At 55.2% G+C, this 282,331-nt stretch overlaps 3 protein-coding genes across 6 annotated transcripts; 2 read left to right on the top strand and 1 right to left on the bottom strand.

Moving 5' to 3' along the window:
- Nucleotides 1-8,079: 8,079 nt before the first annotated feature.
- On the top strand, nt 8,080-123,801 carry CCDC88C (coiled-coil domain containing 88C). Of its 2 annotated transcripts, none has more exons than XM_075530612.1 (30): nt 8,080-8,268; nt 8,919-9,019; nt 18,091-18,199; nt 62,178-62,247; nt 71,707-71,765; nt 74,483-74,566; nt 77,345-77,485; nt 77,817-78,001; nt 78,615-78,696; nt 78,892-79,050; nt 87,042-87,188; nt 88,792-88,936; nt 91,142-91,326; nt 94,156-94,293; nt 95,796-96,845; nt 97,286-97,413; nt 98,236-98,377; nt 99,179-99,364; nt 100,774-100,935; nt 103,335-103,612; nt 104,479-104,622; nt 105,745-105,931; nt 108,306-108,451; nt 109,627-109,716; nt 110,702-110,940; nt 116,186-116,368; nt 116,785-116,853; nt 118,369-118,437; nt 120,802-121,055; nt 121,712-123,801. In XM_075530612.1, the coding sequence occupies exons 1-30, from the start codon at nt 8,209-8,211 to the stop codon at nt 122,657-122,659; spliced, it is 5,940 nt and encodes a 1,979-aa protein (XP_075386727.1). In that variant the 5' UTR covers nt 8,080-8,208; the 3' UTR covers nt 122,660-123,801. The 2 variants fall into 2 exon arrangements, with proteins under 2 accessions (XP_075386727.1, XP_075386728.1); XM_075530613.1 differs by lacking the exon at nt 8,080-8,268 and adding an exon at nt 8,489-8,620.
- An 11,746-nt stretch (nt 123,802-135,547) lies between these two features.
- GPR68 (G protein-coupled receptor 68) lies at nt 135,548-163,353 on the top strand. 2 transcript variants are annotated; one of them, XM_075530917.1, is made up of 2 exons: nt 135,548-135,635; nt 158,879-163,353. In XM_075530917.1, the coding sequence occupies exon 2, from the start codon at nt 158,980-158,982 to the stop codon at nt 160,108-160,110; it is 1,131 nt and encodes a 376-aa protein (XP_075387032.1). In that variant the 5' UTR covers nt 135,548-135,635; nt 158,879-158,979; the 3' UTR covers nt 160,111-163,353. The 2 variants fall into 2 exon arrangements, with proteins under 2 accessions (XP_075387032.1, XP_075387031.1); XM_075530916.1 differs by lacking the exon at nt 135,548-135,635 and adding an exon at nt 148,070-148,681.
- A 3,241-nt stretch (nt 163,354-166,594) lies between these two features.
- Nucleotides 166,595-269,675, bottom strand: DGLUCY (D-glutamate cyclase). Of its 2 annotated transcripts, XM_075530779.1 has the most exons (13): nt 269,494-269,675; nt 227,739-227,870; nt 218,187-218,340; nt 216,765-216,963; nt 212,605-212,755; nt 210,928-211,050; nt 206,942-207,145; nt 195,661-195,921; nt 189,428-189,527; nt 184,974-185,122; nt 181,427-181,546; nt 180,572-180,723; nt 167,333-167,621 (listed from the first exon to the last, which is right to left on the bottom strand). In XM_075530779.1, exons 2-13 carry the CDS (start codon nt 227,842-227,844, stop codon nt 167,472-167,474), a joined length of 1,869 nt encoding a protein of 622 aa, XP_075386894.1. In that variant the 5' UTR covers nt 227,845-227,870; nt 269,494-269,675; the 3' UTR covers nt 167,333-167,471. The 2 variants fall into 2 exon arrangements, with proteins under 2 accessions (XP_075386893.1, XP_075386894.1); XM_075530778.1 differs by lacking the exon at nt 180,572-180,723 and having other exon boundaries at nt 166,595-167,621.
- Nucleotides 269,676-282,331: the final 12,656 nt, after the last annotated feature.

A 282,331-nucleotide genomic window follows, 5' to 3' on the forward strand; every position in this document is an offset into this window, starting at 1 on the left:
GGTGTGCTTCATTGCTTCTGAGCTAGATGGCTGCTTGTTTACCTTCAAGCTTTTAAGACCCCAGATGCTATATCTTTTGATAGATGGGCACCATCAGCTTTCTTCACCACATTTGCTTATTTACCCGCTTTGTCTTCAGCGGTTGTGTTGGGAAGGTGAGCATCATAGAATGCCAATTTAATAGAAGAAAGTATTCTTGCATTGAGGGAGTACTTGAGTGGAGGTCCAATGTCCTTCTGCTACCTTAATACTAAACCTATAAATATATTCACAAAGATCATTTCCCCATCCTCATACATAAATATATTTGCATATGTGCATGTCTTTATCTAGACCTCTATAAATGCCCTTTGTCTCCCAGCTATTTCCTCTATTTCCCTTGATATTCCTCCTGTCCCACTAACATGCTCAGTCCCTACCAGGGTTTCAGCAATTCCTCTTGGTTACATTACCTTTGATCATGCCCTACCAGGCCTCCCACACAAATATCTCATTATTAGCATTGGATTTGATGACACATAATGGATCTAGTTGATTCTATGTAAATAACATATTATTATAATTAATCTCACCTGTTTCATTTTACTTTTTTTTAATTGTACTTTTACTACAGAAAACTTCAATTGTGTTTTCAGCTGGCATTGTATTTCTATTGCACCAGTCTAAGGATTAAAAAAATAAAATGCAATTGTCTTTGGGGACATAAAAGTAGCCCTCATGAAAATGTAAAGTAGCAAAAACAGAAAATTATTTTTCATGTTCTCATAATTTTCCCCCCACTAAAATATAAAACTAGAACCTACTCAACATAACTTAAGCTGAAAGACCTAAGGAGAAATTCAAGCCTCGGCTTGCATTATTGAAAGATTCTCTGGGCAAAATATTGAAGGATGCAGGAAGTATCAAAAGAAGATGGAAAGAACACAGAGTTAATGTACCAAAAAAGTACAAGTCAACATTCAACCATTTCAAGAGGTAGCTTATGATCTGGAACCAATGATACCGAAGGAAGTTCAAGCTGTCCTGAAGGCATTCGCCAAAAACCAGGCTCTAAGAATTGATGGAAGAACAATAGCAGTGTTCACAGAATGTAGAGATTATAGAACGATATCATTACTATCACATGCGAGTAAAATTTGGCTGAAAATCACCTAGCCACCAGGAAGCTGCCTGAAACTCAGGCCAGATTCAGAAGAGACGTGGAACTAGGGAAATCACTGCTGATATCAGATGGCTCTTGGCCGAAAGCAGAGAATACTAGAAAGATTTACTTGTGTTTTAGTGGTTATGCAAAGCATCCGACTATGTGAACCGTAGCAAACTATGGATCGCCTTGAGAAGAACGGGAATTCCAGAACGCTTCGTTGTGCCCCTGCAGAACCTGTCCATGGGTCAAGAGGGAGCTGTGTGAACAGAAGAAGGAAATGCTACCTAGTTTAAGATCCGGAAAGGCATACATCCTCTCACCACACTCGTTCCATCTGTGTGCGGAGCAAATATCCGAGAAGCTGGATTGTATGAAGCAGAATGTGATACTGGGGATGGGGGTGATAAAGGGAGCTGATATCAAAGAAGTCAAGAAGAACGAAGATGTTTTGAAAATGATGGTGGCAGCAATTGTATAACTGTGAATTATGATTGTTATAAGATCTGAAGGAGCTCCCAATAAAATGATGTTTTAAAATGTGGTATTAGGATTAGAGGAAGGCTTATTAAACCAGTGATATGCAGATGACACGATCTTGCTTGCTCAAAGTGAGGAGGACTTGAAGCACAGCAGGTGCTAATCAAGGTCAAGGATTGTGGCCTTTAGTATGGATCACAACTCAAGGCCCACATCCTCACAACTGGACCAACAGGTAGCATTATGATACATGGAGAAAAAGTTAAAGCTGCCAAGGATTTTGTCTTGTTTGGGTCCACAATCAATGCTCATGGAAGCAGCAGTCTAGAGATGCAAGGGCATGTTGCACTGAGTAAATAGTTGCACAAGTCTTCTTTAAAGTGTTAAAAAGCAAGGATGTCGCTTTGGGAACTAAGGTGTGCCGGAGCCAATGGCCTCCTACGCATGTGAAAGTTGGACAGGGAATGTGACTGAGGAAGACTGAGGAAGAATCGAAGCATGTGAATTATGACGCTGGCAAAGAATATTGGAAGCACTGTGGACTGCCACACCAACAAACAGATCCGTCCTGGAGGAAATGCGGCCAGAATGCTCCTCAGAGACTTCTTCTCACGAACACTGGACATGTTATCGGGAGAGATCAGTCCCTCGAGGCGATGGACTGACAGCAGGTGGGACAGTCGGTTCACACAGGAGAACACTAGAAAGAAGGGCGCAGGGCCGGGCAGCGCTTCATTCGGCTGTGCACAGGGGCGCTGTGAGTAGGAACCAACTGCACAGCATCTAACAACAACTAAATATTTTAAATTGTCTCAGGAGGAAGCCAGGAGCCCTGGTGGTGCAATTGGTTACGTGTTGGGCTGCTAACTGCGAGGTCAGCGGTTGAAAACCACCAGCAGCTCAGCGGGAGAAAGCTAAAGAGTTACAGTCTCAAAAACTCATACTTAGATAAAGATGTCCGAATTTTAAAAATGATTTTAACCTCGTAAAGCCATATAAGGAAAACGTTCTTATCTTGGTCCTATGCCTAAGGAATGTAAAGTTAGAAGTACCCTGTCTGGCTCACTCAGCTGGGTGCCAGGCAGTAGCTTCCTAATTCCCAGTGACCAGTGCATAAGAGGACACAACACTGCCTGGCCCTGCACCGACCTCACAACTGTAAGGCTCCAGCCCACTCTTGTCGCCTCTTGTCAATCCATGTCTCTGAGACTCTGCTCTTTCTCTGACCCTCTCCGGTATAAACATAACGTTCTTTTCCAGGAGCCACTCTCTCCTGACAATATGTCCAGAGCACGTGATAGGAAGTCTCACCATCCTCCTTTCTAACAAGCATTCTGGCTGTACTTGCTCCCAGACAAAATTCGTTTGTTCCTCTGGTTGTCCTCAGGACTTCCAACAGTCTTTGCCAGCACCGTCATTGGAATGCACCAATTCTTCTGCAATCTTCCTGTGTAGGTGACTGAAAAAGACCACGATTTAGGACCGGTACACCTTAGTCCTCAGAATGACGTCTTTGCTTTGGAACCATTTAAAGAAATCTTGCACAGCCGATTTGTCCACTGCAACGTGCCACTTAGTTTCTGGACCGCTGCTTCTCTGAGCATTGATTGTGGAGCCAAGCAAGGTGGCCATCCTTGACACTTTGGTCTTTTCCATGTATCATGATGTTGCCTGTTGGGCCAGTTGTGCGGTTTTTGTTTGTTTGCTTGTTTACATTGAGTTGCAATCCATACTGAAGGCTGCAGGCCTTGATTTTCATCATCGGGTGCTTCAAGTCCTCCTCACTTTCAGCAAGCAACGTTATGTCATCTGCATAGGACAGGATCTTAACAAGCCTTTCTCTAATCCTGATGTCACATTCTTCTTCACATAGTCCTGCTTCCCAGTTCATTTGCTCCACTTACACACTGAATGCATATGGTGGAGGGATATGACCCTGATACACTCCTGATTTTAAATCACGCACTCTTCTCATATTTTGTTTGAAAGACTGTCTCATGGTGTGTGTACAGGGTCCACATGAGCACAACGAAGTGTCTAGAAGTCCCTTTCTTTGCTATATTCTCCAGTTTGTTCTACACACTCAAATGCCTTTGCCTAGCCAATGAAACGTAAGCACACAGCTTCCTTTTCTCAGTACACATCTAGTCTTGGGCCACTAGAGTTCAATGCATCGACTCTGTTCTGGAGATGGTCCATAAATTCAGGTGGGATATAGTTAAGGTCATTAAAAATCATTTTATTAGGGGCTCATACAACTCATCACAATCCATACATACATTAATTGTGTAAAGCACATTTGTACATTTATTGCATATTTTTGGTTTAACTTAAAATGTTTTCATTTTATTGGGGGCTCTTACAGCTCTTATGACATTCCATACATCACTTGTATCAAGCATATTTGTACATATGTTGCCATCATCATTTCCAAAATTTTTTCTAGTTGAGCCTTTGGTATAAGCACCTTTTTTTTATCCCTTTCTTCCCCCATCTTCCCACCCTCGTGTATCCTTGATCAATCACATACTGTTATATTTATTTCATATCTTACATTGTCCATTGTCTCCCTTCACCTACATTTCTGTTATTCGTCCCCTTGGGGTTGGGGAGGCTATATATCCAATCTTGTGATGGGTTTCCCCTCTCTTACCCTTCCCCCTCCCTGATCATCCCCTTATCCTCATGATATCACTACTTCCATTGCTGTTCCTGAGGGGTTTATCTGTCCTGAATTCCATGTGTTGAGGGCTCTTATCTGTACCAATGTGTGTTCTCCGGTCTAGCCAGATTTGTAAGTTAGAACTGGGTTATGGTGGGGGGGTCAGGAGGAAGTATTTCAGAACTAGAGGAATGATGTGTGATTCATCGGTGCTATACTACACCTTGGTTGAATCATCCCTTCCTTACCCCACTTCTGTGGGGACATATCCAATTATCTACATATGGGCTTTGGGTTTCCACTCTAGCCCCCGCTTTTGCATTGATATGGTTGTTTGTTTTGGATCTTTTGATATCTGATGCCTGATTCCACCATCAACACCTCATGATCACACAGGCTGGTGTGCTTCTTCCATGTGGGCTTATTTGCTTCCCTCCTAGATGGCCGCTTGTTTGACTTCAAGCCTTTAAGACCCCAGATGCTATATCTTTTGATAGCTGGGTACCAACTGCTCTCTTCACCACATTTGCTTATGCACCCATATTGTCTTCAGCAATTGTGTTGGGAAGGTGAGTATCAAAGAGTGCCGGATTATCAGAACAAAGTGTTCTTGTGTTAAGGGAGGCCTTGAGTTGAGGTCCAAAGTCCGTCTGCTATCTTAATACTTATCATATAAATATATGTACATTGGCCTCTATCCCTTTCATTATAAATTAATATATTTACATGGCTATAGCTATACCTCTATAAATAGCTTTTGCCTCCTGCTTCTTCCCTCTATTTCTCTCTCCTTCCTCCTGTCCCACTCTCATGCTCACCCTCCATTCGGCTCAGGATTTCCTCCGGGTACATTGCTCTTGATCAAGCCCCACCCGGCATTATTAGCCCTCCTCACCATCAATTTTCGATCCCTCGTTGTTCCCTTGTCTCTGTGTTTGCTGGCTCTCCACTCTCCCTCCCAGCCCCCTCCTGTCCATGTCCCCCAGGGACCACTGGTCCCGTAGTTTTCTCCTCGGGATTGTTAGTTCTGCCTATCTTATATAGATAGACATAGGTCAAAAACAAACAAACAAAACAGAAAACAAGAGGAAAAAAACAGTTTCAGGTCTTTCTGCTGAGCCTTATGTATGTTTCCCGATCAAGTCTGAGGTGTCAAACCCTGTCCCCCAAGTCAGGAGTCTATTATCAGGATTCCTGAGGAACTTGATTACTTTGCTCCCCTTGCTGCCCAGTTGCACTCCCTTTGCGTTTCACCCCACTGTGCATGAGGCCGACCGGGCCGATGTCCCCAGTGCTGTCCCCTGTAGTGCTCTGGGTCAGTAAGGAACGTCGTGTCCCGTGGTGGAGTTCTTACTTCTTGAGCTCTAACCAGACTTATGTCGGAGCAGTTGCTGGTCGGTTCCTCTTTTTTAGTGGATGATCCTGAGTGTCCCCATTTTCTCTTCCCACAAGGTAGGCCACTTGATCCCTGCGTCTTCCATCTGGTGTGGTTGAGAGGTATTTTCAATGAAGAAATCACTGCGCTTGCAAAGTTCTTTCTAGAAATTTCCAGCTTTGTTTCTATCCAGGCCATTATTTCCCCAACGACCGCTCCTTCCTTTCTGTTTTCAACTTTTCATTCCAATCACCAGTCATCGGTGCATCTGGATTGATGCACGTTTGACCGAATTCAGGCTGAAGGCATGTGTCGATCTCTTCAATCCCCTCATCACTGCTTTAGTGCTTGGTGCAAAAATTTGGATCTTAGTTGTATTAACTGTTGAATTAAATTCCTTGTAGCCATATAGCTATCATCCTAGCGCATACGACATTGTACTCACAATAGACCAGAAAGTGCTCTTTTGACAATAAATGCCACCTTTCTGAATTTGTCCTTCCCTACACAGTAAACTATTATGATTGTGCAGATCAAAATGGCCAGCATCAGTCCATTTCAATGAATTTCTATGTTATAGGTCTTTGTGTTCATTTCATTTTGAAAAGTGAAAAGACAGACAAACTCAACTCCAGCTGCACTTTATTACACTGCACCTATTTCCAGCTGATTTCCATATGATTAAAATGGGCAATGTATGAAGTCTTCTATTTCTAGTATACAAGAAAACCACCTGGGTGTTTGTTTGTTTTTAACCACATGGGTTTGGAGCTTTAGTTCCGGTGATTTTTGCCTTCTTTTATCCACCCTGACTTCCACCTATCCCTTTACTAGTATAATTTGCCTTCCAGTCGGTTCTGACCCACGAGGAGGACCCAGTGAGTGTCAGCGTGCCATTGAGTTCCCAAAGTAGATGGCCAGGCTTTTCCTCCAAGTCTCCTGGAGATGGGCTCGAACTTTCCATTAACCCTTTGCAACACCTGGGGATCTCAAGGCTCTTGGGACCAAGATCTCACACCCTTAGCTTGAACAAGAGCCCACAGACCTGGACGACTGCAACACCGCACGTTACCAGTAGATGTCGCAGCCCCAACAACCGACAACCAACTTTCGGAGTGACTGCTAACAATGCAGCAAGAAACCATTTATTTATGGAGTGCCAACTGTATACTGCACCACAGCACCACGCTTGGTGCTTCAGCCTGCTCATCTGTGAAATTCGCTCCCTACCATGAGGAGAGAGTGAATTAAATCATATCGAATGCTTTGGGCAGTGACTCGATTGTAGTGTTAAAATTATTACTTGCCCAAGAGGAGCTGAAAGGGCCCTGGTGGACTAGTTCGTGGGCAAGGCACTGAGCTGTTAACCACAAGGCCAGTGGTTCAAACCCATCAGCTGGTCTATTATTGTCTGCTCCTGTAAAGTCTCAGGAACCCAAAGGGGCTTGGGCGATGATGCCAGTGACATCTTTTGTTTTGGGTCAGGTGATATGGCCGACAGGTCTCCTGGAACTCTGGCACCTCGCTGTCCCTCACGCACTGGGCTGCCCTGCAGCTGCGCTCCTTCCAAGTCTGAGCAGTGTGAGCCCGTTTGTCCTCTGTCACCTGCCACCAAGCTGGCCAGGAAGACGAGGCTTCCTGCTCCTGTACAGAGTTACAGTCCAGAAACCCACCGGGGCCCTTCTCTGCCCAGAGGGTCCCGACGAGTCAGCATTCACTGGATCGCAGTTTGGTTTCCGTTTAGCCACCGAGCTGAGCTATGCCTGCCCTGCGCCCCAGCTGCAATCGGGTGGTGGGTCCTCTCCCGCACGGTCAGGATGGGTGTTACAGCAGGCTTTGGCGAGAACGTGCAAATGCAGGGAGGTCTGGAGGTGGCACGCGTGAGGCGCACGAGGCCGCACTCCTATCCTCTACACGACATCAAGTTTCCTCCGTGGACTTGGGTCGCGCGCGCAGCCCGCACTTTCCCGCCACTGGCCGCGGCCCCGCCCGGCAGCAGGGCATCCTTGTCCGGAGCCCGCAAGACCGCAGGGGACGCGTCCAAGGGATCGGAATCGCGGACCCCCAGCGCCAGGTGGCACGGGGCGGCTGGGTCGGGCGCTCGGGCCGCACGTGGCGCAGGACAGCCACCTGCCTCGCCCCCGCCGGCGCACGCGCGCAGGGGGTGCCACGTGCTGGGGCGCCACGCGCGGGGGGATCGGCGGCGGCCCACGGGCGGGAAAACCCCGGACGCCGACCGCGCTCGCCCCCGCCCCGCCCCGGGCGCCGAGCTCCGCGCTCCGAGCTCCGCGCGGCGGCGCGCGGGGGGCCGGGGCGGGGCCTCCGCATCGCTCCTCCCCAGCCGCCGGCCCGCCCCTTCCCTCCCTCCCTCCCTTCCCTGCCGGGCGGGGCGGGGCGCGGGCTGCCGGGGCCGCGGAACGTGGGCTCGCGCCCCGCCTTTGTCTCCCGGGCGCGAGCCGCCGCAGCCCCGCGCCCGCCGCCGGGGCCCGAGCCGCTCGCTTTGTGCCGCGCTGCGGGGCCGGGCCGCGGCGCCCGAGCGGCCTCAGCATGGACGTGACCGTGTCGGAGCTCCTGGGGCTCTTTCTGCAGAGCCCGCTGGTGACCTGGGTGAGTGCCCGCGCCCCGCCCGCCGCGCGGGGGCCCCGCGGACCCGACCCAAACGGCGCCTCCCGCCCGGGACCGCGCCGCGCCGCGGAGTCCCCAGGCGTCTCCTCCCGGACGGAGCCCGCCGCGCGCGGCCCGGCCGGGGGCCGCCCGGGTACACCTGTTCCCGCCGAGGCGCGGGCGGGCGGCTCCGGAGCGCCCGGGCGCCGAGCGGTCACCTCCTCCAGCCCTGGCCCCTGGGCGGCAGCGCTGCCCGGAGTGACCCCGCTCCGCGGGCGCGACCCTGTGAAGCGGCTGAGCCCCGTGCGCGGATGGCGGTGGTCCGTAGCTCGGAGTGGACCGCGGACAGACGCGGGTGGGCGCGGGGCTTTCCAGGGGGCTTGAGGCGTGCCGGACATGTCGAGCAGCCCCGTGCTTGCTGTGGCCGCTCCGAGACGCGGGAGCAAAGTGGCGGGGAAGTTCGCCTTCGGGTGGGGAGCGGGGGCAAGGCCGCCCGGAGAAGGGGAGGTCGGGCCCGCAGGAGGGCGGTCGGTGGGCGCGCGCGCAGGTGGTCCTGCATGCTCAGTGGGGCCTGTCCGTGACCACGGCTGCTGGACACCGCCTGCCCGCGTGAAGGTGACGCCTCCCTCTGCTCCGTGTCGCCCTCCCCGCAGGTGAAAACTTTCGGCCCCTTCGGAAGCGGCGACCAGGACAACCTGACCATGTACATGGATTTAGTGGATGGGATCTTTTTGAACCAAATCATGTTGCAAATGTAAGTTTCTCCTCCAGGGGGGGAAGGAGAAGAAGGGTGCTCCGGAAATTAGCAAGTTTGAGGTGGTGGAAACTGGATGGTGAGGTTGCCACAGGAGGGGGTTGGGGTGAGCCTGGTATTTTAAGGCTCAGGCGACAGCGGCCTCATGGCTTCTTTGATGCTGGAGATTTGGAATGGAATGATGCTCAGCCACACGGCAATCAATGGGCGTTCAAATGGGGGCACTTAACTGCGGTGAGGGCCAGGAGATGAAAAAGTACCCCCTTCTTTTGAGAGGCACACACCCTAAACCGGCAACCAACGGAGCGAGTCAGGTTACAGGAAGTGTAGGGTGGGCCCGGAGCCCTGGTGCCTGTGAGGTTTGCTCTGGGTTGGCAGGAAGGCCCGCTTCTCCTGTTTTTCGTCGCCTGTAGCAAGTGCACTCGGTCCGTCTAAGTGCCTTCGTGGGAAGTGAGTTTGGAAGTCACTGTGTCAGGAGAGGGACGGGGTCAGGCCCCATGGGGACTGATTGTTTGGGGGTGCGTGGTTTACAGAGCCCTGGTAAAAGTTAGTCTCGCCACATGTATATCCGGCCACATCCGTTCCTAGCGCTGACATCTACAGAGCCTGCCTGCCCACCTGCTTGTCTGTCTGCCTGTCTAAGCCTGTCTCTTTGACAGCCCATGTCTATGCAGGTAGGTCTCAGGCTCCTACCGACACACTCTGTTTTTTAACTCGGAAACGGTGTCGGGGAACACATTGGAACTGAGTTTGCAAAGATTCAGAGCCTGTGGAAGCAGGAGGAAACCTTGTGCTCCCGGTGGATCAGGCCCGGTGCTCCCAGCTAAACAAGTTGTCATCCCCCAGGGCAAACCCATTAGCTAATGAGAAACCGCTTTGCTCCTGGCTGCCAGGGAGGAGGAGCGTATGCTTGGGCCGATCCAGAGTGTTTTCAAATGGCCTTGACGAAAAACTGTCTTGTTTGAAAAAAGAAGTTCCCCAAAGGTTTCACCTTTTGCTGTAACACGGCACTTAGTGGCCTGTGGTGGGAGAGAGACTCCAGCCCGTGTTAATTTTACAAAAACAACCCACTGCCTGCCTTTACTGTGGAGCAGATTCTGAGACCGGGAGCTGCCCGCGGGTTTGGCAGTCCTTTTGAGGCGAGCACTGATGACTATGAGTGCTCTTGGGGTTGCCTCCCAGGCCGTGTTGCTGTTGAGCTCAGTGGGCACCTCCCCCCCACCCCCCCACTTCTGCTCGATCCTGAACATTTCCACCAGACCTGTCTGTCCTTCCACAAACCCAAGACTTTAATTTAAAAACCCAGCATTCCCCTGGGTTTTCCATTCAGCTTTCACACCCAGGCCTGGGGAGAACAAAAGCCGGGGCCGGCCTCTCTTTCTTCACTGACCTTTGGAATTCCTGGAGCTTTTACCACTTGCTTGTAAATCAGGAAAGGCAGTGGAGTGGGTCTCTCAGAAATGCCAGCTCATGGCTGGTTCACATTTGGTCTCGGGCTAGATTTAGTTAAAGACCTCTCAGCTCAGTGTCACCCCCTGTCCTGGAAATTTTAAATGTGTGTGTGGTTTTTCCCCTCCTTTGTGATAAAGTCCCCCGTGGGAGCTGGGTGCACTTATACAGGGGTCCCCCAAGCTGGGGTTTGGCACAGAGTGGAAGTGAGTAGGGAGGAAGCTGGTGGGTGGCTTTTCAGATCAAAATAGAGGTTGGTGGGGTGGCTGCACGGGGCTATGCGAACTGGGCTTGCCTCTCTGGGCGGGTGGGGATGGACTGGAAAAGGGGGCAGGAGCACTGTAGGTGGTGGGAGAAATGTACTACTGTATGTTGGTTGGGGTGTGCTGCATTACCTCAAACGCTTTAAGGTGCGCCTTTGATAAGTTTTTCTCTATGTCAAACTACCGAAATTGGGAGGAAAAATAAAAAAGATAGTGGGTCAGCCTGGGTCACAGCCTCCCTCAGACTAGCGGCATGCTGCAGGGCAGGTCCCTTATGCCACTCAGTCTCCTCATCTGTAAAATGGGAAATAAAGTACCTCCTCCTAAGAGACAGTTTGCAGATGGAATGGGCTGAGGTGTGGGCGTTCAGCTGGGCTGGTATTTAATAGGTATTGGTATCAGTTAAGGAGCCCTTGTGGGCACGTTGGGCTACACGTTGGGCTGATGACAATGAGTGTTCTTGGGGATGCCTCGCAGGCTGCAAGGTCTGCAGATCGAACCCACCAATGGCTCTGCAGGAGAAAGATGAGGCTGTCTGCCCCTGTGGAGGTCTCCTCCAGTCTCGGAAGCCCTATGTACGGTGGCTCAAAGTTGGAATTGACTCAGTGGTGGTGGGTTTGGGTTTGCTTCAGAAGCCTTAGTGGGTTAAGCACAGGGCTGCTGCTCACTACAAGGATAGGCGTTCGAACCCACCAGCCTCTCAGAGGGAGAAAGGCGAGACGGTTTGCTTCTGTAAAGACTGACAGCCTCAGAAATCCGATGGATCAGTTATTCTCTGTCCACTCTGGGTGCTGAGAGTCCGTTTGGTTATCAGTTTCTTAGGTTCGCCCCATCCTAGTTCAGAAAGGACTGGAGGCAGTCCAGCCCAGGAGGGTCGGTTTGCCTGTTCAGTTGACTTCCGTCCCCGAGCTCTAGTCCCCAGATTACACACCAAGCCATGCCTGTCCTGCCCCCATGTCCTGTCCCTCTGAGATCTAGCCCAGACTGGAGTCTGGGACCCAGGTCCTGGTCTCTCCCCTAACACTGTTAGGTCCTGTCAGTGCAGCCTCATCTTGGGCTAAGTCAGTCAGCACCTAAGAGATACGGCTTCTCTCCTCCAGCTTCCTCCCAGTTCCCACAGTTTTACCAGATTCTCCCCTGTGGGAGGGGCAGGTCCTGAGGCAGGCAAGGTGCTCAGACTAGAGGCCTGTTACCTAACACTGGAGCCATATGGAGGCTGGCTGGGTGTCACGTGGCCGCATCTGGACATTGTCTCTGGCAACCCAAGAAGGCTTGGGTAGTGGTCTCTCAGCCCTGGTCTCCTGGCGACACCAGTGTTTGGAAGCAGGGAAGCCCGGCGGTGGGCTCAGCTTTCAGGCAAGGCTCAGGGCGAGATGTCCTGCACTGCATGGGTGTCATCGGGTACCATGGTGGGGACCCATGGGAAACTGCTGAACAGCTAGCTCCTCTGTTGACAGCCGCGGCAAACCCGCAGCCTGACTACGTGCAGACTTTCCACCGTCTCCTGGGAGCGTCGGTTATGTGGTGGCTTTGGCATCATGCAGACACATTCAAACTCCCCTCAACTGTCTGATGCTGGTCGGTGTGCTGAGTTGTCTCGACGCCCAGTGCAGACGGAGGCACCATCCGGCCCTGTGCCGTCTCAACTCGTTCCTAAGTTTGAGCCCTCTGTTGAAGCCAAGCTATCAGTCCATCTCATTAAGGGTCTTCTTCTTTCCCGCTGCCCCTCGACTTTCCCACGCAGGATGTCCTCCAGAGATCCTGCCCTCCTGGTAACGTGTCCAAAGTATCTGAGGCAAGGTCTCGCCCTCCTGCTCCTGATGAACATTCTGGCTTCTTCCAAGATGCTCTGATTGTTCTTCTGTCGGTCTGGTGTTTTCAAATTCACCAGCGCCATAATCCAGCTGACTCTGGTTACTCTGGGCAAATCGCGTCAGCCCTCTTCCTCAGTCTCCCTTTCCTGATCTGTGCTTTGGGGATGATGATATAGAATTTTTTTGAAGACTAAAGTCAGACTAAGCAGATGAAGACATCCAATAAAGGATTGCTTCTTGGCCCTTCAGGGAAACTTCCCTGACACATGAGGCCTGGAGTGGGTGTGCGCGTGTGGGTGAACATACATGCGTGAGTGGTGTGTGGGTATGCATGCATGTGGTGTGTCAGTAAACGCGCATGAGTGTACCTATGTGTGTGTACACGCATGAGTGTGTAGCTATGTGTGTGTGGGTGTGCATGCATGAGTGTGTGTGGGGCTGTGTGTGTATACGGTGCGCATGCATGAGTGTGTGTGGCTGGGTGTGCATGCACTAGCGTGCACACCTATCCTTGAGAGAGTAGGCACCCTCCAGTACTACTATTCTGGGCATTTGGGAAGTCGGGGCTGGGACTGAAGGTTGGTGGGTAAATTCCACGCTGGTGGTTGGCTTCCTTTGGATCTTTCTGCCGACCCTATGTACGTCTGTCAGTTATTCTCGGCTGGGACATACCCGAGTCCCTGGTGGGGAAGGTACCTTTCTAAGGGAGCATTTGCAGGAGAAGCCTGTCTCCCCAGGGTGCTTGGAGAAGAGATAGGCTCCCGTTGGGCACTATGGGCGGTGGAATGAATTTGTGTTGGAGCGAAAGGTTTTTAATTGTGAGCCTAAGTAGCTTCCTTTCTTGGCAGGGCCACCGTGTCTTTTAAAGAAAGAAGCCGTGCTTGTGGTGGGAGAGTAGGAAGGGACAGAAATGTGTAATAAACATCGCCGTTCATATGCTGCTGCCTTCCGGAAGGCTGTCCCTCGTGGGTTTCTCTTTTTGACAAATACAGGCTTGTGCTACTGGTTTTTGACATCCTGACATTGTTGATAGGTGCCACCGAGTCAGCGCTGCCCCACAGCGGCCTTTTGCACAGAAGGAAACTGCCCGGCCCTGCACCATCCGCAGTCATTCCTATGTTTGAGTCCATCGATGCAGACGGTGTCAACCCATCTTGTCGAAGGTCTTCCTCTTGTTGCTGTCCCGTTTACCCCTCCCTTCTCCAGGGACAGGTCTCTTCTGACAACATGTCCAAAGTGTGTGAGACGAAGTCTCGCCTTCCTTGCCTCTGAGGAGCATCCTGGCTGTACTTCTTCCAGGACAGATTTGTTTGTCCTTTTGGCGCTCCATGGTATTTTCAATATTCTTCTCCAGAACAATTCAAATGCATCGATTCTTCAACCTTCCTTATTCAATGTCCAGCATCCTAGGTTTTTTAAAAAAATGTTTATTTGTTGTATTTGAAATTTTATATTGAGTTTCAGGTGAAAGTTGACAAAGCAACGTAGGTTCGAGTTTGGCGGTTGGTGCTCTGAGACATGGGGGTCGAGTTTCAGCGTGTGCCAGCCTGCTCAGGAGCGCCCTTCTGTTCCCTTGGTGTCTGGGGGCCTAGCCTCCTTTCCCTCCCTGCCGACTCATCTTTACTTTCTGGGGAATGCAGATCGCTTGGTTTGGAGCAGGGGTCAGCAAACTTCCGAGATAGGAGAGCCAATCCTGCCCCCTCCCTGTAATTTAAAGATTACTTGAGAGCCATAAATGTATTTTTACAAAGGAACTCACCAGAATCTGAACAGTGTCCTTTAGAAATGTCATTTCACTTGAGAACCACACGGGTGAACGAGAGCCGAGTATGGCTCGCGAGCCGCAGTTTGCCAACCTTTGGTCTAGCATGCCCCGTTTGAGGGCCACAGATTCACCAAGGCTAGTGTTTGTTGCCGAAGCTGGTGCATCGGTCAGTTGGCTGAAAGGGGATAGCATTCCTGTTTTTGGCCTACAGTGAGTGGGGTACGGCTGTTGCCCGTGCCCTTGTCCGGACGTGGCTTCTGAAGCCATCCCTAAATTTAGGAAGCCTTCACGCTTGGACCTCTCCACGCTTGGACCCGCTTCAGATGCTTGTGTCCTAGCCTGTGTGCCTGTCCTCTGAGACCTGCTGCTGGGCTGAGGGCCTCCTTAGGCCCTGAGGTTGTCAGGTAACAGCCCTTTGTTAAGACCGCTACCGGCCCCGTGCAGTTGTGGGAGGGAGGTCCAGGTACAGCCTGAGCGTGGTGCTGCTACAGAGCTGGGCTTCGGAAACAGGACTTTGGTGGACATTTTGCAGGTGGGCACACTGAGGCCCAGAGAACGGGCCACAACTCCCATCTCCTTGATGCCCATGCGGAGGCGGCTGATCGGGGTCCTGAGTCGAATTACTCCCACAGTGAAGCTGGGTTCTTTGACCGTGTGGTTTCAGCGAGAGGGTGTCCCCGAAGAAGAGCAGGGACGGCAGAGACTTCCTGGCCCTTGACTGATGGAAACCAGGCGCCCAGCTGTGTGCAGGGGACCCCCACGGGGCATGCTGGCTTCCCGCTCTCTGCAGAGGGCCTGCCCTGGGTGTGTGTGCTCTTTCCGAGTGGCGGGCGCTATTTTAAGGGACCACGTTTGTCACTTTGTGAAATTGCTTCTCGTCTCCAGGAGAGGCAGGAGAATTGCTCCCTTGGGATACACGGTTTTTGAGTGCCTGACACTTCGCTCTGTAGCAGGGAAAATGCTTCTGTTCTGTGAATCAGATGCCAGCCCCGCTTCTGCAGAACTGGCCCCCTTTATCTTCCCCCAGCCCGTGATGCCAGGCTCAATGCCGGGCTCGGAGAGAAAGATGGAATGTGGCCGTCGTGTGGCCAGGGATGGCTGTGTGGGGGGAACCACAGGACCTGTCCCATGCACCTGCAAGGACGGTCTCCGGGGTCCCCCACGTGGTTGCTCGGGGATGTCCAAGTCAGGTGCGCGGGTGCTGGTCCTCAGCACTTGGAGGACTCGGCCGGGGGCGCAGGTCTCAAAGGTGGACATCGCGGCCATCCAGCAAGCACACCGCCCCCAACTGCCCAGAACCGGACCAGTGCTCGGGGTGTGGCTCTGAGGAGGAGGCGGGGCCTGCTCTGTCTGTCTCCGGGCTTGGATGACCGGCAGGTGCGCCCACCCCGCAGGCCCTCGTGGGAATCACACCTGCTTGGCAGTGTCTTGGGAAGGTTTTGTGAGAGGGAGGCTTTGGGAGGGGCAGCAGGGTGCACCCCAGGGAGATGGGAGCCGCATCAGTCGGCCGGGTCTGCCCTTTCCGCACTGGAAGCATCTCCTGGCCGGCAGACTGCGCATGATAGTCCTGAGTGTGGAGGGGTGATGTCAATTTCCAGCATCCTCGTCTTGCGCCAGCTGGCCTTTTGCTGGTGACTGGGAAGAAGGGACACAGTTTTCCAGGGGAAGCTCCCTTCCACATGCATCACTGTGCCCCCAAACCAGTTGTCAGTAGCCCCTTCTGACTCAGAGTCGGACTGGGCTCCCCTGGGCTCCCATTGGCTCGCTTTTCAGAGCCTGTCTTCCATGGTGCCCCTGGGGAGACTGGAGCCCCTGTCCTTCTAGTTAGCAGCAAGGCTGTTAGCCTTGTGCCCCCTCGGGGAGACTCTTCTTGGGGTTCCTTGGTCCTGGTGGGCCGCACACCATGGAGTGTCACAGCCTGAGGTGGGTGTTTCAAGGTAGAGCGGACGCGCCCCTGCCCTGTTCTGGGAGAGCAGGAGGATCCCGTCACCTGGAACGTGACAGGTTTCAGTGGTTTGTCGAGCCAGGGAAGGTGGCATGGCTTGTGCCTCTCCTGCCACTCGCTCCAGAGTGGAAGCCCGGGGGGGTGCCGTTATTCAGGCGCTTGGCTGCAAACAGAAAGGTTGGGGGTTTGCGCTTGCCATCCGCGCTGTGGGAGGTGGAGGTGGCAGTGGCGCCCCTGAAGACTGACTGACAGGCTTGGAAACCTCTGGGCGACTGCTGGATGGCAGTGGGTTCTGGTTTGGGGGGCTTTTTTTTTTACATTTTATTAGGGGCTCATACAACTCTTATCACAATCCATACATATACATACATCAATTGTATAAAGCACATCCATACATTCTTTGCCCTAATCATTTTCAAAGCATTTGCTCTCCACTTAAGCCCTTTGCATCATGTCCTCTTTTTTTTCCCCCTCCCTCCCCGCTCCTCCCTCCCTCATGAGCCCTTGATAATTTATAGATTGTTATTTTGTCATATCTTGCCCTTTCCGGAGTCTCCCTTCACCCCCTTCTTTGCCGTTCATCTCCCAGGGAGGAGGTCACATGTGGATCCTTGTAATCAGTTCCCCCTTTCCAACCCACTCACCCTCCACTCTCCCAGCATCGCCCCACACACCCCTGGTTCTGAAGGTATCATCCACCCTGGATTCCCTGTACCTCCAGCCCCCATATGTACCAGTGTACAACCTCTGCTCTATCCAGTCCTGCAAGGTGGAATTCGGATCATGGTAGTTGGGGGGAGGAAGCATCCAGGATCTGGGGGAAAGCTGTGTTCTTCATCGGTACTACATCGCACCCTGACTGACCCATCTCCTCTCCTAAACCCCTCTATGAGAGGATCTCCAGTGGCCGACAAATGGGCTTTGGGTCTCCACTCTGCACTTCCCCCTTCATTCACTATGGTGTGTGTGTGTGTGTGTGTGTATATATATATATATATATATATATATATATATATATATATATATATATATATATATATATTGCATGATTCCTTATACCTGGTTTTGGGGGCTTATAAAAAATATTTCACCTGTTTTGATTGGTTCGGCCTTTACTGTTTTTCATCTTGAAAGGTGTTTCTGGCTCGGCTGTGGACTTTGTGTCTGCGTTTGCACAGGTAGTTTGGCGGGAGGGAACAGACCAAAATAAAAATTAAGCCAAATCAGTGGCGGTCGTGTGAGTCTCGGCGACCCTCTGGGACGGAATTGAGCCTGTCCCCTGGGTTTCTGAGGGTGTAAATCCTTAGGGGAGGAGGAGGCTTCCTTCATGTGTTCCTCCCGCCCGGGAGCCAGAGTCGGGCTGATGATGCACCTTGGGGAGCCTTGGCTGCTACTCCGGAGCTCCTTGGAAACCACAACAGGCCCTGGGTGGGTGGGGGCCTGGGGTTGCGGTGTGAGGCAGGAAGGAGGCCCACCAAAGCCCCTCTGCTTCATCCCAGCCGAGCCAGGACTTGAAGCCAACCCTGCTGCCATGCCTGGCAGTAACGGCTCCCCACTGCCATCGAGTCAGTTCTGACTCACAGCCAGCCTGTAGGGCAGGGTAGAACTGCCCCCAGGGATTCAAGACTGTAACGCTTTACAGGACTAGAAAGCCTCATGTCCCTCCCCAGGAGTGTCCAGTGCTTTTGAACTGCTGGTCTTGTGGTGTCAACAGCCCAACCAGCATGGCGGCTGCCCACCAGGGCGCCTACAGGAACTACAGGCCCGCTGGGGCTGGGAAGGGCCGTGCGTCAGGTGCCGCGCGATGCTGTTTCATTCCTTGTTTCTCCTCCTAGAGATCCCAGGCCGACGAACCAGCGCATCAACAAGCATGTCAACAGCGACGTGAACCTCCGTATTCAGAACCTGACCATCCTGGTGAGGACCATCAAGACCTACTACCAGGTAAGGGGAGGGGGCAGGGCGGCAGTGGTTCACGCGTGCGTCGTCCTGGGGGAGTGAGTGAGACTCGGCAGCCTCCTTCTGGGAAGAGAGCTGTCACCGGAGCCCCGCTGGAGGGCAGCTCTCCTCTGTCCTGTCCTGCAAGGTGGCTGAGTCAGACTCGACTTCGGGGCTGAGGGTGCTGGGTTTACCAGAGGAGGCCAGTGCTCACGGGTCTGGCGCTGCCACCCTGGGCAGGTTTCCCTGCAGGAAGCTGAGAGGGGGATGGTGTTCGTGTACAAGTATTGTATTTGCACGCTGACCCTGGTGTGTTTTATTCGAACCCCTGTTGGTCGGATGAAAGGGGCCAGATGTCGAGGTCATTGGATTGTTAGCGAGCATTCTCTGAGCTGGGTGCATGGAGGACCCCAGCGGCCTCATCTTTTACTCGGTTGAGCAGGGGCTGCCTGGACTCACACAGCCCTGGCTGGACATCTGTACAGGAGAAACACGGAGAGCTGAGGGTGAGAAGGGACTGCAGTGCTGTGGCCTCGCAGGAGGTCACTGGCCAGCCTCCAGGCGGCAGGTAGCAGCCCTGGGCTGACGCTGTGCAGTGGCCACTGTGGGACTTGCCACGACCCGGTGGACGTTCATTGCCGGGGGATAGGCGCCACCTGTGTACCTGGAGCCTGGCTCTCACACTTCCTCTCACTGACACCTGACACCCCAGACGGAGGCGTAGGGACTCTGATGGCCTTCCCCTCCCTCCAGGGCATCTCTCCGACTCTTGGGGCTCTGGGGAACACGGTGGTGTGAGAACCACTGCTTGAGCACAAGTCTCCTCCCAGAGTCATGGGGCTTCCTCTGAGCTCTGCCAGACCCCACCTCGCCCTGCCCTTGTGCTCAGCTCCCTGGGCTGCAGTGTGTGGCAGGGGCTTAGATTTGGGTGCATCTTCAGATGCCGCTGTGCAGGCTGGGTGTCCAGCCGGAGGAGGGGCTTGGTGGGCCGCCAGGCATGACTGGCATTCGGTGTCCGACTGCACAGGGCCCTGCTTCCTCCAAGAACTGTGGCTGCGGCTATTTCAACTTGAACCCGGAATAGGATGCAGGATGGCCGTGTGTGTGTGTGTGTGTGTGTGTGTGTGTGTGTTTTGAACTGTCTCGGGTTTTCTGGGTTGCTTTAGCTTTCACCCCATCCTGCTCCCTTTGGGGTTGGGGTGCAGGAGAGATAGGTTGATGAACGTAAGATGGGAAGGCGTGCATGAGGGGGTGTGGCTCATGAAGGAGGTTGTGGCACATGATGGAATTGGGGTGCACAGGGGTTGAATGCATGAGAGGTGTTAGGGTTTGCGAGGGGCTTTGGTACATGGGCTTGTGGTACCAAGGAGGCGACAGTGCTGGGCTGGTTTGCTTGCGCACGAGCACACTGGCCACTGAAGGACCTGTCCCTGAGGTCCTAGATGCCAGCTGGACCGAGGGCAGGGCTGGAGGTCAGGCCTCGCTGCATAGAGGCCGGCTTAGACTTGGGCTGGGGGGCCAAGTGTCTGTGAGGGTTGGGCCAGGGCCTTTGTCCTGTGTGCGCTCCACGCTCAGGGCTGGGCCTGCTGTTGGCAGCTGTTCGAGGGTGGTGGAGGGCGGGGACGGGAAGGAGGAGTTTCTCTTTGGGGGAATGTGACAGGATGGTGCAAACGATTGCACACTCAGCATCGTTGCTGTGTGACTGTGGAAGCTTCTGGCGCCGGGAACAAAAAACACACACACCACCACGCCCACTCCCCCAGAGCCAGAGTGAGGACTCCCAACAGGCATGACCCACCTATGGCTGGTCGGTGGTCCCCTCTCCGGTCGCAGCTGGGAAGGCCTCAGGTGAGGTCCCCCAGGGGCCGGCGACGTTTCTGTATCCTGGGTGGGAGACGAGACACAGACTTGAGTGGGCCGTGGGCTTGGGTCTGTCCTGGCTGCTGGTGGAAGGGCCCGTGCATGCTGTTGGGGCCCTGTAGCTTCTGGGAGCCCAGACCCAGGGCAGACGGGGACTGTGTCCGTGTGGGAGGCTCCTGGCTGCCCTTGGGGCTCAGTGGAGGAAAAGCCAACTCATGCTCCAGAATGACTTGAGTGGGAGAGGGGCCTGTCCGGCCTGTCCACAGGCAGGGCTGCGTGTGTGCCGGGAACCTCAGCCTGGCTCCCTGTCGGTGACCAAAGGTTACTGGTGAGGACTGAGGAGCGGCCTTTGCTCCATCCTGCACGTGTGGAGGGAGCCGGCACGGAAGCTGCATTCTGGGCTGAACCCCTGTGACAGGCCACAGAGTCTCTGCGGGCTACTTCGCCCTTCAGATGGAAAATACAGCTACATTCAGGCCGCGTTGCCCATGGGCACCCGTTATCAACAGCTTGCATAAACAAACACGTAGAAGGCAAACAGAAGCGCCCACCAGAATCTCACCCCCAAAGACAATCACCATCAGCACTTTTATGTTTCCTTCCAGCCCTGGCCTGAATGGTCTTTTGTTCCCGCTGTGGTCCAAGGCGGGCCTTCCGTACAATGACATATCCTGCCATTTCCCCTTCCCACCTATTCCTACAGCATAAACATCAACATAAAAATACAAAAATATATTGTAAAGGACATTCAATAACTTTTTCCAGAAGAACTACTGCCCAGGCACCCCCCCCCCCCCAGCTCTCCACCTTAGAAAGAAAGGGGGCCTGGCCAATGGGGTGAGTGGGACTTGCCTGCCCTTGGCGATGGCTCTTCAGTGGGCACCTCAAGGTCACTTTGTCTTATCCTGGGCCTTGCCAATGGAGCCCCGAAAGTGGAGGGACAGGCGCCTTGCTTGAATGTCACAGGCTTGCTTCACGAGGAAGCTCAAGTTCACACATTGAGGGGACAAAGTGGAAGTTCAAGTTCACACATTGAGGGGACAAAGTAGCCTTGGCCTTTTCCTGGGGCCGGGGACTGAAGGGGTGGGGACCAGAGCGGCTGAGATTCAGTCTCATCAAGGGGGCACATTTCTGACCATCAGGTCCTTGGTCCTGTGCCCTGACCTGCCCCGCTGGACATTTCAGTGATGGGGCCTCCGGAGCCCGCATTGTAACCACTACCCCAGCTGCCCGGGTCTGACCATCAGCCTGATCCGACTAAAGGGCCGGCTCTCAAAAATGATCCTACGGTCAACAGCCTCACCTTGTGAGAAATGCAGAGGCTCGGGCATCTCCCCAGGCTTCCCCTGCCAGGACCCAGCCTTCCTGGGGTGCCAGTGCCCATGCAGCTCTGGAAACCATTGCTTTAGGGCTTTGCTTGGGGTTACTGGAGAAACCAGCTCCGCCCAGGTGTTCTCCCAGGGCCTCCTGCAGTGTCTGCATACCTCACCTGGGCTGGAAGGCAGGGTTCCAGCAGCCCCTGTGACTGGAGGGGGAGCATGCCGAGATGACAAGGTGATCAGAGGGAGCAGAGGTGCTGCTCCCAGAAGAGTAAAGCAGAAAGATGAAACCATGCAATGTTAAAAACAAACAAAACTCGAAAAACATAATTTCATGCAAATACTTAAGGACCTGAATATAAAAACAAACCACTAGGAATAAAAAAAGAAGGCTCAGTTAAAAAGAGGGGCATTGGCGCCCTGTGTCGTGTCTCTGTGATCCTGCAACTTCTAGCACCCCCTAAACTCACTGCCACCGAGTCGAAGTTGACTCAGTGACTGTCGAATGGGGCAGAACTGCCCCCGTGGGCTTCCGAGACTGACTCTTTGTGGGGATAGAAAGCTGTGTCGTTCTCTGCCAGCTCATGTACCACCAGGTCCCGCCCACAGATGGCTGTGAGTTGCTGCTAGGTGTCACTGAGCTGGTTTGACCCATAACGACCTTTACGTACAACAGAAGGCCACAGCGCCCGGTCCTGCGCCGGCCTCATTGTTGCTCCCACACCTGAAGCCATAGTTTCGGCCACTGTGTCAGCCCATCTTGTTGAGGCCCCTCCCGCTTTGATGTTGCCCTACTGGTTCACCAAGCACGACGTCCTTCTCTAGGACTGTTCTCTCCGGAGAAGACGTCCAAAGTAAGCGAGACAAACATCTGGCCATCTGAGCTTCTAAAGAGCATTCTGGCTGTACTTATTTCAAGAGAGACTTGGTTGTTCTTTGGGAAGTCCATGGGACTTTGAATATTCTTTGCCAACACGTCACTCAGACGCATCGATTCTTCTTAGGTCTTCTTTATTCTGCGTCCAACTTTCACAGGCATGTGAGGCCGTTGAAGATCCCAGGGCTTGAATCAGGGCCACCTTACCCCTCGAAGTATCAGCCTTGCTTTCAACACTGTAAAGACATCTGTCCTCTAGTTCTTTAACATTTCCTCCCTCTTAAAACGGTCTTGGTTTTACCTCATTAATCTTGTGAGACCTGCGTATGTTTATTTGTGTAGTTAAGTCTGTTTGATGCATGATAGCCAAGATAGATAAACCCTTCAGAAATAGTAATGGAAGTAATGATCCCCTGAGGGTGTGGGAGACCATGGAGGAGAGGACTGATAACCATAATGACTGTGTAACCCACTGGGGAAAAAGCAACAGGACTGTAGGTGAATGGATACAATGGTTGGTGTAAGATATGGCAAAATAATAATAATAATATAGGGATTCCTGGGAGGGGGGTAGGCTGGGAGAGGGAGGGGATAAAGGGGAGCTGATATCAAAGAGTTCAAGAAGAAATAAAATGTTTTGTTTTTAAATAAAATGCTTTGAAAATGATGGTGGGAACAATTGTGCAATTTCTGCGTGATCTAATTGGATGATGGACTTTATAATATCTGCAAGAGCTCCCAATAAAATGATTTTAGAAAGAGGTGTCCTGTGCAGTAGATGGACCCAATGCAACATGCCGTTTGGCCATTGACCGTGGAATCAGGACCCTTAGATGGGTGTAGGATGTCACAGAAAAATCAAGCGGGAGACCAACCTGCCAGACAGATTCAGAAACTGGAAATGTGGTTGGTTTCTTGGCGATTCACCCCTGCCCCACAGTATCTCTGCTCCCTGACTGCCAAGGGAAGGCACATGGGGGGTACCCCGGCAGTCTGAAGTAGGAACCTGAGGTGAACACAGCCAGGGTTTCAGATGAACTTGAGAATGTTTGGTTCTAAGAGCTCCTGCCACTCGACCCTTCTCACTTTTGGTCTCTCGGCTTGCCCTGAAGGCTTGGGTGGAGCCCGGATGTTTGCAGTGGAGCTAGAGGATGGGCGCAGACCAGGGCTGCCTGGTCTCCCGCAGCCCTGCACCATTTTCCTCGACCCCTGGGACAAGTGCAAACGCAATCAAGCACCCATGAACTCTCTGTTCGTGATGAGCACGGGACTAGTTTACATCTTGCTCCAGCCTTTAAGTTTCTTTTTTCTTTCTGATAAGGTAGAAATCCCCAGACTGCTTCGTCTGCCCGCTAGGTCTAGGTACCCTTCCCGCCCTCCCTGGTGGTAGCCCGGCTGTGGGTCTGCTGGCCTCCGGCACATTTTTGTACTGTCTCCAGCTTTGTGTCTGATGCACGTTCAGGCACACATACATGTTAGTGCCCGCCCAGTGGCCTCACGTATGGCGGAACAAGACGCTGACCGGGCCCCCTGGGCTGCACTCACAATTGTTGCATGTGTGAGCCCATTGTTGCGGCCGCTGTGGCCCTGCATGCCTCGCTGTGACCTTTACAAACACCATCCATCAATGCCCGCTCTGTGCCTGGAACTCACCAGGCTCCACCTTGTTTCCGAGCTGTCTGCGGCAGTTGCAGTAGATAGATAAGTCAGGGAGGACGCTGCAGACTGGAGTTATCTTTAGACACGTGCACACACCGTTTAAAGTGTGCAAGCCTTTCATTGGACGTCAGAATAGGAGGGAGTGCTCCTTTGACACGGTGGACTGGACGGGAGCAGTCTGTGAATGCTCCCAACCTCTGTTCCATGCCTGCGGGCCAGAGGTCTCAGTGGCATGGCCATTCTTAGTGGGCAGTGTGTTTTGATGGGTGGGGATGTCGGGGTGGGGAGGGTGGGGGCGAGAACGCTCGGCTCATGCCAGCCCACTGGGGACAGGTGGAATCTGGGTTATAAACAAACCACAGGACTGAAATGGAGTGAATTTGCTGAGGACGAAGGATTTCTTCTACTTTAGGCTGTAGGCAGGACTTACATAGAAGTGGCTTTGGTAGTTTATATCTGTGCGCTGGGGAGGAGCCCTGCTAGCCTAGTGGCTACGGATTGGCTGCTAACTCTCCCTGAGAGACGCTTTATTGACAAGACACATGGCACTATGCTCTGGGAGCTGGAGAAGCCACATGGACCTAACCAGACCTCTGGAGCCGGAGAAGTCAAGTGGAGACCCCTGCCAGCGCTGAGATGCTTACAATGCCACTGGATCCACAAGACTTCCCACCCACTGGTCTGTGATCTTTCTGCATTCGGCATCATTGCATGTGTTTCGTGAGTCTGAAGAGGACTTTATAGATTGGTATTGGACATATGGGCTAATATCGGACTTATGGACTTGCTCTGGACTGGGCTGGGACGTTTCCTCAATATTCAATTGCTCTTGTGTATAAATCTCTTTCTTACACACATACGTGTGTTTATGAATTTGTTTCTCTAGTCCACCCCGACTAACAGGGAGGCCCACGGGCAGTTCTACCCTGCCCTGTAGGGTCACTATGAGTTGGCATCACCTTGATGGCAGTCAGTGTCTATGTTCTGGACACACTGATTGTAGTATTCTCTTGATTCCAGAGGCGTTTTCTGACTGTGTGGCTGACCTCCGTGGGGAAAAAGTAGAAGTGGGCCATTCTCTTGGCACTGAGTGATAGCCGTGGTCAGTATCATGGGTGGGAGCTGTCTGTGTTTCACCAGACGGGTCTTAGCGCCCATTCCTTCAGCTGTTGAATAGTCTTCCATGGTGTGAATTTCTATGTCTGCTTGGGGCTTCGTCAAGGGGTCCAATCGCTACCATTTATAATGTCGCAGAAACAGGAAGAATTCCCCTTAAAGGACATACATCTTTAAGGTACATCAGTCTTTTGAAGAGTCCTTCAGTTTCCTAGGGGCGAGCTCCTGGAGGGGAATCGGTGCAGAGGACGTGCCCGTTCTGCGGTGTTTGCCCAGGCTGCTTGATTTATACTTCTCTTGTTTTTCTGGTGAATTGCTTGTTCTTGCCCGCCACCCGTGATGGATGTATTTGTTAAATTGTAGGGTTTAGATTGTCCAGCCCTGGTGGCTCTGTGGGCCAGGCATTGGACTGCTATCCACAAGGTTGATGGTTCAAACCCACCAGCCTCTTCAAGGGGAAAAGATGAGGCTGTCTGTTCTTATAAGAGGTACAGTCTGACAATCTCAGAAACCCTTCATAGGGGCAGTAGGAGTCAGAATCAACTGATGGCAGGGGCTTTGGTTTCATATTGTTCTCCTGGGCTGAAGATTTCTGCATTTCTACCCTGGCCAAAAGCTTGGCAGTTCGAACCCACTGGCCACTGCCCTGCAGGAGAAAGCTGTCTCTCTGCCCCTGTACAGGGCGCCAGCCGTGGAAAGCTTGGGGCTGCTCTGCCTGGCCCTGTGTGACCCTTCTGTGTCAGAGGGACTTGCTGGCAGGGAAGCTCTGAGGAGACTTGCACCGCATGTCCGGGTGCTTGTGTCGGAGACGACTTGAATGTTTTGGTGTCTCTCCGGCAGGACTTCCCCACAGAGCAGTTGTTGGCATGCTCGCTGCATGCACAGCGCCATGATGGGCAGATGATGGGCAGGGGCTGGCCATCCCAGGACGGCCTCCAACCAGACCTGGAAGGGGACATCAGAGGCCGTTGGCTCTTGTGCCCCTGACTCTTCCCCTGCCAGTTGACTTCACTCACAGGAACGCACCGGGTTTTCAGTTTAAAGTTCAAGTTCCGGACTGTGAAGTGGGGGTGGGGGTGGGAGGAGGCTCCTTTCCTCTTTCTTCCTCTCACCCCCCCCCCCAGAGTAGTGTGATCAAATGAGGACACAGGAGCGCTGAGAGATGGGTGTGCCCGGGGTAGGGGTGGCCAGAGGGTGTGTGCTGTGCCTGGTGGGGGTGCAGTGCCCAGTTCTTTCTTCCCCTTTCTCGTTCTTCACGTGAGATGCTCCGGCCTAGTAGGGTCAGAGAGTGACCTGCCGAACCACATGCTGCCGAATCCATGTGTGGTCGGGACCCAGGAAACCCCACAGCAGGGCCTTCCAGCAAGGATTGCAGAGACCTTTCCGGCAGGTGTGATCCTGGGCTAAGTCTTAGTGATGGGTCAGGGGCTCTCCTGGCAGAGAAAGGGGGCACATGCAAAGTTCCAGAAGCACAGCGGGACTGGTTCCAGGTGACGGCTCGTGGCTGGAGGCTGGGCGTCTTTGGAGGGTGGTCGAGTAAGCCCCACTTTGAGTTGGGATTGATGGCAGTACGCCGGGTTTTTTTTTGCGGATGAGGCTGGGGTAGGCCCTGGTAGTGTAGTGGCGTATGCATTGACACAAGACAAGGTCCGCAGTTTGAACCCGCCTACGACCCCCGCTGTCCTGCTGGCTCCCGCCTTGGCGCTAGAGCTGGGCGGTCCTGCGTCAGGCCTGGGAGGGACCAGAGGCAGACTTACTTTCTGCAGGACATGGGCTTGGCAGCTGCACTCCGTTTCCTTGTCCTTTCCTCTCCTTTGTTCTTTGACAAAAGGCGGTTGAGGCATCTTGAATACCAATCAGAGCCTTGGGACTCAGGTTGATAGAAGACAATAAGCCAGGACCCTGACCTTGACTGAGGGCCCCCCTCCGGAACCAAGCTCAATGCTCTTTGCAGCTTCTCTGCCTTTGTGGTGAGTCAGGCTCTGGGCTGCTAGCCACGGGGTCTGCGGTTCAAAACCACCAGTCGCTCCTTCAGGAGTTCGGCCTCAGAAGCCCTCTGGGGCAGTTCCACTCCGTCCTCTGGGGTCCCCATGAGCCAGCATGGACTGCCTGGAGCAGCCTCTCTGGGCCTGGGAGAGCCCGGAGGGGCAGGGAGGGCTTGTGCCATTTGTGCCAGAAGCTGCCCCCTACGGCAGGGACAGGTCCTAAACCTTGTTTCCAAAGGGTCTCCAATTGGGGGCTGGGTCCTGGTTAACCACTAGTTGGAGCCCCAGGGGAAGTAAGACACACCAGCTTCCAACCCGTCTGACCCAGCATTTCTGAGGGCCTGGGGGCAAGGAAGGGAGCAGCTGGCCTCAGGCTTGAGCCCCCACCCCCTGAGCAGCGGGAAGCCCCGCTAATTGCTGGGGCTGGGGAGGGGTGAAAGGTGGGTCTGCAGTGCTGCAGTGATTAGTGGAGCTGGAATTCAGCCAGGCGGGGGGGGGGGGGGGGGGGGGGGGGGGGGGGGGAGGATTAGGGACCAGGCCCAGGCCTGCAGCAATCTGGCTGAGAGCTAGTGAGAGTGGCAGAGACAGCCCTCTGCCCTTGAGCCAGCCCAGACCTTGAGGTGCTGGGGGTGGGCTTCTCTCCCATCTGGCTGGAGCTCCTACAATTCTGAGCCCAGAAGAAGGAGCGATTTATTGACTGGGGGTGGGGCGAGGTGGGGCCCTCACTTTTGCCACCAGGTGTTGAGGGTGCTGCCCTGTCCAGACAGCCTCAGGGTTGGGCTCAGAGATCTCTCTCCACCCAGGTCCCACTCCCCCTCAGAATGACACTTCACACACACACACACACACACACAGCCTCCCAAACAGTTCTGTTGTTTTCTCTCAACACAGAGACTGTTTACTTTCTCACCTTCTGCTTTCACATTGGGTTGTTAACTGCAAGGTCAGCAGTTCAAAACCACCAGCCGCTCCTCTGGAGAAAGATGAGGCTTTGTACTCCCGTGAAGAGTTTCAGTCTTGGAAACTCACAGGGACAGTTCTTCTCTGTCCTGTAGGGTCACTGTGAGTCAGCATGACGTCAGCTCTTTAAAGTCCTAGCCACGCTTCAGTGGAGAATGTGTGTCTGTGCTGGTCGTAGAAGCAGGTATGGTGCACAGAAGAGAGCGACATGGCTGTGCAGTGCCGAGGGGGCTACCCAGGGCAGGCACCCTGGGTCAGGTGTTGTTGGTAGTGGCTTTGAAGTCAGTTCCAACCGGTGATGACAGATGCCATGTATTGAGAGTCCAGCTCCAACTCTGGGGTTTTCCGGACCTGCTCTGCTGGCTTGCTAAGGCTGTGATCTCCCGGAAGTGGATCTTCAGGGCATTTTCCCAAGACGCCTCTGGATGGGCTTGAACCCCCAACCTTTTGGCAAGTAGTTGAGCACACTGGACTCTTTGTACCACCTGGCAATGCCCAGCCGTAGGTCACAGGGCCAGCCAACTGGTGGCCATTGAGTTGCTTCCACCTCATGGTGAGCCAGGTGTGCCAGGTCTGTGCTCCGAGGGGTTTGGCTGGGCACCTCCCTGGGTGGACTTGACCTCCACCTTCAGATGAGCCGCTTAGTGTGTCAATGTTCGCAGCCCCCAGGGGCCCCCGATCATCCGGCCAGTGGCTGGAATTTGTGCTTCCAGTAACGTGACAAGGAGCCCTGGGGGCAGAGTGGGCTATGCTTCAGGCTGCCATGTAGCCAGCAGTTCGAAACCACCAGTGTTCCTTAGGATGAGGATGAGGCTTTCTACTCCCGTAAAGAGTCGCAGTCTCAGAAGCCCACAGGGCACCCTACCCTGTCCTACGGATCAGTATGAGTGGGCAGTGCGTTTGGTGTGGCTGGTTTTTATTATTCCGTGTTCAGCACAGTGCGTGTGGGTGTTCAGCCCTGGGCTGCAGGGAGATTGGAAGCGGGTTCCTCCAAGAGCACCCTACACCAGAGCCGGAGGGAGGCCTCAGAGGTTCCAGCTCCTTTTGTGACAAAGAGGAGGGAAAGGAGTTTCTCAAAATTTTAAAGAGGGAAAAAAACGGCCCTGCCTCTTGCCTTGGGTTTTGATGTTGGGCGCCAAGAGGAGCGTGTTTGATGTTGTAGCTGGTTTTGTCAGAAGGCGTCTCCGCTGAGGGACTTGCCTAGGCAGGCCTGGGCCCTCCTCGGGGCTGCCCGCCAGGCTCACATCCAGGCCTCCTAGCAGTTTGGGCCTTTCATCCGCCCCTTTTGGAAAAGTAGAGGTTTTCTGCTACTTTGCTGAGCCCTTAAGCTATCATTTCAGTCTTGTGATGAGAGAACCAGATAGTGCTTGTCCTTAATCGGTGGGTCCAGCCATGTCTGTGTGTGTGGGGGGGGGGGTTGAGAGGGCCACATCCTTGGACACCCCCCAATTCTGAGTTGGCGATTTAGGGGGTTGGGGTGGGGATAAAGGAGATGACTCCCTGGAAAGGGAGCAGATGAGGCTGCCAGGTTACACTTCTAGGGTGTCGCTGGGTTTTCAGCCAGTTCCACGGAGAGGGAGGAGCAGTGATCTGAATAAATTTAGGACCTTCTCTCTCCCTTTATCATTCATTCCACTTTGGGGGAAGGGGTGGGGGGGATGGGATGGTGGGGGGTGTTAGTCATTCCTCTTCACAGTGGGTGAGCTGGAGGGGGGGCGGCTCTGTGCTGGTTCTCTCTAAAGGAAAGTAGAAGTGAAGCCAGAGAGTGGGGACCAGGTGGCAGTGGCAGATGATAGGAGGTGGGGGAGGGCCACCCCAGGGAGCCTGCTTGGCTCATTTACTTCTTCTGAGGGTCTTGAATGAAGTGCCAGTGTCACCTACTAGCAGTGTGACTTGAGGTGTGTCACCTGTGGTCACAGCCAGCACCCCGTCTGTCAGCTCCTAGACTTGTCATCCTTCTGGGGGATTTCACCAGGCCCTCCTCTGGGGGAGCTGCTGATGGTCACAGCTGAGAGCTCCTTAATGAGGGGGAACGTCCGCCTTACAGACAGCGAGGCTCAGTGGAGTCTGATCATGGCCCTGGGAGCAGGGAGGGACAGGGGCAGTGGTCCCTCACAGCCTGGGTGCATTTTGCAGGTGGGGAGAGGCCTTGCCAGGCTGTATGTAGTGTGTGGTGGGGACAGTTCCTGTATAGATTGAGGACTTGGGTACCAGAGGACACAAAACAGAATGAAAAGAAAGATGAAGCCTGGGGTCTGCTTGGGCCCATTCCCCTCCCTCCCACCCCCTTTGCGGCCTTCAGCAAGTCACTTGAAAGATGGGCTACTAAAAATACTGGACTGATGAGGGGCCTGGAGAATAGGGCCTGCCCAGTCCAGACCACCCCCCACCCACCCTCAGGTGGGTCTAGGAGGCACCTGGGGACTAGAGACTGCTCGGTTCAGACCCCCCAACCCCACCCCAGGTGGCTGTGGGAGGGACCTGGGGAATAGGGCTGCCCAGCCCTGACCCCTCCCCTGCCACAGCAGGATCTCACCGGGCCCATCTGGAGGGAAGTCCTCCAGACCCTGACTCTGGGTGCAGGCTGGATGCTCAGGCCCCTTGCAGAGGGATGGATGTTGCTCCCTGGAACAGAGGGGCCGAGGGCAGGTCCGCCTCGCTGGGCCACACTTTGTTGGCCGTGTTAGTGGGCAGATTATTGAACCAAGGGCGGCAGCCTTCTCTCACGTGCTTGGGTCAGCCCCTCTGAGTATGCCTGAGAGTTCTCGACGTGCCCCATCTTCTCTCCCATGTGTTCTCATGGTGCGCTTACCAGCAACAGGTCTTATTCCTGCCGTCCATCCTCACAACAGCAACCCTGCAGGACAGGCGAGAACTGCCCCTGCAGGTTTCCAAACCGTCAGTCTTATAGGAATGGAAAGCCTCCTCTTTCTTCCACCAAGCGGCTGGTGGTTTTGAACTGCCCACCTTGCGGTTTGCAGCCCAACGTGTAGGTACTGAGCAGCGTACCCACTTCATCTCCCCACATCCTTGAGGCTTCATCTCCCCTCGCCTTGATGCTCTTAAAAGCTGGCCCTGAATCTTTGTTGTGTGTGTGCACAGGAGAGGAAGCCGTGCGAGGGCTAGCCTGCACCTTCCGGGGCGCGTGAGAGGACTTCCTCCTCTGGATGCCCTGGGAGCCTTCTTTCTCAGTGACCTGCCAGAGCTCACCAACTGGGGACCTTTGCTGAGACTAGAGAGTCACGGGGCTCCAGGGGTCTGTTCCTGAGGTGACTGGGGACAAGCCCGGGCCCTGGCAGGGCCCCTCCTGCAGCGTGTTCACACCCACCTGTGCTGTTTGCTTTGTTGCTGGCCACACCAGATGTCAGGTACAGGGAGGCTGAGTCCCCTGTGGGGTAGACAGAAGCGGATGTTGATGTCAGCTTTGTCTAGCTAGCCTGACTCCCCTGAGCTTTCTAGTGCTCAGGCAGATAACAACTTTAAAACTTTAAACAGCAGTGCCTTCGTTCCCAGCCCCAAACACTTACCAGCCCAGGGTAGCGTATATCGCTTTAAAGCACCGGCGTGTGGCTGCTCACAACATCAGCGGGGTCCCCAGTGGGTGAAGGTTGGACAGGCTCGGATCCACCCCAGAAGCACCTTGGCAGAAAGGCCTGGCCATCTCCTTCTGCAAGAGATCAGCCACTGGGACGAGAGTCGGCGTCAGTGCCAGGACAGCCTTTAAAATATCTTTCCTACCTACGGTGCCAGGCTCCCTGGAGCAGGTTTGGCACTTGGTGTCGAAGAAATTCAACCAGGACGTTCCTCAGAGGTGAGGTTGGCGAGACCTGGTCCCACATCCTTTGGACATGTTGTCAGGAGCAGCCTGTCTCTGGCGAAGGACATCACGCCTGGGAAAGTGGAGGGGCAGCGAAAGGGAGATGATGGACACGACACAGTGGCTGCAACCGTGGGCTCGAGCCTAAGAACAGCTGTGAAGACGATGCAGGACCGGGAGACGTTCCGCTCTGTTGGACAGGTCGCTGCCGGTCGAACCGACGGCCGGCACCTTGTAACAGCACCGTGTGGAAGGTCATCTCTTAGCCCCTTCTCTGCCCGGAGCCTTGGTGGCGGGGCGCTGGCAGAGTGGAGTGTGTCGGTGGCAAGTGTGGGTGAAGAGTGGCAGGTGCGGGCTCCTAATGAACGGGATGTTGATGGTTTCTGATCCCCTTGGGACACTTAATCCCAAACCACTCACTCACTTGGGGGTGTCACTCACTCACTTGGGGGTGTAGAGGTGGGGGGAAGCTAAAGCAGCGGCCTAGCCTGTGTTGTCCGGTGTGGACTTGGGGGAGGTGGAACATGAGGGAGAAGAGCAGTCAAGGAGCGGGGGTGTGTGCATGTGCACACGTGTATGTGCACACGCATGTGCTGCTGGGCATTTGATGAGTAGTTTCTGCTGTTGAACACAAAGTGGATGACCCGAAATGTAACACCCCACCCAGTTCACCCTGAACACCTGTTATTAAACAACAAAACAGAAACGCTCATCGGGATCTTCCGAGGTGGGAACCGAGGTGTGGCTCACTTGTGGGGGAGCCTGAGACCAGCACCTCCACCTGGACCCCTCTGTCCACACAGGGAGGGGGGGTTGCCCAAGAGACCTCAGCCTCTGTGGCCGCCCCCCTCACACTGCCCCTCCTCAGCTGCCACTCTCCCAGCCCTTGTTAAGTTGCTGTCAGGTGCCATGATGTCGGCTCCAACTCATGCTGACCCCATGCCCAACAAAGGGCAGCTCGGCCCAGCCCCATGCCACCCTCACCAGTGTTCCCATGCCTGAACCCATTGATGCAGCCCCTGTGCCAGTCCATCTCGTGGGGGGCCTTCCTCCTTCGCCACTCTCCACTTTGCCAAGCATGATGTCCTTCACTAGGGACTGGTCTGTCCCAACAAGATGTCCAGAGTATGTCAGACAGACAGTTGAAGCCCTGCTATCCTTGCTTCTACGGAGTCCAGCCCTTGGGCTCCACCTTTCCTGCCGCTAAGCCCGAATCCCTCCCCCCTGGCTGCCCCTGACACTTTGTGACCCTCGGCCAGCCGAGCAGCCTGACACTCCCAGCCCCATTTCCTCCTTTGTCCAATGGGATAAAGACTCCACTCCCTGGATTGTGCTCTGATTATTCCTGGAGTGTAAAGTGTTTCCTAGCAGGGTGCCCTGCAGGAGCCCCTAGGAGGAGGGATTGACTGCTTTTATTGGTTAACAGGGCGGGACAGGTTCCCCCACCCCCAGCCTCCTCCCCCTCCTCTGCAAGTCCACCTCTTTCCCGTTAAGCCTTGGCTGACAGTTTTCTCCCCAGTCCCTCCCTGGGAGCTTTAATCCTTTCAAGCCCAAACCAAACCCACTGCTGTGTGTGAATGCATGCATGATTTCAGTATGGTGTCATCACGCCCTCCCTCGCCTGGCTGTCTTCTCACTGGTGGGGGACATGCTGGATCACAGGCCCTCAAGGGCCAGGGCTCCAGGGTCTGCCAGGGGTGCCACCGAGTGACTCTGACTTGTAATGACCCTGTGGTCAGGGGAGACCTGCCTGGAGAGTTTCCCAAGCCTGGCCTTGAAGGGGACAGATTGCCAGGTGCCGTGTCCAGAGGCAGACAGCCGGGTGGGCTCAAACCGCTGACCTTGCAGTTAGCAGCTGAGGCCTTAACTGTGCCATGGATGCTGGCCGGAGGGCACTTCCCAGTACCTGCTGAGTGAATACCTCTTGAGTGTGGTATTGTGTGTGTCCCGGACAGAAGAAGTCCAGGCAGAAGGCTCCCTTAAAGCAAGGATGGTGAGACGTGGTCTCTCAGGCGTTGGCCATGTTCTCAGGAGGAACCAAAGTGGAGGGGCAGCGAAACAGAGGAAGCGCCTTAGTGGGATGGACCCACACGGCCCTGCCAGGGAGCTCAGACACAGCCAGGGCCAGGGGGACGGCAGGCGCAGGACCACACAGTGCTCCCTCCTGTTGTATGCGGTGAGGCCCAGGAACTGATGCGCCTGAAGTCAAAAGCACATTTCTGTGGCCACTGAAGCTGCCGTTCCCTGCCCCCCCTCACCCCCCCAGAGAGCTCCCCTGGAGCTGATGGGCCTGGAATAGGCTCTGTTCCAAAGCACCTAGGCCTTTGTTGACGCTGGGGTTCAGTAGGTGGGATAAATTGATTTCTAAAGGCAAACCCACACCGACGAACCTTTTAAACTCAACACAGGGCTCCTTCCTCAGAAACGCATTGGAAATGTGACTCCTCGGGGGAGCCCACCAGCTCTCCTTTGAAAGGACCCCCCCTACCCTCCCCACCCCCCTCCAGCTCTGAGGGATCTAGGCTTCTTTCTCTGCTTGCTTGGGGAGGTGGAGGTCACAGGGCCTCAGAGCAGAGACCCAGGCCTGTAGCTGCCCCCTGCCCCTTTCCCTCCAGATGGATGGGTCAGGGTGTTTGGGGGCCAAAGTTCACGCTGCTTTGGCAGGTTGCTGTTGCCATGGGGTCACGGCAGACCCATGGCTCTGTAGGGTGTCCGTGGTGGTGGCCCACTTGGCAGCGCGGTGGAAGAAAGGCTGGCAGTTTGCTTCCTTAAGGTCATAGCCAAGGAGCCCCAGGGAGTCCGCTCTAACCGAGGGTCACCATGTCTTGGAGTGGACGCCACAGCCAACAATTGTGGGGTGCTGGCTTTCGTTTTAAACTTTTCCGGAAGCCGATGACCAGGCCTGCTGAGGCGTCTCAGGGTGGGTCTGAGCAGCTCTTACAGGCTCTCCCCAGGAGCCGGGAGAGACCGTGGACTCTGTAGGAACAGGGCTCTCCCACGAACAATGTCTGGTGGCCAAGGGCTCCTATCCTTGAGGCTCCCTGAACAGTCAGGAGCAGCACGCCGGGGCAGAAGGGGATTCATGATGTGTCTGCAATCCAGGTGTGTGTTCAGCTTAGGGGGGAAGAGTTTAGACAGTGTGAGGGATGGTGAGACTCTAAATTCTAGAGCAGAGAGAGAGTCAGGAGAGGGGTGTAGAGAGAGCAAGCAGGACACAGACAGACACAGTAACATAACAATCTTTACAGAACCAGATAGCCAGGACTCTTCTTCCCTTTTTCCCTCCCAGTGAAGCGTAGTTCGTGTTTTAAACCAGTTAATTACTTAACCCTTGAGCCCAGGGCTCCTGTTTAGAGACTAAGAATGGAGCCATTGCCAACCAAGTCGATTTCAGTTCCCACCTGCTGAACCTCCTATACATTGCTGTCCTTCTGTTTCCACCTTCAAAGAGGGCACTTATTCTCATCTCCAGGAGGAGACTCTCAAGAGAAAGGACAACTCCCCGCCATCGAGTCCGTGCCGACTTACAGCGACCCTTCAGGACATGGGAGAACCCACAGTTTGTGGGTTCCCAAGACCGTGACTCCTTAGGGGAGTAGAACACCCTGTCTCTCTCCAGAAAGATGAGGCTAAAGCTCAGAAAAGCCAAACATCCCCAGTGTGTTAGTCCGGGTTGACTAGAGAAACAAATCCAGAGACTCTCACATGTGTGTCAGAGTGAGTTCTGTATCTAAGAGTAATTGTGTATTAAGAAAACATCCCAGCCCAGTCCAGGTCAAGTTCATAAGTCCAATATTAGCCCATATGTCCAATACTAGTCCATAAAATCCTCTTTAGACACACGCAGCCATGCCATGATGCTGAATGCAGGATGACCACAGGCCAGCGGGTAGAGAGTCCTGTGGAAGCATCTCCAGGGCTCTGACTGCCATCAGCGTGGCTCCATGTGGCTCGTCAACAGGAACGTGAAGCAGAGAGCGTGTGTGTCCCCTCCAGGGAGGAAGACAGGAGTCCCAGAATCCTCAGGAGAAGCCCATGCCCAGACAGAGGCCTCATTGGCTATGATCTGATTGACTCCACCCCTTTGCTCAAGTTGACAGGAGATGATGTAATTGCCACACCCAGGCACTGCTACCATGCCCAGATGTCAAGTAAGTGGTGGACCCTAGGCCAGAACTGCCCTTTCTCTGAAGGTCACTGTTCCTCTCCTGCCCTGCGCTGCTGGCAAGGGAAGCAGGCTGTATCCATCCCATCCGCTGGGCTTTGGCAATCCGTAACCTCATGAAGCCTCAGGGAATCTTGTCCTTGAATGAGGCCCGGAGCTGGTTTCTCACACGTGCGAGGTGCCTGGAAGGCAGGTGGCTTCCATACCGCTTTCAGAAAGATGCTGACAACGTGGCACCTGGCCCGTTGCTCTTGTGCCCCACAGTGCAGCCGGGTAGAAATCCCTGAGGTGCCTGGCAGAGAGTGGCAGACCACTTCTGGATTGCGGCAACCCCACGGTTTGTGGCAGTTCTCTGACTGTGGATGCCTCTGCAAAGCCCGCTGGTGTTATTTCTCGATTTAGCCCAGAGCGCACGGCCAACTGTGGATGTTGTGCCGAGTTGGTGCCCACCCCCACATATGCTAATCAGATGGAGATGCTATTAGCATAGATTAAGAACAGCATGGAAGGTTTTTGAGGGCCGCCATGGCTAGGTGCCAGGTACTGTGTGCAAATACTTCTTGAAGGAATGACATGGGCATCCTCCAAGAATGTCTTTGATGCTAACTCTGAATAAGGGCGGGAACTTGGCCCCAGCCTCAAAAGTGCCCTATTTCTGTCCCATTGGGTGGCTTCATCTCCATGGCTACTTAAGGAGCGGGATTAGTCAGCATTTCTCTGCCCCTTTCTCTTCTTTCCTTATTTGTCTAAAGGAAAACCTTTCTCACGGGCGGGCGCGGCAGCCTAAGGGTTTTTCTGCAGCCAGGCGATTCAACTTGAGACCCAGCCGCCAAGATGTCTCGGAGGATGAGGGATGGTCCTAGAATGTGAACTCGCAGTAAAAGTTCTTCCTTAAATCAAACAGGGATTAAACTGCCAAACACAGGAAGCAGCCTCTCACCCTCCCTCCCACGGCTCCAGCTGGGAGGGATGAGGCCAGAGACCTTGGCTTTGAACTTGGAACCTCCGCCTTGCAGGGCGGAGGGTGGTAGGTGAGCTCAGGTCGCACCTAGCGCCCAGCCTGGACTTGGAGGGAAGGTGGCTGGAGCCCCTTCCGAGTTTCCAGCAACAGCTGCCCCTCCGGGGAAGGTGAAGGCTTCCTTTCCCATGTCGGTCATGGTCGTCCTGTTTCAGCCAGGTCTTAGAACAGCGGCGGGGAGGGGGAGCTTTTTTTCCCCCCTGCCAAGGGCCATTTAGATATTTATAACCTCATTCTTGGGTCATACATACAAAATTACCAACTTAAAAACTAGCCTGCTGTATTTAGTCAAACACTTAGTGAGCTCACCCCAGTGTGAGGAACCCAGGGGCGGGGAGTAGGTTGGTTTCAGGGTGGACTGCTCACCACAAGGTCAGCAGTTCAAAACCACAGCTCCTTTGCATGGGGGTGGTGGCTCTCTACTCCCCTGAACAGTTGCCCTCTCGGAAACTCACAGGCGCGTCTCTGCCCTGCCTTACAGGGTCGCTGTGAGTCCGCATCCACTCCAGGGCAATGGCTTGGCTTTTGTAGTTTTCATCAGTACCACCTAGATGATAGGAATCTAAATAAAGCTTCCAAGAACAAGAGAAGAAATCTCTTTGCCAACCAACCCGCCACCTCAGCACATGGAAGCAGTTCACTGCCCCTCTGAGCCTGGAAGGGACTCTGACCTTGGGGACAGCTGGGGGCTATTAATAGCTGGGGAAGTCCTGCTGGGCCACAGAGCACAGTTAAACAGCCCCCTCCCCTTTCCTCTGCGCGGCTAGCGGCCTCCTGGCCCACTGCTTGGAAGGCCTTTGCAGCTTCATTTGGCCGAAATGTCACGTGTGGGTGTGCGTCTCAGCCCTTTTTAGTTATTTTCTGCATTTCCCGAGTGGCTGGCAAGTGTGCTTCTTGTTGGTAGCTTGGACCGGGAGTCTATTGTGAGCGCTGAGACCAGCCTTGGGGGGTGGGAGCCCCCACTGTGGTCCTGTAGCAGGTGCCTTCCTGGTGGGGAAGCCAGGGGGAATGGGGGCTCCATGGGGCCTCGGAGTGAGGGCAGGGGCTGGTAGGACCGTGGCACCCCGAGGGGCTTAGGGCCATCGGTGTCAGGGTCCTGTGGCTGCCATGAGACACGGGGCACGTTCTGGACCCCAGTCCCAGAGACGGGTTCCGACGTGGCTGGTCTGCAAATGCGTGGGCACCGGGAGTTTCGGAAGCTCACTCAGCTGCGTCCAGCCAGATGAGGCCGGGCGGTGAGCCATCTGTCCTGCTCAGCCTGTCCCATGCAGCCAAACTCCCTGCCATCGGTCAGTCTGACTCAGGCGCCCCCTGGGGCGGGTAGAGCTGTCCTCCGCCCGGGGTCTCTCTGGGGAAAGGTCGCAAACCCTTCTCAGCAGAGGTGCCACAGCGGTTCTGAGGCCCACTGTGGAGCGAGGTGCAGGGGCCGAGGCCACAGGGCCTCACCTGTCCCTTCAAGGGACCTGAGGAGGAAGAAGCCTGGCAGCCTCTCCCCAGCCAGTGAGGGGCTGGCGGTGTGGCCAGGCTGTAGCATGAGACCGGAGCATGCCATCCGTTGATTTTGAACAGAAACCCACTGCCAGCTGTGGAAGAATCTCAGCGGCTGCCACGGCGTGGGTGTGTGCCATGGGGCGAGCCTGTGAATCTCCCCAGGAGCCCTGGGTGAGGCCCTGCATACCCAGAAGCTTGCCCAGGGCTCCTGGTGCGTGGGTGTCAGGCCCGCGATGGGCACCTCGGCCTTCCTGACCCAGCGTTTCCTTAGAGTCACCTCTGCGGTGAAGGCCCGCAGGTGGTTTCCCAGAAAGGGGGCCGGGGGGGGGGGCACTGTCCCTGCACCTCAACTGGGGACAGAACCAGTGCTTTTCAGTACCCGGGCCTTTCCAGACCCCTTCATGCCTCTCCCACCTGCAGAGTGTCAGTCCTGGCCGGCCACCTACCACCTTGTGATCTCTGGCCTGTCCCTCAACACGGTTCCTCTCGGGACAAGTGGGGACGAACGCCCCCACCGCCGAGGGCTGGGCAGGTTGGCAGGACACCTGGCTCTGGGTTCATTTCTGACCGCCAGCTCCCCTTTCCTCTCTGACCTCCGTGGGCATGACTGGCTGTCAGGCCAGGGACCTGAGGGACGGGTGGCATGGGGTGCAGTTGTGGAGGCCTCTCTGGTGTTAGAGTGGCCTGCTTCAGCGGAACCAGAGGGAGGCAGGGAAAAGGCTTACTGGGCTCAGACTGAGCCATGGCTTCACCGACAGACAGTGTTGGTTCCTGGGTGTTTCGGCTTTACCTTGCTCACCTAGGCCACTTGTCAGCTTCGAGATGCCCAGTTTGGTGGCATCCTGCAGGCACAAGGCTGAGCTGGGCTTCCCCTGCTCAGGGGACCTGCAGGCATGCGAGCCCCCATCTCAGAGTCAGGCCAGCCTGCCCTGTGCTCCTTTCCCGGAAGAGGGAGGGTTCGCTTCCCACAGGAGGGCAAAGGGCAAGGTGGTCATGTTACAGAAAGGGGCAGCATATGTTCTTTGGCGCAAGGCCAATGGTGACTTCCTGGCTGCGGGTCACAGATATAGCTGGGTGTCTCCCTCCCCTGCTTTCCAGAGGGACCCAGGAGAAGGCCCAGATCTGCCCGTGGAGGGGGAAGGGGTGGGGGTGGGGATGAGGATGAGGAATCTAGGACCCAGAGTGAGCACCTGGTCCACCGTGGGGCCACCTGTGACTGCCCTGTCTTCCCAGGCCAGAATTCACAGCCCAGGAAGGGGGACTCAGAGTTTCTCCGAAAAACTTCAGGTGAGCCTCCTGCCTATGATGTTGAGGAGCTGACTCCCACCTTGGTCCTTTTGGATGCTCCCCTGCTCTTGGCACCCAGGTGGGAAACTTAGAGATGACTTCCCAGCAGCCACCAGTGTTCCTGGTACACAGGTAGGCGCAGCATCCTATGGATGACTTCCCAGCAGGCACCAGTCACGTGCTTAGATGTGATTACCCTTAGACAGTCTTCCCAGGATGCACCAGTCAGGCACCCAGGGGGGACACCAGCCAGCCTTCCCGCACTGAGTGCAGAATTGGCCCCACAGAAACGGGGAGGTACTGCGAGCATGGCCTGGTCCCAGCAGAGCCTGCCCGCAGATCAATGAGAAGAGCTGCCTCCCCTCTTCCGAGGTGATCGGGTTTCTCGGGGCGTCCCCTTCATGGAGCCCCCAGCCAGCTATCAAATGGTCCGGAACCTACTGGAGTGCTGGTGTCTTTCCCAGCACTTCCCTTCCCAGAGCATGGCCGTTCCCAGGGTGTCAGGTTTCCCAGCCGCCATTCACCAGGACGCACACTATTCTGAAGCAGCAAGAACTGGTTTTGCGAAGTAAACTGATAGCTTGTGGAGGACTGTCGCTAGGGAAGACGGATGGGACAGTTTAATGCGTTCCTGGCAGACCTCTCAGGAGGCAAAATGGCCTTTGGACTTCTAACGTGCCCCTCCTCCGCCCCCACGCCTCCCCCCTTCCCTGGGCAGGTAACGCTTGGGTGCACAGCTGAACCAAGGGACCTTGTTTTGTCTCCTTGGTGTTGGGGTGGGAGGGAGGGGCCCCAATCCCAGGCAAGCTGGCTGCTCCCCCCTTACACACACACACATTCTCTCTCTCTCTCTCTCTCTCTCTCTCTCTCTCTCTCTCTCTATCTATCTATCTATCTCTCTCTCACTCACTGGAGCACAGCAAGTGTGGGCTGTCCGCAGGCTGCCTGTGGGGTGGGGTGAACACTTTCTGGAGGCCTGGCTGCCAGGGATAGAGTCGCAATCTTTCATCCCAAAGGCCCTGCTGCCGGTGGTCAGTAATGGGTGCGGCAGGTGGTAGGGAGACGTGCTCCTGGGATGGCCCAGGTGCAGGCTAGGGGTTCAGACAGGTGTTTCAGGCCAGTCTCTGCCAAGGGCTGCATTGTGGGAGGGAGCGCTCATTCTTCCCCTGCAGGACATTGGACAGTAGTCCCAGCCAGGAGATGCGGGTGATGTTCACAGGCTCAGGTCTTGCCCCTTCCCTGCCTGGGTCACAGGCTGTGTAAGAGGTGCAGGCAGAGTTGGAGATGTGGTTGATGGCAGCAGGTACCAGGTTTAGGGGTGTGATTGGGTCTATACCTGGTGACCAGGGAGGCCCTGGTCTCCTCTGCAGTGGTTTGTGAGCAGCCTGGGCCGGAGGGCACCTCCACTCAGGTTTATGACCTCTTCCCAGGCTGACGTCCAATTTCATGTTCTCCTCCTTCCCTTCTGGCTTTGATGGGGCAACTGCCTCTCTGGGTGCCTGAGACCCTCCTCTTTCCCCTGAGCAGTGCCTGGTAGGCTTGAACCATGAACCTTGGGGTGAGTAGCTCACCCTGTAACCCCCTGTGCACCCAGACTCCTCTAGCCTGGAGGAACTCACAGGGTACCTCGGATGGAGGTGAAGTGGAGGCTGAACTGGGACCATGAGACACCCCTGATGGGCCTCACTGAAAAAAACCCTTCAGCCCAGCATTCCTCATTAAGCCGGCTCTGCATCCTGATAAAGAGGGGAAGGATTAATGGGATTAATTGCACTTCTATGTTCTGCCTACCCCTCTCCTGGCTGCTGTGTTGGGGAGCCCTCCGAGACCACCTGGTACAGGTAGTGAATGGCAAGAAGCCTTTCACCCCCAGACCACGGCTGCCCAGAGTGCAGTAGGAAGACTATAGACAGGACCTCAGTGTTGGTCTATGGGAAGAGTGTTGTCATTGATTAATTATGTCTGCCACAGGTGCAGTGTTGCCATTGATTAGTGATGTCTGCCACTGGTGCTTGGAGCCCTAGTGGTGTAGTGGTTCTGCTTCTGAGCTGCTAACCGCAAGGTCAGCAGTTTGAAACCACCAGCCTCTCCTCAGGAGAAAGATGGGGCTTTCTGCCCCAGCAAAGAGTTAGAGTCCCAGAAACTCACAGGGGCAGTTCTGCCCTGTCCTATAGGGTCGCTCTGAGTGTGCACTGACTTGGTGGGGGTAATAGGAGTGTGTCATGTCTAATTCTAGCGCAGTGTTTGAAGAAACAGCCTTCATCGACAGAGGAAGAAGTCAAGGCCCCGAGAAGTTGTGGCAGTTGTGATGTGCTCTATGCGTCATAGTGGGTCTGGGGTCAGACCCTGAGGCTGCGGAACATTTCCACTTCTCTGATGTGAAAGGACCCGCCGTGCCAGAGCCCGTGCCTCGAAGCTGGCCATAAGGTTGCAGCAGCCCCTTCCACTGACATGCGCAGCCGGTTCCATCTTCGTTTGGCAAAGTGGAGGGGCGGCAAAAAAGAGGAAGGTCCTCAGTGAGATGGGCTGACGCAGCGGGCTCGGGCGCAGGACAGAGGTGAGGATGGCGCAGCACCGGGCAGTGTTTCGTTCTGTGGTGCCGGGGTCGCCGTGGGCCGGGACTTCCTCAGTGGCACCCAACAACGGCCACGCGACAGAGAAGCCAGGCATACACTGAGAAGCGTCAGCCTGGCCCTGATAGAGACAGCTGTCCTGGAAGCCCGGAAGCCCGGAGCCGCCCTGGGAGGAGCCTGGGAGAGGAGTGGGCTGGGCCTTTGGGAGGTGTGGTTGGGTGGCTGACGGTTTTGCCCGTCCCAGGGACTCTGCACAGTGAGGTGGGTCATGTGTGGCTCAAAGGGTCAAAAGCGGTGCCTCTCACCAGCATCTGGTTGTAAAGCACTGCGTAGCTAAGCAGGAGGCTGTGTAACTTTCATGGGCACTGAGAATGCGGAGAAGATACAATCCTGAACGTCAAGGGTTCTTCCATGCTCCCATGCTAGCACCCGCCACCTCCCCTGTTGTCCTGGTGCAGCGGCTCTTTGAGGTTAGGGGGTGTCTCCGCTGTGTGGCCCCTTTAGTAACACCGAGGGATGGGCCAGGAGGGTCACAGCCCCCTTGAGAGGAGCCTCTGCAGCTTTAGCTTCCTCCATCCGGTCAGATGCTGGCCTGGAGCCACCTCGCTATGCAGGGGTGACACTCCGCCGGCTGTCAGCTCAGGGTGGCTCATGGCACACACTGGCACACACCTCTTAGGATTTGAACTCATTTTTCCTTGGCAGGTGAGGGCCTCTGTTTGGCACATTCAAGAGTGGCCCCTTGTGCCCCTGGTGTTCCTGCACCCCTGCGAGGGATGGATGGGCCATCTCCTTAAGCCCCGCTCCGAGGTCACAAGGCCACCTTGGCCACCGTGGCCCATGGCAGGAGGGACAGATACCTGTGTGGGTGCCCAGGTCACCTGCCCCCATGCTCTGTCCTCACCCACTCCCGGGTCGGCCTCCTCCAGGAAGCCGGTTTTCTGTTTTGACAGCCCTGTGATCAAGGGGCGGTGTGTGTTTTACACGCCGTCCTCTTTGGAGATGCATCCTGAAGTGGCCTGTTCTGACGATGGCTTTAAAATTCTCCTTGTGACCCACGGAATGCGGCGCACCTTGCTGCCCTCTGAGACGGAGTGCAGAGGTGTGGGGCGTGTTCCGTGGCTCTCCCCCTTTGACCACGCTGGACACCTGAGCCCCAGCACAGTGTTGTTGAAAGCGTGTAGGAGTAGGCTGGAACAGTGGACATACGCATAGACTTTGGGGATCTCTTTCCTCAAGCCAGCTGACCTACTCAGAGGCCAGGCATCCCTGACTCAGACAGGAGAGCCACCAGGGTTACACTCTGTGTTTTCACGTCGTCCTCCTCCCCCTCCTCCTTCTCCCCCTCCTTCTCCTCCTCCTCCCCCTCCTCTTTCCCCTCCTTCCCCTCCTTCCCCCTCTCCTCCTCCCCCTCCCCCTCCCCCTCCTCCTTCTCCCCCTCCCCCTCCTCCTCCTCCCCCTCCTCTTTCCCCTCCTTCCCCTCCTTCCCCCCCTCCTCCCCCTCCCCTCCCCCTCCCCCTCCTTCTCCTCTTTCCCCTTCTTCCCCTCTTCCTCCTCCTCCTCCTTCTCCTCCCCCTCCTTCTCTCCTCCTCCTCCTCCTCCTTCTCCTCCTCCTCCTCCTCCTCCTCCTCCTCCTCCTCCTCCTCTTCCTCCTCCTCCTCCGGAGTCCTGGCGCTTGCTGCTTCCACTTGCAAAATATGCAGCAGCCCAGGGAAGATGACCGGAGGCTGTGTTAACAGTTTTACACCAAAACAAAGAAAGTATTGTGTAAGGAAAGATGCGAGCTGTTTTTATTGGGTGGCAGTGATTGAGCATCTGTGGGCGAAGACAAACTTGAGGAAAGGAGTGATGTGGGGCGGGGGCTTGTCCCAGGAATCCCTCCTGGAGGCTTGCAGGCAGCTGTGGGCACACGGGGGTCCTTAAGGAGCCCATCCTCCGCAGTATGGAGGCTCTGCTGACTGGGCTTTCTGCTCCTGGACATCCCATAATACCTGTGTCAGCCTCAAGCCCCTTGACCTTTATGCTTTTCTGCCTGTTCCTGGGGTCTGACACGCAGTAGTGCGACTTCTAAGGGCAGAGACAGCCTAACAAACTAGCCTTGCATGGCCCCTGAGGTAGCAGGATTTTTACGTGTGTGCACACCTGTGTGTGTGTGTGTGTGTGCGTGCGTGCCTTCTTGTGTATGTCTGCAACATTTGTGTTTGTGTGTGGGTCAGTGTGGAAGTAGATTGAATCCACATGTGTGATTTGGACCCACGTGCCCAGTGAACTGTGGATTGAACTTTGGAGGACAACCAGCCTCGTCCTGGGCTGCCGTGGGTCTTCCCCACGATGTTGTTGCGGTCATAAGTGAGTGGAGGAGCCTGCCTTAGTGCTTCACCCCGAACTTGACCCTGCTGAGGTGTCACCCCTAGACTGCGATGCCACCCTCGCCTTTGGGGACCTTCGCGGCAGGACTGGACCAGGTGGGAGGAACCTGTACAGTCAGCGTGGCGGGCCCAGGACCGGCTCCCGTGCCGTGCAGGCTGCGACCTCAGGAGCTGGGGGAGGGATCAAAGGCCTTCTTCGGACGCAGCATGTGCTGCAAGCCTTCCTTGTGCTGTGTCTCATGCGCTGTGGGAGGGAGTGGAGCTGCAGCTGCAGCTGACATTCACATTTCCTGCAGCCCAGCCCCAGCCTCTCCCAGGCGTGCCTGAGAGACCTCCTGCCTGCTGAGACCCCAGCGGCCCGCACATGCGGCAGGCAGCCTTCAAGCAGCCCATCGGTGGGCGTGGGTGGCTGAGGGCTCCGAGGCCTAGCCCCATCGCAGAGGAGCACGCAGCTGCCCACACGCGCTGCCCTCAGCTGCCCTCGGCGAAGCAGGTGCACCCCAGCAGTGTCACACACTTCTCTTCCGAAATAGTACGTTCCCAAGAGGCTCGGGACAGCACGATTCCTTCTTGATCCTTCGATGCCCTTGTTGCTGTCCAGTGCCCCCTTGAGTCCATTTGGACACCTAGCACCACCGCGTGCACCAGCACAGAACCCCGCCCGGCCCACTGTCTCCATCACTCTGTGTGTCATTCCACCTTGTCCAGGGACTTCCTCTTCCTCCTCCTTGCTGCCCCTCCACTTTCCAAAGCATGGTGTCCCCTGATAACATGTCTGAACCATGTGAGGGACCAAGCCTTTCCATCCTTGCCTCTAAGGAACATTCTGGCGACCTTCCTCCAAGACATGTGTTTTTCGACTGGACCACAGAGCACGACACCATACCTGGGACCTTACAGCCATTCGGGTTGGGCCTCTTGTTGCAGCCTCTATGCCGATCCGGCTCACTGAGCGAGTGAAGCCGCCACTCTCTGGCGATATGTCCAGATGCACCGAAGCAGTGTGCCAAGGAGAGAGGAGGGAGGTGTCTGGGCCTCTGATCCCATCTTGGAATAGGGGCGAGGGGTTGGGGCGCGCTCTGGTGAGGTGTGGATCCTTAATACCCAGCGTCCACATTTGTTTGGGGTGGAAAGTTTGCAGGTGGTTGTGTCAACATGGTGCTGCAGAGAACATTGGCAGTGCCGCGGGCTGCTGACAGACACCTCTGTCTTGGAAGAAGAATGGCCAAGTGCTCCTTAGAGGCAAGGGTGGCAAGACCTCGTCTCCATCCTTTGGATGTGTGGGTAAAGACCAGTCCCTGGAGAAGGACTTGGTGTTTGGTCCAGTAGAGGGGCGGTGAACAGAAGAGCTTTGATAAGGTGGATCGGCGCCGTGGCGGCCTCTGTGCACTTGGAGCAATTGTGAGGACCGGGAGGCGCTTGGTTCTGCTGTGCAGAGGGTCACTGTGGGGCGGGGGTGTCTCCAAGGCACCTGACACCCTGGTGTGACAGCAGGGCAGGAGCTGGGTAAAGCCATGTGGAGATCAAAGGGGAAGGTCAGGAGCTTAGGATGGTGATTTATAATTAGCCGATGCTACACAGGTAATGTGCCCTGACCCCCAAGGGAGCCTCAGCCTGGTGTGCATGGAAGTGGGGCCGCAGACTGCGTCACTGTGGCATCGTCTCCCAGTTGCTCCTCTTCCTCCCCGCAGTGCTCCTCTCTTCCTGGGGGTCACCTACTGCAGTGACCGGGCTGGGCCTGTGACTTTATTCCTCCATAATGACTTGCTTCCTCCCCATGTCACACAATGAGTGCCTTGTTACAGTGTGGCCTCACCCTCTGATCATTTCCCTGTGTGTCTCTTCCTGGGCGCCCGGGGTCCCCCCGGGTCAGAGGTCGAGTTTTATCTCCTTTTTATGGGGCAGATTAGTAACCAACTCCATGCCTGCCCGCCGCTTCCTAAATTGGAGACCCCAGCCTCCCCTCAGGGGAGGCAGCGCTGTGTGGCCGTGGTGAGTGGGGATGCTGGGATTCCTGCTCAAAGGAGCCTGCCTGCTGCCCAGCCTAGTGGAAGGATAGGTGTGGGGAGGCCAGGGGGTCTCTCAGCAGCGCTGTCTGCTCGGCCTGCATCCCAGGGAACAGGTGTCTGGCCGGGTCATGCTTTCTACATCTGAGTTCCTCCCACATGCTAACGGCATCGCCCACTGGGTAGCTGGTGACCCACCACCAGCCTCTGACAATGGTGCCATGGGCTTAAAGCCGTCAGCAGAATCTTGAATTGGGGCCTGGATTCCCTGGGGCCCCCAGCTGCTCTCTGGCCTCGTGTGTTAGTCAGTGTGTGCAGGGACTCCAGAGTTACCTCACCGAATGTGGTGATGTCCTGTGGGTGCTGGGCTGAGTCCAGAGAGTCCACTTCCTGCCCCGAGACTGACCCCACTTTCCTGGCCTCCCAGACTCAGAGCCCACCTGTCCTTGTTGCCAGTGCCCAGGTCCCTCCTGGTCACTGAGCCCTTGGCTCCTGGGAGAAGCCCAGGTGGGCAGTGGGGGAGGGAGTGTGCCTCTTCAGGTAGAGACACTGTGCCTCGAGCCCTTTGCCAGTGTCTTGCTGGGCATAGGGTGAGTGGTCCGAGGCGCAGTCTGGGCAGCTGGGAGAGCAGCAGTCCCTCTGGATCAGATCGCTAGTGCTGGGTGCTATGAAGGCTTGAGTAGAGTCCTGGTGGTGCGGCGATTAAGTGCTCAGCTGCTAATGGAAAGGTCGGTGGTTCAAACCCATCCATGGCTCCTGGGAAGACAGTCTGGATGAACTGCTTCCGTGGCTGCTGGATGGCCTGGAAAACCACAGGGCAGCTCTCCTCTGCCCCAGGCCCTGGGCTCGCTGTGAGTCAGACTGACTTGATGCCACCCCAATCCAACAACCAAACAAGACCAAAAAACACATTTGCTGCCAGCAAGTTGATGCCGACTCACGGCAACCCTCTAGGACGGGGTAGAACTGCCCCATGGGTTTATGAGACCGTAGTAACTCGTTAAGGAAGTAGAAAGCCCCGTCTTTCTCCTGAGGAGCAGCTGGTAGTTTCGAACTACCGACCTTGGAGAGAGATGTCAGGTGAGAAAGACCAAAGAACTGAGGAACATGGGACGACAGAGACAAGGCCCTTCTCCCTGATCTGGCAGGGTGAGTGCCCGCTCCTAGAGCCAGGCCCTGAACTTGAACTGTGGCCTCCTGAACCATGGGAAAATAGGCTTCTCTTCCTTGTGGGCCGCCCACGTGGTATCAGTGTTGGGATGTCAGGACTAGGGGGCTCAGTTGGGCGGGAGCGCCAAGGCCTGACCACTGGACAGAATGTTCTTTCCTGCTTCAGCAGGCCTGGCGGTGTGGGTAGCAAGCTGGCAGATGAGCTGGCCCCTCCGCTGCCCATCCTGCTGCTGGCTCACCTTGGGCTCAGGCCATTGGCTCTAGCAGCAGTGAGTACATCCCCCAAGGGGCTTCTGGGCCTCTAGCCAGCGGCCATCCCCCCTGCACCGTCCTCTGCCTCACCACCAGCTGGGTGGATGATGGCGTTGTTAGGTGCGGCTGAGTGGTCTCACCCTCAGGGACTCCATGTTCAACAGCAGGGAGCATTGCCCGGTCCCACGCCAGCCTCACAGCCTTTCCTAGGCAGGGCCTGTCGTTGGCAGCCACTATGCGGGTCCATCTTGTCAAGGCCTTTCCTCGACTTCTCCGACCCTCCACTTTACCAAGTACCATCAAATCCCTTCCCGAGGACTGGTCTCTCCTGATCACGTGTCCAAAACCTTGCCTCGAAGAAACATTCTGGTCCTTTTGACAGTTGGTGGGGCTTTGGGTCACCTTGGACCACACCACAGTTCAGATGCATCGGATTACTTCTGGCTTCTTTCTTCCAGGTCCAACTTCCACATGCATACAAGGCCACGGAAAAGACAGTGGCTTGGATCGCGTGCACTTTAGTCCCCAAAGAAGCATCCTTGCTTTTCAGCATTTTAAACTTAGGATTGGGGTGGTGGATTCCTAACACCCCGGGGCCGCGCTCCCCTAGGGGCCTGGCAAACAAATGCTTCCACGTCCAGGACTGGAGCCCACTGCCTGCACGTGGCAGGTGCTCAGTACGGATGTGAACGAGTTAATGGACGAAGAAAGAGGGAGAACCACGCTGAGGCCAGAGACCGACAAGCGAGGGCCCCGTCACAGGCCGGAGTGCGCCCTTTAGAGCGTGCTGACGGGCCAGGGAGAAGAGCCCCGGAGTGACCCAGCCCCGGGGCTCCCCTCCAGCGCTTCCAGTCCCCTTGACAGACGCAGGGCTGTGCATGCTGATGCCTCTCCAGGCGTCCCTGCCTTTTCCAATCAGCTGCATGGTGAGCGCCAGCCGCAGGCTCCAGTTCCCGCTTCTCAGTTCCTGGCCTGGCGGCCCAAGGCATGTCTCTTATCCCGTGCTTAGTCCACTGCTATGTAAACCAGGGGCAGTAAAGGCACGTGTCTCCCTGAACACAGGACAGTGTGTGCCAACTGTGTGTTAGGCCAGGGCGAGGTGTTCCTCACTGTCTCCTGCTGAGCGGAACTCACAGGTGCCGGGGCCCCAGTTCGTGTGGCTGCTGGTGGGTATGAGGGAAGCCGGCCCTCACCATCTGGCCTGCCTCGTGGTGACTGGGTGGTGGGGTGGGTCGGGTCTGCATGCTCTAAGTACCTGGCCCCCTTGCAGAGGGCCTTCGATTTTGGTCTGCTTCCCTTGTGCCGACCTCCCCCAAGTCTGAGGGACGTTACTCTGCATGGGAGAGAGGAAGAGGGGGGCAGGGAGGGTGGGAAGAAGGTAAAACTTGCTGCGATCCTCAAAGCGGGGGCCCCAGTTGATCTCATGGAGGCCCTGCCCTTGGGCACCCATGATCAGGGTGTCCTCACTCTTGACCAGCGTCCTTGCCTTTGCCAAACGTTCACAGACCCTTCACCCCTGTGTGCCAGCGCCGCCCCACCCCCTTGGGCTGGATGTGTCAGTCTGGGTACTTTAGAGAAACAAATCCACAGAAACGCATGCACAAGAGAGAGTTTTATGTAAAGGCTAAGTGCACATCAAGAAAACATCCCAACCCAGTGCTGCCCAAGCCTACAAGTTCAACATTAAACCCTATGTCCAACACCAATCCACAAAGTCCTCCATCTCACAAAACAGACACAATGACACCAACTGCAGGAGGGAAGCCGAGTCACTGAATGTGCAAGCATCTCAGCGCTGGCAGGGATCTCCACACAGCTGCTCCAGCACCCAGGGCTTCATTGGGGTAGGTTCATGTGGCTTCTCCTCAGAGATGTCTTGTACGAAGTGAGCCTTGCCAGCTGAAGCAGGGAACTGGCTAAGGCAGCTGCACCCTGGTCCAATCATCAGAAAGCAAGAGACCCAAGATCTTGAAAGGCCAGTCTCCCTGAGCCATTTATCCCTCCCCCCTTCAATTAACCCCACATGTGTTTATCGGCCAGATTGGCACAATAAACTAACTGCCTCACTGGACTTAGAACTGCTTCTACCTGGACGCAGAGCAGCCAAGTCTGTAGTGATTTGGACCCAGAAGGGAAACCGGCCGTGGTACCCGATTAAAGATGGCGGCGGCTGTGCCACTTTCTGTCTGGGTCAAAGTCCGCCCCCCCCCCCCACGGGACAGAGATATGGTTGCTAGGCAGCAGGTACACTCTGTGGGCCATGGCGAAATCATTGCAAACCAGTGTGAGGCTCTGCCTTGGGGACCCCGCAGCCTGTGGCGGAGAAGTTGGTTCCGTAGAGGAAACCCCACACACTGCTTGCTGTGAGGTCACACAGGTCCTGGTCCCCATCCACAGGGTGCCTGTGTCTCACACCACGCTGGTGCCACACGTAGTTACACAGCCTCCCAAGCCCTGACTTGGGGAGCCCTTGTGGTGTAATGGGTTTAAGCCTCGGGCTGCTAATCACAAGGTCAGCAGTTCGAAACCACCAAACTGCTCCTTGGGAGAAGGCTTAGGCTTTCTGCCCCTGCAGAGACTCATGGTCTCCGGAACCCAGTGGGCTGTTTTCTTCTCTTCTGTGGGCTCGCTGTGAGTCAGAATTGGCTTGATGGCTTCGCTCAGATGGACATCACTGATCAGTCATCGCATTCTGTGCCTCTGAGCCCAGACCTGGCTTCAGATCCTCTCAACACGGGGCTCTAGGCTATCCCAGCTGATCACCTGGGGCCGCTGGAGGTCTCAGAAGGGCATCCTGGCCGCTCGAATCTACCAAAAGCAGTGGCCTCAGAGGGAGGTTGGGCCACCACTGACTCCTGGACGCCACACCCCCACCTGGACTCTTTATGCCACACCTCCACCTGGACTCCTTATGCCACACCTCCACCTGGACTCCTTATGCCACACCTCCACCTGGCTCACACTTGCTCCATCGAGTTTTGCTCAACTTTGGTTTCATCAGAGAGCACTCTGACTTTCCATCTCTATAACAGCCCCCTGTGACCTTCTCCCATCTCCCTGCATCCCCATCACTCCCCACCGCCTGCCCGCCCTGCGGTTTGCTCCCAGCACAGTGTGGCAGAAACGAGGTAGCCCTCTCTCCTGCTCTGCTGCAGCGTCTCCAGCCAGCATGGTGGCTCCGGGCCATCTCACCTTACCACGTAGCTGAGGGAGACCCAGGAGCCCTGGTTGCAGAGTGGGCTACGGGTTGGCTTGCTACCTGCAAAGTCAGCAGTTCAAACCCACCAGCTGCTTCTTGGGAGAAAGATGAAGCTCTGCTCCTGTAGAGTCACTGCCTCAGGGACCCACAGGGACAGCTCTGCCGTTTCCCATAGAGTCACTGTGGGTCCGAAGACTTAATGGCTGTGTGTGTGTGTGTGTGTGTGTGTGTGTGTGTGAGAGACTGGAGTCCCCAGGTGGCACAAATGGTTAAGTGCTAGCTGGCAGGTGGCTCAGAAGAAAGGCCTGGCAATCTGCTTGGGAAAAATCAGCCCGTGAGTGCAGTTGAGCTCTGCCCGCTGTGAGTTGGACTCATCATGGTGGGAGTGCCCGCTGCCCGCATGCCAGGGCTCGGCTGCAGTGAGATCACATATAGTGTCCAGCCCAGCTTCTGCCAGCAGAGGCATTCTGACCTGTTGCCCTCAATCAGATGTTCTTTGTGCTGGAGTTGGGGGGTGGCGGGCCTTTCCGCGTTGGTCCTGGTCCTGAGTTCTGTGCCTCACCAGCCCCTCTGCCTGGTGTTTGGTTGCATTTCACCAGCACCGGCGGGCACGTGTTATGGGTCAGTGCTATGCAGTTTACTGGCAGCGACGGGAAGGGGGCTTGTTTCAGAGGTGAGCGTACTGTGGCGGCTGCCCTCGAGGCCCCGGGTGACTGAGCTGCCAACTCAAGGACAAGGGTTCGATGAGGGCACTGGCTAGGGGACCATTTGAGCGAGCATCGTTGGACGGACAGGCTTGTGTTGCGTGTGGGGTATAGGCCAGGCTGTGGAGCCACCTCGAACCAACCTTCCTTGCACTTGATAACATCTGTTGAGATTTCCACTTCCTGCTGAGATATTACTCATGGCAAACCTGTCACTTCGTGTCCTGAGCTGCCCTCTCTCCGCTTCCTGCAATAGAATCAACTCTTGCTGGTAGAGGGCACGACTGTCCAATGCTCATCCACCTAGGGTCCAGCCCAGAGCTGGTCCAGCAGGAGGGTGGGACGGGGCTGGAGGACTTGAGAGGGTCTGGCACCTGAGCCACCAGTGTGTCTGGCCTGGGCCTGGCCCCATAGGCAGGGTGTGCTGCCCACCTGCCTGCGGTAGCCACAAGCAGAGGGCCTCCAAGTGTGTCTCCACCACCTGTCCCCCATTTCGATCAATGCCGAGTGGGCCCAGGCCAGTGCTCTTGGGCAGGTTCAGTTGTCCATGGGTGGGGTGGGGAGTACAGTGCAGAGCATGGGGCAGGGAGGCGATGCTTCTGTTACTTCCTTTGTGTCTGCAGCCGGCCTCACCCACCATACCCCCACCCCCACTGCACACGTGTGGCCCCAGCCCTGTGAGACTCTGGACTGGCCCCTGGGTCTGTGAGTTTACCTGGGAGGGCGGGGGGAGCAGCCTGGGAGAGCCTCTGTCTGCACACCTGCAGGGGCTCTGCTGAGCTCCTGTTTGCTCCTATTTCTCAGATCAGCCCTACCCACCAGGAGCCAGCACAGGGCTGACCCCCAGATGGTGGTCAGTAGAAAAAGGAATGGCCCTGTCTTCTCTCTCACTGGGGCAGGCTGAGGAAGGGGTAGCCATGTGGCCCTTGGGGACCGAGCCGGGGGCTGGGGGACTCAGTGGCAGGATTGACTGGGATGTCTCCCTCCTCTTGCCCATACAGGTCCCGGCAGGCTGGTGGTTTGGGCTGCCACCTGCCATTCTGCCACGCCTGCTCCAACTTGTGCCTGGGAGGGAGGGAGTGGCAGCTGGCAGAGGCACCAGGCAGTCGGGGGAGAGGCGCCAGGTGGGCCCTCAGGCCCTGTGCTTGGGGACAGTGTTCCTCCAACCCAGCTGCTTTCTGGGACAGGGTGGGCGTGCCCAGGACTGAGGAGAGAATCCTGCCCAGAGCCACCTAATAGGCCCCTGGGCAGGTGGTTTCGGTCACATGCTTCTCTGGGACACCCCTCCCTCCCACTGGCCAGGCGGAGCGAGCACTCCCTCTGGGGGCCAGCGAGTCTGTGGGCTGTACGTGGCCAGCAGGTGCTGCTGTCTTGGGCTCCACCCCTGGCCCCGCCCCCTCTCCCTGCCTGCCTGCCTTGCACAGAGCCAATGAGGGGCTGTGCTGTGTCCTGATCCAGGATGCAAGCCGAGCCCAGGCTGCTGTTTCAGCCAGGAGAGGTGGACTTAAGTGGGTCCTGAGGGAGAAGCAGCCTGAGCCCCTCACCATGTGCTGGGTCCCTGCCCATACCCCTACATTACACCCACAGCCCCTCAGCGCACACCTGGTGGCAGAAGTGAGCTTTGTGTCACATGCAGAGAGCTCAGGACCCCCTTGTGACTCCTGCATCTGCTGCTGCCCCCTCCACCCTCCCTGCCCTGTGAGGAGTTAACCTGTGAGGCTCTTCCAGGTTTAAACACCCCCCCTCCCCCCATGGATGCTCTCGCCACTGCCAGGGGTACCCCCTGTGTTCTGGCCATCTTGGTCTACTATTATGCCTGCTTGCAGACGCAGCCCAGGATGCAAGCTTGCCCCTCAAGCCCACGCCACCCCACCCTGCCTTTGGCTGCAAGCAACCAGCTTGAGCTCACTTGCTCAGGGAGTTCCCGTAGCACCAGTGATGGGCAGAATCGCTTTCTGGTGCAGTCCTGCTGACACTTCCGGGGCTCCCCCCCACCCCACTGCGCTCTGCGGTCTAGGGGCGCCCAGCAGGGCACTTCCTGGTGTACTGTCCAACCCTTGGGGTTTCCTGGGTTCTTCCTGGAGTGTGGGCAGTCCCCCAGAACCTGCGGCAGCCACCCTCTCACCTCTATCTGCGGTTGTAAAGTGCCATTGAGGAGTAAGCCCCTTTGTCATTGCTAATAGAAAGACTGGTGTAGGATTTATGTACCCTGAGCCTGATCCCTGTGAGATTTACAAGACAGGTGCAAGAAGCCAGGGAGCCGGCAGGGCTTGGGGAAGAGAGCTGCTGGGCCTCAGGAAGATGCCCAGGAGCAGAAGCTCCGAAGGGACAAGGAGCTTCCCCCGAGCTGGTGGAGGGAGACCACCCTCCCCTAGAGCTGAATTCAGACTTGAGCCTCCTGCCTGTGGCACAGCCGTTCTACCCTCCTCAGTTGTGGTCAGCAGTTGGCCATCGCCAGCCGCTCCTCAGGAGAAAAAAGCGGTTTTTGACTCCCTTGAAGAATTTCGGTCCCAGAATTCCACTGGGGCAGTTCTGTGTCCTGTGGGGTCCCAGTGAGCCAGGTTTGTCTCGATGGCAGTGAGTTTGTTGAAACGGAGATTTCCGTTTCTGTTTGTTAGACGAAGTGCCTCTGTGTACTCTGTGCCAGCACCATGTCTTCTCCCCCAGTCCGCCTGAGACCCTCCAGACCAGCTGGGTCCTAGGTGAGGGAGAGGGGACCCAACAGAGGCAGGAGCCCGGGGCCCTTTGCCTGAGCTGCACCTTCCCCACGGCCAGCTCAGAGGAAATAAGTGTTTGCCTTTCTGTGAGCAAAGAACTGCCCTGTGCTTGCTTCTGGGAGAACATAGCCTGAGGACGGGCAGTTAGGAAGGGTCTCCCTGCCTGGGGCTGACCCCAGACGCAGACTTGGTGGTCCTGAGACCCAGTAATAGCCAGTCAGCCTCGAATCCACTGGACCCGTGACTGCCCCCTGTGTGTTGGCAGAGTGTGTGGGCTGATTTTTCAGAAGTGGATGGCCAGACCTATCTTAGGGCCTCCCCTGGCTGGACTGGGCCTTCCCTCCAGCCTTTCAGCTCACAGGTGAGGCCTTCATTGGTCCCTGGATGCAGCAGGAAGGCATCCTTGAGGAACTCTGGCCCCGGGGCTCACGCAGATGCTGATTACTAGGGGTGGGGTAGGGGGCCATGGGGACAGGACACACCTCAGGATTAAGTGAAGTGAGGTGGAACAGATGGTTCGAATCAATCAACAGTTTTACACGACAGCCCCTTATGAGAAGGCATTTCATTAGCCTGGTGGGTTTTTATCGCCGCCCCTCACCCCCTGCCCAGCCAGCTCGGGAATGCCCTGAAAGCGGAGCGTCCCCAGCCAGATGGAATTACGCTCGTGGCCCTGCTGGCCCAGGCTTTGAACAGGCTGGGGAGTAAATCACCAGGCTCATGTTTCCCCTCAGAAGCACAATTGGCAAATTGGCCTCCTGGCTGTAAAATCCCAGGACCTTGGGCTGCTGGCAGTAAATCCCAGGAATATGGCAGTGGGGTGGGGCTGTGGTCCTGGGTTTGGGGTCAAAGATCCTGCTGTTACTCTCAGCTGGGATCAGCCAGGGGTGGGGTGACAGGCCGTATGTATCAGGGGCTAGTTTTTTCCCCATCATGCTCTGTTGTACTCTGGGTGCAAGTTTACCTGTTAGTTAGGTTCTCCACATCCTCTTTAAGGGCATTCTGGTTGTTCATCTTCTAGCACTCTAGTTTCCCTGCCCCCCTCCCGCCAAGCATCTCCTCTTTGCTTTGCAGCGTAAGTGTAAGGAGACCTTGCCGGTGACTGTTCAGTGGAGACAGTGCACAGACCAAACTCCTTGCTATCGAGTCCACTTTGACCCATAGGACCCTACAGGACAGGGTAGAACTCAAGGCCAACTCTTCCCAGAAGAAGAAAGCCTCGTCTTTCTCTCGAGGAGCCACTGGTGGTTTCAAACTGTTGACCTTGTGGTTAGCAGTCCAACGTGTAACCAATAGGCCACCAGGGCTCCTTACGTGTAGGTACAGTGTATCTTATGTAGCGTGTGTGTGCCACTAACCTGTAGGTTCCCAAATTTATTTGGCTTGCCTGCTACCTCCTTTTTGGGAAAAATTTACTTGGCATCCCCAAGCAATTACAAATGTTTGTACTGTCGCCTATGATCTAGAGTACAGTGTAGATCTGTGTTTTTGTAACACCCCGCGGCGGCTCCCCCTGCACTCCCTGGGACAGCAGCACCACTTTGGGAAACGCTGCACTAAACCATTTTCTCAGGGAATCTTTTGGGCCCAAGCAAGGTTTAAAGAGCATCTTGGGACATGAGTCATAGGGGGTCTTCTGGTCTCAACTGGTACATAGAGTCTGGGCTTTTAAAAGAATTTTGAATCTCATCCTCTATCTTTTCCTATCCTATCTGGGGCCACATAGTGTGACTTAACTGTCAGTGTGTCAGCCCAGCACCATCGTGGTGTGATTGCAGGGTAGACACGGCTGCTGCTCAGGTTGGCTCTGAGCCCTAGAAGACTGTTTCTTTTCCGAGATTTTGGTTGGCTTTGGCTCCTGTCCAGGGGAGAGACACAGTTGGATCTTAGATGGCCACTCCCCTCCTTTAAGACATGAGTCCATCTTGATGAAGACGAGACAGGCCATCCAGTTGGTTCCAGCTCACGGCGACCAGTGTGCAACTGGACAGAACACTGCCGTGTCCGTCCCGCCCAGCCCCAGAATCCGTTGCTCTCACCTGTGAGCCCACTGTGCAGCCGCTGTGTCAGTCCATCGCTTCCCGGGTCTGCCTCTTTTTCACTGCCCATCCGCTCTCAAGTTGAGGCCCTCCTCCGGGGCCTGATCTCCCCTGGCAAGACGTCCAAAGCAAGTAGCCCTGGTTTTTACTGTGGAAGAGATGGCATGGTCTGAGGGCAGCTTGTCCGTCTGCAGGTTCTAATCCTGGTCCTTCCTCTGACTCAGACCCCATCGTGAAACCCCGACCATCACGCTGTGCGACGGTGCCCCTCGGAGTGGGCATTCTGGCCGTGCCCCCAGGATGCTGAGCAGCGGCGTGTGAGGCGGCCTTGTTGTGTTTGGCCTGGGCCCGTTGTCAGGCAGCCTTGGTCTTGGCAGTGAGATGCTGGGGTACGTTCAGGGAGCAACATTCTGATGTGGCAGGTGGCAGAAGGGTCCTTGGTGACATCCCTAAGTGCCTTGACACCTGGCAGGGGTCCCGGAACTTGCTGCTCCTGACCGGATGGGGGTCTCTGGTCCCTGGAAGCATGGTACTGAGAGCGATTGGGGGAACCTGAGAACTGTGAAGTTCTAATGTCTCCCCGACCCCAGTGTGAGGGGACTGGTGTGGACATCAGGGGGTTGAGTGTGAGGGACATTGCCCCCCTGTGAGACAGGAGGTGAGTGAGAGAGAAAACGTGTTTGGTGTTCAGGGGATGGGAAGACCCTGTGGATGAAGGGCACCCTGGTGGCCGCAGGGTGACTGTGGCACTTCATGGCTCTAGAGGTGATCTCGGGGGAGGAGGGCATGGTGTGCAGAAAGGGCACCGTGTGCAGGTCGCCCAGGGGTTGACTTGGTCCTCACACTGAACTCACTCTCCAGCCCAGTGCAGAATGCCTCCTCCGGGAAGCCCTCCCAGACACACCAACCTGAGTTTGGCAGTGCGGTGCTACCGACTGCTTGGCCAGTTGCTTCTCTGCCGGGACACCTTCTTAGCCACTGTCCCAGCCCCGCAGAGAGCCCGCAGCGCCCATCAAGATGCCCAGCAGTCTCATGAGTTTCTGGACCCAGGAGCCCTGCTGGGGTAGTGGTTACGTGCTAGACTGCGATCCGCAGGGTCGGCAGTTTGAAACCACCAGCAGCTCTGCGGGAGAAAGGCTGGGCTTTCGACTCCCGTCCACAGTGACAGTCTGGGATCACCGTGGCTCAGCACTGACTCGATGACAGAGAGTATTTGCTTTTAAAAGAATTACAGTGTGGGAACCCCCCAGGGGCAGGCTCCACCCTATCTCTACCCTGCCTTATTAGAGGGTGGTTTTGAGTGGAAATCGGCTCAATGCCAGGGAGTCTGTTTTGGGGGGCCCCAAGTGGGCAGTGTGCGTGTTGTGGGGTACTGGGCCTTGGCAGGGAGCTCAGCTTCCTGTCTGGCAGCCCTGACTGTGAACTGGGCCGGGCCCCCATCACCTGGCGTGTTGTTGGCTCTGTGGAAAGCAGTGTCCTGTTGTCTGGACCAGCACAAGCTCCTCCGCCCTGCCCGGGGAGCCTCAGCTGCCTCCCTGCTGGCTGCCTGTGCCCCGTGCCTGCCCCGCTTCCTGGAACCAGCCCGGCTCTCTCCGCTGCACCCACGGCTTTGCTCAACAGCATGCAGGTTTCCTTCCTGGCCAGATGCCAAACCATAACGTTCAGTTTTATTTGGGAGGAGAGAGCGAATGCTTCCCGTTTCTTTGTGAAACCAGCAGTTGCCACTGGGAACTGAGGTCGCCTCCACCTCCCACCCGCAGAGAGGATGTGGCCTCCGGCTGGCCAGTGGGGTGAGCGGGTCCCCGCAGGCGTAAGGGTGAGCGCTATCCAGGGCACCTGCTCTTGCACTTGGCATGTGTTAGGTCCCCCTGCATCTTGTCCTTGGATGTGGGAGCAGATTTAAGGGTGGTGGGAGGAGAGACCAGGGGCAGCCCCAGGGGGAAAAGGAGATGCCAGAACCCCAGCCTGGTCTTAGCGTGCATTTATTTCTCTCCCGCCAGTCAGAAGCAGGGAGAGGGGGCTGGGTGACCAGGCAGGGGAGGCAGTCCGCAGAGAGCCTCCCTGGGTCCCTGTCACAGGATATGACAGCGGGGTGTGACCAGCTGCCCACCGCCCACCCTCTGCACGGCCAGTGTCAGCTGCCCCCTCCACAAAGCCTTTCTGTTTGGTTGCCAGGAGTGGGGCCTTCTGATTGGCACCCTTCTCACGTCCCGGCTGGACGGAGGGCCTGCTGCAGAGCGCCCCCCACCCCCCACCTAGGGCGCCTGGGCTCAGCTCAGGGAGGATGAAGCTGCGAGGGGACTGGTGGCAGCTGGACCAGCCCTGGCCGGGCCCGAACCAAGCACGGCGGCCGGAGGAGGTGGCCGGGTCCTGTGCCTCCTATTTGTGAATGGGATTTTGAAAACATATTCCTGCTTGTACAGCAGGAGCGATGCCATCGAGGCCACAGAATGTGTATGCCGGGGACATGCTGAAGGGGCAGGTGGTGGGTATCCACTTCAACAAGAGCCCTGTGGGTGCAGCATGTGAGGCATTGGGCTAACTAACTCCAGAGGCTGGTGGTTCAAGTCCACTGGCCGCACCTCCGGACAAAGACGAGGCAGCCTGCTTCCATGAGAGTGTACAGCCTTGGAAACCCCTCTCTACTCGGTAGGGTCTCTGTGTGTTGGAACGGTCTCCACAGCAAGGTGTTTGGAGCTTGGATTACCAAACAAAATTTAAAGTTCCTTTTGGGGAAGAAGATACACAGGCCGACTAGCAATGACACTTTGTTTCGCCTGCCTTGCCTTTGCCACAGTGCATTTCTTCCTTGTGGCAGTGCAGACAGCCTCGGGATGATTTCGCCTTTTGTGTCTCCTTGATAAACACCTTCAATCTTCAAAGGGCCCTGGACGGTAGGACCAGGCAGCCTTGCAACTTGGGGGCGGTAGAGGGAAAGACAAGCCGGCTTTCAACCCGGGGCTTGACCAGCCCCAGCGAGGAGGCGCCGGTCTCTTTAGATTTCAGCTGTTGTCGTCCTGAAGTTGAGTTTCTAGACCCGATTTGGGGGTGGGGGTGGAGGGGGGGTGCCTAGCACTGGGGTCCCTGTGTGGGGCGTGAACTAGAAAGTGGATTTCAACGCTGCTCCTCAGTTGAGGTGTCTGCTCTGCCCCGGGGGGACCTGGAGCTCCCTTGCTGAGGTCATAGATTTAGATGTGTGGGCGACAACTTTTTTCCAGCCCTGAAGGAGGGCTGTGGAGCCGCAGCCCTCCCAATTAATCCCCAGCACTCAGGGGCACTTACCAGCGGAGACACGTCCTCGGGGAAAGCATTCGCCAGCTCGCACGTGCTGACGGGGCTGCGCAGGGCAGAAAGAAGGATGTTCTGTTGTGTTGAGCAGAGGGCCGGCTGGTGCGTCCGGAGCAGGAGCAGGACTCCTGGTACAGCGCCCTCCCCTTCCTGTCCCCATTGCGGTGTGGACAGGAGCTACCGAAAGACACATGGTGGCAGAGGGCAGAGCCAGCTAGCGTCTCATCCTCTGGTACTGACTCCCGGCTTGCTCCCTGAGGGTCCCCCGCCCCCTACACACATATACACACACACATGCCCAATGTCTCCATGGGGCTGGGATGCCCCTGGAAGCCACGTGGGACAAACTGGCCCCCTAGCCTCCCTCCCCCTTAGCCATGTTCATTGGCAGGGCCCTGAACATCGAGGAGCCCTTGCTGAGGACACAGGTGGCATAGTGGGTTGTACTTTGGGCCGTGAGCCTCAAGGTCAGCAGTTCAAAACCACCAGCAGCCCCACAAGCGAAAGCCGAGGCTTTCTAACCCTTTTAAAGAGTGACAGTCTGGGAAGCCCCCAGAGCTTGGCATCCACTTGAGTTTGGCAGTGAGTTAAAGCATTTGGGGTTTATTGTGTTTTCCGGTGCACACTAGAGTGCCACCTGGCCAGTTCCACCATGTCTGAATGGACACGGCACGTGAAGCCCCTGCGAGGCGCTCCCGTGGTGTAGACTCTGTGCAGTGGCCCTTCTCAGCCCTGCGAGTCCTCGTCCCCACGTTTGCCTCCTGTAAGCCTGGGTGTTTAACTGCTGCTTCCTGAGCAGTGAGGCACGTCGGGCAGGCAAAGAAGGACCCAGCCTGGAAGACGTCCAGGCGGGCAGCAGGGACAAGCCAGGGTGCCCCATAGAGAGTAGTGAAAGGTGCTGGGCAGGGGCTCTGAGGGATGGTGGGAGGGGGCTTATTTGAAAGTGAGGGGGTGGGGCTCTGCATTGCCTCTGCGAAGATAAAAGATATCAAGGCAGTTCCGACTCATTGCGACCCTACAGGACAAGGTAGAGCTGCCCCTGTGGGTTTCCGAGACTCACTTTCCACGGGAGTAGAAAACCTCATCTTTCACCTGTGGTGCGGCCGGCTGCTGGTCCTGAACTGCTGACCTGACAGCAGCCCAGTGAGTAACCCCCTGTGGGGCCAGGGCTCCCTGCTGCATGCAGACGATTCATCTCTCTCGGGGCAGTTGCGTCGGCAAAGTTTCACTGACTGGCCTGAAGAAATCCTTGACACTTGATCTTGAATCACTGAGTTATAAGGAGTCAGTAGCCGCTTGTTAACCTTTATTCTGTGTTATTTTACATTGCACAAGCAGTGTAATACAATTACTAAAGGACTCTGTCACGGGGACGGACGACCACAGTGGACTCGCACGACGGTGAGGGGATGGCGCAGTCCGGGCAGGGTTTGTTCTGTTGTGTGTCAGGTCTCTACGGGTCAGAGTCTCCCGGACAGCACCTGGCAACCACAGACGACAGAATCCGTTGGAGCCTGTCACAGCTTACTCTCCCCAAGGTGCATACAGCTGTCAAACACTCCGATTCGTGGTGAGCCTACAGGACAGGGTACAGCTGGCCCGTGGGTTTCCCAGGCGTAGCTCTCTACAGGAGTACCAGAACCTCGTCTTCCTCCCGCCGAGCGGATGGTGGCGTCCAGCCGCTGACCTTGCAGCGAGCCGCCCAACCAACGTGTTGTAACTATGTTCAGGACTCAGCACACATAAGCAGATGCATTCTTTTATAATTTGCTGACCTGCCAACCACAAGGTCAGGGGTTCAAATCCACTGGCCCACTCGAAGGGAGAAAGACGAGGCTGTCTGCTTCTGTAAAGGTCTGCAGCCTCAGAAACCCTGATCAGCATCCCTGTGACTCAGAATCCACTCCGTGGTGGTGGATTTTGGTGTGGAATGTGTGAGGCAGACGTACACTTAAAATCTGACTTTCCATTTTTACTCATGTCCTAAAGAGTCCGTGCCAGCCGTCTCACGGCTACGAGCTACCCAGGGACCTGGCACAACTGATGCTCACAGAATGGCACTCTGTTTTGGCTTCCTGTGCCCAACGGCCTCTCCCCATTTTGTTTTCTGTAGGAAGTCCTCCAGCAGCTGATCGTCATGAATCTACCCAATGTCTTGATGATTGGCAAAGACCCGCTGTCTGGTGAGTGAGACCCTCCCCTTGGCAGCCCGCCGCGCCCCGCTGTGTCTCAGCAAGGCCGGCAGCTTGGGGGCAGCTCTTGGCCACCAAGCCCTGGCCGCCGGCTAGGAACCCGTGCAGGGAAGGGACACGCATGCTCAGGCTGGGCACTTGAAAGGGTGGATTTGCTGTCCAGGGGCATACGTCTTTCCAGAATGAGTCCTGGCCCTCCCAGGGGAGTGCCCTGCTGACAACCCAGTAAGACCCGAGTCGGGGTCCACTCCCTCCATGAAGGCGGATTCAGCGATGCCAGACACCTGTGGATAACCAAGGGACAACAGAAGCGTGTCTCCCGCAGTCCTGCTTGTGTCGGGATGCAGGGACATGGGCCACCCAAGGGACAGCAGGTCTAGTTGCATGCACATGGACTCTTGGGCCCTTGGGACATGTGCAGCGGGAGCCCGGGTGGCATAGGGGGCAAGCGCCCGCCGTGTGCGAGAGAGGCATGGCAATCTGATGCCCTGAGACTGTCCTGCTCTGTCCTCTGGGTCCGGCAGGTTTGGTCTTTGGGGTTTGGGTTGGTGTCAGAGGGCAGTGTCCAGGGCAGCAGAGAACCTTGCACGTGGAGGGCTGGGCTAGAATGGATCTCGGACCACAAGGGGCCTCTCTGTGACTCCATTGGACCCTCTTCCCCCTCTGGCTGCTCTTAACTGCCCACGTGGCAGTCTCTGACGTCTCCAAGACTGGAGAGAAAGTTCCCCGAGTGACCATCCAGGACGTTTCCTGTGGAAGGGTACCCCTCTGGTGCTTTGGCCCCGCCTGGCTGTGGCCAAGCATTAGGTCTTTGCACCTTGGGGTCCCCACTGGATCCCTGAGGCTCTCCCAGTCTTTAGCAGGGTTGGCCTGCACCCCGCACAGCCCCACCGCCTCTCCTGTCCACTCATGCTGGTCCTTTCTTCTGGCTTTGTGTCCAGTGTCTCCTGCAGGAAAAGCAAGAGGGGGCTGCTCACTTCACTCCAGCCAGCAAGATGGGTGGGCTTCCGCTGGATCCGGGGTGGTCTCACGGAGAGACCGTAGCGCCTTGAGGGTGGTGGTTCGGGCATGATTCTGTCTGCACCCCCCCCCCCCCCAGGGTCACCAGTGTCAAATGATCGGGGCAGGTGGGCAGTGTGCCTCTGCTGGGATCCTGGCGGGCCCACCAGGTGCTGGGTGTGCTGTGCGATTTGGGAGATAGAAATGAAGCTCCCGTGCTCGCCGTGTGACTGATGGATGGTGAGATGGAGGCACCCAGGGACCCAGTGAGTGACAGACCCTTTGTCCCTTAGGCTGCCCGAGCCCCGCCCCTAACCACAGGGATAGCTCAGCTCCCTCCAGGCGGACTTCTGTGTCACTGCCAATGCCAGGCCCACAAATGGGAGCCTGGTGACACAGTGGGTTAGGCATTGGGCCGCTAGCCCCAAAGTGGGCTTTTCAAACCCACCAGCTGCTCCTCGGGAGAAAGCCAGCTTTCACGAGGAGTCCTAATCTCGGAAACCTTCAGGAGCAGATCTAGCCATTGTCCTAGAGGGTCACGCTGAGTTGGATTTGACTTGGTGGCAGTGGGTTTGAGTTTTTATGGTTCAGTCTGATGTCACACCATCCTCTCGGTTCAGTCTGATGTCACACCATCCTCTCAGGCACTGCCTTGTACTGGGCAGCTTCTCGTCCACCCGTTGCCACATTCCCTCTTCCCAGCCTCCTCATTGCTTCCCAAAGTACTCTCCACTCCCCAGAATCCTGGCTCCAGACTGCCTCCCACCCTCCAGGCAGCCTCTCTCTGAGCCTGCCTCCTGGGGGCTGGCCCTGAAGAGAGGCCCGTGTGCTCCCATGGACTCTGGTGTTCACAGCCACTCTGGAGGTGTAAATTATGCAGCATAAATAAAGCACACTGAGTGTAGTGTACTGCTCAGTGGTTTCCACACATGCACAGAGGAGTGCAGCCAACCTCATACTCCATTCTAGAACATTCTGGGGAAGCTGACCTTAAACTCAGAGGTGACCGACCTTCCCGGGACCCAGCACAGTGTACGTAAGCAACAAATCGCCCCTCTCTCCCTTCCGGCTTATGGCGCTAAAGATGGCGATGGCAGAACACTTCCCAAGGCAGCATGTTTCCCCGGTGCCAGTCAAGGCCAGTGGGGTGACTCTCAGCATGCTGTTCACGCCGGATGCCTGTCTCAGAGCTTTGGGAGCCCAAGGAGTGGAGTAGCACCCCCCGGGACCCTCCAGATGTCCTAGGTGCCCCAGCTGGCGGGGTTGACATATCAGACCTGGGCCAGGGGTGGGGGTGCCCGGACCTCCAACGGGGTGGGTTCTGACAGGGTCCCCACCCTTACCACGATCACCCAGACGACACAACCAGGAGACCATAGTCACGAGGCATATGTGTGGGTCCGTGGTTTCGGTTTTGAATTGTAAAAATAGACATGTGAAGCGGCTTGCGTTCCTCTGGAGGTGAAGCAGAATGGCTTCCTTTTGACGTACGTGGCTGTCTGGGAGAGTCGCCCTTGTTTTGTTTTGTTTACTCTGGGTTCAAAATCTGTCATCACACACTTGTGCCGGGCACATCTGTGCCTCTGGGGGTGCTGACGCCAACACCCGCTGTTATTTATAGCTTTCTACAGTTTGGAGTTTGTTTCTGGCAGGTGTGCCACATTATGCTGGCTCCTGGAGTGGGGACCGACACCCATCCCATCCCCCCGCCCCCAGTAGAAGCACAACCAGCGGGGACATCCTGTAGCTGCCCACGGGAACTGAAAAGAAGAGGGGCCTCAGCAGGCCGGGACAGGCTCCCGGGAGAGATTTCTAAGGGAGCTTAAAGGATGGGCTCGCTCACACCCTGAGGTGCCCTGGAATTCCACCCGGGGCACTGTTTCTTTGGCTGACGGGTGAGGGAGCTGAGCCAGACACACACAACTACTTCATCGTCTTGGGAGTTCTCACATCTCTTTCTAGGTCGGAGCAAGGAGGACATCTAGTGCCAGCGTGCGCGCGCGCGTGCGTGCGTGTGTGCGTGTGTGTTGGGGTGGGGGGCAGTGGCGCAGGGAAGATTCAGTGGCCAGCCAGAAGGGGGTCTCTTAAAACCCTTGGAAGTTACGTGGAACCCTCTTGGTCTTCATTTGCTCGCCAATTTAGGGTACCCTCGCAGTGGAATTCGGGTCCCATGGAAACCCTCCCCCACAGGCCCGCAGTGCCCAGCCGGTCAGTATTGGGGGCTGCCTGAAGGAAACTCAGATAGAGGACTCTGTTCCTGAAGGACCACCTGGCTGCTGAGACTGTTCTAGAAAGGGGTGCTGGTTCTCCCTGCCACCCATGGACTCCTTCCCCCAGGGCCCTGCCTCTCCTGAGATTTGGGGTCCCTGGGGTCTTCCCCCCAAGGGGTGATGAGCCATTTCTGCATTCCTGTGTCCACCCCCCTCCCCTATCCCCCACCCTGACTTATTTTTATTCCACTCCTCCTGGCCCTGTGTCTATTGCTTTAATGTTTGATGTTGCAAAACCCGCAAGCCCCCTGATGGAGGAGGGACGATGTCAGAGCTTCCTGATGGGGCGACCACCTCCTGTTTCCACCCCAGGGAGCAGGTGCCAAAAGTAACTGAGCGCTCTGTCAGATGTCACTGCTCGCTGGGTTCAGAAATGAGTGTGGCAGCCCCCTCCTCTCCCCCACCAGACTGGGTGGGAGCTGAGTGCTTTCAGGCCACAGCCGGCCAGGCCCCGGAGAGCTGCAGCCGGGCCAGCGTGCTGGGCTCCAGAGTGGCCGGCCGGGCCTCCCTGGATACGACTGTGTTTGGTAAATGTCCTAGCAATGCTCTGTACACAGGACGCACCCGCGGGACCGGCCACACCATGGCTTCCAGCGGGAGCGGGCTCCACGGCCGGCCGAGGAGGAGGAGGGAGGAGATATTGTTTGTCAAAGGTCTTGGCGCTCAGTTTACTCCTGGTGGTCGGGACGGGCCCCTTCTCGCTTGTTGTGTCCCCCCTGCCCACTCCCGGGTCTGACGCTGAGTTCTTTGGGGTCAGACCTCTAACTTGTCTGGTCTCTGGGGGGGTAGGGGGCTGGGAGCTGGATTTGCTGACAGCTCTTGAAATTGGCAGGCTTCTGGGGAGGGGACAGCGGGTTTCAGAGGGGACGATGGTCAAGGTGCTCATGAGGTGTTTCAGCCTTGCTCTGTGAGCCGGGGAGGGGAGCAGAGACGTCTCATGTGCACGCACACACATGTGGGGGGAGGGGGTTGAGGGCCTGTGGGAGGCAGGATGCTGGGGTCAGGGCTACTGTCAGGCAGCCCTCCCACCACCCCTACCTGGGACTCGGCCTGGGACTCAAATCCCACGTTTGATCATTGCTGTTGAAGGGCTAGGTGGACACATGGGGTGTCCCTGGTGGGGGCCACGGATGGTGACATGCCGGTTGTCAGCGGCCAGGCTTATGGTCCCGGAACAGATGTGTAACCAAGGGGGGCTCCCATGTGCAGGCGTTCATCCCCCCCTTGCCCCAAGGACCCACTGTCTGCTGTCTGCACAGCCCCGAGGGGCTGTGGGAGGGAGGTGCCCCTGCAGCTCAGCTCACCCTCCAGGGCTGTTCTCAGGGAAAGCAAAACACGGGGAGGGCTGCAGGACCGAGCCTGATTTACCGCTGAGCTTACCGACAGAGGAGACAAGGGGTCGAGCTGGAGGCCCTGCGGCTTCCCGACCGTCCTTGTGGGAGACTGGCTCCTCCATAAAGAACCAGGGCAAGCAGAAGGGGGTGATCCGAGTTCCAGGGTCAGAGGAGGCAGACCCGAGACCCTGAAGAAGAAGACTCATGCCCCTCCCCCCTCGAGGAAATGAACCGAGACCGAAGGCCTTGCTCTTCTGCCAGGTGTTGGCTGCTAAGTCCCCCTCGTCCCCACCTGCACTCAGCAAGCCCCTGCCAAGTGCCTGCAGTGCAGCTGGGACCAGGCCCAGGCCCAGGCAGCTCTGCCAGATCCCTCCTCCTTGAGAAGGGTCAACGCTCACAGGCTGTGAGCTGGGAGGTTAGAGGTTCAAGCCCACCCAGAGGTGAAAGAAACCTGGAGGTCAGTTTCCCAAAAACCAACCCCTGAGAGCCCCACGGTATGCTCGGCTACACACGGCCGGGGTCACCTGGAATCAGGTGCACTTGCACCTGGTGTGGTCTGGGCCAGAGAAGGACATGCCAGCGGGGAAGGACAGTGTCTGGGTGGGAATTGGAGAAGGACAAGTAGGGAGAGGGGCCCCAGGACCAAGTCTCCACTCTGTGGATGAGCCCTGGACTCGGCTCCTTGGAGACCCCCTGTCAGGCTGTGCCACGTGATCGCATGTAAGGATGCTGCCTTGAGCGCAGTGATGGGGTCTCCAGGAACCCTGGGGCTCAGTGGTTAAAGAGCTCAGCTGCTAACAGAAAGGTCGGCGGTTCAAACCCAGCAGCAGAAGAAGGACGTGTCAGTCTGCTCCTGTAAAGGTTGACAGCTGGGGGAATCCCATGGGGCAGTTACTCTGTCTTTTAGAGTCGCTGTGAGTCAGAGTCGACTGTGGCAGTGGGCGCTGGGTCTGCAGGCACCAAGGGCAGCTGGAAAGGGCAGGGTCATTGAAACCTCTGCCTGGCTGCTGCCTAGGGGACTGGGGGTTCTGACTACAGAGCTGAGCTGGCAGGATGGGTTTTTTCTTTTCCATTGGCCTGCCTCTGCAGATAACCCCCCCTGTCTTCCCCTCAGCGGCCTCAGGGGTGGGGTGGGGCGCCCGTTGAGGCAGGAAGAACTCCCTCCTTGACAGTGCTTCACATCTCAGTACTCATTTGTAGGTGGCTGGGCCTCAGAGGAGCCCTGGTGGCCTGGTGGTTTTGCTCTGGGCTGCTAACTGCCAGGTCAGCAGGTTGAAAGCAGCAGCCCTTCCTCAGGGTGGAGATGAGGCTCCCCCTCCCACCCCTGCCATGATACAGAGTTAGGGTCTCAGAAACCCAGGGCAGCTGTGTTCTATTCTTAGGGGCTCTGTGAGTCAGAATAGGCTCGGTGATGGAGAACTTGGGTGTTTTGTTTTTAATCTAATCCCGCTCCACAGTTTATAGAACTCTCACGGTCCAGCCGCATGTCTGTCCCCACATCCACCCTCACCACAGGTGGGTGATCGCAGGGCTCTTGGCTTCCTTCCCTTTCCGGGTTGGAAGCTGGTTGCTAGAAACACCTGTAGCTTTATAGGGAAAAAGGTGGGAGCTGTGGAAGGTCAGACCCTTCCAGAGAAGGGAGTCTGAACACACGGAGAATGGTAGGTACGTAGTGAGGCTGCCAGCCCTGCCAAAGGCGGAAAACTGGTGAGACCCGAACTAGCAAGGCAGTCCCATTGAGTTAGGTTCCCCAAACCCACCCTCACACTTACCTCCAGCGAATCGACTCTGACTCACAGACCCTACAGACAGGGTAGACCTGCCCCCGTGGGTTCCTGAGACATGACTCTTTACAGGAGTAGAAGGCCCAGTTGCTGACCCACTACACCCCCAGCACTGATTCAAGTTCTCATCAAACCGAAACCGCTGGCATTGACCTACAGATCAGAGTAGAACTGGCCCTGTGGGTTTCCAGAGACTCGCTTTTTACAGGAATAGAAAGCCTCGACTTTCTTTCTCAGAGCTGGCTCCTGGTTTTAAAGTGCGGGTGGTTAGCAGCCCAATATGTGGCTACTGTGCCACCGGGGATCTTGGATTCATTATACACACGTGCAGACACACACATATATGTAGAAAGATAGGTTAGATAGCTTTGTCTAAGTTTAAGGCATTAGGCTTGTCAAATCGCCCTTATCTGCTTACCTATGTGTCTCTCTGGCTGGCTGTCTAGTTTAGATCTGTCTGTCTGTCTATTTTCCATCTGACTAACGAAGGCTGTGTGCATTTCCCTCTGTAACTAAGTAGGTAAAGCAACCAAGCCTTTTCTTAGCCTGAACGCTGCCTCCAGCTGTGGGGCCCTCCTGGGATTCCCCCATGCCCTTTCTACTTGAGGTTGACGGGTGGTGGGTAGGTGTGGGTGCAGCTGACGTTTCTGGGCGCCCTCCCCAGCGGGGGCTGGGGGCTGCACAGTTGCAGAACTCCCCGCGGCTTCATACCTGCCCCCAGTTTCACGCTGAAGTCAGCAAGCCTACGCACAGCATTGGCAGCCTGACAGACAGACACCCACTCTCATCCCCCCAGGCCTCTGCCGTTCGCGGTCTGCAAGGCCCTCTAGAGCTCACTTGTTCCCGGCACTCCGTCCTGTCCCTGCTCCGCATCGTTGGGCCTCTCTTCGGAGGGCATTCCATGCAGAGGGTTTGCCTGATCCTGACCCTGCTGCTGATTCCTCTCCTAATTTTCCGTTTTCATTCGCTGAGTGCTGGGGAGATGCAGCGCGTGTTGTCAGAGCGAGTCTGAAATCGGGGTTTAATTGGGTCATTGGGGGCTTCACCGTGAGGGGAGTTCAGGATGATCACCTGCCTGAACTCTGGCTTCTCATCTGGGGCCTGCACATGGCGTTCTCCCGCCTCTCGGCCGGCTCTCGGCCGGCTGGTGGTTAAATGGCCCAGCCAGTGGCCTGTGAAGAAGTGGACCTTCTGTGGGCCTCTGGGACGGGCCTGTACCTTTCATAGCCTTGATCAAAGGGGCCACCTGGCAGACGTGGCCAGGCCAACTTGCGGCTTTCCTTCATGCCCGCCTGGTGCTCCCCGCCATCAGCACGAAGCCTGAGCACCTGGTCAGGAGCCCAGCTTATTCAGGATAAATAAGTTGTCCTGGCTGTCTCTGTGTGTCTGTGGGTTACAGCTTCCCGAAGGCCTGCAATTTTTTTTTTAAGTCATAAAAGACTTTGAGAAACTGCCCATTGTAAATGTTGATGGATCTCGACCCTTATTAGCAGAGAGAAAGGTTTAACTGGAATAAACTGATCCACAGCCCGGACCACCCTCCCCCCCCCTTTTCTGTGTGTGTGTGTGTGTGTGTGTGTGTGTGTGTGTAAGCCAAGCCCTGAGCCCGCCCGAAAGTGGGCTCAGGGATCGTAGGGTCAGCTCACCTCTCCCGATGCCGATGCCGAGGACACCCGCCCTCAGGCTGAGAGGGGACAGTTCTGGTTGAGTGAGCTCCTGATCCTGGTTCTCAGACAATGCAGTCATTATCTCAGGAAGAGCTATTTTGAGTTGCTTCCCAGTGGAGAGACGGGGGAGGGGACAGCCCAGCATCCCCTCCCTTTCATACACTGAGGGCCTCTAGTGAACTACTGTAATATCTATCTGTCTATCTATCCATCCATCCACCCATCCATCCATCTCCCCATCCCAGCTGCCTATAGCCCAGACTTCGTGCTATCGAGTCGATTCCAAATCATAGCAAACCCCGTAGGACAGAGCAGGACTGCCCCGGTGGGTTTCCCAGACTGTAGATCTCTATGGGAGCAGACGGCCTCATCTTTCTCCTGTGGGGCAGTTGGTGGGTTTGAACCTCTGACCTTGTGATGAGCAGCTAAATTGAACAGCCCATTCTGCCACCTGGGCTCCTCTCTGCTGAGACCACTTCATCACATGGCAACTGAGTATTGGCCAAGACAGCCTTTCTCGACAGCAGTGCTGGTTCTGCCAAGCAGGCCATAGTGAGAGAGGCAGGGAGCCAGAGACCTGTACAACCTGGCAGAGGGAGCCAGTGTGCCCACATTCCAGAGGTAGCAGCTAAGGCTGGAAGACTGGAGCCACTTGACTGCTTGTCTGGGTCACCTCGCTGCTGGGTGACCATGTCAGGCCCAGAACCAGGGACTTCTGAAGAAGGTTTCTTTGAAACAAGTGGGACTGGTCATTCCCAGAGTGCATCCTGCTGAGTATGAAGTGAGCTCTTGGAGAAGCATGAGGAGGGAGCTCATGACAAGCAGGAGCCAGGGGTGGAGTGAGTTACCCGGATCTGAGGTCCTGCACAGTGAACCTCCTGGATCCAGAAGACAGAACATCCAAGGAGCGGCGGCAGAACCAGGAGCACTGAACAGAATGGTGGCCTCACAGCCCACGGAGCAAGTAAAACTGACTAGTTTTGTGGAGCCCTCTGGGCATGTAATTGGGGGTGGTGGGGGGGGGGGCGGGACGGGACGTGCCTGGACTTGCTGCTCCCGTGCAAACCTTACTGAGTGCAGCCCTGCAAGAACTTTGTGATGGGCCCTGGTGAACAACTCTAGCCTGAGCTGTCTCACTCCCAGTGCAGCCTGTGACCTCCTGAGTAAACCCGTTCCCCTGAGTCCCGTGTCGCCGCTGCAATGGTAGTGGACACTAGACACGGAGGAGAGGACGCTAGGCAAGACAGCAGAGGTGCATGTGCAGCGGGCTGCTCCCTGAGCACAGGATGGCGGCCGTTTTGCTGATGTGGGCTTTGCCTTCCCGGCAGCGATGTGCAACACGGGTGGAACATGCGTGCAGGTGAGTGTAATTAAGCATGTCGCTCTTTTGCCCCAGGGAGAAGCATGGAGGAGCTGAAGAAGGTGCTGCTCCTGGTGCTGGGCTGCGCCGTCCAGGTAGGGCTGGGGTGGGGGTGGGGGTGGGGCTGGCTGGGGAGGAGGGGTGTCCAGGTGCGTTGGAGCAGGGTGTGTTGCTAACTGCCTGGTGTTTCAGTTTGAGGGGAGCAAAATGCTTTCTTACGTGGGAGGAAGCTGCCTCAGGCCAAGGTGACTGAAGCCACTGGGCTGCTGGGCGAGAGATGCCTGCCATCTCAGGTGGCCACCACTTCTAACACCAGGGCCCCTGGGGCAGGAGGCCAGGTGGGGCTCTTTGGGGCCAGATATTCCATATCCACAAATCCAAACCGTAAACCCCATTGTCTGTCACCACGGTGATCCTTACTTATGATCCTGTAGGGCAGGCGAGAGCTGCCCCACGTGGGTTTCCATAGATCTGTACTGGAGCCGACAGCCTCCTCGTCCTCCTGGGGAGCGCCTGGTGGGTTCAAGCCCTGGGCCTCCCCGTCAGCAGCGAGGCTCTTTCACCACTGTGCCACCAGGGCGGGAAACATCGAAACAAGCACCAGCAAACCACCACCCCATGGGCCACATCTGGTCCACCAGTCATGCTCATCAATAAAGTTTTATCGGCACACAGCCATTACCCGTGGCTGCATAGACACTACGCCAGAATAATAGTAGTGTCAGACACCAAAGGACTTAGAAAGCCCAAGATTCTTACCATCTGTCCTTTACGGATGAAGTTATCCAGCCTGTGGCTTAAGTCGTGGGGGGCTCTCTCTCTTTTTGCGAAGCTACCACTGCTCCCTGCCCTTGAGTTGATGCTGACTCCTAGGGATGGGTACTATCAGACAGGGAGAGCTGCCGTGGGGCTTCTGAGACGGCCACTCTTGTCGGGAACAGAAAGCCTCATCTTTCCCCCTCGGAGCAGCTGGTTAGCAGCCCCTGGCGCCACCAGGGCTCCATGGTGCCGAGCTACTCAGCACAACATGCACCCATTCCCCGGTGTCTGCGTGTGGAGTTCAGTGACATGAGTGACTTTTGCCGGGCCAGGCCACCTCTCCATATCTCCTGAATAGTATCGCTGTCATCACTGCCAGCTAGCTCACTGCCCCCAAGCTGATCACCAAGCCTCTCCAGCTGCTGTCGCCAAGCAGCCCTGGTGGCGTAGTAGTTACCCGTTCAGCTTCCAGCCGCAAGGTTCACAGTGGGAAACCACCAGCCTACTTAAGATCACCCAGCAACCGTTGCTACAGCACATTGACGTGGAACTACCTCAAGTCCAGGCCGGACTCAGAAGAGGACGTGGAACAAGAGGGATCACTGCTGATGTCAGATGCATCTTGGCTCAGCAGGGAATCCCAGAAAGAGGTACACGTGTGCCTCGTTGGCTGTGCAAAGGGATTCCGGGACACTTCCTTGTGCTCGTGCGGAACTTGTACATGGATCGAGAGGCAGTTGTGCAAACGGAACAAGGGAATACCGCGTGGCTTAATATCAGGAATGGTGGGCGTCAGACTATGCACTGGGCAACTCATCAGAAGCCAGATTCTATGGAGTAGAGTGTGGTTTCAGGACGGGAGGAAGGCTTATTAACAACCTGAGACAGGCAGATGACGGCAAGGAGGACTTGAAGCACTTGCCGATGAAGATCAAGGAGTGTAGCCTTCAGGCTAGATAACGACTCAGTGTAAGGTAGACCCAAATCCTCACCACTGGACCAACAGGGAGTATCCTGACACAGGGAGGCAAGGTTGACGTTGTCAAGGATGTTGTCTTACTCAGATCCACAATCACTGCTCATGGAAGCAGCGTCAGGAGATCAAAAGAGGTATGGCGTTAGGTAAATCTGCTGCCACAAGGTCTCTAGCGCATTGAAGAGCAAGGATGATACTTTGAAGACTAAGCTGTGTCTGACCTGTAGTCTTTGTGCGTCGTATGCATGTGAAACTTAGATACTGAGTAAGGAAGCCCATCGAAGTATGGATGCATTTGAACTGAGGTGCTGGAGAAGGACCACGGACTGCTGGAAGGACAAACAGATCTGCCTTGGGAGAAGCACAGCTCCTTAGAGACAAGGATGGCGAGACTTCATCTTCACATACTTTGGACAGATTGGCCAGGAGAGACCAGTCCCGGGAGAAGGACCTCATGTTTGGTAAAGTCAAGGGGCAGCGACCAGGAGGAATGGGACGGGCCTCGGCGAGATGAATCGACACGGGGGCTGCATCCGTGGGCCCAGGGCCAGGAGCCGTGGTGAGGATGCTTCAGGACCAGGCAGTGTTTTGATCTGTGCTTAGGGGTCGCTATGGGTTGGAGCCGACCCGATGGAGCTGACCACAGCAGTGGCTCCTGTGGAGGGTTACAGCCACAGGGACAGCCCTTCCCGGTTCTCTGGGGTGGCCATGGGGTGGCTGGAATGGACGGCAGGGGTGTGAGCTCGAGGAGGCACCGCTCTTGCGGACGCGGCGTCCTAGTTGAGCAGGACTCCGTTGGGCATAGAGATGACGTCCTTGGGCCCAGCTCGAGCTGTGAGCACAGGGTTTAGTGTCCCCGCTCGGTGCTCGCAGTCTGGGATGGGGCTCGAGAAGGAGCCTTTTGACAATGGGTTCCCCAAGCCATCCTGACAGTGGAGGCGATGAGTCCCTCTCCCAGAGAAACGGCCGTGCGAGGGCTGGGGGGTGGCGGGGCTGGTCTTGGCTGTCAAAGGGACAGCCGGGGGCAGGGCTGGCTGTCCTGTGACCAGTGGCCTCAGGCTCGTAACCCTTCCACAGTGTGAGCGGAAAGAGGAGTTTATTGAGCGGATCAAGCAGCTGGACATTGAGACCCAGGCTGGAATCGTGGCCCACATCCAAGAGGTAGGTGGGGGCTTCGAGGGTGGGCCTGGCCGGGGTCTTGCTGCTCCAGCGGCAACCGGGAGGCACGCTCCCTCCACATGAGGGATGGTGTGGGATGATTTAGGGTTTTGGACACCATAGACACACAGATGCTATTTAGAAGGTTGTCCATCAGCCAGCGAACAGAAGATGGGGGAGAAAATCAACTCCAGAAATCACCTCTCTCTCTCTTCCTCTTGTCTTCCATAAATCTCCCTCCTTTCTTCCTTGCCTAATATGGATGCGGACTATTTTTAAGAGCTGTCAAGTGGATTCGGCTCAGAACTGGATGTACAGGCTCTGCAGATGTACCCTGGCAGGCGTCGCTCAGCTGCGGTGGGGAGGGGGGCAGGTTTGTCTTTATGGGGAAACATTCTCTGCTCTTGTCAGGGACGGGACAGAGGGACAGGCAGCCACCGTGACAAAGGCCAGCATGCCCCGACGTAGAAGAGATCGAGGCACTGGAGGTGAACCCCGAGAATTAGCCAGCCAGTGCAAGGCACCCCCCACCTTAAAATTTACTCCTCGACTCCCCCCCCCCAAAAAAAAAAAAAACAACGCCTTGGAGACTCACCTGAGAGGCCACGGCTCAGCCCTCAGTCTTGTCACACAGATGAGACACACGGGCGTAGGGACGGCGTGTGATTGGCACAGGCAGCTCACGTTGGCTGTGGTTTTGTCGGGCCCATAGTGGGCCAGACTGGAGGGGCAGGGGGTCCGGGCATGTGGTGCCCTGAGGAGCCTCCGGCATCAGGAGGTGTCAGTGTTCTCAGCCACCAGGGTCAGAGACTTAGAACCGTCCTCCGTGTCTCCTGTTGCTTTGAGGAGGAATCCCCCTGGGATGGGGTCCTATGAGACGCACCGGCTGGCTGCCAGCATGTTGTCGTTCCCCCCCACCCGCTTCCCCCCACCCCCGTGCGAGGCCAAGTTGTCTAAAGAAATGAAACCATGGCCCTCACATAGGTATAAGGAGGAACTTGGTATCAAGAAGTCATTCAAATGTCAGGAGAGCATCCTGCCCGGTCCCACTCAAGTTTGTGGGTCTAGTGCTGGCCGGGGCCCTCTGAAGACTCACGTTGCTGCAGGCTGATGATGCAGAGAGGGGAAGCAGGATTCGGGGAGCTCACAAGCTGGTGGGTGCAGAGCCAGGTGGCTCCAAGGTCAAGTGGGCACTGACAGCTCTCCAGGTCCAGGGGCCCATGTGTGGCCACCCCTGGAGGCAGGCACAGACTCGCAGCAAGGATGAAAGCGCAGGGCGAGAGAGAGAAGTGTCCAGTTTCTCCCTTATAAAGAGGCCACACCCCAAGGAGGCCTCATCAGGTTGGACTCCACCCCCACACGTTTACACAGGTGCAAGTTGACATAAAACCTAATGACTGCACCAGCCTGCAGGGGGCTCTTCAAAATGAACATAGGCTGTAGCCACAGGGGCCCTCTGGATGATCTGATAACGGGGCTTGCAGTACGTTCATGTGCCCAGGCCCCGCCCAGAGCCCTGCAGAGTCAGAGTCCAGGCAGGGCCAGGCTGCCCTCAGTCTTTCATTGGAAGCATTCCAGATGACCATGGTGTCACGGGCCGAGCCCCGGATGGTGACCATGCCTCCCTCATGGGTGGGGAAGGACACCTCAAGCCTGGGTACAGAGCAGGCCAGCGGCCCCATCTTCAGGAGGTCCCCCTCCGGAATGACGCAAAACTCAGAGTGGCTTCCCTACGGGACAGAGTAGAAGTGCCCCTGTGGGTGTCCGAGACTAACTCTTTACAGGAGTAGAAAGGCCATCTCTCTCCCGAGGAGCATCTGGTGGTTTCAAACTGCTGACCTCGGGTCAGCTGTGCCCAAACCTGCCCTGCACAAGGCAGGAGCAGATGGCACGGGCCTCACCTCGCCTGTGTGTTAGCTGTGCCCTCCGTCCTCCTCTGGTTTGGCACATGTTTGGGGGGTGCTGCTCTGGGAACCTCAGGAGTTCCAAGTCGAGCTGCTAACTGTGGACCCAGCCGTGGGATTCCGCTAGCTGCTCCCCAGGGGGATGAGGCTGTCTTCTCCCAGAAAGCCTCACTTCGGGAACCCAAAGGTGGGCATGTCTACTTGGCCCTGTAGTGCCGCTCTGAGCCAGAATTGACCCAACGGCGGTGGGCAGCAGCTCTGCATGGACGGCCCCGTCCTGTCCTGGTCTGCTTCTCTGCTTCGGGAATGGAGCAGCTTCCCCAAGTGGGAGAGTGGGGCTAGACCTGGCAGGTCTGGGGGCCTCCCCAGCCACAAACGTCTGTTCAGGGACAGCCTGGTGCCCACAGGCCTGGGCCTTGCTGGGAGGAAGCCAGGTGGTCTCGTGCAGTGGAGAATAAGGCGCAGGCAGACTCTCATGTAGTTTTTTATTCTGAGCTCTCTCCCGCGGGGGCCTGCAGTCGCCGTCTTTACCATGGGACCTTCTGCTTTTTATCCGTGTGGTCACACAGGCAGCTTCTCTCCCACCTGCCTCGGCCCTGGACTCACCTTTCCGTGTCCTGCGCGTTAGTGTTGCTCTCAAGGCAGTAACCTTCTCCAAGGGTCCTTGAAGGGGGCAGAGCATCCGAGGTGCTTTCTGGTCCATACCTTGATGGACAGCACCCAGCTCGGCGCGGCTCCTCGGAGGGAAGTGGGGTGGGAGGGCCGCTGCCAACCTGTCCTGGGGCTGAGTCATGTCGGAGCGAAGGGATGTGCCTGCTTCGCCTGGAGGAGTGTCCCCGGGCCCTTCCTGCAGCTGGCTCTCCCCGTGTACCCACAGGTGACCCACAACCAGGAGAATGTGTTTGACCTGCAGTGGCTGGAGCTCCCGGACGTGGCCCCCGAGGAGCTGGAGGCCCTGTCCCGGACCATGGTCCTCCACCTGCGGAGGCTCGTTGACGAGCGGGACGAGTGCTCCGAGGTAGTTGGCTCCCTGCCCTGCGCCTGGCCACAAGGCCTGGACGACCCCCTCCCTGCCTTCCCAGTGACCAACCAAGGCCGCTGGTGCATTCCCTGCAGACCAGTGGCTCCAGGGCCCCCGTGGGAGGGGGTGCCCACCAACCACAGCTCTGAGCTCCCCCTCCACCCACCCACCCACCCACCCAGTCAACACCTCGCTCTGCTCTAGCCTCCCTCCCGGCTTCTCAGTCCCTGGGGAGCCTTGTCTGCATATTCTTCCTGCTTGCTGGGTGCAAGGGGGCACAGGGCCTGGGTCACCCACAGCCACCGCCCTCCGTCCATCTCTGCCTCAGATGATCGTGGACCTGACCCAGGAGCGAGACTACCTCCAGACCCAGCACCCACCCAGCCCCCTCCGGTCCTCTAGCGCCGACTCCACGCCCAGTCCCACCAGCAGCCTGTCCAGCGAGGACAAGCAGCATCTGGCGGTGGAGCTGGCCGACACCAAGGCGCGGCTGCGGCGTGTCCGGCAGGAGCTGTGAGTATTGGCCATGCCAGGCTGGGGCTCTCCTCTGCCCAGCCTTCTGGGGCAGGGTTCCCTCCCAGGGGGTGCCGCAGCCCGGGGGATGACCTGGGCCTGGGTCTGGCCCTGTACCATCACCAGCAGGGCTCTGCATCTAGCAGGACACAGTGTGCCCAGAAGTGGACTCTTGTCCACACACTGGCCCATTGAGACTGTCGTGACCCCGTCGTCTGGCAGTCTGTTCTGGCATGTGGCATGTCCAAGGAGAGCTGTGGCCTGGAAAGCTGTCCGTGGCCGGTGTGTTTGCAACCAGACCACCAGGCCTGTCTCCAGAGGCACCTCTGGGTGGACTCGAACCTGCAGCCCTGTGGTGTGCAGTAGATTGACCCACACTCTTGTGTGGTGTTGCTCCATCCCACAAGACGGCTGGCCAGCTTTCTCCCCGGGCCTTGCAGTCGCTGGCTGTCACTTGACCTGTCATTTTAGGTGCCTACCTCCACCTCCCCATCAGTGGCTCCAGAGTGTCCCTTCATGAAGGGACACCTGTGCCTGGCTGGTGGCTGTGGGGTGGTCGAGGAAGTTTCTTAACGTGTTCCTGTGTCATGTGCCCCCCCACCCCCCCAACTAGGGAGGAGAAGACGGAGCAGCTTGTGGATGCCAGACATGAGGTGGACCAGCTGACTCTGGAGCTGCAGAAGGTCAAGCAGGAGGTACGCAGAGACCGGAGTGTGGAGGCTGAGGCAGCTGGAACCAGCCAGGCACCAGGCCAGGGTCAGGATGCAGCATGGGGCACCGCCAGCAAGGGTCTCTGTGCCCCGCCTGGGAGCCCAGGGATAGCAGCACCACCCTTCAGGGACAGAAGCCCCCCCAAGGGGTCCCTAAGCTTGGCTCTTCTGCATTGGCAGAATGTCCAGCTGGCGGCTGACGCCCGGTCTGTGCGCGCCTACCGGGACGAGCTGGACGCGCTGCGGGAGAAGGCCACCCGCGTGGAGCGGCTGGAGATGGAGCTGGTGCGCTGCCGGGAGAAGCTTCACGACGTGGACTTCTACAAGGCGCGCATGGAGGTGAGGCTGCGAGGCGGGGGTGAGGGGGTGCGCTGGACACTACAGTGCCCATATGGTGTGGTGGGCCCACCAGACTCCCGGTGTTGGGTCCAGGGAGTGCTGGATGCAGCCTGGAACTCAGTGCTGGTCAGTCAGTTGCGATACGGGCCAGCCCAGGTGCTTCATGGGGGTTCTTGGCTGTCATCTTGACGGAAGTAGACCGCCAGGCCTGTGTTCTGTGACCCTCCCACTGCAGGGTGGACCTGAACCACAACCTTTAAGGTAATAACCAGACCCACTGCCGTCAAATCACGCCTGACTCTCATGAGCCACTTAGGCAGGCCTTCTGAGACCGAATCTTCAGGGAGGCAGACAGCCTGGCTGTGCCCCAGAGCAGCCGTGGGTTTGGACCAGCGGCCTTCTGCTTAACCCACGCACCCGGGCTCCTTGAGGACATGTGTACACACAGCTGCCCCCGCTCTCAGGAAGTGTGCTTCCTGCCGGTTGGCTTTTACAATAAAGACCTGCTTTCTTGAGCCCAGGAGCCTGGTGGTGTAGTGGTCACACGTTGGACTGCTAACCATGAGGTCAGTGATTCGAAACCACCGGCCACTCAGTGGGAGAAAAACCCATCAGAGTCAGTCTTGGAAACTCCCCGAGGCAGCTTGCCATGTCCTAGAGGGTTGCTATGAGCTGAATCGCTTTCATGGCAGTGAGTTTGTTTGCTTTTGTTACTGGATATAATCCAGGACTAAGTCAGGTAGGCATCTGCTATTGTTACCGTATATAATCCAGGACTAAGTCAGGTAGGCATCTGCTATTGTTACCCTATGTAATCCAGGACTAAGTCAGGTAGGCATCTGCTATTGTTACCATATGTAATCCAGGACTAAGAGCAGGTGGGCATCTGCTATTGTTACCATATGTAATCCAGGAGTAAGCTCAGGTAGGCATCTGCTACTGTTACCCTATGTAATCCAGGAGTAAGCTCAGGTAGGCATCTGCTATTGTTACCATATGTAATCCAGGACTAAGCGCAGGTAGGCACCTGCTATTATTGTTACCATATGTAATCCAGGACTAAGAGCAGGTAGGCATCTGCTATTGTTACCCTATGTAATCCAGGACTAAGTCAGGTAGGCATCTGCTATTGTTACCGTATGTAATCCAGGACTAAGTCAGGTAGGCATCTGCTATTGTTACCATATGTAATCCAGGACTAAATCAGGTAGGCATCTGCTTTTGCAATCTCACCCCGCATCCTTCCAGCACCACCCAGCGACAGCATCGTCCACTTTGGGGAACCCTGTAAAAGCCACAGAAGGTAGAAAGAGGAGACCATCTGCTCCCCCTTAACATTTGGAGCCTCGGGAGCCCCGGGAGCAGTTTCCCTCTGTCTGGTGACAGCAGTGGGTGAGCCCTTTTCTATGGAAAGTAACAGCAATTGCCTCTTTAACCTCATGCCACGGTGGCTCATGCAAGGCTTCTTAGGACACTTCCTTTGAGTCCTCCCCTCCCTCCCACTGCCACAGGGTGGAACTGCCCCTGTGGGTTTCTCCGACTGAAGCTCTTTAAGGGAGTTAAAAGCCTGCCTTTCTCTGAGGAGTGCCTGGTGGCTTTGAACCGCTGACCTTGTGGGCTGCAGCTCAGTGTGTAGCCACTGCACCGCCAGGACGCCCTCTCTTTTTGGATTGGGGGTGGGGGGCTGTGAACATATTGCAGAATGTGTTGGGTTGGCCATGTGAGGAGCCGAGTTCGGGAGCATCCGTCCGTCCGTCCGATGTGTGCAGCGCTGTGTAGGCTTCCATCTTTGTCCCTGCGGAAGCCCCGAGGACTCAGCTGAGTGCCATCCCAGAGCCTGGGCCCGCCCCTGGCTGGAGGCCCCTGTGTGCTGTGCGCCGACCTGAGGCTCCTGCCTGCCTGCTCATTGCCAGCTGGTGGGTGGCAAGGCGGTTGCAGGCTGACTGGGGGGAGGCTGTTTTTCCCCAGCCCTGCTCAGGAGGAATGTGACCCCGTAACTCACCTGGCCCCCTGCTGAGAAGGCGCCCTTGATGCTACACCTCCCTCGGAGCAGATGCAGAGGAGGCTGGCTGAGTCTTGGCCCCGGAAACGGCCCACCACCCTACTGGACTCTGCATGGCTGGCCTGTCCCGGGCTTTCCAGTGCTCAGGAAAGAGGCCACTGTGGGCTCACATACAGTGTCCCCAGACCGCTGCCCCAGCAGCTCCCCCTGGGCATGGGGCAGCATGTGCAGGCCCCAAAGCAGGTTCACAAATAGGTGACTGCCACCTCAGCCCTCACTGGGTCCAGGGACCACTGAGGCTCCGCGTTCCTTCCTGACCTGTCCATGCACCTGCGCCTGGGCCGGCAGACAACAGACTCCGTGCAGGCGCACTGCCAAACTCTCTTCCTGGAGCACAGTGCCCAGAGGCAGGCGCCCCAGGAGCTGCCCCCTGGGAGAGGGGCTCCCATGACTCCACAGTGCAGCAGTTGCTGAGTGCCCTAGGGGTGGGGGGCCTGCGGCAGAGGTGCCCCTGGGGCTTCCTGAGCTGACCTCTCGAGCCAGCAGGTCACCAGGACTTTGATCCCACGGAGCAGCTGGTGGGCTTCAACCACTGTGCCACCAGGGCCCTTGCAGGACTTTTTGTTTCCACCAGAGAATCACGTGTGTGGTGGGGCCAGGCCGGGCGGTTAGCAGCTCATCACTCCATGGCCTGCTCGCTCGTCTGCCAGGACACTCACTGGGTCCCAGGGACACAGGTGGGTCGATGACAGGCCCCTTGAGATGCAGTGGACAGGTCCCGCCCTGGCCTTCATCAAATCACCCGCCATGTCGGGGCAGGACTCGGGTCTGATGGTCGGTGGAGGCCAGGTGTTGGATGAGGTCAGGCTTGTCTCCAGTGGGCAGGGATACTTAGCTCAATGAGTGAGGCCTCTCAGTGCGCCTTCCGCAGCTGAACCCCTCAGAGGGTGTGACCCCCTCGCAAGGACAGGCAGGCTCCTCGCCCTGAGGCTTGCCGGCCCGTGATGCCCGGGTGCAGGGTCCTCACCCAGACGGGAACTCCTTGGGGGCTTCCCTGGGGAGGTGATATAGAAAGAGGGGTTTTTCCCAGTATGGAGTGGCAAGAGCTTGGCAGAGGGACCCCTGAACGGAGAGAGAAGACCCTGGTGTGTCCTGGGGACAGGGCTTAGAATCTGGGCTCCCTGGGCTTTGTGAGGGGGTGACCAGTGGGAGGCAGCTGGAGCGGCTGCCCATCAGGTGGGACTTGTCCTGGCTGCTCGGCAGCGCGTCTATGGGGCTGCCCCCGTGAACACCTGCTTTGTGCAGCCTTCTCGGCACCCAGTGGCATGGAGCACCTCGGGCAGGTGAGCAGAGCTGCTCAGGGCCCACAGAGGACACAAGTGGACCAGTCAGCCTGGCCCATGGGTCTTGATTTCCGCCAAGGCTTCACTGAGCCCCGAGGGGCCGAGTTTGGTTAGTTTGGTTCACAGATAGGTGTTGGCACTGCAGCAGAGCCTGGCCCATAGGTGTGGCACAGGTGCTGACTGAGTGACTCACACATGGGGTTTCTTTGGGCAGCGTTGCAGACTCGGTGTCCACTGCAGAGCTTCTACCTTCTCAGGTACCTACCTGCAGCAGCCCAGGGGCCTGTACCTCGGCTCTCGGGGGTGTCCGAGTGAGCCTGCAACTCAGTGCCCACTCCTGGCTAGTTCTTGGGCCGATGCGGAGAGGGAGGTGACCCTGGTCCTGCAGTGTCCAGTGGGCCCCTGCCAGGGTGCCAGTGTTTGCAGGTCAGTGGACAAGCATCCCGCCCACCAGGAAACCCAGCTTTTCCAGGGACAGGATGCCCGGTGCTGCGGATTCCCCACAGGCTCCCTGCCAACACACTCTATGCCAGTCAGGGCTGGTGTTTTGCAGAAACATGTCTGAGTTGAGGTTGACCTGCAGGTGGCAAAGAGACCCAAGTAAGACTTGCACTAAGGAGCCCTGATGGTGTAGCAGATGCACATGGGGCTGCTAACCACAAGGTCAGCGGTTCGAAACCCCCACCTGCTCCATGAGAGAAAGAGGAGGCTTTCTACCCCATCAAGAGTTGCAGTCTCGGAAACCCACAGGGTCAGGGGGCTGTTTCTAGCACCCGCGAAGGATGAAATGGGAGGAGGGAGGCGGTTGGGTGGAGGGGACATGATAAAGAAGTCGAGAAAGAGGTGGCTTGGAGAATCCAGGCGCCGTGTTGGCGCGCGTCCCTATCCCACGATTCTAACTTTCCAGGACATTTGCGAGTTTCCACCCTCAGGTTTGGGAGGATAAGCCCGAGGACAAGCATGGCCGAGACAGGGACTGTTTTCAATAAGCTAGCCCTGGTGGCGTAGTGGGTACGTGTTGGGCTGCTAACTGCAAGGTCAGCAGTTCGAAACCACCAGCTGCTCCTTGGGAGGAAGACAGGGCTTTCTATGCCTATAAAGAGTGGTAGTCTCAGAAACTCACAGGGGCGGTTCCACCCTGGCCTGTAGGGCCACTATGCATCAGCATCAACTCGATGGCAGTGAGTTTGACATTGCTGCGCACCTGGTTAGCCACACCTGTTTCATCCTGAAATGATGAGAAGTACTAGCAGGCAGCTTGGGGACACTTCCCTGTCCTAGGCCATCTCTTCTCAGGGTAGCTGGAGTTGTCCCAGATGAGGATTGTGTGAGGGTGCCTGGTGTGAGCCCTAGAATCTGCGTTTTGCAGACTCCCCAGGTCAGCTGAGGACTGAGATCTGGGGTGGACAGAGTGTGTGACTCTGGGTCCCTTTCTGTCAGGCACCCTTGGCGGGAACTGGGTCTGTCCCCAGCTGAGGGCCCAGCCTGGACAGATGGTGGGAGTCCCAGGGCTGGGGACCACAAGCCCCGAGGGTGGGGCTGCCTCTAATTTGGCTTCCTCCCCAGGGAAAGGCTGCACTCCCCTTAGAGGCAGAGGCGGGCTCCGTGTGGTGTCAGGAGAGCAGAGGAGCCCTTTCCCATGTGCACAGGCTCATGTTGGGGTCCACCTGCCACACGTGGCTGGCGTCCCTCCTACCCTCCCCACCTGTGGGTCTAGCCCCTGAGAGGTGTGCCAGTCACACCACAGGTGCTGCCGAGGGGGCAGACACGGGGGAGGTGCTGCAGCTGAAGGAACGTGGAGCATCCGCTGGCATGGTTTGTTTGAAACCTCTGGCAGCTTTTCTGCGGCTCCTGGTCTGGTTTATATCAGGGTCAAAGTAACCGAAAGAGGGGTGTAGGGCAGCCACACCCTGGGACACAGTGGGGAGTAGATAGGGGAGAGTCTGGCGTCACTGAGCAAGCAGGGGCCTTGGGGCACAGCCAGGCAGGAAGCTAGTTGTCGGAGGTGGGGCGGTGTGTGTGTACATACATATCTTGCCGTCCCTCCCCCTGGTGGACTTGTCTTCAGCCCAGAGGAGAGGGGCTGTTAGCTGGTTCTGAGCTGACTGGCTGTGAGACAGCTGGGCACAGCCCTTCCTGGGGGTGCCATTCACCCACTGGATGTTACACAGGCCTGGGCACCTTGTCCCGTCTTGGGGCCTCTGTTCCACAATCTGAAAGGAGGGGTGGTCTGTAGTCTCTGTAGTCCCTCAAGGTATGCACCAGGACATCTGCCATTCCCTCAGGAGAAGTGCCCGTCTGAGCGGGGCCAGGCTGTGCGCTGTTGGCAGCGTTGCCCCTAATTCGGAGTGGGTCAATCAGCCTTGGGCCGTGGCAAGTACACGCTGGGGCTCACATGCCCTGCTCCCCAGGGCAGAGTCCAGGGCAGGGTGAGGTGCAGTGGGGGGGCCTGGCGCATGCTGTGAGTTTACTCTGCCCCGCCCATCTGGGCTGGGAGGTGGGGCCTATCCCGCTCAGCTCCCCATGGCCCTGCAGAGTGGTGTGACCTCCGTGTCTTCAGGAGCAGGGATGCAGGGGCTCTGCCAGGGGCTTGGCAGCCCCCAGTCCTCCTGAGACGCAGAGCGAGCGTCAGCTCCCTGCTCCAACGGCCCCCGGCAGACCTTGGCATGCAGCTGTAGCGCCCCAGGACACCCTTCCTATGACACACCTGGGTCACCTGAGCCAGGCTACCGCATCCGACCCCCACCCAGCTCTGCCCTTCGTGGCCACCTTGGAAGGGGGGAGACCGCCATGATGGGCACACAGTGCCCCAGGCCCCTCTTGCTGTGGGGTGAGTTGGGCCCTGATTGCCCCCAGGCCCTTCAGAGACAGCACCCCCTGCTCTGTCTCACAGCGTTGCTGTGAATTGGAATCGCCTCAATGGCGGTTCTGTCTTAAATATGGTGGGAGGAGGCACGCTGTTGGCGTTGTGAGTTTGGTGCTGGGCTCCTAACCACAAGGGTGACGGTTGAAACTCATCAGCTTCTCTGAGGGAGAAAGAGGAGGCTGGCTGCTCCCGTAAAGATCCGGTCTGGAATCCCACAGGAGCAGACCTGTTCTGTTCTGTCCTGTGGGGTCGCCGTGGGTTCGGTGAGCTTGTTGGATGGGTGAGAATCAGCTGGGGGGCTAGCTGGGGGTGTCCTGATGGAGGTCGGACCATCAGGGATTTGACGCTCATTTGAGTGGTACTTGGGATCATCCCGTTCCCAGCTGAGAGCTGTCCTGCCCGTTAGACTCTCCAGCCCTCTGAGTTGTCTCTTTCGGCCTCATGCAGCTACCAGTGACCCTGAATACTGGCCCAGGCTCACCCAGCAGAAGTGGAGCACTGGCCCCCCTCAGGAGTTCATGGCCTCAGGGAGGGGACAGGCCACGCACCAGGTGGGGTGGTGATTAGGGAGCTTGGCGGGGACGATGCAGGCTGGGTTTTGAAGGATAAGCAGAAGTTGGCTATAAGGCTGGGCGAATGTGGTGGTGCCCCGGCACTTGGGGGTGGCAGGCTGGCGTCTGAAGCGGGAGCAGAGACCGGCCGGGCTTGCTTCTCCACGGAAGCCCTGCTGTGTCCTTGTGGGCAGCAGTCCAGGGGTTTCCTTGCTCCCCTGAGCCCTTGAGAAAGGGTCTGGCCCAGCGGAAACCCCTCCGACCTTTGTTCATGTCACAGCTCCTCCCCACGCTCAGATGTTGTGACTCCCTCAGATCTTCTGAGTTGGTCTCCTCGTCCAGGGGGGGGGGACTTCCCCCCTCCTCAGGGCCAGGGCTGGACTCGGTTTTGGCCAGAGAGAGCCTGGGAGGCTCACGGGGAATCCGGAGTCTGAGACCAGCTTTTGATCCCAACCTTGGCCACTGACAGGTGAGAGTGGGTCCTCTCCCACGAGTCCTGGGTTCCCATCCATAAAGTGGATAAGTGGAGCTCCCAGCCTAGGGCTAGGTGCTGGGATCCTTAGAAGACGTCTCCCCAAGAGGGGACCCCAGACTCCTGCTCTGTGCGTGTGTGTGTGTGTGCGGTGTGAGTGCTGCGTGTGTGTTCAAAAAGTGAGAAGGCATCGGGAGAAGCCAGCCCACCCAGTAGTCAGTTGCCCCTCGTGGTGTGGGGGCCCCTTCCCATGGGGGCTCTGCAGGGGCTGGTCACCCTGGCTCACCTTGTGGGCGGCGCTCACGTGTGGCTGGCATGCTGTGCTGCCTGCTCTGTGGGATAGCTGGCGCAGAGACGCCCCGTTTCCAAGGGAGCAGCAGGAACCTTGCCGTCCCGCTAGTGCATTTGTGAAATGTTTAAACAGCAATGTTTAAGTTGAGAGGACTGGACGCAAGCAGGACTTGCGTAGGGAACGGGAACTCGGTGAGGACCCCTCTCATAAGCAAGAGCTACCTGTCCGGCCAAATGAGGTTCTGGATGTCGGAGTCCTCAGCCCTCGGCATATGGCACTTGGCGTGTGATGGACAGAGTGCCTCCTCTTTCTCCCACAGAGCAGTTAGTGGGTTTGAACTGCTGACCTTGTGGTTAGCAGCCCAACGCACTGCCCACACGGCCACCAGGGCTTGTGTCCCCAGAGCGTAGGTTTTAGAATTCCGGTGCTCTCTCTGATGGCTCTCCATGCACCTCTGCCGACCAGGAGCTGAGGGAAGACAACGTCATTCTGATCGAGACCAAAGCCATGCTGGAAGAGCAGCTGACGGCGGCCCGGGCCCGCGGCGACAAGGTCCACGAGCTGGAGAAGGAGAACCTGCAGCTGAAGTCCAAGCTGCACGACCTGGAATTGGTATTTCAAGCCACGCTCTTTCCACGCGGAGGGAGTGCATGCCCGCTCCGCTGCTTCCCTCTTTCCCCATGCCTGCTTCTTCCCCTTCCGCTGTCTTAGCGACTGGGGTGCCTGCTGCTGCGAGCTCTGGGGAGCAGGCTTGAGGGCGCACTGCCCGGCACCCACAGAACACACACATCTGTCAGGATCTCCTTTGGCCGTATGGATCAGCTGGGTCTCGGGAGTCTCTGCAGCTTTCTGAGGCAGGCGCTAGGCAGGCGCCCTGCTGGTGGAGTGGTTTATGTGTTGGGCTGCTAACCTCATGGTCAGTGGTTCAAAACCACCAGCTGCTCTGCAGAAGAAAGATGAGGCTTTCGACTCCCAGTCTCCAAACCCAAAGGAGTAGTTCTCTATTCTGTGAGGTTACGAGGAGTCAGAGCTGACTAGACCGCAGCGAGATAGTTCAGTCAGAGGCGCTAGGCCTGCCCTGGGGCCACAGAACTTCCTGTCACCACCAGCCCTGCCTGAGTTGGAACTGGAAATCATGGAATCTCTTTCCATGACCTAGGGAAACCCCTCCCATCCCCCACCCGCCCGCCCTAAAACACCCCCACAAAAACAGAAACTACTGCGATTAGCCAGTTTGACTCCCGGTGCCCCAGTGTGTTACAGAGAACTGCTCCATACGAGGTTCTTGGGGACCCTGGTAGCACAGTGGTTACGAGTGGGGCTGCTAGCAGCAAAGTCAGCGGTTCGAAACCACCAGCCACCCTTTGGGAGAAAGATGAGGCTTTCTACTTCTCTAAGGAGTTACCGTCTCGGAAACCCACAGGGGCAGTTCTTCAGGGTTGCTTTCAATTAGAAGCGACTCACCAGCAGTGGGTTTGGAGTTTGGTTTATCCTTATGGAAGCAGGACCCCGGGCTGGGTTTGAACCACCAACCTTTAGGATAGCAGCTGCCTGCAGACTGTTGGCTCCACCCAGGCTCCTTATAATCTCGGTGCCAAAGCCCATGGCCGTTGAGTCGATTCCAACCCATAGCCACCCTAAACAGGGTTTCTAAGACTAAATCTTTATGGGAGCAGACAGCCTCCTTTTCTCCTGAGGAGCGACCAGTGAGTTTGAACCACCAACCTTGCGGTTGCCAGCCCCCTGCGTAGCTCACAGTGCCACCCGGGCGGCAGGCAGGTCTGAGACCATTTGCCATTGAGCTGCCTGTGGGTTCAGAGTTAGATGGCAGTGCTTCACAGGCTCTGCAGCAGCTGCATTTTCAGCTGGGAATGCCAGGCCTTTTTTCAAGGTGTCTCTGGGTGGACACAGACCTCCAATCTTTGGACACATAAGTGCCTGACCATTAACCAGAAGGTTGGCAGTTCTAACCCACTCAGAAGGCTCCCCAAAAGACACACCTGGAAACCTGATCCCCAAAGTTCACAGTCCTGGGAATCAGTGCTACGTGGTCACGTACTTGGCAGGTCAGCAGCCACCAGCAGGTCTCCCAGGCGGGCCTGTGTTGGAGCGGCCTGTGGAGCGAACAGGGCACTGAGGGTGCAGGGGTTGGAGGGGTGCCCCCATAGGAGGGTCCCCAGCCACACCCGCCCTCACTCCCTTCCCCCCGTCTCAGGACAGGGACACGGACAAGAAGCGGATCGAGGAGCTGCTGGAGGAGAACATGGTCCTGGAGATGGCCCAGAAGCAGAGCATGAACGAGTCGGCGCACCTCGGCTGGGAGCTGGAGCAGCTCTCCAAGAACGCGGACCTGTCTGATGGTGGGTACTGCCCCTCCCCGGACCCTGACTCAGCATCGCCCCAAGGGGAACATGGTACCCCGTAGCCTGGCTCTCCCCGTGTGACGTACCCACCCAGCCTTTCCAGGCCCTCGGCTCCATCTGGATACCCCAGAAGTGGCTGGGTGCAGCATGCTGACACCAGAGGACTCTGAGGGCCTGTCTGCGGACAACTGAGGACCGCAGAGTGGGAGGTGTCCCTAGGGGTCACAGCGGCCCCTGAGGACCGAGTAGAACTGCCCCTGTGAGTCCCTGAGACTGTAGCTCTTTATGGGAGTAGAAAGCCCCGTCTTTATTCCCACGTGGCTTGGAACTGCTGCAGCCCATGGATCGCAGTGTGTAACCACCACGCCACCACGGCCCCCAGGGCCCCCAGAATCCCTCGTCCCTGCCATCCCGACTCCCTGTGATTTGCAAAATTGGGGAAGATGGACGTGTGGTCTGTGTTCTGTCCTTGAGACCCTGTCCCAAGACACCCTGGTTTTCCGACACGCTGCCCTGGTCCTCTTCTCCCCTGCTGATAGCACCCCAGACAGGGTGTCAGCTCCCCAAAGGTGGGTGGGGCCCGGTCAGCGCCATAGCAGGAAGCTCCCTCGCCTGCCGACAATGAGCTGGTTCCTGTGCCCTGAAATAGCGCATATTCACCGTCACGTGCCCCGGACGGAGCAGGTTCACAGGGACAGAGAACTTGGCAGGGCTCAGCGGAGAGGGGGTGGTTTCTGCCTTGTTTTTCCCACGATGCTTTGGAAAGCCCTGGTCAGCATCCCTGTGCACAATGGGAAGTTGGGAAAAGCAACTGGCTACTCTAATACCTTCTCTTGAGGGAGCCCTGGTGGTGTAGTGGCTATGTGGTGGGCTGCTAACTGCAAGGTCAGTAGTTCAAAACCACCAGCCTCTCTGAGGAAGAAAGATGAGACTCCCGAAAATTCAGAAACCTACAGGAGCCACTCCACCTTGTCATATAGGGACACGATGGGTCGGCTTCGACTCGACTGAGTCTCAATTCCAAACCTGAAATCTGTCCGTCACTGTGAGAAGTCGGCTTCCTCTGTGCTGGGGGCAGAGCCCTGTTGGCACAGTGGTTTCCCATGGTGCCGCTCACCTGAAGGCCAGCAGTTAGATGTACCAGCAGCCGGGAAAGCAAGATGCGGCTTTCTAATCTAGTAAAGATTTAAGCGCCTTGGAAACCCCAAGGGCGGTTCTCCTAGGGCCGCTGTAAGTCATAACGGACTCGATGGCAGTGAGTTTGGGTTTTGAGTTGTATGTCTCATTGCCCCATGAACAGAACAAGGATGGACCTCTGCCTGGGGACCACTGCCCCCTGGCGGGCCGGAGTGGTGGTGCAGCCTGCCTTAGGCAAAGCACCAAGAATGCCAAGACTCCTGCTATAGGCTAAGGAGTTCTGATGGTGTAGTGGGCTATGCGATTAACTACTAACCACAACATCAGTAGTTCAAACCCACTCCACAGGCGTAAAAGGAGGTTGCCTGCTCTTGTAAAGATCTAGCCATGTTAACCTAAAGGGGCAGATCCCACTCATTGGGCATGCGTTTGAAGTGAGTTCCTGTGTGCCTTAAAGGCCAGGGCAGCAACGCAGGATACTTTGTGGCCATGATTTATTCAGTCTTCCCAGCTTGTGCTTAGATTAAAAAAGAAGGCCAACCCCAATCCCATGGCCTGGGACCAGGCATCCTTTTGTTATACTGCACATGGGGGTCGCTGGGTGTCACGCGTGGCATGGGCCAGCATCCTCGTTCCCCTCTGGTTAGCTGGGTGGGCTAGGGCAAGCACTTAATGGGTCAAACTTCAGGTTTCCCAGCTGCTAAGCGGGATCATAATGAGCCTGCCTCCAGCCGGCTGTGAGTTCTAGATGAGGCCTGTGAGGCCCACGGGGGGCACTCAGTCCAGCACTGAGGTTCTGTGGGGCATTGTCCTGCTAAGACAAAGCCGAGGCAGCTGGCCTTCACTGTACCCCCGAGTGGAACATGACCCACCCCCAGTCCAAACATCCTTAAGATGCCAGAGCCCCCGAGGCATAGGAAGACGGAAAAGTAGGCCTCGGGGCTCCTCATCAGCTCCCCGCAGAACTTTCCACTCGCAGACCCTTCAACACCACCCTTGCGATCCCAAAAGCTGCAAAGGCGTGCTCCTGAAGGGTCATGGGCCTCTGACCTCCCTGTGCTTCAGCCTCCAGGAAGTCGTTTGTGTTTGAGCTGAACGAGTGTGCGTCCAGCCGCATCCTGAAGCTGGAGAAGGAGAACAAGGGCCTGCAGAGCGCCGTGCAGGGGCTGCGCGAGGCCACCCTGGCGCTGGACGAGAGCAACCTCAAGTGCACCGAGCTGGAGAAGGAGACCCGGCAGCTGGAAAAAAAGGTAACCCAGCAGGGAGAGTCCTAGCTGCCGGCACAGCTCCCGAGGGCACCTGGGAGCCCCTGCCCCACTGCTTCCCGGCGTGGCCTGGGCCCTCGGCTTAACGCCGCACCCGCCCTCCTTTCTGCGAACTGGGGCTGGTGGGGCGCCCACCTAAGAGGCACTGTGAGGATGACATGAGCCAGTGATTCGAAGGCTGGGTTGCTGACGGCAAGGCCAGTGGTTCAAAGCCACCGGCCACTCGGAGGGAGAAAGAAAGTTGTGAGAGCCTGAGCAGTAGAGAGCCGTGACCTTGGAAACCCCGAGGAGCAGTTCAACACCGCCCTGTAGGGGCAGTGGTCAAAAAGTGACACAAACTGACAGCGAGCCTGTAGCCTGGGAGAGAACTTCCCCGTGAATTTCTGAGACTGCCTCGTCTTTCTCCCTCCGAGCGGCCGGTGGTTTCGAACTGCTGACCTTGCAGACTGTAGCCCGGTGTGTAGCCATTGCGCTGGCAGGGGCTCCCTGTAGGGAGATGGAATCTTCTCGGTGGCAGCGGGTAATGAGCTATAATTATAAGGGGTGCCCCCAGAAGATAGGGGGCAGGGGTGGTAGCAGGCTCGGGAGGGCAAGCAGGCCGGTCGGGTGCTGGCTCCAGTGCTGCAGGTGCCCTCCATGTGCTCCAGGTTTATAGGGTGAGAGGAAGAGGGCTGAGCGGCACTTGTTCTCAGGGACAGCTGCTGGTCTTCCAGACACGGGGGGGGGGGGGGGGGGTGGGACGACCAGATTTGGGTGAATGGAGCGAGCGTGTGAGCCTGTCACTTGGCTAGTGCAGCCCGAGAGGAGAGTAACATCCTGGCTCGATCGAGGAGCCCTGTCCGCCGTAGGGTGAAGGACAAGGCCGGAAGCAGCCTGGCTGCCCCTCCTGAGTTGCCCAATACCCCGCCAGCCTCATTTAAGGTAGGGGAGTACGCACCCTCAGATGGTTCTGCATGAACTGCTAACCACAAGGCCTCCAGTTCAAAGCCACCAGCCGCTAGCAGAAGAAAGGCGAGGCTTTCTACTCCTGTCAAGAGCTGTCATCCGGGACCCCACAGAGGCAGTTCTCCCTGGCCTACATGATTGCTGTGAGACAGAATCCACTTGATGATAATGCGTTTGGGGCTCCTGGCTCTGCTGGGGTCCACCTGGGTGGGGAGCTGGAGCACACACTCCACAAGGGCACGGCCTCGTCCCCCTGAGGGACCTCCTTGGCTGCCCACTTTCCCTGGCCTGTGGCAGCATCGTGTGCCACACAGCGTCCAGTCTCTCTCCCAAGGACGATAAAAAGCCCCTTCCTTGGCTGGTGCCCCATCCAGGAAGACAGCTGACCCTTTTGTAGGGGGTGGGGGCAGTGCAGGAAGTATCCTCGTGAGAGGGAGTGGCCCTCGAAGGCAGTGAGAAAGAGCTGACCTTTACAGAGATGAGAGCTGGCCCTCAAGTTCCCCATGGCCCTGCCTCCCACGTACTCCACTTGCTGGGTGGCTTTGTGGGTCACCACCCAGCGACCTTGGGGGTGGCTTCTCCCACTTCTCAGTGCCCCCACCCCCACTCCTCCATGCACTGCACTCTCCCTGCAGACACTGATGTGGGCAGTGGGTGCTGCTGACCTGCCTTCCTCCCCAGCCTCACTCCAAGCCACCCTGGGCCAATGCCTGCTATGTCCTGCATGATGCCTCACTGAGTGTCTGGAGTCCCCAGTCCTAAAGGTGGAGGGAAGGCACCCAGCTCCCACCTGTGTTTGCTGCCTGGTCCCCGAAGGCCCTGGGCCTGTGAGCCCCTGCCCTGCAGCAATTACCCCGGCTCTGGGCCTGGCAGGTGGGACCACCCCCACGGCTGCCTCACTGGTCTCCCTGAGGTGCACCTGTAGTGCTTTGGCGTGTGGGCTCCAGCCGCTGGTCCTGTGCACCCCAACCCAGGCACCCGCCAGCCGCCCTGTCCCCGACTCATCACCTCACGCTCCTCCCAAGTCGCGTCATGAGAAGCTGGGCCTGTGTTGTGGGCTGACCCAGAGGGGCCCCACATAAACCCACTGCCCAGCCATAGCTCGCCGACAGAGAGCCTGCTCTGAGCTACTGGAAGGTGTGCAGCCAGCTCCCACCCAGCACAGCGAAGACTGTCAGGACAGGAGGGGGGCCAGGTGCGACATCCGAGGACAGGGGCGCTGAGAGGTGTGTGGCCCAGTCCAATGAGACCTGGGTAGAGGGGTTTAGTAGTTACCACTCTGCAGTGGTCGGGAGAGGTTGAGCCGTGGGGCATTCAGCAGTGGTAGCCGGCGGGCCCAGGACTTTGGTTCTGACCTGCAAGATGCAGAAGGCCAGAAGTAGGTGCTGAGCACCTGATCTTGGGGTGGGTGAGCACCTGATTGCGGGGTCAATTCTGCAGCAGGCTGGGCGGGAAGCCTGGGGAGGAAGGGCCGGGTTAGGGGCTGACAGTTGAGGGGTGCAGGTAAGAGGAGGTGGCTATAGAACAAGGCCACACAGTTTTTCCCACCGAGTGAAAAAACCAAGCCTGATGCCTGAGCGGATTCCCATCCTAGTCCCTGATAGGACCGAAGCTGCCCCGTGCTTCCCAAGGCCAGGATATAGATGGCAGCAGGCAGCCTCGTTCTCCCGAGCAGTGGCTGACGGGCTCAAACTGCTGACCTCTCCATTAGCAGCCCAGGTTTCCACCCGCTCTGCCCCCAGTGCTCCGTTCTAGGAGAAAAATCCCGCTGGAGAATTCCAGGGGGCTGAGAAGTGGGTGCTTCACCCGCAAACCCAGCCGGCACCCTGAGCCTGACTCTCGCCCTGGGCGGGGTCCTGGGCTCCGCAGATTGAGAAGTTACAGTCGCAGCTGGAGCGTGAGAAGCAGAGCAACCAGGACCTGGAGACGCTGAGCGAGGAGCTGATCAAGGAGAAGGAGCAGCTGCAGTCCGACATGGAGGTGCTGAAGGCGGACAGAGCCAGGCAGGTGGGTGCCTCCCTGCGTGTGCAGCGCCGGCGAGCAGGGCTTCCTCCCTGGTCTGGGAATGGTCCGAGGACGTGGGCTGTCTGCTGGCTGGCTTCCCACAGAGTCACCCAGGGCTTCCCAGCTCAGTGGCAGGAGGAACTGCTGTTGGGGGCGCCTTTGGATGGATGATCGTGATGGGGTGTGGCTGGCTCAAGTGGGAAGAAACCAGGGTGGGGGGGCAGCCTCAAGTCGGGCAGTGCATATAGGCCACGGTCCACACAGTGGGCATTCCACACAACGTGGGGCTTTGATTCTACGGAGCCACGGGGCTGCATTAGCCACTGCGGGAGGTCGCAGGGATGGGGTGAGTACAGATTCAGGGACCCCACGATGGCCTTCCGGGGGACAGGCTTCCCTTGCTCTGCCCAAAGCCTCCTGGGGGCTGCTCTGTGCCCCTGCAGTGTGGGCGGGGAGATGGAGGGGGAGGGACAGAGGGAAGCCATTGGCCGAGGCTGGCATCTAGTATCCAGGAAGAAACCTGGGGCAAGTATTGTGGATTTTCGGCCTCTGTTAACAGGTGGGTTCGAACGGCTGACATTGCAGTGAGCAACCCAAGGGCAGCGAGTTTGGCCCTGGATTTTGACACTAGGTGGTGATGGGGGGGGGGGGCGTAAGTGGTGGAACTGCCAGCTGTCAGATCAGCCTGGTCAAACCCACCCACTGCTCTGTGGGGAGACTAGGAGGCTGGCTGTTCTTGTAAAGAACACACAGTCTCAGAAAGCACTACTCGGGGTCACTGGGAGCCGGGAGCCACTCGGCGGCAGTTGGTCCCCAAAGTGTGGTGACAGTGCTGCTCACTGAAAGGTGGGTGTTCTGAACCCTCCCGGCAGCGGAGCCACGTGGGCAAGGCCTGGTGGCTGTCCTGGCTTCTGTATGTTACAGTCAGGAAAATTCAGGTTTACTATTTGGCACCGGGGGTGGGTTGGGGCAAACAGTAGTGGGGTTTTAGTGGTGCCCCCACCCCATTCCACCCACTGACAAAGAAAAGGGAAAGGGGCTTTTCACACGTAAGATGGGCGGGACCTCTGCCGGGGTGTGGGTCACAGTCCAGAAGGGTGCCAGCAGCCTGCAAGCAGGCGTGTCAGGTGCTGCGGCCAAGAACAGTGAGCATGGGGCTCCTCTGTCATTGCCGCTGTCCCTGAGCAAGGACCCCGGCCGAGGACCCCTCGCCTCAGCAGAAAGAAGGAGCCAGTGATGAGGGCAGTCCCCAGGAAGGGGACCCAGTGCCTGAAGCAGCCAAGGGCCCGGAGCCCCAGCCAGAGGAGGAGGGTGCAGGGTAGGCAGGAAGCTCCAGGACCCAAGGGAACTTGGGGCAGGACTTCAGTGAAGGAGAGCGCCGCGGCTGGCAGGGCACTCCGTGTGTTCTGCGGCCCTCAGGGTGATTGGGCTGGGACCTGCCCACCCGGGTCAGGATCCAGCTTCAGCCGAGCACCTGCTCTGCCCTCCTTGGTCTCTTCCTGCAGATCAAGGACCTGGAGCAGGAGAGGGACCACCTCAACCAGGTGGTGTGGTCGCTGCGGGAGCGGTCCCAGGTCAGCAGCGAGGCCCGCGTGAAGGACGTGGAGAAGGAGAACAAGGCCCTGCACCAGGCGGTGACGGAGACCAGCGGCCGGCTGAGCCGGCTGGAGTTCGAGAAACAGCAGCTGCACAGGGACCTGGAGCAGGCCAAGGAGAAGGCCGAGCGGGCCGGGGAGCTGGAGAAGGAGACGGAGCAGCTGGCCAAGAAGGCGGCCTCGCTGGCGGCGGCGTCCGAGCAGGCCGAGGCGCTGGAGCGTGAGAGCCGGGGCCTGCAGCTGGAGAACCGCGCGCTGAAGAAGTCCCTGGACACCCTGCAGAACGTGTCGGTGCAGCTCGAGGGGCTGGCGCGGGACAACAAGCAGCTGGACGAGGAGAACCTGGAGCTGCGCAAGCTGGTGGAGAGCCTGCGCGTCACCGGAGCCAAGGTGGCGCAGCTGGAGCGGGAGACCCAGGAGCTGCAGCGGGAGAAGGAGGAGCTGAGCGGGAGCGTGGAGCGGCTGAAGGCCCTGGGCAGGAAGTCGGAGCGCCTGGAGATCAGCTACCAGGGCGTGAGCGCCGAGAACCTGCGGCTGCAGCAGAGCCTGGAGAGCAGCGACCGGAAGGCGCAGAGCCTGGCGCAGGAGCGGCAGGAGCTGGAGGCGGAGAACCAGGCCCTGCAGCGGGACCTGGAGGCCCTGCGGCTGGCCAACAAGCAGCTGGAGCGGATCGAGCAGGACAAGAAGGCCCTGCAACAGGAGGTGGCCCAGCTGGAGAAGGACCGGAAGTCTCTGGAGAAGGAGACAAAGCGGCTGTGGCAGCAGGTGGAGCTGAAGGACTCCGCCCTGGACGAGAGCGCTGCCAGGCTGTCCGCTGCTGAGAGGGAGGGCCGCGCGCTGGACAAGGAGCTGGCCCGCTGCCGGGACGCGGCCAGCAAGCTGAAGGAGCTGGAGAAGGACAACAGGGACCTCACCAAGCAGCTCACCATGCACACGAGGACACTGACCACCCTGAGAGAGGTGAGCTGGGGTGGGCTGGGCCTTCCCGGTGGGCCGGGGAGAGATGGTTCCAGAACACAGTAGAACTCGGTGCCCTGCTAAGGCTTTATCCCTGTCCATGGAATCACTCCGAGGCACAAAGAGCCAGACACAGACCAGCTCTGTAATCTCAGGTCCCAGCAGAGTTCACAGAGGGACTTCTTGCCTTTCACTGAGACTCGGGTTTAGTCTCCAGGCACTTCCTGCACAAGCCCCACCCATCTGTCGGCAGGTAGAGGCTCAGGTGTCCCTGTGATGCTAAACAGGTCTCTGGGGAGCCTCCAGGCCCAGATGAGCTGGAGAGGCTCCTTAATTTTCATGATGGGAGGAGAAGATTCCGCTCAGTCTGGAGGTGACCAGTGGCCCCTGTTCTGTGTCCACCGGGCCCCTGTCCAGAGCTCATGATCTCCTTGTCACTGCAGGACTTGGTGCTGGAGAAGCTGAAGGGCCAGCAGCTGACCAGCGAGCTGGACAAGCTGAGCCAGGAGCTGGAGAAGGCCGGCCTCAGCAAAGAGCTACTGCTTCAGGACGATGGCCCCAACCATGACACGTGAGACGCCTCTTCCACGGGCAGCGCTGCGACCTGCCCTTTATGTGGCCCTCAGGATTCTGTGCCCACCCTATATAGCCCAGGGCTTAGATGTCACGTGGCTCCATAAGCCCATGTCTCCTCTCCACCCCATCGTGTACCTAGAGGTCCACAGCGTTCTAATGCCCCGAAGAAAGGCATCTTAATGTCTTTCTTTCATCCAAGAGTGCCGCTTGTCCCTGTTCTGCCCTTTCTAACATGATCTCAGTTTTCAAGGAAATCCAGCAGCTCAGGCTTTGGGTGGCTCTAACTGCAGGACTCAGTGTGGCGGTGAGGGTGAGGCTGTGGGGGCGAGGCTACAGCCTAAGCACCCACCCACCACCGTGACCTCGGACACACAGCTTCCCCATCTATAAAAGGGCTAACATAGTACCTCCCTGAGATAATCTCGAGGAGCCCTGGAGGTGCTGTGAACAGATGTGGGGCTGCTAGTTGTGAGGTTCCTGGTTCCAACCCACCAGCTAGCTCCTCCTCGGGAGAAAGACAAGGCTGTCTGCACCCACAAAGGTGACAGTGTGGGAAATCCTCAGGAGCGGTTCTACTCTACCTGACATGGCTGTTGTCGGTCAGAATTGGCTCAAAGGCAGCGGGTTTCGGGTTTTCCGACTTTGGCTTTGGTGCTACAGTTACTCAGAGCTGGAGGCAGGGCTCATGGCTTTCGGCTCCTGGGCCAGAAGCTACAGGGTGTGAAAAGAAACCAGCCTAATGGCAGGACCTCTGTGGACAATTGGGAGCTGGTGGGTCGTAGAAGCAGTTATGTGATTCTATTATTCTGTGTTTCAGAAATCACAAGCTTTTGGAGGGCAGAAACGAGTCAGCATTAAAAACAACGCTCGCCATGAAAGAAGAACGGATTGTGTTCTTGGAAGCCCAGATGGAGGACAAAGTGAGCCTCAACCACCACTTACAGAAGGAGCTCCAGACGGTGAGAGCTGACGGCAGCCCGGCCTGATGCTGGCTCATCTCTGATGCCCAGCTCCCTCTCTCTGTCCTCTCCCTTGGGTGGCTGATCCCTGAGGGTGCTGCCATTCGGTCCCGCATGTGGACGACACTCAGAGCCCACAGGAATGATGGCCCCAGGCTCTGTCCAGGGGAAAGAGGGTGCACAGGGGCTGGGGGACATGCACAGGTCACCTCTCAGGTGCACCATGTGCATGTCCAGCTCCCTTCTGAATACTTGATCAGTTTCCTGATGTGCTTGAATGAGGAATCTAGAACAAGGCAGCTCTGGAGCTGGAAGGGGCAGTAGGCTCACCTGTTCCCGAGGCCACAGCCTCACCTGCACTTAATGCAAAAATGGACACCTGCAGATCAAAGAGGCAGACTTAACCACAGTCGCATGGCTAAAGTGGGTCCCTGGCCCCCCGTCCTTAACCATCCTGCCCGGAAAGAAAGGGAGGAGGCCCAGAGGAGCGAAGGTCAGGTGTAGTCCCCACCCACCCACCCAAAAAACAAGCCCAACATGCTTCCTGTATATCAGTGCCAGGTGAATAGCGGGGTGTGGGGGCTTCCTCTAGCACCAAGGAGCTCTGGTGACACTTGGCCGAAGGACCGGTCAGAAAATGGCAGTGGTAGTGTCTGGAACCCCACAGCCACCCTGCAACACGACGAGGCTCGGAGACCCTTGAGAGCAGCTGTGCTCTGTCTGTCCTCTTGGGTGTCTGGGAGTCAGAAGCGAGCCGGCAGCGGGCCGCTTCCTGCCTCAAGGCCGGCTGGTTCCCCGCAGGTGAAGGAGGAGTGTGAGCTGCTCAGGAACCAGGGCCAGGGCCAGCCCCTGCAGAACTCCCTCCCGCACTCCCTGGGGGTGCCAGCCGCCAGTCACCAGGACAAGGAGGTCTGGGGACCCGGCCACAAGGAGGCCACGATGGAGCTGCTCCGGGTGAAGGACCGGGCCATCGAGCTGGAGCGGAATGTGAGTGTGTCCAGGTGGCCGGCCTGCTCCTCGTCCTCTGAGCAAGGCCAGGGGGGCAGGAGCTTCATCCAGGGCTTCTGGGGGGATGTGTACGGGCGGGGGAAGGGGGTGGAGAGTGATGCCATTGGAGTTTCTGAGGTAAGAGGCCATTTCCCAGCCGGTGGGGCCTGGCTTGTGCCCTGCTCTGTGACCTGGACCGGCCTTCCAAGTCTGCCCTGTGCTCTTGTTTCATCCTGGGCGCCTGTTCCCAGCAGCACAGGGAGAAGCAGAGAGGCAGGACAAGGCCTTGATGCGCAGGCCCGAAGGGCTTGCTCTCTGGTCCTTCCCGGAATAGGCCCACCGATCCGTGCACTCGATCACAGTTTCTGCTTGATCCTCACAGCCCCTTTATGAAGGAGACAGGGATTATTTCTGCCTGGTGGAGGAGGAAACAGACTCAGAGTCCTATGGGAATGAGGGACCGTACAGAGCCGCAGCCCACAGGTCCCAGCCCTGGCCCAGTTGGGACGCCGTTGGCCTGGTAACTTTGTCAGTCTCCTGTCAGAAGACAGGCTTCTTCTCCGGCCTGCGCTTTCCTGGGCCCGGCAGAAATCGGAGACAAGCATCAGAGAGGAAAGGCAGACAGGGCCCTGCACCTCACACACGCCCCCAACTCACGCAGGCTGGCATGTGCCCCCCCCCCCAATGGTTCCTGCTCTTGGCTGTCTCGACGGCCCCATCTGTCTGTGGGTCCTGTCTCTCTCTCTGTATTAAAGCATTTTGTTTTTGGTGGAGGTCGACCCAACAGCAGTTAGGCTCCCAGGCTGTTCACAGACACTGATCACAGTCACCGTGACGGGACATTCTGGTGCCCCGTTTCCCTTTGTCTAATCCTTCCCCCTCCCCCACTCCCAGGCCCTCGAGTAGCTAAAGGGACTTGACTGGCCCTTGCGTCTGTAAGGGAGCAGCATTTACAGGTGGCGGCCACTGTTTCCAGAAGCCACCTGTTGCTTAGCTGAAAGGTGACCTTCGGGGGAGTCTGTGTGACTTAAGAATTTGAGGTTCCGCTTCACATGGGTCTCTTGTTTCCTTAGAGCCCACCATTGTGGGTATGTGTCGGGGCTGGGTGTGTGTGTGTATGTATAATATATATATGTTGTATGGACACATAGGTGAAGGAGCTGCACAGAGTTTGGGGGAAATGTAACGCAAAGATAAACGGCATTTTCCCACCCACGTTTCCAAGCCCCTCGCATAGTGAACCTGTGGATTGTCCTTTCAAACAGGGAAAACTGTCCCTTCCCTCCCCCGGCGGACCCTGGCTCGGGCCCCGAAAGCACTGCGGCTTGAGGCTTAGTCACAGCCTGTGTCTGTGGCCAGCCAGCGCCTCCCCAGCCAGGGTGCTGTCTGCCTCTTGCTCCCGCCCCCAGAATGCCGCGCTGCAGGCCGAGAAACAGCTGCTCAGGGACCAGCTGCAGCACCTGGAATCCCAGAACGTGGCCTTTAGCACTCAGATCCTGACGCTGCAGAAGCAGAGCACCTTCCTGCAGGAGCGCAACACCACGCTGCAGACCCAGACGGCCAGGCTGCAGGTGAGGGCCTGGCCCCAGGCGCCGGGGCTACAGGGGCAGCGTCCCTCCCGCAGGCAGGCAGGTCCATCGGCTGTGTTCCCCGCCATCCTCTTAGGCACCAGCTCTGAGCAGCAGCAGGTGGGCGCAAAGCATTTTCTTTGAAACTTCAAAGCAAAGCAGGCTCCTCCAGAGCAGTGGAGCCTTGCTCCGTCTTTGATGGCGGCCAAGCGCCCTCTCTTGAAGCAGCCTTCCAGCAGACGGGTGTGCCTAAGCAGCCGTACCCAGGTGTCTCTGCTGTGGGGCCGGGCACAGAGCCCGTTCTGGGTCTGAATCTCCCCAGGCGGAAGCGGGGGTGAAGAGGCTGGCACCATAGGCGGCTCGGGGTTAAAAGATGTTGCTGAAGTCCGTGTCTAAGAGAAGTGTTTGACCATGACCCCACAGTGAAACGAGGACTGTGCAGGCAGCCGTTTGGCCAAACGGGTGGGTTTTGTTGCGTGGGACCATGGAAACAGTCTCTCTTGATTCCGTAGATGTCCCTAGGAAGCCAGGCGTGCCGCCCGAGAATACAGCTATGCTGCTTGCTTTCTCCACCTGCCATTTCTTCCTCCACCCCCCGTTGTCCCCGCCGGAGGGAGCCTCCTGTCCAATGCTGAGTGGAAGTGGACATGCTGGCCTCGGCCCACATCTGAGGAGGGAAGCATTCCGTGTTTCAGGGTGCAGTCTGTAGAGGTCCCCGCAGGCTCTTCAACTCGGGGCGGTTCCCATCTATTTGTAGTTTGTGGGGGTTTCACCAGGAACAGAAGCTGCGGTTTATAGTAAGCCATTGAATGCATGTCGGGGAGCGACCCTCTGCGGGGTGTCTGAGACTTGGTACATCCTTCCGGGAGCAGAGCCCCCATCTTTCCCCCTCTTTCCACCTGGTGGGTATAACCGCTGACCTGCGGCTCACAGTCCAATGCTTGCACCCCGGAGCTCTGTTAAGGAGCTCCCCGTTTCCTCTTACCCTTCTAACACCTGTGGAATCTCGTCAGATGTGCCTACCGCCACTCGGGTTTGTGTTATTCGGTCTTCTCTCTCCTTTCGGTCAGTCGGCCTTGAGGTTCACGGATTGGTCTCAGGGCCGGCCTTTCCTGTGTTTTCTTTTTTGGGTCACGCATTTCTGTTCTGGTCTTTTGTAACTTCCCGTCTTCCGCTTATCTTGGATTCTATTGATTCTGGTTTTAGTAAGGTGGAAGCCGAGGTCATTGAAGCTTTTTAAAAAAAACAGGCACGTCCAGAAAGCCATCATCACTGAGTCAGTTCCACTCAAGCCCCCCTCTGGGCAGCGTAGAACTGCTCTGTACTGACAGCCTCATCTTGGTCCCGAGAACTGGCTGGTGGATTCGACCTGCTGATCTTCCTTTGTAAACCACGAGGCCACCAGGCCACCTTGATGGCTCTTCCTCCTTACCAGGACTGACTTAGCAGGCGTTGTATAACTTGAAACACATTGCAGTTTTCCGCGCATTCAGTTTCAAATACTTTCCGAATGCCTTTTGGATTTCTCCGTTGATCCACGGGTTTTTCCCAGAGCTCTTCCTGTGACGGGGCTCCCCTTTTAGCTTCAGCGTCGTGTGGTGAGGGCGCATACTGTGTGTGGATTGAACGCCTTCACACGTACGGAGGCTCGTTTTGTGACCCAGAATAGGGACTCTGGTACCCGCCCATCTGGTAGGACCGGAGCGTGTTCTGTTGCTGGGCAGAGTCTTTTGCAAAGATAATCAAGCTTTGTGGGTTGATAGTTTGTTCGGATCATCTGACTTTCGGTCCACTTGTTCTAGAAGAAACAAACAAACGCCAAATTTACCACCGTGGAGTTGATGCCGACTCAGTAAGGCTGGAGGGCAGGTTAGAACTCTGCCCCTGGAAGAGTCTGAGACTGGAACTCTAGAGCCCCATCTTTCTCCCTCGGAGTGGCTCCTGGTTCTGAACTCCTGACCTTGCGATGAGCAGACCGGTGTGTAAGCACTGCACTACCAGGGCTCCTGGAAGACAGTATGTCCCAATGGCCCAGGAGGGCACCCCCGGAGCTCAGTGCCCAGAGACTCGCAGCGGGCTTCCTGGAGGGAGGGTGGACCTGCCCTCAGCCCCTTCTGGGTTCTGCCTGGCCGAGAGTCTGAGGTGCATCCTGGCCCTGCGGGTGGGCCTGCAGGTGGGAGGCGGCTGCGTCTCCCAGGCTTGCTGGTGTTGGGTGCACTATGGATGTGGCTTCTGCCCCAGAGCGACCCCAGGTGACAACTGCCCAGAGGGTCTCCTGGCCCGGATCTCAGGTCTTCTCCCGCAGAGCCCCGGGGTGGGGAGAAGTGAATGCCCACCGTGTGGTGAGCGGCGAAGTGCGCGTCACCGCTGCGCACCCTTGACCGGCCCCCACCCCGCGGCAGGTGGAGAACGCCACGCTGAGCTCGCAGAGCGCCGCGCTGGGGGCACAGTGCACGCTGCTGCAGCAGCAGCACGCGGCCACGGAGACGGAGATGGAGAGCCTGCAGAAGCAGCAGGAGCAGCGCGCGGCGGCCTACGAGGCCCTGCTGCAGGACCAGGAGCGCCTGGGCGCCCTCCACGAGCACCAGGCCGCCGAGTTCGAGGCCCTCATCCGCCAGCACAGCGGCCTGAAGACGCTGCACCGCAACCTGGAGCTAGAGCACAAGGAGCTGGCAGAGAGGTGCGCTGGTGCCGCCCGCGGGGTGGGGTTGGGGCAGCCCTGGGACTTGCTCAGGCGCGGGGCCACCCTGGGCACAGCAGTGACGGCTGGCCGGCAGGGCTGGAAAAGCAGCCTTGGGCTTGTCAGGACTCTGTCCTTCCTCTCCGCTGTCCGCCTGAGTTGGCTGTGCTGTAGCCTGAGATGGCCACCACACCAGCACCCCAGTGGCGCGCTGTGTGTGTGTGTGTGTGTGTGTTTTGGGAGCAGATCACCAGAGCTTTCTTCCGAGGCGCCTCTGGGTGAGTTTCGACCATCACCCTGTTGGTGAAGTACGGCCTAACTCGCCACCCAAGGGGCACAGCTGCTCACCAGAGCTCCTAATAGGAGGGACTCAGACCTAAGCCCACCCCTGCTGGGTTCTGGCTGTGTGTGTGGGGGGGAGTGCGTGCATGCGAGTGAGCGCCCGCAGGCTGACCTCAGACAGCTGCTTGGGGCCAGCTGAGCAGGTCTCTGGCCCCTAGAAGACCCCGTAAACAAGTAGAATGGGGTTTCCAAAGTGGGGCGCTGCCTCAGTGAGGTAGGTAAGAGGTCTGGGTGACAGGACCACTGTGTGTGTCATGGCTTTGTCTGACCCTGTCGGTGCCAGGTGACCTGGACAGTAACGTGCCGGTCTCTGTAGCCCTCTGAGAGGGTCCAATGGTCAGGTGCTCTCGGGTCCACAGAAAGGAGGGGGGGAGGCGCTCAGATGGAGGCATTTGAGGGAGAGGCGTGTTCTGATGCTGGGCTGCAGACTCCCTGGCCGGGCCCCCCTGCCTGCAGAGCCTTTCCCGCTGCCCCTCGGCCCATGCGCCCTGCAGGGACTAGCCCATGTGTGCTTCCCCACCCAGGCACGGCGACATGCTGAAGCACCAAGCGGAGCTGGAGGAGCTGGAGAAGGTGCTGGCAGCAGAGAGGGAGGCGCTGCAGCAGGAGCAGGGCCTGCGGGCCGTGGTGGCCAGCGAGAACCAGAGGCTGCGGGGAGAGCTGGACAGGTGAGCGCAGCCGTGGACAGCCTCCAAGGGGAGACAGGGGGAGCCCGGTCGGGTAGTGGTCAGGTGCTCGGCAGCTGATGGAGAGGTGAGAGAGGCAGGTGGGGTGCTCCTGTAACGATGCCAGCCTAGGAAGCCCCATGGGGGCAGTTGCACCCTGTCCCATGGACCCTGGCACACAGCCGCCGCGGTGGAAGACCAAGGGCATGCACCCACAATCCTGTGTCTTGGTTGCCTGTTGGGGCTGCTAACCTCAAGGTCAGCAGTTCGAAACCACCAGCTACTCAAGAGGCAGAAAGACAGGGCTCTCTGTTCCCGTTGAGAGTTACGGTCTCAGTAATCCACAGGGCTAGTTCAACCCTGTCCTAAAGGGTCACTGTGAGTCGGCATGGACTCTGGCACAGGGCAGGGAATGAGGTGACAGGGGACTAGCTGGCAGCTGGGGTGTAAGGACACAGCACAGGGTTCTCCCCTCTCCTGTGTTGGGGTGCAGGTAGGGTGGTGGTTTCACAGGCTCAGGCTCCCCTGCTCTCTGGAAGGCGGGGCCCTTGCCATCAGGCATGAATGGAAGAGAAGTTGAAATGCCCGAGGAGGAATGTGTCCTAGACAGAGCAGAGCCAGGTGGTGAGGCCAGGCTGAAATTCCACCTCCTCCCAGGGCTTAGCAGATAAGACACAGCCAGGCCAGGCAGGTAGCATGCAGGTGAGCTGGTGCCAGTGGTAGACCACAGGGGACAAGAGGGAGAGCCCTGCCCAGCAGGGTTCCACGAGCTGGAGTTAGATTTGGAGGAAAGCAATTGGAAGAGGGAAAATGTTAAGGTCCCAAGTTCAAAAACAACAAATCAGCAAGGAAGCCCTTGCGCAAGCAACGCCAGAGCATGGCGGCGGCCGGACTCTGGGGCTGTGTCCAGAGCTGCCTGCCGGGGGGACAGGACACCAGGAACCTCTTGAACCCCACAGAGCCCAGTCAGAGGCTGCCAGGTGGTTCACTCTGCCCAGTTACCAATCAAGAACCTCAGGGCCAAGAGAAGTTGAGCTTTTGCCGGGGCCACGCAGCGAGTCACCACGGCGCTGGGCCAGGGCCGAGGCCATGCGCCCTGAGCCCCTGGCCCCGGCTCCCCCGCAGGGTCAGCTTCCTGCACCATCAGCTGAAGGGTGAATACGAGGAGCTGTACGCCCACACCAAGGAGCTGAAGACCTCGCTCAACAGCTCGCAGCTGGAGCTGAACCGCTGGCAGGCCCGCTTCGACGAGCTCCGGGAGCAGCACCAGACCATGGACATCTCAATGACCAAGCTCGACAACCACTGTGAGGTGAGGCGTGGCGGGGACGTGCTAGAGGGTGTATGGCGAGGGACATGTACCCTCTGGCATGCTGGGTGCTGCATGGACTCCGCCCGCTCCGTGTGTCCACACCGTCAGCCACCGCCTGAAAGCTCGGTTGCTGTGTTGTTCTGGGCTCCATCCCGCCCTTGAGGTGGCCGACTCAGCTCAGAGTCTGGGGTGCCAAGTCAGCCGTGATCCCGGAGCCCCCGGCTGTCCTCTGTGGGCCAGTCCTGCAGCCACAGAGCCGTTTTCTCCAGCAGCTGGGCTCCTTAGATGAAGTCAGGCCAGGTCTCGTTCTCACCTCCGAGACCCCTGCTCTTGACTGTGGACCACCACCTCCAGCAGCTTTACCCGGGGGACCTCGTGGCAGCCCCGTGGGGCATCGCCAGGGAGGAAGCTTAGGCCCCGGGTGCTGAGTGATTTGTCAGCAGCCGCCCACGCGGGTGGGGAGTGACCCCACATCTAGTCCTCCATGTGGGCGTGTTTTGGAGGGTGGGCATGCAGGGCCAGGGCAAAGGTGTCTGCTGTGCCGGAGCTGGGGACTCCCAGAAGGCTCAGCGCCCAGCAGGTGGGCACTTCCGGGCATCTACAGGGGAGGCTGTGGGCAAGAGCAGGCATCTGCTATGGTTTCGGTACGTAGCGTGGGGGCTGTTTCGGGGGGAAGGAGGATGTGAGCAGAATCGGGGGTGGGTGGGATGTGGTAGAGATCACCCATGATTGAAGCAAACAGGCGAGGGGTCAGGGCAGCACCATGACTCAGGAGACTCCGCGTCAACAAACCCCAGGTGGGGAGGGCCCGCTTCCTCCACTCTCACTCGGGGCGCCGTTTGTCCCAGAGGAGACCAGTTTGTTGGTGGCACAAGAGCAGCAATGCACTGCTGCTAGGCCTGGGGCCTCTCCGGGGGGCTTGTCGGCTCCTTGATGGCAGGCGGGTGGGCCTCGCATCCAAGTCCACCAGATGGAACATGGTATGTTAGCACAGTGTCTGCTACCCAAACCATAGCACTTACCACCTCTCCTGGAAGCACCGTACATGCAAAAATCTCCTATGGGTGCCTGGTAGCTTCCAGCCACTGACTTGGCAGTGAGCAGTTGGTGAAATTCAGCCCAGGAGCCAAACCCAGCCCTCCGCCGGCTTTTGTGCAGCTCACACCAAGAATGGCTTTGTCTGTGGGGGGCGAGGGGTAGGAGGTGGGATCCCATCCGCTCTATCTTGTGGCGGGTGAACAGAGCACGAATCCATTTGCTGGTGTCCAGAACGAAAGCTTTCTCAGCAGCCCCTCCCGCCGGTGCATCAGCAGGCTCTCTCAGGCTGTCTCTGAGCAACTGCAGCAGGTAGTGTCATTGTGAGGACAGGGAGGCCAGAAATAGGACACCCTGGCTCTCTCCAGAAAACATGTGGGAGGCCTCTCCCCCCCTCCCCTTCTAGAGCACACCTGTGCAGCAATGTCTGGTTTCCTAGTTGCTACATCTCAGGCATGGAAAGAGACCAGTGAAATCGCTTTGAATGCCTAGTTGGTAGGCATCATGCTGAGATCCCAAAGGTCAGCAGTTCTAAACCTCCAGCCGCTCCTTGGGAGAACAATGGGGGTTTCTACTCTGACCGTCTCGGAAACCCACAGGGCCAGTTCCTCCCTGTCCTGCAGGGTCGCTGTAAGTTGGCATCAACTCGGTGGCAGGGAGTTTGGCATTTCGGTTTGAGGCTTGTCCTACTGCCTCCTTCCAGAAAAGGACCTGCCTTCACGGCCTCCTTGGGCAAGGAAACTCATGGGCTGTACCCCTAGTCCAGGCTAGGGGGTCGGCCTCTGCTCTTGCAGCCCCACCCTCTCGAGGCCATTCCGGCAACAAGCCCACCCCTAGGAAGGAAGGCCCGTGTCACCTACTTTGGGAAGCACAGGTTTCAACCGTTTTGTCCACAATGCCATGTTGACATGTAATCTGAAAAAGCTCGTCCACGAGACATCTATTTACCCGCAGTGGTTAGCCCCTCACCCTTCCCTGCCCCTAACTGGGCCACTTGACTGGACTCCTTGAGCAGCACGGGAAGGTTGGGCTGATCCTGGCAATGACAGGGAGACTCTGAGCACCCGTGGGCCTCACGGTCCAGGGTCGGCTGTAAGTTATACTCGGGTTTCCGACTGTGCGGGAGGCCGGCCTTGTTGACCCCGTGTTGCATTGCTCAGAGGTCCGGCACTTCTCCGTGGGGACCAGCGGCACCGAGTGCTCGCTCAGTCTCCACATGTCACCAGGAGCCACCCCGCCGGCCGGTGGCTCTGCAGAAGGAGCGGCTCGCTGGGCTTGTCCTTCCCAGGCCTTCGCTGTGGGATCGCGCCGTCTCAGCGCGTCTGTTGGTCTCTTGCAGCTGCTCTCCCGACTCAAGGGGAACTTGGAGGAAGAGAACCATCACCTCTTGAGCCAGATCCAGCTGCTGAGCCAACAGAACCAGATGCTCCTGGAGAAGAACATGGAGAACAAGGAGCAGTACCACGAGGAGCAGAAGCAGTACATGTGAGGGCCGGCGCCCTTCTGGCGGGGTGGGCAGTCCCCGGCCCCCAACTCGCTCGGGAGGGAGGGCCCGGCTCCCCTGCCCATGACTCTGGGCAAAGAGCAGCCTGATGGACCGTGGCCGTCCCAGGACCAGGGCACAGACCACCTCCCAACCCCCACTCTGTGGGCTTCCCCGGGTGGTTGTCCATCTCTGGGGCGGGGTGCGTGTGTGCTCTCCAAAGCCCCTGGAGCGGTGCTGACGCAGGTCTCCGAGGGAGGCCGCAGTTCAAGCCAGAGTCTGCGCGGGGGGGGGGGGGGGAGGGGGGGGAGGGGAGGGGGGCTCGGTACCCTGGGGGCAGTCTCTGCTGTGTGGCGCTTGCCCTCACTGGGCTGCGATCTGCACGGTCAGCAGTTCGAACCACCAGCTGCTCCTCAAGAGAAAGCCTGGGCTTTCTACTCCCGTAAAGATTGGCCGTCCCAGAAGCCCAAGAGGCAGTTCTACCTTGTCCTATAGGGTCGCTATTAGTCAGCACCGAGGGCGAGTGTGTGTGTGTGTGTGTGTGTGTGTGTGTGTGTGTGTGTGTGTGTGGTGATCCCTTGTCTTCTAGCATGGTAGGTACTGAAGACAACATATATGTGCATGTATTTGTGTGTACAAATGAGCATGTTTGAGGTGAATGTATACACGACACGTCAGATGTCCTGCTCGGTAAGGTATCCACATACAGTTCTGTGACATGGGCCACAGTCCCTGCAGCGGCCAGCCATCAGTCCGTCTCCACCTGCCAGACTGACTGTTTCAGCCTCTATGTCCAGCCAGCTCCCCAAGCGGTCCACCCCTTCAGCTAATGTTAACAAAGCCCCAGCCCCGAGCCCAACACCTGGAAGGACCTGGCTGGAAAGTTCCTGGACTCCCAAGCCTGCGTCTTCAGATGGCTCGATCCATAGCCCGCAATATGGCCAGACCTCAGGCACTTTAGTAAATACCTCCCCGCCTGGCACCCGTCTCCAGTGCCCCCAGTTACATCTTCCCAGCCAAGGACTCCGAGGGTCAGCGTACCATCCTGCCGGAATCCCAACCAACTTCGGGCCCACTGGGCCAGCCAGGAAACTCCCGGGGCCGGGCCCTTGTGTTTGATTGGCGAGCAGACTGAGGTTTGACATCTTTGTTCTTTCCCGTTCTGCTCTGCTCCCAGAGACAAACTCAACGCCTTGCGGAGACACAAGGAAAAATTGGAAGAAAAAATCATGGACCAGTACAAGTTCTATGATCCGGCTCCAAAGAAGTGAGTGACTTCCATTTGGGAACGTCAGTCCTGGCTAGAGAAGCAGCTGGTTGGGAGGACGGTGACCTGGGGTCCTGGAGCAGTGTCTTTGGGGAGCCCCCCTGCACCATCCACTGCACACCAGCGCTTTCTATCTGCAGGCCCCTCCAGGTCCCCTCACCGTGACTCCTCTCAGCTGGTCCAGAGGGAGGTGGCCAGTGCCAGCTGGCCTTGACCCTCGATAAGACCATGAACCCTGATGGGGACAGTGTCCAGGGGCCAGGACGGCCGAGTGGAGGGGCTTCCTGGTCAGATTTTTATCATGACATAGGCAGCCAGGTGTCTGTTTGGGGAGGGGATGTGGGGGTGGGATGCATGGGCCAGCACCCTGAATCTTCCAGCCCAGGAGCCTGGGGCCCATCCTGAACTCTGGCTCTGCTGGGCCCCGGGACAGCTCCATCCACATGTGCTTGTCACCAGGCAGTGACCAGCCAGTGACTGGGACCAGCTCCGTCCCGGCAGACTGCTCTCCCAGCAGGGCCTTCCCTTGTCCCAGGCCCTGAACGCAGCCTGCCCTTTGGTTCAGGAGCTCCGCAGACTGGCCCGGGCTCGCCTTTGAAGCCGCAGAGGCATCGGACTTTCTGAAGGCAGTGGGGGCCTTGTGTACGACTCACCCGAGGCTGTTTGGTTCAGTCGGGATGTCGACCCAGGCGTAATGCAGTGTCCCAGCAGCATGCTACCTCTTGGCTGGCTGCTGCTCTGCCCTGGCTCTGTAGATCCACCCTCCCCTGGCCCCAATTCCTCTGGCCAGAGGTGAGAGCCTTTGGAAACAACTCCTGACAACAGGGCATGTGGACAGTCAGCTGGGCTCCGCCAGGGTGGGTCTCCACTCTGGGCTGAGCATACCGCCAACATGCTGACCATGGGGAGGGTGCTGGACAGCCAGCTCCCCAGACTGAGCTAGCCCGTGCCCGCCAGGGTCCTCCTAACCCGCTCCCCTCACTAGGAAAAACCACTGGATTGGGGCCAGAGCCTTAGTCAAACTCATCAAACCAAAGAAGGAGGCGTCACGAGAGCGGCTGAAATCCGGCGCGGACGGCCCGCCCTGGCAGCCCGAGGCCTCGGATCCGACCTCGCCGGCCGCGTTGCAGCCTCTCAGGTTGCAGCCGGAGACCCCCGAGACTGCCCCAGTGGGGTCCAGCGGTGCCGAAGTGCGAGAAGCCCCCAACGGGCCTGTGGGGAGAGGTAGGGGCTACAGGGGGTTCTCAGCTGGTGCATGCATGGGAGCAGGGTGTGTGTGCACACACCCTCACGGGTGGGGGTGGGGCGGTGCTCAGTGTGGGAGAATGGCGTGTGTGCATGCGTGCACACTAATGTAGAGGGTGTGTAAGGAGGCATGGAAGATGGGTGCCTGTATATAGACGTGAAGGTAATGTATATTCGTGTGTGGTGTGTGTGTGTGTGTGTGTGTGTATGGTGTGTGTTAGGGTAGTTCTGATTACGTGCATGTACAGCCGCATGGAGGCACTGGGGAGTGTATGTCCATGTACATGTGTAGAAACATGGTGAGTTGTTTGTGGATCTGCACGAGTGGATGTGTGTGTGTGTGTGTGTGAACATTGAATTGTATTTGTGCATTTGCATGTGTCTAAGGACGTGTGTTGATTTGTGGGTGAACGTGGGCATGTGTATTTGCATGGTGTGTGGGAATGCAGAGGGGTGTGTGGACACAGGGTATGTCTATGTTGGCACGGGTGCACGTATGAGAATGGAGGGTTTGTGTGGACATATGTGGGACTTGTGTGTGAGGATGTGTGTATGAGGGAATATGGGGAGTATGTGAAAGGCATGTGTATTTCCGTGTGTGTGAACAGAGTGTGCACGTATGTGGGTACATGGGTGCTGTGTGTTTCTCTGCGCCGGAGGCCATGCATGTTGGCCTCCGACTTTGGTAAGTGTGCCACTGGCCAGCGGTGAGTAGAGGTCGGGCCTGTGGTGCTTTGGCCCTGGGACAGTTTGGCTAGTTTCACGGGCAGCAGCACGCGTCGTGTGGACCGGTAGGTACGGAAAATCCCGAGTGGCGACCCGCAGGCACCGTGGTGGTCAGGCCAAGACTCCGTCTCCCCTCATGTGTCCCCGGTCCCAGGTGCCTTGAAAGTGTGCCTTGTGGTCCAGGGTCTTGCGGAGGAGCTTGTGCGCTTCTGCCATGGTGTCGTGTGCTTTGAAGGTCAGCATGGGTCTTCTCCCGGTCTCTGCTGGCCTGCTGCCCCACCAGCACCGGACAGTTGGCCTTTCACAGAGGTCTCCCCTTCAGGGCTTCCCAGAGGCTCTGAAACATGGAGTTTCTTTGTATTGCATGGTTTCATCCAACCAAAGGACCACAGACATAGTTATTTTGTATCTCCAGCGAGAGGAAACTCCAACAGTCAGACAAGGCTTCATCAGGGAGGATCTTTCAGGCTCGATCCTCCCGCTAAGGGAGGCAGGTTTCTGTGCCTGCTCACGAGAGGGGCAGAGGAGCGCACGCACCGGCGGTTTGCCATGGTGCCACCCGGACAGCGGGGTGAGCACCAGGGACTGCGAAAGGCGTCCTAACCCCCGAGGCCTGAGGGTGGGGCTGGGTGTGCTGGACACTGCTCAGACACAGCCGCTTCCCTACGCGCTGACTTGCAGATTTTGTCCGAATGACCTGTTCTCGATGACTGTCAGGCCTGTGTAATGCCTCGGGATGGCTCCCTTCTGGGGGAAGGACGCTAGGACTGAGAAGCTCGGGCCTGTCCCTCAGACCCTTGGGCTCCTTCCAGCTCCCCAGGACAGTGCCAGGCTGTCTTCTGAGTAGGACGTGCGGAGCCTTTGTGGGGTCACAGTCACCCACAAGTAGCTGCTATGCCATTTTCAAATGCAAACGGGAAACACGTGCATACACATACCGTGTCTGAGGGCCAGTGCCCGCACCCCGTTTTGCGCTGGGGGAAAGGCTAGGTAGAGGCGCCCGCCTGCTCGTGTCAGTGAGAAAGCGGCGTGGTGTTTGCCTCTGCAGGGGCTCTGGTCGCCTCAGGCTTTCATCTGAGCTGCTGTGAGACATTCTGATAACCATCATCTCAACTTTCTTGAAAAACTGAACCCAGAGCTCATTTCTGGCAACCCTGTGGGATGGAGTGGAGCACGCCCCTGTGGGCTTCCAGGGAGCCCCTTTACCGGGCAGAGAGCGTGGTTCACAAAGGTGGAGCCCATTGGGGTCCTTGGCCGGGGCCCGGGCCTGTCCCTGGGACTCCGACACTAAGAGAGTGACCCCTGGCTGTGGGGTGAAGCAGCCCTGCTGGCGGCAGAGCAGCCAAGGAGCCACACGGTGCTCAGCCAGCCTGCAGCTCCCCTGTGCTCTGCTCCCTGAGATCACAGCCCGAGGAAGCTTCCGGGCAGTGCACCTGCCACATGGGGGCGGGATGGGCTATGATGGGCAGCAGCCCCATTGGCTCAGGCACTGGCTGCCGACTATGAGGCTGGAGCTTCAAGTCCACCGGCCGCACCAAGGGGGACGGATGGGCAGTGGGCTTCCAGAAAGCCCAGGGGCAGTTCTACTCTGACTCCAGCTGCCCTGGACTCAATAGCAGGGGGTTTTAAGCAGCTCTGCAGGAGAAAGATGAGGCTTTCTGCTCGCATAAGGAGTTCCGGTCTGGGAAACGCCCAGGGCAGTGCTGCCCCATCCTGGAGGGTCACCCCGGCTGTGTGTGAGCGGGGACGGAGGGTGGGACCCTGGCCACCAGGTGGTGCTGCGGGAGAAGAAAGGACGGGTGTGGGCGGCGGCGTCCTGACTGCGCCCGTCATTCACTGGATTCTGTTTTCTCTCTCCTCTCTTGGTTTATCCGGGTGATTACTCTGTAGCATCTCCACGCAAAAAGAGCCCCTTTTTGAGAAGCAAAAGCAAGGACAAAGACAAGCCTGCAGTCAGCCACCCGGCTCTCTCTAAACGCCTGCGCTTCTGGTCCTCCTCCGACAGCCCCCCCTCCCCTCACGAGCCTGTCTCTTTCTCAGCCATTGGAGATTTCTGACCCTTGCCTGTGTCCTGTGCCCTCCGTCCTCTGTCCCCCTCCATCTCTGAACTCCATCAACAAAACAGTACCTAAAGGCCGCCTGACTGACCACCTGTAGTGGGTTCTCACCCCTGCCCCTACTCCTGGCCGAGCCCAGAGTAGCCCACGTGGATCCCGAGTCCCCAGTGGAAGACCGGTTGCCACACCCTCTGGAGCGTTCTCCGGCGTTGCTCAGTTTCAGGGGCGCCTCGGCACATGCATGCCCACACGCAGGCCCCCCCTGGGGCCAGGATGCCCACACGCAGTAAGTCTCGAAGCCACGCACCTCCATGTGCTTGTGGCTCGAGTGGCCCGGCCAGCTGCTGTCTCCTGTGCTTCCAGAGCTTTGCGCCTCGGCCAGGGGCGGGATCGGTCCCGCCCGAGCACTGAACTGTTGGCTTCTGCTTACCATGCCCCGTGTGGCCGTGGTCTGTGTTGGGGAGACCCATTGCCCGGCTCGAGACCTTGAAGAATCGGATGAATGGGGGGGCTGGAGCTGGTGCTGAGCTAGGGGCAGCTGCAGGGGAGTGTCTCGGCGGTGCCGGCATCATCTGAAACCTGGGGGCTGAGAGGGACGCCGTAGTGGACAGACGGACATCCCTGCCCGCATCACTGGTCAGCGGAGGCCTTTAGCTACTGCCCCTCTGGCCTTTCTGGTCCATCTGCATGGTCCTTGCCATTTCCCTTTGCCACCTGTCTGATCGCACACCCCGCTCCCTGAAACCATGCCCGGTCTTCCCGGGCCTTCGCTGCCCCGGGCAGGGGCCTCCCAGGGGTGGGGTGTGTACAGGTGGCCGCTGACCGAAAAGGTTGGTGGGTCGAGGCCACCCCGAGGTGCCTCGGAAGAAAGGCCCGGCGATCACTTTCTGGATGGCCGGCCCGTGCACAGCCCCTGGGCACAGTTCTACCCTGACACGCCCGGGCCGGCCTTGGGGGCATCTGGCACTGGGAGACAGTGGGAACCCGCGGCACCCTGAAAACAAGGTAACTGGGGGCCAGCCCAGGAGCCCCCCGCCCCCTGGGCGGCCACGAGCCGGGTCCTCCGGGTCCTGAGTCTGCTGTCTGTCTGCGTCTCGTGCTTCCCTGCCGTGTGTGCCAACCGTCCGTGCATCGCCCTTCCACCCTCACCCCACCCTCACTCCGGCCGCTGAGTCCTTGTGGGGCTTTCCGCCCTCGTTAGACTTGGACCTTCTCAATGGGGTTATGTATTACAGGGCAAGGGGTAGGCACTTCAGACTGTGCACTGAGCCCAGACTGCAGGCTCTGTCCATGGGAGAGTGGGGCGCAGGCCAGGATGGCCACACTGGGGTTTGGGCCCCGGGGTGCCCGGGACAGGACATTCTGCAGAACCCATAGGAGCTCGGCCCTCCTCATCTTGTAACTGGAGACCCTGGTCCCTCTCCCTCCGGGTAGCTGGGACCCGGTGGTTTATGCCCTGATACCATCCAGTTTCACCCCGACCAGAGCACGTGCCCACAGTAGGAAATCCGGACAACACCAGGACACGGTACGAACCTGCCTGCAGTCCGTTTTACCAGCGAGAGATTTTGTCCCGTGCTTCTTACAGAAAACACCGTTAGGTTGGCGATAAGCTTCTTTTTGAACTCATAAGGGGAGCCAGCTGGCAGGACTCACACCCTGGGCCTCTGTAGCCCCAGCTGCCGGCCCCTCTTCCTTTTCAGATTTGGCTGTTGGTGGTGAGAGCACCCGTGACCAATCAGACACCGAGACAGCCTTTCCCACGCGCGTGTTGTGCGGCATTGGTTACGTGCCACGCTCGCCCTCCTCTTCCGGCTGTTCCCCCGGGAACGCCAGCCGGTGCCCTCTGAGGAGCTCGCTGGACCTTTCTAACTGCCGCTGTCCGTGGGATCCCCTGGAGATGGGCCTCGGAGCTCAGTGCTCAGGCAGCCACTCCCTAAGAGCCAAGACAAACTCCTGTTTGGTTCTGCACAGGCTGTGGCTTTTCGCTTTGAGGTTTCAGGATGATCTCTGGGCAGTAGTTTCAGAGGTGTCCTCGGCCTCTGTGGCACCAGAAAGTGTAGCGTCCAGGAGAAACTTGACATTCTGCTCTGCACTTGGGTCCTAGGGTGCAATTGCTGATCGAAACGCTCAGTCACAGGGTTGGGAACTTCTTGGAGTATGGTGAGAGTATGTGTGGCTCGTATTGGGGGCTTCCTGGAGGCCACCAACCCCACACCCCCCTTAGTTTTCTCTCAGCCTTTCACGGCTACAGTGTGAGCCAATCGTAACCCCAGAGTCGGCCTCTGAGCGTCTCCCGGCCAGGTCCCCTCCTGTCTGAGCTGCTGCCCAGCTTCTGTCCTGTGGTGTGCACGCCCTTCTGCCCCCATGCCCAGGCCTTGGGATGGCGGCTGGGCCCAGGGTCTCGTGGCTTCATTTCTCCACACCCATTTCTCACCCAGGCCCTGGGGAGTCAAAACCAAAACGAGGGTCCCCCCACGAAGGCAGCCTAGACCGCACAGACGCGGCCTCCAACCCCCCTGTGAAGTCCTGCTCCTGGGAGCTGAATGTTCGGACCTCCGCAGCCGTCCCTACAGCCCCTTCCAGCTCCACCCCCATCGCCCGGCACCCAAGCCGCACTGAGGGTAAGTCCCGGACCCCTCCTAGAGCCTAGGGGGTGAGCCCTGCAGCTGGGGCCCTTCCTAAAGACCCCTGGCTATCAGAGGCGGAGAGGCTGCTCTCCCTCCAACCTGGGCAGTAAGCGCAGAGTGGGGAGTCCCCAACAGGCTGGGGCATCGAATGGACTTGGGTTCCAGTCTCAGCCTTACCAGAGAACGTTAGCAGAGAGCCACAGGCCCTCTACTCCCCCAGGGCAGCCTCCAACACTGGCTGGGCCCCAGGCCTGTGTCACTGCAGATGTGCAGTGGAAACTTGTGCAGCATTCGGAGCACTGGGGCTGACCCTGCGGGGGAGGCAGACCCCACCCACAGCCCCCTCCTGAGCCCAGGTACCCGGCAGGGGGCTCCCGGTGGCCGTTCCTCACCAGGCCTCTTCCCTGCAGGCTTTCATTCCAAAGATGCCCCGTCTGAGCCGTCCCTGGAGCTGGACCTCGCCACCCACCGGCAGAGCGGTGAGCATTTGCACGTGGGCCTTGAGCCTAAGGGAAGAGTGCAATTCATGCTCCCCCCCCCATGCCCGAGAGAGGCCCTTCACACCAAGCCCAGCACCCAAAGGGATCCAAGTGGGCGGGTGGAGTCTCAGCATGATTGAATACGGTAGACTGGCGGTTGAAGTGGGAACGGGCAGGGTCTCCAAGCCCTCAGATCTCCTGCTTATGAACCCCTGAAACCAAAACCCAACCCAGCCAGCTCCAACTCTCAGTGGCCCCAGAGGACTGGGGAGAACTTCTCCCGGGGGCTCCCAGGGCCTCGATGCTGATGGAAGCCGGCTGGTTGCCTCTGAGCCGCGGGTGGGTTAGCGGCCGAGCACTTCACCATTGTGCCACCGTGGGCGCCATCTCACATGCACCCTTCCTGCCACTGTGTCACCCCCCCACCCAGCTCCAACTCCCCCCGCCCCGGGTCTGCCTGTGCTGGTGGCCCGCGCTGGGAGGTGGTCTCAGGAAGGCAGGCTCCTCGTCGGCCTCACAGGGATACTCCGGGCTGGGCTTAGGTGCAGAAGTTCTTGTCCTGAGATCCAGGCTTACCCTGAAGTTATGCCGAAGGGCAAGTGCCAATCCTCCCAGCCCTCGCAGAAGGGAAGAGCTGCTCCCTCCTGTTCTCACAGCTTTGAGATGTAAAAAAAACCATTAAGAACGGGAAAATAGCTTATTTTTAAAAGGAAGGAAAACCCAGAATGTTGACAGTTTTTGCTTGTTTGCTTTGTCTCCATACAACGCTCTCATTTAAGTACCATCTGTCTGCACATAAAGCCCAAAGCAGGCTAATGCTGCAGGACACAATGCAAAACCGGCCTTGGAACAGTCATGCTAGTTGAGTGAAAAGATAGCATCTGTGGGGTTCCGTGTGCTTTTGCAGTGGGTAACACTAAATGTGGGAACTAGCTCCAGTGCTGACCCGCAAGTGGCAGTGACCTTCCTGCAGGCCGAGGCAGAGACTCCCCGCCTCTGTGAGTCAAACCAGGCTCTGAATGGAAACAGCGACCGAGGAGCCCCTGCACCTTTGCACTGAAGGGAGGTTACGGAGCAGAGGGCGTCTTTGAACCGCCAACCTGTTGGTCTCCGGCCCAGTGCTTAACCATATGTAGCACCACGGCCCTGGACTTGCTGACCCTTCAAACCTAACAGAAGGAAGTAACAGGGTGGGGCGAGTGGTCAGGCTGTCGATAGCCGCCTTTATGCTCAGCCTGGGGCTCAGCTGAGGAACCAGGGGTCCATCCTCACAGGCATACATGGGGAGCATCACAAAGCTGGTGGGGAACTGGAATGGGCAGGTAAAGGGATTTCCCATGAACTTCTTGATGCCCGTCATGGAGACCTCCCTCCCCAAGGACCGTTCTTCTCGGGGCGCTTGTCTTGACTGTGTGTGCTGGCTGCGTTGCATGATTGTCCTGAGTCGGTGGGTTTGAGCGGGGGCGGGTCCCCTCACCGGCCCTTCACCGAGTTGAACGCTGTCGTCTCCTGCAGTGTCCCGGCCGGGCAGCTTAGAGAGCAGCAGGAACACATCCAGCACCAGCTCGCCTCTAAGCCTGAAAGGTAAGTCCCTCCCGTCCAAGGCCGCCCGGCGTCCCCCCCAGACCTCTCAGCAAGAGACTTTATATCTGCGCCTGTTGCCTCCCTGTGGGTTGTGAGCTGCTCCCTGGGGGGCAGCTTTGCTCTGCTCTGGAGGGCCGCTGTGAGTCCGCATGGGCGCGGTGGCAGTGGGTTTGGTCTTTGTTTTGGGGTTCGTTGTTCCCGCCTGTCATCTACCTTCCTCTCTGTAGCCTCTGACCCGTGACGCAGGTACGTAGGATGTTTTCCATGGTGTTGCCAGCACCTGGTTGACTCTGGAGTCTGGCCCCGTTTTCGCTCTCGCTTGACAGGGAAGCAGTGGTTGCTCGTCTTGCCGCCCCGCGTGTCCTGTGGTTCTCGGTGAGAACCAGACACGGACTCTGGGACCGTCGGGGATGAAGTAGACGGCACATACGCCGGCAGGTGGCTTGCTCCTAGGCCTTCGCCGTGTGCGTGGAATCGTTCGGCTGGGCGCTGACCTCAGTGAGCGGCCGGTCGCCAACTCCTCCGCCAGGGTCATCCTTGGTTCAGGAGAGCAGCGGGGTCTCCTCCTCCTCTCCCTTTGCAGCCAGGCTCCACCCTGTATGTTTGGCCCGAGCTGTGTGGGAGAGGGATTCCAACTGCCCCCACAGTGTTGCTGCTGCTAGCAGTTGTCCAGCTGGCCCCCAATTGGGGTAACCCGCGGTCAGTTGCAGAGTGGCCCACTGGCTGACTTTGGAAGCCCGTCCCTGGCCTGCTGTGCTAGTTGACTTTAGTCTGGAGGCTCTGCTGAGACCCGCCGTCCACACTGACAGATGGGGGGTGACGGCAGCACAAGCTGCAGTGACAGAATCGACCCCGAGTCGCCCGCTTGGAAGGTGGGGGCCCTCCCCTGTGGGCGACCCTACATGAGCGGGACCCAGGCGGTTCCTGCCCCCAGGGTAGGGGGTCTATTCTTTCCCCTTCTCCCAGCCACAGGTGTCTTCCTGGGGCACAGGAGGTGGTGGGGTTTGTTGCCTCTGTTCCCACAGGCGTTCCCCTTTTGTCCCGGGCTCAGGGCTCAGGGGAGGAGCTGGGGAGGTCCTGGAGCATACCCCACAGGGGGCCGCCCCCTCCACCAGGCCTGTGGGGGGACCACTGTGGGGACTTACTCCAGCCTTCTGGGGAGAGAGCCTGCCCGCCACGGCTTCCTGCTTCTGTCTTCAGCCTTCGGCAGCCGGTGGGTCAGAAGGATGGCTGAGCTTGTGCTAAACAGCGTGCCTGGTTCCCAGCACACCGTATTCCCTGGGGAGCCAGTCCCAGTGCCCTGTGAGCCTGGGAGGGGTCTGTCTGCCCTGGGATTCCAGGCTGTGACCTGTGACCTCAGCTCTCCCCCCAGGCTTGGGAGAGTTAGCGCTGAACAGCCTCTCCCGCTTGTTTTCGTCAGGGACTGACCGTGCCTGCCCTGTGTATCACCAGTGGGCCGCACCCAGTTGGAATTGGGTACATGGCAGTGGTTTTTGAGCTGGTTCCCCGGGAGGGGGGCAGACAGACGCCACCCCACCATCCGACATGGCTTGTTTCTGTCCTTGCTTCTGGTCTCCCTGCTGCACCAACGGCCAAAGAGAGGGCTGCCTGTCCCGTGGGGAATTCCAGCCCCTGTCCTGGAGGCTCTCCGCAGTCAGACAGTCTGCGTGGGTTTCTGTTCCCTCCCCTTTTTGTTTGGTGGGGTGTTGCCACGTACAGACCCTCTCCCTCAAGATTGTAGACTCCACGGCAGCAGGACTGTCCCCTATGCTTCCACTTGGCCAGCTCCTGGGACAGCCCCTCGCCTGCCCAGCGCTCCACCCTCTGCCATCCCGTCGGCTACTGCTCATAGTTGACACCCCCGCTCTCCCTGCCCACCCCCCTCAGCCCCGACGTGGGTGCCAAGAAACGCCTCATACTAAAGCAGTGGTTCTCAACCTTCCTAATGCCGCGACCCCTTAATACAGTTCCTCGTGTGGTGGTGACCCCCAACCATACAAGTATTTCCGCTGCTACTTCATCACTGTCATTTTGCTATTGTGATGAATCAGGCGGCCCTTGTGAACGGGGTCAAGACCCACAGGTTGAGAACCACTGCTCTAAGGAGCGAGTGCTAACCTGCCTGCTGGGACACCAGGTGGCCTGTAGGTGCGGGCACTAGGTTTCCACCACATCAGAAGGCTGCACAGTGGTGGGACCGTGCCACCATGGGACTTTTGCTTCGGACCATCAAAATAGAAGTCTGAAGGGCTCCCACAGGCCTCCACATGCAGAGCCCCAGCCCGGAGGGGCCTGCCCTGGGCTCCAGGGAGTCGGGGGGGGGCTGATGGGAGCTGTTATGTGCCCCCCCACCCCACCATCCAGGTTCCTCCGACCAACTCCACGGCAGGTCGGAGAGCTTCAGCAGCGAGGACCTGATCCCCAGCAGGGACACAGCCAGCACCCCAGGACGCCCGGCCCTCGGCCGCCATGAGTACCCCCCTCCCCGGAACGGACCGCTGCCTGCGGAGGGCGCCCAGAGGAGCCGCGGAGGACGGCCCTGCTCCGCCTCCCCGAGCAGCGAGATGGTCACCCTGGAGGAGTTCCTGGAGGAGAGCAGCCATAGCCCGCCCCCCCAGGTGAGCCCACACCTCCCCGTCCAAGGGCGGGGCCGCGGGGCCCAGTGCCACGTGGTAGGGTGAGTTGCCCAGTGGCAGGAATGGGAGGAGTGGGGGGCGGTGTGGCCATCTGGCCAGTGACAGGCTACGGCAGACCCCTGGTACCTGAGTGCCCGTGGGGGCCCAGCAGAGGGCAGGTGGTGGGTATGCACAGTGCCTGCTGTAGCCTTTTGTCCAGCTGACCCGCTCACCTTGGAGTGTGAAGGCAGCCGTGGGCCAGGTGTGCCTGGCTGTGTCCCTGTGCCTCTCCTGGGGTACCTTGAGGGACACGGGAGGAAGAGGTCAGTTTCAGGCCAGCAGCTTTGCTTGGTGGGATGAGAGAGACCGGCGGGGGCACTGGGCCTGGGCCTGTGTCTCTCCCATGTTGAGCAGCTGTGGACGAGGCCGCTTTCTCCATCTCTGCCCAAGTGTAAAGTTAGGGGCCTCTGGCTGCCCTGAGTGGCACCTGGGGTCCTTTCTACGATGACCCATGTTCACCCCCTTCCTGACCAGAGACTGCAGGGGGCACCTGTTAGCTCTGGAGAAGCCTAGTAAGAGGCGCCTGGCACCCGTGTGGGGCAGCTCCTCATGGGTCTGCCTGGGGTTCACTCCTGCTCTCCGGCCCCCCTTCTCTATAGGACATGCCCAGCTGCCGGGATGACCTGCTCAGTGACTACTTCCGGAAGGCCAATGACCCCCCAGCCATCGGGGGCCAGCCGGGACCTCTGCCCAGGAAGGATGGGGCTAAAATGCCCACCAGCCTGGTGGTGCCCACCATTAAGGCGCTGGCCAGCCCCTCGGAGGGGAGGCCACTGAAGCCTGGCCAGTATGTGCGGCCCAACTTCCGGTCAGCTGAGGCTGAGGCCCCACCGCCTGCCTCCCTGAAGCAGGCACCCCAGAGCCTGTCCCTGGGCAGACCCCCGAGGCAGGCCACCCTGCCCCCTGCTCACACGCCTCCCAGCCGCAGCTCATCTTTGAGCCGGGCCTTCAGCCTGGCCTCGGCAGACCTGCTGCGGGCCAGTGGGCCAGAGGCCTGCAAACAGGAGTGCCCTCAGAAGCCAGGAGGCCTGGAGGCCTCTGCGGGCAGAGAGGCAGGCAGCCCCACTCCCCCCAATGCCCGCACCCTGCCTGTGGGGAAGGCCGGCAGCTCCTGCCAGGGCTCAGGCCCCCGGAGCCGGCCGCTGGATGTGAGGCGCTTCTCGCTGGCCCCACTGCAGCAGTCAGCCACGGCCTCAGCCAGTGCCAGCACAGGGGGTGGTGCCAGCAGCCCGCAGGTCCAACTCTTCTCCGCTGCGGCAGTTCCGGCTGCCAGGACTAAGCCCAAGACACCCCCACACACGGGGGAGGTGGCTGCCATCGCCCCTGTCCGCTCAGGGCTTGTCCTTTCAGAGGGGGACGGGCTCCCGGCTCAGGGCTATGGTGAGGGGCCCCCTGCCAAGAGTCCAGGGCGGGCTCCCGACCCAGCCCCCCATGCCAGCCGGGGCCCAGAGGACTTCAGCCGAGGGGGAAGCTCCAGGAGCACGCCCGTGTCCCCCGAGCCGGGAGGGGACGCGCAGACGGTGTGGTACGAGTACGGCTGCGTGTGACGCCCCGGCCACCCTCACCGTGTGACGCCGCCCTGTGATCACAGCAGTGGCTGTTTCTCCTTGCCAGTGCAGCCAGGAACGGGAGGGAGGGGTCTTCCCCTCCCCCCACACTTCTCTGATGGTCTTGTGAATGAAAACACTGTGCCAAGCCCTCTGAGGCTCACGCTCCCAGGTGGACGCGAACCTTCTGCGTCTGCAGCCCCCTCACCCATCGCTTTGCACCTATCTGCTTCCCTGTGGGGACCACGTAGCTGCCAGGGACAACACTGAGTCCCCCTCTTCCGACACTAGGCTTCACATGCCCCAGAGAACACGTCTATGCACCTTGTTGACCTCTGTGTGCGTGCACACGCCGCAAAGCTGGTCCCTCGTGGGTCTGGGAGGCCCCTCTCCCTTCCCTAAGCTGCTGGAGAAGACACCCAGACAGGCCAAACTACAGAGCTCTCAGCCCAGCGACGAAGGCAGGGTCCGGGTCCCCGCCCCGCTCCTGGGGCCCCAGGCACCTGCAGGAGCTCCAGCAGCCCCTGCTCTGCAGGGTGGGCTGGGCGGTGGGTCACTCAGGGACCTTCCTGCTCACTTTTCGATAAACACTGGACGTGCTGGGGATGACGGAGGGTGGGGCGAGAAGCCCCCTCCTCTGCTCCCTGGTGGTGTACATAGTGTATAGAGGGGAACCGTGCCCAAGGGGGTGCCACCCGGGACCTGGACTGTGAGACACCCTCCTAACCCCGATCTCAGAGAGGAGATGGACTTATTACTTCTGGCGGGTAGAAACCAAATTCCTTTTAATATATTCCTTGTATGCACACTCGCACAGCTGTGTGAGGGAGACACACCTGTGGGTCTATTTATGTTCCCTTGAGAAGCCCCCCCACCCCCTTCTTCAGGAGCCTGACCTGCTGCTTGGTGGAGGTGGCCAGCTTCCTGGCTACCGGGGCTTCCTATTTATTAGGAAAGGTGCTTTTCCTGGGATGAACCCAACCCATCACTAAGTTGTTTTGTTTTTGTTTTGTTTTAAAGAGATGTTTCTTTCCTTTTGATTTAATGGACCGAGACAGAGGCGAGGGCCTTTTGAATGTCAACATGCTCCGTTCCAGGAGTCTCTGGGTCGCAAGGACAGGATTGTAATAAAAGACGCACAAAGAGAAGCGGGGTCCTGGCCTCCTCCCTTCACCGCGCTCTTCCAGACCACTGCCCTTGCAGCCACGCCGTCACTGCACCCATTCGACTCCCAGCAGCCCCTGAGGACAGTAGGAACCCCCCCCCCCGGGATTCCAAGGGGTCCATCATCACAGAAGCAGACGGCCTCACCTTTTGCTGGTGGGTTCGAACTGCTGGCCTTCCGGTGAGCAGCCTTCGCTTAACCTGCTGTGCCACCAGGGCATGTCATTCACTATGCCAGGCAGGCTGCTGGGGAGCTCCTGGGCCCCCTGCTTCAGCACTCCACAGGGTCTTCCTGGGCTGTTGGAAATCCCAGCTGACTCTGCCACTGGGTTCTGGGAAGTTGTTGACAGCAAATGGACAAGTGGGGAGGCCAGGGGTGTCCTTGTTGTGGGTACAGACTCGATGGGTGTCCGTCGAACCCCGCCTGGCAGTGGTAAACGACCTCCATCTGAAGTGGTTCTTCTCATAATCTCCTCGCCAGCCCCCTGGGATTTGGACCATCAGGGACTCAAAGCATGCTTACACCAGTTAGATGATTGATTGATTGCTTGATTGGTAGGTAGCGTGAAACCCTCGCGGCTGCCTGGGTGATCCTGACTCACAGCGGCCCTGCAGGAGAGCAGCCCTGTGCTGAGCCTCCTGGGCTCTCTGGGCTCCTGGGGTGGACTGGTGCACACATGACCCGGCTTGTTGGAATGTTTTCCCGCCCAGCTGCTTTCTCAACAGCTTTCTCACTTCGGGCTTCTGGGAACTGCCTGTCAAACATGAGGTTGGCTGAGGGGTGTGGCCTGCACAGGACGGGACCCCAGCTGCTCACAGCTGGAAATCCAGAGCCTCCGTCCCATGTCCTCCTGCTTCAACTGGACACTTCTCTGTTGTGTGTCTGAAAGCCTCTTGTCTTGGGTACCACTAGAGACTGCCACTCCTCCCTGTGCATCCCCTCCCAGCCACCCCCTCCGCACCCAGGCACATGGGCATCCGTCTACCTGCAAGCTGAGCTCTCCCAGGGCTCCGGGTCACCCTCAGCCTGTAGGCCCCCTGCCTGTCTGAGCTGCAGACTCACAAACAATTCCTGCATCTTATTTCTCAGCACCCCCCTCCACCCCAACTCAGACAAAGGTGCCACCTTGCAGCTCCAGGAACCTGGGTGCAGATGGGACCCCTCCTCAGCCTCCCGCATCTCATAGATAACACCGTGCACCTGGCAACGCCCCATCTGCCCAGTGTTCTCACCCGTGAGCACCCTTCCGGCCCTGGATGATGCCAACTAGTCTTCTTGCCTTAGACTCTAGGTATCCTGCCTGTCCCCTTAGCCAGACCTCTGTCTCTAGCCCGCTATAGTAGGACAGCAGGAGAGAACACCGTGACCCTCATGTTACGAAGTCCAGGGGGACTTCTGAGCCCGCCCTGTCATCTTGGAAGGAGGTTCACCCCTGTTGTCTGCTCCTTCCTATTCCAGTGTTCTCCCAGCCCTCTGCAGACTGACTGAACCCACCCTGCTTGGTGACCTCCGGGCACACCCCGCCCTTGCCTCCATCTGTCCTGCTGCCCTAGACAAGCTTTCACACATCCACAGCTTTAATTGCAGTGTACTTAGAGAGGGCGCCAAATTTATACCCGGCTTCCTCCAAACCTGTCCCAGGACACCTCAACCTCAGACTTCCCGACCGACACACTGACACCGTCTGCCCCCTGGGCCTCCGCCTCTCACCAGGCCTGACCTGCAGCACCACCCCCTCCCCAGCATCCGCCCTTGGGATCTCACCAGGTCTGCCAGCAATCTCAGCAGGGGCTCTTGCTGGGCAGGACTGCAGGGTCCTGGGGCCAGAGGCAGCACCTGAGTCCCGTCCCTTCCGAGGCCCAGGACCCACCCTCTGCACTCCCCCGGGGCATGGTGGCCGTCAGAGGAGCAGCTGCGTGTTCATGCCTGAAGCTCTGGGAAGGTAGAGCTGGAGAGAGTTGGGATCTGGGAAAAGGTTTACCTAAGGAGAACATCCAAGTGGAAAACAGCATCCGATATGCCTGGCTTTCTGCCGACGTTCAACATCCCACCGAGTGTTTACCAGCAGGCTCTCCGGGGTGTGTGCTCGTGCACGCACACAGCTACATATGTACACAGATATGTAACTGTAGCAATGGAAACATACAGTGCTATCAGCTTGCCTAGTGCTGCTACCGCCCCCCCACCCCCCTTTAATGCATCTTCTCACCATTTGGAAGGCCGGAAGTTCACGGTTAAGGCCCAGGCTCCGGGGGAGGCTGTCTGTTGGGGCTGCAGGAAGCCCTCCTCTCTCCAGACTGTCAGCTCCTTGGAGACATCCCGCCGTGTGGCATCTCATTCACAGATAATCTGATGCGTAGCCACTGTTTATTATAAAACCCAGCGAGTTGAGTCTTACAGAAAGCCTTCTGCCCTGCCCCCCACTGCCCAAATTGGTGTTTTCCCAGCCAACCTACACCTGTTGTTAGATACCACTGAATCAGCTCCGACCCATAGCAACCATGCGCATACCAACGAAACCACCCGTTCCTACCATGGGTCCTGTGCCTGAACCCACTGATTACTTTCAGTTACAACTGATGGATGAGTGTGTGGTTGAATGAGGCACGTAGATGTTTGTCCGAACTCTGCTCATTCACTTGCAGTGGGATGTCTTGGCTGAATCCGGTAGTAGATGTTGAATATATCCCCACTGTTTTGCACGATTAGCCTGTCGCCAAGACAGATGTCCATGCTTCATTTGGTCTATGAACACTCTCCATCATTTCCTCCACCGCCACCAGTGGCTGGTTTTTTGTCTTTAATTTTTCATCATTTCATTGGGAGTTCTTAAGGATGTAACATTCCATCAGTCAATCACATCAAGCATCCCCATCACTTCTGGATGGAAGCCAAGAGCCTCTAGGCCAGTGTTTCTCAAAGTGGGTGATACTGCCCCCTGGGGTGCCCAGATGGACCCAAACCAACCAAACACTGCCAGGCCCGAGTCCACGCCGACTCAGTGACCCCCCGTGTGTTTCCGAGACAGTAGCTGTTTACGTGTGGAAAGTCTCCCTTGCAGCTGCTGCTGGCTTCAAACCGCCGACCAGGCGGATCACAGCCCAACCAGCACTCCAGACGGATCCAACGCAGACCTTTACACTTTATCCTGGATGACGGGTTATGGTACAAATGTTTACCAATGCTTGGCAGGCACTGGGTGGTGTTTTTTTTTTTTTTCTGAAAAGGGCAAGAGGCCACATGCTTTGAAACAGTGAGGAAAGCGTGAGTCAGCCCTTTGGGTCACCTGTGTGATTTCTCAGGTAAAGGCATTGACCCTGAGCCAACATGCCGCCACTAGACCTGGAGTAGGAAGACCTGCCCCACGTTGTATTCCCTCTTCCCCCAAAGTGAAGAGCCCAGTGGTGCTGTTGGGTGAGCTCTGAACTGCAAACTGCAAGGCTGGTGGCTTAAATCCACTCACTGCCCCTTGGGAGAAAGTTGAGGTTCTCTGCTCCCAGGAAGACAGACTACCTCAGGAACGCCATCTAGAGGCGTCGCTCTGAGTCAGAATCAACCCAGTAGCAGTGGGTTTGGATACCGATAACAATAGGTCTGAAAACCCAAAAACAATTCACAGCCAACGAGTTGATTCTGACTCATAGGGACCCTGCAGGGCAGAGTAGAACTGCCCCTGTGGGTTTCCATAAGCTGCAAAATTTCATAGGTCCCATCAGCCTCATCTTTCTTCCACAGAGCAGCTGGTGGGTTTGAATTTACTACACCTGCAGGGTTTCTCCCTAGGAATCATCAGGAGGTGATGAGTTGGGAGTTCTTCGAAGAACTTCATTGAACATTGACATCCTATAATTGTGAAGGATGGCTGTGTGTGTTAACGACCCACTTGGGAAGTTTGACAGTGGGGTGAAGGGGTGCCTCTCCAGGGAGGGGAAGAAGGGAGGTGTGTGAAGAGGCTGGGGAGCTTTGCCGAGCTGGCCAGGCTGAGGGCTGTTGGTGTTTGCGGAACCCAAGCTGCCGGCGGTTTTCTTGGGTGTTTCCCACTCGGTTTTGCCCACCCAGCCAGGAGTGGCACCAAGGTGAGAGCGAGGGCTCAGGAGCAGGAAACTCCCCCCCCCCCGCTTCCCTCAAACCCTGGTTCCCCAGCCTCAGACCCCGAGGGTCTGCAAAGGATGGTTCTTGCCTTCTCACCGAGAATGACGAGGCGTTTCACAAGCTGTTTCGCTGGTGCTAGGAGCCATCGAGTCTACACACCTGCTTGAAGAGGGGCTTGGCAGGAGCACTTCAGACCTCACCGGAAACTACTTTAAAGAGGTTTTGTGCAACTGATTTGCCCAAGTGCTGTTGGTTGATTTTCAATCTCGACTGCTGCTTCCACGAGCATTGATGGGGACCCAAGGAAGATGAGATCCTTGACAACGTCCGTCCTCTCGCCGTGTATCATGATGTCAGGTTATCATGACGTCAATTGGTCCAGTGGTTAGGATGTGGGTTTTGACCGTTGTCATCCACATGGAAGGCTGCCGTCCTTGATCTTCGTCAACAAGTGCTTCAAGTCCTCACTTTCAACAAGCAAGCTTGTGGCATCTGCCTGTTGAACAGAGGTTCTCGACCTGGGGGTCGTGACCCCTTTGGGGATCCAACAACCCATTCACAGGAGCCGCCCTATCCATAACAGTAGAATGACAGTGATGAAGTAGACAGCAAACATAATGTTATGGTTGGGGGTCACCAGCACATGAGGAACTGTGTGAAAGGGTCACGGCATGAGGAAGGTTGAGAATCACTGGTACTGAAGTTAGTGAACCTTCGGATCCGCACACCACATGCCGCTTCATATAGTCCAGCTTCTTGGATGGTTTGCTCAGCATCCGGATTGACTATGCATGCCGAGGGGGTACAACCCTGTCACTTCCCTTTCTTGATTTCGACCATGCAGTGCACCCTTGTTCTGTTAGCGGAACTGCCTCTTGATCCACCGACACTGGATGTGCCTGGAATGCCCGTTCTCAAGGCCGTCCACAGTTTGTTGTGAGCCACACGACCAAATGCCTTTGGATAACCAATAAAACACAAGTCAGCATCTTTCTGGTCTCTGCTTTCAGACAAGATCCACCTGGCATCAGCAAAGCTTTATTCATGAAGAAAAACCAGCTGGGTGGGGATTAGGAGGGTCCACACACCACTTACCCTCCGGTCCCCACTTCTTGGAGTGTACAGGGTTTTTATCCCATCCAAGTGCGACAGGGGGTTAGACATACTAAAGTTGGGGGAAGGTGGAGGTTTTCTTGGAATAGGTTGGGCTGTGCTAACAACAGTGCCTGCAAAGTTGGTTCTTCAAGATGGGTTTCTTCTGGGCTGTAGCCCATGCTGGTATCGGGGCTTGGAGGGTAGCCCTTCTCGCTGGCTTGATCTCGGGCGTGCTTGGCTCTGTTACTGGGCATGGTCAGCATCTGGGTTTTCTGAAAACAAACACTTGGGTGGCGCTTAAGATCATGAGGCTGAGTTAGCCTGCCCATAGTTCCTGATCGTGGTTTCAGCAGATCCGCAAGATTTTGCTTGCTTGTACTTTTCCTTCCGATTCCTAAGGTGACTTAGCGAGGGCTGCTGCTGTCCCTCCTTGTGTCGGCAGAGCCTGGATTTGGGAAACCTGCCGCTTGATCAAAGGCATTCATCTGACTTCAACAGTTCAAACTCCACCAGTGGAGTCGTGCCCAACCCCCTCCTAAGACAGAGGTTGGACCTGATCTGGTTTCCAAATTTTTCTGCCTTTTTGGTTTGGTTTGTACCTGTTAGGGTGCACCTCAGAGGGGTCATGTCGCTGGAGGTCACCCTGTGGATGTTGTGTTATGTGCCTTCTTGTTTTACGGGATATGAAACACAGGGGTGATGGGCCTATGGGGACAGCATGTAGAATAAGGGTTCCGGGAGGAGGGGCTACACTGGTGGGGGAGGGGTAACAGGGAGACGCTGTCCAAGGGCTCAGGTAGAAAAGGGATGCTTGGAAACGGACGGTAGTGGCAGTTGTACAATCCTACGGGATATGCTTGAGCTATGGAGGGATAGGATGTATGTCTTAATTCCCAATTCATACAGAGGATAGGAGCTGTGGTGGTGCAGTGGGTTAAGTATTGGACTGCTAACCCACAAGGTCTGCAGTTCGAGCTCACCACCTGTACCCCACCCCCCAACCCCAACCCGAGGACGCTGAGGCAGTCTGCCTGCTGGAAGACTTTGGTCTTGGGAGCAGCTCTGCTCTGCTTGGGGGGGAAGGGGGGACGCCATGGGAAGAGGTTTGACTTGTGGGCAGTGGGGCTGGGGAGAATTTTCCTGAGCATGGCTTACTGGTCTTGGGACCTTTCTTGTTCCACCCCGTTCCCCTGGCCAAGTGGACAGTGGGGAATGTGTGGGCCAGGAGAGTGGGCAACAGCATCCATCATTGAAGGTGTGAAAGGTGCCGAGGGGGGTGGGGGCACAGCAGTCTCGGGAATCGCCCCAGAGGCGATTCCTGGTCAGGTCTTTTCCTTCAAAGCCAGTGAGTGGTTTTGAACTGCCAACTATTCAGTTAGCAGCTGAGTGCTTCACCTTGTAGCTGGTAAGTTAATGTGGTGCTAAAGACATTTACCCAAGTCAGACTTTCTCCTCAGAATTTCAGTGAATTGACAAAAGATTAATGAAGACGAAAGAAAAAACCCATCAGTCGATACAGGAGAAAGACGGCTTTCTACTCCCTCAGAAACCCATGGGGCAGTTCTCCCTGCCCTGCAGGGTCGCTGTGAGTCAGGACTGACCCGCTGCTCAGTCCGTAGCTAGGAGCTCAGACTGTTACAGACTCCTTCTCCGAGTCTCAGTAGAAGGGTCACTCCCATCAGGAACCCCCTCTCTAATGTGCCCCCCCAATAAGCTGTGCTTCTCTGGTTGTCACTCCTGTGCTTTGTAGAGATGATGAAGCAGACACCAGGTCTCTTCCCCCCTTCCCTAACCAGGCGCCCTGCTGCACGGGGGGCACAGCCGGGGACGGAGCAGGTGTCTGAGGACCCTGCTGGCCCCTTCCAGCAAGACCTGTGCTTCCTCCCCCTCCTCTGCACACCTACCCTTCTGCAGAGCTCGCCTGCCCAGGCATCTCCCTGCTGGCAATGCTGGCTGTGCCCCCTGGCAGCCGTGTCTGCCCCGGGTGGCCGTGCCAATTTCCTGGTGGTGCTGTAACAGATTACCCCTGTGGCTCCAAAGGACACGGATTCCTTCCACAGCACCGGAGGCCAGCAGTCTGAAATGGGTCTCTGCAGGCCCACCCTGGAGGTGGCTGCACAGTGTCCCCCCTGGAGGCCTGGGAGGGTGGGGGGGTGGAAGAGGATCCAGGTCCCGCCTTTTCCAGCTCCTCGAGGCCGCCTATATTCCTTTGCTCAGGGACCCCTCTGCTGTCAAAGCCAGCAGCTTTGTTCCCACACTGCACATGTGGGGTGCCTGGGTATCACACTGCACATGTGGGGTGCCTGATCTCCGACCTCAACTCAACTCCATTGCATCTGCAGCCTCCCTTTCGGCATGTGTTTAACAAACAGATGAACCAACCACCCATGAGTCTGTTCCCGCTCCTAAGGCTCCTCTAGGCCGGAAGAGAACCGCTTCTTGGGGCTTCTGAGACTGGACTCTGAGTGGGAGCAGCCAGCCTCCTCCTCCCCCCTTGGAGCAGCAGCTGGGTTGAGCCACCAAACTCGGGACACCGCCGGCACACCTATGTGCTGTGTAAGGTGACATCGGCCCAGGGACGAGGGCTTAGGCTACTCTGGGTCCGCTGTTCAGCCGCTGCAGTAGTGAATTACGTCTTTTTTTTTCTTAACAGTTTGATTGGCACTTAATACACACATCACAGAATTCAATAGCTCAGTCAAATCAAGAAGAGGTACAATCCTCATCACAGTCAAGTTCAGAACATTCTCTCTCCGCCACCCCCACCCCCATGATCAAACTGCCTTTAAAATGAATTGTGTAATCACCTTCAGTTCGCAGTCAGTCTGCACTGCCCCTGAAGACGCTGGGCTTGATGACATCCTGACCTTTACTGAGCACTTGCTCCAGAGACTTGGTGGCAGGAAGTGCCCCCCGCTTTTTAACCAGCCCTAAGGCATGGAAATGCCACCCCAACTCTCCCCGTTTTACACACACACAACGGAGAGGTTCAAGAGTCTGGCTAATGGCAGGGTTGGGATTTGAACCCTGGCTGGCCCCAGAGGGCACCCTTCTAGCCTCTGGGTTTGGTTGTCTCTTGGGCCCCCAAGGTACTAGGCAACAGCTGGAGAGCCCGCCAGGCCCGCCTGCAGCCTGGTTCCGAGGGGCACGTTCTATCGGGCTTTTCAAGCTCAGAACTTTTCCAGGTTGCAGATGCCTTTCCAGCCCCCTCTCCTTTCACACAACTCCCCTCCCCCGCATATAGGCACCCTGCTGTTGTCTATGAACCCCGGATCCGAAGTGATGCAGCCAGGGTTGGGCAGCTGGGGCCAGGATTGGGCAGCTGGCTGAAAGGGCGGCAGGTTAACCCCCTCGCAGCTGTGCCGCGGAGCAAGATGAGGTCGTCTGCTTCCGTGAAGAGTGAAGATTCAGAGCAAAGCAGAGCGCCTTGGCAGCGGCGGCGGGTTTCCTGTTGGGCTGCAAGACCAGAGCTTCAAAGGCGGGTTTCCTGTTGGGCTGCAAGACCAGAGCTTCAAAGTCCCAGCAGCTCGGGGCAGGAGGTAGAGGGGCCCTCCTACCGGGTCCTGTAAGGTCGCTGTGAGTGGGCTTTGACTGGATGCGTGAATTTGCTTTGGTTTTTGTTTCACACAGTGGGTGGTAGTGCCCCTGGAGATGGGGGGGGGGCGCCCTGCAATGAGCCAGTGGGGCTGCTAATGCAGATTCCTACCCTTGGTCCTGAGCCCTGGTAGTGGAGTGGCTGCTAACCGCAAGGTCAGTAGTTTGAACCCACCAGCCGGTCCACAGGAGAAAGACAGGCGTTCTACTCCTGCAAGATTTAGGCTTGGAAACCCTCAGGGGCTAGTCACTGTGAGTCAGAATCGACTCAGTGGCGGTTGGTTTTTCGTCCATTAATCTTAGATTATGGATTATAGTGCAAAAGTTTTAAATTGCTCCGGTGGTGAGGGGGCGTGTTTTTTATTTCCTGAGAAGGAGGTGGTAGGCCAATGGGGCTGGGGATGCTGTGGGGGCTGCTCACGCTGTCCCCTGGGTGGCCATGAGTCACAGTGGTCTCCGCAGCCGTGGGTGTGGGTTTGGATTCTGTTTAAGCCGTCATCCATCAGGGCTGCAGGGAACCCTTTGGGAGCCATCACCTCTGGGAACGTTGCTGGGTGCCCCCCCCCCATTGCTGTGAAGGGGAATCTGATTCCCACCAACCTCTGAGACCTTAGTGTCAGTGCCCAAACCCCTGGGGGGTCCCCCCCACCCTGTCTTGTTCCAGACGTCCACCTCCACCCTCATTCATCCCTCCGAGTGCCCAGTGGCTTCCACCTGCCAAGGTCTCCGTGAGCAGCCACGTGGTTGAGCACAGTGTCACCAGAGAGCCGTCCCAGTCCACCAGGACCACTCAGTCACCGCCCCACCCCAGCACCCAAACAACAAAGTGGTGTGAACCGCAGGAGGGGCAGGCCAAGGCAAAGCAGGCCCGCCCGCTCACCACTGAGCCAGCAGCCCTGTGCAGGGGGTGGGATGGGGTAGGGTGGGGCAGGCAGGGCTCAGCCCCCCAGCAGCATTGGGTGAAGGAGGGGGGCTGACCACACTACAGGTGGTCATCTCATCGTGGTCGGAGCTTGCCCCTCAGCCACTCCTTTAATACAACAATCCTGCGACTCATCCTCTTCCATTTTACCGAAAAGGAAGCCAAAGTATGGAGAGGCCCTGGGCAGGGATGGGCTCCATCCTAAACAGGAGAGCCGGGCCAGAAAGGCTGTGCTAAACCCAAGGAGTTGGGCTGTCATCCGCAAGGTCCACAGTTCAAACCCACCAGCTGCTCCCCTGTCTCCCCGCCCCCCCCCCACTCCGTAAGGATGGCAGGCTAAGGGACAAACCTGACTCGAATGGTTAAAACCTTGTCGGTTGATCCCCCTCTGATGCATGCTGGGCCTGATCTTGTTTCCAGCATTTTCTGCAGTTGGTTAGTTTGTTCATTAAGGGTGTTTGTCTCCGATGTATTTTGTCATTTTGGATTTTGGCTATTGTGTTTTCGGTCTGTGAAACCCAGGACTGATGAACCTATAGAGACAGCAAGTAAAATAAGAGTTTCAGTGGGGGGGGGGGCACAGTTGGGGGAGGTGCAAAGGGGGCTGATAAAAGGAATTCAAGGAGGAAGAGAGTGTTTTGAAAATGGTTGTGGTAGCAGTTGTACAAGCTGCTGGGTGGCATTGAGCTATGGGATGATCTACCTGTATTAGCTCCCGGTAAAATGGTTTTCTTGGTGGGCAGAAAAAGAGCGGGTGTCTTGGAAACTCACAGAGGCATTTCTACCCTGTCCACCCGTAGGGTCACTCTGAGTGGACATCGACTTGATGGCAGGGAGTGTCGGGTTCTCACCTTAGTCCCGCCTACCCAGAGGCAGATAAGATTGTGACCTGTAATGAGTTAACAGCCTCTGTCATTCCAAGGACCCCTGAAGACCCTCCCTTTGGGGACTGTTTTTGCTTCACCGAAGAGACACTAATACAGAATCATGATCTGACTCCCTAAGTCACACGGACAAATGACAACTCTGTAATCTTCAGTACTCACCGAAAACATAAACACCTAATATCAGATTCTGTGTCCCAAGCAGTTACAAAGAGCACCCATTAGAAAGCAGACTTGGGTTGAAGATGGCTCAAGTAGGCACATTACCTCTTTATTTGTAAATAGGAAAGCATGATAGCATTATAAACCCACGCTGTCTCCGTCCCCGGGGAACATAGAAACTCAATCATTGAGATCCCCTCTCAGAAAGCAGGCCTCTCAGCGCCTTCTTTATCCTCTCAGAACCTTTCTTGGCAAATGAAACTTCCAAACAGTTATTTTTCCAAATGGGAGCCTTTTTGTTTGGGTGTGGGGTTTTGTTGTTGTTGTTGTTAGCCATGAATCTGCTGTTCATAAATATTAATAAATACAATTCTTTGGCATAATAAAAATTTTTTTTCCTATGGCTGACAGAGCAGCCTTAGCCTGGGCCTGGGCCCATCCTGCATGCCCAGCAAGGGCCCCTTCTGCCCCCGACTCCCTTTTATGTGCCCGGCTGGGCTCCTGGGTTCTGTGTCAGCCGCGTTCCTAAGGGCAGCCTGCGTTTAATTCTTGTGCCAATCTTCATCGTGAACCCCATTTTAAAGAAAAGGAAGCGGAGGGTCCAGGAGGCTCTTGCCAGAGTTTGCATAGACCGCAACGCATTTAGGGATTTGAATCCGGGCCCAGACTGTCAGACCCCTAACGGTCCCTGCTCTCCCGCTCCTCCCACCCTGCCTCAACCTGAGCAAGCCTGGCCTGAAGGCCTCCTCCAGAGTCTGTAACCCAACCAGGGGTGTGACTTAGCTTCCCCAGACCACTGTGTGCGTGTGTGTGTGCTCATGCTTCATCTGGTCAGGGTCCTCTGGAGTTTCCTGCCTGGGGGCATCCCTGTTAGTCACCGCCTGATGCGGAGACCCGGGGATTGGCTGAAGGAGCAGCGTCGACATGCGTGCTGGAGTTAATCAGGTCCTCTGATTCATGCGCCTGCTGGCGTGGGTTGGCCCCAGACAAGAGGACACTCACCCAGCAGAGCCCACTCGGAGCTGCTTGGAGCTGTCCTGGAAGGTGCCTGACTCGGAGCCGGTGAGCAGCTCTCTGAAGCAAACGTGTCCGCCGCCAGCCGGGGGTTCTGGATCCCTGGAAGGACTGGGGTGTGGGGGGACGGGGGCAGGGGGTGGGGAATGAGGATGAGACGTGGGCTGAGCAGGGACAGGAGCTGGTGCTGGAGGGAGCTCAGTAAGGAAGTGGGGAGTCCGTGCGCAGTCTGGGGGCTAGAGAGTGGTTTCCTGTGCAGTGGGCCAGCTGTGCGCGTTGAAAGGACAAGTGACAAAAGAAGCTGCTTCTCAAGCCGGTCAGGTCATCTGTGTGTGGTTCGGCGCCCAGGCATGTTGTCTCATTCCTGAGAGTTTGCCGGGAGGCAGCACCCCAGAGGGGCACTGCTGTGGTGGGCAGATGGCGCTCAGCCAGACCACTTGAGAGTTTGACTCGGGCGGGTGTCCTAGGGTGGTTCCCAAAGTTACAGGAACCCACCCAGCTGCTGCAGCACCCTGGGGAGCGCTGACTGGTCCGCAGTCGAAAGGAGGGAGTGGGGTTACACTGTGCCCTCCCTGCCAGATGTACGCTTGTGTTCGGATCCGAACCTGTGTTGGTGAGAGGAACCCTGGTGGCCTCGTGGTGACATGTTGGGCTGCTGACCGCCAGCCTAGCAAGTCGAGCCCCCCATAGAGCTACAGTCTGGGCAACTCGGAGGGCGCAGTTCTGCCCTGTCCTGCAGGGTCGCTGTGAGTCAGCATCGACGTGAGGGAGGGGAGTGAGGAGCCGTGTGGAGATGATGCTGTTTTGAGAACAGGACCACACCCAGCGATGTTGAAGACCTACGTGATAGCGAGCAGATTGTTCTCAGGTGATGCGGGAGATTCTGCCTTTAGGACCAAAAGGAACGCTGACTCTTCGCCAAGCCAAAAACAAACAAACAAACATAAAAATACAAATAAGCCACGAGAGGCTGGAACAGAGGAAGTGCATGCCGATGCACTTGTGCCAGGTGGGGGCACCAGCCACGTTTCTGGAGCCCAGGCTGGGAGATGGTTTCTGGGGGTGCAGCATTCCAGCAGCCTGGGTCTTCAGCGACCATTCTCTGGGCCCAGCAGGAGTCTGGGAAGCCACACATGCCTTGCTTCTTCCGAATAGCTGTTTGTTGTTTATCAGGCCAATGTCAGGTTTTGTTTACAAAGAACGCATTCTGCTGAGGGCCACCTGGGTACCGATAAACAGCGGCATCCTGCCCAGAGATGAACTGCTGTTTCCTTGGGGAGAGCGGTACCCCAAGGGGGTACCTCGCTGGTTCTTTCTAAAATGTGCACCAGTCACCTAGAGGGAGCTGGTTTGAGTGGAAGAGGATGTCAAGCGTGGAAGGTTCCAGCTCTGGCTGGGCATCTGCAGCCAGGGACTGTTGTCGCCATTCTTGCTAGTGCCACGGAGTCGGCTCCCACCCACTGCCACCTTGTGCCCAACAGAACCCAACACTGCTGGTCCTGTGCCATCCTCCCTGTTGTTCTTATGGCTGCACCCACTGCTGCAGCCAATGTCTCTGTGTGAGTCTGGGTGGACTAGAGGAACAAATGCATAGACATATATGTATAAGAAAGAGCTTTACATACAAGAACAGCTGAATGTTGAGGAAACACCCCAGCCCAGTCCAGATCAAGTCCCTAAGTCTGATGTCCAATACCAGTCTATAAACACCTCTTCAGACTTACACAGCACATGCAATGACATCGAATCCAGGAAGATCACAGGCCAGTGGGTGGAAGGTCTTCTGGGTCCAGTGGCGGTGGAAGCATCTCAGCGCTGGCAGGGGTCTCTATGTGGCTCCTCCAGCTCCAGAGCTCTGGCTCCACCAGCCTCTCTCCATGTGTCTTCTCAGCAGGGATGTCTTGCAGAGAGTGAGCCTGTGTCCTGCCTCTGGTGAGCTATTTATCTCCTTGGTGCCTCTAAATAGATCATCAAGCTGGGACCAGATTGTCAGGCTAGACTCCCCACCTTCACTCGTAATCCTCTCAAATTGACAGCAGATTATATAACTGCCACAGTGTCCATCCATCTCCCTGAGGGTCTTCCTCTCCTTCCCTGTCCCTCCACCTTACCAAACGTCATGGCCTCTCCTGGGGCTGGTTCTCCTGACAACATGTCCAGAGTCTGTAAGACAAAGTCTCGCCATCCTGGCCTCTATGGAGCACCTACAGGAGAGAAAGGGGGGTCAGGCTGTGCACTGGGGTCACCGCTCATAGATTAAACATGCCTCACGCTCCCCCTGCCCCTGAGATATGCCCCTGGGGGTCGTGCTATGGACCTAGCTCCATATGCATGGGCTGTACTCCTGAGAGCCAGAAACTTCTTAGGGGCCTGTGATCTGAGACTCAAGATGGGCTTTAAAAGCCCCCTCTTCTCTCCTTGAGGTATTGGAGGAAGCAGAACATGGTCCTGACCCCATTCAAAGCCTGGGACAGTGTCTCAGGGCTTACATGTCATGGTCAGGCGCCATTGGGTCGGTTCTGGCCCATAGCGACCCCTGTGTACAACAGAACGAACCGATGCCTGGTCTACACCATCCTCACAGCCGTGACCATGGTGGATGGAGCCCATTGTTGCAACCACTGTGTCAGTCCATCTCATTAAAGGTCTCCCTCTTTTTCCACGGCCCCTTGACTTTATCAAGCATGATGTCCTTCTCCAGGGGCTGGTCTCTCTTAATAAGATTTCCAAAGATGTATTGTGGTGTGGTTGTAGTTAGGTGCCGGCGATTCTGGTCCACAGGAACCCAGTGAGCAACGGAATGCAACGCTGCCTGGTCCTGCTTCGTCCTCACAATCGTTCCTGTGCTTGAGCCCATTGCTGCAGCGCTGTGTCAGCTCATCTCCTGGAGGGCTTTTCTTTTTTGCTGCCCTTCCACTTTACGAAACAGGATGTCCTTCTCCAGGGACTGGTCTCTCCTGACAAGACATCCAAAGTAGTAAGGCGAAGTCTCGCCGCCCTTGCCTCTCAGGAGCGCTCTGGACGGACTTCTTCCAAGACAGATGGATTTGAGGTGTGTGTTGGCCTGGACAATTCACAGAACCGTTGGCCACTCGGCTTCCTGATCTGTAAAATGGAGAGAATGCAAGTGCTTATTGGGGGTGAAAAGAGCATTCATGAGCACTGAGCCCACCGCCATTGAGTCAATCTCCACTCACAGCAACCCTGCGGAGGGTTGTCTTTACAGGAGCAGCCAGTGGGTTTGAACCACTGACCTTGTAGTTAGCAATCCAACACTCACCCGACAGTGCCACCATGGCTGCTTCTCCTAAGACTAAGCCTATAGGACACAAAACAGCCGCATGGCCAATGGCATTTGCCATGAACAATCATGAGAGTGGATTAAGGCTTGATCCATAGTACAAATCCACCAACTACTGCACAGGAGAACGCTGAGGCTGTTTGTCTCTGCCAAGATCTAGTCCCAGAAGCCCCACGGAGCAGCTCTACTCCGCCCCACGGGTCTCTGTGAGTCGGAATCAATTTGCTGGCGGTAGATTTGTTTTAGTTTTAAGTCTTATGGAACATGGGAGCTCCGAAAAGTTTGTGGAAACATTCTGTGGTCTTTCAGTCCCGGCTTTCTGCAAACATCTGATGCCTCCTCGCAGGGGCTGGGCTTTGGGCAGAGGGCTTGCACCTGAGGACACTCAGGCGGTCGGTTCTATGAGCACCGGTAGGGGCCCCAGATCTCCATCTGTGCAGACTCTGCCAGGAGGAAGGGCTCCGGAGGTTGACCTGGCCTTGGAGCGGAGCCTGCTAGGAGCTTGCTGGGTCTGTGCCCAGCCGGAAAAGGGACATTACAGGCTTGCCAGCTTCTTTCCCTCCCCTGCCAGGGTAACTGCCCACTGCCCCTCTCTTCCAGAGACTCCCCTAGAGGCCCGGCCACAAAGGGTACAGCTCTGAGTACCCCAGAGAAGAGGGCAGAAAATAGGAAGGATTCTCGCTGTGTATGTGTGTGTGTGTGTGTGTGTGTGTCTCCCTCTCTATCTTCTCTCTTTCTACTTCCCTTGTCTGCTACTCGCTGGCTGGCCGTCCTGACGACCAACTGCCCAGGGCCTGGGGCCAGTCACCCATTTCCAGGCAAAGATGAGGAAGCTCGGCTCCAAGCCAGACCCCAGGCTGGGAGTCAGGCACCTCACGGGGTTTCAGCAACCCCAGGAGGCAGGGCAAAGAGTGAATGCTGAGAAGGGGCCCGAGGGAGTACAGGAGGGGGGCATCGGCACACCTTGCCTGAGGCCACCACGCAGCTGAGAGTGGTGGTGACTTACAGGTCTTGAAATGGGGACAGGAGGTATTGTGTGTGGAGAGGGTCACAGAAGCCCAGGCGCTCAGACGTGGATGATCAGAAAGAGCACCATTAAGGGTGGTTAGTAGAGGGTGCCAGTGGGCTGGGGGCTCTAGATTCAGCTGTGCATCCTAGAGCCTCTACTGTGTAGCCTTGGCCAAGTTACTTCTGTGCCCCATTCTCCCATGGTTAAGATTGGGCCCATGGTAGTTTCTACATCTCAGGATCCTTGTGAGAATCAGAGTATTCGGTGCTGAGCGCAGTGCCCAGTAAGAGCTCCGTGGAGCTTCCTGTAACTGCCTGCGGCTGCTGCTCTGGGTGGGCAGATGGGCGGAAAAGCTCCAGGATGAGGCCTTGTTGAATTCTCCACCGATTCAACAGAAGGGCCTGTGCTGGCCCTGACCTTCAGCTCAGACATGCTATGGCTCTGGGATATTCTAGGTCAGGGGCCAGGAAGTGACAACCCTAGCTGGATCCAGGCTGGGCTAGCCCAAGCTCCTACCAAATGGTTACTAACTGGGCCCTGGGTGCAGTGGGTGGACCGGGCAGAAGAGCCCCTCCCAGGCTCTTCTCCCAGCTTCTCATCCGTGGCTCCACCTGGGAGGCCCCTAAAGCCAGGGCCACTAGGAGTGGAGGCAGTGGGGAAAACCTGTGTCCTTCTGCAGCCGGTCCCGGTCCAAGGCCACTCCTGAGCCTGTGCGGGGGACAGGATGGGGGAGGCTACAGCACACCGTACTTTCAGAGCAGGCCCGGGCGCAGACCGTGGTCACCGTGGCCCTCTGAGCAGGCGCCTGTGGTCACGGGAGAAGGCAGGGCGAAGGCAGACAGGCCCGGATGTGCCCGGAGTCCCCAGTCTGAGTCCCCAGGTACCCAGGTTAATAAGTCCAGTTGAAGGCAAGAGCTACCCCAAGTGCCGCACATACCCACCTTGCTGTGCGCCCATCGGACACCCCTCCCCTCCAGCACGGGTATGTGACCCCCCCCAAGGGCCAAGTGGGGGAAGGCCCAGAGAGAGTGGGGTCTGGGCAGAGAATTAATCTAGAATGAAAGCATTTGAGGGGCCCAGACTTCAGAAATCAGTCATGCCCTCTTTTGTATAGACTCATGTATGCCAGTGGGACGAGTGAGCTATATAAGGGAGCCCCTGTGGCACAGTGGGGTACGAGGTGGACTGCTGACTGCATGGTCAGCAGTTCGAAACCACCAGTTGCTCCGAGGGAGAAAGAAGAGGCTTTTGACTTGATGGCAGTGAGTTTAGAGTTTTGAGGTGTGTGTGTGTGTGTGTGTGTGTGTGTCTGTGTGTGTGTGTGTGTGAGAGAGAGAGAGAGAGAGAGAAAGAGAGAGAGAGAGAGCTATCCATAATGCAACTTTTAAAATTATTAATTAGATTGAGGGGGGACAGCATGCTTATATTCCAGAGCATTAACTCTACATTCAAAAGTTCAACTCCCTCATCAGCCCCACCTCCCATATTTTATCCTCCCACCCCGGATTTCTCCTCTCTCTCTTATGGACCCCCAGCCTCCCTTTCACCCCAGTCAATATCTGCCACCCTTCTCGTGTGTTGCTTCATCTTCCCGCCCGTGACCTCCCTCCCTTGGGAACCTCCAAAGTCTGTTCCCTTTGGTACGCAAGCCTTTGTCGTGGCAGTTACCCTAATCCTAGTGATCTCACACAACAAGCCACTCGTGAGCGTCCACTTTGAGCCAGTCAATTGACCTATACCATGGACAGTATCGCCGTGAGTGATGCTCTCTTTAAACAATCCACCACACAAGACCCACGAGTTGGCATTTATCCCGAAGCAAAGGGGGACACTCAAGGAGGGGTGAGGGAGCTAGATGAAAGGAGGCAGACCAAGCAGAGGGAAACATCGGGGAGACAGAGGATCCTGAGAGATGGAACCGATGTCCAGGGGACAGTTTGTGGGGAAAACGAAGTGGAAACTTAGTTTGCGGTGCCAACTTTCACCCGAAACAAAATAAGTGAATTTTGGAACTAAAAAACCAAAGATGGAAACTTCTACCAAACACATGGAAACCAAAAAAGAGCAAGACGGGCAAAATTTGTTTCTAAGAGAATGGCCTGTAAGGCAAGATCCTGCAAAAGAGACATGGAAGGATTAAAGGGTGATACAATATAAATAGGTCTGTTGGCATATGCTTCACCTATGGCACCACTTAATTACGCCAGCATGCTGAGAAGATGCGTGCGGCGTCACCACCATCACTTCAGAGCATTGGCTTCTTTCACTGACGATGTTAGCACCCCATTCTCCCCTCCCTCCCCCTGTGCTCCCATAGATCCACCTATCCTGGACCTGGATTTCAGATACGGAAACGCATACGAAACACAGACAAGAAGCAAGTAAACAACCACCAACCACGGTGACCGGACTATTGATAGAAAAACTCCATCAAAGAAGAAAGCAGGGGATATTAGAAAAGACAGCCACTTTGAGATGCGTCAAACGGTAGCTCAAGTGATAAGGTATTGCATTGAAACCAACCGCACCTCCCCCAATTGGCTTCAGAATCCTCCCTGCCTGACAGCAAGACTGTTCACATCCCTGGACTGTGCGCAGAGGGCTTCACCGGAGACTTCACTCATGGGGAGACCCTGGAAGTGGATTTTGGACTTCCGCTGTCATCCATAGCCTTCTGCAAACCAGGGGTTCACTGTGTAAGCAAGCTCTGATTCCAATCACGGAGGTGTTTTCAATCACCTCATATGCATGGGAAAGTTGGACATTGAATCAGGAAGGCAGACCAAACACTTGAAGTATGGAAAAAATATCCGGAAGAACAAACAGATCTGCCTTGGGAGAGGCAGGATAGTAAGACTTGGTCTCATGTGTTTTGGGCATGTTGTCGGAGAGACCAGTCCCTGGAGAAGGATATCATGCTGGATAAAGTGGAGGGGCTGCCACCATGGGCTCAACACAAGAACATCTGTGAGGCTGGCATGGGGGCGGGCAGTGTTTCATTCGGTTGTGCATGAGGTCGCTATGAGTCGGAACCCACTCAATGACACCTGACAACAACCACACAACAAAGTTCCCTCCGACACGAGGCCACACCACCCGTGCCCAAGGACCGAGCCTCCAAGTGCAGACACCAAACCTTAACAGAATCAAAAAGAGAAACAGACAACTCCAATTGCAGGAGTCTTTAACATCCGACTTTTGATGAAGGAAAGAACAAATAGAAATGCGACAAAGAACGGAATTGTTACACTTCTCCACACAGGACTGTATTGAATCATCAGGATAAACCTGTGCTAATGAATGTATTGGATGCCATCATCCATTCTTCATCGGGCATATTCTACATTGTGTAAGAAGGAAACTACATTCGAAAAATAAGCTTCAGACTCTTTCACCTTTCTTTTCTTTTTTTGCATCAGTCATCAAATTTAATTGTGCCCCGTGCTGTTATTTTTTTTTCTCTTTTTACATGTTATTAGGGGCTCACACAACTCTTATCACAATCCACACATACACATACATCAATTGTATCAAGCGCATCCGTACATTCTTTTCCCTAATTACTCTCAAAGCATTTGCTCTCCACTTAAGCCCTCTGCATCAGTTCCTCTTTTTTCTTTTCATCCAAGATTCATGTGTGTCAAGGACAGCACACCATGTGGTTACACAGAATGGATCTCTGGCACTCAGGCATGTTGCTGGAGCATTTCCACCACTCTCTTGTTTATTTCGAGCGTTTCTGCTGCGGTGACTGTTTAATGATTAGTAACTGGCAGTATTTGCTTTGCCGTGTTTTCAAAATCCTCCCTTAAATTATGTACATGCTCTATTAATGACTTGGAGAGTTATGTGCATGCCTTTGAACTTGCTTCTGAATCTTGGAGAGTGTCTTAGGCTGGGTTCTCTAGAGAAGCTAAGTCAGCGAAGCTTTTATATGAATATACATTGAAACTGAGAAAATGGCGCCCACAGCGGAAGAAGCAGGCAAGTCAGAGTCTGTGCAGGTTCCGGGTCTGTGGGCCACATGGCAGACTGGAGGCTTCTGACTAATGCAGCAGTGGAGCTGATGAGCCCCGAATCAACAACACGCTGGTGGCTGCAGGGGCGAATGAATCCAAGGTTAGTAGGTCAGATGGCAAGCCATTGACAACTCCCAAGATTGGCAGGCAATATGGCAGACCATTGGCTAAAATCCAAAGAACTGGTGTTAAATGAGCCAGAAGCAGGATCCAGACCCAGGAAAAAACAACCAAGGTGTTCGAGTGCCCATTTATATTATGAGCAGGTCACCCACTGCCACCTGGTTGATGCCAACTCACGGCAACACTGTAGGACCCAGGAGAACAGCCTCTGTGAGTTTCTGAGACAGCAATTCTTTATAAGAGTAGAATGCCCCTTCCCCCTCGCCAGCCACCCCCCCCACCCCACCCCCTGCAGCGGTTGGTGGTTTGGAACTGCTGACCATGCAGTTAGCAGCCCATCGCGTAACTGTCACGCGACCATAATTGAGAGCTTCCTGGGTCTGTGTGATCTTTTAATGAGCACAGTAGAAAGACATAGGGGAAAAAACTCTGAAAGAAAATAAAGAGACCACGCCATCATGGAACATTTCGGCGGTGACTGGAAGGACCTTGCAGCTATCAGACAGCGCGGGGATGCGTCAGGTTAAGGAGGAATCTTTGGCCAGGCGCGCAATTTTCCACAGACGCGCCGCTACGTGAGGTCCCGCTAGGCCGTGGTGGCCAGTCCCGTGTCCTCAACTGTGCCCCCGCGTCCCGGCCCCCCACCTTCGGGCCCCGGGTGCGTGGATGCAGGCAGCGCGTGTGCGCAATCACGTGTGCGCGGGCGAGTGCAGAGCCAGTATGCGGGCACCCGGGCGCAGGCGTGAGCGCGCGGGCCCAACAGGTGAGCTGTACGCGCGTGCGTGTGCGGGGCGGGCGCGTGCGGAGCGTCCCCTGGGCGGTGGGGTGGGGACAATGCGAGGATCAGGAGCGGGCGGCAGCTCCCGGCGGGCGGGCGCGCGCTCAGGCTGCAGGACTGGCGCGGGCAGGCGGACAGGCAGGCGCAGAGAGGCCCCACTGGGGTGGGGTGTCTCCGCCCTGTGGCCGCAGATTAGTTTTAGCAGCCACCCCCTCGGCTGGCTCCGCGGCCACCTAGTAATTACTTAAAAAAAAAAAAAAAAAGGTGCCGGAGCTAACCCTTCATTTCCAGAAGGGGGTTTGGACTGGCCTCCAATCCTGTCCTTCCTCCAGATGTGGTCCCTCTGATGCACAGGGCAGCTGCTGCCCCTTAGGAGGGATTGCTGAGAGCCGAGGGAGCCTGGGAGGAAGCATTCAAAGAGCAACTGGCAAGCAGGGGCCCCCTGCCTGGTCATGGACTGGTCCCGCTGAGGAAGCAGGCTGGAGAACAGCACTGCGGTGGCAGAGTGCAGTGCACCGAGTGACTTGGCTGTGTGGCTTTGGGTAGGCCTCTTGGCCAGGGATGGACTTCAGCAGGGAGTGCGCATACTTGGCACAGCCACCTGGAAGAGGGGTGGTGAGGACACAGGCGATGTCTGATTGGATTGAAAAGATGAGTGGATTGAAAAGATGGTGTTGACCATCTCCTTGAGGGCCATCTCCTTGAGGGCCATCCTCTTCTTTCGCTGCCCCTCCACTGGACCAAGCATGATGTCCAGGGGCTGTTCTCTCCTGACAACATGTCTGAAGTATGTGAGACGAAGTCTCACCACCTGGCTTCTAAGGAGTACCCTGGCCATACTTCTTCCAAGACAGATCAGTTTGAAATGATACAAATGTGACACTAAAAGGTTATCTGTTGTCTGTTGCATGCCCTCCCCTAAAACAAGGAAACGCACACTCCTGTGTGCACACACGCCCATGTACACACATGCACACACACACTCGTGCATGCATGGATTGAAGAAAATGGGTAGCTGTGGGAGCAGAAGTAGAGTGAAGTGGGTGCTATGACCACGTCTCAGAGCATATCAGCTGAAAGAGCTTTGGTGATACATGGGTTAAGCACTTGGCTGAGGTCTACAGAAGAAAGCTGGTGATGGGAAAGTTCTCCTTGGAATGGACTCCCAGGACCAGACAACAGCCATGACGAGCCCAGAGGATCCTCCTTTGTAGGGTGGTTGCTATCTCAGTGAAGAGATTCTGAATGAACGCAGGGCCAGCCACCCATCCCCTCCCAACCCCATGTAGGAACCCTTGTCTTCCCAGGAGGGATAGACCCCACAGGTCCTAAGGTCACTGCACCCACAGACTCAGCATCACAGCCTTCTTGGAATTGTCTCCCACGCCCACCCGCCTGTGGCAGCTCTTGGAATCAACCACTGTGGACTCAGGAAGGGGGCTAGGAGGCTTGTCTTGGGCAATTGTTCTTACTGACTCGGAGATGTTGGGGGTTGGTGGAGTTATGGAGCCTCTAGGGAACCTGGGTGGTTCCTTAGGTTAAGTATTGAGCTGTTTGTTAACAGCGTGTCAATGCTTCCAAGCCACCAACTGCTCAGAGATGAAACAGTGGAATTCTGTGAAGATCCACAGCTTTGGAGAGCCTGCGGGCAGTTCCTCTCTGTCCTGCAGAGCTGCGATGAGTCAGAATGGAACTGACGGCAGTGGGAAGGTCCCTTCATGTCACTGCCTGTGTCTGGTGCTTGTGGTTCTCCCCTCCTTCCGGGCCAAAGACAGAATCCTGGCACAGATTCTGGGATGTGGCAGGGACCCTCCTTGCTCTCACCAGGTGGGCATTTCATGAGTTCAGGCCTCAGTGGACCTACACCAAGACTAAAGTAAGGGGTGGGAGTGGGGAGGGAACTTTCTTGGCCCCTCCAGGTCAGTACTGTCCAGGTTGATGGCAGAGCAGGCTGGACAGCTTGAGGGGCAGCCTCCTGCCTGTTGGTCCCTAGAGGTGCTGGGAGGAGGGGATGTGGCATGGCCAATGGTAACTGTAGATACAGCCAGCCATGCTGTAAATGACCCTCGTCCTGTTGGTCTGGCTGCACCGTAGCAAGGGCCAGAGGCGCTCTCTTTCGTGGGGATGTCCTGAGGGCAGTCAGGCACTCACGGCTCGGTGGCTCCTGCATGTGTGACCCACCAGCCCTTTCTGATGAGGTCATAGAAACCCGGTCTCACCTCCACCCTGCTGAGGTAACATTTGTGTCGAAACATACATAATGTAGTGCAGCCTCTTGCTCCTAACTCCAGGCCAGCAGACAGCAGCTCACAGGGGACGTTGAGAAGGCTGGTGTTGTGATGGTAAGTTTCACCCAAGGCCCCACCCGTGTTGTCCTCCCTCCCAAAGGTCTCTGAAGGAGATGGGTCCCCTGATTCACTACTGGATGGAACAGGGAGGATTCCGGACCTCAGAGGCCCTCAGGCCTGTTGTAGGCTGACTTGGGGGAGCAGCTTCTGAGGATAGTGTGTTGGAGGGAAGCAGGCAGCAGGGGGCTTCCAGCTCTGGTCTGTCTTCACTTAACTTTCTGTATAGTGGGGAGGGGGGCTTGGTATCTTCCAAGGGGGCGTCTTTCAGTCCTCCCATGCTGGGACTGTCTGGGGAAAAGGGTTGACCGAGCGCCCCTGAAAGCCAGGAGACGGCTGGAAGCCACAAGCCATGGCTGAAGCCTGGCCCTGCTCTGAGCAATGAAGCACAAGAGAACCATCTCTCTGTCCCTCTGCAGAATCCTATCACCTTAGTCCCATCAGTACCTCCCCCACCCACCCCCATCCGAAACTGTCACAAACACTGAAGGTGGCCACTCTTTGCCTCCTTCTGGCTAATAGGATTTCAATAGGTTGTGGGTGGCACCTGGACAAGGGGATTTCTTTAAAAAGCTCTCCAGGGGCTCCGGCATGTGGCCAAGGCTGAGCCTCTCCAGGATGGGCGAGGGTTCACAGCTCCCTCCCTGCTTGCCTGTGGTCCCATTCGCACCACAAACAAGTGGCCCCAGAAGATTCCCATTGGCTGGGGGTAGACGGCCTTGACTTTGGGGTGCTAGGGAAGAATCTGGGGTCTCCTTGCCTGGCGTGCTGCATACGTGCTTGGCTTTGGGAACCCACGACAGCCCGCGGAGCAGTTCTGCCCCGTGCCACCTGGGGTCGCCCCCAGTCAGAGTCGGCTCCCCCTGTTCGTGTGGTGTGGTGTGGTGGTAGGTGCGCAGCGGGGGTGCCCCGGGTACAATCGGCGCCCACCAGCCCCTGGCGCTCCACCACCCACCCTGCCCCGCACTCGCACTCGCACTCGCACGGGCCCGGGCTCAGCCCCTCCAGGCGGTGCGGACGGAGGGCTGCGCGCGAGCAGGGAGCGGGGCGCTGCCTTCAGGCTCCGGGCTGCCCGCGGTTCCTGGGCAACCGCCCTGCGGGACTCCAGCCTGGTGTTCCCGCGATCCAGCCTCCGTCCGCGCGGGAGCGTCTGGACGCGGCTGCGGGACAGCGCGGTCCGGGGACCAGGGGCCTCTGCGGAGCCGCGGCGGGCGGAGAGCAGAGCCAGCTGCCTGGGGGCGGGCAGAGCGCCCTCGCCCGTCCCAGTTCCTTCCTCCGTCGCTCCCTCCCCCGTCCTGACGAGACGCCCGCCCCGAGCCCGGGACTGCCCGCTCCGGCCAGCTGCCCACCTGGCGGCGGGGGCCCGTCTGGGGCGCGGGCGAGCCCGGGAAAGGTGAGCCCCGCATCCCAGGCGTGGTGAGGCCGGCTGTTCCCAACCCGCGGAGAGTGGCCCAGTCGTGCGCCCGGGTTAATGAAATAGGAGCAAGTCCCCGCGGTGCAGCGCCAGCGGGGGGGCGAGGTGAGTGTTCCCCTGAGAAGTTTGTTTCCATCTCTCCCGAGACTCGGTGGGCTGCGCCCCAAAGATGACCGGGCAGCCGCATGGGGCAGTTCTACTCTGCCCGTGGGGTCGCCGGGAGTTGTGATCGGCTGACTCAAAGGCACACAGCACCTTTCTCTAACTACCTAGACGTGTGGAAAGTCTGCGTGCGCTTCGTAGATCCCTGGCCGTGGCTTGTGGCGCCAGAAAGCAGGAAAGCTGCCAATAGTGGCTGTGGAGTAGGCCCCCCCAGACTTCCTGTGTGCACCTGAGCATGGGGGTGGGGTGTCTCTGGGACAGCTCTGGTAGCCTGGCCCGCTCCGCTCCCAGGGACCTTGGGGGCTTCTGTGGAGAAGGCTTGCTGGATTCTGCTGTTACTGGCGGCAGGCTATGGGGCGAAAGCAGGAACTAAGGAAACATGCAAACGGCTGAATAGTTCCTCCCCAGGTGGAAATAAATACCCAGTGGCCTCGACACAAGACTGAGGAAATGAAATAGACTGGTTCCTGGGGGGGATGTTTGAGCCGGGAAGGGGGATGACCGCAGTGCTGTGGGCCGCCGCTGGGGCAGTCCCTGCCCGTGAGTAAGTCTGTGTGCGTGCCCGGTGCACCACACAGGATGGATGGGTGATGAATTAGATTACTGTTTATGCGCCGGCTGACAGCCAGCACGCAGACACCTCCATCCCACAGAGTTGATTCTGACTTAGAACAGACTCCTGCTGATGACATCCAAAGAGATTTCTTTAGGGACCTTCCTTCCTCTTGGTCATCAAACTTCTAGGAGACTCCTTCATTGCAAATTAGCATTGTCTTAAGATTTGTGCCTAGGGCTTGGGACTCGCTGGGTGTTTTTCTCCCTGCCTTGGCTGGATGGTGACAGATCGGCAGAAACAGCGACATGCCTTGGTTCACCTAAGCCACCCCCACCCCACCACCCCGGCTACACACACACACACACACACACACACACACACACACACACACACACACACACACACACACACACCCTTGGGAAACCTTCAGTGGGTAAGTGGGTGTTGAGAAGGAGGTGGCTCCACAGAACATTCCCCAAGGACTGGGATGAGGTCAGCGAGACGCCTGGTGGCCCTGTGGGCGCATCTTGGGGACGAGAGCCCGGAGTAGCTGGAGGTTGAGGGTGGCCCGCTCAGTGACAGCCGTGTAACCCTGGTAGAAAGGAAGACCGTCTGGAGCTTAAATCTTGGCCGAACCACATCACAGCTGTGGGATCCTGAGCAGGTCGGTTAGTTTCTCGGACCCTCAGTTTTCTCACCTGCACAATGGGGCCCATGAGAAAGGCGTTGAAGAGACCAGGAGGCCCGGGTGGATCAGTTCTCTCCTGTCCTGTTTCCCCTTGTACGTTTGCTTTCACCGTGCCCTTTCATTTTGGAGAAGCAAGGGTCTGGCGGAGATCAGGCGGAGAAAGGAGCAAACCTAGAGAGTTGGGGTGCCTGCCCTCAGGGTGTGGGTGTTTGTATAAGGCAGGGCTGGCTGTGTTGAGGCCTAGGTAGAGAAGTGACACCTATTGGCCAGCTGAGACAGCTTGAGAAGGGACACCAGACTGGGGAGGATGTCATGGCCATTGTCTTTTCCACTTAATGATGCTGCCACTCTCTAGTACCCAGCCTCATCTGTCCATCCATCCATGTATCCGTCCATCCACTCATCTATCATCTGCCCATCCTTCCATCCAACCACCAGCTACGGGATCATTACCAGTTGGCACAGACATGATGACTCCTAACAAAAACAGCAACAACATGGTTTCTTGTTGTTTTCTCTCTGGCCAGGCTTCCTTTATCCCAGGATCTAATAAACCACAAACAGATCTGTCTTGGACAAAGTACAGCCAGACTGCTCCTCAGAAACAAAGATGATGAGACTTGGTCCAATGTACTTTGGACATGTTATCAGGAGAGACCAGTCTCTGGAGAAGGACATCCTGCTCAGTAAAGTGGAGGGGCAGCAGAAAAAAGGAAGGTGGATGGACACAGTGGCTGCAATGACAGGCTCAAACATAAGAACGATTGTGAGGATGGTGTGCAGGGGCTCACTAGAATCTGAACCAACTCAATGGCACCTAACCACAACAGCAAATCTAAGCTTGCCCTGGTGCTTTCAGTTTCCTAAATGTGCCAAGCCTTTCTCCCTTGCACTTAGGGTGGGGCCATCATGTCCCCACCGACTGAAACTCTTTTCTGCTCGGGCAGCCTCTCCCCTGACCTCTTAGTCCCTGTCACTTCCTTAGGGATGCCTTTCCTTTCTGGGCAAGCCAACTCCCACGAACTCCCCTAGGATCCTGTGCTCTCCCAGGCAGCTGGCGTCACTTAGCTTGTTCCCCTGTGATGGACTCGAGGCTAGGGACCAGTGTTTCACACAGTGCCTTCCATATGATAGTGATTCAGGATTGTGGGATGGATGGATGGATTGGTGTGTGTATGGGTGGATGAGTGGTTGGGTGGTGGCTGGCTGGCTATATAGGTGCGTGGATGGGTTGGTGGGTGGGTAGGTGGGTAGGTGGATGGATAGATGGGTAGGTGGGTGGATAGATGGACAGGGGTGTGGATGGATGGGTGGATGGACAGGTGGGTGGATGGATGGGGCATCCTGGAAGGGTTTGGAGCAGAGCCTTGGTTAGGTTTGCTTTTTAGAGGGGTACTTTGAGGGTGATGAGATAGAGGCAGGATATCTCACAGGAAGCTGCTATACTTATACAGGGGAGGAAGTGGTGAATATGCCACTCTAGGGCATTGGGTGCGTGAGCAGATAAGGATGTTGTGGGCTTGGGAAATGTTTGTTGTTTTGTTGTTAGGTACTATCTAGTCGGCTTTGACTCATAGTGACTGTGCACAACAGAACGAAACACTGCACAGTGGTCCTGCACCATCCTCTCAATTGTCTCCATGCCTGAGCCCTATGGTGCTGCCATTGTGTCAATCCATCTCATTGAGGGTCTTGGAAAATATTCAGGAGTTGGTAAAACTAGTTAATTCATGATGGATGAAGGCCAGGGAGGAAGCAAAGCAGAAGGCCAGCATCCAACAGAAGTTGCCGGGCAGACAGTGAGGAAACTTCCAGGAACAGATTAGGGAAGAAAATGGAGGACCTGATGTGGGCTTGGGGTCCCATGGGGCATCAGGAAGCTGCCTAGGTATTTATTTGGTCTGGGAGAGGTCTGGTAGTCACCGGAGTGTAGATGGGGTTGATGGAGGACAGAGTGAGCAAGCACCCCTGTGCAGAGGGAGCCAACAGCACCAAGAACACACTGCCTCAAACCAAACCCAGTGTGGTAGTTATACAATCTGTTGTCAATTTGAGGATTAAGAGTGAAGGGGTGGAGTCTAACCTGTCAATCATTGAATAGTCAATGAGGCCTCTGTGTGGGCATGGCCTTCTCCTAAGGATTCTGGGAACTCCCGTATTCTTCCCTGGAGGTGGGAGGCTCTCTCTCTCTCTCTCTCTCTCTCTCTCTCTCTCTCTCTCTCTCTCTCTCTCTCTCTCTCTCTCTCTCTGTCTCTCTCGACTCACTTATTGAAAGACATTGCATCTGACAAGACACATGGAGCTACACTAGTAGTGTCCTGAGCTGTAGAAGCCATTTGGAGACCCCTGCCAATGCTGAGATGTCTTCACCACCACTAGATCCACAAGACTTCCCACCCAACCGGCCTGTGATCATCCTGAGTATGGCATCATTGCATGCATTTCCTAAGTCTGAAGAGGAATTTATAGATTTGTAACAGACAGATGGACATATACTGGACTTATGGATTTGATCTGGACTGGGCTGGGATGCTGTCTCAGTATTCAATTGTTCTTGTATATGAACGTCTATGAATTTGTTTCTCTAGTCTACCCAGACTAACACACCCAGCCCACTGCCACTGAGTCAATTCTGACTCACAGGGAGACTATATGTCTTTACAGGAGCAGAGAGCCTCATCTTTCTCCCTTGGAGTGACTAGTGGGCTTGAACCACCACCTTGCAGTTAGCAGCTCAATGCCTACACCAACCACCACCAAGGCTCCTTATCCACTGCCTCGGGGGTGGTAATTTGAGCACATGGAGATCTTACCTCACAAGATCACAGGCTCTTTGACGGTGGGAACCATTTCTTGTTTATTCTAAGTCCTCCAGCCTCGCCAAGTACCATAAATAGTGGAGATGCTCCAAGAATACTTGTCGAGACAGAAAACTGGACTTTGCAGCAAACCATTCCACTTTCCAGGGCCTCGGTTTCCTTGCCTCTAAAATGGGGACAACAAGGCTGTTGTGGAGACCAGATGAGAAGGCATGTGAAATGCCCTGCCCATTGTCACCTGTTGTCAGGTGCCCTGGAGTTGGTTCCGGCTCATAGCGATGCTCTGTACAATAGGACGAAGCACTGCCGGTCCTGCACCATCCTCACAGTTTTTAAGTTTGAGCCCATGGTTGCAGCCACATGTCAAGCCATCTCACCAAGGATCTTCCTCTTTTTCCCTCCCGCTCTACTTTACCACGCATGGCGTTATTTCCCAAGGACTGGTCTCTGCTGAGAACTTGTCCTAAGTACAGGAGATGAAATCTCACCATGCTCCTCACTTCTAAGTCTCACCATGCCTGTTTCTAAGGAGCATTCTGGCTGTACTTCTTCCAAGACAGGTTTGTTGGTTCTTGTATTAGTCTGGGTTGACTAGAGAAACAAATCCAGAGACACTCATATGTGTACAGAAAGAGCTTTTATAGAAAGAGTAATTGTATACTAAGAAAGCATCCCAGCCCAGTCCAGATCAAGGCCTTAAGTCCAATATTAGCCCATATGTTCAATACAAGTCCATACATTCCTCTAGAGTCTCATGCAGCACATGACACGACGCCAAATGCAGGAAGATCACAGGCCAGGGGGTGGACAGTCTTGTGGATCCAGTGGTGGTGGAAGCATCTCAGTGATGGCGTGGGTCTCCATGTGGCTCCTCCAGCTCCAAGGCTCTGGCTGCCACCAGCATAGCTCTGTGTGTCTTTTCCACTGCAATGTCTCCCAAGGAGTGAACCTGGGGCCCACCTCCAGCGAGCTATGTATCTCCTTAGTGTCTCTAAATGAGGTCCTCAAGCTGCAGCCTGATTGACAGGCTAAACTCCACCCCTTTGCTCTTAATCCTCTCACGTTGACAACAGATGATGTAACGGCCACACTGTGGAACCATCCAGCCCTGGCTCATGGGTAAGCTGAGGTTGAAATGGAAGAAAATGAAGACAAGCCCATGAGCGGAAACCTAAGACATGGAGGATGGACCATCGCAAGTGATGAAACATCTCAAGAAGGGATTTGAGACTTTGAACCCTGGTGGTCGAGTTGCTGTTAGAAGCCTTTGAGTCTGTTCTGACCCACAGTGACCCTGTGTACGATGGAGCAAAACACTGGCCGGCCCTGTGCCCTTCTCACAATTGTTCTTATGTTCGCGCCCATCAGTGCAACCATTGTGTCAGTGAGACTCTTCCTCTTTCCCGCTGCCCCTCTGCTGTGCCGAGCCTGTCCTTCTCTGTGGACGGGTCGCTCCTGACAACCTGTCCAAAGTATGTAAGAAGTCTCTCCGTCTTTGCCTCTAGGGAGCAATCTGGCTGTACTTCTTCCGAGACAGTTTGGTTTGTGCTTTTAGCAGTCCACGGCAGTTTCCACATTCTTCTCCAGCACCACCATGCAAATGCATCGATTCTTCTTCAGTCTTCCTTATTCAGTGTCCAACTTGCACATGCACAGGAGGCGATAGAAAACACCATGACTTGGGTCAGGGCACCTTAGTCCTCAGAGTGACATCCTTGCTTTTCAACACTCTAAAGAGGTCTTGTGCAGCAGATTTCCATAATCCAGCTCATCTTTAGGTCTCTCTCTTTTTTAATCATTTTATTAGGGGCTCATACAACTCTTATCACAATCCATACATACATCAATTGTGTAAAGCACATTTGTACATTCATTGCCCTCATTGTTCTCAAAACATTTGCTCTCCATCTAAGCCCCTGGCATCAGCTCCTCATTTTCTCCCCTCCCTCCCCGCTCTCCCCTCATGAACCCTTGATAATTTATAAATAATTATTTTGTCATATCTTGCCCTGTCCGACATCTCCCTTCACCCACTTTTTCTGTTGTCTGTCCCCCAGGGAGGAGGTCACATGTAGATTCTTGTAATCGGGTTCCCTCTTTCCAACCCACCCTCCCTTCACTCTCCCAGTATTGCCACTCACACCGCTGGCCCTGGATTCCCTGTGTTTCCCATTCCTATTTGTACCAGTGTACATCCTCTGATCTAGCCAGACTTGCAAGGTAGGATTGGGATCATGATAGTGTGTGTGTGTGTGTGTATGTGTGTGTGTGTGGCGGGGGGTAGGAAGCATTTAGGAACTAGAGGAAAGTTGTATTTTTCATCGTTGCTACATTGCACTCTGACTGGCTCGTCTCCTCCCTGAGACCCTTCTGTAAGGGGATGTCCAGTGGCCTACAAATGGGCTTTGGGGTGTCCACTCCATGCTCCCTACCTTATTCACTATGGTAAGATTTTTTGTTCTGATGACGCCTGATACCTGATCCCTTCGACACCTTGTGATCTCACAGGCTAGTGTTCTTCCATCTGGGCTTTGTTGCTTCTGAGCTAGATGGCTGCTGTTTACCTTCAAGCCTTTTAAGACCCCAGGCTATATTTTTTTATACCCGGGCACCATCAGCTTTCTTCGCCACATTTGCCTATGCACCCATTTGTCTTCAGTGATCGTATCATGGAGGTGAGCACACAGTGATATGATTTTTTGTTCTTTGAGGCCTGATAACTGATTCCCGTTGGCACCTCATGATCACACAGGTGGGTGTGCTTCTTCCATGTGGGCTTTCTTGCTTCTGAGATAGATGGCCGCTTGTTTACCTTCAAGCCTTTAAGACCCCAGATGCTGTATCTTTTGATAGCTGGGCACCATCACCTTTCTTCACCTCATTTGTTTGTTCACCCTCTTTGTCTTCAGCAGTTGTGTCAGGAAGGTGAGCATCATAGAATGCTAATTTAATAGAATAAAGCATTCTTGCATTGAGGGAGTACTTGAGTGGAGGCCAATGTCCTGCTACTTTAATACTAAACCTATAAATATATTCACATAGATCTATTTCCCCATCCTCATATATGTGTATATTTGCATATGTACATGTCTTTATCGAGACCTCTATAAAAGCCTCTATAAAAGCCCTTTGCCTCCCAGCTCTTTCCTCTATTTCCCTTGACTTTCCTCCTGTCCCACTATCATGCTCAGTCTCCACCAGGGTTTCAGCAATTCCTCTTGGTTACTTTACCCTTGATCATGCCCTTCCAGGCCTCCCACACCATCCTCACTGCCAATTTGGATCACTTGTTGTTCCCTTGTCCCTGGGTTTGTTAACACCACTACCTTTCCCCCCCCACCTCCCCCTCTCCCATGTCCCTCAGGAACTGGCGGTCCCGTTGTTTTCTCCTCCAGATTGTTCATCCAGCCTATCTTATTTAGACATACCTGCGGAGATAATAGCATGCACTAAAACAAGACAGCAAAACCAAGCAACAATATACAACAAAAGAACAACAACAAACCAATGACAACAAAACAAAACAAAACACAAGAAAGAAAAGTTTGTAGTTAGTTCAAGGATTGTTTGTTGGCCTTTAGGAGTATTTTCCAGTCCAGTCTGTTGGGGCACTACGCTCTGGCCCTGAAGTCCACCTTCAGCATTCCCTGGGTACCTCATCGCTCTGTTCCTTTGTTATTCTGTTGCACCCCCTTAATCTTTTGCCTCGGTGTGGTGGGATCAGATTGGGTGCAATTCCCACACGGTGTCTCTGGTGTTGTCCCCTGCAGGGCTATGGGCCAGTGAGGGACGTCATGTCTCATAGTGGGGCTGGCCATGTGGTCCTCTCGGTGGACTGGCTGCTCTAATTGGGGTCATCGTCCTCAAGGCCTGGTGGGCCAGGATGTGCTCTACTCTCTCCCTACCACCCCCATCTGCTCATGTGTTCTCCCATCAGATATGTCCCTCTCCCAGAGCTGCAGATTCAATGCCGTCTTTTGAAATAAATTCTTCTGTGGGGAGGGGCAGGTATCCACTTAATAGTTGGGGTTGGGGCCGGCCCCCCATACTTCTTTATGTCTCTTGACTGCTGCTTCCATAAGCATTGATTATGGATCCAAGCAATGTGAAATCCTTGATAACTTCAATCTGTCCTCCATTTATCATGATGTTGCCTGGACAATGATCTTGGGCATGAGGGGTGGGGAGGCTAGTGTGCTAGGGGAGGAGCTTGTGAGGTCAGAGAGCTATTGGGGGTGAGGGAGAGCTGGGGAGGTGGGGGAGTTGAGGAAATAGGGTATCTGTGGGGGAGAGCTTGAGAAATGGGGGAACCGGATGGAAAGGGCTTGGGTGGGAGAGTTTGAGTTAGGGGGTAGATTAGGGGGTGGGAAGAATTAGCAGTGGAGTGGGGATGGGGGTAAGGAGTTGATGTGGGGGGCTTGCCTAGAGGACAAACTATCGGGAATTGAAGTCCAGGTAAGAGGAGGGTGGCTTTGGGTCAGACTAGTCTCTAGCTTGTTTTAGACGCACTTAGGAAAGTTCAGTAGTTCGAAACCAACCAGCCACTCCATAGGAGAAAGATGAGGCTTTCTACTCCTATAGAAAGCCACAGGGGCAGTTCTGCCCTGTCCTACAGGGTCACTGTGAGTCGGAATCGACTCGATGGCAGTGAGGTTTGGTTGTTTCTTTCTTGCTTGGTAGGACAACTCCCGGGGCAGTGGTGGTACAGAGAGTGACTTCTCGGCCCAAGACCCAGGTGTGAGTCCCAGCAACACACCTCCCTCATAGCCACCTTGCCTGTCAGCAGAGGCCTGCCTGGCGTAGGTCAGGTTTCATCAAAGCTTCCAGACCGACGTGAACTCTGAGGAATGGTCTGGAGACCAGCTGACAATCATCCAGGCCCGGAAAGCTTTGGCTTTCTCCGGGGAAACTGCAGGAGCTTGTGCAAGCGGGGGAGCGGTTCTCTTACTGCCCTGTGAGGCGGAGGACAGGGCATGCTGGGTGGCTGGCCGAGCCCTTTCCCAGCTCAGCTGTGCAGCTACCCACCAAGTCCTCGTGGCCACAGGGCCTGCCATGGGAGTTGCCACAGGTTGGGAGTCGTGGCAGGAAGTGGTTTGATGAGAGCCAGGACCTGGACTCCCTGGGGTTTCCCTCTAAGACCTGAGAGGGCAGCCTGACTCCAGTAAAGCAGGGGAAGGGCAGGGCTGATCTGCGGATAACTGAAAAACAGCATGAACCAGGCCCTGCTCCATTCTCATGGGACAGTAAACCGCATCATAGGCAAAAACACCTAATCCCACTGCCCTCGGGTTGATTCTGTCTCGTCCCCCCCACTGTAGGATAGAGTCAGCTGCCCCACAGGCTGCCCAGGCTGCATCTGGTGGTTCAGCCACTGACCTTGCAGCTAACAGCTGAGGCGCTTAACCAATACACCACTAGGGCACTGTATGGGGGTGGTCTCAAATTCAAAACACCCAACCTGCTGACAAACTCATTTCAACCCAACAGATCAGGGTTCTCAACCTGTGGGTCTCGACCCCTTTGGGGGCTGAACGACCCTTTCACAGGGGTCACCTAAGACCATCAGAAAACACATATGTCCGATGGTCTTAGGAACCAACATGCAGACATTCCCACCTACGAGTACCCGGCGTGAAGACTGTTACCCATGCTACACCACGCTTCAAGACAAACTTTCATTGATTTGTCATTAGAAAGAAACATTTCACAATATAGAATTACATATTGTTTTTGTGATGAATCACTAATTTTGTTTAATTTGTCATAATGACAGTGATGAAGTGGCAACGAAAATAATTTTATGGTTGGGGGTCACCACCCCATGAGGAACTGTATGAAAGGGTGGCGGCGTTAGGAAGGTTGAGAACCATTGTAATAGATGGTTCCTGAGACCGTTAATCTGTATGGGGGCAGACAGCCTCTTCTTTCTCCCTCAGAGAGGTTGGTGGGCTCAAACCGCTGACCTTGTGGTTAGCAGCTCAGCACCATCACCCACTCCACTGCCCAGGGCTCTTTGATGCATACGAGGTGTGACATACATGGCAGGATTCTCAACCTCTCCTGCATTTGACTTTCAGGGGCTTCCCCACCGCACCCCCCCAAGGTGCCCGGCCCTTAATACGGCTTGACGTTGGATAACCAAGATGGCCGTGCGGAGACTAGCTCGTAGCCTGAGCCCATGATTGGGGGCGGCTCCTCCGGCCCAGAGATGGGGAACCTCACTGCAGACAACTCCTCGTTAATCTGCGTCACCGACCACACCATCCACCAGACGCTGGCCCCTGTGTTCTACATCACTGTGCTCGTGGTGGGCTTCCCTGCCAACTGCCTGTCCCTGTACTTCGGCTACCTGCAGATCAAGGCCCGCAATGAGCTGGGCGTGTACCTGTGCAACCTGACCGTGGCCGACCTCTTCTACATCTGCTCGCTCCCCTTCTGGGTGCAGTACGTGCTCCAGCATGACAACTGGGCGCACAGCGACCTGTCCTGCCAGGTGTGCGGTATCCTGCTCTACGAGAACATTTACATCAGTGTGGCCTTCCTCTGCTGCATCTCCATCGACCGCTACCTGGCCGTGGCCCACCCCTTCCGCTTCCACCAGTTCCGGACCCTGAAGGCGGCCGTGGGCATCAGCGTGGTCATCTGGGCCAAGGAGCTGCTGACCAGCATCTTCTTCCTGAAGCACCAGGAGGTCATGGTGGACAAGGACCTCCACCGCGTCTGCTTCGAGCACTACCCCATCCAGGCCTGGCAGCGTGGCATCAACTACTACCGCTTCCTGGTGGGCTTCCTCTTCCCCATCTGCCTGCTGCTCCTCTCCTACCAGGGCATCCTGCGGGCCGTGCGCCGCAGCCACGGGACCCAGAAGAGTCGCAAGGACCAGATCCAGCGGCTGGTGCTCAGCACCGTGGTCATCTTCCTGGCCTGCTTCCTGCCCTACCACGTGCTGCTGCTGGTGCGCAGCCTCTGGGAGGCCAACTGCGACTTCGCCAAGAGAATCTTCAATGCCTACCACTTCTCCCTGCTCCTCACCAGCTTGAACTGCGTGGCCGACCCTGTCCTCTACTGCTTTGTCAGCGAGACCACCCACAGGGACCTGGCCCGCCTCCGCGAGGCCTGCCTGGCCTTCCTCACCTGCTCCAGGGCCAGTCAGGCCAGGGAGGCCTACCCGCTGGACGCCCCCGAGGCCTCTGGGAAGAGTGGGACGCAGGCCGAGGACCCCGAGCTGCTGGCTAAGCTCCATCTGGCCGCCTTCCAGGCCCCGGATGGCCCGGGAGTGGGAGGGTCCCCCACGGGTGGGTTGGCCTAGCCTGGGCTGTCCAGTGGGGGTGGCGGGAGGCCTGAGCCTCAGGCTGCTGGACTTCGTGGGTTCTGAGCCCCCATGGCCTCTAGCCTGGCCCACTGCAGGTGCCTCTTCCCGCTGTGGTGATGCTGGGCCCACTGGGCTGCTCGGCCTGTTTGGCTCCTGGTGGGTCTGCTGTCAGCTGACACCTCCCCACAGGGGAGCTGTGGAGGGAGGCCAGGGAGCGCTGGAGGGTGGGCAGAGGGTAAGCACATGGAGATGAGGGTGCATTTCTGGGTGTGTCCTCCCCAGAGTCCTCCAGCGGCCCCAGTGTCACAGATGACCATTCACATGGGGGCCCCTCCTGTGGACAGGAAGACGGAAGAATTGGGCCAGGGGAGGAGGAACAGGGTGCTGGGCGTGTGAGTGGGAGGGGCGTGGTGGCAGGCGGAGAGCCCTCCGGGATCCAGCTGCACCGCCCTCTCCCAGGGAGAGTTGAGCAATTGCACGTTTTACTTGGCTGTCCCCAAGCCCGAGGGCTGATGGGACCTGAACCCTGGGCTCCCAGGGCGACTTCTGTGACCCTGCGAGGCAGAGCCAGAACTCAAGTATAAGGCCAGGGGCTTGAGCCCTGTCCTTACGGAGCTCCCTGCATGGGTCCTGCCAGTGAGGCTTCTGTCTCCCCTTGCCCAGGAACACCAGCCCTGAAGATGCGGGCACGTGCGTGTGTGCGTGCATGCACATGTGTGAGCGTGGATGTGCATGGTGCGCGTGAGTGTGTGCGTGGGCACGTATGGGCTCATGTGGGGCGTATGTGTTGGTGTGGATGGGAGTGTGGGCTGAGGGTGTGTACATCTTGGTGTGTGAGTGTATGTGGGTACGGTGGGTGTCTGTGTGTGCATGCAGGGTATGTGCTGGTGTGGATGGGGGTGTGGGTGCAGGGTGGGTGTGTACAGCTGGGGATATGCTGCTCAAGATTCATTTGCCGGGGTCCCCATGGAAACCACGGGCTAAGACACCAAGGTTAAGGTCATGTGACTGTAGGTGGTATCCCCCAAGTTTGCCCTCTAGGATACGGTCCCCACCTTGCTTTGTCCCTGTGTTCCTTTCTCCCAATACACACTGGCAGGCTCGGAGAGGAGGGAGAGGGTCCTTCTGCATCTCCAGCTACAACACCCACGACACGCAACACAAACACACAAACCCAAACCCTCTGGCCTCGTCCTGCCCCGAGGCGAAGCTGGGGCCAGCACCAGCACCAGTGTGGTTTAAGTGGGCCTGTCCCAGGGGAGGAGGGAGCCCTGGGCTCTCCATCACTGCTCCTCTGTTGGTGGCCCTGCTGCACCACCTGCAGAGTGACGTGTCTGTGGGCCCTATCGCCCGGGCTACTGACATCCCGTGCTCTGTCCTGTCTTGGAAGACTGGGGACTGGGCTTCTCTCCTGCCTCAGGGGTCCCGCCACCCACCTCTTCCCCCAAGATCTCTCCCACCCAGTGTTAGAAAGGAGCTTTGGCTGTCAGTGCTGTCCTCGCCAAGGTCACCAGAGTCCTGGGAGGGCCATGAGGACCCTTCAGCCTCCTCCGGGTGGCCCACGCCTGTCCCAAGCCTTTGCTTCTGCGATGGGCCAGGAGCAGTCTGGGAATACACCAAGGGGCCCTTTGGATTCCTGGAGGCCCTCCCCTGCCTTCCTGGGGCGTGGCCTACAAGGCCTGGGAGTCTGGCTTCAGCCTGAGGAAGGAGGGGCTGCTGGCATCAGGAGAACATTCATGAAATCTACTGACGCTGGTCCAAGCAGGACCCTCTTCCTCCATCCCCCCACCCCCTCCTTGTCCCACCCTCCAAGATGTTGCTTCTTCACCACTGGCCTCTTCTGCTTCCCATCAGGGTGTCCAGGGGGACTGGGAGCTATATTTGGCTTTGAGTAGGTAGCCCCTCCCCCAGCTCCTTATCTTCAGATGACCTGGGGGGGGGGGGGCAGGGCTCCTTCCCTTTTCCAGTGGAGGACGGGATCGGGTTGGAAATGGTCACAAGTCACGGAGAGTCCGGCTTCTATTAGTGGAAGGCAGTGCTTGAGCACTCCTGGCCGCCTCATGCCACTGTCCCACTGCAGTGGGGTCCATTCTGACTCAGTGACCCCGTAGGACCGAGAAGAACTGCCCCATTGGGTTTCCCAAGCTGTAATCTTGATGGAAGCAGACTGCCTCATCTTCCTCCCGTGAGCTGGCTGGTGGGTTTGAACTCAGCAGAACTCATGGCCACTGCTCCACAGGGCTCTTTCCTTCCACAGAATTCCCTGCCCCCCACTTAGATCATCGCCACCTAGTCCTGTCTCGATGCGGGTGGCGGGAGGTGACCTGGGGACACCTGCATGTACGATCAAGTCTTGAATTTTTGTACCGTCTTTTCCTTTAGGCCAGTCTGCGCGTGTTGGAATGTGTCATGGATTTATGTATGTAGCAAACTTCAGTCTGCGAATAAAGCAAAGCAATCACCCGGCCATAGCTGGCGTGCCTGGCAGTCCTTACTGGGGGAGGGTGCCCTTCACCACCATGGCTCTCTGGAGCAGCCTGGAAATTCCCAAAGAAGTCAGGAAGGCCCAGGATTGACTTTCCCTTAGGAAACTCAGACAGCATGAGGCCTTCCCGCGCCTGACCACCCAGCTAGTGGCAAAAGAGGAGAAAGCCCTGCAGTGAACGCGAGGCTGCTCTCTTGTCGAGAGACCCACAAAATGCCTCCCAGCTCTTTGGTATGTTCTAGCATGTAACTCGCTCACCACCTCATGCTTGGTAAGGTGGAGGGGCAGTGAAAACGAGGAAGGCCCTCAACGAGATGGACGGACACAGCGGCTGCAGCACTGGGCTCAGACTTAGGGACAGTTGTAAGGATGGGGCAGGACCGGGCAGTGTTTCAGTCTGCTGTTCACGGGGCTGCTCTGGGTTGGAACCGACTCGGCACCTAACAACCACAACACTCTTGAGGACACAGCCCAGCCTTGTGTTTGGCAAATGCCCCTCATTGGTGCCTGGCACACGACGCTTTTGACCTCCTTGGTAGCTGCCCTTCCACAGTGAAGGTTTATTGTGCCAACTTGGCCAATAGGAACATGTGGGCGGGGTTTAATCAGGTCACAGTTGACTGGGAGATGACTGAAATAAATAAAGATGGCCGACATCCCATCTCCCTCTTGCTCTCTGGTGATTGGACCGGCATGCTGCTGCTTTAGCTAGTTCTTTGCCTCAACCTGTGTGCTACATTACCTGTGGGCCAAGCCAACCCGTGGATCATGTCCTTAGACTTGAGGCTCCTTCGAGACCTGCTTCGCCACACTGCTTGGTGTGTACATGGCTTCAGCTTGAGCCTGGTGGATCCTGTCGGCATGTTTGAGTTCAAGATCACATGGGGGCCTGCTTTGCTAAGCTCCTGAGCTGCTGACTGTTGCTGACCCACTCTGCTGTTTGCTGCTGGCGGGCAGACTCTGCCTGCCTTGCCTGAGGGAAGGCTCCACTGTCTGCTTCCTTGACCTTGGCTCTGGCAGCCCACAGCCCACGTGTGTTGAAGGACTTCCAGAATATTAACTGTTAGCCCTCTGTTGTACTGTGTGGACTAATTAGTTGTTATATTCCTTCTTGCTGTATAAACTTATCCATAGATCTATTTATAATCATAAGTCCCCTGATTTTGTTTCTCTGGAGACCCCTGCCTAACACAGAAGGGGTTGATCAGCCAGGGCCCGCCTCATGACAGCTTTCCTCCACAGTCTGCTATCTTTTCCTCAGTGACCGAGTCTGCCTTGGGGAGACTCCCGCTGCTTGACAGGCCCCTTGGGGCAGGAAGAGCATCTCAAAGCTAACAGACCCGGTGTTTACTGCTAAGGATTAACTGTCATATTACAATGTAAGTTTGAGTTCAGTCATTTAATCCCTCTCTCTGGGCCGGGCTGCTGAAGTCCTGGAGTGTTCCAGAAGGGTGGCTCCTTCTCCCAAACAGACGACAGATGAGGACATGGTGGGGGCTGAAGAGTCCTTTTGCTCCTGAGAGAGTGGGCGGAGAAAAAGGCCCATCCGGCTTGGACGGGAGATGGCAGAAGCCATTCGGTCCCGTTCTTATTGACTGCTGCTGCTTAGTGAGAGGAGGGAGGGCTCAGCGTCCTGTTTATCCACACACTGGCCGGGGGCTGGCTAGGCCAGCGAGACCAGAGTGGGAGAAATTCCAGCCGAGATGACCTCTCTGTTGCTGCTCTCCTCCAGTGCGTCTGGCCGAGAGAGAGCCAGGATCCTGGAACCTGGAATTCATCACTGGAGCCATTGGGGCTTCCGGATTCTGGGGTTTGAGGACAACTCTCCTAGGCCGTCTTTTGGAACTAAACCTCCCAAGATCCTATTAGGAAGGCTGGGCTCTACTGTGCTAACAAGGAGCCCCCGCCAACCACGGGGTCTTCTCTCAGGGACAGCTGGTCTGTGGTTGATGTGCAGGTCGGTGAAAGACCCCTCCGTCTGGCAGGTCAGGGTGGGTCAGGGTCCTTCCAACAAGAGCTTCTGTTACCTGGGGGAGGGTCTTCCTGCTCTTCCATCAACATTGCAAGGGAAGGCCTCATCCCGAGAATCCCTTGGGGAGGCGTGGGGGAGAGGTGACAGTCAGGTCTGGCAGTGGTTGCTATTGCCACAACTCACACCCCATGGGCCAGATCCCAGTCACGTGGCCCCAAAGCCACCAGGGCATCTGGGGAACTTCCTCGGGAAGAGGAGGCACAGGTGGTACGTGAGCACCTGACAGCTCTCCACGCCCCCTCCACTGGACAGGCTGTGCTCACCTTCCTGCCCCGCCCTCTGACCCAAATCCATTTCTTCCAATGTCTCCCTGACCCCACAGAGGAGGGAGGAAGCGCTCTGCTTTTCTGGAGTGTTTTCATCGACGCCCGACTCTTCAGCAAGTCCTTCGTGTGTATGGAGCTGCCTGGCGCAGCTGGCTCTTGGCTCTGAGAGGGAGTTCATTGTGGAGCCCATGGGAGCCACACGCGATGGGCGGGATGCTGGGAGGAGCAGAGAGGTAGTTGGGGATGTGTCAGCAGGGCGAGGGCCACCAGAGCCAGAAGACGGCCTCCCAGGGACACCTTGCCTGGCTCAGCAATTCGGGGTGGGCGGAGCACTGGGCCACAGGACAACCAGGAAGTCTTTCTGGATGGCTTGCCCTGAGGGTCTCTCCCCGCCTAGTCTGTGAGGCACGTGCTTACCCAGACATGCGCCTGAGGATTCCAGGCTGCCCATGAACACAGAGAGAGCATCCTGTTTACAAGGACCCCGCCTTGACATTGCCACGAGGACCCCTGAGCGAACTCCTGCAGGGGACACAGCAAGCAGGGACGCCCGCGCTCCGCAGGGTCTTAGACTGAGTCCTGTTGAGGGGTCTTCTTCTGAAACTCCCCCCCCTTGCACCTCATTTAGCCGTGGCCTGCTGTTACACCTTGGTGTGGCCCCTCCCCTGGCCTTCTTGGGACCCATCCCAGGTCTCAGACTCTTCCCCGGACAATGGAGTCATTTCTGCATCATCTCTGATTCACAGTGAAGAGGGCCTCTGACCTGGGTAAGTCTCAAACTTCTCCATGCAGGGTCCCATTCTCTGCTGACTCCTGCAAAGCTCAGGGCTCCCTCATACAGCCCCCCCTCCACCCAGGACAGGGGTTAGAAACGGGCTGGCAGCTCTACCAGAGCCGTGTCTTCTATCTCCCAGATTCCAGAAACCCTGGGGATGCTGTCCATTGGAGGTCCCTATCATGTGACCCACAGCGGGACCACATGGTCCTTGGAGCAACTGGGGGAGACTTGGCTGAGGGCACCGGAAGCCTGGGCTGTGAGAAGGCCCAGGTGGGGGCCAGCTCCGATGGTGCCCCAGCAGGACACAGAGGCAGACCCTGAAGGCGGGGTTTCCCCCCAAGGATGACAAAGGGCAATGTGGCCGGCGAGCCTATTCCAGCTTTGTGTAGCCAGGAGCCTCACCACCCCACTGTGTGGGAGACCTGGACGCCGGCCCAGTGTCACCTCACCAGCCGGCCGACCACACTCTCCTGCTGAGGGCACAACCGAGCAAGAATCCCATTCTACACAATCCCACCGTCAGACTAGCGGTGATGGATGGACAGACGGAGACGCCTTGGGGATGGAGGATGGGGTGGGGGGTGGGGGTACACAACACCGTGAATGAATGCTCTTGCCATTGTTGGCTGCTGTTGAGTCAGGGCTGACTCAACAATCTGACACGTAACAGAACAGAACCGTGGCCAGTTTGTCCCAAGGCCATGGCTTGTGTATTGCCCCCAAGCCCAAAGCTATGTCACTGGCATTCCAAATACCAGCAGCACCACCCCTGGTGGAGAGGCCTCGATAGGGCTTCTCACAGAGCTTCCCGACTAAGGCAGGGTAGGAAGAGAGGCCGGGGATCCTGCTTACTAAAGCTCAGCCGATGGAAACCTCACAGCTGGTACTGTGGGGCGATCAGTGACGCAGACCAGGGAACGTAAAATGGGTCAAAGCGGCAATTTTAATGTGACGCATACAGACCACACGAAAGGAGGAATTCACAAAAGATCTCATTGAAAAAGCCACAATCAAGCTCGATGGCGTAAAGGAGATGACAACGAGGCCCTGGCTGGGAAGGAGCCAGCTGTGACTCGGCCCTGAGCTGGCCCAGGATGCTGGTCCGGCCAGTGGGGCAGGGAGTGTAAGGAGACCATTGGAGACTGTGTCTGATACTGTTGGGACGTGTGCAGTAGGAGGTGGTGGGGAGGTAAGGCCAGGCTGGCCAGAGTTGCTGAGAAAGATTTCCTGTGACACTGCTGGAATGCAGGCACATCCCAGGAGGGAGGCAGTCACTGCTGGCTTCGGGTGGGGTGAGCAGATGGGGAGGGGGTGGGCGGAGGCCTCAGATTCTGGGGGAGGGGTGCAGGAGAAGGTTGGGGGGCTAAAGAACGGAGGGGGCTAGGGTGGGAGAAGGAGGTGGTGAGCCATGTAAGACTCGAGCCAGTAAAAGACTCTGAGCCGGAGAGCTTTCTCAAGGAATAGCGCTTTCCAGTACTGCCAAAGCTCCCAGGCTCTGTGAGTCTGCAGGACCCTTTGCCGGCCCAGTCGGCCCAGGGCCCATCCCTGGCGGGGTGGACATCCATATTTTCTCACGTTAGAGCCCAAAGATACGCCTTACATGTCCCGAGACATGTTTCTGGAGGCCCAGGGCTCTGTCAGTGCTTCTCCTTCCCAGGAAGGGCCCACTGTGGCCCAGGCCAGGGCTTAGGGGCGAGGCTGTGGTGGCAGGACACTGGGGACATTGGGGGACGGCGCCCGAGCGAGGCCCAGGCATGGCCTCCCGGTATGCGTGCAGTCCACACACATTAGCGATGGTCACGGGCGCGCCATGGTGACGCCCATCAGCTTCTGGATCATCTCGGCGTGGGTGCCGTGGAAGGGCAGCCCATCCACCTCCATGCCCACGACGCCCGAGACACCACTGCGCACGCGGTGCTTCATCAGGATGCTCAAGAGCGTCTCCTCCTGGGGGGGGGGGACAACAAGGAGCAGAGGCAGCAGGTGTGGTGGTGGGGGTTGCCGAGTGCCGAGTTTGGACTCCTAACGACCCGTCGCGACAGAGTAGAACTGCCCTGCATTTTGCTCGGCGGGAAGTGTTAGGTAGCAGGCTAGGGGCAGGGGGGACCCCTACGGGAGGATGCTGTGGAGAACCAGGCAAGTCTCAGCCGGCCATAAAGACTACTGGGCATGCGCCAAGTCAAGCCCAAGGCAGGTGGGCAGTCTATCTGGGCGACCCAAACCAGGCCCAGGTGGGCTTAATCCAACCAATGGGGTCAACCAATATCTTCGACCAAGCCTTCCAGCTGAAGGGCCAAAATTACTGGGACTGTGAGACCGCCCGGCCCCCTCCTAGTTTTTCTTCGCCTTCCGCGTGGCTGTGCCACGGTCTCGCTGGCCTCGGGCTACCATGTGTGGTGTGCAGTCCCAGCAGGGTGCTCGAGTTCAGCGACTGTAAAGCGGCCTAACAGAATCTGTCTGGGAGCAGACAGCCAGATCGCTCTCCCTGGGCACTGCCGGGTGAGTAAGCATTGCTATTCGTTCAGTTGGCAGCTGGGCCCTTAGCAGTTGCGCTAGCTCCTTAGAAGCGGTGGAGGGGAAGGACAAATAAATTCATGTACACATTTGTAAGTGGTGTTTGCATTTGACTCCACGCACTCGCTTTAGAAAAAAACAAAAATCTGGTTAAAAATACTCTACAAAACCCCTCATGGCCTTGAAGTCAGTTCTGATCCAGCAACCCCGATAGGCTAGGGTCAGACTGTCCAGCCTCCTCTCCCCCCTACAGAGCAGCTGGTGGCTTCAAATGGTTGACTTTGTGATTAGTAGACCCCTCCCTCTCCATCCCCCTGGAAAACCAGCTTGGAATAGGTGGGCGTGTTTCTTCCAGAAGTTAGTTGCTCATTGCCATGGAGTTTATTCCGACTCAGCACTGGGGGAGTTATGCACTCGTTTGTCAATTTGAGGATTAAGAGTGAAGGGATGGAGTCTGACCTGTCAATTGGATCATAGCCAATGAGGCCTCTGTGTAGGCATGACCTTCTGAGGATTCTGGGAAATTTGTTTTTTTCCTCCCTGGAGGGAGAAGACTTTTCTCTCTTGGTTCCGTCCCTTGGAGACGCTCTATGGAGGAGACACATGGAAGTACACTAGTACTCTGAGCTGGAGAAGCCACATGGACCTACCCTGATGCAACCAGACCTCTGAAGCCGGAGAAGCCACGTGGAGACCCTGCCAGCGCTGAGATGCTTACAACGCCACTGGATCCAAAGACTTTCTACCCACTGGCCTGTGATCATCCTGCACTCGGCATCATTGCATGTGTTTCATGAATATGAAGAGGACTTTACAGATTGGTATCGGGCATATGGGCTAATATCGGACTTATGGGCTTGGACTGGACTGGGTTGGGATGCTTTCTTAATGTACAATTACCCTTGATGTGAAACTCTCTCTTATACACAAATGCGTGTTTGTGACTTTGTTTCTCTAATCTACCCAGACTAACACAGTGACCATAAAGGCCAGGGTACAATTGCTCCTGTGAGTTTCTAAGACTGTATCTCTTTATGGGGATAGAAAGCTCCCAAGGAGAGGGTGGTGGTTTTGAACCGCTGATCTTGGGTATCCCAGCCCAGCGTGTAACCAGGACTCCTGGAAGTTCGCTTCAGGTACCTGGATATCCTTTTATGGATCCTCATCAACTTCCGCCATCATCTATCTACTTCCTGTATGGAAACGATTTTACTTTCCTGTCTCTCTCCTCCCTCCTCTCAACACACAGGAAAGCCTACCGAAGTAGGAGCCTGTGTGAGGCGAAAACTTGTCCTCGGAGGAAAACGCAAATCTTCCCCACTAAAATCAGCCATAGAAAGGTGACAGGAAGCCTGTACCCTGTTACTTCCAGCCGATCGCCAGCCCGCCGTGGCAGCCCCTGTGTCAGTCCATCTCTCTGAGCCTCTGCCATTTCTCTGGCCCTCTACTTTGTCAAGTCCCTCCTGACAACCTGCCCAAAGTAGAAAAATGTGAAGTCTTTCAAGCCCCCGTCTAAGGAGCATTCTGGATGTACTGGCAAAGGCAGAAGCTCTTGGAGACCTGGAAAAATAAGGCGACCCTTGTTGAGTCCTCGTCTCCCTGGTATCCCATTGTTCTAGCACCATTTTAGTGACGTGGAATCGCTTGACAGGCAGATGAACGGCCTCTCATGATGCCCGTGTTCTAACTTCTGGAACCTGTGACTACATTATATGGCAGAAGGAAGGGGAATTGTGGGAGCAGATGGCGTTCAGGTTGCTCATCTCATCTTGGATTATCCAGGTGGGCCTGTGCAATTTCTCTCTGTCTCACATCATTGCCACTGAGTCAATTCCAAATCCTGCAACCCAGGACAGAGTAGAATGACTCCAAGGGGGAAAATCTTTACAGGAATGAGAGGTTTAAGAGGGATGATGTCACACCATCTTCCAAAAGAACATTTTAAGATCTATCTTAAACATTGGGCCTCTACTTAAACCTTACCTCAGTACAAGAAAGGTTTGTCTAGTAATGTGGCACTCTACGATACCTACCTCCCTGATGATCGCTGAAGACAGAGTGGGAGCATAAGCAAATGTGGTGAAGAAAACTGATGGTGCCTGGCTGTTAAAAGATATGACATCTGGGGACTTCAAGGCTCGTAGTTAAGCAAGCAGCCACCTAGCAGGGAAGCAACAAAGCCCACATGGAAGCAGCACACCAGTGTGTGTGATCACGAGGTGTCAATGAGAAGAGGTGTCAGAAGTTCAAAAGCAAGCAGCCAAATTGATGTGAAGGGCGTGGAAGTAGTAGAGTCCCAAAACCCACCGGTAAGATAACTGGGCAGTCCCTCTCAGAAGGGCCACCTAGAAGGGACGAAAAATCCAGGGAGCGGAATGGCACCGATGTACCACATAACTGCCCTCTAATTCTTTAATAATGCTTCCCCTTACTATTATGGTTTTTTATTTTTTTATTTGTTATACTTCATTCATCCTGTTAGATTTGTGTTTGTTCGTTTGTGTATTTAAGATTGGAAATAGCAACAGGAGCAATGGGTCCCTGAGGGTATGGGAAGAGAGAGGAGTGGAGGGGGCTGGGCTGGGGGGAGGGGCTGATCGCATTGATGACTGTATAACCCCACTTGATGGGAATGAACAACAGAGTTGTATGTGAATGGATCTATTGGATTGTGTAAGATGTGGCAAAAGTACAAAACAAAACAAATTGTTAGAGAGACAAAAAGGAATAAGGGTTCCTGGGGGGGGGTGGGGGAGGGAGGGGATGAAGGAGAACTGATGTCAGGAGTTCGAGAAGAAGGTAAACTGTTCTGGAGCTGACTGTGGTGGCGTATGTACAGCACCGCTTGATGTGACCAAACTACGGGATGCTATGACATCTGAAGACCTCCCAGTCAAATGAGATACAGATCTATTTTGAAGTTCAATGCTGCCGGCCTGTGACAGGCTATTATCTACACATGTACAAGGAAGACCAGTAAATAAATTGCTATTCAAAATTTCACACCATCCTTTCACACAAAAGATGAAGAAATTGAAGAATTCTACCAATTTCTTCTTCAGTCTGAAATCATCCAACATGCGATCGAGATCCATTGATAATTCCTCGTGACTGGAAAGCAAAAGTTGGAAACAACGAGAACTGACCGTTGGGAAATATGATAGAAGAGAAGACTGCTTCATTATAACAAAATAAGCTAATGATGTGCATGAGCCTCACCAGATGGAAGACACAGGATTCAAACTGACTATGTCTGTGGGAAGAGGTGATGGAGAACTTCAAAATCACTAATCAAACAAGGCCAGGGGCCAACCATGGGGCACAGCATCAATTGCTCAGATGCAAGTTCAAGGTGAAGCCGGAGAAAATGAAAACAGGACGATGAGAGCCCAAATCTGACCTGAAGGCTATCTCACCTGGCTTCAGAGCGGACTTGATGCCTTGAGCAATAATGACTGAAGACCAGACGAATCGTGGAATGATGCCAAGAATATCGCGCGTGAAGAAAAATATCGCGTGTGAAGAAAGGCCATTATGTAGAGTAAAGACCAAATGGGGGTCAGAGAAGACTGTGAGAATTGCTTTTGAACGTAGAGGAGCCAACATGAATGGCAGAAAAGATGACACAAAAGAGCCGAGAAGGAAATTTCAAGTTCAGCATATTTCAAGCCCAAAGAAAACAAAAGAAAAAAATTCAAGCCTTGAATTGCCTCACTGAGGGATTCTATGGAGGAAACGGTGAACTGTGTGGGAAGACAGTTACCTGGGCAGCTGACTGGATGAGATCCTTATTTGTGCCCATTCCAAAGAAAGGTGAACAGTAGAATGCAGACATCAAACAATAGCTCATGCAAATAATAGTTTGCTGAGGATAATTCAGAAGATGTTTGCATCAGTACATTGACGGGGAGCTGCCAGGGGGTCAGGTTGGATTCAGAAGGCAACATGCAATGAGGGATATTGGTGTTGACATGAGATGGAGCTCAGCTGAAAGTAGAGGCAACCAGAATGATGCTTGTGTCGTACTGACTGCAAAGGTTTCTGGCTGTGTGGATCATAACAAACTATCCATAGCCTGGACAAGAGCGGGAATTCCAGCGCAATTCCATGTGCGCATGAGGCAGGAATCAGGGGTGGTTCCTCTACTTACCAAGCACCTGCCCCTTCACACTTACAGGACGTTGGAAGTCAATAAATCAGTGGTTCTCAACCTTCCGAATGCCGCGACCCTTTCATACAGTTCCTCATGTGGTGGTGACCCCCAAACCATAACATTATTTTTGTTGCTACTTCTTCACTGTCATTTTGCTACTGTTATGTGTCGGGCGACCCCTGTGAAAGGGTTGTTCAACCCCCCCAAGGGGTCGTGACCCACAGGTTGAGAACCACTGCAATAAAAGCTTAGGGGCATGTTCCAAATTCAGGTCCCTGAGCCAGGGAGGTGGTACACCTGGGTGGGCCCAAACCAGGCCAGGTGGGCTTACTTCAGCCAATGGGGTCAACCAGTACCGTCGACCACACCTCCCAGCTGAAGGCCCTACCGGCGGGAACTCTTTCCCCTCAGCTGCTGCTTCGCTTTCTGCTCGGCCAGGCCACGGTCTCTCTCTGGCCTCAGGCCGCCACGTGTGGGTGTTCCGTGACTGTAAAACCTGACACTTCTTCGGTCCTTCCTAAAAACCCACTCGGATCACAAACCAGGCTTCGGTGTGAATTCTTTCTCGTGTGAAGCCAAGAACCGCAGTTATTTCCCACCTGAGAAACCTAACGGAACCCGTGCATGGATCAGGAGGCAGGCGTCCACCCAGAACAAGGTAATCCCACGGGGCTTAAAATCAAGCAAGGCTGTGCCAGGGTTGTGTGCTTTCCGCGCACCTATTCAATCTGTGTGTCCAGCAAGTAGTCCGAAGCGGGCTCTGAAGGACAGCGCAGCACCAGGACTGGGGGAAAGGCTCACTAACTGGGGGAAAGGCTCAATTGAGATCACACAAGTCAAGCCCACACCGAGCCTAGTCTTGGGCGCAGAGCAGGGACCGGTGAGAGGACCGGTGTTCGCTATTGGCAGGGCTGGGTCTCCCGGTCTCTAGCCCGAGTGGTTTGCTTTAAATCAAATAAAATTGACGAAGGTTCTCTTTTCCCTTCCTCCAAGCCGCCACTTGTGGCCACCACAGGCATGTGCCTGTCCCCGGTTGAAAAACCCTGGTTCCCTGGGGAAGGTGGACCTTTGGTGAAGACACAGGTGAGAGGACAGTGCCGAGGGCTTTCTAGAGGAGGAGCAACCAGGGTCAAAGGTAAAGACAGCAGGAATGGGCCGAGCCAGGGCCATGGTGGCACCCACGGAGGCCTTTTTGCCTCTATGCCAGCTCTTTGTCTAACCACCCTTTGTAGGGCTACCAGGCCCAGAATGGCACTTCCTGCCCTTTGTCTAGGCCTATTCTACTTCTCTTGATCTGGCCACACCCTCTCTTTATGGGGAAGTGCTTCTGGGCCCCGTGGGGCCATTTCCTTCCTGTTTCCGGAATTCATCGGGCCTTTCTTATGGATTGCCTCTGGGAAGTCTTGATCCTCCAACTACTGCCTGCCAATTCCCAGGAATCGCAGGACCACATCATGTGCTAAGAGGCCCGCTGGAGGTGGGTGGGGTGTGGGGTGCCAGGATTGTCTCTGGAGAGGCTGGAAGCAGAGTTTCTAGAGGCTGCCGGGAGAGTCCCAACTGTGACTATGGGGGCGGAAGAGAGAGGTGGGGACCGAAATTAGGTCGAGTGGGCCAGGCTTGGGGCCTAATTGATGGAGGGTGGAGAAGGAAGATCCAGGAAGCCTTCTCAGTTGAAAGGCTGGTGGGGGTGGGGGTGCTCACGGTGGACCACACTGGGACCATGGTGGGCGTGGAACCAAGCTGCCTCCAGGGACGCCGAGGCTCTTGTGTTGGTGGCGCGCCTGGACGCCTGTGAAAGCCCATCGAGCTTCCTATTTACGCCCGAAGACGTTTATGGAGCGTTAGATCTACCTCAGATTTTAAAAAGTCAGCATAAAAAAAAAAAAAAAAAGGGAGGTGGGCTGAGAGAGCTGGAAGGTGACGGGCACTCAGGACAAGGCCCGAGGCCACATTCCTGCCTCTGTGCCCGATCCCTCCTCCTTCATCAGCCTCCCTGTATCCAGTACAGGGCCCCTCCACGCCTCCAGCCTGTGATTCCATCAATCAAGTTGTCCCTCCTTCGCCAGCCTATCCAAGTATCCACCCACCCACCCACTCTCCTGCACTCTCTCCGTTTGTCATCCATCAGTCTGTCCGCCTTCCCCCATCCCTTCATTCCATCTATCATTTTGCCTATGAGTTCACCCGCCTCTTTACTCACCCATCTCCATCCATCTACCTTGCACTCGACACTTTCTGAGCACCTTTTCTGAGCTGGGCCAGGGGCAAAGGAACCATAAACCCTTTCCTTCATGAGCTCCCACCCTCTGACTGCCTCCCCAACTCCCTGCCTGCTGCCTGCGCTCTTCTGTTTCCTCAGCCCACGTGGTGCATGGCCCTGGCCTCGGTCTCTTGCAGATAGAGAGAGGGGATGAGGGGCAGCAACCAGGCTCTGGCATGAGTGCACACGCTCCCAGGCACACACATGCCACGGTGCACAGGACAAGGCCGTGCTCTCAGCAGGCCAGGCTGCTCCATTCTCTCCCTGGAGACAGCACTGAGGTGGAGAAGTCCAAGAAGCCTTTCCTGGGGTTCACACCACAAGCCCCATTCCGCCCCCACCACCACTTCTTCCTGCCCAGCCCTGCTCATCCTCCCAGCCTGTGCCCTTTGCCTGGGGCCCCTGCACCGAGGGCTGGCAGCAGAACAGCTGGGGTGCAAGCTAGGGTCTGGAAGCGAAGGCACTCCTCCCTCATCTCCAGCACAGGCCAGGTGGTCATCTGGCTGGGAGCAGGGATGCTGCTGGTGGTGTGGAGTGGGCAGGTGCAAGTGGGGCCCCACTCCCTGAGAACCAGCTAGCCAGGCCAGACTGGAGAGAGCAGATGCTGGAGAAAGAGCTCACCCTTCCCAGGCCGCAGAAAGGGCAGTGGCTGCTCCACGTGATGTCACACAGTATCTGGAGGCTCCAAGCTCACTGGCTGCCCTCGGCTCCTGGCTTTCCCCCTGCATCTGCCCTGGCTGCCTGAGCTCTCCTTGGGGCAGGCCAATGTACCTGGCTCCACTGGCACTGACCCCTGCCTGCCCTGCCCTGGCCTGCCTCAAGCAGAGGAGGGCTATGAGATCATGGAGGAGGAGGAGGAGGAGAGGCAGAGCATGTATTCACCGCTTAGCTCCATTCTGGACGCGATGCTCATGCGGACACACAATGATTCACTCCATCTTCACAGTAAGCTGGAGGGTAGGGACTGTCGTGAGCTCTGACTTCCATGAGGAACAGGGGCGCAGAGGTTGGGGACTTGCTCAAGACGCCAGGGATGGAAGAGGAACTCGAACCAGGAAGCTGGTCTGTGTTCCTCCCAAACGCCCACTTCATTCACCCAAGATGAGTCAACGATTTGGACTAAGGCTTGGTGCTAGGGAACCGAGGGAGAAATTCACAAAGTCTAGAAGTACAGGGGAGAAGGACCCCAGCCGGAAGTGGCCCGGCTGTTTTCATCTGTGGACCCATGGGGGTGATGGGGAGCTGGCGGAGCAGCTTTCTCAGGTTATATATACCCAGGGAGTGCCCCCTCACCCCAGACCCTTACCTCAACCCTGCAGCACCTGGGCCCTCCTGGCAAGAAACAGCTCCATCTACAGCCCCCAGGCCTTGGGGCCTCCACATCCCAGCCTTCAGCTCCCATCTAACTCCCTCCCGGAAGGCCTCACTGCCTCTGAGCCCAGAGAAAGGCACTGCCCCATCCATCTCCAGGATTCCCTAGGCTGGGGACAGAGTGACCAGGTGTGGGCCTTCTTCCACCAGGTGGTAGTGGCTCCCTTCCCTGGGGCTCTCCAGCATGGTGCCCGCTCCTGTTGCCCTCACAACCAGGCTCCAAGAACAGATGGGTCCTCACAATTCCTGTCCCTGGACACAAGAGACCCGTCTCACTGGGACCCGTGGTGACCATGGCCTCATCCTGTCCTGTGCCACGCTCGGAGTGACTGCATGTCTGAGCCCAGGGTAGCGGCTGTTGTATCCGTCTCTCGTGCTGAGGGGCTCCCTCCTCCTAGCTGACGCTCTCCCAAGCCGATCTCCTTCTCCAGGGACCGGTCCTTCCGACGAAGTACGTGAGGTGGCGTCTTGACATCCTCGAGCGTCCTGGCGTCGCTTCCTCCAACGCAGGTCTGTTTGAGCTTCCGTCAGTCCGCCATACGTTCGATGGGCCTTGCCGGCCCCATCCCTCACGGGCACCGATACGTCGTCCGTCTCTGATTCACTAACCAGCTTGCACATGCCGCTGAAGCTTTCGGAAGTACCACAGCTTGGGGTCAAGTGCATCTCGGGCCTCAGAGCGATGCCTTTGTCTCTGGACATTGTCAAGAGGTCTTTCGCCGTGGATGTGCCCAAAGCAAAGCCCTGTTTGATGCCTTGACCGGTGCTTCTGTGGGCGTGGCAGGTCCAAGAAAAACGAGACCCTTGAGACGCCCACCGTTTCTTCCTTTATCAGGATGCAGCTCATTGCTCTAATGGAGAAGATTTTTGTTTTGTTAACAGTTTTATTAGCACCTCATCCACACGTCGTACAAGTCCATCATTCCATCCTATCGAGAAGAGGTGCCCAATGATCTCCACCATCAATTCGAGAACATTTTCTTCTTCCTTGTTCATGTAATTAGTATCTTCTCGTCACTGTGGCAAAAACACCCACCACAACAAAGCATCTCCAAACTCCACAGCTTCGACCCGGACAACTCAGGGCCATCGAGTATATGCTTCGTGTTGTACATCCATTAATGACACCCTCTTCCAAGTCACTCCACCCCCGTGCACTCAACGCCCCGTCTCGATGGTGGTTCTCTTTATAGTGAGGTGTAATCACGCTGCAGGCTGTGGGTTCGGGTCCTCCTCAGCACAGCTTCGAGTCCACCTCAATCTCAGCACACATGGAGTGTCACTGTACCTTGCCGCTTGCCAGCGGGTCTTCCTCCGCCCCTCGGGCCATGCTCCTCTTCGACAGTCCAGAGTCTCTGACATGTGCTCGGCACTCAGATTGAAGGAGTCCGGGAGAGGACACAGGTCTGACGGTGCACGTCTCTCTGTTCATAGACTGCTGCCTGCTCTGTGTATGGGTCTCCCTGTGCGCAGCCAAACCTACTTCCAAGTGACTCATTGAGCAGACGAGTAGACCTTGACCCCTCACCAATCTGGCCTTGCCACGAGCTCAGGCCACACCTCTGCCCAGCATCTCCGGATAACCCAGGGGCCCCATAGACTGACCCACAGAACTGGAATCTGGACTCAGGCGTGCTACTCCCATCAAGAGCTACAGTCTCAGAAACCCACAGGGACAGATCTACCCTGTCCTGTAGGGTCGCTGTGAGTCAGCATTGACTCGATGGCAGTGAGATTTCGCCCTGCACACCACACACGTGTGGGTCCTGCTTCCTGGATTGCCTTTGCCTTCCCTCTACCCCCACCCCCATCTAACCTGGCTATTAATGTCTGACTTGCCCACCAGGAGCCAGCTCAAGGGCACCTCCACAGGCCCATCCACAAACTCTCTGAAGGAGCCCCGGGCCACCTCAGTCCAGCTGCTGAAATTACCAACCACAGCTGACTCATCTTCATCTCCCAGAGTGCGGCAGGGCCTGGCTGTTGCTTTAGGAGTCTTTTGTTGGGTTGGTGCATTATTCATTGACTTAGGAAGGGCCCGGTGGAAATGGGAAAGGAGAATTTCCATCCCTGCTGGGTAAATGCCTCAGGTCCCTTCTTTTGTGTCTGTGAGTCAGGAATCATGCGGGGTAGCCCGTGGGCATTGTTTCCAGCGCAGATCCAGGAAGTGTGGAGAAAGCATTTAGCGTTCTCTGGGTCCCTCTCAGGCAGCTCGTCCCCCTGCTGTGGCCGCCACTGTTCCCCGGCTCACCCCTGTTCCACCAAGAGCCGCAGGAGGGCTGTGCTGGCAGACAGACCCAGCCTCGGCTCTCAGCTGGCTGGCCTCGGTTAAGTCTTCCCATCTCCTGGAGCCTCAGTTCTCTGGTTTGTAAAATGGGGGTGACCTTGCCAGCCCAGGGGGGTATTGGAGAGACACCGAGAGGGGCAGTAAGACAGAGAAGGGGACAGGGTCCCAGAGAGGAGGACACAGGAGAAGAAAGAGGGAGCGGGAAGGGTCTCAGTGAAGAGCAAAGAAATACAGAAAAGAGGCCAAGAGGGGCTCTGAAAGTGGGCCTGGGGGCTTCTGGGAGCTGCTGGCTGGGGAGACTGGTTAGGGACTGCCTAACCAGCCCTACAGTCCTGGTTCTCAAAAGTGTGGGTCCAGACCAGTAGCAGCCAAGCCACCCCTGGGCCTTGATAGATCGCAGAGTCTCTGGTCAGCCTGGCCTATGTCATGGGGAATCGGGGGCAGGCCAGCACTCCGACACGGCACTGCTTCCGTTTGTCTGTGCACCTTTTGTTCAGCCAGCGTCTGAACACCCCACCCTTTCCCTCTGAGCAGCCTGACCTCCAGACGTTGACAATGTAGTCATTTGTTCTTTGGGGAGGAGGTCCAGTCAGTTCCCAGCTACTGGCCCAAAGGGGGCGGTTCCACCCCCCTCCTCCCAGCTGTTCTGTGGGTGAGCCCACCGCTATGAGCCAGCAGTGGATCTTTGGAGGAACAAGTTGGGAAAAGCCAAGCCAAGCTGTCCTGCCAGAATGCTGTGAAGGCCGGCATCTGATGATCAAGGAGGTCAGCAGCCCGGCATGGCCTGCATGGGGACCCCTCCCCAGTCCACAGACGGGGGTCCAGGGTCTTCAGAGAACAGGGTCCCTGCAGGGTCCGGAGGCTCTCGCCTGCTCTTGAGCTCTCTCCTCTTGGCCTGCCCTTGTCTCTCCGAGCCCCCTCCCTCAGGAAGCCTTTCCTCTCAGAGCCCCCGGGGCCCAGAGGAAGCACTCAACAAACACCCATTGGAACTTCTGCTCTCAAGGAAATGTGTCACGTAGTCCTCTCTCCTGGGAGTGACCAGCCAGCTGCCTCTGTTTCCAGCCCGGCTCCCTCACAGGGGTCCCAGCCGACCAGGGTCTAGATTGGAGTTGGGACTTTCACTCTCATTCCCCAGAGGCCAGACGGTCCTGGAAAATCCCATCCCCTCCCGAAGGCGCTTGTTAGAGGTGACTCACTGAAGTCGGCTGGCCAGCTTCTCCTTGGGGGGAGGCGGGTAACTGGGTGGGGACATGGGGGAAGGCTAGTGTCTGGGGTCCGCATCACAGGCAGGCCTTCTGGGGAGCACAGGGAGTCTGAGACCAGCAAAGCTCAACCAGGGGGTCCCCTCACCAGGGCCGCTTCTCTCCAGGTCTTTCCCTCCTGAGGAGCTTGCTTGCCTAAGTCTGCATCAGTTAGTGTGTGTGTGTGTGGGGGGGGGCAGAGGGGTGTCTAATGGGGCTCCCAGGCCTCTGGTGACTAGCGGTCCCCTCTTTTCTCTCTGATTACGCACGGGGTCCTCAGTGAGGGTGCCATGGTTTGCTGCTCTGGCTAATACCCCCTCCCTCCTGCCAGGGCCCTGACTACACTGAGAATCGGGTGAGACCGTGGGTCTTTGCATGCAGAGGAGCAAGTTAATAGACGACTTTAGGGGGCACACGGACCCCTCCTCATGCATCCTGGGTCAGAAGTCCTCCTCTAAGCCTATCACAGCCCCCTGCCTTCAGCCCCGCCCCGCCCTCACCCAGGGTGCAGCTCCCCCACCTCCACCCCCAGCTCCAGGTCCCACCTGCCCTCCCACCTGCAGCGATTGTCTTCTTCTCCCCAGCCCCCACCCAGGGCTCACTCCCCACCAAGTGCACTGCACTCTCCTCTCCATCCTTGACTTCGGTACAGGATGCTGCTGATGTCTGATGGACAGCTAACTGTCTCAGGGCTGGGAGGCGGGGGGCAAGGGTTAGTGTCCTCACTGGGCTGGAAACTCTGGGAGGGGGATGAGGACACCCAAGGACACCTGTGTGACATGCCTGCCATGGGCCCGGTCAAGTGGCCAGTTCTTCCAGCCACAGAGCGCACTGTCCTCATTTTACAGACAAAGAAGATGGCTCAGAGAAGTTCAACCAAAGTCACAAGTGGAAGGGACAGGCCACTCGTAGCAGGTCCCCACTCTGTGAGTCGGGTCACCCATCCAGCCCACCGCCTGTCTGCTGCAAACATGGCCTTTGCTTCAAGGCAGGCTCTGTGCCCCTGGCCCGCCAGGCCCATGCCTCCCTTGATAAGTTCCTCCCCTGGGATTGGCTCACAGAGGGTGTTACCTTGGAGATGGATGGGAGGGCTTGAGCCCAGACCTGGTCCCCAGGTGCTCTGGGAAGGCCGACCGCCCTTCTCAGGTAGCGTCCGTGGACCGCGCATGTGTTTAGGATGAACAATGCACAGGCCAAGGCATAGCCTCCCCAGTTCGAAACACCTAGAGCAGAAAAATGGTTCTGTCATAGCGTGCGAAAGGAGCCCTGCGGGTCAGGCAGGAGGCAAGGTCAGTGTTCAAACCCACCCATCCACTCCAAGGGAGAAAGATGAGGCTGATCCCATTAAGACTTACAGGCTCGGAAACCCTAAGGGGCAGTTTTACTCTGTCCCATGTGACGGCACTGGACACAGCATGGGAGAGGTCCTGTGGTCTCAGAACTCTTAGCACGAGGCAGAGCAACTGGGCATTTATCTGGAGGCCCTGCTGGCACTGTGGGGTAGGAGTTGGGTTGCTAACTGCAAGGTCATTTGTTCCAACCCACCAGCTTCTCTGAGAGAGAGAAATGAGGCTGGCTGCTCTTTTCATGTCAAGACCCTGCAGGGGGCCACTTTGAGTCAGAGTGGACTGGAGGGCAGTGTGCTTGTTTGGTTTGGTCTGGCCATTTATTTAACAGGTGCTCAAACCATGTAAGTTCTAGGGAGCAGGGAGCAGGCTGCTCCCAGCTGCCACCGCACCAGCTACACCAGGGCTGGGCGCACCATGGCACTAACAACGACTGACTGAGCGCAGGGTCGCCTCCCTAGCCCGGTGCCCTGTAGACCAGCGGGCTCCACTTGCTCAGGACGAACTTCCTGGGGCCAGAGACCCTGCTGGGTCCTTCCCCACGGTCTGTGTCTCCCCTGACCAACAACCTTGCACTCACCGGCGATGACAGCAAAGTCTGCCTCCACGTCACAGGCGATGACAGCGCCGTTTCGGATGTGCCTCCTCACGGCCTCCTTGACTTTGCCCATCCCGAGCTCATTGCCACCATCACCCACACCTGGAGGGAAGGGGAGCCCAGTCAGTGGGCGGCACTCGGCTCAGTGGGGGTCCTTCTGGAGCAAGTCAGCCTTCCCCAGCCCCCACCCACCCCCATGCCTTATTCCCTCTGGGAGGGGGAGGAATGGCACGGGGTGGGGGTGGGGGATGGCACGCATATTTTCAGAAAACCTGTCCTCAGGTCTTCTAGAGACCCCTCTGGTTAAGCATGCGCAGACAGCTGGAGCCCACTGCCTGGGGCACATCCCCTATGGATCTCGCTCTCCTGTCCCGGATGGGGGCAGGGCCCTGATGAGGGTGCCAGGCCCACAGGCGGGGGCGTGTGACCCAGAGGCCCTCCTATCAACTCAGGGAGGGACCGGGCCTGTCGGTGTGGCCCCAGCCGGCCTCCCGTGGCTTCCAAGCAGCCTGCCGTTCATTCTCACTAAGAAGACTTCCGTTCAAGGCACAGGCGGAGTCCACTGACTCGAGAGAGAGTGGAGTGCTCTCTCGATCGGACAAACACCCACAGACGGAGAGTAAATTGGAACAGAGGGGAGGAGGGGGGAAAAGGAGCTTATCTTTCTCCTGGAACCCAGACTTCTGGATCCCATGGAGTTTGGGGTGCCCTGCCCAAGCTACCCACCCTGAGATGATGCTTGAACCCCGAACCTTGAGAAAACCGGTTTCCTGAAAGACCCTTTCAGGTCAGACAGTGAACCCAAATCCATCCCAACGCACTGTCATCAAGCCCATCCCAGCCCCTGGTGGCCCAGGGGAGTTCCCAGGCTGACACAGCCTGCCACCCCTTTCTCCTGAAGGTCCCCCACCCTGCCCTCTGAGCTTAAACCACCGCCATGCTTCCTGCACGCTTAACCACCCTGCCACCGGGCCCCTGAGCCAAAGAGCGGTCCAGCTGAATTCATGAAAGGATATTGTCTTGGGCATTGAGCCCTTCTCCAATGGCAAGGTGTAATTATGATGAGCTGAGGGTCAGGATCTGAAAGATGGGGAACCCTTTGGAGCCTCTAGTTGGAAAGGCTGCTCTAGTTTGCAATACCCGTCCCGCCCCACCCCACCCCACCTCGCCCCCACTGGACGGGTAGGGAGGAGGATCTTGGCCATTCTTGAAGGTTGAGTTCAGGCGCACCGTGGCTTGATGTTGCTGGGGCCTAGTGTGTGTGCCCAGGTTGACCTTCACCTGTGTCTAGGTGACCTTTGTCTGTGAATGCCCCGCTGTGGAAGCTATCTTCCCCATCTGTGTCTCCTGTGTGTCTGATTCCTGTCCCACCCCTTGATTGTGGCGTGGCCAGCTAATTTTTGTTTAACACAGGCATTCGGTGGATAAAACCCCATCTATACCCAATCTTCCTACCTCTCATCAGCACGAGTAAGCCTGTGTTTACTGGGTCTCCTGGGTCTACCCTGTCCTATACCCCAAACGCCACTGCTATCGAGTCAATTTCCACCCAGAACGCCCCCATGCTGTAGCGCCCCTGTAAGTCTGAACTGGCTTGGTGGCGTGGGGTTTGGTTTGGCTTGATCTTTATGGAGACACGGGGGCCCAGGGCCACACACCGAGTTGCAAACCACAAGGCCGGCCGTTGGAATTCACTAGCTGCTCTGAGGCAGAAAGATGAGGCTTTCTGCTCCCGTGAAGGGTTGCAGCTTCGGAAACCCACACCGGCAGTTCTACCCTGTCCTACGGGGTCACTGTAGTGTTGGGATCGACTCAGTGAGTTTGATTTGGGTTTTCCTGTCGTGGCTGTGGAAACTGAGGCAGAGGATAGAGCAGAAAATGGAGAGGAGCAGTTGAGGAGGGGTGGCCCTGCTGGGCAGGGGCTTGGACACTTGAAGCCCAGGGACGGCCCCCAAAACTCACTGCCACAGGGTTGATACAGTCTCGTCAAGACCCTATGGGACACGGCAGGACTGCCCTTGTGGGTTTCCCGAGACTGTAAGGGACCCCAAAGGGGATAGTTTGAAGCCGAGAGAGGCCAGCTCCCCATTTCCTCAAGATTTGTGGGTACCACGGTGGCAGAGGAGAGTGCACCCACAGCCCTCTGGGCCAAGCCACCTCCTTCCCCAGCCGCAGAGCCTCCTCCTGGGCTGGCAGCTGAGAGACAGGAAGGGAGAAGGCAGCCACCTCCCGGTGGGCCGCCACGCCCACTGCCTCTTCTGGGAAAGGCTGGGGCAATTTGCCGGAATTTTCCAATCAGCCAGAACCCTTTCATTGTCTCTTTAGAACCTCAAAAGCCAGAGGTGACTAATGAGCCTAGAGGAGAGGAGGAGAGAGAGGACGGAACACAGAACAACAAACAAGCCTTCATGACCAGCTCTAGACCTCCTCCATACCCCCAAAGGAGTCTGCCGGCTCCCCACCCCCAGACCCCTCCTTCTGGGATCCACACTAAGCCTTTGGGAAATTCATACTGGCACCGTGGCACCACGTGGAAAGCAGGCATTGCCAGTGGCATGAAGGAGCTAGGTGACCCTGAAACAGTCTTGGGGGTCTCCCAGGGCCTCGTTTCTGGATGGTTGACCCGGTCTACATCACAGGCACTGCACAAGGCTCACACAATGCGGCGGCTGTGGTGGGAAGGCCTCCCGGATGCTGTGTCCCCACCCCTCCTTGTCACCACTGGATTGTCCACAGCAGGAGTTGTGCACAGAGCTGTTTACTAGAAGCAGATGAGAAGGTGTGTGTGGGGAGGTGGGGGGAGTCTATGGCCCAGTAAATATTGGCAACTCTGTCTGCTGATTACTAAATCACCGCCCACAATCAGGACACATTTCTGTTCCCTTCCAGAGTCTGGTTTCTCTTCACAGTCCTTTCTGGTCTGTTCCTTGGTTCCCAAACCACTGATCTGCTCCCCCCCCCCACTATATGTTAGTTGGCCATTTCTAGAATTCTGTATACCTGAAATCACAGGCATTTTTTGATGTCCCCCTCTTTTGTCTCGCAGCACGGTTTTGAGAGTGAAGAGCGATTTGCCATGTAAACACTCAGCTCACTGCCCTGGAGGTGACGGCGGCTCAGAGTGACCCCGCAGCATGGTAGGACTGCCCCTGTGGGTTTCTGAGACGGTCACTCGTTATGGGAGTAGAAAACTACTACTTCCTCACGTGGAGCGGCTGCTGGTTTCGAACTGCAGACCTTGTGGTTAGCAGCCCCAAACATAACCACGATACCACCAAAGTTCCTTTTTTTTTCTTTCAGCTTTTGATTTGTGATAGATTCTCTTGTGTTGCTGAACTATATTCCATTAGATGGATCTATTACTTTGGGATTTTTTTCCGTTCACGGGTGGTTGAACTGTTGAGCAGTTTCCAGGGTGGGGAGATTGTCAATAAAGCATTCTGTGGCCTGGGGCGGGACAGAAGTTACTTACAAGGGATGGCTGCCACCTGCTTGGTCTGAGTGACCTGCTCCCGCCCTCGGCACTTACCGGTGGACGAGACTCCGGGAATCTTGTGCGCTGCAAGGAACAGGTCATCTATGGGGTCGACCAGGTGCTTGATGTTCACCTTCCTGGCATTGTAGTACTTGCCGTCGGCGGCCCTGCCCGCTCGCTCTATGGCCACCAGGTGGTCAAACCTGCAGGAAGCAAGAGCCACGGGGTCCTTAGGGAGCCTTCGACAGCCTTGTTGGTGTCTCCCCTCTCTAGCGCCACTGCAAACACACACACCACGGGGGGAGCCTTTTTGCAACAGAAATGCATGTCCTCACAGCGCAGGAGGCTGGAGGGCCCAATGCAGAGCCTAACCCAAAGAGCCCAGGATAGTGGCCCTTCTTCCGGGCATGGCAGGGTCGCTAACCACAGGGTCGACAGTTCAAGGGCACCGGCCGCTGCTTGGGAGAAAGATGAGACTGTCTGTCCCTGTGAAGATCCGCAGCCTCGGAAGCCCTCTATGGGGAAGGTGCCATGAGACGGCATCAACTCGATGGCAGCGGCGGGTGGACTCAGGCTTGGGGTCACATGACAAAGATAACTCGCTCCCCCGAGGGATTGCCGTCCACTCCATTGAGCGTCTTCTGTCTCACAGCGAACGATAGGCATTGCTGCTGTTCTCAGAGGTCAGGTCCCATCTGACTCGACTCACAGTGACCAGGCACAACAGTCAGTCACAATCGTTACGTTTGAGCCCTTCACCGCAGCCGTGTGTCCATCCACAGTGCCAGCGTCTTCCAATTTTCTGATGACCCTCTTCTGCACCAGGCACGGCGTCCTTCTGCAGGCACTGGGCTCTCCTGACACTGTCCAAAGGACGTGGGATGAAGTCCCGCCATCCTCGCTTCTCCTTTCCATATTCTTCGCTAGCCCCCAATTCCAAGGCATCCATTCTTCTTAATCTTCCTTGTTCAGGGTCCAACTTCACAGGCATAGGAGGCCACGGCTTGGGTCAGGCACACCTTCGTCCTTGAAGTTCCCGTGCTTGTGTTTCTAGACTCTACAGAGGTCTTGGCCCAGGGCAACGTGCCTTTTGATCTCTTGCCTGCTGCTTCCATGCACGCTGATGGTGGAGCCACGCAAGAGGAATCTCTGACAAACTCAATCGTTTCTTGCTGTCACGGTGTTGTGTATTAAAGGTCTACTTGTGAGGGTTCTGCTTTCCTTGACGTTGACTCACAATCCACATCGAAGGCTGCAGTCTTTGATTTTCATCAGCAAGGGCTTCAAGTCCTCTCCAGGAGGCCCAGGCTTGGGGTGAGAATTTAAAGAATGTATTTTTTTGAGGCAGGGCAGAATCTAACCTCTAACAGTAGGGTTGGCTCTGCCTGTGTCTGTGTGAAGTGCCCCTGCGTTCTTTGATGGGCTCTTTCATTCCTACCAACTTTGCCAGGGCATCTACTGTCATCTGGACCAGGGGTTAGCCTACCAGTTGGATAATTATGCCCCCATCCTCCTGGGCTATGAGAAGGGATGGCTAAGGACCCCCAGCTTCACCCTTCCAGGATCTTGCCCAGTGTAGAGACAGAGAAGCCGAATTACCGGACACCGGGCGGGTGAACGTTCGGGGTTGGAGCGAGGAGGGAGGGCAGATGGCCTGGCTGTAAGGATGCGGTGTCAGGTTGTCTAACCTTTGTGATTGTACAGAGGTCAGGCAGGGGACCCGTGACAAAGAGGAAGACTCCCAACAGAAGGGACCCAGTGGGTGCAAACCCACGACTGTGAGTGAAGAAGGCTCGGGGTGGGCAGTGCTTCTGTCCTGCTGTCCATGAGGCTGCTGTGGGTCAGATGCAGCTCGGTGGCACCGGACATCTCACCTGCAAAGGTTCCTTGGTGGCTGGGTGCTTGTGCACTTGGCTGCTCACCGACGGCGCGAGGGCTGACCCCATCAGCCGCTCTGTAGGCAGAAAGACCCAGCGGCCGGCTCCCAGGAAAACTGCGGTCTTGACAGTGGGGAAGGTGATTCCACTCTTCCCTCTAGGGTCACCAGGAGCCAGAGTCCATGGACCACCTAGGTAATGCAGTGTGCTCTCCCAGCTCTCCAGTGCATGGGGGCCACGCTCAACCGAGCACTCAGTGGCAGGTCTGAGTTCCCTCAGAAGTGCCTCCGGAGAAAGGCCGGGCAGTCAACTTCTGGAACATCGGCCACTGAGACGTTGGAGCACAGTGCCGCCCCGGCACACATGGCACAGCCGCGGGTTGGTGGGAGCTGACAGCCACCTGTAACTTTAATCTCTTCATCTCCAAAAAGGGTAACAACATGGGACCATGCAGGAAAGGTGCTTCATCCCGAGTCTGGCAACTATTCAGAGCTCAGGAAATGGTCTTTGTTGCTGTGACCGTTGTTCTTGACAGAAATAGCCATTTGATGGTCCAGTTGAAGGGAAAACCCGTGTGTGTGTGTGTGTGTGTGTGTGTGTGTGTGTGTGTGTCTGTAATACGATGCTATTCTCCCATGGTGAAGTTCCTCAAAATCTTCAGTCTGAATGCTTTCCCTGTAAACAGTTACAAAAACAAAACCAAACCCCAAACTCTGCACGCCTGTCCCTGTCCTGCCTTGGATGGGTCTGGAAGGAGCCGGTCAGTGACTGGTCACAGACCAGGACCGGGAGAAAGCAGCCAATAGGAAGCAGAGTGCCCAGGATGAAGGGACTTGGAGCCTGCCAGGGCAGGGAGTGACACACTATGACTCTTCCTGCCATGACCCAGGAGCGCAGGTGGCACAGTCGGCTGGACGTTGGGCTGCCAACTGGAAGGTCAGCAGTTTGAGCCCCACAGTTGCTGAGGGAAAAAGGTGGGAGCAGCTCTGCTTGGCCCCTGCAGGGCCAGACTCAGAGATGGTGGGGTTTTGCTGTTGCTGTCCATGCTCTGTTTTGTGGATCCTAGTCTCCGTGCCTGTGGTTATGTCCCATGGTGGGCAGGGCCAGGGTGGCACACAGCATCTGAATGGCAGCCTTCCTAGAGAGTATGACTCAAGTTGCCAGCCCACACACCCTCGTGCTGCCTCCTTCAAGGAAGGAACACCCCTCTGAGGGTACAGTCTGCATCTCGAGGCACGAATGCCCAGGCAAAGTTCTCTGCTCACTTGTTCTGGATTCTGCACCTGGTCCAGCTGCATCTGACCTCTGGTTCTTGGGGCTGGAGCCAGCAGTCTATCGTTTGACCCGATTTGTCGGCTTCTGCAGCCTTGAGCCAGCAGCCTGCTGTCTGACCTGCTGATGCGAGTCCATCGGGCCCTGCCACCGCACGAGTCATGGGGGGCTCCAGATTGGTGCCTGATACACAGATTCGGGGACTTGGCAGCCTCTACAACAGCATGATCTCCTTCATGACAGTTCATAAGCCTGTGAGACGGTGCAGCGAATGGCCGACGATGGGAGGGAGAGATGATGTGAGAGAGGATGGAGTGCAACATCCGCTTGGCAAAGTGGGACATTTTCGACATCCTGAGAACCGGCATCTTACTGACCTTTCTGAAATAAATTATTAAGCCCTCCCTCGGAAGACAGTTTTATTTGTGCGTGAATCATTTGGAAGACTATAAACCTTTCTCATACATACCGCAGACATTACGTCTTGCGGTTTTAAATAGCACATCAGATCCACAATCAAATGCTTCCCTGGTGACTCGGGGTCTTCGCTGTGAGCACCGCAGTCTTCTGTGACTTGTCCTGCAGGGCGCTCTCATGGCTTATTAAAGCAGTCTCACATGCTGCCTGGGCACTGGTGCGAGGGGTATAAGATCCATTCATTGGGCTCGATTCTGGAAATGGGAAGAGCAGCATGAGCTGAAGTAGAGACGACCGCAGCACGGGGCATCGCAGGAGCACATGTGATTCACTCAGACATCTGTTGCAATGACCGTGTGTGCACGGCCGCGTCGGTGAGCAAGGCAAAGTGAATTTATGATTGCGTGCTGTCGGAAACAATGTTTGCCAAACAAGATACGGGAGGTTTTAAAATCTGGGGTAAAAAATAACCCATCCCTACACCTAAATATTTTTTCAAAGTGACCACACCCCACAGTTGGAAGCGTACATGCGCGCATGTGTGTGAGGGGTCACCAGTCCATACGTGCCGTGATCTGTGAGGCGGCACCGGCACGTCTGCGTTACTCGGTTCGTTTATCAGAAAGGCTGGTCCGTGGGCAGAGTCGAAGCTCACCGAAAGGGCTTCAACACCCCTGAACGGGTTCTGGCAGGCAGCTTGAGAAACTGCTCGGTTGTTTTTTGAATAACTCGCCTGCCACGTCCCTCTATCAGAAAGCCATGCCACTCCCCCTGCCCACCAGGGACCCGCTACTTCCAGAGATTTAGCTCTGAGAGGCGCCTCAGCCCTGGGCTCGTGGCCTGCTTCTCTACAGAAGGCTAAGGAGAGCGGAGACTTAGCTGGCCGGGTTGATGGCCACCTTGTCATCATCACACAGTGACACCGGGGTGGGACAGACATACCTAGGTGTCTTGGGGTCCCCATCCTCGCACAGAAAAGCCTGGGCCTCTCCCTCTGATCCACCTTGGTAAGTTAGCAGCGGGATCCGGCTCTTCAGAACACCTGGAAAACAGAGGCGAAGGGTGGCAGCCCCATCGGCCCTGGCACTGCACTTGACTTTGGAGAGCCCGCAGCCATCATGGAATGGGGTTACCCGTAGAACACTTGGCGGGGGGTAGCGTACTGAGGACAAGCATGCCACCTTTGATCCTGGGTGAACTTTAGAGCCGGGGGCAAGGCGTCAGGGCTGGTGGCGCTGATATTGGAAGCCCGAGGCAGGGAGGCTGCCCACCACACGGGTTTGAACAGAGGTCCACCTGGCCGGGACACAGGTGCATGCCGCCGTGGTAACGTGTGCACCCGATGTGTGCTCCCTCGCTGAATTGCCACCAGAGTTCCAGGAGACAACAACCATTAGGATCTCCAATTCGCAGGGGAGGAAGACTGAGGCCCAGCGCCCCTGAACAACGGGGACGAAGCCCACTGGGTCTATGGGTCTCACTACTCGCATTCCCGTGCCTCCCTGCGGTCCCACAGGGAAAGGCGGAAAAGGACGGAGGGGAAATTGCAGAGTCTGGGCCTGAAGTCAGCTACTGGTGTCAGAGGAGTCCCAGTGTCAACTTTAGAACTCTCGACAGTGACACTTTTAAATAATAAAAACAACAACAACATGTGTTGAAGTACCGTGTGGCAAGTAAGCCCCAATCCAAACCCACTGCCACCGAGTCAGTGCTGACTCCCAGTGACCGCTCTGGGGGTGTCCAGACTGTGCAGCTGTTGACGGGAATAGGAAGCCCAGCTGTTTCTCCCTCGGAACAGCTGCTGGTTTTGAACTGCCGACGGGGGGGGAGCGCGGCCCAGCACGTAGTCACTCCACCACTGCATCATCTGCCCACAGCTGGGTGAAGGGATCCTTGCTCGACCTCTGGCCTAGGACACACCTTCTCCGTGGGAAGCTACAGAAAGGAACAGACAGCCGGTGACCTCAGGGACCTGTACTGTGGTCCCCCACCACCTGCAGTTGTCAGCGAATCCAGCTAGGAGGACGTGGGGGGAAGAACAGGGAGGCCCCAGATGGAGCCACCTGTAAGTGGGCTCAGCTGCTGACCCAGAGGTCAGCAATGCAAGACCACCCAGAGGCACCTCGGAAGAAAGGGGTGGCAATCTCCTTCCTCAGAAAACAGCCATTGGAAGCCGTCTGGAGCACAGGGACGGGTTCCCACCGGTATGGGATCACTGTGTGGGTGCCGACTGGGAGGCCACCAGGGCTGATGTCAGCAAGGACAGAGCTTGACAGGTGTGCAGAGCATCGTACCAGCAGATCAGGAAATGTGCAGGTGCGCCTACTCTCTGTGGTCTGGAAAGTATTCTGTTTTTGTTTATTGGGAGAAAGTTGTTCTCTGTTGGGTTACTATTTCTCCCGATGGCTTTAAAGACCCCTAACCCAGACTCTCACAGCGCCGGGCCAGGGGTGGGATGCAGGCAGGTGAGGCAGAGGGCGTGGCTCTGGGCACGGGCCCTGGGTTTTGTCCATGGGGCAGCCAGCGCTGTTGGGAGGGGACCAGGCTGTTCTTGCTGCTCAGGGATCAGACAGTGGGCGGGGCAGGTGCTCTGCTCCCTCCTCCTCATGGCCTTACTTCCTCCAGCTCTACTCCCACCCATCCTCCGCCATGCTGGCTGTGGGCAGTGCCCATCCTCCAACATCTGCCTGGCCATGAGGACAACCAAAAGTAGAGTCCCTTAAGGCTTTCTAAGACCATGTTCACACAACACCCAAATCATATTTAGAAAGCAGTTCATTGCCATCAAGGGCATGCCAACTCATAGCGACCCTGTAGGACAGGGTAGAACTGCCCCTGTGGGTTTCTGAGACTAACTTGATAGGGGTACAAAGTCTCGTCTTTCTCCCTTGGGGCGGCTGGTGGTTTCAAACTGGTGACCTTGGGGATGGCAGTCCAACTCCTAACCACTCCATGGCCACCAGGGTTCCTATCAAATCATGTACAGCATCCTATTTCGGTGCTGCGTTCCAGTCTTTAGCACCTTGTGCTGCGCGTTAGACACCGAGCTGCTGGCTGCAGGGCCGGTACTGAAAACCCACCAGCCGTCCCGAGGGAGAAAGAGGAAGCTGGCTGCCTGACGTCTCAGAAACCCGATATAAGGTCACCATGAGTCGGAAGGGGCTCGACCGAGGTCAGTGGGCGTGACACATGTGAGATGAATGTCGGTGGCTTTGGCACATTGTCAGGAGAGACCAGTCCCGGCAGGAGGACATCGAGTGTGGTAGAGTAGAGGGGTAACGAAGGAGAGGAAGACCCTCCAGGAAATGGGTGGATGCCGTGGCTGCCACCAAGGGCTCAGGCATGGGGGCCACGGGGAGGACAGCGCAGGACCGGGTGGTTCCTCCTGCCGTGCACAGGGTCTCTAGGGGTCAGAAGTGACTGGATGGACTAACACCACCACCGATGAGGGTCTGCTCTGTGCTAGCGTGGACAGCGGTGGCCTCCTGGGGGCTCTGATGCACGGTGATCCCTAAGTTTTGGAACACGCCTGGGCTCCAGAGGGTTTCCTAGGGCTGGGTTGATCTATCTATCTATCTATCTATCTATCTATCTATCTATCTATCTATCTATCTATCTATCTATCTACCTACCTACCTACCTACCTACCTACCTACCTACCTACCTATCTATCTCTTTTGGGCATGGATCACCAGACCTTTCTTCCCAGCTCCTTAGGTGGACTTAGCCTTTTGGTGATCAGGGGAGCACGTTCCTAGTTTGCCACCCCGTCATTGGACAGGAAGGGTCACCAGGGAGCCAGACAGGGTGGGGTGGTAGGGGTGGGGGTGCCATGAAGCAGGACACCCCCTCTGAGAACAGACCTCTGGAGAGGAAGAGGGAGTGGCCCCTGAGTTGCCTGCTCCTGAGCCACAGGGAAGGACTTTGCTTGGATGGTGCTCAAGGCAGAGGAGAAAGGGCTGGGCCGTTTCTTCCTTCGTTCACGTGTTAGGCTCCAGGTACATGAAGAACCGAAATGATTTTCACTCTGACTTGCTTTGTCCAAATGCAGAGGAAGCTTTGTGCATCTCATCACAGCAAATCCCAACCTCTACAATACCAGCGTCTTGGTGGCGTAGTGGGTTATGCATGGGACTGTCAACCACAAGGTCGGCAGTTTGAAATCACCAGCCGGTAAAGAGTCACAGTGTCAGGAACTCACGGCGCAGTCCGATACCCTGTCCTCTAGGGTCACTGCGAGCGGAACGAGAAGCCCATGGAAGGAGCCTCATTGGCTGTGTTGTTAAACAGTCAGCTGTTAACCTGACAGTGTGCAGTAGCAGCCCCCCCCCCCAGTGGCTCCCTGGGAGAAAGAGATGGCCCGCTAAATCCTATGAGGTGGTCCTACAGGGTTCTTGGTGACTTGGGATCTACTGTAGGGCACTTACAGGCAACCCAAGTCTGATTATGGGCAAGCCTTGGTTCCGAATGAGCTCAGAGAGGAAGCGTGGGCAACTGTAACCACCACCATCCAGCCATGGGAGGCTGGCCGCCGTGGCACATACTGGACACTGGCCGTCTGCATCCTCACTCTCTGACAACATGGCTCTTTGCCACAGCGGTTGGTCCCTTGATAGCACCCCCTCTGTAGAGGGTCCCAGGGTGCAATCCTGGCCGCCCCCTCTCTGTCTTCAGCCCCTTCCTCGCTGATGTCATCCAGCCTCCTAGCCTTGAGGTCCATCAAGATGCCAACCACCCTCCCATTCATCTTCTCAGCCAGACTGCCCTCCTGACCCCAGCCATCCAGCATGCGCTGCGCCTTCCTGACCTACACTGACTTCTCCCCTTGGGCAGCTCGCAGGCTCCAGCCAGCACTCGGGCTCACCCACCCAGTCTCCCCATCTCAGCTGCTGAAACCTCTGTTAAAACCACACCCAACTGCTCACCCCAGAGTTACAACAGAGAACTGTGCCACAGGGTTTCTGGGGCGGTCTCCCTCACAAGGAAGCCCCCCCCCCCAAGCTTTCCACCGGCAGCTGCAGCTGGGCTCAGACGACCACATTTCAGCTTAGTCCTTGGTGCTGTCCACAGGGTTTGACCGAATCCTTAACGCAACCCCTGACCGAGATCTGCTGTGCACGACTGTCCATCTGAAGCCATGTTGACACCCCCCACTTCCAACATGCTCAAGCGGCAGCCACTTCTCACGCCTTCCCCTGGACTACCCATTGTCTGCATTGGGGTTCCCCTGAAATCCCAGCCTGGGACAAAGACTTGGGCCCTGGAAGCCCCTGGAAGGGCCCGGTCCTTTCTATCCTGCAGTGAGCACCTTCCAAGCACAGCTGAAGGAAAGGGGCATGAAACTAGAGCCAGGAAGGAGGGAAGCCGGGCAGAGGGTGGGTACATGTGCAAGGTCATTGACCCCTAGCTACGGAGCTCAGCCCCACGAAGTCCTGTGTGGCCCCCAGAACTCTCCGTCCACAGGACAGGAGACCGTTCTTTTTCTTCATTGGTTGAGGGATCCCTAAGGCTAACCCCACCCTTCCTGAGCCGAGTGGGCCCCATACAGTTTTGTGTGTGTGGTGTGTGTGTGTGTGTGTGTGTGTGTGTGGCCCTGGAGAGCACTGGTTTGCAGGTCAGCCCGGCTCAGAACGTCACTCCAGATAGATGCATCTGGAACCAAGGTGGGTGTTAGCCTCATGCCATGGACACCACTCCAAGTGTCCCTGAAGCCTCATGGGCAGGAGCCTGGCCCCTCTCCTGGGTCCACCTCGGCTCAACCGCAACCTTGTCAACACAAAACCAGATGATCCCACTTCCAGGAACATCAGCTTGTCTGACCTCCCCACCCCCAGCCCACAGCATGGCTTCCCCTCTCCCTCCCTCCACGACTCACTCACGGCCACAGATAGGACTGCCCCTGCGAGCTTCGGAGCCTGTAACTCTTTAGGGGAGTAGAGAGCCCCGTCTTTCCCCCGAGGGGTGGCTGGTGGGCTTGAACTGCTGACCTTGACCTTGCTGAGGTTGGCAGCCTAACAAGTAGCCACCACTCCGCCAGGACTCCCATGACTGGTACCTGCTGGCAAACTTCTGTTCTATGGCCCGTTCTAGATAACGTCATATGAGTGGGACTGGATCCTACACTGTCTGCCTGTCTTAAGTTGACGTCCTATGGTAGCATCCCCTCTGTCAAGGGCAGGCCTTGCTGCTCGTCTGTCCCCCGGGGGCCACTCAGGAGCCTAGGGAGTATCTGGCATCCAGTGGGTGCTCTATAGAGGGGGCTTGATACACGCTGAGCGAGTGAGATGGATTCTGTCCAAACCACTGTCTGTACAGGTACCCTTTCTTGAAGGCCCCACATCCCCAGGAGGACCTCTGGTGGCAGAGTGGGTTATGCCTTAGGCTGCTAACTGCAGGCTCAGTGGTTCAGATCCACCAGCCACCTGGCAGGAGAGAGACGAGGCTTCCTGTCCCTGTAAAGAGCCAGTCTCAGAAACCCACGAGGGCAGCGCTGCCCTGTCCTATCGGGTCTCGGCTGATGGCAGTGAGTGAGTGTGAGTGTCTACACCACAGGGGTGAAGGGTGTGCTGTCCTGGGTGGAGTCCTCCTTAAACATGCAGGGAAAAGACTTCTCTGGGAGCCACAGAGGGACCCAGAAGGACAGGTGGTGGGAAGCAGGTTCTGATCACTGGGTGTCCAGGTTATGTCTGAAGGGCACCCCTACAGCTTACATTGCCACACCTGCAGCTCTCCCAGTCACCTGGAACTCCGGGGGCCCCAAGGGGCTGAGGGAGCTGGCCTTGCTCAGTGGGCCATGAGGGATGTCACTGTCCAAGCTCTTGGACCCCTCTGTACCCCGTAACCCTGCAGCCAGCCCTGGTGGTCCAGGGCTGACGTGGGGGGCTGAGAGCAGAAGAACAGCAGCAGGTGCACAGGAGGGTCTCAGGCTTGGTGGTCCTGGGTTCAAAGTCCAGTTAATCACTCCTGCCTCGGTAGCTCCCCAGGACTCTCTGAACCCCAGTCTCATCATCTATAAAATGGGGAGCATCCTGCCAGCACCAAACAGCTGTTCTGAGCTTTCTGGACAATGGCCTACATGTCCCTGGGTGCCCGGCAGATGTCCACCCACGTGGACTCCCTCCAGCCCCTGCTCACAGAGGCCACCTGGGGACCAGGGCTGCCCTCTGCTGGCCCACCTTGCTCCACGGCCTCTTCAATGAGCTTCTCGTGCAGGTCCAGGGCTCTCCGGTCCACGACCATGGACACCTTCTTCCCCAGGGCCTGCAGGAAGGCACCCAGGGCCAGGGTGCCCGGGGGACCATCATTCTCTTCTGGGGGCTCGTGGGTGAAGTGCGTGGGGAACCCGGTGGTGAGGAGCACGGAGCTGGCGTGGGACAGCGACAGAGAGGCCCGCAGCAGCTCATCCTGGCAGAGCAGGTGGCCAATGCCTCGGCTGCCTAAAATGACAGACAACAAACCGAATGTCATCAACGGAAAGGCTTGTGTTTACAGTAGAAAACTGGGCCGATGCGGGTTTGGTTTCTTTTGAGGGACGGGACTGAGACGGCGAATCATTCTCTGAGCGCCCCAGGGCTGCGACAGGAAGAACTTGGCTTCAGGCTGGGAGGGAGGCTCGTGACCAACCCGCGTTACGCAGATGACACACGCTGGCTAGTGGAGATCGAGGATGGCAGCCGTCAGTACAGATTGCACGTCTGCGTAAAGAAGTGCCCAGCCTCACAACTGGACCGAGAGATGGTGGCATGGTAAGTGGAGAAAAGATGGATGTGGTCAGGGAGTCCATCTTGCTTAGATCATCCATGCTCCGGAAAAGCAGCCGTCAGGAGGTCACGTGACACACGGCACGGGGTCAATCTGCTGCCCAAGACCTGAGCGCGCCGAAAAGCAAGGAAGCCGCTTTGAGGACTAAGGTGCGCCTGCCCCTCCCATGCCTGTGAAAGGTGAGCGCTGACAATGACGGGCGACCGAAGAGGAACTGATGCTTTTGAACGGCGGGGCTGGCACGGATATGAGGAACTGGCACGGGCGGTAAGGGTACGGCCAGAATGCTGCTTGGAAGCAAGGAGGGTGAGGCTTGGTCTCACGTACTCTAGACAGGTGATCAGGAGAGGCCGGGCCCTGGACAAGGACATCATGCTTGGTGGAGTAGAGGGTAGACCTTCTACAGGATGGACTGACGTGGTGGAACAACTGTGGGGGTGGTACAGGACCGGGGTTCCTCCTCTGTTGTACCAGGTCCCCGTAAGTCGAACTGGATGGCACCCCATGACAACAGCACTGAAGGGGTAGAGCCGTGAAATGCTCAGTTGCTAACCTGAGGTGGGCAGTTTGAACCCAGTCAGAGGTCCTGCCGGTCAGAAGGGCTGGTGATTCCCACCTAGGAGACCCTGTGCGGCAGTTCTGCTCTGTCCTATGGGGTCCAATCTGCAGCACCCAACAAGAGGGAAGGGCAATGGGTGGGGGTGACCAGCCTCTCTCACACTGAGGTGCGGCCACAAGACCATTTCCTCTCCAATTAGACGTGAGGGGACATGACTGGCGCCACCTCAGGGCCTGGCCAGAAGCTTCCGTGTGCTGCTCCTGTGGCTGAAACATCGACAGCTGGAGGCCCCTGGGAAGTCACGCGATGGAGGTGGGTGCAGAGCTGCTGGGTCCCTGAGCCGACCTCTGCCACCCCTCACCAGCTGCCTGCCCTAGGTCCACCCTGTGCTGATACAGGGAGGAGACAAGAACATCTGCTGCACTTCAGCTGAGCCTCTTGCGGTTCATTTGTAATCACAATCTAGCCTGCCCGCTGGTATGAACAGCATACTCGGCTACTAGCTGGAAGGTTGGCAGTTCGAATCCAACCAGAAGTGCCTTGGAAGAAAGGCCTGGCGATCAATCTACTTCTGGAAGAGCAGCCGCTGAGGACACCATGGAGCACAAGTCCTTTTCTGGTTGGGATATTTATCAGTGCCTATTTATGGACAAGTTGAGTGTTAAGCTCTAATAATTCCAGACACCTGTACCTCTGGTTATATCCACGGCCTCCTGGTAAACAGACCTGCCGCCTGTGACCCAAACCATGCCGACCTTCTTCCTCATTCTGGTCGCTCAAAGAGTTCGAAGGCACCAGACCTTTGGCAAGAAAACGAGCACCTTGTGGGGCGTCTGTCCTTGAGTTCTCGTCTGAGAACTGTATGAACTCTCCCTTTCAAAGGCCTGCTCGCCTCAGGAATGGAGAAGCAGGTCTTCTTCCTGCCTGCAATCACCACATTCTGTTTACTTTATCCTGGAGAGGTGGTGGTCGTGGTCACGCTCTGGAAACACTGGGACTCATTCCTGAACACGGGCCAGGGCAGGTTTCCATTCTTGCCGATGCCCAAGCGCTGGGGCACAGCAACGATGCGGTTAGTGGGGGAGCCATGGCAGTGACTCTGGAGCACAGTTGTATTCCGACACACCTCAGGTCACCGAGGAGCCCAGCCCTGGTGAGACAGGTGATCAGGAGAGGCCGGCTCCTGGAGAAGGACATCATGCTTGGTGGAGCAGAGGCGTGCTGGGTTGCTAAGTGAAAGGTCAGCAGCGAGAGGGAGAGGGAGAGGGAGAGGGAGAGGGAGAGGGAGAGGGAGAGGGAGGGGGAGGGGGCGGGAGGGAGGGAGGGAGAGAGAGCAGGAGGCTGGCCACTTCCAGAAAGAGTGCCAGTCTCAGAAACCCGCATGGACAGTTCTACCCTGTCCTATAGGGTCGCCGTGAGTTCTGGTTTGGGTTGAGGTCTCCGTGAGTCTGGATGGACGAGAGGGCAGACGGAAGGTTACGGCATCCAAATGAAGTCCCTCCGGGAATCCTCCAAAGGAAGAGCCGACGACCAGGCTCAGGGGCAGGCATTTTAGCAGAAGGCGTCCCCAGAAACGTAGTCAGAAGGTGGGGAAAGAGGGTGAGGAAAGGGGGAATAGACACACACACACACACACACGCACGCGCTGTGTTAGACTCTGAACACAAAGCCAAATATCAAACCCACTGCTGGCTCAGAGAGGCCCCGGAGGACAGGGTAGAAATGCTTCTCCCGGAGTCTCAGAAGGCATCCGTCCGTCCATCTCTCAGGGGACAGACAGCCTCATCTTCCCCCGCAGAGCAGCTGATGGCCTCAAACTGCCGACCTTGCCGTTAGCAGCCGGTGCACTCAACTACGAACTCTTCACAAGCGCACATGTCAGGAGAGGGGCCGAGGCCGAGTTTCAGAAGTCTGCACTGTGAATGCGTCCGGCCGGGAGCGCCGGATCCTTGTACAAAACGCAAAGCAAGGTGGTCGCAGGTGACTGACCTCGCAGCCCAAGCTGTTGCCGGGGCCCAGGTTTTTCGCATCCCAGAGAGAGAGAATGACGAGGCATCTTTGGGATGGCACTTGATCAAAGGCCCGCTCAGGGCCGGTGAGCCGCTTCTGACTCAGAGGACACAGGAGCACTGGAGCCTGGGCAGCCGTCCTGGAGGCAGATGGCCACCTCTTTCTTCCGCACTCCGGGGCAGCTGGGCCTCGACCCTGCATGGGGTCCTCTTTGAAACCACGTGGAGCAGAGTTGAGAGGGAGGGCTGCGGCTGTAGTTACGGGGAGGGGCCATGGGGACAGTTCTGGCTCACAGTGTGTACCTGTACAACACACCACGCAGCCCGCCTGCAGCATCCCCTCATCGTTCTTCTGCCTGAGCCCACGGTGACAGCCCCTAGGTCAGCCCGTCTGCTTAAGGGCCCTGCGCTTTTTTGCTGCCCCTCTTGAGCAAGCATGATGTCTTCCTCCAGGGACCCATGTCCCCCGACAACACGTCCACCGACACAGACATCACACATGAGGCAACACTTGGGATCTAGCCATCTGAGAGGTGCCGCCTCCCCTGGGTCCTGACAGCCAGGTGCACACAGAGAGTCACCGGGCTGCCGAGGGTGCGGAGAGGTGGGAACTCTCCTATGCGGCGGTGGGATAGCACAACTGTGCAGCCATGGTGGGAAGGGCTCTGGCGCTTCCTCGCAAGATTGGGAATGGGAATTCCAGAGGACCCAGCTATCCCTTTGCTGGGTAGATGCCCGAAAGCAGTAGAAGCGGAAGCGTGGATAGATGTGTGAGCCCATATTTGTCAGCACTGTGCACAGTCTCGGGAAGATGGGACGGCCTGCACACCCCCAGGGCAAGAAAGGCTGGAGCAGTGGTCCTCCACCTTCCTCATGCCGCAACCCTTTCATGTGGTGATGACCCCAACCATGAAATCATTTTTGTTGCTATTTCATAGCTGTAATTTTGTTACTGTTATGAATCGGATGACCCCTGTGAAAGGGTCATTTGACTCCCAAAGGGGTCCGGACCCACAGGTTGAGAACTGCTGGGCCAGAGAGACCCTGGCGCTGCACCCCAGGGAGTAAAGCTGACGCTGAGAGAGCGAAGCCCCTCCTGGTGTGGGCGGCCATGGAGCGCCCCACGCTGAGTGAAATCAATCCAGGGGACGGATACGGTACAAGATCACGGTTCACAGGGAAACAAACAGGACAAAGCTTCAAACCCAAACAAACTTAGTTACGAGGGACACGGCAGGGCAGGAAACATTCGGCTGGAGGGTGGACAGGTGCTTACTTGGGGGAAAGGGAGGACAGACTTCTAAAAGACGGAGAAGGGAAACCAAAGTGGGGTTGAGGGGGTGGACACGAGCTATGACAAGTAGTTTAAGTTGTTGAATACAAAATTGATGATCGGAGAGGGAACCCCACCAAAATCTCACACAAACACACACACACACACACGCGCACACACACGCACGCACACACACGCACACACACTCACACACACGCACACACGCACGCACGCACGCACACGCACTCACACGCACACACGCACGCACGCACACACACGCACATGCACACGCACTCACACACACACGCACACGCACACACACTCACACACACGCACACACGCACGCACACACACGCACACGCACACGCACTCACACACACACGCACACGCACACACACTCACACACACGCACACACGCACGCACGCACACACACGCACACGCACACGCACACACACGCACACACGCACGCACGCACACACACGCACACGCACACACACTCACACACACGCACACTGCTACAGCAGACTACCTAGGGACACAGGAAGATGCTCATAATATAAAGTGGGGACCAAAGCCCTAAGAGATCATCACAGGATGTTCCCTTATTGTTTGAAAATACGCGCATATGTGAAGCATGTGTGTAGCTATGTATGCACGTGGGTATGCACACACGTCTCAGAGTGATCCTATAGGACAGGGCAGAGCGGCCTCTGCATTTCCCAGGCTGTCAATCTTTAGAGAAGCAGAAAGCTTCACCTTTTTCCAGCGGAGCAGCTGGTGGTTTCAAACTGCTGACCTTGTGGTTAGCAGCCCAATTTACGATTCACTGAGTCAGAGTAGATTCTATGGCAGTGAGTTAGGTGCATAGGTATATGTGCATTTGTGTGTACACACACACACGCATACACACACGTACAAAGCAGCTCACTGCCATCACGTCAATTCTGACTCACAGTGACCCAGGAGGACAGCGTAGAACTCCCCCTTCGAGTGTCTGAGACAGTGCGTCTTTCGGGGCGTAGAAAGCCCGGCCTCTCCCCTGTTGTGAGGGGCAGCTGGTTCCCACACGTAGCGACCCTGCGTACAGCAGAATTCTACACGCTCATGTCTGGTGTCTTCCTCTCGATCGCTCTTTGGTTTGAGTCCATCGATGCAGCCACCGTGTCAATCCGTCTTGTCAAGGGCCTGCCTCCCTCTCTCCCAGGTGCGTGTTTATGTAGATATGTGTGTGTACATACGAGGGGCACCCCCCCAAAAAAAACCAGAAGAAAAGTTCTGCTGGGTGGAGCTTTCTTAGTACACATTTTTCCTGCCAGACAAGCATCAAGCAACTCGCTCTGAGTTCGTGCACCCAGTGGCGTCACCTGGAAGGTTCTCTCTGGTCACAGTGAATTTTTTGTAAAAGCAGTTTTGCTACAATCCCTCCCCTTTTTTGTGTGTTTTTGTTTTGTGATGATCGATTTAAGAGAACAGCGTGCAGCTGTGAACTTTTGTTTCCTGCCTGGGAAAAATGCCACAGAAACCTCACTCTGGACGTTCATCCACTTCTCGAATGTATGAAAATGTCCACCCGTTATGCATTTGGAGTTCTTCCCACCAGGTCAGACTGTTAATCAAGGTTTCCATATAGAGGTTCTGAAAAGATAGCATAACAGTGTGTGGCAAAAAAGGCTTGATTTGTGGCAGATGTGGGGGCAGGAGGGCTGATTTTACCACCATGACAATGAACTTGCTCAAATTTTTGGCAAAAAACAGCCTGCCTTTCTTGCTCCACTCACCTGATCTTGCTCCATGGCACTTCTTTTTGTTACCATGAAAGAAGAGGGACAAGAAAGGACAGCAAATTAATGACATAGAAGAGGCGAAGAAAAAAAGTGAGGGAGGTGCTGTCAGCCATCCGCACAGATGAGTTTGAAAACTGTTTCCAAGAAATGGAGTCAAAATCTGACAAATGTATTCAGTGTCATGGAGAGCACTTGGAAGGTGATAAGGTTTTGTTAAAAAATTAAATATATAGCTTCAAAAATAATTCTGATTTTGGGGTGGTACCTCCTCATGTGTGTGCGCTTCAAAATCCCATCATCTTTGAGTTCCATTTCTCCACGAGCTTTCTGGAAGTGCCTCCTCTATGTATAGGTGCGTACGCACACATTTCATGCTGGCTGCTTGTGAGGGGACTCTGGGTGTGCTTGGGGCCTCTCTGTGCATTTCCAGATGCTTCTACAAGGAGCAGGGACTACTGCTAAAGAGGAAACGCACAAAAGCATCTATAAAGGAACAAGGAACTTCAATGCGACTCAGTCGGCTGGTGTTGTGGGGCCCGGAAGGGCAGGAGGGGATGCGAGCCCAGCCCTGGGCAGGCGGCCGGCCAGCTGCTCTCTGAGGTGCCCCTGACACAGCCGACTCACACTCGTCCTGCGCGTGCAGCTGGGCATGGGTACTGAGCAATCTGTGTTCCAGGTCCGTACCCCTCAGGCTGCCCAGTTGACATGGATGGCACGGTGATGATGCATCTTCCCTCTGGGCCTTGGGCGAGGTCAGGGAGGGCAGCCATCAGCCTGTGTGCGACGCTTGTGAGGAAGACGTAGGCAGATCGCCTCCCATCCCGGGAGACCTTCCCCTGAGGCCAGGAGCAGTCGGGCTGCTCCTGCAGGTTCCAAGGCTGGTCACCTCTTCTAAAGAGGCAGACTGCCTCATCCCTTTCCCTCGCAGCGGCTGGTGGATTTGAACTGCCCACCTCTTGGTTAGCACAGGAGTGCTTTGACTACTGCGCCTGGGCTTACTGGGTGAAAGGATGAAACAGGAAACAGATGTGCTGCAGAATGCATGGAGGAATGGATGGACGGACGGACATGTAAGCACAGAGCTGCGCCCTGCGGCTCAGCAGCAGTGTCTCTGCAGACAGCCTACAGCTGGGGCTGCACTTGATCCCAGCCCCAGGGGGACAGATTCAGGCTTTTTCAAAGGCTGGTCGCCTGCCAGGCTCCTGGCCACAGCAACAGCCAGCATGACACAGGGCACCCAGCCCAGAGGCTGCTCTTTAAATAGCAAGGACACAAAGTCACTGTCAACAGCTTGGTCGGAGCCCCGTGTCTGGCCCAGAGAGCTGGCAGCCCCCAGCAGGCCTCAGAGCTTGGAGGGGGGTGAAGGGGTGCCATCGGACATTCAACTGCTCACAGAGGATGGCGAGGTATCGATTAGACTCATACCCACTGCCGTTGAATGGACTCACAGGGTTCCCCATGCTGTAGACGCAGGGGTTCTCAAACTACGGCCTGTGGGCCACATGCGGCCCTCCGAGGACATATATTCGGCATGCCGGGTGTTTTTGCCCCGTTTGTTTTTTTACTTCAAAATAAGATATGCACAGTGTGCATAGGAATTTGTTCATAGTTTGTTTTTTTAAAAAACTATAGGCCGGCCCTTCAACGGGTCTGAGGGACAGTGAACTGGCCCCCTGTTTACAAAGTTTGAGGACCCCTGCTTCAAACCATGGTTAGGAGGCCTGGTGGCGGTTGTGGTTGCTATTTGCAAGGTCAGCAGTTCAAAACCGTCAGCAGCTCCTCGGAAGACAGATGAGGCTTTCTACTCCTGTAAAGATCCACAGCCTCAGAAACCCACAGGGGCAGCTCTAGTGCGCCCCATGTGGTCGCCGTGAGTTAGGACAGACTCGTGTGAGGGTGGTTGAACCCAGCACTTAATCCCCAGCGCCACCAGGGATCCTTGTCACGCAGACTCAAATCCCAACTCATCCAGCCATCGCGGTGACGGGCTGCGGAGTCAGCAGATGTGGTTCCGGTTCTGGCCGGGCCATCTCCCAGGCACCTGGGCAGGGGCTCCTCACTTCGTCTCAGCGCACAGAGGCCCGTGAGAGCAGAAACGCCACCAGACGGCTGAAGACGCACCACTTTTCCGTTGCTCTCTCTTCGGGGGAAGCAGCTCCGTGTCTCCTCCGATCGCTCCTGCCTCACACAGATCCTGCCCTTGGCGGGTTTGAATGAATGCCTCCGTTCCCTGCCACCGAGCCACTGCGGACTCCCCGTGGCCCTGGGTGGGCCCCCAAGACGAACTGTTGACCAGTTACAGTGGACCTGTCACTGCAGGAAGCCCAGTCTCATCTTCCTCTCTCAGAGCTGGCTGGTGGTTTCCAACTGCCCACCACGTGGGTCTCAGCCCATCGCGTCACCACGACACCCCCGGGCTCCATTCCTCACCTCTTTCTTAAAGGAGGTGAGGGAGCACTGCCTCCGAGGGTCCCTGAGAGCTCTGGGTAAGATGAGATGCAGAGCTGCTTTTAGCATGGCACCTGGCACAGAGTTAAACTCAGTATTCTTATTACCTGTCACAGTCGCAGCAGGGGCTCTGGGACAAGGCTGGGTAGGCGTTGGTGTATGCACCCCAAGGTTGGTGGTTCAAATGCACCAGCCCCTCTGTGGGAGACTGTCTACTCCCATCAAGACTTACAGCCTCGTAAACTACACAGGGGCAGCGAGTCAGCACTGACCAAAGGCGATGGGCTTTGGGGGCTCAACAGTCCTGAGAGGGAGGTATACTGTTCTGACCCCTGAAGGTCACAAGGAGACTAAGGTGGGCCCAAGTGGGCTGACCTCTTTGTGTTTGTCAGCATGGAGCCCTGCTTGTGTAGTGGTTCCATGCTGGGCTGCTAACCACAAGGTCAGCAGTTCAACACCGCCCTGGACAGCCCCAAGGGGGAAAGAGGAGACTTCCTCCTCCCCTAGAGAGGTACAGTCTCGGAAACTTGCGGACCCCCAAGGGGGCAGTTCTACCCTGTCCCATAGAGTCAATGTAGACCAGAGTGGATTCAATGGCCACGAGAGTTTTGAGGGTGACCGAGCTCCCTCTGCTGGACAATTTGGGGAGCGCTTGGACTGTGAAGTTAGCTATGGAAACCCTGCAGAGGGGCTAGGGGTTCGGAACCTCTTTCTACGGCAGACTGAAAGGATGGAAGTCCCTGCCCACCCAAATGTGCCTCCGGAGGAAGGTCTGGAGGTCTGCTTTGGGAAAAGCAGCCGCTGGAAAACCACAGCTCTTCTACCACCCGAGTCGGGGTCGCTTTGACGCAAGGCATCTCTTCCCCCCGGGAAGTGGCAGAACTCACTGTGCTGGTGGGCCCCATCCCAACAGCCACGTACCACAGAGGGCTGTCCGCTCCCGAGGCCCAAGAGAGAGCTCCAGCCCCATTGCCAAACTGGGGGTCGATTCCGGCTCCTCCTCCAACTGCTAGCAGGCCTGTAGCTCCCTCAGGCTTCCACGGCTGCTATCTTCACAGAAGCAGGCAGCCTCACCTTCCTCCCATGGAGCGGGTTTGAACCGCCAACCTTGAGGTCAGCAGCCAAAGTGCTTAACCACGGTGCCCCCAGGGCCTCTTTCTCTTGCTGCTCAGTATTTTCTTTAAAAGTTCTGTTCTGTCCTGAAACCCCAGGGAACCCAGGTGGTATGCGTTACACCTTGGCCTGCCAACTGCAAGGGCCAGAGTTCAAAACCACCAGTCTCTTTGAGGGAGAAAGAGGAGGCTTTCTGCTCCTGTCAAGAGCTACAGTCGAACCCCAGTACTTGACGTAATCGGATTTCGACTCAAGATGTCGAGAAAATCGCACAAAACATCAGAATCCGACCCAGCGCACGTGACTTTTTTGTAAACAAAAACGGTTTGTGTTTCGGTCATTTGGCATTAGTTGGTGTTATTAGTACGTGTTGTTTAAACCTTTTGCAGCGGTGTTCCAAGCGGTTTGCTATAATTTTCTTAGTTTTTGTGGCTTTCTGTACTGTTTTTAGAGAAAAAACATGGTCCTAAGAAAGAGTTTTTTATTTGTTTTAAAGAATCGTCATGCTAAGGAACCGGCTAACCGTGCTATCGATGTTGTGGATGATAATTTAGTAAGCCCTTTTAGAAAACAGTTAAGGAAACGCCAATAGCAGACTACAGCCAGGTCCTAGTGAAAAAATAACAAGAAGGGGGAACAAAACCCTGAAAAACAGCTACCAGTAGATTTGATGGACGGGGATTCCCCTTCCAAACAATGACTCTCTCTCCATCCCTCCTCTCCACATCCGTGTCCACAGATCCAGCGCCTCCTCAATCTCAAGGCAAGGGCCATCCTGTCGTTGTTAAAAACTTTTTAATGCTGTGTCTCTTATTTAAATGATAATACTTGACTCTGAACTTGTTTGCTTTGAAATTTCTGTGTAGTGTTTTGTATAAAAAGGCAAGGTGAGGGTAAAAACTTGGTGGTCGAGAGCGGGTGAATCCGCTTTCAGGTATTTCTTATGGGAAACATGGATTCGGAACATGATGGCGTCGCAGCTCGACGCTCCTTCTGGAAGGGATTAGGGTCGAGGTCTGGGGCTCTATGGCATCGTCTTGGAAACCCAGGGGCCGTCTACCCTGTCTCACGGGGTCGCTATGAGCACGAGTCCCATGGGCAGGACGGAAGGGCTAAGAGCATTGTAAACCTGTCTAGGCGCCCGCAGCTGCTACTTAGGGCCAGTCTCTCTCCTTCTTTACCCACGCAGCCCCCTATTCGTGTGGCTGCAAGTTGTCCGGCCAATAAGCTTCTTCTCCCCAAGCCCCCTCATGCGGTCCGTGTTGAAATTTAGGAGGAAAAAATGTACAGAAATAGACAAAGAGACACTCATAAGGCCAGTGCTCAGAAGTCATGGGGCCAATATGTTGGTGCTCTGGCCAGCCTTTCATGAGATTCATACCCGGCACCAACATTATTTAAGGGGGCCAAATGCAGGAGACTCCGGCAGCTTGTCTCCCGCCTCTTCCCCGGCCACTCTGCAGCGCAGACTCTCTCGGGTCACCTGGGGTGAAGGCTTTGCTCCCTACCTGGGTCCACGGCAATCAGAGTCTCTAGGTCTCTGATCTTCTTCACGGCCGACTTGGCTGCGATGCTGTAGTGCAAAGGATCCTGGGAGATGCGGTGGACCTCCGGCATGTCCTCAGGGCTGGGGCGAGCAGCGGGTGCCTCCATATCCCTTCTGTCGGCCAGGATCGTGTGACCGGGAGCACTGGCGAAAGCCAGCGGGGTCTCTAAAACACAGGTCGGGAGGGACTGAGCTGAGCCACTGGGTCAGACCCATTCTCCCCGGGCAAGACGGCACCCGGTCTCAATTGGGCTCCCAGCCACCCTCTCCACCACTGATAGGCACCGGCTCCACTCACACAAACACCTCTGACCTTCAGGAAGGTGAGGATGAGCCGAGGGAACAGCAGTGAGAAGCAGCCCCTCCCTGGCTAGAGGGTGAGCACCCTTGGGAATTCCTTCCACTTAGTCTCCCGCAGGTCACAAAGCGGTCCCTCAGCCCCAGCTCCGCAGGGAGCCGACAGGCTTTCCTATGATGTTGGACTTGGCACCGTCTCTGAATGGCTGCGATGTCACTCGAGTCCCCATTTCTATGGATGGTTGTCACTGAGGCAGATCCCCTACGCTCCCCGCCCACCACGCCCATGTGTGCAGAGGGGCCCAAGGAGGTGGAAGTCGGCCATGGCCTGTCTCCTCAGTGTCTCTATGTGGGCTTGAATTGCCAGCCTTTCTGAGAACAGTTGAGAGTTTAACCATCATCACCCCGCTCCCCTCCCCACCTAAGGAACTCTTGTTTCTCTTCATAGCCCCACCTTTTGCTTTGAATGATGCTAATTTTGCTCTGGAGAAAGGCAACTCAACAAGCCAACCCTCCCTCCCTAACTAGGCTTCCAGGAGAGTGAAGCAGACTAGCAGAACCCTTCGCCTGGCTCTAACCTGACCCAAACCAAAGCTCGCCACCCTCTCTGGCATCGGACCCATTCGGACTCCTCGTGGGTCTCCAGGACAGAGAAGTCCCTGAGACGCTCTTTTCAGGAGTAGAACGCTTTATCGTTCTCCCGAGGAGCGGCTGGTGGTTTTGAACGGCTGACCTTGCAGCTGGCAGCCCAACTCCGAACCCACTACGCCACCTGTTCAAATCCGGCTGGGTGCAGCCAGGACTAAACAGAAAGGCGCTCGGAAGCGGAGCTTGGGGAAGGGCACAGCCCGCACCCTCATGAGCCACGGCTCCTAGTAAGCCGGGGCTGCAAGAACATCAGCGCCCCTCAGTCTCGCTTGCTTTTTAAAGCATGGTTTTCCGGTGTTTTCAGGGAACGTTGACACAGCAGGTTAGGTTTTCATTCGCTGATTTCTGCACAACTAACTTCTACACAACTGGGAGAAAGACATCGTGCTGGAGAAGTGGAGGGGCAGCGAAAGAGAGGAAAATGAGCCAGCAGGCGGCTGCTCTGATGGGCTCAACCCCTGAGAACAGCGGTGCAGCCAGCAGTGTTTCCCTCCCTTGGCTGTGAGTCAGAACCGGCTCGAGGACACCAAACAACAACAACAACAAACAACCACCAACGTGTTCAGTGACGTTGGTGGCTTTTTAAAAAACCTGACAGAAAAGCAGATCATTTCGAAAAGTTAAATTGATGAACGATGGATTAAAAGGCTCAACTAAAGTGGTAAGAAGCTAAATTTTAGCCAAACCTGATCTGCACTCATTCGCTCTCTGATGTACTCTGTGTGTGTGTAGGACTTCTCCTGCCCCCGCCAGTCCAGGGGCCCAGGGAATCCAGCAGAGGCTCGGTCTCCGTGGGGTCTCGGGAGCCTTGGGTACAGCGAGCACCCCCTCATCCCGTGTCCTGTGCCTGGACCTTTAGGAACGCGCTGGCTGCCCACGATCGACTTCTTCCTGTGGAAGGAGCCTGGGGGCGCCCTGGCTAACGCGCTGTGTCCACTGAAGGCCGGCCACTCAGACGAGGCCATCTGCTCTGCAAAGACCCCCCCTGGGGACCCCGTGGGGCCGTCCTGTTCCTGCTGCAGGGTCGCTCTGAGCGGGAGTCAAACTGATGGCCGTGGACTTGGATTTCTGTGTCTGCCTTCAGCACTGCCCTGTGACCCGCGGGTGTCACGTTACTCTGGCGTGGGACCACATCCACTCCGCCCGCTCAGACCCACACGTGGCCCGGCACACAGGAGGGGCGACCTGGGGAATGCACAGGAGGAGTACAGTTCCTCCCGTCTATCAGGAAGTACATCCTTGCGTGGCCCTGAGGATCAAGCGCTGCACAGTGAGTTGTAAGGTTGGTGGTTCGAGGCCCCTTAGAGGCAACCCCAGCCATCTGCCTCTGAACAAAGCCACGCGCACGCGTGCACGGAGCATCTCTGGCCCACATCCAAGGGGGCGGTGGAATCGAGTCCGCGGCAGGAACAGCATCGCCCAAAGCTCAAGGCAGCATCTCCTGTCTCTCCTGCAGTTCGGGGCCCTGGTGCAGGCTCCGACTCTGAGCGGCCCTGGTCACAGGAGCAGGAAACCCCACCCGGCCCTGCCCGGCGCCATCCTCACGACTATCCTGCTGTTTGGGTCCTAATGCCAGAGCCTTGCCATCGACCTGAACCACCTCTTGGCCATTCGGACCCAAAGGCTCTTGACCGTCAGGTCTCGACTCCACGTGGGTTCTCAGGGAAATGCAGCAACGGTACAAGGTTTCTGAACGTGCAACCGCAGAAGTGGATTAAAAATCAAGCAAGAAACGACTCCCAGGTGTTTCCGGCAGCGCTGGCCACGTTGCAAACTTCTCGGGAGACAAAGGGGTCTGGCGTGGGAAATGTGTAAGAAGTCCTGGTCAGGGTGGGACTGTCCAGAGTGGTTACAGGTAGGACCGCTAAGCACAAGGTCGGCAGTTCAAAACCATCAGCCGCTCCTCAGGTGAACGATCTCAGAACCCCACAGGGGCGGTTCTACTCTGTCCTGTGAGTCGGCATCAACTTGATGGGCATGAGCCTTCGTCTGTTGTTGTTTTATAATCTCTATGGCAGCAAGCAGGCGCATCATTCTCCCCAGGAGTGACCGACCGGTGGGCTCGATTAGCAGCCGAGCGCTTCCCCGCGGTGCCACCTGGGCTCCTGGATCAGGGGAGGAGCTAATACATTCGAGGCTGCGATCGTTGTTTTCCTGTTTCCGACAATACCTGAACCCGGTCACTCTCAGCCAGCCTGGGCCTTTAAGCAGAAGTTTAAACACCGAGGGTTGAGAAGGGTTAAAAGCCAATAACAATGACGTTCTAATAATAACTTTTAAAAAGAGGCCCAGAGGTCAATATTTAAACTTAAATATTATCAATATATTCTTGGCTGTGCAAGATTATCTCTGAATGTGATAGGCGGTCAGTTCTCATTTTCCATCAGAAGGCTATTTCTAGCCAGAGCTCAAGGGCTGGGGTGTGCTGTGTGCCTGGGACCCTGTGGCCCGAGGCCGGGGTCATGGAGTACGACTCTGTGGGAGGACACTGGCTGCAAGTGTCTACACGCACAAACTAGAGCTGTGTGCCTGGCCCCTGGGCCCTTGCACGTGATCGGGCTCAGTACAGACAGATGAATGCAATCACACGTGCCTTGGCACCCCTGTCTTATCCCATGTCCCCCTATCACCAGGCCATCCAGGTGTCGAGCATCCTGGGATGCTCATCCAGTCAAGCCACACCCAGTGCTTAGGCTGTAAAGTCCAGGTGTGCCTGGCCAGGCCAGGACTGCCCAGAACCTAGAGAGAGACAAGCTATACGTTTCCTCTTAGGACTTCATTTTGGAAAGGACCGTATTGCTGCTTAGTGCTGTCGAGCCTGCTTCTGTCCATAGAACACAACACCGTCCGGTCCAGGGCCACCCTCACAGCAGTTGCGATGTTTGAGACCATCCGACTCTTTTTCGCTGGCCTGCTTCTCTACCACACACGCTGTCCCTCTCCAGAGCTACCTGAGCTCAAAGCACGGGTGCCTCCCCTCTCCCCCGCTCTGCCCACACCTACGGCAGCTGCTGATCGCTTCAAGACTGGTCAGCTGAGAAGGCCAGAACACTGGGACATCCCCGGGCTGGCACGTCACGGGCTCTCCGTAGTCAGGCCGGGCCAGGTCCTTGATCCCCAGTAGGCCTGCAGATGGACAAAGACAACGTCATTTCACGCTGGCCGGCCCCTTCCGAGAAGAAAATGGTGAGGCAACACCTGTCATTCTTGCCCCAAAACAGCAGTCGCCTCTGGGTTCCTGTCTGAAGATGTGTCTGAGACTGAGCAGGAGGAAGGAATGGAGACTGGAGTGAGCCGGGTCACTGGAGGTTTTATAATCCAGTCTGGCTGCTACAGTCCCAAGACACGCAATCCCAGGCTCTGTTCACGGGGCCCATCTACGCTACGCCTGCAAACAACGCCACCTTAAGACAGACAGACTCACGTAACACAGACCCAGACTCTGTTAGAACCAGGCTCACTGCCATCCTGTCGGTTCCAGCTCATAGGGCTTTGGCGATGTTACAGCTTCTAAGTTGGGTTGCTAAGGGCAGCAGTTCGAAACCACCAGCCACTCCATGGGAGAAAGAAGAGGCTTTCTGCTCCCTGAAAGGTTGACAGCCCCCGAAATCCCAAGGGGGCAGTTCTGCCCTGTCCGAGAGGGTCGCTGTAAATCACAATGGAGTCAATGGTAGTGAGTTGGGTTTTCTTTTTTTGAGTTTCAACTCTAGTTTTGGTCACCAACAGGGTCCCTCACCCTGGCCAGCCACCAAAGGCCCCACCAAGCACAGCACAGAGCAATGTGCTGAGCCCGAGCCACCCCCAAGAATGGCACACAGCTCCACAGACACCTTGCTGCTGGGGGCACCTGCGGGCAGCTCCAGAGGAGGGAGGTAGCGCGCGCTGACTCCCTTCTCACAAACCTCAGGGCTTTGTTGGTCAGTGACATGGCTGAGCCAGTCCAGGAACTCTGAGTTCTGAATCGCACCCGAGACCCACCCCCAGCTCTCTGCAGCGCCCCCTGGGAGCCCCCACGAGGTCTAAGCAGCTGCTGCCTTCGGGATCCTGGGCTTTATTTCTTGCTCATCCATCCTCGAATGGGGCTCATGCCCTGGGCTCTGCGCTTCCGTCTGAATTATCACTTGGGACAATGCCTCCTCCGTCTCAACTACACCACAGTGCAGCAGCCCTCACAGGGGGTGGCATAGGATTAATTACGCATTGGGCTGCTAACCGCAAGAACAGCGGTTCGAATCCACCAGCCGCTCAGAGGGAGAACAATGGTGCCATCTACCCCCAGCAAGGTGGGCATTCTCAGAAACTCCAGAGAGCAGTTCTGCTCTGTCCTGGAGGGAGTCAGAATCGCCTGGCTGGCCCAGGGCTGCTTTTATGGTTGGTTTATGGGCTCAGGTCCCAGAGCAGACGGCCCTGTTACTACCCCTGCTGCCGCACTGCAGGTGCACTGGAAGCTCCGGGCTGCCAATGGGTGAGGCCGGCTCATTCAGTCAGCGTGAGTCTCTTTAATCCCAATCCTAATTCTGGACTAGAGCACCTGGCCTCCTCTCAAGCTCCTCAGCCCTAAGAGCCCTGGGAAAGATGGGGGCAGGCCAGCAGAGCCCAGCGACTGAGCAAGTTCCTGTCGCCTCTCAGATGCAGGTGCAGGTGAGCCGGTGGGAGTCCCGAAAGAGAGCAGCCACTGACCTGGGTTGCCGATATGGATGGGCAGTCCACGCTCACCCCCTAGGGTGCAACTGGCCTGCACCAGCCTGCCCAGCTGGTCCTGGGGGATGGGCCTCACTGTGACCACCAGGGGGCAGCCAAAGCCAGCGCTGGGTGAGCAAGGCACGGTCGTCTGCAGAGGAAATCCAGGAAAGACAAAAGCAGCAGGATCAGCACACGTCCAAGAAGGGTCCCAGGCAGCGGGGTGAAGGGGCAGTGGCAGTTAATCGTTCTTGGTTTAACATAGGGCATTCTAACGTTTTTGGCACACCAAGCGCCCCTTTGGCAATCTGGTGAAGCCATGGGCACCCTGCCCAAGGTCATGCTTTGTTAGAGGAAACCAGTCCAGTCCTAGGTGCAGGTATCACGAGATATGGGTTGGGATCCAAACCACAGGGTCAGCAGTTCGAAACCACCAGCGACTCCCAGGGAGGAAGATGGCGCTTTCTACTCCTGTCAAGGGTTGTATTCCCGGAGCCCCGGACACCCGGGGTTGTGGGGGGGTTTGCTGTGAGTCAGCATCGGCTCGGTGGCAGTGAGGTTTTGGAGTTTGAAGGGAGCGAGAGATGTGCGTTTCGGGCTGACAGTGTAAGGAACAAGGAATAGATCTAAGAGCTGTCAGTGCCCGGAAGCAGACAGCAGCGCACAGGGCATGTTCGAGGTGTCTGCACCAACCACAGGCGATCTGTGGTTTCTGTGCACGTCACAGGTCACCGATGATGTAATTAGTTATCAGATGAATTCACATGAGTCCTACGGAGGTTTGCACCAAACCCAACCCACCATCATGGGGTCGAGCTGACTCATAGCAACCCATTAGGACAGGGCAGAACTGTACCCCAGGGTTCTGGGACTGGGAACCGACAGCTCCCTCTTTCTCTCCAGGAGCAACTGGAAGGTTAGAACTGCTGACCTTGAGGTTGGCAGCCTGACCCATAGTCAGGGCTCACTTTCATTATTTAGCACTTGAAAACCAAACCCAAACCAAAATCACGGACACTGGGTCGATGCCCACTCATCTCGACTCTATAGGGCACCGTAGAACTCCCCCACGCCCCTGTGAGTTTCTGACACGGTAACTCCCCATGGGAGTAGAAAGCCCCATCTTTCTCCCTAGGAGCAGCTGGTGGATTCAAACTGCTGACCTTCTGGTTGGCAGCCTAATCTAAGCCACCAGGGCTCCTTAGAACATGCAAGGGAATGCTCAGTTCCAATAGAGGACATGAAAATCACAGTGTCCTGGTTCCCCGTCTAACTTAATGGACCCTCGGTTTCACCTGGGAGTCTCAGAGGCCCGAGGACCCAGGAGGTGAACCTTGAAGAGAACCGGAGCTGAGAGACGCGATGATGTCGTGGGCGGCACAGGTGTCTCCCCTGGCTCCCATACCCACAAGGCCATGAGGTCTGTCCCCGAACCCCCACTGAGCCTGCCCTCGCTCTCCCTGTCTCCACAGGAGTGACCCAGACTGGCTCCTATAACCTTCATCAGGCATGTGTGTGTGTGTGTGTGTGTGTGTGTGTGTTTTCCCGAAGGTCCCTGCCGCCACGAGGTGGGGGGAAGGCTTATGACAGAGCTGGGACTATTACCCAAGGGGAAGGGGGGGCAGAGCTGGCTGCTGCCTGAAGGGCAGGAAGAAGCCGGTGTGTTGTGTGCCAGCTCAGTGTCTCAACACCAGCACGGGCAGAGGACATGTTCCAAGGACACTCGGGAGAGGCTGAGGCCTGCCTTAGTAATAGGGCCACATGGTAACATGATCCTATTAATAGCCTTATGCAATACTATATTAAGAATATTAACAATAGATCCCTAATTCTACTAGATGATATCATGCTATTAACATGATTACATAATGTTATGCTATCAGTATTGCAGATTTAGGGGACCTGATAGTGACACACTTTGTCTTCGGCTGCTAACTAGAGGCCGGTGCTTTGATCCCACCCGGAGCTCCTGATGGCTGAGTGCTTCTACACTGGGGGGCCAACCTCAAGGTGGGCAGCTCAAAACCACCACCCAGCGCCTCCCTGGGAGAGAGACAGGGCTTTCTATTCCCATAAAGAGCTACAGTCTGGGAAACCCACAGGCACAGCTCTACCCTGTCCTGTGCGGTCTCTGCGAATGAGAATTGACTCAATGGCAGGGGGCGGGGGGTGGGGCTCCGCTGAAGAAGAGACCTTATGGACCTCCTGCCTCGGCAAACAAGACAAACAAATACACAGACAAACAAACCTACTGTCGCTGAATCGGTTCTAATGGAGTCCCTAAGGTTCCTGAGACGGTCAATCTTGACGGGAGCAGACAGCCTCATCTTTCCCTCTTGTAGTAGCTGGTGGGTTTGAACCACCAACCTTGTAGCTAGCAGCCCAGTGCTTCCTTCACTGTGCCACCAGGGCTCCCTGTCAATATGACAGCCTAGAAAACTCCACGGGGCAGCCATGCCCTGTCCTGAGTCACTAGGAGTAAAAAGGTCAATTTGACAACATCGAGCAAAAAACAATAGTATACTTCCAATATACTTACATAATTAAAGGACTCACCACTGAGTCAATTCCTACTCAGAGCGACCCTGTTATTACTAATGATTACTAATATAATTTAAATATGATCATGTAATAATATGCTACTATGATTATTAGATAGCACCAGTAGATTATTTAAACTATTATATAATATGACCTATCACGGTATTAATATGACTACTATATTGTTACAATCATAAAGTCCTGCTGGATTTATTCCCTGAAGGCCCTCAGCTAAATCTGAGGTGGCCGCCTGCCCCTTCTCCCGGAGCCCACGGGCAGAGGGTGACATCAGAGAGAGAGCACCGCAAGGCAGCCATGGAGGACAGCGGGACTTCAGAACATTGCCTGTTTGGGGCCCTTTGGGAGGGCAGTGATTGTGGGTGGTCTTATGTTTTTTGGGGGGCAGGATCCAGGAGTCCTGCAGGGGAGCTATGGGCCAGTACTCACTCGATAGCCCCTAACAACAAACAGCAGCAGTCCTGGGCTCCAGCTGGGCTTTATGTGCCTTTTTCACCCCTGCTCCTGAGGGGTCAGGCGGCCCTCCCCATCTCTCCCAGCTACAAATGAGGGTGAGCTCCAGGCCTGGGCCTGTGGCCTGGGCCTTGTCCAGCGGCGGCTGTTCAGCACGGCTACCCAGTTTCTAGAAAGCCACTAGGCGCCCACTGGCCACATAAAAGGACCCAGCTGCGGACAGCCCAGTGTCTCATCAGAGGCTGCTGAGGCCTTTCTGGCCAGAGTTCAGAATAGGCAACCTTCCCACATGTCCGAGAGCCTGAGATGGACTCTTGTCTGAGCCCTCTGTAATACAGAGACAAGGAGACTGGCCGTTTACAAGCAGAGTAAATTCCCGGGCTTTTCCAAATGCATCCAGGAACAGGAAAGCCCCAAGTCCCAGCAAGGAGGCAGCCCCTCACCTCAGAGGCCCTGTGACCACTTGTGGCCACCACCAGCCCAGAATGAGGCCCAGTCTTCCTGGCAGAGACATCAAAGCAGCCGCAAATGGGCAGGGGAGGCTTTCCCACAAGCCCCGGTCAGCAGAGCCAGTATAGCACCCTGAGGGAATGTTTGCCCTGTCAGGGTGGGGCTGGGGGTATTCCCAGGAGCAGCCTCACCCCCAGATGCCCTGAGGTAAAAGAGCCAGAGAAACCCCATGGGGATGGGGGCCTGGAGACAGTTTCCATGGTCCACCCTAAAGGACTCACTGTGGATGCTGCCCCATTTCCAGAGGAGGACACAAGTGCAGAGAAGGTAACTGAACTTGGCTTGGCCTCCAAGCCCCCAAACAAACTGACTGCCCTCGAGTCGATTCTGACTCCTAGTGACCCTACAGGACAGGGAAGAGCCGCCCCTGTGGGTTTCCAAGACGGTCACTGTTTACAGGAGTGGACAGCCTCGTGTTTCTCCTCCAGAGCAATTGGTGGCTTTGAACTGTGCACCTTTTGGATTGCATGCAGCCTAATGTATAACCACTATGCCACTGGAGCTCCTGGCTTGGGTTACACAGCTGGAGAGAGGCCGAGCTGCCCTGCCTCCTCTGCCCCTTCTCTCCCACCGCAGGAAAATACCAGTCGGTCCACATTCCCAAGGCATCTGCCCTGGCGGCTCCTGCCCACCCCTACCTTGTATGCAGCAGCCGGCCAGTGACCTGCTGGGTCTCTGCCGGGGAGCCCTGCGGCCTTGCAGGCTTCTTCTGGAGAGAAGCTGCAATCCAGGACGAAGGTCACCATGTCCTTCAGCTGCTCCGAGTACTCCTCCAGCGAGGTCAGGCTGCCCGTGCACAGGCCGGACTTGTAGATCCAGAACTGCAGGCAGCTCGACCTGGAAACACGAAAGGAAGCTGTCAGGCCCCCAGACTCTCAGTCTGGCCCCTGACGGTGCCTTTCTTTAAAGGCCCGTGGCCTGTCAGGAGAACATCTGGGCACCGGAACTGAGGTTGGGGACGTAGTTGTGAGCAGGAGGTCTTGCTGGGATCTTTCTCAACTTCCCAGATCAGAGGCTACTCAGTTAGGCCTTGTGCTGCTCATCACAATGTCCCTGGTTCAAACCCCACGGCTGCTCCCCTGGAGAAAGAAGAGACTGCCTACTCTGGTAATCATAGGAGGTCTTAGAAACCCAAAGGGGAAGCTCTTCCCTGTCCTGTAGGGTGGCTATGAGTTGATACTAAAGTACGGTGGGTCCTGATCCTAATGCCTGCTCAATGGTGTCCTTTGAGAGGAGGGGAACAGGCAAGGAGACAGTGGCCCCCAAGGACACCACATCAAGGTGCAGCTACGAGCATCAAGCAGTGCCAAGGGTGAAGGCCGTGAGCTTCGTGGGAGACCAGGAGCAGAAGAAGGAGGCGGGGCCTATAGATACCCTGAGTTGAACTTGCCAGTCACCAGCCTGGGAGTCAACAGCCGTGTGGGAAAAGCAAGGAGAGTTACTGCCCCTCTGGGAAAAGCAAGGAGAGTCCTGGTGCTGTAGTGATTACCTGCTGGGCCGCAATCCTCAGGGTCAGCAGTTGGAAGCCCCCAGCAGGCAGCGCACCAGGAGAAGGACTGAGCTTTCTACTCCTGTCAGCAGTTAGGGTCTTGGAAACCCATGGGGGGAGTGGCAGGGGGGGTGGCACACTACGAGTCAGCACGGACTCGATGGCAGTGAGTTTAGAGGCAAAGTAAGGTGTATTTTCAAAGCCCAGGGTGTTGGGGCTACACATATTTTTGTTGCCCTCCTCGGCCCATGTCAGCAGGTGTCTGGCTTGGGGGCCGGTAAGTGCATGGTAGCAGGGCCAACAGGACTTCCCCAAAGCTGGACTTTCTCAGTGCTTCCAAAGATTCTCCCAGGGCAAGGCTGGGGGCTAGGGCATGAGTGGGAATGGTGGTGGGGGTCGGGGAGTGGGTGCATGAGGGTCAGCTCTTTCCTGAGGAACAATAGTGAGCGAGGCATTGGCCAAGCGGGCTGAGGTCCCCAAGGCTAGATGGACAGGCTCTCGATGGTCAAGACACTTGGCTGCAGTGCCTGGCTGCCCCTCAGCCTTCACCCCCATAACCCAGGCTGTTTACCTGGCATCCGCGACAGCGTCCAGGGCAGACCATGGCCACGTGCCTGGCTCACTTCGACCCAGCAGGGGCAGGGGACCATGGTTGGCCTGGCAGAAGCTGTCAAAAGCTGCCTCCAGGGACCTGTGCAGGACCACCACGCTGGCTGGTTGGGGCCCTGGGTTTGGCAAGAGAAAAGGGCAAAACACAGTCAGTGCCTTCTCCGCACACATCTTACTCCCCTATGCAGCGTGATAAATGCAGAAACGCACAGACAGGGAGAATGCAGCCGGAACGAACACACCCACCTACCCCGGAAACAGACACACCCAGGTGACTTGAGCTGTCCGTGGACTTGGGGTCCTGGGATCACACACTACGCGTCTGTAGAGCTGATCTGTTTGTGAGAGTCGTCCATCGCAGATCTCATCAAGAGCGGATCCCTGTTCACCGCGTGACTGTTACATGGGTGCTTGCCCCACCATTGGCTTCACGGTAGGGCTATACCCAAGGACGCTGCCCAAACATTTGAGCCCCTGCATTTTGGGGGCACACACGTGTGCATTTCTTTGGGCATGTATGTATACATAGGGTCGCAGAGGATTGCCATGTACGCAGTCAGCTCCAGAAGCTCCTGCCTCTCGCTTTCCACAGGGGTTGTGCCAACTTACACACTCACCACCAGTGTCTGAGTGTATTGGTAGTTTGCTTGGGAAGGCGCCTTGGTGATGTGGTGCTTACGTGTTGGGCTGCTAACTGCAAGGTCAGCAGTTCCAAACCACCAGCCGCTCTGCTGGAGGAACGATGGGGTTTTCAAGGGCGTAAAAAGTGACAGTCTCAGACTCTCAGGGTCAGTCCTCCCCTGTCCTCTCCTGTGTTCTGAGTGGGAATCCGCCCGATGGCAGGGCGTTTAGTTTGGGTGTTGATACGTGGCATTGTCTGTCTTTTTTCGCTGTTGCCATTTCGTGTTGCATCGCCTTGTGGTTTTAATGAAAGTGCTTGGCTCCCCTGCCAATGCTCCATCCAACGGCACACTGCATCGGGTACCTGCTGCACGAGACCTGTGTGAAGTGTTGAGAAGCAAGGAGGTCACTTTGAAGACCCAGGTGCTCCTGACTCAAGCCAGGGTATTTCCAGTTGCTCCCTGTACCCGTGAAAGGCAGGCACTGAATAGGGAGGACTGAAGAGGAGCCGGTGCACTGGAACGAGAGCTGGCAGAGAAGACTGAAAATACGACGGACCGCCCAAAGAACAACGCATCTGCGTGGAAAGAGGCACAGCCAGGATGCTCCTCAGACGCAAACCTGGTGAGACTCAGTCTCAGGTATTTTGGAGAGACCAGGCCCTAGAGAAGGACAACACACTTGGTTGAGTGAGGGGCAGTGAAAGGGAGGAAGGCCCTCAGGGAGGTGGACGGACCCTTGGCCGCAGCAATGGCATCAGGACTGACAGCAGCTGTGAGGAGGCCCGGGCCCGGGCAGTGCTTCCTTCTGCTAGATGTCAGTCGGTCTGAGTCAGAACCACCTGTCTGGAAGGCCCCTCACGCCCATGCCCCAACGAGCAGTGGCAGAGAACGCCTTTCCAGATATATTAACCACTTATTTTGGGGAATGGCAAAAGGTTGGCCGCTCACACCCACCAGCCACTTCACGTAGATGAGACAGGCCAACTGGTCTGTAAAGATTGCCCGTTGCCATTGAGTCAATTCCGGCTCACGGCAGCCCTATAGGAAGAGGGAGAGCCGCTCATGGGGCTTCCACGCCTGTCATCTCTGTAGGAGCAGCCACCACATCCTCCTTTGTGGGACATCTGGGAGGCTTGAACCACCAGCCGTCTGGTCAGCCGCCAAGAGCTTGCATACAGTGGCACCAGGGCCCCTTCCTTAGAGGGAAACAGACCTGGTTCCAATCCCGATTCGGCCTCTCGCCACCTCGGGGGTCTTTGCCTTGCTCAGCCTGTTTTCCCATCTGTACAGTAGCCTTAACGACAGAACCTGCTGCAAAGGGGACACAGTGGCGTCGCGGACGTGATGTATCTAACACACGGGTGTTTAAGAGACAGTGCTGAAATCCTACTTGTGTTTGAATGTTCGTCTTTGAGCGTTTCTCCGCATTCTAGAATTTCTACAACAAATGTACATAGTTTTATTAATTGGAGGGAAAAAAACAAACAAGTTGTGTACTTAAAATAAAGGGGGGGGGGATTGCTTGTTTCCTTTAAAAAGAATATTCCGAGGACAACAGAATCATGTCCATCATTGACATGCGGCTGTCTCTTCCAGCATTCATGTTGTTGGCTGCTATTTACTGCCAGCTTCCTAGTTCACATACATCCTCCTTATTCTGTGTCCAGCTCTCACACGCATAAGAGGTCACTGAAAATGCCACGGCTTGAGTCCGGCACATCTTAGTCCTCAAAGCAACACCCTTGCCTCTTAACCCCTTAAAGAGGTCTTGTGCAGCAGAGTGACCCCATGCGACGCGTCATTCGTGCTCTTGATTCGCTGTTTCGGTGAGCACTGGTTGTGGACTCAAGCAAGACAAAGTCCTTGACAAGGTCCACCTTGTCTCCATTGATCATGATGTGACCTATTGATCCAGTTGCAAGGATTTGGGTCTTCTTGACACTGAGTCCTAATCCCTACTGAGGGCCACAATCTTTGATCTTCGTCAGCAAGTGCTTCAGGTCCTGCTCACGGTCAGCAAGCGAGGTTGTGTCATTGGCATCCTGCAGGTTGTTCATACGCCTCCCTCCCAGCCTGATGCCTCAGTCTTCTTCACAGCACCCAGCTTCTCGGATGATTCGCCCAGCAAACCTTGGCATGTCCGTGCCAGGGAAGAGCCCTGGAAGTGCCTGGACTGCCCAAGGGCAGCCAGAACGCTCCCCTGAAACAAGGGTGACCGGACTTCATCTCATCTACTTTGGACATGTGGTCGAGAGAGCCCAGTCCCTGGAGGAGGACACCGTGCTTGGCAAAGAAGATGGGCAGCGGACAAGATGAAGGCCCTCAACGAGACGCATCGACACAGCAGCTGCCCCGAGGGGCTCACGGGTCAGGATGGTGGTGAGGATGGCACAGAACTGGGCAGTGTTTTGTTGTGTTGCACACAGGGCCGCCACGAGTCAGAATCAGCTGGAGTGCTCATAACAACAACAATATGTACTGAGCCCCCATCGTTTCTCAGGCTCTCTATGCTAAGTCCTGTAAACACGCCACCACGGGGCTCAGAAAGGTCCAGTGGCTCTCCCCAGGCTGCACAGCGTTGAGTGGCCTAGCCGAGGTCCACATCTGAGACTGATGAGCCCTGGATGCTTCTCATGTCGCCATTGCACCACACCAACTGGACTGGGGTGCTTGGTCTTCCTTGGGTGGGTCTACCACCACGTCTCACCCCTCCTCTCTGGACCGTGTCGGATGAAGTTGGTACTACTGACTGCCAGGCGGCTCATATGCTCACCAGCGGGGCCTGGAATTCACGATCTCAACCCTGTGGTACCTACAGACGACCCGGAAACAGACCTTCAAAATGAGGACACCTTCTTCCTTCCCCCTAATACACAGAGCTGAAAGTGACCCGCATGTGCCGAGCCAGCCCAGCGTGGCTCCCAGAACACTCTGCAGGGAAGCGGATACCGTGAACCAGGAAGGCAGGAGGGGCTCCGTTTCTTCGCTGCGGGTCACGGGAACATGCCCGAGTCGGCTACCTGAGCGGCAGGGCAGGGATTAAGGTCTCTGAGGCTGACCAATATGTTCCCGCTGGTTTAGCTGACCCTCCCGGGGCCCCAGGGGCTCCCATCTGACGTGAAGACAAATGTAGAGCGTCTCTGAGAGCTTTCCACTGAGAAGCCTGGGTTTCTGTTGGTTCGTTCAACTTAGTGACCAGAAGGTAAAAACACCTTTTAATATTTCAGATCTAATCTAAGGAGTCCCTGGGTAGTGGTGGAGTGGTTACATGTTGGGCTGCTAACTGCAAGGCCAGCACTTTGAAACCACTGGCCGCGGTGCAGGAGAAAGACAAGGCCTTCTAGTCCCACAAAGAGGTAAAGTTCCAGAACCCCCAGGGACACGTCTACACTGCCCTATAGGGTTGCGATGAGTTGGCACCGACCCAATGGCATTGAATTTGGCTTTGAGTTTGGGTGATGCCAAAGGAGTCTTGGTGACCCTGTGGGTTAAGTCTTGGGCTGCTGGCCACCAGGATGACAGTTCAAATCTACCAGCCGCTCCAAGGAGGAGAGAAAGAGATAGATAGATAGATAGATAGATAGATAGATAGATAGATAGATAGATAGAGAAAAACCTGAAGACACCGCTCTGCTTGGTTGTATAGGACCACTGAGGGTCAGCATCAACTCCTGGCAGTGAGTCTGAGTTTTTGGGGGGACACGCATGGCCAGTGTGCTCATTGGTTACCCCAAGGTTGGAGTTTGAGCATCTATAAGGCCTGGTGCTCTACTTTGGAAAAACCAGCCATGGAAAACCCGCACAGTTCTACTCTGACATCCATGAGGTTGCTACAGTTGCTGTGTTTAAATCCCATGTCAAGCCCCCTAAACACAGGCCTGAACTGCAATTGTCCAGCCATTGGGCAAACTGAGCCTCTCTCCCCACTGAGCATTCAAAGCCATTGGCTGGGGTAGACAGAGCTCCTACGTTGGCCAGGCACCATACTTGTGTTAGCTCAATCCTCCCCGACAGCTCCACTGGGAGGTGTCCATGGCTACTTTCCTGGTCAAGCTGAGGACCCCGAGGCTGAGAGGGGGTGCACAATTCCCCATGGGAGCACAGCTAGCCCAGAACAAAGCCGGATCCGTATCCATCCAGGCTGCCTGACTCTGTCTGGGGTTTAAGCCCTTGGCCACTTCACTCTATGACTTCTTGGAGGTTTTAGCAAACAGACATGAAGGGAATCTGCTCATCCCAGGATCCCCTCTGGGCCAAGCAGCACGTTCACTGCAGCCTGTTCAGAAGCTGCAGACTTGTGGCAGACTCTGCGGACTGGCTAACCCCTCAACCATTTCTAGTCCCCTGCCTTGAAACTAGGGCTTGAATCCACAGTGGTTTGATTTCAGAATCCATGTTAGATGATCCGCGGTTGGTCCAGAAGAGGCCAGTTGGCACAAATCCACAACATGATGGCACCGGCACCGCTGATGCATCACTGTGGTTATGTATTGGCACACAATACTTATCGATCATTACAAAGCTGGCAGAGATCAAAAGAGAGTCCACCTGGGGTTAATCTACTGTGAGTTGAAGATAAACATGAGCCCATGGTAAACTATTACTGAGGCAGTTTCCTATGAGCCAAGCCTCTCCACTGATGCTCGCCTTGGCCAGGTGACTCGATTCGATCAGCAGCTGGGGGCATTGTTGTTCGTTGCCATTGTGTCGGCGGCTCTGACTCACAGCTACCGGATGTACAACCGAGCAGACCACGGCCTGGTTCTCCGCCATCCTCACTTGGTCCTTACGGTGAGCCCATCGTTGCAGTCTCTGTGTCAACCCATCTCGTTGAGAGCCCTCTTCTTGTTTCCTGCCCCTCTGTTTCACCGAGCATGATGACCCTCTCCAGAGACTGGTCTCTCTTGACAACATGGTCAAAGTTCGTGAGATGAAGTCCCACTATCCGTGCCCCTTAAAGGGGCAATGTGGCGTACCTCTTCCAAGACAGGTTTGAGGATTCTTCCGGCGGTCTAGGGCACGCCAGCGTTCTTCTCCAGCAACCACAATTCAATGCATCGACTCTTCTTCAGTCCTCTTTATTCCACGTCCAACCTTCCCCTGCGTTGGACACCATCGAAAAGACCGTATTTTCCCACTACAGTGCTTTCCTCTGTTTCCCACTTTTGCATTCCAATCACCAATCATGAACCGTGCGTCTTGATGACACGTTTGGGCAACCTCAGACTGCAGGCATCGGCAGCATTCTTCAATGTCTGCATCTCTTGCTTTAGTGGTTGGTGTGCAAATTTGCACCATAGTATGCGGATAGATACTGTGCTTTCAGACGGCACTGGACTTCAAGACAGATCTTAAAGCACTCTTTTTGATCATGAATGTGGCACAAACCATATCATTTTCTTTATTTTTCTCTAACAAGGGAGAACTTTATTGATGTGGCTCAGTAGACCGAGAGCCTCGACCTTGGGGAGGACCCCACCTATATAGTTGCGGGGCCCTTGGGGCATTTTCAAGAAGGGTGGAGGGAGATGTGCAGGGTTGGGATCGGCTGATTCAAACTGGGAAGGGGCATGGGAGTAAGTAAACAGTAAACAGTTCACAGAAACACTAAGTATTAGCTCTATGGTTTTAGCACTGACCCTATGGCTTTGTTCTGTCCTAGACTTGAGGTAGCAGCGGGATGTTCATTAAAACAAGAGCATGAGATTGGGGTGGGCTGTGTGTTCTCGCTCTGGAATGGAGTTTCTTGTCTCAATCCCGCCTTGGAGCCTCTGGAACACAGTCCGTTGGAGCCTCACTATCTGCCGACTCTTGCAGCAGTGGGTGATATTGGATGTAGAACACCTGTGCCATCTCCTATTGACTGACAGCTATCTCACTGGTAGGGTATAAAGCTCTGGTCATTGGAGGAAGGAGGCAGGGGAGGATCAGCCAAACCTTGAACAGGAAATAGGATTCCTCCTACGGGGTTCTGAATCCTTCAGAGGAGGGGAACCATTCTCCCCAAAGGCTCTGGGGATGCTGCCTGGTTCGTGTTTACACAGGGACACGGGCAACTTTCTGCATGTTCTTCATGATACTTTCAACCGCCTGACCCTTCGTCTATTTTTATGCAACACTAGGTAAGAGCAAACTTCCCACATAACCCCCCTTCTGCTGCTTGTAGACAGTCCTGGGCTAGCTTGTTCTGAGAGATGGTAGTACCCAGTTCACAGTCCTCTGCCTTAACCCGTCTAGTGCCCCATAGCCCCAGCGCAGAGAGCCCCACGATGATGTTGCTCATGTTTCGGGCTGCGCGAGGACCAGCTAGCTCCCGGTTTGTGGCCGGGCCGGGCATGATGTCTTAGTTGTTGGGCTGGTATGGAGTCTCCAGAGGCTGGCTGGGCGCGGATGGGTTGGCTCAAACTTGAGGTAAACCCGCTAGCATGCTCAGCAGACAGTCTCCCCCTGGGGAAGAGGGCCCCTCACAGCACCCGAAGCTTCTGTGGGCAGTAGCAGCATCTTCACCAGTCCTTCAAGCACAGAGAAGAGGTCAATGCTCCAGACACGTTTCTGGAGATGCTCTGGAGGGGTACTCAACACCAAGCGGGTTGTAACAAAGGAAGGAAGTTCATTGTAGGGGTACCACGTGGCTCCGTGGATTCCTGTCCAAACTCTGAGCCTGATTTCCTGATTCAAAAGTGGCCAGTACTGGTCCATTTCAACATCCCAACGCCTAGATTGTTGCTCTGTTCCTTTTGGATGACTTCCAAGTTTCCTAGATTCATATTGCTTTTCCCCCCTTCTCATTTTGAATTGCACCCCATCAGTAAAGGAAGGCCCTGAAGGCGTTGCTCCCACAGGCTTGACTCCATTCGTGTCTGACAGCCAACTCTGCTTTGAGAAGGCAGTTCCTCCTCACCTTCGGGGCTGAGGGGCTCTGCCTCTGCACCCTCTCTGACCACGTTCTGCTTCTGTTTGTCAGGCCCTCAGCACCTGACGGTGTTTTGATGCTATCCATAAGGCTTTCAGGGGCGGATTCCTCTGCCTGTGCTTAGTCTGGGAGCCCTGCTGAGACCTGCTCACTTTGGGTGGCTCTGCTGGAGTGTAACACGCCAGTGACATACATGGCTTCCAGCTTCCTGGCAAACTGGGGCAGCAGTGTCATATAAGCAAAGGCTTGATAAATACTTGAACATTCAACTTTGACCTCCTGGAATACGCTCTTAGAACCCTGGGTGAACGCCTAAGGAAGTTTGGCGACCGCTGTTGGAGAGGCAACACGGAAAGAGAGGTGCTAGGGCAATCCCAGCTGTTCCCACGATCCCAGTGAACATCCCAGACATGTGAGTAAAGAAGGCAGCATGGCTGTTCTAACCCCAAAAGATACCACATGGAGCAGAAGAATCGCCCGGCAAAGCCCAGCCTCGAATTCTGAGACATCTCGGCAGGAGCCACTGAGTTGAGAGGGTGCGTTGCTTTGCAGCAGTCCCCCTGCTGATCTGTAAATAGCAGCAGAGGTCAGACATATCAATAAACTAAAGGAAGACTGTATTGTTCTAGTACTTTAAACACTAGTGTGGTTTTCCCTTGGACACGTCCATCATAACTGGAGAAAGAAAAAACAAAACAACCCTTGTGAAATGTTCCTGTGTGTTAGGTCAGTGACGGAACGTTCTGTTTCTCTTATAGGACCTTTGAGAGAGGTACGCATCTCTCCTAAGAGCCAGTAGGATAGGCAGGGTCATCTGGAGAGAAAGGAGGCCAGTGTGGGCTAAGGGGATTTGACTTGAACCCAAATCACACTGGAGTGCAGTGTGATCTACCGCCAATTTTCCTAGGAAGGAAAATCCCTTTTATTAGCTGAAGCTTGACACACAGCCCCTGCTTCAAACACGAGCTCGTCTCAAAGATGGAACTGTGGGCTCAGGAGGATACTGAGCCAAGTGGCTGAGGATCCCAGGAGAAGACAAAGGACAGGTGTTCACTCAGAATGCAGCGAACTGTAGGTAACCAAAAAACCTGATCCACATCACTGTCCTTGGGCCCACCTGACTCATCGCGGGGGGCCTAGGGGATAATTGGCCAGAGCTGCCCCTGTGGTTTTCCGAGACGGTGACTCGTGATGGGAGTAGACAGCCTTGTGTTTCTCCCCCCAGAGAGGCTGGCGGCTTAGAACTGCCGACTTTAAGATTAGCACCCCAAAGCATAACCCACCTGGGCTCCGACCGCAGGTAACAGAAGTTTCGAGAACAATGGTGCCAAACAAGCTTGGCAGTTCCTCTACGGAGCTGAGGCGACCAAGCAGAGCCGGCCGGTGCCAGGCTGGTCTGCTAAGCTCCTCGTGCATGCAGTCTGCCCCACGGTGCAATTTCTCCTGGGAAGCAGCAACCAGCCCTAATCATGCTACTGGTCTCTGTCTCTCATGCTGAAACTGGAAAAACAAAATACAAGCAAACTCACTGACACCGAGTCCATGCTGACTCGTAGTGACTCTTAGGACAGGGCAGGACTGCCGTGGTGAGTTTCTGAGACTGTGAGTCTTCATGGGGGCAAAAAGTCCCACCTTCCTCCCCTGGAGTGGCTGCCAGTTGTTCTGAACTGCTGGCCTTGCAGTCAGCAGTCCAATGCTTAACCCACTGGGCCACCAGGGCCCCGCAGAAGCGAGGAGTCTTGAGAATTCCTGGATGATCCAGCTGTTCTGTCCCGGAGATTCTTTTAATTAATTTCAGGTGAAAAAATATATATAGGAAACACACGCCCATTTAACATTTTCTACACGAACAATTCAACAACCCTGGTTGTGGCCTTCCCAGGGGGTGGCCATTCTCCAGTTCCCTGCCTGTCTTGTTTTATGGCCATTAACCGAGACTCTGGAGGGAGCGGTTTCCTTATCACACAACGTCACTCACCCCGGGTCATGCCGGACAGGTTTCTGATGCTGGGTTGGCTTCGTCGAATGCAGCTCCTTATGACAGAGGGGAGGAGCCCGGACCTCAGGTGGGACACGAGGCTCATCACACACCTGCACTGGGCTCGAGAGTCTGAGTAGGGGGAGAAGGGTGGGAGACCAATTAGAAATCCCAGTTTCCCCAAAGGCGCAAGTTTCCAGGCTGCCCTAGCCCCAACTTTGAGCATGAAGGTGGGGATGGGGTGGGGGCAACTAGCCCAATAAGCAAGGCAAGCAGAGGCTAACCTGTGCTTTCTGACTCATCTGTGGTGAGCAATTTCACATGGGGTTTCACCAGTCTTTGACATGGTGGGAAACATGTGAAACTGTTTGGTACAGATGAGTGTGTAAGCACAAGTCAGCCTGTGCTTATCTGGCTGAGAACGGACTCCATCCGGGTCAGGGGTTATAACTCTGAAAGTGCCTTTGGTTCTGTTCAGGAAGGGGCTGGGAAGTGGGGAGCGGGGTGTTGGCCAGACCTCGAAGCAGATCTTTGATGTGTGGTGAAAAAAAAAGATAAAGTAAAATTGTTCACTACAGATTAGTAAGTAAGCACACATCCTCTGGTGCTTCCCTTGCTTATTGGTATATCCGACACTGGGGGTGTCTCTCGAGCAGGTTTCTGTCATCTAGTGGTCACCAGGGCCTAAACCTGCGCCGGGCACAGACGTGGGAGCTCCCTAAATGCTTGCGGAGTGATTGGCTGTCTGCATGGTCAAGGGCAGGCTCCACAGTGAGGGTTGCGGACATCTCTTTTCCTCTAAAGAGACGAACCCAATGGAAATCCAAACACGCGGGGCCCCATCCCCCCTTGTGTGTCTTCAACGCTAAGCTCACGGCTAAAAAGCGTGTCGGACCATTCTGATGAAGACTGAGAGAGCGAGCAAAACCTCTGATGGAACCAGCAATGAGGAGCACATCATCCTGGACGGAGAGCGGTACATCCCAAGCCCTCACTGCATGCATGCACTGCTCGGAGGAGAGGGAGCCACCAGCCCTGCTGGGCTGGCCTGCGCTGGGCTGGACTGGGCCCTGAGGCTTGAGACCACTGCCTTGGTAGGTCCAGCCCATCCTTGCCAGCTAGGCTGGGAGGCCTGCCTGGACAAGCAGCGGAGGCACCATGAAGGTCCTGATTGTCTGTGGTCTTCGGAGCCACTGCTGTGGGCTTAGCGCCTCGGCCTGGCAAAGGTCGCCCAGAGAACCGTGCCACAGCTGCACTGGGGACAGCAGCCAGACCCCTTTAATCATTGGCCTTGCTTCCCAAGCAGGTCTTCCCACGCACCTTCTAGGCTCTGCCCCTCGTTCCTACTCCTAAGGCAGCAGGTGCAAGCAGGGGCACGGCTTGGCTGACAAACGGAAGCCAGAAGATTGTTTTGGTTTAAGTTTGGCTTAATGTATTGCTTTGGTTTAATGAGGAAGCTTCATGAAGGTCGTGGAAAAATGGAACTCAAAGGTGATGGAAATTCTTTTGGAAGTCCTCTGGTACATACTGGATGACTTGTCTTTTATTTTTATTTCATTCATTCATTCATTCATTCATTCACTCATTCAAATACGATGTGAGTGGCATGTAGGTGGGTGCTTTTCTGGCAGGAGAGGAATGAGTGCAGGCAGGTGGGTCCCTGGGAAATGCTGGGTGTGTTTGTCCAGTCATCTGAATGTCACCACAGTGCATGCTGGGAGGGAGAGAAGGCTGAGAGCCCACACCTTACAGACCTGCTCCCCTGGAGGGCAGAGGTCAAAGGCAGGCACACCCAATGTTATTGCTCTTCTCAGATTGGCATTCTTCATGCACTGAAGGCCCACGGCTGGCCTGTGTCGAGCAAGCCTTTGGGCGCCATTTCCCCAACAGCGAATGTACTCGCTTTGCACCTCTGTGTCACGTGCCGGCCACTCTCACAATATTCCCAACTTTCTCATAATGTTAAATTGAACACTAGTCTACAGGCTAGGGTTGACAGAACATTTATATGCTGGGAACGCAAAGCACTTGTGTGACCGGCTTTACTTTCATGTTGGATTGATTGCAGTGGCCTGAAGCTGAACTCCAATATCTGTGAGGTGGGTCTCTAGGCAGAAGGACATGCTCATTGGCTTCGACCTGAGAATTGACCTAAATATAAGTCGAACCAGAGAATTCCTACTCACAAAGCACATGGAGCCTCCCGCCCCCCTGTGTGGAGCACCACACGCATCACCCAGGAATTCCCAGCTCTACAGTCAGGGCAGTGTGAACCCCAGCACACATGAGGGCTCTGAGGCCAGGGAGGTCAAAGAAGGAGCCTCGAGTGCCATAACCAGTAAGGAGTCAACCTTCAATCCAAAAGGTTTGATATTGCTCTCTGTCTGTCTATCCATCCCTTACTACTTCCCTCCATCTGTCTATCCCTCCATCAATCCGTCCCCCTCCATCCATTGGTCCCTCTAGTCCTCTATCATCCACCCATCTATCCCCAAACCATCCATCCATCAATCCATCCATCCATCCATCCATCCATCCATCCATCCATCCATCCATCCATCCATCCATCCAATTCTGTGATGTTAACAGGAAGCACAGCTCAAAATGTCTTAGAAACAACATTCTCCTACCCTGCCCACACACATATACACATACAAGGAGCCCTGGTGGTGTCGTGGAGGTGCATTGGGCTGCTACCTCAAGGCCAGCAGTTCAAAACCAGCATCTGCTCTGCAGGAGAAAGACAAAGCTTTCTATTCCACTAAAGAGTTGCAGTCTTGGAAACGCACAGGAGCAATTCTTCCCTGTCCTGTAGGGTCGCTATGAGTTGGAATCGACTGGATGGCAGTTTGGATTTGGTTTGGAAATGCACACCCCACCCCTAACACACACAGGTGACTCTTGGTCCAGGACCTCTTAAGCCCATACGTTTCTTCAGGCTTACCATCAGGGTGTCCATGAACTTAATACCATCCAGCTGACCCTAGAGCAGTGGCTTTCACCCTTCTAATGCTGCGACATCACGTTGTGGTGAACCCCCAACCATAACATTATTTTCGTGGCTACTTCTTAACTGTAATTTTGCTGCTGTTATGAATCGGGTGACCCCTGTGAAAGGGTCATTCAACCCCCAAAGGGGTCACAACCCACAGGTTGAGAACTGCTGCCCTAGAGGATAGAGTAGGAATGACTCATATGCTTTCTTAGGCTGCCAGGTTGGTACATCTTTCTCCCTCGGAACAGCTGGGGGATTTGAACCGCCAACCTTTCAGTCACTATCCAAGGACTCAACCACTGCACTATCCAGGCTCCTTTCTTTTCTCGTTAGAGATGAACAAATGCTCAAAACCACAAATACCTTCCCTAACATTAACGCCACCAGAGAGGGAGCCGTGGGCAACACAGACTGCTCAGCGGGATCTGCCTTAAATCCTAGTGTAAGAATAGCTCACCTATGTCTGCCTGGGTGGCTGACACTCCATCACAAGGCCCTTCCTCTGCTTAGTTGACTTCTAGGAGGGGTGTAGGCATGTGCCAGTGGGAGAGCGAGTATCCCGAGCCCAGGGCAGCCCTGTCTGCAGCAGAAACGACCCAGAAAGCAGCCCCATGAAGGTTGATTAGATACACTCAGAAGTGCTTAAGTAGAGGAGCAGCCAACTGAACAACGGTATGTCCATACCAACGGAATACTACATAGCTCTGAAAAAGAATAAGCGTCTCCATATGCCCTCTTCTGAAACCAGCTCCCAGAGATGTGAAGTCCGCAAGGCTACTGCGGAGTCCTGTGTCAGTCAAGGCACTCCCCAGTCCGTCTCAGGAAGGAAGAAGTGCCTGTTGGGAGTGGCGACTGCAGGGAGGGAAGGTAGGAAGCTGGGGTCTAGGTGGACACGCTGGCTTCCACCCTGCGTTCTATGAGAATGGCACCCTCCACAGGTGTGCCAGGGATGGTCCTGGTGGCAGAGAGATGCTCTGCTGTTGATCTTTTCTGTACCTTCTGAGTTGTACCAAAGACCCCTGAACTCACTGCCATGGAGTCAATGCTGACTCACAGTGACCCTGGGGGACAGGCGATCACTGTTGCCCTTGTGAGTTTCTGAGACTCGCTGTTTATGGGAGTAGAAAGCCCTGTCTCCCTCCTCATCTGAGTTGTACAACATGCCTTACATCACACTACAAAACCAGGAATTTGATTTTGAAACAGCAGGAAACAAAGAAAGCAAACCAGCTGCCATCGAGTCGATTCTGACTCCTGGGACCCCAGATGGCAAGGAAGGCTAAACCAGGTTCCGTTTAAAGAAATCACACATTAAAATATCTCATTCCTTAGAGTTCCAAAGATTTAAGTCCTTCATGATTCCCATATCCATTCCTACCCTGACAAAGGCACCAAGAACAAAACTAGCATCCAGGCAAAAATGCCCCCTTATCCATCCATCCATCCATCCATCCATCCATCCATCCATCCATCCATCCATCCATCCAGTCATCCAGCCATCCAGCCATCTTCCCTCCATTCAACAGGCAGCCTGATAGAGAGGACACAGATTCAGAGGCAGGCCTCCTGGGTTCTACACCCAGCTCTGCAGCGTAGCAGGGTGACATTCTCTCCTCTGCACCTGTTTTCGCATCGGGAGAACAGGGTTCACAGTAGAACGACTGTCAAGCTGCGCTGAAGGATTAGATTTGTGGACACAAGTCCGTTCCATCGACTGATCCCTGGTGCAGTCAGCCTCCACCCTAAACCCAAAGATGTGACGCCTGTGTTTATTACCATGGTGGATACAACAGTCACACCCACCCTTACATGGGGATTATGGTCCCAGGAGATAGACGTTAAATGCCGAAATAGCACTGCGTCTGTCTTCTGGGAAGAGATAAAGAGGGACGTAATTAACCACAGCTGACTACTGATGAGACAACCTTGCTTGCTGAAAGTGAGGAGGACTTGAGGCACCTGCTGACGAAGATCAAGGATTGTAGCCCTCAGAGTGGATTACAGAGAAGACCCACATTCTCACAACCAGACAAACAGGTCACATCATGGTAAATGGAGAAAAGGGCGAAGTTGTCCGGGGTTTCATCTTGCTCAGATCTGCAATCAACGCTCCCAGGAGCAGCAGTCAAGAGATCAAATGACGCGTTGCATTGGGCCAACCTGCTGCGCAGACCCCTTTTAAAGTGGCGACAAGCCAAGAAGGCACTCTGAGGACTCGGGTGCTCCTGACATAATCCATGGGGTTTGCAGTCCCCTCATCCGCACCTGAGTGGTGGGCACTGAGCGGGGAAAGCTGCAGAGGAAGGCATGCAGTCGCACCGCGGTGCTGGCAAAGAAAACCGACGGACCGTCTTGTAGGAAACACAGTCCGAATGGTGAGACTCCTTACATACTGGGGACACGTTGCCTGTCAAGAGACAGCCTCTGGAACAAGGACTTCATGCTCGGTCATGTCAAAAGGCGGTGAGAAAGAAGACTCTCAGTGTGCTGGACTCTAGATCCACACTGTGGCTGCAACAGTGGGCTCCGACGTAACAGCAAGGTGACGCTGGCGTGGGATGGGGCGGTTAGTCTCATCACATTTGGACGTAAGGTCGCATCGCACTGAGCCAGACCAAGCCAATAGCACCTAGCAACCACGCTCCTGATGGCACCGCACGTTGAACTGGGGGCAGAGAAGGGGCTGCGTCTCGCGGAAGAGGAGGGGTCAGACCAGCAGAAGTTGAGGAGGAAGCAGGCACCCTGGGACCAGTAAGGCAGGGTGACCTGTGGAGGGAGCACAGGAGGAAAGGGGGGAGAGACAGGAAGGAGGCTCAGCTCGTCTCAGGCACAGGCACTTGGATGGTGACGGTTTACAGCAGCGGAGTAACTGGACAAGACTTGTCTTCCACAGAGACGTCTTTGGCAGCAGGTGGGGGTGGCTGTATGGCAGGGAAGGAGGGGCCCTGGCAGACCACGGAGGAGGCTGGGTCTCATAAGGGAGCGTTTAGAAAGCCTCCCTTCCAGAAAGACTCTCACGGCGAAGGTTGTCAAGGTTGTTGTGAGTTCGTGACCCACAGGTTGAGAACACTGCCTTAACTGAAGGTGAGAGTTGGACAGTGGAAGGGAGGCTGCAGAGGGATCGGTGCATGGGAACGGCAGCGCTGGCAAAGATGGTCGAAAGTACCGTGGACGGACAGAAGAACAAACAGATCTGTCTTGGAAGAAGCACCATCAGAACACTCCTCCGAAGCAAGGCTGGCGAGACTTTGTCTCACTGTTTTGAACATCTTATCCAGGGAGGCCAGTCCCTGAAGACCACATACCTGGGAAAGCAGAGGGACAGCGAAAAAGACGGAGACCCTGGGCAAGCTGGATCGACCCTTTGGCTGCTGCCATGGGCTGGACCATAACAAGGGTGGTGCAGGACCGGGCAGAGTTGGACTCCGTGACACACAGGGTCGCGATGCGTCAGAACTGGCTTCATGGCACCCAACACCACCAACAGGGGAGGCTGCCTCCCCCGGATGTGTGCCCTGCAAGTCCAGCCAATCCTCAGCAGCTCGGATGTCCCCACGCAGCAAGGCCAACGCAGAGGGGACGAAAGCCACCAGGTAGCACACGGGGAAGGGTAGCCACGCTCTCTTCCAGTTGCAGGGGGACAGGGCTTTGTCGGACTCAGTCAGGCTGCGTAGGCACAGTGCCCGCCACCCCATCATGTCCACCTCTGGGGACAAGCAGAGCAAGCGGACCACACGAAGGAGACAGAGGTGAAGCAGCCAAGGGAGCAGGTCAGAAGCCACGTGGCTTGGCAGACAAGGGAAATGAGGGATTCAAGGAAGACCGTGTGGTCCATGATGGTCAAGGACCAGCAATCTTCCACCGGACGTAATGGCCCACCCTCTCTCTCCCGACAGCCACAGCGCAACCCGCACCACCAACACACACACAGCAGGCCTTGCTCACACAAGGGCTGGTGCTGAGGGCCTTGAAGGACGTACACACACACACACACACACACACACACACACACACGCCATTTTCTCAAAGTTCCCACTTTGGTGAAGACCACATTCCCCACGACAGTGAACAATTCCCAGAAGGACACACGCTCCATTCCTGGCTTCTGCGCCCCACCCCCATTTCTTCCCCGGAGCCCAGCGGTGAGATGGTGGAAGGGCGGAGTAAGTCAGTGAGCAGACTTTGTCTCCACTCGTCACTTCTCTGGTGGGAGTTGCTACGTGTTTGCCAAGAGGGTGGCTGGTGGCAGCCTAAACACAACTGCAGATTTGTAAAATCGTCCTTACTGTGTGTAAGAAGGCATCCTAACTATAAACATCTCATTAGAAAAACCATTCCCGCTGCAAGACCAGAGACGACAGACAGGGGAAGGCCTGTGGCTATAATTAACTCACAGCAAGCCCGCTGCCCTGAGTCCATGCCACATTATAGTGACCCTCCAGGCCGGGTAGAACTGCCCTGCAGGGTTTCTGAAAGGGCATCTCTTTATGGAAGCAGACCCCCACACCATTCCTCTGTGATTCGGCTAGTGAATCTGAGCCATTCACCTCTCAGTGAGCAGCGGGGTGCTTTAACCACTGCACCCCGAGATCCCCTGACGTCATGAGGACTGTTGTGGGTGGGGGCCATCCCTCTGGTTCCCCCTCATAGCAACCTCGTGTACATCAGAGGGAAGCACCATGTGCTCTGAGCCCCCCACACGATGACTCTTATGTATGCGCCCACTGTGGCCGCCATGGTGCCCGTGCGTCTCCACAAGGGCCCTCCTCTCTTTGGCTGTCCCTCTACTTGACCCGGCATGCTGTCCTCCTCCAGAGACTGGTCTCTGCTGACCACCTGTCCCAATGCGTGAGACGAAGTCCTGCTGGGCTCACGTCTAAGGAAGACCTGGCTGTGCTTCTTCCAGGCAGATTAGCTTGTTCTTCTGGAAGCCTGTGGTCCTTTCAGTATTTCCCCCACCATCAGAATTCACATGCACCCATGCTTCTGTGGTTTTCCATACGGGGTCCCGTTTTCATGAGGCCACTGAAAATCCCATGGCCCAACAATGAGAGTAGAGATACCAGGAGGATTAGGGGAGGGTGTGGCAAGAAAGGGGGAATAGGTCACAAGGATCCATCTAGAACCCCCTCCCAGGGGGACAAACAACAGAAAAGTGGGTGAAGGGCAACGGAGGATGATGTAAAATATGAAAATAATACTCTATAACTTATCAAGGGTTCATGAGGGAGGGTGGGCGGGGGGTGAAGGGGGAAGGGATGGGGAGCTGATATCAGGGACTCAAGTGGGAAGAGAATGCTTTGAAAATGATGATGGCAGCATATGTGCAAATGTGCTTGACACACTGGATGAATGTATGGGTCGTGATAAGCGATGTAAGAGCCCCCAATAAAAGTATTTAATAATAAAAATTGCGTTTAAGTTAACTAAAATATTTTAGAGTTTTAATAAAAATATTTTTAAAATTTTTAAAAAATAAAAACATTCCCATGGCTAGGCTGCAGGTACGTTAGCCCTCAAAGCAGTATCCATGTTCTTCGCACTTTAAAGAAGTCTTGAGCTGCAGGCCTACCCTTTGATTTCTCGACCACAGTCAAGATTCGTTAGTATAATTAAGTCAAGATAATTAGTAGCTATTTCATAGGTCAGACCCAGGTGTTTGTGGTAAACAAGGGGTGGTTGGCAGAGCTGTCAATCAAATCGTGGCCCTCTCTCCTTCCGCTTCCTGAACAACCGGGTCCTAAGCCAGGAGATGGGACCGAGGCAGGTGGGAGGAGCCGTAGGGGGAGGAAGGGCTCTCAGGTAGATGCCAGAGGCGCAGTGGGATGAGGAAGGCCTCCCCAGAGAAGGTGGCCTGCCCAGTGATGTCACAACCAGGCAAGGATAAGGAGGGGTTCTGGAGGGGAGAGGCCACTGGGCATGTGGGGGCAGAGCTTGATCAGGGCGAGGTTGTCTGTAGGGGCAGGGAGGGCGGGGATGTTCCCCATCCTGGCCACATTCAAAGATGAACCAAAGAAGTAAATCCATTAAGGCTCAGAGAACCCGGGGCTCCTGGAGAATGCAAACTGTTAACGTGCTCTGTTGGGAACTGAAAGGTGAAAGGTTCAGGTTCACCCAGAAGTGCCTTGTGATCTGCTTCCCCCAAATGTGAGCCCTTGAGCCCTACGGAGCGTTGTTCTGCGCGGACACATATTCGGTCACCAGGAGTCTGATTCAAGTGGACAGCAACCAGTTCTGGTAAGAGACCGCGCGCAGCTGCCGGGGAAGGGCGTTAGGGCGCTGGGAAGGAAGGGGATCAGGAACAAACCCGTGCTTCTGGAAGGAACCTCACGTCGCGCTGTGCATGCCTGGTTTCCAATACAGGGAAGTGGATGTGAAGCAAACACGGAGCCCAGTGTGCGTGGGGCAGGAGAGGGGGCAGATAGTTCGGCAGCTCTACCTGGGGGCAGCAGCACATCTCCAGGAGCAGCGAGCTAATGCCCTGATCCTAGGTACCATTTCCCATGAAAATAAATCAAGACTCCTTGTAGAAATGGCTGATTCTGGGGCTGGGGTTAGGACACACTGAGATGCTCCTGGAATATCTTGTTATGCCAGGAGTGGGACATGTTCAAAGAGCAATAGGGACCTATGGAAAGGACAGATCGAAGGGGTCATCACTAATAATGGCAACAGATCTATGCAAACATTGGTCAGGTCCCTAAGCCCATGTAGGATGTAAAGAAGGCACCGAAAGCTTGATGAACAATGGGACATTGACACCATTTTGACACACGGCCCATTAAAAAGATGCTGTTGATGCCAGCACACGGCGACCCTGGAGGACAGGGAACTGCCCGCCCCCCCCTCCCCCCCGGTTTCTGGACTGTAAATCAGAAGCAGATTGCCTCGTCTTTCTCCCAAAGAGCAGACAGTGGGTTCTAACCGCCGACCTTACAGTTAGCAGCCAAGCACTGTAACCGTTGTCTTTCCAGAGCCCCTGGCCTCCCATAAAACGTGGATTACTGACAGCATAAGAGCGCCTTACAATGGAGAAGGCTGGTAGACAGCGCCTTAGTCAGGGACCGATGTGAACCTCAGTCGGCTGTTCAGGGACAGAGCTACGTCGGAGCCTGAGCAGGAGGTGAGAAGAGAAATGTGGCATCACCGCTCTGGTGCCCTGGCCAAGGATGCACGACCTGCCTGTGACCACAGGGAAACACGCCCCCCCCAAAAAACTCAGTGCCACTGCGTCCCTTCCCCAACTGGTGATAGTGACAGTAACAGGCAACCTCATCTTGCTCCTACAGAGCGGCTGGTGGGCTTGAACCAAGAACCTTGTGGTTACGAAGCCGACAGCACCACCACGTTGAGGGACAGTCGACGAAGGTGCGGCAGGGTCGTGTCAGAACCAGTGAGAAAGGGCCACTGTCCTTTCCACAACCATCTTGGTGAACCAACAGAAACAGATACAAAAAACAACACACTGACCCAGAGAAACAGGCCATTTCTTACACCCAAAGAAGCACAATAGATGGTCATAAAGAAGTAATCAATGCATAATACCAGCGGACCTTTCTGAAGAGGAAGAGGCATTACTAGGAAAGGAATTCAGGAGACTGGCTCTCAGGTGAGGTGGTGTAGTGGTTATGCACTGGGCTGCGATCCCCATGGTCGGCAGTCCAGAACCACCAGCAGCTCTGCGGGAGAGACTGGGTGAAGTCAACCGTGTCTCCGCCACGGAAGCCAGGGAAAGGCTGGTCCACTGCCAGCGGATTAAGTGCAAAGCGTGATTCTGAACTAGCCCCTCTTGCGATGGAAGACACTGACTGCAGAAACCCGAGCCCCGTCTACGGACTTGGCAGCAGTGGTGCCTCCATGTCGGTTTCCTGGTTGTGTTGTGACTCGGCGAGACAAGAGTGTCCTTGTCTGTCCTTCTCTGGAAATAGAAGAACATATCGGGAGACGATGGAGCATGGGACATCGGGGCAGCTGATGCTCAATTAGGTCCAGGGGGCAGGGCGGAGGGGGGAGGATTTTTATTTCCTGAACTGCAATTTTCCTTTCCCTTGGTGGTAGCTTCAAAGGGGAGGGGAGGGGTGATGATGGGCAGACTACAGAAAAATGATATTGGGATTAGTAAAAGACATTCCCATTAAATGAAGGTTTGGTTTCAAGTTGTCGGTGTGCCAGGTGAGGCCAATGGGCATCTTGAGTGACCCATCAGGCATTCTCCCTCTCAGGGCGGCAACCCCAGCTGCAGGGGCCGGCGCTCGGTTCTCCTAGGGGAGAGCACGCTTTCCACAGCCAAACATGGGATTTATGATTCTGGCAGAACTTGGGACTCGCTCCGTCTGCCCAGCACGACAGAAAAATGCCCATTTGTCAAGAATTACAGAATGCTTGAGAGCCTCATGCTTCAAAGTCAATCGGCTTTTTATTACTTCGCCAAATAAAGCTGCCAACCAAGTGGCCCAGCCCCAAGGTATGAGTCCGCTCTCGGCAAGGAAGACAGGGCCCTTCTGTTTCATGGTGTGCACACACGTGTTTGCTTATTGAACCCGGCTCTGAGATCGCATTCCTGTAACTTCAAAACAGACACCCCGGCTCCAGATGTGGGCTCCGCTCTCAAGGCCGCCCTTGCGGTTCATGGCCACAGGCTGGTGCGGACTCAACTGTCAATGCTGAGTCGCGTGGTTCCAGGGATAAGCCTCAGGAGTAGGTCAGACAGTTGCTTTAAGGGGGTCTAGCTCCCTTTACAACCAATGGCAGTGCCCACGAGGCTGTTTCAAGGTCGGCATGAGCACGCTCGGCTGGACAGGCCAAAGTCCCCGGCCTTTCCTCGCAAGGAATGGGTTGTCTGGAGGTGCTGAGGAGAAGACAGGCTGACCTCAGCAACAGATAGTGGCTCTAACTCAGGAGCTGCAGGCTTGATGTCTGTTTGCAAACAGCAGATGCGCTTACGTACACATTTCTCTAGTATCTCTCACTGCGAGTCTTTCCTCATCTGCAGAAGAAAGATCGGGGGGGTGAGTTTGACTTTTGGTTTGGATAGCTAAATTGTTTAGAGTTGACGGTGATAGCGGTAGTTAATTCCTTTACGTTACTCTTTGGGGGTATGTGTGTGTGTGTGTGTGTGTGTGTGTACCTTTAGCTATGAGCAAACTTAACTCTCCGTTGGTCGGTCCTTGGAATTCCTGCTCTTAGAACCATCCATCCATCAGCACAGAATTGTGCGTGCCCTGCCCAGAAGGCGTCCATGCAACAGGCGAATGATGGAGACAAAAGTAGCTTACGTACAGAAGCAGGTATTCACGGGATAGGTAGGGTCACACACTCCTTTTAAACAGAATGCACGTATGCTAGGCCCAATAAGATAAGTAGACTCAAAAGGGTGTGTGGGTATATCGGTGACCTTCCAGAAGACACGTACGTGGTAGACTTACATCCAAATCAAACTTGAGCTAAGCTACCTCCGACTGGGTTCCTTGATCCCCCATGCACTCATTGCCATAGACATGAAAGGACAAATAGTGCATGATCCCACTTGAAACGCTTGCTGTGTCCTTGCAGAGGGGCCCTGTGTCCTGGGGGGGGGAAAGGGGGGTAGTCCAAATTAAATTTGTTTTATATAAACTCACTGCCATCAAGTCAGTTCTGACTTACAGCGAGCCTAGAGGTCAGGGCGGAACTGCCCCTGTGGGTTTCCGGGGCTGTAACTCTTCACGGGAGTAGAAAGCCTCATCTTTCTTCCTCAGAGGGGCTGGTGGTTTCAAACTGCACCCCAACGGGTACCCCACTACGCCACCAGGGATCCATGTTTTATGCAGAGATTCTTAAGTCTTAAACAGGTCCCAAGACAAAGATGAATTGTCCAGATGGGGGAGACCGTCCGCATGAGGCCACAGGGCATCCCCAGGTTTCACAGCCATGAGAGAAAGTGTGAGAAAAAGAGGAACTGTCATAACCCCTCGACGCAGTTCATCACAGATGCTGGCAGGACTATGGAGGTGGGGAGCAGAGGTGGGGGGTCACGGGGGCACACAGTGACTAGGATATGCCTCCTGTTCCACAATAGGAGAGTTTACGAGATTGGTTGGTTCAGGGGCCTTTGACCATCCAGGTCAGGGTGCGGCTATGACCCAGAAGCCCTAGTCCCACAATTTCCCTCAAGGGCATCCCAGGCAATTCCCCGAGGGTGAGACCGCCCCTCCCTGGGCTGGCCTGGGGAGCCATAGCTGAGACACCTGACCTGGTCAGCGGTCAGAAAGAAGTTGAATGGAGACTCAGATGGCTTTAGGGCGCTCCCTGTACGCTGCAGTCTCCTGCAGACACAGTGCTCAGAGCGTGGACGGTGATACAACTGTCCGTGGGCGCATGGCTGTGTTGGACGAGAGTCATTCTCTCAGAGTAAATCCCCCAGGGGGACTTTGAGGGAAGGCGTGGACGGTGATACAACTGTCCGCGGGCGCATGGCTGTGTTGGACGAGAGTCATTCTCTCAGAGTAAATCCCCCAGGGGGACTTTGAGGGAAGGTCCCCCTGGGTGCCCCTCAGGAGAATAGTGTGAGTTGTTTCCCCCCAAAAGTTTGGGTGGATGGATGACTCTGGAACACATCATGGTGGGCGACATCAGCCAGACACAAAAGGACAAAACCTGCGTGATCCCACTCAAAATGCAACATCTATAGTGCAGACGGAAGTACAGGACCAGAAGGGAGAAAAGAGGCCGCCAGGAGGCTGAGGGGTGGAGGAGGTGGGGCGAGATGGGGTAATGGGTCCAGTCTCTATCTTGAGTGACGGGAACGTAATTACAACATCGAGTATGTAATTAATGTCCTTGGAGCGTATAATTAAAAATGGGCAAAATGGACAACTTTGTGACATATGTATATAAAGGCTTACTAGGTAAAAAATAAATAAAATAAAAATGTTGCAGTCTGAAGCCCTTGGAAGTTCAGTATGGGTGGGCCCTGTTTGTAAATAATGTCATTGAGTTATTAGTTAATTGGTCGTTAGTTCAGATGAGGCCTGTAATCCCATCTCACCTGCGTCTTTATAAGAAGAGGAGAGGATGCGGGCCAAGGTGACTTGGTCGTTGGTTTCCACACGCGAGGGATGCAGCCCCAACAGGACCAGACGCTGGAAGAGACCCCGAAAAAGGATCTTGCCCCAGGGGGGGCAGAGGGACCACAGTCCGGCCCACACCTTGATGGCTTGACGTGGAACCGCTGCCTCCAATACTGTGACATAATAAACAACCCAGTTAGGAGCTTGGTGGTTACGCACCAGGCTGCGATCCGAACGGTCGTCAGTTCGAAACTACCAGCAGCTCCACGGGAGACAACACTGGGCTTGGGGGTCGCCACGAGTCAGCACTGACTCAGTGGCGGTGAGTGACCGCTGTCCTGGGACGCCATCAGGGACCTTGGACAATCGCAGTGAGGGGGTCAGAGACACCATGCCTGGGTCTAGTCCACCACGCTGCCTCCTCCTCCCCGGGGTCCTCCTGACTGTTCCCCACTGGATCTGGGATCTGCCCCGGCAGGGCAGGCTGGCTGCCTGCGTGCACAGCAGATGGGATCCCCGCTAGTGCCTGCTCGTGGCGCATCTCCATGGAAACGGCTGGAGGGGCACGTGCGCGCTGGGAGGCGTGCTCCATCCATTTCTATGGCACCTGTCACCATGGCACCGATGAGCCCCGAAAAACAGGCTAAAAACAGAACACACGGAGAAGGGGGGCCCTGCACTTCACATCCCCGAAATCACCTCTGCAGCTCTGCTTTGCACTTTACTTTGCCGACTGGACACTGCGCGGGGTTGGGGGTGGAGTGGGGGTTTGTTGTGTGTGCCCTTAAAAAGAAAAGGCTCCGGGCTGGGGGCGGGTTGGGGGTGCTTGTGTGTGTGTGTGTGTGTGTGTGTGTGAATTCTACCACCTGCAGGTAGAAAAGGTCCCGCCCTGTCCCCTCCTTAAAGCCCCTTCTTGGGGCAGGGGAATAAGAGAGGGGTAGGGAGGGAGATTGAGGCATGAAGCGCTTCGACCTTACCCCGACAAAGCGGATCCCTATTTCCCCCAAGAACACACTGCAGGTTTTCTTGCAATTGGCAGTTGCCATCACAGCAGAAAGGTGCCCTGGTGGCAACGTGGGTCTGCGTAGGGCTGCCAACTTCAAGGTCAGCAGCTCCAAACCACCAGCCCTCCAAGGGAGAAAGACGAGAGTCTCAGTTTAGGAAAGTCACAGGGGCCAGCTGGGCCCTGTCCTCTAGGGTCACTATGCGTTGGCATCAACTCCATGCAGTGAGTTTGGTTCATCCTGCCCTCAGCCCATCAGGGCAGGGATGAACAGGGCCCCTCCTCAGAAGCAGCCCCTCCTTCCGGACTCCTACATTGCCCAACGTCTTTGGTGAAATGGATGTAGTTGGGGACAAGCTCCTGCTCACAGCCCTGTGTTTGCTGGTGAGGCAGGGGCTTCTCATTGACTATGAAAAATCCCACCCTGCTCGCTGGCCTGTGGGCTTTGGAGTCAAGCAGCCTGGGGCCCAGGGTCTCCCCTCTGCCTGCTTCTTAGCCAAGTGACTGGACAAATCCTTGAGCTTCCCGTTCTGTGTCCATCTGGGAAGCGGGGTATGCCCCCTGTCTCCAAGAGGGGTTCAAAGCATGAAGGGCAAAAGCAGAGGAAGAGTCAGGGCGCTCAGAATTGTGGGCGCCCCTCACTGAGATCCACAAGGACCGTTCTGAGACAGTAAGTCATCTCCCCAAGGCGTTAAGGACTTGCCTTTATAATAGTAGGAAGGGCCCGTTTCCTGGCTGGGCTGGCAGCTGCTCCGATAGGTCAAAGCTGAACTCGCAGCCTCACACAGACGGGGTGGGGGTGGGGTGGGGGGGTTAGTAGGAGGGGCTAAGGCAGGAAGTCCCCTCTTGTAAGTGCCCCCTTCCAGGGCCCACCTGTCTTTTGCTCTCCTGCCGATTCGCAAAACTCGGAAGAGCCTCAATGCTGTAGGCAAACCAAGGCCTGACATTTTGTTTCACAAAAGATACCTCCCTGTTGAGATCAGTGCAACTGTCTCCCTGTCCCCCTCCATCTTCCTTCCCCATCACCCCCCACCCCCTGTGATTCCCTGTGCTTTCAAAGGAACATGGTTTTACCACTCAGTATGGGACATGTGATGTAAACCAAGCCAACCATCAGTTTTCATTATTCCTGGATGAGGTGATTGGTTCATGGGACGTATATTGGTCCAATCAGAATTACTCTCAGGACTCTTCGGGGCCTTTGTGGGCAAAAGCTTTTCTCACGAGGATTTGGTGTGAGGGCTAGGAAAGCTATGAGGTTCAAAGCCAGCCTGGGGCAAATGACACAAAGGAAATGACATGACTAAAGAACCAATGGAGCCGAAGGACCAAGTTCAAGCAGCACTGGATGCATTGGCTCCAGGAGTCGATGGAATACCCACTGAGGTGTTTCAACAAGTTGAGGAAATGCTGGAAGCACTCTTGGATGCCAGGAAATGTGGAAGCAGCAGCTTGGTCAACTGACTTGAAGAGGTCAATATCCGTTCCTAAAAGAGGTGACCCAACAGAATGCTCAAACTACAGAGAAACATCAATGATTTCACATGTGACCAAACAGGATGCTCAAACTACAGAGCAACATCAATGATTTCACATGTGACCCGACAGGATGCTCAAACTACAGAGAAACCTCATTGATATCATATGTGACCCAACAGGATGCTCAAACTACAGAGCAACATCAATGATTTCACATGTGACCCGACAGAATGCTCAAACTACAGAGCAACATCAATGATTTCGCATGCAAGCAAAATTTTGCTGAAGATTGCGCAACCACAGCGGCAGCAGTGCATTGCCGAGGTTCACACCACAGTCAGAAGAGGACATGGGACAAGGGATAGCTTTGCTGATGTCAGATGGGTCTTGGCTCAAAGCAGAGAATACCGGAAAGACGTTGACTTGTGTTTCATTGACTCTGCCAAGGCATTCGACTGTGTGGACCATCACACACTGGGTCACCTTGAGAAGGACAGGCATTCCAGAACACTTCACTGTGCTCACGCTGAGCATGCACATGGAGCAAGATGCAGTTGTGCAAACAGAACAAGGGGACACTGCGTGGTTTAAAACCAGGAAAGGTGTGTATCATGGGGCTGTATCCTCTCACCATGCTCGTTTAGTCTGTATGCTGATCAAAGCGTCAGAGAATCTGGCTCATATGAAGAAGAATGTGGCATTGGGGAATGCTTTTTAATAGCCTGGGGTATGCAGATGACACACCCTAGCTTGCTGACAGTGAGGCGGCCACTTGCTGATGAAGATCAAGGACTGCAGCCTTCAGTGTGGATGATGACTCAATATCAGGAAGACCAAAATCCTCACACCTGGACCAATAGGTCCCATCATGATCAATGGAGGAAAGGTTTACATAAGTTGTCAAGGATTTCATCTTACTTGGATCCACAATTAACGCTCATGGAGGCACCAGTCAGGAGCTCAAAAGACTTGTGCATTAGGCAAATGTGCTGCGAAGACCACGTTAGAGGATGGAAAAGCAAAGCTGTTACTTTGAGGACTAAGGTGCGCCTGACCCAAGCCGTGGTATTTTCCCTTGCCTCATTTGCATGTGCAAGTTGGACATTAAATGAGAGACGCTGTAGAAGAATCGACGCATTTGAATTACGGTGCTGGTAAAAGCGATCGAAAGCACCGTGGCTGGCTGAAAGGACCAACTGATCTGTCTTCAAAGAAGTCCGCCCAGAGTGCTCCTTAGAGGCAAGGATGGCGAGACTCCGTCTTATATACTTTGGACCTGTTGCCAGGAAAGACCAATCCATGGAGAAAGCCATCGTGCTGGGTAAATGGGAAGAGGGGAAGGCCCTCCGTGAGACAGATGGCCCAGTGAATACAACAATGAACTCATCAAGTACAGGAACAATTAGGATGGCGCAGGCGCAGGCAGTGTTTTGTTCATGGGGTTGCTCTGGGTCTGAATTGACTCGATATAATGCCTGAGAGCAACAACAAAGAAGTTTACCATGGTGACTGTGTGAAGGCCTGGACCAAACAGCACCTCACTTGGTTGGAAGTGAAGTGTTTTTAAAAGTTACTCTGAGCCCAAATGAACTCATGGGTTTGCTTTTTAAAGTCCTATGTTTGTAAACCAAAAACCCATTGCCACTGAGTGAATTCTGACCCCAGTGACTCTGTAGGACAGAGGAGAACTGCTCCTTCAGGTTTCTGAGGCTGTAAATCTTAACAAGAGCCCACAGCCTCCTCATTCTCCCACAAAGCGGCTGGTGAACCTTGATGGTAACAGCCCAATGTGGTACCCAGCACACAACCAGAGCTCCGTTACACCTTGAAAACTCACTGCCATCAAGTCCATGCTGACTCACAGAGACCTTCCTGTAGGGCTGGACAGAGCTGCCTCTCTGCATTCCCAAGACTGTAACTCTTTACAGGAGGACGGGAGTAGAAAGTCTCATCTTTCTCCCTTTGAGTGGCTGGTGGTTTCGAACTGCTCAACATGTAACCCCTACACCGCCAGGTCTCCTTCGAAGCTAGCCCATGATCTGACTTTTCCAAATAAGAGTGGCAAGATTCTGCATTTCTCATCTCTGTGAAACTGCCACGGAAGCTCTGATGGTTGAAATCAAACTCCTAAGCATTCGAAACTGCAGTTGTCAGGTGCCACCCACCCCAGGTACAACAGATGGGGCACGGCCCGGTCCTGCACCGTCCTCCCAACGGGGGGGACATTTGAGCTCACGATCGCAGCCACCGTGCTGCATGATCAGCGATGATAAGGTGTGGGATTATGAAATGAGCAAATGGCCTTTAATGAAACAACCAGTAATTACGCACACAAGCAAACAAATAGGGCAAAACAATCTGCAAGTGGAAACAAGGATACCCTCCAAAGGAAGAGACTGTGCCTTGGTGTGCATCCAGCACTACTCTTGTCACTCCCATGGCCTTTCAGGCGGCTGGCAGAATACAGCCTAAAGCTGACAGGCACGCATGCGCCCCACCTGCATGTGGACGGTTTGCACCGGCAAATTTCCCCCGATGCTAAGAGCTTCCTGACCTGCTTTCCCGGGCACGGTGTGAATTGACAGGCAGCTCACCTGTCTGTAAAGAGGCCCCCATCCTATAGGGCGGGGAGAAGGGCTGTCCCAGCGGGTTTCCGAGGCGGTCATTCTGGACGGGAGCAGAAAGCCTCATCTTCCTCCCGTGAAGTGGCCGGTGGCCTTGAACTGCTCAGGTTGCAGTTAGCAGCCCAAACTCCAAATCCACAACGACTTTGTTAATTGCGTGAGATCACTCCTGTACGTCATACAAATGTCAACGAACAGCTGGCGCTCCCAGAAAAGCGGTACTAAGAGCCATCATGTGCGTTATATGGGTGACAACTCTGCCGCATCAGCTCCGGCTGCTAGAAGCCCGGCGAGACAGCGCTCGCTGCCCTGGAGGCTCCGAGGCTGTGCATCCTGTGGAAGCCGACGGCTACATCTTTCTCCCGAGGAGCAGCTGGGGGGGTTCCACCCCTGTCCTCCTGTCAGCAGTCGGATGTTTGACTGCTTAAGCCCCATACTGGTCACAGGAGTCAATACGCTCCCTTTATGTTAAACCCCTTCTGAGTCGGAGCTTCTGTAACCTAAAGATAGGAGACACGGGAACTTAAAGTCCTTGGAAGTCAGCAACATCTCCTCTTTTCCCCGCGAGGACCCTGCGGCCCCAGAGCTCTGCAGTCACGTTTCCCAGCTCCACACGCGGCTCTCGACCCAGCTGGTCCTAGAAGCAGAGTCCTGTGTGACTGGCAGGCTCTGAGTAGGCTTCCGTTTCTCCTGCTCAGTGTGGCACGGTTCCATGTCCCCAGGTGGAATGCACACTTGGGCGCAAGGTCACTCTCCCATCCCATTAGGAATCACTGGATTTGAGGTTTGTTACCCAGGTGACCAGCAGACCCTTTCTGTATCCGGGTCCATGGTGACAAGGCCCGGAGGTTGACAAAAAGTGCCAGGTGCTGGGCTAAGGGCTTGGCATATGTCATCTCAAATTTAAAAAAAAATTGGCTCATGGTATTTGTTACTTTTGGACATACTGACAAGGCCTGTGAGTTGGACCTGCAGGGATGGACAGTGTCCCAACAGGCAGGAAGGCAGAGTGCCAGAGGAGGAGGGGGTTCCCAGGACCCTCCTTTTGAGAAGGCCACGCCCCCAGGGAGACCTGATGGACAGGTCTGACTCCGCCCCTAGCAAGCTGACCTAAAATCATCTAACTACCCGAGAAACTCACGGGAGGGGAGCGGGTTCTCCCCTGTCCTAGAGGGTCACTATGTGTTATATTGGCCTTGACTCGATGGCAGTGTGTTAGAGTTTATGTGTACCGAGCCCCAGTCTTCTTTTTTGTTAAACACGATGGATCCAGACACCATGGGGCGTGACTGGAAGACGGAAGCAGGCCAGCTAAACTTCCAGGACAACGTCTGGCATTGTCTTCCTCTTTGCTCAGTTCTCACCATTCTTCTTTGCTGAACTCTGCCTGCCCCTGTGACCCACACAGGCATGTGCTCCACCCCCTCTCCTCCAGGCTCCCTGTAAGATGGCCAACCCCACTGAAGAGTCAAAGACAGACACAGGCGTGCGAGAAAGCATGGGGCTGGCCATGGGAAGACAATTCCACTCACTCCCTACCAAACATAGACCTGCCACCGGGAGGCCCATGCGTGCGCGTGTCGGGGGGTGGTTATAGCCCCGGCAGCCCTCCTTCAGAGCAGCTTCAGGGTGTTTACACAAGAACTAAGCCTTTTTCCTTGCGTCTCTGCCCGGCGGAGCTGTGGACGCTTCCAAACCTGACAGCCTGAGCACGGGCCTGACTTTCTAAGAGAGGGGGATGTGCTGGGCTGCTCGGGCTGGGTTTTCAATCCAGATGTGAACGCAGTTTTCACAGAATAGCTAGAGTCCTTCCTCCATTCCCAGGCCTGTCAAGTGACCTGCATGCACTTGCTCAGGGGAAGTGACACGCTTTGTGTTGTTGCCGCTGTTGTTAGGTGCTGCTGAACGGGCTCCAGCTCATGGGAACCCTCTGTCTAAAAGAACGAACGTCACCCCCGCAGTCCTCTTTAAATCAAACCAAACCCACTGCCGTTGAGTTGATTCCGACTCATAGCACCCCTCTATAGGGGTTCTGAGAAGCCCAGGGGGCAGAGTGGGTTCTGCGTGGGGCTGCTAACCATAAGGTGGGCAGTTCAAATACACCAAGCAGCATCATGGGAGAAAGATGAGGCTTTCTACTCCATAAAGGTTTGTCTCGAAAACCCTATGGGGCAGTTCTGCTCTGCCCTATGCAGTCGCTATGAGCTGTCATTGATGAAGCCCTATGCAGTCGCTATGAGCTGTCATTGATGAAGTATCAGGCTTTTGTTTTGTTTTTTAGTGCTCTCCAGAGTAGCTCTCTAGGACAGTGACATCAGAATGCTCCCGTGCTTTTAAAAACACAAAGTTCTGTTGCACACCCTTAGTGTTTCGCCCCAGCGTGATGAGGTCAGATCGGGCACAATTGTGCTCGCTTCGGCAGCACATATACTAAAACAGATCGGGCACAATTCCCGTGCTGTGTCTCCAGTGTTGTCCCCCGTAGTGCTATGGTTCAATGAGGGATGTCGTGTCTCATGGTGGAGCCAGCCCTATGGTCTCTCTGTGCGCTGTCTGCTCTGAGCAGGCATATCGTCCTCGGGGCTTGGTGGGCCAGGATGTGCTCCCCTCCCTCTCCATCCCTCTGCATTTCTCCTATGTGCTCTACTCGGACGTACCTCTCCCCAAGCTGGAGCTTCAGTGCTTCCCTCTGAAGTACATTCTGAGGAAGGGGGGTGTCCACATAGTTGGGATTGGGGCCGGCCCTGCAGGCCTCACTATTGGTTCCCTGGTGCATGCCAGTATGTTGTATTCACATCTTGGCACAAGGGGTTGAAGCCTGGTCTCTCTTTCCTTCTCCTGTGGAGATATAAACAATACCCTCCCCTTGGGTGGGTGAGTGCCCTGCTCCCTCCTTACCTATGTCTTTTTTGGGGGTTCTCTTTCTTTCCCCCTCCTATTAAGTTGGCTGCTGTATGCATCCCTGGACTGGGTTTGGCCCCTGCCATAGTTCATGGACCTCACCCCAGGAATGTATGTATATAGTAGCTTTTCCCCTATGCCCCTCAATCCTACCTTACACATCGGTCTAGACCAGAGCATGCACGCTGCTACAGATAAGAACCCCAAACACAGGGAATCCAGGATAGATAAACCCCTCAGGACCAACAATGAGAACAGAGATATCAAGAGGATAAGGGGAAGGTGGAGGGAGAAAAGGGGAATCGATCACAAGGATCAACATATAACCCCCTCCCAGGGGGATGAACAACAGAAAAGTGGGTGAAGGGTGACGAGGACAATGTAAGATATGAAAATAATAATCTATAACTTATGAAGGGTTCATGAGGGAGGGAGGGTGCGGAAGGGGGGAAATGAGTTGCTGATATCAAGGGCTCAAGTAGAGAGAGAATGCTTTGAAAATGATGATGGCAATATGTGTACGAGTGTGCTGGACACAATAGATGAATGTATGGATTGAGATGTAGGAGACCTCAGTGAAAGTGTTTAATAATAATTTTTTAAATCCCACAAAGTTCTGGGCTACATGGTATTAGACTACTGATTAGATTCAGTAGGAATGACCGAGGACCTCAGGTGGCACTAAAGACATGGGTTCTAGTGTCAGAAAAGTATAGGCTTTAACTCCAAGCTCCAGCGATACAATTTACTACCTGTGGACTTTTGGCAGGTGACCATCTATACCTCCCTGCCTCTCAGAATCATCCCGTCTAGAAAGGGAATGCTGGCCGGTCAAGGCGTGGGGTGTGGTGGAGCCCATGTGGTTGTCATAAGGATCAAAAGCCCTAATATATGTTTATTCCATGACTGGAGCAAATGGTGAAAGCTCTTGATTGCTAATTGAAATATTAGAAGTTCAACCCTACAGAACTGCCTCAGAAGGAAGGGGCTTGACAATCCACGGAGCACTGTTGTACTGGGACAGTCACGGACTTGTAAGAGTCAGAGTTGACTCAACAGCACCTTTTCTAACCATGCATCTAAACAAAGGCTCCACTATGCTTGAGTCGAGAGATCAAAGACGAGATGCGTTAGGGAAGCGTGCTGCACAAGACCTCATTCGAGTGTTGGAGGGCAAGGAGGTTACGGTGGGAACTGAGGTGCACCCAGCCCAAGTCATGGTTGCCTCACAAACATGTGACAGTTGGACATCGAACAAGAAAGACCGAAGAATTGGCGCATTTGAACCGTGGTGCAAGTAAAGAAGACAGAAAGCACCAGGAGTATTAAAAAGACAAACCAACCTGTCTTGGAGAAATACGGCCAGAGTGCTCCTTAGAGGCAAGGATGGCAGGGCTTTGTCTTACATACTTTGGACATGTTGTCAGGAGAGACCAGTCCCTGGAGGAGGTCGCATGTTTGGTGCACTAGAGGGGCAGCGAAGGCGAGGAAGGCCCTCAGGAGAGAGATGCTGACGCATTAGAGGGCTCAAGCGTAGGAATAATCGTGAAGATGGTGCAGGACTGGGCAGGATTTTGTCCTGGGGCTTATAAAGTGGCTATGGGTCAGGGCTGACTTGATGGCACTCAGCAACAGCATGCTTGGCGTGCAATTCACGGTGAACACATAATCATTCTTCTTGTTGGGTACGATCTGCACTCCAAAAAACCCGAGGACCCTAGAAGAAATGCTTCATTTAATGCAAATGACCTGCACATTCTACTTTTTTTTTTTTCAAACGTTACTACCCCTTTGTGCATTGGTCCCTATGTGCACCATGTGTGTTACATGAACATTAGTTGCATGCACTTGCTAGATATAAAAAGAGATGGCATGGATAAACTTGTCCACATGGCCGGTGTTCAGCTGTCTGGTAATAAGTTCCATTGGCAAAGGTCCGACAAGTCTGTGGACCATCAAGTGGACTTGAAAATGTGACCCATGTGAACTGCTCATCCAGGACTTGGATGCTCCTCAAGAACAGAGCAGCCAAAGAAGTCCACAGCTATTTTAATCACGATGCCCAGGCGTTGAGTGGTCCGGGTTGGTGTCCATTTTAAAGCACTCTAAATCAGGAAGAGGGATGACAGCATGGATTATCACTGGGCGGTGGCTGCCTGTCCGGCCATTGACTATGGGAAACGAGAGCACTTCACTGAGACAGAGATCTTGAGTGAAGGGCTGTACCAGGTGCGAGCCAACAGAGACCTGTGAATCCAAAGGCCGCTACAGACTCTTTGGGGGCCACCTGTGTGCGAAGAACAACTTTGTATTTTCAAAGATTATTTAAAAAGAAGAAGGATATGCAACAGAGATGTATACGTCCGACAAAACTTATCTAGCGCCTTTCTAGAAAGGTTTGCTGGGCCCTGGTGTAAGGAGGCTAACTAGATAGTGAGTGTGTATGCTCGCTAAAGTCAAAGCAATGAAAATCCACGTGCCCTTCAAAACACACATCCTCACATGCCGAGGTGTTGATTAGAACACCTGTAATTGCCACCTCAGCACATGCAGGGACCCACTATTTTTAGTTAGATAAGTAGCACTGCCCTCCAAGAAAGTCAATTTACACACACACACACACACACACACGCACGCACAGATAGACAAGGGCAGGACAAGATCAGAAAATGGCAGGCCGATATAACTCAGGAAAGCATCCTAAACAGCATATTAAGAATCTGAATCTAGCAATACATAAAGAACATAGGATATTATAACCAGGGTAGGATCATCACAGGAATGCAAGGGTGGTTTGAAATTAGAAACACCAACAGATTACAGATAGTAAGATAAGCCAAAAACACTTTTTCATCAGCTGCTGGGGGGTATACAGATTTTCATAATCACTCTGGGGGGAAGGAATGAGTAGTATTTAGCCAAGTTGAAGATGTGAATGCACTTAAGTCCAGCAATTTCACTTGTGGATACACACACACACACACACACACACACACACTCACACTCACACTCTAGAGCAGTGGTTCTCAACCTTCCTAATGCCGAGACCCTTTAATAGAGTTCCTCATGTTGTGGTGACCTCCAACCACAAAATTACTTTCGTTGCTACTTCATCACTGTCATTTTGCTACTGTTATGAATTGTAATGTAAATATCTGATGTGCAGGATGTATTTTCATTGTTACAAATCGAACACAATTAAAGCATAGTGATTAATCACAAAACAATATGTAATTAAATATTGTGAAATATTTGTGTTTTCTGATGGTCTTCGGCGACCCCTGTGAAAGGGTCGTTCAACCCCCCTAAAGGGGTCACGACCCACAGGTTGAGAACCTCTGCTCTAGAGGGTACAGTTGAATTCCATGAAAATCAGTCTGAAAATAGAGCCGAGAGAAAGAAGCAGAGGAAAGGCATGGCACCCCACGATAGAGCAGGAGTACAGGTAAGAGAGCAAAGTGTCTATCTATTACCTGAGAGTCTGGATCCAGCCCCCCACCCCAATTCCCAGTTACATAAACTACCATATTCCACCTTTTTGCATCCTTATTAACATCCGTTGCAATCAGAAGTACCCTGAGCAATCTAGACATCTGTATCAGGAACTAGCTTTTGCTGGTGGCAGACCATGCTGCTGCTGCGTGTCTTCTAATCAATTCTGAGTCAGGACCACCTCGCATCCGGGAGTGCGCTGGAGAGAACAGAGCAGTGTCGAGTCCCCACTCTCTGACCAGGAGATGAGCAATTCCAGTTAGGCTCACCACTTCCTGTTTTATCATGTGAGTCAAACCCAAGCCCACTGAGAGGGATTGTTTGAAAACAACGACAAACTCCAGTGGCTACTTTGTCGGTGAGACTCGGTAAGGAAAAGCCGTACTTCGGTCCCCGGGAGTCTTTTTGAAAGCAGGGGCAGAGGAAACAAACCCATGAGGGCCCCTTTTTGCCCGTGACCAGCGTGTCAGTGGAACTGAGAACCAGGAAGCAATCTTTCAGGATTGCAAGAATGAAATCCCTTTCCAAGGTTAGCATCAGTGTAAGCAAGACATGGAGGCAAAGGCTGTGGAAGGCAAGAGAGAAACACCCTGGTCGGGTACTGATGGGACCCTCCTCCCTGCTGCAGAGCACGGAACCAGCCTGAGCTGAGCTGGCAGCTAGCCTTTCTTCAATCCCCAGCCCAATGTGTCCAGAGCGGAGGTCAAAATGGCCTCTACGTGAGGGGACGCACAGGGCGGGTTCCAGGAATAAGACAGGGGATCCAGATTCCAAAGCATGACTGGCCTGGGTTTCTGGCCCTCAATTCTGGCGCCTCGTGGAGCTATCAGAAACTGAGCCACGAGCCCCTCTCTAAGATACTGAGAGTCACACAGCCCGAGGCACCGCCGCCCGGCAAACCGCAGCTCAAGATTGCGCAACTCCAAGGGCCGCCCCAGGTCACTGTACTTGCGGGTCTGCACATGGTGGCTTGCTAAAGGGCTGGTTTCTAGAGTGTCATCCTCTCAGATGCCACCCGTGCAGGGCCACCCCTGGACAAGGGGGAGTCTCGCAGAGAGCAGAGCCCCCAGCCGCCCGTGGCTTATGGAGGAGCGTGTCACTGCAGGACACATGGAGTGGCTCCTTGCCACCCGCTTCAGCAAAGCGTTGGGGTGACCACATCTGCAGCTTCCCCTTTCCCCTTGGCTAAAGCTAGTGGTTTTACTGCGCGGATCCTCCTCTTCCCGCCACCAGTACATGCTGGGGTGTTTCACCTCGTCATTCGGCTACAGACTGACAGGTCACGAAGCGCTCCAGCCAGACCTGACGCAGAAGAATGCACACCAGCCTGTTTTATTTAACCGTCGACGGCCTGTTCCATGTTGGGGAAGATGCATTTCTGAAATTGTTGGCATGGGGAAAGGACACTGGTGGATGGCAGGCAGCCAGAGGGAGCCTAGACACAAGGGCTCAGAGACGGTGCTGGTGGGAAGTGGTTTCCAGAGCCTCGGTGGAAGCCTTCGTACCAGGTTTTCTTCCTCACCTGGTGGAGCTGTCCATCATTAACCCGGCCCCAAGGACCAGTCGAAATACCCATGCTGTTCAAGGGACTCAAGCAAGGCAGGGCTATCCTTTGCTCTCCGTGGAGCTGGTGGGAAACAAAGGAACCCTGGTGGCTTAGTGGTTTACGTGTTGGGCTGCTCACCACAAGGTTGGTGGTTCAAAGTTAGCCACCTTCTGCTCTGCTCAAGATGTACGGGAACCCAAAGGGAAGGTTCTATGCTGTCCTATAGGATCCTAAGGATCAAAATGGACCCCAGGCACTGAGTGTGTTTTGTTGGGAGAGAAATATTTCTTGCACCCAAAGCTGCTGGGTGGGAAGGCAATTTAGGCCTAGGATTCCGGTGACCACTTCTGTCCGCCCACAGAGAGGGCTGGCCTGAGAGCAAAGCCATTAGGGGGCAGAGCCGGGGGCTTCAAAAGGAGAGAAGGCATTGCTGGCCATCCTAAATACAGAGCTACCTCAAGACTTGGCTGGTCTGTGAGCCAGAATGCTTTCCTTCTTAGCCAGAGGCAGTCCGGGTTGGTATCTTTCACGGGCATCCTTCCAGGTCCTGAGGGCATGCTCCTTTATGATCTGAACCAATAGCAGGTTCTAGCCCAGGCCCGGGGAGCAGCAGCAGTAGAGGTCTCTCTTGATGACAGGGATGAGGCATTTGGTAGGCCTGGCCATTGGACAAACTTTAGCCTCCGTAGCTGGACAGGCTGTTGCCTCATTGGACACGTTGAGCATATTAGCAGAAACAGGAGACAGCATCTCTGTCATGCCAGACAGCAGATTCAGCAACCAGTATAATCCCAGTACAGCAGGTCCACTTTATAACCAACAAAAGTTTGAGGAAGGCCATTGGCAAAACAGGATTTGTTTCCTAGAGGTACACAAAATCAAGAAGCCACTCTTTTCAACTCTTCATTCCTATCTCCTCAGGCTGACAACCTTAAAGCTTTTCCCTCAATGCACTTGTTGTGAAAATTTCGCATGTGTAGGATCATGTAACATCTGTCCCTGTAGCTGGCGTATTTCACATAGCGATGTTTTTGAGGTTCATCTGTACATCAGAGCTTCCTCTGTGTGTGTGATGTTGGTGGACATGCAGTTTTCTCTGACCACTGCCCAGTCCTGCGCTGCCCGCCCCGGCACTGCCATGTTGGCGCCATGGTTGCAGTCACTCCATCTAATTGAGGGTCTTCTTTTTCTCACTGTCCTACGTTACCAAGCATGACCACTTTTTTCAGGGACTGGTCTCTTGATAACATGTCCAAAGTCCAAGAGACGAAATCTTGCATTCCTTGCTTCTAAGGAAGATTCTGGCTGTATTTCTTCCAAGATAGGGTCGTTTATCCTTTCAGCAGTCCATGGTATTTTCAGTATTCTCCGCCAGCACCATAATTCAAATGCATTTGATTCTCCTTCAGTCTTCCTCATTCAACGTCCGACTTTCACACGCATAGGAGGCAACGGAAAATACCATGGCTTGGGTCAGGCGCACTTCAGCACTCAAAGTATCAGCCTCGCTTTTCAACACTTTAAAGAGGCCTTGAGCAGCACGCTTACCCAATGCACGGTGTCCTTGAATTTCTTGGCAGCCACTTCCATGAGCATTGATTGCGGATCCAAGCAATAAGAAATCTTTGACAACTTCAATCGATTTTCCATTTGTCATGATGTGACCTACTGGTCCAGTTGTGAGGCTTGTGGTCTTCTTTACCCTGAGCTGTAATTCATGCTGAAGGCTGCAATCCTTGATCTCCATCAGCAAGTGCTTCGAGGCCTCCTCACTCTCATCAAGCAAGTTTGGGTCATCTTCATGTCACATGTTGTTAATAAGCCTTCCTCTAACCATGATGCTCTATTCTTCATCTAGTCCAGCTTCTCGTATTATCTGCGCAGGGTACAGATTGAATGAACATCATGAACAGATACCCTGACACCCACCTCTCTTGATTTTAAATCATGCAGCATGCTCTTGTCTGGTTTAAATGACCCCCCCTTGATTCATGTACAGGTTTCACAGGAGCACCGGGAAGTATTCTGGAGTTCCCATTCTTCTTGACGCTGCCCAGAGTGTATGATCCACACAGCCAAATGCCTTTGCATAGCCAAACAAGCAAACGTCTTTCTGGCATTCTCCACTTTCAGCCAAGAACCATCTGACTTCAGCAATGATAAATATCCCTTGTTCCACATCCTCTTCTGCCCTGAATGTACTTCCTGCCGAAGTAGTGCTGCAACCATTGTTAAATGATTTCAGGGAAAGTTTGCTTGCAGGTCTGTGCTACTAATGATATTGTTCGAGAATTTGCACATTCTGTTGGGTCACCTTTCTTTGGGATGTGTACAAATATGGACCTCTTCGAGTTGATATTCCGCATGGCTACCCTTCCAATTTTTTGGCATGGGTGAGTGAGTGCTTCATCAGCTTGTTTAACCATTTCAGTCGGTATTCCATCAATCCCTGGGGCCTTGGTTTTTGGCTCATGTCTTCAGGGAAGTTTGCCTCTGTCCTTCAGTATTGTAGGTTTGAAATGGTTGAATGCCAATTAGTTCTTTTGATTCCGTGACTCTGACCCTTTCCATCTTCTTTGGATTCTTCCTGAATCATTCAATATTTTGCTGATGTTGTTCGTGCTGCTTTGTGCCATTGCATCCGTTCCAACCCATAGGGATCGCATGCACAACAGAATGAGACGCTTTCTGGTCCTGTGCCAGCCTCACAATGGTTCCTGTGCTGGAGCCCATTGTTGCTGCCACCGTGTCAACCCACCTCCTTCAGGGCCGTACACTGCCCCTCTACCAAGCGCGATCTCCTTCTCCGGGGACTGTTTTCTCCTGATAACATGTCTAAAGTCTGTAACATGAAGTCTCATCATCCTTGGCTCTAAGGAGCACTGGCCATACTTCTTCCAAGACAGATTCGTGTGTCCTTTCAGCGGGCCGTGGCACTTACAGTGTTCTTTGCCAGCACCACGATTCAAATGCGTGGATTCTTCTTCAGTCTTCCTTATCCCATGTCCAGCGTACACATGCATTGGAGGCCACTGAAAATGCCATGACTTGGGTCAGGCACAGTCCTCAAAGTCACATCGTTGCTTTTCAAGACTCTAAAGAGGTCTTATGCAGCAGGGTTGCCCAGTGCAGTGCATGTTTTGATTACTTGACTGCTGCTTCCATGACAATTAATTGTGGATCCATGCAAGACGAAATCTCTGACAATTTCAATAGTTCCCATCTGTCATGATGTTACCTACTGACCCAGTTATGAGGATTTTCATCTTATTTATATTGAGCTGTAATTCATACTGAAGGCTGCAATCCTTGATCTGTATCAGCAAGTGCTTCAAGTCCTAACGCTAATAATGAAGAAATTAGCCAACAGAACCCTCCCTCATGAACCCTTGGTAATTTATAAATTACTATTTTTTCATGCCTTACACTGTCTGATGTCTCCCTTCACCCACTTTTCTGTTGTCAGTTCCCCAGGGAGTGGGTTATATGCAGATCATTGTGATCAGTTCCCCCTTTCTCCCTTCACCTTACCCTTACCCTCCTGGTTTAGCTACTCTTAATATTGGTGTTGAGGGGTTTATCTGTCCTGGATTCCTTGTGTTTCCAGCTCTGATCTGTCCCAGTGTACATGCTCTGGTCTAGCTGGATTTGTAAGATAGAATTGGGATCACAATAGGGGAGGAAGCATTAAAGAACTAGAGGAAAGTTGTATGTTTCATCAGTGCTAAACTGCACCCTGACTGTCTTGTGTCCTCCCCATTACCCTTCTGTAAGGGGATGTCCAGTTGTCTACATATGGGCTTTGGGCCTCTAATCTGCACTCCCCCTCATTCGTAACTATATGATTTTTTTTGTTCTTTGATGCCTGATACCTGATCCCATAGACACCTCGTGATCACACAGGCTGGTGTGCTTCTTCCATGTGGGCTTTGTTGCTTCTGAGCTAGATGGTTGCTTGTTTACCTTCAAGTCGTTAAGACCCCAGATGTTATATCTTTTGATAGTCAGGCACCATCAGCTTTCTTCACCACATTTGTTTATGCACCCATTTTGTCTTCAGCAATCATGTTGGGAAGGTGAGCATCATGGAATGCCAGGTTATTAGAACAAAGTGTTCTTGCATTGAGGGAGCACTTGAGTAGAGGCCCAATGTCCACCTGCTACCTTAATACTAAACCTATAAATCTATGTACATAGCTCTATTTCCACATCATCATATACAAATATGTTTACATATGTGCATGCCTGTATTTAGATCTCTGTAAATGCCGTTTGCCTCCTAGTTCTTTCCTCTATTTCCTTTGACTTTCCTCTTGCCCCACTGTCATGGCCAACAGACTCTTTTAATACTGCAACTTGAAGAGTGAACTTTTCCTTCGTTCTTTCAGCTTTAGATTTGCTAACCATGTACTTCCTCTTAGGTTTCCTAACTCTGGGTCTTTGCACACTTCATGATCATATTTTACTGAGCTTTCCTTTGAAATTTTCTATTCAGCCCGTTGACTTGATCTTGTCCTCCACTTCCCTTAGGTTCTCCATGGTTAAGATCAAGTGTCAGAGTCTCTTCTGACACCCGCCGTGATTTTTTTCTCTCTCCCCTGTGTTTTTGGTAACTTTTTTCTTTCTTCATGAACGATGTTCTTGATGTCCACCCGCAGCTCATCGGGTCTCCTGTCATTAATGTTCAATGCATCAAATCTCATTTTGAGATGTTTTCAAAATCTGGGTGCGATATGCTCAGGTCATATTGCAGCTCTGTGGACCGATTTTAATATTCTTCTCCTTCAACCTGCACTTACAGATGAGCAGTCGGCCCCTGGCCTCATCTTAGTTGGTGATATTGGGCCTTCCCATCATCCTTCCACAGATGTGGTCAATTTGATCTCTGTGCATTCCACCTGGAGAAGTCCACGTGTACAGTTGCTGCTCATGCTGCTGAGAAGGGGCGTGTGCAATGAGGGGCATTGGTCTAGCACAATCCTTTCATGACATCTCCAGCTTCATTTCTATGGTCAGGGCCACCTTTTCCCACGGCCATTCCTTCCTCCTTGTTTCTAGTTTTCACATGCCAATCTGCAACAATTATCCATGCACCCTGATCGCATGACTGACGCATTTCAGACTGAAGCAGTTGATAGGATTCTTCAGTTTCTTTACCACGGACTTTAGTGGTTTGTGCTTAATTTGAATAATCACTTGACTCACTGGATTTCCTTATTTGCTGATAGAGATTGTCCTATTGCAGACAGCTTGATACTTTTAGATCTTGAAATGTCCTTTTTGATGATGAATGGGACACCATTCCTCTTGAATCCGTCATAGTAAACCATAGAATCGCCTGGTTCAAAATGGCCAAATACCAGTCCATTTCAGTTCACAGATACTGAACTTTATGCGGTCCGTTTTCTACGTTTCGATCACTAAGAGATGTTTGCCACTGTTTCTTCTCACTTTGAGCCATTCTCCCTCCATCAGCAAGCCTGTAATCTCTAGGCATGCACGCAGCCCTACCTTTCTCTCGCACAGTGGGAGGTCTGAACGATGGCTGATCTTTTGGTGGGCAGCTAAGCCCCTACATTACCAGGGCTCCTCAGTAGTAACAATAGTAATAGTAAAACTTACTGCAAGCTTCCCCTGCACCAGGCCTTTTTTCCTAAGCACTTTACACACACAATCTCATTTAACCCACACAATGCTCCCCAGTTGGGGGTTAATCTTGTCCCCATTTTATAGGGGAAGAGGTACAGGGGGGTTAAGTACTGAGCCTAAGTGCTCACAGCTACCGAGTGGCTGAATCAGCATCTCTCACAGTCTGGGTTGAGCCCAGAGGCTTAGCCACTATGTTTTCCAAGCACAACGCTTTATGATACATGCAGGAATGGGAACACCTACCCAGCTACGCTTCCCAGAAAGCAATGCCTGAATATGACCTTTCCTCCCAAATCACTGGAGGACCAAGCAAGGGCCAGGAGCAAAGATGCCTCTTTGAGATTTAAGGGGTGCCTGACACACGCCATGGTATCCTCCAGACCCTCTGATGCACGTGAGAGCTGGACACTGAATAAGGAAGACCGAAGAAGACTCGATGTCTATGAGCTGTGGTGCCAGTGAAGAATCGGGCCAGTCCAGCCAGAATGCCCCTTGGAGGCTCCTTGGACATGGTGTCAGGAGAGGCCAGTCCCGGGAGGACATCAAGTTGAAAGGCAGGGAAGAGAAGAAAGACTCTCACCAGGCACAATGGCTCAAACACAGATAACACAGGACCGAGAAGTCTTTTGTTCCACTGTGCAAAGAATCTCTATGAGTCAGGGTCAACTTGATGGCATCTAACAACAACAAGGCAAGTCATTTAATGTCTCTACAAGTCAGTCTCTTGTAAGAGATCCTTGGAAGAAGAGGCAAGTAGTCAACCTCGCAGGCTAATGGGCTATGAGAGGTAACCTGGCCAATGAACACATGTGAGATTGGCTGAAGGATGGAGAGATAAATGAATGGCTCGGTCGCCTCTCTCTCTCTTGCTCTTTGATCATCAGACCAGTGTGTGGCTGCTTTGCATTTTCTGTGCCTCCATTTGCAGGCTACACTACCTGTGTTAGCTACACTAACTTGAGGCTCCTTCAAGACCTGTTTTGTCACGCTACTGGAGTATACATCGCTTGAGCTGGGGACTGTTGGACCCTGTCATCTGGTTGCCTGTTGGTGACCTGTCTTGCTGTTTACTGCCTGTGGCCGGATAACCTGGATTGCTCCACGGAGGACTGCCCGGCGGCCCTCAAGACTTGAAGGACTGCCCGTGTACTAGCTGTCTCAGGGAAGTGAGTTGCACTGAGCCGTTTGCACTGTTATATAGATTAATTGTTTATTTTTAATTTTCTCTATCTATATAAATATATATAATTATTAGTGTCCTGGCTTTGTTTCTCTAGAGAACCCTGTCTAACACATGGGTGGAGCCAGTGAACCCAGGGATGTTTTGGGAAGGCCTTGAAAGCACATGAAATATTGCCCTTGAACCCCAAATGAACACTGAGCATGATAATGAGACAAGTCAAAGGAAATAGAAGAAAGAGCTAGGAGGCAAAGGGTATTTACAGAGGTCTAAATAAAGGCATGTACATATGCAAATATATTTATATATGAGGATGGTGAAATAGATCTATGTGCATATATTTATAGGTTTAGTATTAAGGTAGCAGAAAGACATTGAGACTCCGCTCAAGTACTCCCTCAATGCAAGAATACTTTATTCTATTAAATTGGCATTCTATGATGCTCACCTTCCCGACACAGCCACTAAAGACAAAGCGGGTGAATAAGCAAATATGGTGAAGAAAGCTGATGGTACCCAGCTATCAAAAGATATAGCATCTGGAGTCTTAAAGGCTTGAAGGTAAACAAGCGGCCATCTAGCTCAGAAGCAACAAATCCATATGGAAGAAGCACATCAACCTGTGATCACAGGTGCCAAAGGGATCAGTTACCAGGCATCAAAGAATAAAAACATCATAGTGAATGAGTGGGGGAATGCGGAGTGGAGACCTAAAGCCCATTTGCAGGCCATTGGACATCCCCTTACAGAAGGGTCTTGGGGAGGAGACCAGCCAGTCAGAGTGCAGTGTTGCAATGATGCAACATACAACTTTCCTCTAGTTCCTAAATGCTTCCTCCTCTCCCACTACCATAATCCCAATTCTACCTTACAAATCTGGCTAGACTAGAGGATGTACCCTGGTACAGATAGGAATTGGAAGCACAGGGAATCCAGGGCAGATGATCCCTTCAGGACCAGTGGTGTGGGTGGCGATACTGGGACGGTAGAAGGAGGGTGGGTTGGAAAGGGGAAATTGATTACAAGGATCTACATGTGACCTCCTCCCTGGGGAATGGACAACAGAAAAGTGGGTGAAAGGAGACGGCCGACATGGCAAGATATGGCGATAATTTATAAATTATCAAAGGTTCATGATGGAGTGGGGAGCAGGGAGGAAGGGGAAAAATGAGGAGCTGATGCCAAGGGCTTAGGTGGAGAGCAAATGTTTTGGGAATGATGAGGGCAATGAATGTACAAATGTGCTGTACACAATTGATGTATGTATGGATTATGATAAGAGTTGTATGAGTCCCTAATAAAACAATTAAAAAATTAACCACGCAGGAGGGAGGGGGGGGAAATGAAGAGTTGCTATTAAGGGCTGAAGTGGAAGGCAAATGTTTTGAGAATGATGATGGCAGAAGATGTATGGGTGTGCTTGACACAATAGATGTATGTATGGATTGTGTCAAGAATTGTAGAGCCCCCACCCCAATAAAATGATATATAAAAAAATAAGAAGATTACATGACCTGGGAGTAGAAAAATAAATATTGCCCGAAGGCGGGCTGGGAAATCCTTTAAACAAAAATAACAAATGCACTCTATTTTTTAAATTTTAATTTTCATAATACAAACACGATCTAGCAATTTGGCAGCTCGCCTAGGAAGGCTGAGAAATCTGTCAAGGTGAGGGGCGGGTTTGGTCCCCCGTGCGGCTGTCATTCTCAACTGAAAAAGGGAACCATTAAGTGAAATGAATGGAAAGGGCGCTGATCTGCGTGCCAAAGAAAGCTCTCAGCTCATTAGGACCAACATCCTGGGTCACAGCAAGCTGCAATGTCCATTGGGGGGGGGGTGCGGGGAGGGCAGACAGGTACAGAAGCTGGGGATGGGATGCGGAGTGAAAATTCTTCCACTGTGGGTCAAGGGCTTGGCTGACATGTGACCTGGGGATGGCCCAGACCTTTCAGAGTCAAGTGTGAAGTTGCCTGGTTTCCAAAGAAGCTCAAATGGGCAGGTACAGCTTGGTTATGAGGTTTGGGGTTGGAAATAAGTTGATAAATCAGATGACCTTAAAGCCAGTGCTCATGGTGGGGGGAGGGGAATGTCTTCACAATGGTCCTCAAGGCGGCAGGGTGAGGCAGAAGAGGAGACTGAGAGGTGTGATGTGAGAAGTCTGCTGGCTTTGGAGATGGAGACAGGGGTGACAGCCAAAGAAAACATGTAGCCTGGAGAAGCTACCCATGAGACGGATGCCATTTCTCCGCAGAGTCTCCGGGAAGGATCTTTCTCTGATCCCAGTGGAACCTGTGCTGGGCCTCTAACTTGCCCAGACACAAACAAAGTAGCCCATTGCCCTCCGGTCCCTTCCGACTTGCAGCAGCCCTAGAAGACAGGGTAACACTGTCCCGATTGGTTTCCGAGACTCTGACTCTCGGAGTAGAAAGTCTTGTCTTTCTCCCCAAAAGTCTCTGGTAGTTTTGAATTGCTGACCTATCGGTTACCAGCCAACATGTAACCCACGACGTCTACGGAACTGTTGTTTTAAGCCGCCACGTTGTTTTAAGCCGCCCCAAACAAATAAACTGCGTCGTAATTGTATCCGTATGGTCACCCTTTAACGTATTGCACTTTGCAGATATTTGGGGTTTGGGTTTGGTTTGATTACAACTTGAAGGCTCAAAGCAGCCCTGCATTGAGCAAGTCTATGGATGCTGGTCTCTTCTCCGCCTCTCCCCCCGCCCCCCCACCAATGGTATGTGCTCACTTTGTGTCTCTGTATCACAACATTTCAGCCTTTTTCATAATGCTGTTGCCCACTCACTAGTCTACCGTCCCATGGCAACATAGCTTGCTATGCCCGGGGGACCAGAGGAATAATAATTTTTAGAAGGTGTGTGCGGCACTCTATTGTAGTGGCTTGGAAGAGAAGGCTCGGTGTGTCTTAGGTCTGCCTGGACAGGACACAGCTCAGTTTTCTCCGTTCACTCTAGCCTGCCTGTCTCACCTCCTTTCCTCAGTGGAACTCTGCCTGTAGACCCCAGTTCTTGTGGCCCCCTTTCTCTGCACCACCCACATCCTTCCCCGGAGCTTCCACCCACTTTAGTAAAGACGCAGAACGGCCATGCCAGTGGAGGCCAACACTCTCCCACCTACCACCAGAGTCCAAAACCCGATGGCCCTCCCCCATCACACCAGTCCACGGAGTGAGGCAGATCCCAGTGAGGCACCCCACAGTCCGTAATAAAGAAGGGGAGCTGAGGCTACAGATAATCTGAGAGAGGAGACACCTAAACCCAAACACATTTGTCACTGGCATAATCCTGCAGCTGTCTAGGGCACCTTGGCCTTGGCGCAAACCCCAGTGGGGACTGAGACAAGCTGATCTACCCCGTGGCCAATGCCCGGGGAAGGATTTAGAGAGCTCTGCTGGGGTGGTGAGTTACATTTTGGGCGGCCATCTGCATGGTCAGCAGTTTGAAACCACCAGCCACTATGGGGAAATACAAGGCTTTGTCCTCCCATAGAGTGACTGTGTCAGAAACTCAGAGTACCCGTGCTACACTGTCCTGTAGGCTAGCTTGCTCTGAGTCAAAATCCACTCATGGAAGTGAATTTGGTTGGGTCTGCTGGCAGCAGAGGGGGGCTCTGAGCCAGAATTGTTAAATTTATGGCCATCGAGTCCATTTGAACTCATGGTGAGCCTGTAGGACAGGGTCGAACTGCCCCTGTGGATTTCTGAGACTGTCACTCATTACAGGGAGAGAAAGGCTCGTCTTTCTCTCATGGAGAGGCTGATGGTTTCAAACTACTGACCTTGCCCTTAGCAGCCCCACACATAACCCACTAGGCCCCAGAAACAGGTAGGAAAAAATGAGGTGCTTGTGAAAACAGATGACAGGTGGGACGAGAGGCTGTGGTTGGCAAACAAACGTCAGGGAGCATTACTTGTAACTAAGCTTCACACGTGACATCTCTTCTTTGAGGATCACAGGTCGATGGCCGAGCAGTCCCCCTTGGTAATACATGGGGTCACCATGAGTCAGGCAGGGCGCTGAGGAAGCCCAGGAAGCTCCAGTGTCTTCTCTTGAAACAGAGTGGGACGCGGCAGAGATGGCGGTGCTGCTTATTTTTACTCTTACAAATGGGACGCTGATGGCAGCTCTTTAGGCAGCAAGTCTCACGCAACTGTCCCTGCTGCCCAGCCAAGGCTCAGTTATGCATCGTGACCCTACACGACAGGGTTGAACTGCCCCGGTGACTCTCAGCGGGGGCAGAAAGCCTCATCTTCCTCTAGCGGCCCTGCTGGTGGATCTGAACTGCTGAGCTTACAGGCAGCAGCCCAATGAATGACCACTGACCCACCGGGCCTTCCCCTGGAGCAATGATCACCACTGACCCACCGGGCCTTCCCCTGGAGCAATGATAACCACTGACCCACCAGGCCTTCCCCTGGAGCAATGTCATGAGAGCCATTTTCCCAGCGGCATGTATTCATTTGGGGTCTCGGGGCCACCTGTGGGTCCCTCTGACGGTATCTCGCACTCTGTCAGCATGCCATTGGGGCTTGGGCTGGAATGAGGGGCTCCAGCAGCAGCAAGTGCAAGGCCAGCGCAGGACCGGGCAGTGTCTGCTTCTGTTGCACCCAGGTCAGTAGGAGTCGAACTGATGGGAGGGCGCCTATGAACAGGGGCGATCGCACACTCACTAGACTACAGTCCAGTGCAGACACTGGAAAACCAACAGCTTTGTGCGTCCTGCTTTACTGGGGTCTTTGCTTGATGGTGATGGTCTGGGACTGAACCCCCAATAGCTCTAAGGAGAAACTGACAAGCAGCAGTCAAGAAGTCAAAGGAAGCATTGCACTGGGTAAGCCTGCTGCACAAGACCTTTGTAGAGTGTTGAAAAGCAGAGGTTACTTTGAGGACTGTGTGTGCCTGACCCAGACCCAAGTATTTTCAGTGGTTTCATTTCCTTGTGAAAGTGGGACCTTGAGAAACAGAGGAAAGAACTAGGAGGCAAAGGGCATTTATAGAGGTCTAAATACAGGCATGCACATATGTAAATATATTTATATATGATGATGGGGAAATAGATCTATGCACATATATTTTTAGGTTTAGTATTAAGGTAGCAGATGGACATTGGACCTCCACTCAAGTACTCCCTCAATGTAAGAATACTTTGTTCTAATAATCTGGCATTCCATGTTGCTCACCTTCCTGACACGAACACTGAAGACAAATGGGTACATAAGCAAATGTGGTGAAGAAAGCTGATGGTGCCCAGCTCTCAAAAGATATAGTCTCTGGGGTCTTAACAGCTTGAACATAAACAAGCGGCCATCTAGAGGAGTAGCAACAATGTCCATATGGAAGAGGCATACCAGTCTGTATGATTAAGAAGTGTTGATAGGATCAAGTCTCAGGCATCAAAGAACAAAAAATCCTATCATTGTGAATGAGGGAGAGTATGGAGTGGAGAACCCCCCCTCCCCAATGCCCATCTATAGGCAGCTGGACATCCCCTTACAGAATGGTCACAAGGAAGAGACGAGTCAGTCAGGGTGCAGTACAGCACCAATGAAACACACAACTTTCCTCTAGTTCTCCAATGCTTCCTCACCTCTCCCCCCACTATTATGACCCCAGTTCTACCTTACAAATCCGGCTAGACCAGAGCATGTACACGGGTACAGATAAGAGCTGGAAACACAGGGAATCCAGGACAGATAAACCTCTCAGGATCAATAATGAGAGTAACAATGCCAGGGGGGGAAGGGTAAGGTGAGGGGAGATGGGAGGAACCGATCACAATGATGTACATATAACCCCCTTCCAGGGAGATGGACAACAGAAACGTGGGTGAAAGGAGACATTGGTCAGTGTAAGACATGAGAAGAGGGAGGGAAGGTGGGGGAGGAAGGGAAAAAAATGAGGAGCTGATGACAAGGGCTCAGGTAGAAAGAAAATGATGATGGCAACAAATGCATGAATGTGCTCGACACAATGGATGGATGGGTGGGTTGTGGTAAGAGCTGTACGAATCCCCAATAAAATGACTTTGAAGAAAACAAGAAGAAAGTTGGACCTTGAATACGGAAAACAAGAAGAATCGATGCACTTGGACTGTTTGGTGTCAGCTTTTTATGGACTCACTGGACAGGCCATTTCTCCAAGAGCAGAACTTCTGAATTTGCATAACGATGTCAACTGACTAAACAGTTTAACTGGCTTGACTTCAAACAGACTGTTGGCGACTACTGACCACATTTTGAAATCTCAAAAAAGAAGGGGGAGACGAAATGGAGGTGTCAAGGAAATTCTGTACGTGACGGACTTCCTTCCGCTTTATTAACCCCAATGTTTTCGCTTGGCTCTTTCTGCAGACGGCACGTGGAGGAAAGTCAGCCCGCTTATATAGCTCTTTCTAATTTAATTCATCATACCAAAGGGGGAATTGTGGTCAACTGGGGGCCTGGGTGAGAACATAAGGCAGCTAAATCTTCTATGCTTATAATTACGGGTCTGGAAAGCCAGTTCTGGTTGGGGAAGACCTTCATGGCGATGAGATATAAATAAATCTTAATATATAGTCTCATGACTGGACAGTCCCTCCAATATCCCCCACAAGGAGCTACCCCGATGGATGTATCATTTCTGCATCTGGCTATCCTCTGTGCCTGGAGGTTGTCTGTAGATAGGAGCAGTCAGGTTCGATACCCAACCCACTGAAACATGTAGCAAGCTGTTTTGACATCTCTTGTTGCTGATACTGATCAGAGACTAGTCCTCCTGGGGAGGGCGCAGGGGTGCAGGAGGTCTGCTAGCACTAGATCAAGATGATGACCCCCCTCATTGTCCATTTATTATGCTACCCACCTATGGTATTACTCACTATGTAATTTGTGTGCTGTGTGACGGGGGTACCTTTTGAAAGAACTGTAAGCCCCATTAATGTAAGGTCTGTAACCCATTAGAAAACACATTCGCTCTCTCAGTCCCGACACAGGCACAAAGAGCCCCCGTACCCCTCTGTCTTCCTGTCTGTCTGTCTTATTTTCCACAATCGAAAAGTCGCTCCAGAGGACCCGCTCCAGCGCTGGCGACCCCCTTCGCCCCCACCCATTTGAAATGAGATGTCGGCAAAGAATAACACAAGTATTGAAGGCAGCCCAAAGAACGGACAAGTCTGTCTTGGAAGAAGTGGAGCCAGACGGCTCCTTGGAAACAAGGATGGCGAGACGTGGTCTCGTGCGCTTTGGACGTGTGGTCAGGAGAGACCAGTCCTGAGGAAAGGCCATCTGCTCGGTCAAGTCGAGGACCAGCAAGAAGAGGGAGGCCCCCCACAAGAAGATCGGTGGCGACGACACCACAGCTGAAGCAGGAGGACGTTTGTGAGGATGGCGCGCAACTGGGAGGTGCTTGGAACGACAGCAGGGCCCTCGCCCCAACAGCATGCCTTGACGGCGTGGCTCTGGCCCCCCACGGCACTTCACCTTGGTCTCATGCCCTCAGCTGGCAGACCCAGAGCCCCGGAGGCTGCCAGGGACCTGGGTAGGTTTCACTTTCACTTTGACATGCCCTCTGGGTCCCTGAGCAGTGACCGGACCAAAAACCTGCCCAGGAAGGGGCAGTCCCAGGGGAAGCACCGCCCACTCCCAGGGGGTCCTGGGTCATCCAGCGCCCCTGTGAGGGCTCAGCCTGGACTCTTCAGTGAGGAAGAGGCGTATCCCAAGGAGCAGGGGTGTCAAGAAGGATTGGCCCCGCTTGGTCGGGGCTCCTTGCACAGGAGGGAGGTGGAGGGGGTGGTGGGAGGGTGGGGCGTGCTGTGTCTGGTCCCCTGTGACTTACTGTTTGTTTGGGGCGTCTGACCTAGAGCCACACACAGTTCCTCTCTTTGTGTCCGCGGCCTGGCGGCGCGTGTTTCCCTCCCAAAGCCACAAAGCCTTCCTTTCTTCTGCTGGGAGGTTCTGCAGCTCCAGGGTCTGTAAGCCGGGACTGTCCCCAGTTTCGCCGTTCTGTAGCCCTGGATGCTCACGTGGCCTGTAGCGTGGCTTCTTCCCACCCCACAACTCCCTCCCCCCCCCCCCCCCAACACCCAGAGCTCCAGTTCTTAAAGCCGCAGAGCTGGCTGAGGGTGCTGTAGACTTGCCAGCGCCAGCCAGTCCTCTGCGGCAGGGGTCAGCCTGTTTTCCAGAGACACAAGCTCGCCCGACTTGGCTGGCACCACCTGGGCAACTTTGCAGAATCCTGATGCCTGGTCATCACTCCAGAAATTCGGATGCAGTTGGCGTGCTGTGCAGCTTGGGCACCAAGGCACTGTTTCCATCCGCAGTGGGTTCCGTAGCAACGGGATCTCCATCCATGCTCCTGAAGCGCACCGTGCACAGGATTCTGGGTTGGTGTTCCAGTGCAGATTTTGTTTTAATTGGGGACTCTTGCAGCCTTGATGACAATCCATACATCAATTGTACCGAGCATATGTGTACATAGGTTGCCATCATCATTTTCTAAACATTTACTTTCGATTTGAGCCCTTGGCATCACTCCTCTTCTTTCCCTCCTTCCCCACCCTCCCACCTGTGAGCCCTTGATAAGGTATAAAGTATTATCTCCATATCTTACACCGGCCGCTGTCTCCCTTCACCTGCATTTCTATTCTTCATCACCTTCAGAGGTGGGGCTGGGGATATGCATCCATCATTGCGATCGGTTTCCCCCTTTGTGCCTCTTCTCCCTCGCCTTCCCCCTACCTTCCTGCTGTCGATACTTCTATTTCTGTTCCAGAGGGGTTTATCTTACGTGGATTCCATGTGCTATGAGCTCTTTGGTGTACCAGTGTACATGCTCCGTCTGGTCTAGCCAGAACCGAAAGGCAGGACTGGAGTCATGATAGCGGGGGCTGAGGAAGCCTCAAAGCAGCAGAGGCATAGTGTGTGTTTCATCGGTGCTATACAGCCAACTGGTTGACCCATCCCTTCCTTGTGACCCTTCTGTGAGGAGATGTTCTATTGTCTACAGATTTGGTCTTGAGTCTCTGCTCTGACCCCACTCATTCTCAAACATAGGTTTGTTTGTTGGTTGATTGGTTTGGGGTCTTCTGGTGCATGTTCCAGTGAGATTCTGATGTAGAAGGTCTGCTTGCTTTGGACATGGTCTCAGGAAGGACCCATCCCTGGAGAAGGAGGTCATGTTGGGTTAGACAACTCACTTCCTTCAAGTCGATTCCAACTGACTGAGTAGACCTGCGTGTGTGGGTTCCCGAGACTGTGACTCTTTACGGAAGTAGCGAGCCTCATCTTTCTTCAGCCGAGCGACGAGTGGTGTCAAACTGCCAACCTTGCCGTGAGCAGCAGCCCAGAATGTAACCCACTGCGCCACCAGGCTCCTTTGCTAAAGTGGAGCGTCATTGAAAAAGAAGACCTTCCAAGAGGTGGGTGGCTGCAGCAATGGGTCCAACCAGAGCAGGGATTGTGGGAACGGTGTGGGACGGGGCAGCGTTTCATTCTGCTGCACATCCGGTCGACTCGATGGCACCAAAAGACAAGAACAGAGACTGGCATTGGACCAAACAACAAGGCACCCTCTGCCAGGCCAGTCAGCCCGAAAGCATCGCACTAGCCTCCTTGGTCTCAGGCTTTAGCTTGGCTCGTCTGCAGATCCCTGGGGGAACCGAGCTGCCGCTTAGGTTGCTCTGTGTGATGTTGTGTTTACAGAGAATGAAATAAAGTCAAAGAGAGCTAAATTGGTCGGAGGGCACAGAGTTTCCAACTATTACCTGAAACCTATCAGAACATCCCCAACTGCACTCCATAGAAGCTGATGGTTCTTGAAGAAGCAACGCTTCGGGGGCAGAACACTCCCCTGCAGGGGTGGGATGCAGATCATTTAACAACCGGTTCGCTGCCCCAATAGTTCAGTGTTTGACGTGTAAAGAAAGGTAGTTTATTATTTCATAAGTTAATACTTAAATAAGAACAATAAAAGAGATATGCAAAACTAGGTTATGTCATAAGAGAAGGTTTAAAATATTATTGAAAAAAGAGTGGAGTAGTACCTGACAAGAAAACTCTAAGATGTTTCCATATTGCATCTTGATTGACACCCTCACTTGCATATTCTTGGCTTTTATCCAAGCTGTGTGGTTTGTCCTTAGCCATTTTTTTCACCCTAGGAGGAGGATCCCAATTAGACGACAGTCATTGTGTTGAACCGATTAGAAACCGGCCACGTCTTTTCTCTGAACAAATTTCTCGCATGTTCGTCTTTGGAAGCTTCTTTCCATTTCTGGTGAACTTGCAACAATGGGTCTGGCAATGTGTTCAGCTCTGTGAGCCTGCGATAGTTTATTGTGCCAGCCTGGCCGATAAACACCAGTAGGATTAACTGAAGGGCGGAGGGATAAATGGCTTGCTTGCTCTGTGCCTCAGTTTAAAGGGGTACACTACCTGTGGGATGCCTAGCCTGTGGACTGTGTCGCTGAAAGTTGAGGTCCCTGTAAGCCCACACGATTGGAATGTACATCTCTGGAGCTGGGGACCGACAGTCGATGACAGTTGGGGACCTGCCTTGCTGTTTGCTGCCTGGGTATATATAGCCCAGCTCTCTCTACAGAAGGGGACTGGCAACTGGCGGCTCTCAAGCCTTAAAGGACTGCTAGTGTCTCACTGCTTTATAATTTAACCGTTAATTTCTTGTATTATCTAGCTGTATATAATTTAACGGTTCATTTCTTGAATTATATATCTATCTTTAGAAATATATTTATATATAATTACTAGCAATCTGGTTTGTCTCTCTAGAGAACCCTGTCCAATACAGAGCACGTTCCGGAATGGCATCATCCACTCATAATATCTGGGGCCTAACACATAGCTGAAACGAATGACAGGGTGTCACCCTCTGATGTTTGTTTTCTCTTCACATTGTACGCTTGCTTTCACAAACGCGAAGGAATAAAATGGTAGTGTTTCGTCCAAAATACGAGTTTCATGAAACGAAGAGATACATATGGCAAGCATGGTTTTGTCTCCTTTTTTTATACCCATGAACACAGTGCACATCCCTCCTGGCACTGAGAACACGCTGTTGTGCAGAGAATGTTGCAAAAGTGTAAGGGACATGCATTTGAGATTTCCACAAATCGTGTCCCAGCCACCCACCTTAGAGAGAATCCTAATTATCAAGGCCACTTTAACAACTGGTTTGCTGAACTCAACAGAGAAAAATTAGGTGTATGAGTCTGGTAGACTCTGCTGACCTGGTGGGAACCGGCTAAATCCCACCACTGGTCCCTGGGTCTTAGAGCTGGAGTTCAGAGCCCAGATGGTGACACTGTGCGGATGACCAGAGAGAGGTTGCGGAATGCCACAGATTTACAGTTGTTTATTTTTCAGTGGGTGAGATTCCAGCAAAATCGCAAAGGAAGAGAAATATTATAATGTTCAGGCAGCCTCCAGTGCTTGGGAAGCGAGGCAATTGCTTGTGTCGAAAGAATTTAGAAGTATAATCAAGCTATTGTCTGCAATTGCTTAGCTAAAATGAGACACTCTTTCTCTCTCTCAAGAAAAAAATTACACCCAGGTAACTATTGTATGCCAGGTAATTGCAGCTACTTTAAAGTTAAGGAAAGGGATGGCAATTGATGATATTCAGTGGGTGATAGAAATATGAATTTAAGGCCCCAAAGAGGGGCCCTGACCTGAACTAAATAGGAAGTTTCCAGAAATGGTGGCTCTGACAATGGTGGGGCTGAAGGTTTTGTCCTCAAATGTTGACTAGGTCCCTTGTTGGAACTGAGACTTGTGCAAGTGACTAAAGAGAGATCAGAGTGGACTGCTTATTTCACTTCCACCGGTCTGGTGGATTCAGGTCTGCCTGCTGGCAACACTAAGGCGAAGCCAGCAACCATCGGCCAACACCCGCAATGTCAAGCTCAAAACCAAACCCACTGCCATTGGATCGATGCTCACTCCTAGTGACCCGATAGGGCAGAGTAGAGCTGCCCCTGCGGGTTTCTAAGACTCTAACTCTTTATGGGAGTAGAAAACTATCTTTCTCCCTCAGAGCTGCTGGTGGCTTTGAACTGCTGACCTCGCAGTTGCATTGCAATTCGTAATCCAATAAGCTACCCTTAACCCTGGGGAATGTAAATGAGAGCAAGATTTCTGTAAGTTCCCATCTGCTGTGGAGGGCCTGGGACGTGCAAACTGTTAAGGTGCTGACTGCTAATGGAAAGGTTGGTGGTTCAAGTCCACCCAGAGTTTCCTTAGAAGAAAGACCTGACCTGACAGTCTACTTCTGAAAGATCAGCCATGGAAACTACCTGGGAACACAGTCCTGATGGCATGAGGTCGCCAAGAGTGGTTGTTGACTGTGCCCTCTGCTGGGTGGACCAAGGCAGTTGGGAAAGACTTGGATCCTGGTTTCCAAAATGCTCTTGCTCCATCCGGGTCCTCATCTAGTTCTCTGCAGGCTTCACTCTACCAAGCTTTACATCCTTGAGAAGTCTCCCTGATACCTGAACGAGGGCAGTACTTCCTGTTATAAGTTCCCACGGCCCCCGAACTTTCCCTCAAAACCCTCATGTTTGGGTAGATGCCTTTGAGTTGGTGCGGACTCATAGTGACTCTGTGTGCAACACAACAAAACACCACGCGGTCCTTTGCCATCCTTGTTCCTAGGCTGGAACCCATCGTTACAGCCCCTGTGTGACGCCATCTCGTGGAGGCCCTTCCTCGGTTTCACTGACCCTCTACTTTGCTAGACATGATGTCCTTCTCCAGGGGCTGGTCTCTCCTGACAACCTGTCCAAAGTATGTACATGAGATGAAATCTCTCCATCCTGGCCTCTAAGGAGCACTCTGGCTGTATTTTTCCCAAGACAGATTAGTTTATTTTTCGGCAGTCCCTGGTGCTTTCAATATTCTTTGCCTGTACCATAATGCAGACGCCCAGAGGAACTTCGGGACCCGGCACTCGTGGTCTACAGTTTTCATAAATCATTGTCATGGTAGCAATACCTGTTTTGTCCAAATGAACCGTATTAAAAACAGAGAGAGGAGAGAAGGTGGCACTTCTGGTGTCTGTCTGGTGACTGCAGGATGGCAAATGGGATTCTGGGTTAGAGCAGGCGTGGGGAATATTTTCGTCCAAGGGCCATTTGAATATTTATGACATCGCTCGAGGGCTGTACAAAATTAGCAACTTAAAAATTAGCCTGCTGAATTTGGTCAAACATTTCATCAACTCGCCCGGCCCTCCTGTGGGGCCTGGAACGGCTTCTCTTTGGTGACGTGGGTGATGAGAGCTGGTGTTGATGAGGCCGTGGGCCTTAGGTGGCAACTGGACATTCCCCACCCCTGGTTCAGAGGACGGCCGAATGGCTAACCACTGGGTTGCTAACAGAAAGGTTGGCAGTTCAAACCTACCAGTGTCTCCAAGGGAGAACAATCCACTGTCTTCCGCCCCAACAATGGCAGCCTTGGGGTATCCTGGAGAGTCTCTCTGGGTTGGAATGGGCTCGGGGCATCCGGTTGGCTTGGTCAATGAAAGGTGGGGGGCTTGCCCTTTCTGCCCACTGTGTCTCTCCAAGCCCGGCTGATGCTCATGCAACGGTCTTCCTCCATGCTGCTTCCTCACTAAGAGCCCCAAGTGATCCTTGGGCCTGTCTTAGTTCTCAAGTGCTGCTGTAACATATACCACACTGGGTGGTCTCAGCTGAAACGTGTCCTCTCACGGTTTGGGAGGCTGGAGCTCTGCATTTGGGGCCTGACTACCTAGGAAGGTGTGCACGCTCTCTGTCTGTCTGTCTCTCTCTGGGTTCTGGAAGAAAGGCCAGGTCTCTTGGTGACAGGTCCTGGCTTCGCTCCTCCCCCATCTCTGCAGGCTCACTTGCTTTAATCTCTTTTCTATTTCAACATGTAAAACACTCCCTAGTCAATCCTGCCTCATTAGCATCACAAAGAAAACCCGATAGCATCCTCTATACCACTAACCCATGGGCGGGGATTTACAGCACATTTGGGGGGCACACAAAGGGAGGGATCCATCCTTGCTCTGCTGAAAATCCTGCAGTACCCCCTCCCAGTGACCACAGAATAAACCCCCAACGCAGCCAAAGCCCTCCGTCCTCACAACCCGGAGCAAGAATGTAAGGGGACACCTGAGAGTCAGTAACCCAGAAAGGTGATGTATTTTTTAAAAAATTAAAATTAAAGCAAGAATATCCATGATGAATAACATATTGACATTTCAAACAAAGGCAAACATGTTTAAATGTCCCTGCATCTGCCCAATTCATCCCCCCATGCTTCCCAGCCCTGGCCAGGCTGTCCCCAAGCTGATCACTGGCCCCCAAACCTGAGTAGACCTGCCCGCCCACACACAGGTTCACCTTCTCTGCTGACCTTAGCCCTTTGCCCCTCAGCTGCCCTCGGTCCCTACTCCTTCCTGCCCTGGTCCCCTTTCTCCAGTCCCTAGTGAGGGGTTCAATTTCCTTTGCAGCCACAAAGTACCTTCCCTCTCAGACTTCCTTGGGTCACATGCCTCCTCTCCTGGAGGGCCAGCCGGCCTTCCTTCTGTGAAGTTGCTTCCTGCTCCCTGGCCCCTGCCCCACAGCCCGCTCTTGACCCCAGCCTGCTTTAGTTTTTCATAGAACACAATTTTTTCCCCCACGCATAAGTGATGTTCTTTCAGTAAAACTCAAAATCCCAACTCAGCACTTGAGTAAATCACGACTCATAGTGACCCTGCCCAGGAGGGTTTCCGAGGAGGCTGTAAATCTTTGCTGGAGCAAAAGTGCCCTCTTTCTCCGGTGGAGTGGCTAGTGGTTTCAAACCACTGACCTCCCCATGGTCACCCTCTAGGCCACCAGACCTCCTCTCATTCTTTCATTTACAATGACTTTCAAATGCTTTTGAGAACAGAAATTGTTGTTCTTTAAAATACATTTCACAACAGAAAGTGCCGTTCAAATGCTTGTGGACCCCCGATCTTCTCTGAAGAATGGGTTTCTAGGAGGCTTGGTGCGCTGTCAGTAACTGGGTCTCTGGGCAATGCCAATGGCAATGCTTGTGCATATAAGTGATTTGAACTTCCAAGAGGTGCCTTGGAGGAAAGACCTGGAGATCTGCTTCCCAAAGGTGACAGCCGTGGGAACGTACAGAGCTAGGGTAGGGGGGGAGTGGGGGGCTTGAGTCACTATCTCAGCCACTGGTTATTACACCCTGGCGAGGTGACTTTGAGGGAGCCCGGTGATATAGTGGTGATGGGTTGGGCCGCTAACTGAAAAGTCAGCAGTTTGAAACCACCAGCCAACTCCCAGGGAGAACAATAAGGCCTTCCACTGCCCTAAAGAGTTACAGTCTTGGAAACCCACAGGGGCAGTTCTACCCTCTTATAGGATCACTGTGATTTGTCATTGACTCAATGGCAGTGAGTCAAGTGGTAATGTTACTTTGAGGACTAAGATGTACCCGATTCAAGCCATGGTATTTTAAAAAAATCATTTTACTGGGGGCTTGTACAACTCTTGTTACTATCCATCCATCTATCCATTGTGTCAAGCACATTTGTACATTTGTTGTCCTCATCATTCTCAAAACATTTGCTTTCTACTTAAGCCCTTGGTATCAGCTTCTCATTTTTACCTCTCCTTCCCCATCCCCTCCCTCATGAACCCTTGATAATTGATAAATTATTATTATTTTGTCATGCCTTACACTGTCCAACATCTCCCTTCACCCACTTTTCTGTTGTCCGTCCCCCAGGGAGGGAGTTAGATGTAGATTCTTGTAATCAGTTCCCCCTTTCTACCCCACCTTCCCTCCTGATATCGCCACTTTCACCACTGGTCCTAAAGGGAACATATACCCTGGATTCCCTATGTTTCCAGTTCCTATCTGTACCAGTGTACATCCTCTGGTCTAGCCAGATTTGTAAGGAAGAATTGGGATCATGATAGTGGGAGAGGAGGAAGCATTTAGGAACTAGAGGAAAGTTGTATGTTTCGTAATTGCTACATCGCACTCTGACTGGCTGGTCTCCTCCCAAAGACCCTTCTGTAAGGGATGTCCAGTTGCCTACAGATGGGCTTTGGGTCCCCACTCTGAACTGTCCTTCATTCTCAATATGTTTTCTTGTTCTTTGATGCCTGAAACCTGATCCCTTCGACACCTCATGATCACACAGGATGGTTGCTTCTGAGCTAGATGGCTGCTTGTTTACCTTCAAGCCTTTAAGACCCCAGACACTATGTTTTTTGATAGCTGGGCACCATCAACTTTCTTCACTACATTTGCTTATGCACCTACTTTGTCTTCAGCAACTGTGTCAGGAAGGTAAGCATCATGGAATGCCAGTTTAATAGAACAAAGTGTTCTTGCATTGAGGGAGTACTTGAGTGGAGGCCCAATGTCCATCTGCTACCTTAATGCTAAACCTATAAATATATGCACATAGATCTAATTCCCCATCATCATATATAAGTATATTTACATATGTACATGCTTATACTTAGACCTCTATAAATGCCCTTTGCCTCCTAGTTCTTCCTCTATCTTCTTTTACTTTCCTCTGTGCCACTATCATGCTCAGCCTTCATTTGGATTTCAGTAATTCCTCTCGGTTACATTGCCCTTAATCAAGCCCTACCAGGCCTCTTACATCCTCCTTACCCCTGATTTTGGATCACTTGTTGTTCCCTAACACCATTTCCTTTCCGCCACCGCTCCCTCTTCCATGTCCCCCAGAACCGCCAGTCCCATTGTTTTCTCCTCCAGAGTGTTTATCCTGCCTATCTTATCTAGATAGACCTGCAGAAATAATTAAATGCACAAAACCAAGATAGAGCAAAACAAAGCAACAAAACAACAACAAAAACCAATGACAAAAAAAAGAAAAAGCTGTAAATAGTTCAAAGTCTGTTTATTGACTTTTAGGAATGTTTTCCAGTGGAGTCTAATGGGGTGCCACATCTTGTCATCAAAGTCTGTTTTTGGTGTTCCCTTGGGACTTCCTTGCTCTGCTCCCCTTGCTATTCTGTTGCACACTCTTAGTGTTTTGCTGCAGGGTGGTGGGGTCAGATCGGGCTTAATTCCTACACTGTGTCTCCAGTGTTGTCCCCTTTAGGGCTGTGGGTCAGTGAGGGATATCGTGTCTCGTAGAAGAGTCAGCCATGTGTTCCTCTCTGTGCATTGCCTGCTCTGAGCGGGAATATCGTCTTCAAGGCTTGGTGAACCAGGATGTGCTCCACTCGCTTCCTCCCCCTTCAATTTGCTCCCATGTGCTCTGATCAGACATGTCCCTCTCCCTGAGTTGTAGCTTCAGTGCTGTCCTCTGAAGTGAATTTTTCTGCAGGGAGGGGGGAGCTGTCCATGTAGTTGGTATTGGGGCCAGCCCCTCAGACCTCTCTACTGGTTCCCTGCTTCAGGCCAGTGTGTGGCATTCACATCTTGGAGCACCAGGTTGAAGTCTGGTCCCTCTTTCCCTGAGGAGATATCAAAAATACCCTCCCGTTGGGTAGGTTAGTGCCCTGTTCCCCCGCTACCCATTTCTTTTTCTTTTTAACCCTCCTTTTTAGTTGGCTACCATATGTATCCCTGGATTTGATGTGGCCCCTGCCATACTACCTGGACCTCACCCCAGGAATATTTGTATACACTTGCTTTTTCCCTATACCCCTTTTGCATTTTTTTTTAAGCTTACTTCAGCGGAATCATGTTGTACTTGTCCTTTTGTGCTTGGCTTATTTTGGTTAGCATAAGTTCCTCCAGTTCTTCCCATGCAACAATGTGTTTCATGCGTTCGTCACTGCTTTTTAGAAGTATGTAGTACTCCGTTGTATGTATGTACCACACTTTTAAAATCCACTCATCTGTTGAAATTTGGGTTGTTTCCAACTCTTTGCAATTGTGAACTGCTCCACGGTGAACACTGGAGCATAGATGTCTGGCCGTGGTTTGTTTCTTGCCTCTTCTGGGTACATGCCCAGTAGGGGGATTGCTAAGTCATATGGTAGCTCAATTTCCATCTCCTTTAGATATCGCCAAATTGATTTCCATAGTGGCTGTACATACCTACAGGTCCACTAGGAGTGGATGAGAGTTCCTGTCTCCTGACAGCCATGTGTTAAGCACTGCAGAGGACAGGTGGGTGGAATTTCCCCGGAAAGAAGGTGGGTGGGTTTGCCCCTGGAAGTAGTTGGGTGGGCTATCCCCTGGTGGAGGGTAGGTGGGCTTTCCCCAGCCTCGGGTTCTGCTGCAGAGGGTAGAGCTCTCCCAGCTGGGTGGAGGGCAGACGTAAATGCCCTAGGTAAAAGGGAGTGGTCTGGAGGTCAGCAGTCACGTGTGAGAGAAAAGAAAGAAGAAGAAAAAAACAACCAACCAAACTTAGCCTGTTGAGCCTGTGGGGGAGCAGAGAGAAGAGAGGGAAACAAAGTAACAATGTAACTGAGCCCCGATCCCTGACCATGGGCTAGAAGGGTTTAATCCCTGCCCCGAGGCAGTGACAAGCTGTGGCTATGTTGATATAAAGCCCCTGCGCCATCGCCAAATGATCTGGCTGAGACCGTGGTGAGGCTAAGGTTAGACCCTAGCCAGCCTTCACCCTGGAAAGCCAAAAGTCCCCAGCTCCTCAAAACCTTGTGGATCTGTGCCTGCTTATCTTTCGGATGCTCCTCCCATGACCTGGCAGTGTGGAATTCCCCTCTTAGTAATTCTCCTGCACTGATTTATGCGGAGTCCCTCCGGCATGTGTTACTCAGTCACCATCTTCCCAGAAGTCCCAAGACATGGTATTTTTAATCGCCCCATAGGCATGTGAAAGTTGGACATTGAATAAGGAAGATGGAAAAAAAATCAATGCGTTTGAACTCTGGTGTTGGCGATGAATACTGAAAGTACCACAATGCACTGCCAAAACCGCCCAACAGATCTGCCTTGGCAGTAGTACAGCCAGCATGCTCCTTAGAGGCAAGGATGGTGAGACTGGGACTCACGGGTCTCATGAGTTGGAACTGACTGGACAGCACCTGACAACAGCAGCAACAGCAGCATCTTCACCTGCTTCTCTTTGTTCCCCTTCTATTTCCTCATGGTACAGAAGGGCCCTGGCCTCGCACCTCCATGAATCCCAGGCCTGAGTGTTCCAAAGCCCAGGCTGTGACAGGGAGTAGCTTCATCTGGAAAGGACCATGGACTGTTGGAGCAGTAAGGGAGGGAGGTGGCCAACACAGGGTAGACCTTCAGACCATAGGAGTTTTGAGTGGCTCCAGGAGGGAAGGAGATAAATCACGGGAAGCCACAGGACAGACAGTGCTTTCTTGTGTTGTGTGCAGGGTCACTATCCATCAGGAGCTGCCTCGTGAAACAACGACAACAACAACAACAATTTTCCAGTATCAGAGGGTTCTAATGAAACACAACATTAACAAGCTTCCCTTTAGCTCAAGGCAAAAGGCACTTCTTTCTCAAAGAACAACCTAGAGGGATTTTAGATTTCTTGATTGGAGGGCGAATGGGCTTATGAAATGGTCCCTTGAGAACTCTTGCTGGTGTTGTGTCTGAAAAGCCAATTGAGCCATGTCTTGAGAAGTGTGGATTTTAGGTGGCCCAAAGGCAGATAATTAAGAGTCAGGTCTCTTAAAAGAGGGTTTTCTCAAATGATAAAAGAAGAGCATTCATATAAAAGACTGTGTCAACAGCCAAGATGTCAGGACGTGAAAATCTTTCTGGACTGTGCCTGGTTCATGGTCTATGCTCAGTAGCCTATACTCAGGTGTGTCTCAAAGATATTGCAACACTGCTTCAGGCAGGTCTGTAGGCTCCATTTTTCTACCAGCACATGCTCACTTTGTGTCTCTGCGTCACACTTTGGTCATTGTCACACATTTCAAACTTTTTCATAATACAATTGCACCCTGGACACACTGCAGTACAGTGTCCACATAACTGGGAAACGGAGAAAGAAAAAATACACATATTGGGTGAGTTGCTTTAGTGTAGCGATCTGAACCCTCACACGCAATCTCTCCCAGGCCAGCCTGTCTGTGTCTTTAATGAAGATGGGCTCAATCCCTTCCTTAATTTGATCTGGCAAATCCCCAAGTCCCTATTCTTGAGCTCTCTGCTGAAAACTTAAAAGACAGGAAATCTTTACATCAGTCGTAAATAAACATTATGGCAACTAACACGAATTGGGAGCCCTGATAGCATGTTGGGCTGCTAACCCCAAGGTCAGCAGTTCAAACCTATCAGCAGGTCCTTGAGAGAAAAATGAAACTTTCTACATCCATTACAATTTGCAATAGGGATGGGGAGCATTGGACTCGAAGTACTTTGAAAGGGATAAGGCTGTTTTGTTAAAAAACCAAAAACCTTAAATACATAGCTTTGGGGTGGGGTTTGGGGAAATTCTGTTTTGGGGAGATACCCGCTCATATATGTGTGATCAGGAAGGCTAGCAGAGAAGGTGTGTGGCTGATGGGAAAGATCAAGGAGAGGGTACGTGTGTAATGATGAAGAGGGTTGAGGAGGGGCATGGAAAAGAGGGGGCTTCCATTCCCAGGGGAGGCCCGGATGAAAAGGCTGCAGACCTCAGGTTGAAGGTTTAGCCTCGGCCAGGGAGGAGGTAGAGGCACTAATTATACAGTCAGAGAAGAAAGAGGGGCCTGTTGCAGATGTCGCTGTAG

The sequence above is a fragment of the Tenrec ecaudatus genome, chromosome 14, assembly GCF_050624435.1.
Source record: "Tenrec ecaudatus isolate mTenEca1 chromosome 14, mTenEca1.hap1, whole genome shotgun sequence".
Lineage (NCBI taxonomy): Eukaryota > Metazoa > Chordata > Mammalia > Afrosoricida > Tenrecidae > Tenrec > Tenrec ecaudatus.

Bases quoted from the DNA above. Each gene is read 5' to 3' on its own strand.
- CCDC88C (XM_075530612.1), top strand. From the start codon at position 8,209: ATGGACGTGACCGTGTCGGAGCTCCTGGGGCTCTTTCTGCAGAGCCCG. The intron at 74,567-77,344 runs GTAGGTGGGGGC...GTGTACCCACAG, and splicing joins TCGTGGCCCACATCCAAGAG to GTGACCCACAACCAGGAGAA. The intron at 108,452-109,626 runs GTGAGGGCCGGC...CTCTGCTCCCAG, and splicing joins GAGGAGCAGAAGCAGTACAT to AGACAAACTCAACGCCTTGC.
- GPR68 (XM_075530917.1), top strand. From the start codon at position 158,980: ATGATTGGGGGCGGCTCCTCCGGCCCAGAGATGGGGAACCTCACTGCA.
- DGLUCY (XM_075530778.1), bottom strand. From the start codon at position 227,844: ATGAGCCTCGTGTCCCACCTGAGGTCCGGGCTCCTCCCCTCTGTCATA. The intron at 211,051-212,604 runs GTCAGTGGCTGC...GTCCATCTGCAG, and splicing joins CATCCATATCGGCAACCCAG to GCCTACTGGGGATCAAGGAC. The intron at 189,528-195,660 runs GTGGGCCAGCAG...TCTGTTTTCCAG, and splicing joins TGAAGAGGCCGTGGAGCAAG to GTGTTCTGAAGAGCCGGATC.